At 37.4% G+C, this 238,391-nt stretch overlaps 2 protein-coding genes across 3 annotated transcripts; both read right to left on the reverse strand.

Annotated features, from left to right (window-relative positions):
- Window positions 1-35,203: 35,203 nt before the first annotated feature.
- Window positions 35,204-63,759, reverse strand: SERPINI2 (serpin family I member 2). Its single transcript, XM_036898382.2, has 8 exons — window positions 63,510-63,759; window positions 58,471-58,701; window positions 56,882-57,076; window positions 56,610-56,802; window positions 46,281-46,378; window positions 42,417-42,503; window positions 39,341-39,430; window positions 35,204-35,431 (listed from the first exon to the last, which is right to left on the reverse strand). Exons 1-8 carry the CDS (start codon window positions 63,754-63,756, stop codon window positions 35,355-35,357), a joined length of 1,218 nt encoding a protein of 405 aa, XP_036754277.2. The 5' UTR covers window positions 63,757-63,759; the 3' UTR covers window positions 35,204-35,354.
- A 6,627-nt stretch (window positions 63,760-70,386) lies between these two features.
- WDR49 (WD repeat domain 49) lies at window positions 70,387-212,329 on the reverse strand. 2 transcript variants are annotated; one of them, XM_036898385.2, is made up of 18 exons: window positions 211,661-212,329; window positions 180,512-180,952; window positions 175,740-175,916; window positions 174,749-174,923; window positions 165,178-165,345; window positions 163,383-163,531; window positions 141,743-141,976; window positions 117,764-117,928; window positions 114,449-114,564; window positions 107,593-107,723; window positions 105,404-105,502; window positions 103,636-103,800; window positions 101,528-101,715; window positions 100,546-100,743; window positions 96,924-97,102; window positions 89,641-89,750; window positions 87,641-87,787; window positions 70,387-71,300 (listed from the first exon to the last, which is right to left on the reverse strand). In XM_036898385.2, exons 1-18 carry the CDS (start codon window positions 211,823-211,825, stop codon window positions 71,170-71,172), a joined length of 3,138 nt encoding a protein of 1,045 aa, XP_036754280.2. In that variant the 5' UTR covers window positions 211,826-212,329; the 3' UTR covers window positions 70,387-71,169. The 2 variants fall into 2 exon arrangements, with proteins under 2 accessions (XP_036754280.2, XP_057355791.1); XM_057499808.1 differs by lacking the exons at window positions 87,641-87,787; window positions 89,641-89,750 and having other exon boundaries at window positions 71,217-71,291; window positions 96,912-97,102.
- Between the last annotated feature and the right edge of the window lie 26,062 nt (window positions 212,330-238,391).

Below are 238,391 nucleotides of genomic sequence, written 5' to 3' on the forward strand. Positions count from 1 at the left end.
AATCCCAGCTGCTTTATGACCACTCAGGGTCTCTAAGCAGTCTTCTATCTCACAGAGGGCTAATTCCACAGCTTCCAGTGTCTAAACCTTCCCCCAGTTCTGGGGAAGAGCCCACCCATCTAGGAAGTGCTTTACCTCAGAACAATTTTCCACCAGGGTCTCCCCAAGTGGAAGCTACACAGATAGGGGGCTCCTGGGTGAAGCCACACCATCTACTGCTGCAACCACTGGGGCCTCCCCATCATCCACAGAGGTTTTTTTTGGTATCTCCCCACCATCCCTAGGGTCAGGCTGCCCAAACATCACACCCATGAAGACAAGATTTCGGATTCAGAGATCCTGCTGACTACCGCCAGATGTAACTCCACGGGGAAATACATTCCCAGCTCAGGGCAAATTACCTTTGAAGATGAAATCAGTCAAAGGGAGATATAAAGTAGGAGAAACCCATTTATTGCTTACAAACAATTGTCTACTTCTGCAACTTCGCTGCAAAAGGGACCCCATCCAATCTCTCCCATCCAGATATGCCCTCACTCCCCCTTATAATCACCTATTGATATGGAGATGGACTACTTCTCTCCACCACTTGGAAACACCTACTGATATGGAGATGCACTAAGGCCAGGTGAGAGAGTCTGAAAATATTGTAATTTTACCCACATGTTGTCAAAGTTACATTTTAATGGTGGCAAAAAGACAATAAATAGACATATGTATGTCATGTGATATGAAGTATATAAAGTAGAATAAAGAAACAAAAAATAATTAAGAGGTCAAACTTAGGTTAGATGGTCAAGGAAGTATCTGAACACAGGGAGAGAGGAAGGTAAGGAGCAATAAGTGCAAAGAACAGTTCGGACAAAACATTAAACCAACTTCAATGTTGACCCAATTAAGACCAGTATTTTGCATAAAACCTCTGATCACTTTTGTCAGCACTTTTTTACTTCAACAAACAATTCTTACAATTCATTTACTGGTGCAGTCATAAGATTAAACTCATAAAAATAATGCATAAAATATTCTGACACTTTTAAAAAGCATCAGAAGGACATTATCTTATTTTTAGGAAAACAGCTTATGCAAAAGCAATGCCAAAAAATAAGCCTATGTCAAGTTACATAGTAAAATGGAAAATAAGAACAGCTTGTCTTTCAGAACCATGGTTAGTGACAAAATGAAATGAAACATGCAAAAACAATGACACCTCTAGAAATAGGATATCTTCTTTGCTGGAGAAGAGTGCATTTAACTGACACACCGGCAGTTCTTCAAATAGTTTACCACATCTATATCAGGAGCACAATATTCTGGAGTTTTTTTGCAAATTCGTGCTTCATTGTGCCAGTATGAAGAAAAGATTTGAACCCAAGTTTTCTGAACTAGGGATACTCAATATAGGGATAAAAATTGCCCACGATGTAGACATTGAGAGCACAGACTTATTAAATTGAAAGGATAGCTGCAAGGTCATGCTTAAAAGACACATTTTCTCATGCACACACACACTTCTATTAGGCATGCCCACTTATTAAGTAACCTTATTTTGTACTTGGTAGACTGCTGCCTGGAGGAAAATTAAAGTTTTTCCCTTTTGAAGTGGTTGGGCTAGCTGAATGCAAGGAAGCCTGAAGTTAAGGACCTATTAAGAAAGGCGTGTGTTTCTATTCCTCATTATCCATTCTTGCTTCAGTCTTATTAATTGCCTACATTAGAATCACAGGAAAGGATAAGGATTCAAGTGGAAAAGTCCTAACATAACTAGTAGTGAGCCTGCCAGGGGGTTCAAGCCTTCCGTTTTTCAGGGACCGCCCTGCCTCCATCCTCTGGGATCTCTTACATACATTCCTCTAGATGCAGATGATGCATTCTCCTCCTCAGACCTTTGCTCACTGCTCCCTTAGGCATCAAGTGATTGTTCTCACTTCTCTCTTCAGAGTCTCAGTAATCCTCCTGAACAGAATTTTAAATGTCCCACCTGCTTGACTTTTTTGCATGTTCTATGTCTGACCTACAGAAAATCCTCTTGCATACTTTACTTTGCCCTGCCATCCATGGGTGTGCAGGACAGCCTACATAGTCCCTTTCTTTGGCTCGTGGACAGGCAACCACCCAGCCTAACAATTGCACTTCTGACTCCTCAGATGGGAGCCAAAAACCAGCACACTGGTCCCAGCTGCAGGGGCCACTAGGTATGTCTTAACAGGCTTGAAATGATGGTCAGAGGCTGTTAAGAGACATTTTCCTAACTTGGAAGTAAGGTAAGAGAATAACTCCATGTCATTTCCATGCCCACTCAAAGGTAATCTTATTCTTTAAGAAAATGTACCTTTGTGTGATAACCATTTATATTCATAAGACTCTGATTCTAAAGTTAAATGTTAATTGATAGGTTTTTTCAGCCATATTTTTCATATCATTTGCATCCAGACATGCAAATCAGTTCTATCCTTTAGATAAAATAATTCCAGAGGTTATAGTTTTATTGTCTTGTAGCACATTAACCAGTTCTGTATCTAACCTAAAAATCTTAGAGTAGTATTTTTTTAGTCAGTGTCTATACATAGTCGCCTACCAAATTTTTTTGAACCAGCTTTACCATTCTGGTGGTTTTTCTTTAATGAATTAAATAAACTGAATAAATGAACAAAATAAACTGTAGAACGTGTACATTTTATGTTTATAGAACCTCATGTTCTTAACTATTGAACTCCATCATCCATTCTTGCTTCAATCTTATGAATCGCCTACATCAGGATCATAGGAAAGGATTAAAGCAGAAAAATCCTAACTTGACTGACAGTGAGTCCGCCAGGTGCTTAGAACAGCCAAAGCCTAAACACTTGTTGGTAGGGCTAAGCTTTCCTGAGGGGACCCGCAGCATAGCGGAGGTTTCCAGAAGTACTCTTTCAGTCTCCGTTCCACTCCTTGGCCCCTCAAACTCTATAATAGGCAAGAGTTGGTAGTCAGCTCAAGCGAGCTTTCTACCATCTTCTTTTCTCAAGTCCTGCAGTGTAGCTCTACTTAGCAACGGAGCCTCTACTTTCAACATGCCTTGGCAGCCACTGAATATAACATCCTATTACCTACGTATGGGATTTTTCAAATTGTGAAGGATAACTGAGCTTTAGAGACAACATAAAATTACACACAAAAAGAACCCTAAAGTAGTGTGATGTAAGTATATTGAAATGCATCTGAAGGACTGAACTTAAAGAAGGAAAAAGAAGAAACTTGTAGTTTGGAGGTGACATTGTCCTTTTGTAAATATTCTCAGCATTGTAATTTCTGGTGGCTGTCACTCATGACACAGAATTCTCTCGCAAATAAATTTCCATAACACAGTACGATTATTCCTGATGTTTTGCAAGTGGAGGAAAATCACAAGGGCATATAAAGCTTACTGCTTCCTACAATGCTCAGTTCTTTCTCAGTTGCAAAATAATGTATAGGCTTGTTGAATGGGCATAGCCTCACTTAATCAGCATTTACTCAACCTGCTCTATCAGGCAGGTACTGCCCTAAGATGGATACAAAGGGGAGCAAAGAGTGCATCTCTACCCTTCAGGAACTCACTATATATTAAGGGAAATGAGAGTTTACAAATAACCCATACCTAATGTAGCAAGTACTGTGTTCAGAAAGCACAGGAGCATGACATGTTTGTGCAAGGCCCGAATTTCTAGATGATTCAAACATTGAGTATGTGCCAGGGAGATAAGGATGAAAAGCTGTGCTGGGGTCAGATTTAACAGCACCATGGATATTACTCTGTTTACAATGGAAACTCCAAAATTGCTTTTAAAACAGAACATAATCATGTCAGTATGCTTACAGCAGCATCTTTCAAAGATATTTCTGGCGACAGTGATGATAGAGCAAAAGGAGAAGATGGAAGCAAAGGGACAAATTTAAAATATGGTCCTGTTAGCCCAACATAAGACTGTTAAGTGATGAGCCTGGAGTAAATCACTGCAGAGGGACAGGCCAAGTAAAATAGATTCAAGGGGATTTGTTAAACTTCAACAGGACATGGAGACTGAAGAAATGGAGTTTTCAAGGAACAGGGAACTGTTGACAGAGAGTGGGAACCAAGAAGGTGGTTCAGAATGAGTCCAGTTTTGAAGTTTTTACTTTTGAGAAAGCAATAGGAAATAAAAAAATAAAACAGAGGCCTGGTTATTGGGAAAGTGATGCGGGCAGACCATATAATATCAGGATGTCAGCAGCACAGAGGGAGTCACCACATCTAAAGGAATAGTTGGAAATGTCCTGGAAGACTTCAAAATGCTATGGATGAGACGATTTGGGGAGCAACAGTCATCCAGCATTCCTAAAATAGACCAGTTTGAAACCCATACTTAGCCTTTTTTATCCATCAGTATTTATTACTGCATCCTCATGAATGAGACTGACAAACCTGAATGAAATTATTACTGCGATTCTCAGTTATTCTCGGTGCCATTCATCCATTTGTCACTGAGAAGCCTGTACTGCAGCCAATGGTAGAAAAAGAACTGGGCACTGGTTCCTAAAACATGTGTTGCTGATATGGATTTACCTACATGCAATTCACAGAAACAAGTCCAGAGTGGGTGAAGATGGAACTCGCATGAGGAGAGCTTCAGAAAGATACTTTATTCAAACACAACATCATTTTCTTTCATTTTTTAATTGCACTCTAATTTAATATGAGGTTAGTATTTCTTGGTCCTATCCAGCGATTGATAAACTATAGTGGGCTCTATAATTTGCCCTCAGCCTCTCCCTTCACCTGGCAACAAATCTGTGAGCCTTGGCAGACACGTTTTCCTGCATGACTTTCCAGCCCACCCTTGTCATGGTTTATTGGACAGGAGTCCAGCCTAGACCAGTCAGATTCTCACTTGTGAGAATGTGGAATTTAGACTGAGAGAGATGTTTGGGGCAGCAATATTCTGCCAGGTGGATCAGTGATTTAGAAAAGAAAGAAAGAAAGAAATTAAGGGCAAAAGGAAGAAAAGAAAAAAGACATAGTGAGGGAGGGAATTTTCTGGAGCCTTCCTTTTCCTTAGGACTAACTACATCCTAGCTCTTGGGTTCCTTGATACACCCCTATATCCTTAAAATCAATTTCCCTTTGTTACTTAAACTACCTTGGCTTGGTTTCCATTGTGAAGAACAAAGAATCTTGACTAAGATGAATACCAAAAGAATTGTAATGTAACTTTCTTTATAAGGCAAGCCCAAAATGTAGATTCCCAGAGAATTCTTTCCAGCAACAGTAGAACATTAATCTATGTCACCCATAATTTTAAATTAATATTCCTGTATATACTGTTTATACAAAGTTAGGAAATTGGCATTCTTTTGAAGCTATTCCCTCAAGAAAGGCTAAAACCTCTTGTTTATTTTTTAATTAGTTTAATTTCTTGGTTTATTTGCTTTAAGTTTAGCTGTGCCAGTTTTGCTTGGAGACAATTATTTATAATTGATGTAGCTTAAGAAAAAACTAATCTTAAAAAGAAAAAAGTTGGCATTTCAGAGAAAAAGTCATTCATTTCTGATTCTTGCCAAATTTTAGTAAGTGTATCCTACTGTCTTCTTGAGATTTATGCACTGTTAGCTGTACTTCATTTGGAAAATTTGCATTTTTCTCTTATGCACTCAAGCTGGGAGGCACAAAACAAGAGTTACAAGATTTGTTTGACATGAGATGTCTAACAGTAATTTTCTTTCATCAACTTTATTCTCCTGCAGTTTTGATTCCCAAGGGCAGATTTCTCATCAGATTTTGTGAAACATTTTATAACAAGTCTTACCTTTGCAGAGGTTGCTCCCAAAACATTCTAAAGGATCTGTCACAACTCCCTCCACTATAGAAAAAGCTAGATTTACCATTCTTATGCCCACTGTGAGCTAACATGACCTACCTATGTACACATCTTCACATTAACTCAGAAAATTATATGCATTTCACATAGCTAGTTTTTGTTAACAGTATAGACATTTACCAAATACTTATTGTGGACCTACTATGAACCAGGTACTTTGATAAATAATGGCTATGACCATGAATAAGACAGATTTGTACTCTGTCCTTGCAGAAGCAACAAAAAACAGTCTAGATGGGAGATACAGAAAAGAATTCAGAAAAACAGCTGCTAAAACTATATGAGACTGATTCTGTAAAAGCACAGAGGAAGGACACTAACCCAACAGTTGATGCTCTTAATAAGCAATGTCCTATCTAGGTTTGGCCCAGATGGCTGAGTAGGAGCTCCAAACTGGTTTGGTGGGAATGAAATTAAGGAGTGTTCTCAGTAGAAAAAAGCATATGCAGACTTTTCCCACAGTGAGTTAAAATATGGTAAATTTAAAGAATCTAAAAATTTCCAGCATTACTGAAACATGAAAGGGACTTAAGAAAAGTGGGGAAGAAGGAAAAAAGAGGTGGGGTCATACAGGTCTGGCAAAGGGGAGACTAATTAAGAGGTCATTGCTACAGTCTCATTGATATTAGTAGCCTAGGCCAAGATAGAGGAAAAAAGGTTAAAGGGTAGTGAAAAGATCCAATATGTATATTGAAAATTTCATCAGTGAACTTGGATTTTTATTAGATGAAGGGCTGAGTAATGAAGGATGATTCCCATATTTATGGGACTGAAAGTAGGATTTTACATCTATGTTCAAGAAAGATATTGGTCTGCAGTTTTCTTATAATGTGTTTGTCTGGTTTTGGTATCAGGGTAATGCTGGCCTCATAGAAGGAATTAGGAAGTTTTCCCTCTGGTTCTAAATATTGTGCAGGATTAGAATAAATTCCTCCTTAAATGTTTTGTGGAATTCATCAGTGAATCCATCTGGTTTTGGAACTTTCAATTTAGAAGGTTATTAATTATTAATTCAATTTATTTAATAGACATAGGACTATTCAGAGAGTCGATTTCTTCTTGTTTTGGCAAGTTGTCTTTTGGGAGCTGGTCAATTTCATCAAGGTTATCAAATTTGTGGGTCTAGAATTGTTCATAGTATTCCTTGATTTTTCTTTCAATAATCAATAGATCTGTAGCGATCCTCCTCTTCCATTTATGAGATTGGTACTTGCGTCTCTCTTTTTTCCTTAGGTAACCTGGGTAGAGGCTTTTTGATTTTATTGATCATATCAAAAAAACAACTGTTGTTTTTATTAATTTTCTCTGTTGATTTCGTATTTTTAATTTCATTGATTTCTGCTCTCTTATTATTTATTTTCTTCTTATTATGTTGGATTTATTTTTATCCTATTTTTCTAGTTTCCTATGATGGAAAGTTGGATGATATGTATATATTTTCCCAAAAAAGTCCCGACTTGCCTCTGCAGTGAATACCCCCAGACAACTACTGACCTACTTTATGCCACTCTGAAGTAATTTTTCCTGCTGTAGAATTCATTACAAATGTAAATATGCAGATTGTACTTTTTGTACAATGCTAATCTCACTCAGCATAATGTTCCTGAAATTTTTCTGTCAATGTGTGTGTCAGAAGTTGGTTCCCGTTTGATGCTGAGAACTATTTCATTAGTTTTACCAAAATTTACTTATACATTCACCTCAACGTTTGTGTCTAGTTTTTGTCTGTTATGAAGAACCCTGCTACAAATATTTGTGTACAAGTGTTAAGAGTCCAATTTGCCACCCCTTTTTTTTATAAACATGACCTGGAAATTGCATGTATGAATTCAGTCTATTACCATTAAACAGGGGTTAGTCATGTGACCACACCTGACTACAAGGGGAGCTGGAAATATATTCTGTAGCTGGGATGCCTGGTATCCATCTAAAAATGTGGGGTTTCTATTACAAATGGAAGAAAGGCAAAATAGAAATGCCAGGGGCTGTCTCCTTGTGAAGGGGAGAAATTAAATCTGGCTTCTACGTTTTGGGTGAATGGCAGTGCCCTTAATTGATTGGACATGTTAAATTTGAGATGTTAGACATCCAAGTAGGTGAAATGAGTAAACTGTTCATTATACCATTCTGGTGTGTTTCCAGCAGAGATCAAAGCTGGAAATATAAACTTGGGAATCAACCACATATGGATGGAATTTATATCAATGGGATAAGATAAGATCAACTAGGGACTAATAGGGTATGGTTTCCATCCAATGATGTGATGATTTTACAGACTGTTTTCAGAGACCAAGCTAAGTATAAATATAACTAGCAGAATGCTACTTAGCCTAAAGGAAAACAAAACAAAAAACCTTTACCCCTTTTCTAATGTAATACAGTAGGCAACTCAGGGATTACACATCTCAGAGCTTCTGTAAAGTTAGGTATAGCTATATAACTAAATTTCTGCCATTGAAATGTGATACAGTCTCCCACCAGCCTGGATGCCCATCTCCAGACAGACTTCTAAATAAGTGTGAAATTTAACTTCTATCTTATTTAAGCCACTATATTTGAAATTTTTTAGCAACTTAAACCTTACTTTAACAGACTCATGAACCATATATAATTATTTCTTATGCTCAGCTAAGCAAACCTCCATTGCCACTTACATTATTCATTTTTATTGTTTTATCACAATCTTTGTTTTCTTAGAATTACTTATTTGGTTTTAGTTTTCAGAAAGGGTTAGGCTGCTAGTATTTCTAAACTGCCCCAGGAAAGGAAGTAATGATATTATCTTGCAGAATATTAATGAATATTTTCCTCATGTAGTAATTTTTTTTCCAGCCATTGCCTCAATTAATTCTTGATGCTAAAGTTTAAAAAAGCTAATGTGGTTGTCCTTATTTCACTGAGGAACCCAAAGTAGAGATATTAAGTTATTTGCGCATAACTGTAAACCAAGTCAATGGAAAAGATGAAAGTAAACTGCAATTATCTCACTTGTTTTTATTGAACTATTGGATTACAAACCACAACCAATTAAAAACATGATACAAGAGCCTAACAGTATAACCTTTTATCATGCAGACAGCCCCAAAAACTTGGCCATCAGCACTTTGTAAAATGTTCCTTACCTTTAAAAGTGAATTTTATTTACCTTTATTCACTATTAAGCTTACATATATAAAGAATATGGATATAGACAGATAGATGAGATATGGAAAATATTTTTAAATAGAAAATATATTCATTCCAAGTTTTCCACATGTATCAAAAGCTGTTTATATCTGGATGTATTCTTTTTCTATTCATATCACTAATCATTTAATTTTCATATAACAACTGTGATCAAATATTTGTGATCAAATATAAATTAGCATATATTTACATAGCTTTATAGATGCTATATATAGCATTTAATATATATAGTGTTTCTTAACACAAGTGAAATTCAATAGAAATCCATTGGGTGGAGTTGTACTATAACTTAACATTTCAAAATTTCTCTCAACTTTCTCTTTTTAACGTTTCCTCCAGTCTTTATATAGCTTATGGCTAAGCAATATTTGCAATATATGAAGACTTTAAAAATAGTTTATTCCCACTGGAAATTCTTTGGAAATTGTTGGCTTAGACATTCTTTTCTTTTCTGATTGCATCATTTACAAGCCACATGCACAAGGACATAATCTGGGATTTAATAATCCTGTCAAAGAATATAGTTGCTTATTTTTCCAAAAATATGCAGGTTAATGAAATTAAACAGAAAGTAACAATAGAGTTGTTTAAAACATGCTGCTTTTTTAAATCTCTCAAACTCCTGTTTTTTCCTGCCATTAATAAGACAATTAAGTATCTGATATTTCAACTTCTCTGAGACAAAACACCTCTCACTGATGTTGACCCATTCTAATAGGTGTTACAGAAAATTACCAAAAGTTCAACATATACTTGAGGAACTAGCATCTCAAAAAAAGTTTTATATCTGCTTACCCAGTCAAGGTAATCTCTCACTGGCAATATTTCTGGGGTAAGTGTGCATAAATATCAAGGACTCAATCCTAGATACTCTGATTTAGTTGATCTGAGGTGGACCTCAAGAATCTGCACATTTTCCAAGCACCTGCAGTGGTCCAAGGATCATACATGGAAGCACCACCCTGAGGAAAGGACAAAGAAGATGAGACGCTTGGTATCAGTTAATTCTGTCTCAAGCCTCACAAGGAAATAAAGGCATATTAAAACTAGCCTCTGGTTCAGTTATCCCACTAATTTCCATTCACCCTCTGAAGGCTGACCTAAAGTTTTCTTGCTTACTCCCTAAGGCTCATTTCCCCACCCTCTCAAAAAGGCATCAGTTACTCTTATCATTCAGAAGAATGAAGGCCAAGATTGCAGTGGGGAAATGATGACATACAGAGATTTATAGATTGGATGAGGGTTTTTCTTCATCTCATCAGTAATACTAAAATTCTTGCTTGGGAAAAGATAATGTTCTTGGATATTGGCCTCACATTGTGCATCTAACAGTTACCAATTTTGGTACTAGTTGGTTTCAGTGGTCTCTTCATTCAGGAATAAGGTAGTGAATTTTTTTTGCTGGGTGTGCAATAAGAATAGGCAGGATTGCCATTGTTAGGAAAACAGCCTGGTACCACGGAAGATCACAGGGAAAAGAATCCTGAGATCTGAATTTAAATCTTAATTCCACATGTACTAGCTGAGTACAAAAAAGGGGCAGGTTCTTAAAAGCCATGAGGTCCACATTCGTAAAGTATCAGTAACAGTGCTTTTAACAACTTTATCAGGTTGTGATGAGGTTTCCCAAAAGAACACGTAATAAAAATCCTTTTGTAAACTACGAAGTGTTTTGAAAATCACAATAGCCTTGTATCTAATGATACATTCTCACTTCCAATTCCAAGTCATATGCAAAATACCCCTGGCTGTAAATGGTGCATACAAATTAAAGGCTGTGAATCTGTCAAAATACCAATGACTAATTATATTAAAAATGAACACCTTCTCTGCTCTCAGTTCAATACTGACTCTGATACAGCCATTAAAGATGTGTTCCCTGTGGTCCAGGCGGTTACATAGAATATACTCAAATATAGAATATGAACATTGAAAGGACCTTACAAGTGTGTTTCTGAAGGGCTAAAAGCTCAACCCTGCTTAGTGTGGTCCCACCTTTTCCATTCCCTTCCACTCAGTACCAGCCAAGCAGAGGGGAGCACCAGCACCTGCTCCCTTACCATGGTCCTGTCATCCTCCTCATCTTTCCTTTCCCACATGATTGCTAAGTCTAGATATAGTAGCCTGGCCTAAGGCTCACCCAGGAGGCAGCTTAAGGCAGCTCTTCCCTATGAGCACACCCTTTCCTTACTTTTCTTTATATTTCTCACTGATTCTGGCCCCCTTTTGCCTTTTAGACCATACCTCTCATAAGTTACTAATTTGGAAGAGCTAACACAAGAACATGGAATTGAGAGAGAAAACCCTGTGGCTTTCTTTGGTTTGAAGGCTTGGCTTACTTGGTACATAAGGACCCTTCTGCATGGCTCATCCACATTTACTGGAGTTCTACTTTGAGGCTGTGCCCAAACCTCAGTAAAATAACATATTCCTTTGTTTTGCTTTGCCCCTTTGTGCATTACTCAGGGACCACTCAAAGAGGAAGAAAGTTCCTATGGCATGATTTCAGAATTCCTTGCCCTACTGGAGCAATCTAATCCTTGCAAAAGAAAACATTTCTGAATATAAGCGAGTATGATGATCTATAATTGATGAGTTTTGTAATGTTACACAGATGCCATGTGCTGGACACCTTTGTGCAAAGTAATGCTGATAAAGATCTACTTAAAAATTAAAAGTATCCAATTCTTTTAACTGTTTGCCCTCAGATCCATCATTCCTCTGTTCTCCTTCTATCCCATCTTTCCTGCAGTGGAGCTGACTGTGGCCACATTTATTTCCCTGGCCCTTTATCAGCTGCTCCCAAATAACTTCTGTTGTTGAGAGTATAAATGAATGATGATGGAGGCGAAATCTGTCTGCATGGTTGTGAGCCTGGGTGATCGAGAGAATCAGAACTACTGTGCTGCACAGCTTTGGGTGACAACATGCACCTTGAAGTGTAACTGAATCCCATGTAACAGACATTGACAGAATGTAGCTTCTGTGGCCATTTTAAATGCATGAGGCCAGCTGTTGACATTGACAGAAATAGAAATGAAAGGAAGAAAAGAGTTTTAAGGATGGTAATCTTACAGACAGGGTGTAGTAGTAGAAAGAATATACTGGATTAAAATTGGAAAAACTGGAATTGTTAATATAGAAGTGATGGAGAGAAGTCATCAAAATGAATACAATCACTGAGGGAGAAAGTATGTATCAGAATATGACAAAGATAGGTTGAACTTAAAGTTGGTGGTCAACAGCCAGAGGTAGTGGCCAGAATTAGCAGCAAAAAAAAAGTCAAAGAAATCTTGAAGTGGGGGACAGAAATTATTGACGCAAAGCTTGGAAGTCAAAGAAGAAAACAAGCATATGTGCTTAATGGAAAGAGAGAACAGGAATCTTCAGATGATGAAAGATGAATGCATTATCTGGACAGTGATGATGAGAGAGAATTAAAGAGAGTGTGGGAAAATGACCATATGCTTAGCTGTGAAGCAAATTGCCTGCTATAAATCCTTTTGCTCTATAAAGTGTAATAACTGATACCAGATTCCACAAGCTTGTGATTGAAAGCAATGACAATATTTAAAATTATGTGATGGCAATAGTTCTTAAACTTTAGGGTGCATAAATATCACCTGGGGGCTTGTTAAAGTGCCAGTCCCTAAGACCCAGCTCACAAGAGTTTGATTATTTGGGACTTTCACCAGCCTGCTAATTCAGAGCTACCCGAAGTGTGCTTTGAGGACCATTAAGAGTTTGCAAACCTTTTCTTGCCAGCCCTGGAAGAAAGAAGTACAGATAATGTAAGAAAAGGACTAAAATTTTCTGACCAGCCTGACATTACAGCAATACCCAAGGCCCATGATTAGTGGGCTTATCTCCTTGTACAGAGCATGGTACAAAAATTTCAGTCCAGATTAAGGAAAAAAGAAAAAGACCTTCATCACACATCATTTAAGAAGCCCTGTTCTAGGTAATTCTGCAGAGAGTCCAAGAACCAAATTTTGAAGACGTATGCTATTAAGCAGTTCCATGACTTAATTTGGTAACATTTGAAACATATCTTATTTGCATAGCAAAGGAATATCATTTTATATATGTTTATTTTTATATCAAAGTGATATCCAATGGACTCATATACAATTTCAAATAAGTGGGTAAAAATGGGGTTCACAAACCTAAAGATGTCATTATATCTTCTACCCAGATTTGATTTATTTTTAAGAAGTAGCAGCTCATTTTGTTTTGCTTTGTTTTGTTCAAACTAGTCTTGAATGCCTCAGCATGTTATAAATATTTATGATTTATGCATAAGAGTGTACAAATGACAAGGTCCTTTCAGAGTAGACACAGTGATGATGATACACTAAAATCTTTAAGGTTTTGTCAGTGAGCAGTTTAACTGGAAAAAAATAGATTAGCCATTTTTCTGGCTGTTTTCTTCCTCAAAACAAAGGGTGATGAAGACTGAGATATAGCAAAATTACTTCATGGAATTTACACCATCACCATTTATTTGTCTCTGCTTTTCAAAGAAGTAGAATAAAATACCATAATAATGTCAAATCTGGTTGTTTTTATCGGAGAGGAAAGAGCAAGGAGAAAGGCACTGGGCCTGGTTTCATATGGAAAGCATGATGCTGCATACCTTTGTTTTCTTTCCCAATCATTAAATCCTTGTAATCTCATTTATAAACATGAAGAACTTGGCTATTCACCTGCAGAACTGTGGAGGTATTAGTTAAGCACAGAGATTCTCCGTGACAGAAATCTGTCTTCTTTCAACAAATGCCTTCTCCTTGTCTTCCCTACTTCCAATTCCTTTTAATTTCTCAGGTATTTAATTCAACCACCAATTAAATTGCTAAGTTTTATTTGAATAAGGAAAAGCATTGCCCTAGGCTTGCAAATATACACACTGCACCTCATATAAGCCATACGGATGACTTATGGTGCTCTTTTAAGAATAACTTCCTAACCCATTTTAACATGTAAGTGTACATGCAGGCACACACACACAGACACACTTTTCTTGTGTTTCACAAGAGATTTTTCAGATATGTGTGTTTCTGACTTTATTTTTGTTGTAACATTGCCTAGTCTCATATATTAATATTTCATTCCCAAATGTAACATGTCAAAGGGGAGAGTTGTGTTGACCAGCAAGAAGCCAGAAGGTAAGAAATTTCCCTGCTTCCAGGAAAACTATTGTTAGTACAGCAGCTAATAAATAAAAGGGAAAGGCAGGAGGGAGCCTCTTATGCTGAGAGAAATGCAGACGATGACAAAACTTTTAATGCTAAGAAAAAACAAATCATCTTTAGGAGGACTTTCATGTGAAATGGTTTTGCCTTTCAAGAGGAAAAATGCCCTGCTGAATCAGCAGTATTTGGGTAGAGGTGGTTTTCGAAATAATAAAGTCAAACTCACTGGCAAAAAACAAAAAATAGGTTGTGTGGCATGTAAAGTGAGAATGAGTTTAAACTCAGCAAATTGCAGCTGAGGAAAATCAAGCAGAGGGTTTGGGGAAAAAAAAGAAACAAAGCACATTTGGGCTGGTATCATCCTGATGTACAAGAGAAAACCCCACAAAGTTGGTGGTATGCCCATTTCACCCTGACGCTTTCCTTCATGACTGTGCTGCAAGAAAGGGAAAAATATGAATATGTTCTAATTCCTGTTCAGTCATAGAGCTGCTCAGTCAAGCAAGATAATAGATAATGAATCTCTACAATGGAAAATAGATTTGTGGACTCTCAAATTCTTTATTTTGCTTATGTTTCAGAAATGCGTAGATGTGTCAGGATGTCTTACTGTCTTTATTTTTTTTTCCTTTTCAATATTTTTATCACAGCAAAAAAGATGACTTGATTATAAGTGTAAAATGCAGGTTTATTTTATCTTGAAATGCCAGATATACTATTGTCAGTCTACAACAAACATAAAAAGCAATCAGATTTTCTGAAGGACCAGACACCATAGTCAATAATACACTTTCACTATGGAAAATTTTTTAAATCCCCAATCCTTCAGAAAGATAGTCTAGATTTTTATGGACTTTGAAATTACAGGCCATAAACTGTAATATTATGCTGCATTAGCTAGATAATATTTTCTATATTTGGTGAATTTTATGTAATAGGGATAAATCAAATATATAAAGATGGAATGAGTATTTATTATCACTACTAGTTGGTATTTATTACAAACCCTTCTCTTTTTTGTCTAAAGAATTATGATAGCACATGAAAGAAAGTTTAGTTTTAGATATGTAATATTTGCAAACTTTTAGCAAAATTCGAGGACCTGTGAAACATCAAAATAAATTGTTCCTAAGTAGGCAGGGTATTATTATAGGCCAAACTGACTTCATTCAAAACCTTGAACAAAAGAAGTTCATTAAGAACCATTTTCAAACTGATAAGAATGAGTAAATATCAGATGTAAGAGAAAGTAGTTCACAGAGATAGTCCAAGTAAAAGCTAAGCCTGCGAAAGTTTCATTGACTCGCTATAGCTATTGTTTATTCACTCATTCACCCATTCAATAAATACTTTGTAAAAACTTTGTAATAAGAAATATTTTGTTAATTCCTCACAATGATCATAACTGCCATTTATAGAGTTCCAGTTATGTGTCAGTCATTGTAAATATGCACTTTCAGAAAAATTAAGAAACTTGCTGAAGATTTCAGAACTATTAAGTACAAACCCAATCTATTTAAACCCAGTCCATCTGAAACTGAAGCCAGTGTTCTTTCAAACACACTAAGCTGTCTCTTCTACTATTTTCTATAACTTGCACTCTGGTACTGGAAGTGGGGGCATAATTAAAATTTTCATACAATGTGGTAAGTGTTTTGAAAGAGGATCTGACTGAAAAGACTGGCAGAGCTGGATTTTGAAGTATAAGATGGATTTGAAGTATAAGCTTTCCTTTCCCAGGTAATGAAAAGGAAGGGAATTTCATGCAATAGGGAGGAAAAATCCCAAACATGTTCAAGGTCATGGAGGCAATAGAAAACATGATATAATCAACAAACATGTATTATGTATCTATTTTGAGGCAGAATCTGCACTATTTATTGGTGTTAATGGATGAACAAAATGTGGCTCTAGACTCAAATATTTTACGTTAGAATAAACCTATAAACATATAGGTCCTCTAAACCCATCAGTTGATATGGTATTGTACACAGGAGCTGCGCAGAAGAATGTTTCAAATGAGAAGTTCAGTAAAGACTTCTAAGAGGTAAAGTTTGAACAGAGTCTCAGAAAATTCTTTAAAATTCTATAAGCACATTCTGCTTTCAAGTTAGACACAGACTACCTCAGAACACCAAAAAAATATGAATAATATAAAAATCATACTTACATGTGGAACTACTAACGTATAATAGAGACAAGAAAGTCTTACAAACTGATTTCTAGAGAACAGCCCTTCAGTCCTGGATGGTCTGGATGCAGGGAAAGCAGAGGGCTGCTCTAGGCCCAGAGCTTAACTGGGTGGAGATAAATCCAGCTGAGCTACCAGCAGTGGTGGAGAGAGGTGGGAAATAATGGAATCTGAAAGGCTGTCAGGTTTAATAATGATTTGCTCTACAGAACAAACCTGCCCACTCCATGCCTAAATTTGCTGAGAAAAATGAAAGTGAAGGCAAACCTGATAAGCAAAAAGAAATCATTCCATCTGTTCCATCTCCCACATTCTCCTTATGCCTGAAACTGAGGAATCTAGAGGAGTTACACAGGGATCCCAAATCAAATCCTGACAGGAACAAAGAGATTAGCCCTTCTTAGGAAGATGGATATTGGGTGCTGCGCTGACCAGAGGTGAGCCATAGCTCAGTCCCAGTCAAATGAACACTTGCTGAAATCTGAATAATCATCTCCTCACTGCAGCCAATAGGTATAAGAGGAACTTGAAATATCTGGAGGAAAAAAATAGTATTATTTTTCATTGCTCACTTTTCCTCTGTGTATGTAATTTCTGGAATGCAGTAGTAAACTGCAATACCTGTGCAGAAGCAAGAATAGGACTCATAACCAAGGGAAAGCATCAACAGAAGCAGACCACTGATGATCTAGATACAAGAACTAACAGAAAAGAATTTAAAACATCTATCTCAGGTAGAGAAAGATGGGAAGAATAGATTAACAGATGGGTAATTTCTTCAGAACAATGGGAAATATTTTAGAGAAACAAAGAAATTATATATCTGAAAAGCCACAATATATGAAAAAATAGATGGGTAACACAGGACAGTCAACAAAATAATTAAATTGGTGACCTTGAAGATAGATCAAGAGATCTTATCCAAAATAAAGTATAGAAAAAAAGATAAAAAGTACACCAAGTATGGCATTAGTTGACCTATGAAAAAATATCAAGCAGTCAAATATGCATATAATTAAAGTTCCACAAGGATAGGAAAGAGAGAATGGGATAGGAAAAAAAACACTTAAGAAAGTATGACTATGCTTTTTCCTTATATGTTTAAAAATGTATGAAGCTACAAATCCAATAAGTTCAGTGAACCTCAAGTGAACTTTGCATTGTCAAACTACTGAAATCCAAATGTAAAGAGAAAATCCTAAAAGAAGCCAAAATAAAAAGCACATCATATGTGGGGGAGTAACAATCTTATTAAAAGGAATGCAAGCCAGAACACAATGAATTGACATCTTTCAGGTGCTAAAAGAAAACAACTGAAAAATAATGTCAACCTAGATTCTTATATCCAGCATAAATAACTTTATAAAATGAAGGTGAGTTAGATATATTTTTAGATCAATTAATAAATAATAAATGAAAGCTGAGAGAACTTGTTGCCATCAGACCTGCACTACAAGAATTGCCAAAAGAAGCTCTTTAGTTTATTCAACTTGGAAATGCAGGTATGTAGGAAGAATTGAAGAATGCTAAAATGGTAAATAAAGAGGTAAATATGACTTTCTCCCCCTCAAACTTTCTTGAAACACATTTGCTTAAAGTGAAAACAAGTTATATTGTGGGGTTTATAATATATAATAGTGATATAAGTATATAAGAATAGTAAAAACAACTTAGGAAAGTAAGATTAAAGGAAAAACAAAGGAAACAAATGGAAATTAAAAATAAGGTGTTAAACTCAAAGCATGTCAATACTTACATTAAATATAAATGGAATTAACACACCAAAGAAAATGTGATATTGTCAGATAGAATTAAAAATAATTACTAGTAGCAATTAGTAATAGTTTAAAAATCAATTATTAAGCTAATAATATGCTCTCCATAAGAAATGCATTTTAAGTGCAACATGGATAGATTGAAAGTTAAGAGATAAAAAATACACTATGCAAACCCAATCAGAAGAGACCTGATGGGGCTATATTAATATCTGGCAAGGTAGACTCCAAAACAGTGACTATGACCAGAAATGAAGAGAGATTTTTATAATAATCAACATTGGTCAACTCTCTAAAGAGACATACTTTTTCTAAATGTCCATGTTTCCAATAATGGAACTTAAAAGTAGGTGAAGCAAAACCTTACAGAAACAAACAAAATATTCATAAATCCACAAGAGACTTTAACACTCTTATAAGAAGAAATAAACAAGACTTACAATTCCAGTAGGAGACTTCCATATCCTTCTGTCAACAATTAACAGAACTAATATGATCAGATTTACAATGTTTACTCTGGTAGAATTGTCAAGGAAGTTTTGAAGCACAGAGAAAGAGAGATTGACTATTAATTAGCATTATTACAGTAATTGAGAGATGATGATGGCCCTGAATTAATGAAGAAATTATAGGAATAGAAAGAAGGTAGTAAACAAAGTATATTTAATTTCTAAAATTAATAGAATCTTGTCACTTCTTGAATGATTGGTGCAGGTGGGAGATGGCAAGTGTTCTTTCATGTTAGGTGACTGGATGGATGCTTTTCATCAAAATAGTATGAGGGAAGAGAATCATACCTGAGAAGTGATTTTGATTTTGGACACTTCTAGATGTCTGTGAGACATTGTTGGACATGGCCAGTAGGCAGTTGAATATGTGTGTCTGGAGCAGAGGAAAGAGGTCAGGTTAGAGATAGTCACAGTGACAAAGGACTTTAGAATGCTTGAAATAACCCAATGATACAGGTAGAAGGCCAAATACAGAGCCTTGAACTCTGTCATAGAAAGGGTAGATAAAGGAAGAAAAACCTCTGATGGAGACAAAGCAGGAAAGGATGAATAATAACTAGAAAAAGTGAGTCACCAAAACCAGGACGAAAGAATTCAAGAGGAGGAGAGCGTCCGGGAGAGCTAAATGCTGCAGGAGAGTAAAGCCTGAAGCATATCCATTGCATTTGGAGAACAGATTTCTCCTGACTCTAACAGATTAGCTTCAATGAAGAGATCGGATGGAAACCTGATTGTATTGAACTGAAGGATAAATGAGAGATAAAGGGCAAAGAAACAGTTAATATAGGTTATTCCTTCAGGGACCTGGAACTTTAAGCTGAGTAACTCCTGAGCTGAAATTAGGAATGAAAGAAGGCATTCCTGATGAGCTGGTGTCACCAATAATTAAAAGGCTAGAAGAAATTAAAAACTTATAAGAAAGCTATAAAGTATAAAAAATATAATAAATGTAAGATAGCTATAAATTAGAAAGCTTTAAGAAAGATACAGTAGGTACTTTCTTCCATTTAAGCAAACAATAAACTCTTCTTAACTGGAGAGATTATCATAGCTTCTTTTATGTTACATTGATTTTCAGACTAAGTGACATCTTCAGAGATAATCTGCCCTTAATACCATGTTTTTATTAGCAGCACTGTCTGTGTAAAGGGTCTAGGAGAGATATACATTTATACAGAAGAATACAATAAATACTTAAAGGCAATTTGGGAAAAAGCCTACTTATATCTTTCACAATAAACAGTGAAAAGTTTAAAATACCTTTCTTAGCAATTTACACAAAGCAGACACTCCCCAGGGAAGTCATGAAATAGAAAGGGTGTGTGGGAAAAAATGTAAATGTTAGGAAAATCTAAATTATAGTCCCAGAAATAAAATGTTCCTCTTTAGGACAAACCCCATTTTTAGCACCATGGATACATCTAGAAAAGTATCCTTCAAGTCAGATTTATTGTGAATTAGTGAGCATTCTCAGTTCTGTACAGTGACCTGAAGGAATGGACATAAAGAGAGCAGGAAGGACTATGAGGAGTGGCAACAAAGAGCCAAACCCTAACTTTATTCCTAAAAAGAGAAGAAGGAATGGAAAGTGTGCAAGGTGGAAACATTTTGTGTGTAGGACTTGACATTTGAAAAATAAGACTATAAGTCGAAAGATCAGATTTCCCCTAGCAGTTCCTGAATGGCCTGACTGCCTTCTGACACAAGAACGCGAGGACAGGATGTCCAGGGATGCGTGGTGCCGCCCTCCGCTGGGAATGCCTTCCGGTCGGCTTGCTCCACCCCAGGGCCTGTGTGTTACAAATGGCCACAACGTCAGTGTTCTCTTGGTCTGCTGGGTGGCGCTAGATCATCACGTAACTGCTGAATCCCAGAAACGTCAAGCATTTCAAAAAAAAGTATAAATGTATGCTTATGACCCTCCCTGTGTATTTTTAATTTCTCTAACAAAATCCACATAGTTGAACTTTCTCAAGTGTAAATAAATTAATTTAAAATCAATTTTTCTAATATTAATACTAAAATAATTTCTATATGCAGAAATGACCAAAGGTAATATCCCTACCTGTATGACTTTTCCAATCACAGAGGCAAATATAGGTGTGATATGGCTTGTTGAAAGTAAATATATGAGTATTATAATTCCTGATGTGCTAGCAGACCGCTCTGGGAAGATCTTGATCTTGTCCTACTTCCAGCTCAATGTAACATCTCCACTGTGCCGCAAGGTGATCCCTCACTGTGCCTCCAACTTTATCTTTGGTGTTCGCATTCTCCAAGCTTATTCCAGGTAAGTATAGTCTCATCTCTACACCCAACTCACAATCAGGGGTCAAATAGCCTGCAGAGCGCTTTGTCACTCCCCATCAAAAATATTCCTATGTTATATCTCAGAACTTCAAGATTTTACTAAAGTGATAGCTACTTTACTGAATGGACTGTGAAGAAAATGCAGACTTTGAGTGATTCTGTGGTGGAGACTGCTAATTCTCTATTAAAATCCATACCTCTATTCTTCCATAGGAATAGAGTTCAAAGTGGGTATGTGGCCACACAGCTAGAGACTACATTTTCCAGACTCCTTTGCAACTGTCTCTGGGTTGTGACTTAGTTGTCACCAATGTGAATGGAAGTGATAAGTACAATTTCTGCCTCATTAGTTTCAAAGAAAATTGCTTACCTTCGACATCTGTTCTTTTCCCTTGCTTGAGCTAGAATATGAACATCTGCAATTCAGTTTTGATCATGCAGATGACTACGTTTCCTAGGAACTGACAGATCTTTCAAAACCATTGTATTTGGGACCTACTTTTTTTAAGTAGCAGTATAGTGTTTACCTAACAAATACTGATGTTAATAGACCAGGGAGTTTTATCTCCCATGTTTAAATTTTTTAACACAGACAGCATAAAGACCTACTTACTTAATGACAAGGAGCACCTCTACTGCAAGAATTCTCCACAGTTTGGCAAGTCAGCCATGCCTGCTACTGTCACAGCACTAATGACATGAAAGACAAAGACTGTGTCTTTCTAGGTCTAGCATTTAGCACAGGTTTTACTACAACAGTAGGTACTGAGTAGATGTCTAAAAATATCAGGAAGTGGAAGCGTCTAAAATCATGCCACAGAGGCAGATCCCTACCCTGCTTACACACAGGGTGTGCCCTGCAAAGGTTAGCCTTTATGAGCACTAACATTGCTGCATAGCTGGATATAATATCAAGCTTGAAAACAGACCATATGGCTAAAGCTTCCACATCTTGACCTACCAGAAAATGTAACAGTTCATTAGATCAGCAACCAGTGATATTGGCAATGTTAACTTTATTGACACCTTGACTGTGCTTTAATATAAGTGGAAAAATGCATGAATGGTGAGATACATATAGGCTTAATAAAAAATACTGCAGGATTAATTTACCAGATGAAGGATAATAAGAACTTGGACTCTTTAGTGTTCATGCTGCTCCTAGGATGTTGCACAAGAAACCCTGGCTCTACCTGGTACATCACTGAAGGTTGTATTTGTGTAAAATAGGGCACCCCTGGGCAGACACTGACTTTATTTAAATATTTGTCTCTAAAGGGCAGTGCTCGAAAGCATCTCTCAGTCTGCTCTACACAAATAATATTAGTTTCAGTTGTATATTTGGTCTGCCAAGTCTAGGTACCCATTTATAACAACTCTTAGAAGTGATTTTTGTTTTGGACTTGATCATAACAGTGAGACATGGGTGAAGGTATTCAGCCTGTGGTTTTTTTAGAATGTTTTCTTAAAGATGTTAAGGTATTTTCTTAGATTCACCCTCTCATACATTGACTACAAAGGGATGAAATGTAGCTTCGGGTTTAAGACGGTTGTAAACGAGCTGCTCTGCCTGATCTGATTCCAGTTTAAGCTGCCTTATTGTAAGTCAGAGGATTTTGTTTTTGTCTCTTCCTATCCAGCTCAGCCTCAGAAACAAATATTTTATTAAGAGTTAGGGCAAAAAGTCAAAAATGAATGAAACATTTCATTTTTCTGGAAACTGGCACATGCTGACTGCTAAATAACATTGGGAAGGATACAAGTAGGGGCCCACATACCATATGTCTAAGTATTTAAAAGTCATATATCAAGTCAAAATTTTAAGGAAAATGTCTATTCTCTAACTTCAATAAATAAACCTTCATAATAACCTGAAAGGCCAAGTTTTAATTGACAATTCTTGAATTTGTTGGGTTTCTGTAACAACCATGGCAGCATAAGGACAGCCAGGCTCTTGTCCACAGAAGGAAGTAACCCACTACTTTCTCTTCCACTCCTGCCTCTACCCTACTCTGGAAGGGGCCTGGTTGCATGCCCATTCCCACCTGTATGTCCAAGCTCCATCTACACCCCTGCAAACATCAGTCCTTTGGCCCTTTCTTGCATCTCAGAGTGGGCCCTCTAGCTCTGAAACATTTCCTCAAGAGAACAGACTCTAGAAATGCCCTAAACAAACCTTGGAAGAAGGCACAGGGCTGCTGGGCAAGTGAATTCAAAGACTTCAGGCATTCTGACCCTGTTTCCTAATACTGCCACCTGATTTCAGCATATGGGAACACATCAATTGTTAGCTATTATATATGATGGCATGGTGACTGATAACATCAGATCAGGTCCCCAGGACCCATTAAAGACTAGGAAGAAGTGATTTCTGGGCACAGCCATGATAAGCATTGAAAACAGAGATTTCAAATGAATTCTTTATAAAAAGAACTATCACTGCAACATATGTCATATTGCCCTAGTTACTATATTAGTCTAATTAAGATCTAACTTTCTAGTCCCAAGTGTGGAGTTATAAAAATTATTTTTTCCCTTTTAATTAAGTGGGTGCTTATATGGAGATACATGTAGGACAGTACTGGTACAAAACAGGCAAGCTTCAATTCCAGTTTCAGTTTTTCCCATTATCTGGAGGAATAAAAGACATGGTGCAAGGCTAAAGAAGAGAGTTAGATGCTACATTTTCTCTGCATTCTCTAGGTAGGATTGAAGGGAAATGCATCACATTCCTAAAAAAATAGGTCTATTTTTTGGCTATTCCAGAAAAGGTCTATTGTTGCATGTCAGAGCAGATGGTGCATGTCCCACTGACTCAGGCTGTGAAGGAGGGATGGCACTTAGGCCTTTCATTTTGAGTGCAGGTGGGTGTAGTTCTAACATCACCAACAGTCATGGGGGTATTCCAACTGAAACATTCCAGACAAAATATTTTAAAAATGGATGTTAATGCTAAAAGTCAACTCTGTGCTTCCATTGAAGCAGAACTATGTATATCTATAGGTTGCATCCATTCCCATTTACATATACATATATATATATATATATATATAGGTTTTGGTTAATTTAGTTAAGAGTCTGGTGCCCAAAGAAAGAAATTTCAATGTAACAATTGCTTAGGTAGCCCAAGCTACATAAAGAGAATTGTGTAGGGGATTTCTAAGTAACAGAAAACAGTTACCTACAATGGTATGTAAAGAGGGTGTTTACACGAATTACTAAAGCTGCAGTGATTATGTGCTGAAATCACGAGGCACTGTGTTGCCTGAGTGATTGGGGGACACACAGGTAGGGTAACTAATTTATCTATAGATAACTACCAGTCTGCTGGATCTATTTATATCTCATTTCTACTGAAAAGCAGTATTTGTCCAGCTCACAAGGCACTTCTCTGAGAATTATATTCCTTTATGAACATCAACTCCTAAATATTTTTAGACAATAATTATCTCGATCAGGGTTGGACATGTAACTCAAATTGACCGATATGATTATTCTAAATACTTGAAATGGGAATTCAGTGACACTAACCAGACTCTGATGGTGGCTTGCTTTGTAAACGTGGGAACTTCCATGGGTCATACCTTAACCATATGCATGAGGCAAAACAAAAACACCAATCTGCAGAGACAAATGAATTTATCAGAATCCCAGAGAAAAGCTAAGATGAGAAAACCTCAATGCTCCTCAAGAAAGGATAATGATTTAATAACCTCCTAAAGACTGATGTTGCTTCCAGGCTCTGGCCCTTCATGAAACTTGGCTGCAGTCTCCCTTGGTAATCAAAATATCCCTGTATCCTCAAATAAATCCTCTTACCTATTTTAGCATGGTGGGTTTCTGTAGCCAAAGAGCCTTGACTAAACATTACTTGGATTTCTCATTTACCCTATAAAGATCTCTGCAAACACTGGAAAAAATAAATACGATCTTGGTTTTTCCTAATGCATGTTTCTTACAAAATGGTATCCATGATTTTATATTCCCTCAGGGTGAGAAGAAAAAAAAATTTTTATATATATAGTATATACACACACACATTTTTTTTAATTTAACTGTTTCTCTGTGGCTCTTTGTATGACTGTATTGTGCTATATCATCATGTCTTGTAATCCATCTTTCTTGTAGTCATGTAAAGGATTTTATAGTTATTCTATTTCCTTGTCCAGCATGAAACCATTTGGGAAGAGGGGCAGCTGTAGTCCTAGAAGCAGGTACCCACGTTGTGCAGTATCCCTGAATGCAATGTGCATCTTTCACACATCCAAACACTCCTGGTTCCTCAGACTCGTACTTCCATTTCTCTCTCCTATTAATCATCTTCAGTTTGTTTGTTTGTTTCTCTCTCCTATTAATCATCTTCGTTTGTTTGTTTTTTGTGATGTTTAACTGTCCCATATCAAGCAACCTATATAAATATACACTAGAGGTTCTCAAACATTTTGGTCTAAAGATAGTTTCCCACACTTAAAAAATCATTTGGCACACCAAAGACCTAGCTACTTCATACTAGGAAATAAAACTGAGCAATTTAAAAAATATGTGTGAATTCATTTAAAAATGTTAATAAATTATTACCTGTTAATATAACCTATTTTTATTTTTAGAAAACTGTTTTCCAAATTTTTAAAAATCACAGAGAAAAGTAGTATGTCTTTGCATTTTTCATAGCTTTTATATCTTGTTCAATAAAGGACAGAAGTAGTCTTACATCTGTCTCTGCATGAAATCTGCCGCCATTATCATGCATCTTGTAACCTATGGAAACTCCACGGTACCCTCATGAAACATGAAGGGCAAAGTAGAAAAATAGCTTCAGAATAGCAATATTATAATGAAAACAGTTTGACTTCAGAAAACCCCAGGCACTTTGAGGAGTACTATTGTACACTACACAGTCACAACACTAACCTAAGAACCAAAAAGTAAAAAGTTAAATATTTTAACAAAAAGAATCATTTTTGTTGTGGCTTTTAACTGAACTGACAGAACTGACATATTTGGGACATCAAATACCACTAACTTCTGAAGGGGAATTCACATTCCTACTTCCAATTTGCTAAAACATAAAATACTTTAAGGAAATTTTAACTGAATCTAAAAAGTTTACACATCAATCCATATAGTGGTCTGTTCTGTTAACTCCTCATCACCATGTAGTTGGAATGAATAAACTAGTAGCTGATTTTACTTAAACAGCTTAGATAACTAACATTATTTTTTCCTTTGAACACCCACATATAGAAATGAACTATTCTAGCATTTTTCAGTTTTAATATGTTTTATCCTAACCTATGGGTATAAACAGTATATAAAAAAATAAATACAGTAGTCAAAACCAAATTATAAAATTCGACAACTCTAAAAGAAGAAAATATATATGGTGATTTGCTATATTTGAGAAAACTCAAACACTCCAAATTACAAATTTTCTTTCTTCAGTAATCTCTAAGATAATTGGATGAAATAAAATTTCATCACTTACACTCTTTTGAAAATGTACCAGAGTAGAAATCATTTAATCAGATTCTATCTGTACTTAAATGATTAATTCCGTGCCAGATTCACTAATCTAAAGTTATCTCCTTGCTCTTTTCTCCACTATAGTCAGGAAAGACCCTTCAAGGGGGTTAAAAGCAGGGAAATCAACATGAAGGAGGCTGCCTGGACTGCAGTGAGTCATTGCACAAGGCCCTGGGGGAGAATATGTATCTACGTTTTCCTTGTTGAGTTCTAGATTTTTGCTGCTTTCTTCCCAGAGATGATGGCAAGGTGGAGACAAGGTGAGAAAATGTGCATATAAAACTAAATAAATAACTATTTATTTTGACTTTAACAGTCAACAGGAAGAGCAATCTGTCAGCAGTTTCCAGAAGTTCTCATAATATTAACCCTTTTATATATAAGTAATAGTCTTCTTCCCTTTCATGTTATCATTTTGTTTAAAGCTGAATCTTCTTTGACCTCAAAAAGACCAAGTTGATCTGTAAGTAATTTTATGGCTGATAAATAATACTCAACTCTTCTTAAAAGCAGACAAGAAAATCCAGAATCAAAGCGAAAAGCAGTAACAATTCCCAGCATCCAATCAAAATGCTACATATGCAAAGAAGCAGAAAATGTGATCCATAAACAAAAGGAAAATCAATCAACAGAAAAACAGATGCCAAAATAATAATGGATTTAGATGACAAGGACTTAAAATGATTATTATAAATACAGTCAAGGATATAAAGGAAGACTAAATAAAATTTGGGGGGAAAAATAAAAGAGTTTTAAGTGAAACTTTTAGAGCTAAAAAAGTGTATCTAAAATGAAAATTTTACTGGATGAAATTCAATGAAGATAAGACTCTAAAGAAGAAAAGATTAAGAACTTGAAGACATTAAAATGGAAGCTATGCAAACCCAGATATAGAGAAAAACATGAATAAAACTAGGGTGTCCCGTGCAGTGATGTGCTTCAGTGTGCCATGTGTGTGATTAATGTACAGAAGAGGTGGGGAGAGGAAAAAACAATATTTGGAAAAATAATGTTCAAAAATGTCCAAATCTCATGTTAACTATTAGCCCATGGGTACAAAAAGGACAACCTCGAGCAAGTTAGACACAGCAAAAAGAATACCATAGACCATTAAAATCAAACTGCTGGAAAGCAGGTAGAGAACAGGGCCACCTTACCTAAAGAAGAGTTCACACTCTCCAGAACTCAAAGCCTCAGGACCCATGAGAATGAAATGTCTGTTTAACCCTCCCAGGCTGTGATATTTTGCTGTAGCAAGCTGAGCAGCCTCACAGCCCCGTGGCAATAGAGTTACTGAGTGAGCAGACTGAATCTCTGAGCTGTGGAGACCCTGCCCCAGCCATGGATTGACAAGCCCCAGGCTTCTTTTACTCGACTGAAAAGTAAACTTTTGTCATTATAAGCCACTTTATTGAGCCACAGTTACTCCAGTTGAAATACACTCTATCCAATTATCTATACCTTTTGGAACCTCATACAGACTGATAAGGCAGACATATACCTGAACTGGTGACTTAATTTCATTTGATGACTCCTCATCGAGCAACTGCCAGAAGGCAGCAGAGTCCTAGGTGGTATGGGAAACATAAAGATGAATAACGCTTCATTATGGTGCAGTTAGAAAAGATACAACTCTTCCTGGGCCCACCATCATGTGAGCAGCTCAAACAAATAACAAAAAAAATTATGATATGGCGGGGAGAGTGTTGGTGGGAAGAAACAGAAATTAAGAAAGCCTTGGATGGAATTTTTAATAAGAGAGAATATTTGAACTAGGTCTTAAGGCAATATTAGAGTTTTGCCAGACAGATTTTGCAGGAGGGGAGAGAAAAGGATTTCCAGGCAGAGGTGACATCTTTAACAATAACTACCCAAGGTGAAAGATTAGAAAGATCAGAGATGTGCTGGATGACCAAGTACAGATGAATAAAGATTAGTCTGGAAATGTGGGATTGAAGTATGGAAGGCTTTGAATGTTGGCTGCAGAGTCTTGCTTTTATTCTTATTTACTTTTATTATTTTTCTTAATTTTTCTATTTTGATGCTATAAGAAATCATCTTTCTAATGTAACTTCTTTCATTTGGATTTTAAAGATTATCTTTTCTTGTTGGGCTTTTTCTTCGTTGGATTTCATACACTGGTGGCTTCTTTCCTATTTTATTGATTATCAGATCATTCTGAGTATAACAAAGAAAATATTGTAGAAGAGAAGTTGTATACTTTATTTCAGTGCTTCTCAAAGTATGGTTCTCAGATCAGCATCACCTGGAAATCTGGTAGAAATGCAGATACTTAGGACCCAACACAGGTATATCAAATCATAAACTCTGGAGGTGGGGCCTGACAATCTGCATTTTAACAAACCATCCATATGATTCTGATACACATCCAAGTGTGAAAACTACTGGTTTAGTGATTAAGAGGTAAAGTCTAGAGTCAGAGAACCAGAGTTTAAATAGCAATCCTACCATACATACTCCATGTGTGCCTATGAGCAAAGATCCTAAAACTTTTGGTTCCAATTTTCTCATTTTATAAAGTGTCTTGCCAATGGGTTTCAGCCACAGGCAAGTTTGCTATGGATTCAATGTGGCCATAGAAAATGACAGTAAAACATTCTTGGGGTGAAAGGATTATACCCAACTTTATTTCTAGGTGGCAGGTCAGTCACTAAAATCCCATTTACTCAGAGCAAGTCTGCATACAGCAAGCTGGTCTCTCCCCTTGCCTCTAGGCCCCTCTGTCCACACAGCAGTCCTCTGGACCTCTATCCTCGGCACTGCCACCACTGCAGCCTCTGCTCTGCTCTCCTGAAGCCTTGCAGCCCTGCCACCGTGTCGTGCGCAGAGCACTGGGCGGAGCTCTTTATATAGAGTCAACAGCCATGTATTTATTGCCCACAGATGTGCAGTGAGCTAGTCAACCAGGGCCAAGTGAGAATCCTGGCCACAGGAACTCTCATTTTATCCACATAAAGGATGACAAGATGTGAGGATTATATAAGATACTGTATATACATTACTCATTGATAGTAAGATCTCTATAAATATTAGCTACTGTTAATTATAAAATAGGAATTTATTTGCTAGAAATTTTTTTCTATGTATATTTTCATGGATACAAAAATATGAACAATGTGATAGAAGTCATGGCAAACCAAATAATTTAAATCTAACATGTATACCTAACCCAAAAGAAAATCTGTTTTTGTCTCCACAAAATGCCTGTTGAGAACTTCTTAGACCAGCTTTTTTTCTGTCATTTTCTGTGAAGCATTGAGCATATGCTGTTAAATATCATTAGCAAGGCCCCATCTTCATCCCTTGCAAATAGGTATATGTTTTTATATTAATCAAAAATCCATTCAAGATAAATCAAAGAAGATGCCCTAGCCCCCACTTCTACCCACCCCCGCCACACACACACAGTATCTAGGAGACAAAGGCTGCTTTTTTATTATGGAATGAGCCTCAATCAAGAGAGCTGTGTGGCAGTCAGTTCGTGGACACCCAATTAGTGGGCTTTCCTCTCTTTCAGTGAAGATACATTTTACCATGGCACTGAGCACTTTGTGTGAGAAAATGCACTGGAATATCATTCCTAGACTTTCACAGAATTAGGCAAATTGAAACAGCACTCCAGAACTTTGTCTTGCCAGGTGTCAAGCACCAGGATGAGAAAACACACACTACAGCTAATATATGATTAACACAGCCAATACATGGATCATACATGTTAAGAACATAGTTGTATTATTTTGGTGAGCACTAGCTACTCGATTCCTATGGTCTCACACCAGATGGTATATTTCTTGCTCCTAGTAGAGTGCAGTGTAGGAATTCCTGGTCAATGGTCATGGAGCAGAGGATAGGGTGGATGTGATCCATGTAATCATTCAGAGCCCCTGGCTGATGGGACCTCTGCCTTGGAAGGCTGCTATGGTCACCTTTAATGTTAATATACAGCCAACAAAGTAGACAAAAAAAGAAAAAGAAAAGTAGGCAAACTTGCTTCCTAGCCACTGCAGCCAAAAGCAACACACAGCATCCATGCTCATCTTCCACCCAGTGGGAACAGGTCAGTCATCTGTTCAAGGGAGGCTGAAATGTAGTCTCTCGCTGGAGACAACGTCTACTCTCCAAGTTATCACAGGCAACAATTTCATCAAATTTTTCCACACCTTAGCAGACCTGCCTGCCTTCCAGCTGGCTGTGTCGAGTTTTGTTGCTGTGATCCAACTTCAAATAATGCAACATACTGTGAGTTTTGCTATAGAAGCACCCTGTTAAAGGTAACAAACTGACTCACTATTGTCACTAACAATCCTTTAAATTCCAATGAAAATATACCTCTTGCTCACATCACAGTCCAATGGTGGTAGGTATTCCCAGGTGCCTTTGGCCCAGGCAGCAGAAAGGATCTGTGACACACAGTGACAGAGGAACCAGGTTAATAGCATTTCTGTATTCTTCCAAATAGGGCTTCCAGGATCACCTGGGGTATGGACATCCAGCTGGTACAGGAGAAGAGAACAGTTAGAGAGGGACACTTGTTTATCATTTGGGCTCACAAGTGACACACTCGCCTCTACTCAAATTCCATCAACTAGAACTAATTACCAGGCTCCCCTTAGATAAATGCAATGGCAGAAGAAATGAAGGCCCTGCTAAGCTGTCCCTGCCCAGTAGCAGCTCTGCATGTGGGAAGTCATGGTCAAAACCTTCACCAGCAGACAGAGGTCCCTGCTACCTACTAAAATTGTTTTATATGTATTCTGTTTTTAAAAATTAAATCTCAGACCTATAGACAGCTACCAATAATTTAGCATAATGTAATGGACCAATATTCTCATGAGAAGTACCTTTGGGAATTTGTTTTGTTTTGTGAAAAAACACTGCTTATAGACAATAATGACTCAAACGACATTATTCCAAAAATGTACCTCTGTTAAGAAGCCCAAATTTACAAACATAAACCTACTAGGACTTTGGAATAAAGACTTAAAGTAGGATTTGCCCCACAGTTCACTGTAGAGGTGATGACACTGAGGCCCAAGATAACTGAAATGATAAGCCAAAATCATAATGTTAGTGAAAAAAATCTCATCTTTCCTTTCCTTTATATTATACCACCAGGGTGGTCACCTGAGGTATCAGAAAGAAAAGGAAACTACATTTTTGACCTATTAAATTTCAGACTTCAAATTTAGAGAAGATCATAGAAGCAGCCAAAAGAAAGAAAAATAGTGTTCTTACAAGCAAACAGATTACAGTAGTTGCACAGTCTCCATGTCTGAAGCCCTCCTGTGAGAGAACGTTTTATTTCCAGAGACCCAAAGCACTGACTTCTAGTGGAATATGCTCAAAGTCTTCTTTATATCTTTCAGGGTTTCCAGATCTTTATTATTCAATTCAGGGAAATTCTACAAACTACAAACTTCAACCCAAAAAAGAAATTGTTCATTGTCATAGACCTTTGACCTCCCAATTCCCACTATTAGATGTAATAGACTCTTTCCTCTAAAATATACCGTAAATTTTAACTACATGGAGTAAATAAACTCAATTCCAAAGTTTCCTCTGAAATAAAACTACTTTAATGGTCATTTTGCCTTAAGGAGGAAAAAAAGCGTAATATGTATATGTTGTATGAGACTTTTACAAGGGGTATTAATTTGACAATATTTTTATCCCACACAGATTATGTAGTGTTGTGAATCTTAAAGACTTCATATGGCTAGCAAGGAAAATTATTTCATATTTATTTTATTTCATATATATTATATATCTTATATATATGTGTGTGTGTATATATATATACACACATATATACATATATGTGTGTATATATATATATTATGTATTCCAGACACTTCTCACCTTTGTGATATGAAGCTATAATAACTATTGAGTTAATTGCACTGCAGAGAAAAATTAAAGGCTTTAATCTTGGGACTGCTTTGGCAAGTATGCTGCTAGAACAACTGCAAACTGGGGATATTCAGCTTGAACCTACATCAGAAGGCTACTCTCTCATTTATAAGGAGCTTAAACTCTCTCCTTTTGTAAGGCAAGTAACACCTAACAGATGCAGAGCATGAAATCAAAGAAGAAATGAAAACAACAATGCAAAGTAAAGCTTCACAGTAGGGAACCCAAGGCAGACATTTAGTAGATCTTACTGATAAAAAGAAAATAAATTAGGAACATATTATGAAAACATGTACTTAAAGTGAAACTTAGGCAGTCACTTTATTATTATCTCAATTTATAAAACCCTTCTTATTTCCATTCCTGTTTTATTTGTTCCCTGGTTTACTGCCTTCTGCCACCAGCAAAATGTCAGCTCCATGAGGGAAGAGACCTTGTCAGTTTTGTTCACTGGTTTATTCCTGGTAACTAAAACAGTGCATGGAACATGGTGGAAACTCAGTATGTGTGGAAAGTATGAATGCTTCTTCACAGCAGATTGACATATAACACATGAAAGAGAATCATAAGAATTCAGGATATCCAAGAAAAACAGAAATTTGGACAGACCTACATAAAACTACAATGTTCTTGACAGTTCATTATTCTCTTCCTCCTGAATAAGGGAAGCATATTTTTAAACCAGTTCAATGGTGAAGAACAAACTTGTTATACATCATTTACATATATATGAGCATTTACAGTGTTATATCTAAGTAAGCTTCAGTGAAAGTCTAGGCAGATGAACATTGCTTTCAATTGTGTAATGGTTTTAAGCAATCACAATTAATTCTCAAGTTGTCTTCATAATTTCTTGAGGTTTTGTTTTTCTAGGTTTTGCTGTGGATGAACACTCAGGCTTAGAGATGAGAAAAAATTTTACCAGGTGGTGGATTGTGTAAATCCCTGGTTCTTGTCTTCTTGAAGGAAATAATTCAGTCAAGAGACCTGATGAAGAGTTAAAGCCTCAAGAGATTTTATTGAGTGTGCCTTAATGGCAAGAGTAGCAATCCGAGTCATGGCACCAAATATGTTATGGGTTGAGATTGTTCTCCTCAGTTCTTGTCCCCACTGAAACAGAGAATTGAAAAGCAGAGACACAATAGAGAAGCAGAGTGGAAGTTTTATTTCAATACACTCCAAAGAAGGAATGAACCATAGTCAAGGTAGACAAAGGCTCTGAATTTTTAGGAGTGGGTCTATTTATCACAACCTAGCTGGGAGTCACCTCTTTGATGGACAGTGTAAGGTCATTTGATTGGCAGCTCTAGTTATACACCCATTCCTCTTGGCACATATTTCTTTTCCCAAAATGCCCACAGAAAATCCCAAGTGTGGGGTGGGGGAGTACAGCAAAACCACAATTTTATTTTAATGAGATTATGATGAGGTATGGTTTGAATGGTTCTTAGCTTTGTTTGATTGCACCTGCATTGTGATCTGGATGGGACCACTCTGGCTTGGTCCAGATAGACAAGGAAGTAATCTTCCTACAAAGACTTTGTTGTTGTAAAGTGGGACTCCTTAACTGGGCAGTTTTTCCTTAAACCTTCTCTTTCTCCAGTTGCTCCTGTCTATCTTTCTACCTAATGAAACAACACAGTGTTTTAGAGGAGGACCAGAACCACTTTAAAGGACTCACACAGAAGTAATTGGAACTCAGTGAGTATAGTATTGTCACAGACCTCTAGTTCTAATAATCTTGGGTTCAAACATTGAAATATGGTAAATAACAATATATTTATTTGCAATATATCCTTGACTAATTTATATAATGTTTTTGAGCCTCAGTTTCTTCATCAGGAAGATGTGTAATAGTAATAATATCTCCTAGGATTTTTAGTACATTTAACACAATATAGATAAAGTGCTGACTTCAGTTCCTGACATGAAATTAGGGCTCAACAATAGGTAGCCATTATCATTAAGTTTCTGCCAAGAATTGTTAAGTAAAACAAGCAAAAGGACACTTTACATCATTAACATTAAAATGGAAAACCTGAAACATGTGATATCAAATCACTGGAATATAATATTATTTTGGATATTTTGATCTGACATTTCAGAGTATTCAGAGCAAGGGTTCTGTATTCAATCTTTATAGATTACAGTCTTGGCTCTAATAATTCCTTAGCTCAGTGTTGTAAAATTGTGGAAGGTCTGCCTCCTGAATCACACTAATTTAGCGGCAACTTTCATATATGGGGAAGCATTATAAAAGTTTTCATCATTTCTACCATCTTATAGATGTTTAAAGCATAAATCAGAAAAAAATTGCTCTCTCTCAAAAGGAATTGAAACAAGGGAAATATTAAATGTAATACGTGGAATACAAAGTTAAAATTAGTGAAATACTGGAAGCTCATCTACTATCTTAGATACTGGATCTCTGTATCTTTAGTACCCCAGGGAGGTACACCCCACATTTACTCTTCCTTGATTTTACTTCCCCCTGCTGTAGATAATGCTGTTATGGCTGGGAGTCAGATAGTCAAGTATTTTAGGAATATAGAGACTGATGTCTAAGACAGTATTTGATATATAAAATATCTTAGAATTGTTCTAACATAACTAACAGTAATATTTTTTGTAAGTTCAATGTTTCTGATTCATACAGACTTTATAAATCATACAGAAAAAACACTGAATGAATAATTTCAGTTATTGGTCATTTTATTTATTCATTAAAACATGTCTACATTTATACAGATTAATATAGGCACAGTTAAAAACAGAAAGAGATATATAGAAATTATTTGCAAGATGATGATTTGCCAATGAACTACTTTCTAGGAATCATGTTACATTCCGAAGCTTTTAATTCACAGTGAATCTAAATCTCTTCCCTTAATCTTTTGAATGTCAGGATTTGTCACCCTTCCCATAAACAAAATGGATTCTAGGGGAAAAAAAAAAAAAACGTGTATTAGGAATTTCTGGAGGAAAAAACCTGACAGTAACTAGTTTTCCTTAATATTTTAACAAATCATTTAGCCCTTTTTTCTCTATAAGATAAATAGCTAATGTCTAATAGCAAAACCCTCCCCTTTGTCTGAAATACATAATTATATTATTATTAATCATTTTCTGGTAATTTATAAAGTAAATTAACACCCACACAGCTTGTCATGTAAAATGCATTAGCCCTGCTTTTCAGATAAGAGAGCAAAAATAAGTGACTTAGAGGTGTTCTTCTAAATATAGAGACACAGGCAAACAGCATAATAAAATGGTGATGAGCATGGTAGAGTTTTAAGTATAAGTCATTAGCAGTCATCTTTTTATGCATATGATCATAAACCCTTAGGATTAAAAGTGCAGCTTCTCAGACCTCTTCCTTGAGCTCTGAATCAGCTCTGAATCAGAGTTTACTGCTAAAGACAATATTTTCATATTGCTAGTGTTTTCAAACCCTCATCGAGGTGCCAAGGCATACAGCATAAATGTAAACACCTGTTTCCAGCCATTCTGTGTTTGCAAGTGAAAGAGGAACTAAGAACTAAAGAGCAAAGCAGAAACAGAGGATGTAAATCTAGTCACCTTTCTTTTTGACTAGGAAAGTGGATTGAATGGATCGACTTCAGTTATTGTCTTAAATTCATTACAGTCACATTAAATAATATTTAATTTCAAAATTGATAAAATTCGTTTTACATAATTTTAAATTTAATGAAAATTATACTTAATTGTATTTGAAATAACAAAGAGAGAGCCCTTTCTTATTAACTCTTTACTGTTCAGTCCAAAGACAGACAAGTCTTAGAGTTCCAATAACATGGAAATAGACATACTCTCCAGACTTTTTCTTCATTTAATGATTATAATCAACAATACTTTGCCTTAAAAATCTCAACATAATTCTGAGAAAAAGAACAGATACTCCTATTTTTCAGATAGTTAGGTATGCATAAGTAACTTTCCCAGTGTGTATATTACATTTAGTTTCATTAGAAATCAGCAGTGACTCTTGTATCTTTTTAATTCTATGGCATTAAAATGGTTATCAGAATCATTTGCTCAGGAAATTTTTTAAGTAACTTTTATAGAAACTAACCTCATAATTGGAGAGAACAGATTAAAATTTCGAACACTTATAATGTCTAGAACATTACAAAAGAAGTCATTTATCCCAACCTTTTCGATCTGTTTTTTTGACCAAGAAGACAATGTTTTGAATTGAGTCTTCATGCAGTCACCAATCTACTCACTACTAAATTAGACAGATTGATGAAATCTTCCTTGACATAAGAGCAATGGATTCAGAGGCAGATTGAGGCAGAAATCATTTTTGTTTCCATTTTTCTCTTCATGCACCCTTCTGAAAAATGTGTCACCTATATTCAATCAATATATTTACACATCTCCATCAGACAGAAGTAAGTTTTACCTCCTACTATTAAAATGCAATAGCATGACCAAAGCTAACAGCATAGGAAGAAAAGATTTCTTGATGGCTATCCTGCGGTCTGCTTCTCCCTTCAACCCAAAACCTGAAAGAGTTCTAAAGACAGCATTGTTTATTATGTGTGCAGCACTGTCAGTTTCAGAAACATGATTCACTACTTTCTGAGGAATGGCATATTTCGTGTAGCATCCTTCACAATTTTCTTTTGAAAGTCTCTAACACTGGTCTACACCTAAAAGAAGAAAAAGCATTCTTCATTTCCCTGGAAGTTTGGCTTAGTAAGAGCTTTGGATGAATATACTGAAATATAAAAACAACCTGACAAGAAAACACAAATAATGTACAGATTTTATACAAAAAGATTGTTTGACCCCCCAAAAAATTAAATACAGATAAAAGTTGGTTGTATTAAATCTAAAATCATTCATTCTCATACTTCAGGAATTTTCAAATGCACATATTTCATGTAAAGCATTAAGCCACTTCACAGTTTCCTATGCCAAGTCACCATCTTCTTCAACCTCAATGATTTTTTCATTTCTTTAGTGAGAGAAAAATAAATGATTGAATGTGTATTGCTTTAAGATAATAGCCCGTTGTACATTTTATATGGCAACAATTTACAGCCCCCAGTAAATGAGTGGGCATTCATTTTAAATGATACTTTAAGGGAGTAACCCTGGTTTAGAAAGTCTCATTATAATAAAGATCATAAAACAGTAGAGATTGTCATTAAGGTCTAATAGTTAAGCATTATCAAAATAAATAAATAAGTACATTATTTTGGGTTTTGAATTTTCACTGCTGTTTAACTGATAGCTATTACATGGCCTTAGTCATCGACTTGGAAAATAGAGTCAAACATCATTACCTAAACATCATTATTTCCTTGTGCACTGATGCCCAATGTGGCTTCATTTCTTTCTGCTCTCCATACTCAATAATTACACGCTAATTGTAAGAAATTAGAGTTTATCCAAAGATTAAAGATGTATAGATCAAAGAACAAACAAACTCAGAATATCTTTTAACACTGATAGGTCCTCTACTAGAATTGAAGTTGTGTTGATGCAATCTCAGCAAATTTTAAACTGTTCCATTGCTACCAGGATAAAACTTTCAGAAGGGTCACTCAGCATTAATTTCACGCAGCCTAAAAAATGAGACTTGTATAGCCCTTTGGGGACCAATATCAGTATTGTTTGCTAATCTAACAGATTTGTATTCTGAAATTAACTTTGCCTCTTTTCAATGCAATCCAATTTATACAGAGAAATTTTTCTTATTTTCCTCCTTTCCTTCACTGATTCAGTCATTTACTCATTTGTATGTATTGATTTATTCATAAAGAACATTATGTGCCAAGCACAGTGTTATAGCCTTCATGTATTCTGTTATTTAACTCTATGAGATGAATGCTCATGTTCTATTCAAACAGGAGATGGGGAAAATATGACTTAGAAAGTGTAAGTAAATTGAATTATAACTATCAGTTAACTGAGCTGGGACCTGAACCCAGGTCTGACACCCAAGTCCACCTGTCAATCTCCAGGGATACTGATGCTATGTGCAAGGCACTTTGCGAAATATGGGGCTGGATACAGAAATGAGTAAGATATTATCTCTTCTCATGTAGTTGATAACTTTCACATGATCCTCATGACTTCTAAACAGTCCTGAATACAAACTAAAAAAGGTTTCCCTGGCCTCTCTTTTTCATATGAGAAAGTGCAGAAATATCTACCAGACAGTCAACTTTTCCATGTGTTGCCATTGTGTCAAATGCCAGCCCAATCCACTACCACCCCTATCTTTCACACCAACTGCATCATCTTTCCCCACTTGCCCAAATTGGAGACATGGAATTATATTTGATGACCCCTGCCCAACAAAGACCCTATAGCTAGTCATTGGACTCTACCTCTGAAACCTTTCACACTGTACAATTCCCAATTTCCACTCCTGTTGTAGCACCACAGAGAGGTGAATCCTGTGGCAAACAGGTCCTAGTCCCACTCTGCCACTTCCCAGCTGTAAGACCTTATTAGACAGACTACATAACCCCTTTCTGAGAGTCTACGTCTTTATTAGTCAAATATCTAACCTATTGGAACAGTGGTAGCTTTAAAGATGGGTATTTAAAGTGGCTAGAATTGTATAATAGCTGTGTTGGCAGCTGTTACTACAATTGCCTTTATTAGTCCTCTAATACCTTTAAAAACACAATGCCTTGTGCAAAAAAAGCATTCAGTAAATACCCATTGAGAGAATAAATTGAAAAATTTGAGATAAATTTTAAAAATTGAATGAATAAATGATTTCAGATATATAGGTTGCAATGAGCAGCTAGGACTAAGTTTGGTTAACTTAAGTGGTTCTTCCAGAGAATTCTCAGAAATTTACCTGTTGGATTGTTCTTCAAAATAAACAGAAATGGATGATTTGCTATAAATTGGTTTCGAACCAGACTCATGATCACAGGGACTTGTACACCTATGAAACAGAGACGATGGTTACTTAGATTTTTCATATTAAAAGATCAGTAAAGAAAATAAATCCATAATGCTTTTTTTGTAGATAGGAAAAGTCATGTGGAAACACAACCATTTTCTAAATACAGAGAAATTCGGAATAAATTTAAAAATCAAAGAGCAGAAGAATATTGGATTATTTATGGAATAATTCTAACTTTACATTTATGCTCAGTGAAGGAGAAAGCCAGATACTAGATCCAATTTAGTGAAAGCAGTTGAAAATTTCATCTATTAAACAGTACTTTCCTGCTTTTTATTTACATGATGTGATTTATTCTCATATCTCAACTCTTAATTCCTATTCCAATTTGTCTGTACTTTATTTCTATTCTCAGGCTTGTGGTTCAAAACATCTGAGTTCAAATTTATTTTTTTTTAACTTTTCTAAAATTATTCTGTTAGCTCAGAGCTTTTAGGATTGATGCTGTGAATGTGTATGGGATTTTTATTATGAGAGACTTGCTGCCTTAACAATTATTTATTATGATAATTTATATCATGCGGCTCCATTGTGGCACTGGTCAATATTTAGAGTGGGTAAATTTAAATGGCTGGATGTGTTCCTTCTGGCTAAATAATTCTACACTCAGTTCAGATGTTTTCTTTACCAATAAAGTAATGACTTTGTACAATTTTTCAGTCCCATGAAAGAAAACAATTTTTTAAGTGCAATATGTGTGATCAGAATTGAAACCATTGAAGAGAAGGAAAAAGCTTTTTCTATGCACTTTTGTTTGCGACTGGGATGTGCAAATTAAACTGACAAGGGACAGGTTAACAGAAGATATGGTTTAATTTGTATCCATACAGGAGCATCACAGAAAAAGAAGTGAATACCCACAGAATTGGTTAGGCTTGAGAGCTTATAAGCTATTCTAGCAAGGGGTGGTAAATTGTGAAGAAGTGAGTAGATAAAAAGAGTTTGGGCTCCTTGGGGCAGTTAATTGTGGGAAGGTAAATACATGTGGCATATAAGGGCATATGATGGCATATAACTTTAGTAAGGTTTGTTATGCACTCATTTCAATGTAAACTTCCATCTTCTGTGATATTTTTCTCTTCTCCTGGTAAGGGAGAAAGGAGGGGAAACACCTCACAAGGGAAATGTATGCCCTGATTTAGGCAGATGCGGTAGACTGGCAAGCTCTTCTGTATCTGTTGTTTCTCAGTTGCCTTCAGCTCAAAATAGCCCTTTTCACCAAGTGGCATATTTTGGGGTGGCATATATTCTGATCCTCTTCAGAGTCAAACATAACCTTAGTTTAAAATGCATGTTACTCTCCTACCTGAAATATCAGAGCTCTGATGCCCAAATCATCAGTGAATATAGGCTCATGTCTGAACTAATCAGATAATAAAGGAAAGCATGGCAAATATAACTTCCCTTCTCATTTGGGTGAATACTTGAGCTTCTTCATTCTTGAGCATCCACTGAGCAGGTGCCTGAAGTCATAATACATTGACTATATTGAACTATAATCATCAGGGTCACTACTGATCTCCAAATGATTGTCACAGCCTCTTAGAGAGTCCTGGGCTTAAAATTAGAGGCAGTGGGCAATAGCAGAAACAGCTCTGAACTTGAAGACATGGTGCGTGATTTCACTTCAAACTCTGCTATCAATTAATAGCATAATCTTAGGCAAACCACTTCACATTGAAGGCCTGTTTCTTCACATATAATGAGGAAAGCAGACAATGATGTTTAAGGATTCTTCCAGTTCTATGGAAAAACAGATGGAAAATTTGTCTGCAAGGGCATCAGCCACACCCCAATGGCTTGTCCAAGGATTAAGTACTGCATCCCAGCCAAATGAAGCTCCTGAGCACAATAATGTCAAAGTCTTTTAGGAGATGGCAAAATGGTAGTGGGCGTCCTGTGCATCCCACCCAGGTGTCAAAATCCATTGGTACTATGCAGCATTACAAATAATCAAAAAATTAATAACATGGATATAAATTGACAGAAATTTATCAACAAGACAATTTAAAGGATGCATATCTTTCACATATTGGTTAAATCCAAATAATAGACTTGTGTGGGATTCCTTAAAGTTGCTTTTCCATTTCTAATTGAAAGTAAGGTTTTTTACCAATTATTTTTCAAATATTATATGCAGCATAAATATTATTCAAGATGCCATTTGTTCCAGGAAATATATCACAGAGAAATGGTTCTCAATCTGTAACAAGCACAAGAATCACCTGGAGACCTTGGGAAAGGAAATTCTGATTAAGTAGGTCTGGAGTTGGACTCGAGGTTCTGCACTTTGAACAAGCTCCCAAGTGATGCTGATGCTGTTTCTCTACCTACCACTGCTGCAGTCCAGGACCAGCTGCAGTACACTGAAGGGCACTGGCTGGATGCACACGGAAATCACTTAGGAAAACAAATAAATACTGGAGCCTGGATCTCACCTCCAAAAATACCAATTTAATTACTTTTAGGGTGTGGGCTGGGCATGGGACTTTAAAAGCTTTCCAGGTGATTCTAATCTTCAGTTAAGTTTGAGAGCCACTGCCATAGAGATAATGACAAGAATCATATTAGAAAAGTGGGGACTAACTTGATGTAATGGAAGAATGTAATTAATATAATAAGCATTCTTAATGCAATTAAGAATGAGCATTCCTGAGCAATAATGATTTCATGTTTGAGCCTAAAGTTTCTGCACAGGTCCTAGCTTCTAACTGGTGGCAACCCAATTTACAAGTAAACAGGTGTCAGTAGATGGGCCTCCACTCCTAATCAAATCCCTTCCCTTCCTTTTTTTGCATTAAGATGCAGCTACAGAGATGCAAGAATATAGCCACATTCTTTTTTTTCTAGAGTGTACTGGATAGCAAGAGAGAAAAAGGAGCTCAGAGCATGCAAATGTGCCAATACCCTAATACTCATTGCCCCGTGTCTTTCTTCTAGCTTGTTGTAAAATCACTTATCATACCAGTTGATGTTGTGGCTTCGCTGCCATCTTCATTTATCTCAAAGAAAACTTGTTGCACAACTTGGGAAATAAATACCTCAGATGAATCTGTTGGAAGATATGAAAATGTTTTTAAGGGTTAAAGTTCAGAGCCCTTATTTATTAGGTCCCAGGTTAATTACATTTTCAAATGATCAAACAAAAGGAAAAAAGCAAACTCTAAGGTAAGTTGGTAGAGATAAAGTTGGTTTAACTTGAGCTCTTGCAGAGATGGTTCAGAGAAAGATACACAGAGATCAAGTTTAGTGTAGATAAAAAGGTAAAGACAGAAGAGAACAAACCTCAAATCAGGTACCCCACTAAGTGAAATATTTGAATGGATAGAAGGTTTTACCCCTCTTAGCCATAGCCTACAGATGGGATGAAAAAGGCTTTACAGATTTGAATTAATCCCACCCTATGTATTCAACCTCAAAGCCAACTTGCCTTTCAAATTCTGTATGCAGTTTTGATCTGAGTTTAAAACAAAATTTACTTTCCTTTAAGATTTGTGAGACTATGAAAGTCTAAAGAGCTTTTATGTCACCTGTTACAAAATCACTTCAGAATGATATTTTAAAGCTTCTCAAATTTCTCAGTGTAAGATATTGTCTTACAACGCGTTTGGTTCATGTGTGGAAAAAGCTGATAGAAAACGCCCCTCTCCTCCCCTTGGTGGAACTGATGTATGTGTGAAGCTGCTGACGTAGTGACCTCCTGGAGAAGGGGGAGGTGGGACCATGAGTTCAGAAGTCATTGGCCAACCCTGCTGGGTCAAGACCAGTTAGATAAGATAATGTTCCTCAGAGAGCCAATGGCAACTTGGCTATAGATTCAGTGGCAGCACGAGGATGGAGGAGAGGAAGCTGGACCTTGAAACTTGAAAGGAGAAAAAATAGCTTCACCTCTCTTGAGAGAGAAAGCTGATGTGAGGCAGGTGGATTCCACCAAAACCACTGGCTTAGAACGATTCTTGGAGAAATAGCTTGGTTCAGAAAAGTAAATTCCCTCAGGCAAAGTAGAGAGAAGTTATCAAAGGGATATTTGCATAAAAAATGGCTTCCTAAACATAAACACCAAATTGCCTGTGATGATCTGGGCCCCAGTTACCTCTTATTCTCATCTTCTACCCTCTTCCCCTTACCCAGCTGACAAGGCCAAGCATTAAGGCCTTAGCCCTCACTCTTCCTCTGCCTGGAACTCCCTTCTCCAGAACTTCCCCTGTTCGGCTCTCTTGTTAGTTAGGACTCAACAAAAATGTCACTTCCTGATAGCAGTCTTCCCTTACCATCCTATTCTGCTCTTCTCTGATATTGTTTATCCCATGACTCTATTTTAGTTAATTCACAGCATCTATCACCTCACCATTTAATTAATTAACTATTAATCGTCCATCACCCCAACAATTGTAAACTCCACTAGAAGAGGGACTTTGTCCATTTTAGTCATCCCCAGAAAACGCAAGTGCATAGTTGGCTTATAATAAATACTTGTCAAATAAATAAATCAGTGGATATGTATATGTCCAGCAATAGAAACATATAAGGCAAAGAAAAGCAGGCATCCATTACGTTAGTGTGGATTACCTGAAATGCAGAAAAATGTTATTTTAAGGTAAAATAAGCATGTTCTTTCCCCAGGAATGCCTACAGTAAGATAGGATTCACATATAAAGCACAGACAAGATGACCTAAGGGTCCATACCAAGAGTGAAGACCACAAATCAGGTTGGGGTGGAGAGGAGAGTTTCACCCAGTTTAGCACCAGCGCCAGGCCAAGGGACTTCCTCGCTATTAGACTTAGCAACTTTGTCTTCCATACTCCCCTTTTCCTCAGAAAATCCCTGGTCTTGGGTAAAGAACAAGACCTGAGAGACAGTAGACTAAAACAAAGAATCTGGGTCCATAAACTCACCAGTTTCTACACCTTCATAATAATTATTTCCCCTTCATTTTCTATGAAAATGCCAAGTATGTCTTTGTCAAACTAAGAGGACAAGAAATCTATAGCTCTGCTCTATGTGCAAGTAAATGTTAATGTGCCATTTGTCTCACTTGTTTTTTGTACTTACTTACTGTGTATCTACCATGTACCAGATAGTGAAAGGTATTTACATACATTCTTTTATTTAATGCCACCACAATATATTATCTCATTTACCAGAGTAGAAAGTTGAGGCTCAGAAAGGCTAAACATTTTACTAAAGGTGATGCAAGAAGTCGTAACAGTGAGAAGTAAAATGTTCATCCCAAAGTTTCTAAAGTAACTCTGAAAACATTTTATTCAAAGCCCGTGAACTGCATGAGTATGAGATAGTGTCTCTTCTCCATAAATGTCACATAGCACTGTGGTGGACTGGGTCACAGTAAGTAGCCTTTAGTGAATGTTTACTGCACAAATAAGTAGGGAGAGCAGGCAATTCATGACTCTCCCAATGACCAGGGGTAGTGCCAGCGCTGGCAGTGGCTGTTCTATTTCAGACAATAATAACCAAAATAGTTAAAATGACTCAAATATATGGTCATGAGTGGAAAAAATACAAAGTGTTGGTCATTGATTCTTCTCTGTTCAGTGTTATTCTCTTGCACAAATTCTTTTATAAAGCATCTTGGAGGTATTTTCGTGAAAAATCTGCCTGTGAAAGGAGATTTTATAGAAGTGACAGATTACTGGGAATTTTCAGAGAGTGGTTACTTTAAATGTCTGAGCTTCTGAAGGCCAAAAAGAAGTTTAAGAAGAAAAGCTTGAATTATCGTTTGGTTTATTTCAGGTCGTTGAGGTGGCTATGGTCCAGAACACACTTACAGCACCCAGTTGCAGTATTTAATATTGACTGCCTCATTCCTGATGCTGATGAAATTGTCAAAGACGTCAGATCTCTGTCAGTCTGAGAACAAGCAGTTAAATCATGTGTGAAGGTGTTAATGAACATCTATGTCACCTGTGTACCATACCCACCTGCTCTACCAGCAAAGCTCATTCATTCTATTCATTTACCCACTGACAAGTGAATAAATTAATGAATAGTTTTACAATGCCCAGATATGTATAGGAAAATACAGTATTTCTTTGTTATGATACAAAACTTCATCAAACAGATGAGCTTGTGTCATCAGGCTCCTTTTTATACACTGAGGACTGAATTTAGTAAAAGGGTAAGTAACTGAAGAAAAATTGACCCTTTTGGTCTTTTTTTTTTTTTCTCTTTTGTTGGTTAATTTTGAACCAGTAAGTACTGCCAGGATGAAAGAAATTAAAATGCTTTCCTGGATTTTGTTGTGCAAGTAAGCAACTAGTCAACACAATATCCAGGTGCAAGTTAGCATCAAGCTCCATGTCCTTGGGTTTCTTATCTGTCTCAAGCTAAAGCTACAAGCCATAGGCCATACAATTCCTAGATTGTGTTCATCATCCAGCAGCTTGTGGATGCCTATTTCATGAATTCTAATATTACCAAATTAACATTTGCAAAGTAGTTTTTAAGAGTTTTGTTAGCTCTGCTTAGATGAGAGACTCAAAGTTATAATTGCCAATATTCAGATAAGGAAATCCAAACAGGACTGAAATAAAAGCCCACATAATACTTTACTTCCATAGTCTCATTACAAGCATAGTTAGAAGGCTTATCTAACATTCTAAAATGTGTTCTCACTTTCATTAAGAAAAACCACTTAAATGCAAAATAGAGTGCTTGTTTACAGACAGCTCAACATGACTACGGCATTTATTCACCATGGATGTATTTTCTGGGGCCAAATGTTTGCTTTTTCAATTTTCAGATCAGTCAGTTAATGTAGTTACTAATAAAACATATTAACATGATAATATGAGAATTAGTTATCATACCTGTTATTCCAGAAAGGTCACAGCCACCACTAAATATCTCAGTTATATTTAAAGAATACAAAGCTTCTTTTAAGTCTAATTTTTGTTCCACTTTAAATCTGTTAAAAAAAAAGATGGAGAGGAAAAGTCTTGAAACACTACACACTTGCTACCAAAATGGTTTTTATAAAATGTATGACTTGGAAGAAATTATATCATGAAATCTTTTGTTTTCATTACTCCAATTACATTTTGCCACATTTCACACCATTTTCCCTCAGCTCCACTAAACAGTTCTGTGTGGTGAGTTTCCTAGATAAATGGTTGGTGGAAAGTGGGAAGAGAATACTATTTTTTTGAAGTAACAATTATCCAATAAAACAGGGTGACAGTTCACTCTAAGTTTTCAGTTGCTTGGCTCCTTCCCTAGAAGTATCAACATTCCCTCCAGCAACTAAACTTACATTCAGTTTTTTCACACCATTAAAGATGGTTCCTGGCTCGTGTTGGAGATGTTATCATGGATGAACAGGAACCCACAGTCCTTAGGGAAGATTGCTGTCTGGGGACGTACAGAGAAGCATTGACAACCTGCTATCCTTCCCACCCCTTGTCACAGCTGGTGTGACTTCCTTCAGTTTATGGACACACCTACTATCTTCTCAATAGGCCTGTAAAAGGGATAAATGATTGAAAGGGAATTACATTTCTTTCAAAGGAAATAAAAATAAAAGTTATAGGAGGGAAAAAAAAGAGTTGGCCAATACTTCCAGTGCAGGGCCAGCCGGGAGGACTCCAGAGCCCACTCAAGTGTCTGGGCCTCTGTTTGCCTGACCTGAAGAGGGACCTTAGCCAGAGAATCTCAAAGGTCCTCTCAGACACTGATCTTCTGTGATGGTAAGTCAAACAAACAGCAATCACTGGACCTTACTTTCCCATTTCAATAAATTCAAGAAGAAAAAAAGAAAGAAAACTAGTACGTTTTAACTTTAGACTTGCTCAGAGCATTAATTTGCAGTTTAAAACCAGGTTGGAAACTGTTTATGAAAGAAAAGGAACATCCTTAAACAGGGAGTATGTTATGTCTATTCCTTACATTAGCCAACTTCCAGGACAACTTCTGCTCAAGGTGCTCTGTCTGTGCCCTGATGGGCATTTGCCCCTGTCCCCCACTGCCCAGTTTGGACACAGAAGACTGCTAATGCACAAGATCCTTCCTCAGCTAACAGGTAGGCCTACATCTGGGGCTAGACATCAGCTTGGGCAATCAGTCTAATTAGCTCATTGCCCAATACTGAACAAGCGTCTTAATTATACTTGTTCAAAACAATGAACATGTTATGGCAGAAATTTACTGGGCCTAAATTCTTTATTAGTAAATATCATGCACTTTTGGAAGATGTTAACTTCTTCAGTATGTTAGCTAACAGAATGGGCACAACATAAGCCTTAAAATCTACCAACAAAGAAAATTGCTTGTTTCATGCCAACTGTTTTTTTTCCTTTAACTTCCTGCTAAGAAAGATGATATGCAGCCTGATGGTTTTGAGTTTTTTCTTTTTGTCTTTTGTTCTGTTTTCAATACCATACTCTTTCTTAAAACTGAATGGCTTTTAAAAGGTGGAGGAGAGTCTATCTATAAATTGACTCTTTAGTATAATAGTCCAATGATTTTAGAATAATGACAAGAACACTGCAAGACTTCTACAACTTCTAATAATACCTAACTGTCACTGGAGAGTCATTTAAGTAATATAATATAGTCAATGAAACCGATAGCAATAGAAACCTATTCAACAATTTAATACGAGTATCATCTAGAGCCGATTTCTAATTATCCATAATTATTAGAGCCATGATCATCCAGGTGTGAAGAAGCACTTCCATGTATTAGGCACTTTATATAGCTCATAGCTTTTAATTTTCACAAAAAACCTAGAAAGTTAGCATTATTACTCCCATTAACATATAAGAAAATAGAAGCTTGAGGAGGTTGATTTCCAGGCCCAAGGTCAAGATACAAAACCTGGGATTCAAATTCAGGTACATTCCAAGTGCCTTCTAATCAAAATATAATTCAAAAATCACAATCTTGATTAGCATACCGATATACAGGGTTAATTATGTACCTCTTTCAAATTTGTGTCTCTTAACATTTATTCTAGGGGTGGCTCATTTCCCCTTGTCCTTGACCCGTCTTTGAAATTGTCAAAAGAACACAGCTAAAGGTAGAAGAATGAGCAGCAGAGAGACTGGATAGACAGTTAACAGCTAAGTCATCATGAAACGAATGCTTTAGCATCTGTGAACATTATCTATTTGTTTAAAAGACTATAATTTACTGCTATACACTGCCATTGTGCTAAAGGGGTCTTAAACATGTAGAAGCTGCAGGAAGTGAAAGAAAGCAATTCTGAATTTCCAGTTTAAGATGGAATTGCTAGTCTGCAGGCCCTACTGGGGATCAATGCTGTCCCTTCCTTCTCCTTTATACCCAGGACTCTTGTTTACTGACAAAACATCCTAAATGGGTCTCCCTCGGGGTCCTGATCATTATTTGGGACAATATAAATAATTCTAGATTTGATACAGTGGACTTAAGTCATCCTTGAAATATTCAGGCTGAGAGCCAACCAAAGCAGATCTTAGAGCTGCCCACAAGGATAAAAATATAACACAATTCTTGAGACTGCTGGGTCTGGACTATTATGTGAATGCCTAGTAGTTTCTTTCACTTTCTAACCAATTACCTCATAGTGTGTGTGTGTGTGTGTGGCTGCTCTATTAGCCTCAAGGGCCAAATGAAAAACGCTTTCTGTCACATATGAAACATATTATCTGGACAATATAAACTCACAATTCCAATTTGTATCAGTGTCCAAAAGGCTAAAGTAAATGAACATTTTGTAATCACTACTGCAGCTGGTCAGGTCATATCTATTCTCATACCCAGACTCATTTTCCCTGAGTTCATTTTCATCACCCACAGAGGTCACGGTCACCCACTTACAGATCCAAAGCTGATCAAGCCTGAATTGATTTCTAGCCCAGCAAGAACATGAAACTTTGTGCCCTACGGACACCTTCCACAAGTGTCCTTGGCACTGTGGCTCCATGTCTCTTATCTTGCCGCTTATTCTTTTACAGACCATTTGTTGTATTCTGTGCTCTCCCTCATGCTTTCCCCACATTGCATCTATTTTCTGATTCTTGTAATTTTGGTCCTGCCATTTGTTAGCTGTGTGACCACAGGCAAGGGATTTACTTGTCTGCACCTCCCCTGTAACCTAAATATAAAAATATGTCTCTATCAATATTGAGAAATCATAAAGAGGGGAGGGCATGTAGGACTATGTTGGTACATAATGGGTGTTCAGTAAATGTTATACTGAATGAGAAAAATAAAAATAACAATGAGATAATATTGAGTATTAAAAATGTTATAAACATTATCTCATATAATCCTCACCACAATCCTAAGAGGCATGTATTATTATTACTCCATTTAATAAAAGAAAAATATCAGTAAGGAAATTAAAGCCATACAGTAAGAAGCTGGCAGAGCTCTTGGTCTTCAATATTATGTTCTATTTTCCATGAACTGATCTTATCAATTGATAAAAGATACTGCAAGAAGCCACACCAGTGAACACTTTAAAAGAACGATACCTCTTAGAAAGACGATGGCTATTGTGTAGTCATAGACACTTTCGAATAGAACTGTAGAATTTAACAAGTTTAAAGACCTGGACTGCCAAAAATTCAGTGACAATTATGAAGCCTCTCTCAGGGAAAATACATACATGACCTTATATGCATAAATTTATAAATAATTTCAAGGGCTTCAGGGTCTCTCTGAAGTCTACCCCAGAACTTTCCAGAAGTCCATGGTACCCAGTTGAGGACTGCTATAAAAGAACAAGAAATCATAGTCCTTTGATTTTCTTAGTAAATTAAGCTTAGAATCTCAAAACAATCTATCCTTAACCCGCATTCAGTGAGTCATGCACTCCAATAAATGTCTTTCTGCTTCACCAGTTACTTACTATTTCCAGTGAGGCTGTTCCCTTTAACACTCACTACTTAGTGCCCGAATTGTTAAAGTGGTTTCTTAACTGACTTTTTGGGTTTCAGTCTTTCCCTCTTTAACACCTCTTGATCATCATTACCATTAGATTAAAGCAGCAAATGTTCATTGAACAGTTACTATTTTTCTCATGCATGCTTTGTGTTGGGGACACAGAAAGGAAATATGCATAGCTCTTGACCTCAAGAAGTTTACTGTCCAGTAGGAAAGACAAACAGATTATTTTAATTTATAGTACAGAAATAAACACAAGGTACTGGAACTATTCCCAGCAGGAAGAAGGGAAAATGTTGTGGGATCTTACATGGAGAGATCAGAAAAGCTTTCTAAAATGCAAACTTGGTTTTAAGGACCAATAGAAATTATCCAGAAAAAAATGGAGATGGGAGGGAAGGTGGGGAAAGAACTATCAGACAAACTATCCAGCATGAACAAAGGTGGTGTGACTACCATATCAATCTCTCTAAAACACTGTCTCAACACTTCACTATCCTACTTGGAAATTTCAATAATTCTCCATTACATATGGGATTTATCCCTCTTGATTCTTTCAAAGCCCAGACCAAGTCTTTCCTCTTCTATGAAGCCTTTGTTTATAACTCCAGTTTCTGGTGCCCCCTCCCCACTCTTTCCTCTCTTTTTTTATGAACTTCCTAGTACTCACTGTTTGTACCACGCTTTTAATTCTTACTATACACAGCTGTATACTGTTAGTAAATTTCTCGTAAATTTGTACACCCCATTTAAGTGGTAACCATCTTGTCAATAGGGAGCACATATACCACTTTGCATCTGTCCCATTTCCTTGTCCATAGTGACGTCCATATCAGTCTGAGCTTTTGAACATGAGATAAATTTTTTAATAAATAGAAAAATAGTAAGACCGGAAGGGAAGGCTACGAGCCAATAGACATGAGAGCTAATCCCATCTCCCAACACTTAATTGAATGTCAATCAATTTACTTTTTGAGTGACTTAGCTTCCATATCTGAAAAATGCAAGATATGACTAAGCCAAAATATAAAACCAGAGCATTTAGTATTAAAACACAAGTGCTAAATGTAAAGTTAAAGTGCTTATAAAGGAAAGTTAGCTGCATATGTACCTTATTTACATGTATTAAATGATCACTTTTGTCCATCCACATAATCATATAAACATATTCTCAGAATGTTTCTTATACAGAAAAGAATTTGACATATAGCAAGTTGTTCGCCCTGAGTAATTTTTACTATAAAATATTTATATAATCCTGTATTGCATTTAAACAAAGTAACATGATTGTCTTAGCTGCTATCCAACCACAGGATAATGTTCAAAATTAGCTATCTACAGATAACAAACACTAGAAAGCATCCTACTATTTTTAGACTACATCTTGTTTGCTTTCATTCTAAACTAGTAATACATCAAAGAGGGTAAAGAAAAGTGTTTCTTAAACAGTAACTATAATCTAAATAGTCACATTCTCCTTCCTACTGTTGCTGATATACAATCATTCTAATGATTAATTTTTCTCTCTTTGGTGTTTACTAAATTTTGCTTTCAAAGAGGTTCTTACTTTGTTTTCCAATAACAGAATTTAGTATAGTTGGTGTTATGGGTTGGACTATGACCCCTCAGAATTCCTATGTTGAAGCCCTAACTCCCAGTACCTTATAATATAACATTATTTGGAAATACAGTCATTGCAGATGTAATTAATTAGGTTCCTCTGCTTGTAGATGAATCACTCCAGTTTTTGCCTCTGTTATTATGTGGCCATCTCTCTTCACACAGAATTATTTATTATAAGGACACCAGTCATACTGATTACACCAAAGATCATGGACCACGACCGGGAGCCAGGCAGAGGCAGGGGATGATTCCACACAGAGTCTCAGAGAGGACATGACCCTGATGACACCTACATTTTGGACTTCTAGCCCCCAGAGATGTAAAGGAGTGAATTTCTGTAGTTTTAAGTCAACTAGTTTGCAGAAATTTGCTACAACAGCCCCAGGAATCTAATACAGTTGATTAAACCATTCTAGTTTTACCAAAATCTTTAGCTATCAATTTTAAATCATAATGCATTCATTCAGATATAAAAGAACCACAGCATTAACCAATAAAATAGAAAATTGGCAGTCTACTCAAAAGTATTTATTGAGCCTATACAGTTTTCCCTCTCCTATACTGAACATAGGTTTTAAGTAGATATTTTTCTGTTATGAGGAAATTGTTCATTTGGGGGAAAATGTATTTCAGAACTTTCAGTCCATAATTTTAGTGCTCAGGAAACTTAGTAATATGTCCTGATGGACTAAAATTGTTCATAAACTTAAAAAATAAGCAAATCACTCCTTTAAGAAATCAAAAGACTCATCCTTCTATGGAGAAGTTAAAACAGTTTAAAGGTAATGCTGTATTAATGTGATTGAAAAACTGATGACAGATTTTTTTAGTCTTGTGAATTTTAAAAACATCATTTTAATTCTCTAGAGACAAGTTTCCAAGAAAATGACTGATGTCCTATCTTTCATGATGCATCACATATGAGAAAGAGGGACAGATTCATCAGGATCTCACAGGGATTGAATAAAAGAGTTACTGGAAAGTTGAATTCTGGCTTTTGAAATATTTAAAACTAGATAAAAGGAAATAGCACAAAATCTTTTTCTTTGAAAATATTTATGTAATTTAGCTCAACAACATTCATTTAGCACATACTGTATACCATGTAGTGTGTAATGGACTATGGGACCCAAAATGTAGCAGACATAATGCCCTATCCCAGAGTTTACATCTTAATAGGAGAGACAAAAATATGAGCAAGAAATGAAAAATGCAGTGTGGTGAGTGTTATGATAGATTTGCATAAAGAGTTCTAGAAATAAAGATAAGGAATGATTGATTCTAACTGAGCATGTTGGGGAAATCTACATGGAGGAGTTCATTTTGAGGTAACCTGAACATGAATGAGAATTGGCTGGATCAAAAGCACAGAGAACGGGCTGCTAGACAGAGGGGACAGGAGGGTGGGAGACTGAGAAGTCAGAGAAGACTCTCTAGTTTGTACTGACTGGGCAGGAATCGTTTTAATAAAGAAAGAAAAATAGCCATCACTTATTCAGCATCTTCTATTTCCCAGAATTTGTGCTATGAATATATGTAATAAGGTACTGTAATTGAAACTACCATTAAATTTTTTGAAAAATCGGTGGATGGAATTCATTTGGAAAAAGGGGTACAACTGACAACTGATGTTTCTGTTTCCATATAACTGAAGATTCAAATTCACCTTTTCAGGCAAATTATTCATGTGTTTGGGAAAGGCAACACAATGAGCCTTTTCATTATTCAAATAGAACCAGTGGGATGGAGATAGGGGAAGTATGAGATGATGAGGGGCTAATCTACTCTACATAACATGAAAACGTTTTCACTGAGAGTTGAAATCTACTACTATAGATTCTTATCATTAGTGGGAATGTGGCCTGAGAGGGATGGGAGAAAATCTGTGTTACCTACCCTCGACGCTGGGAAAAGTTGAAGGACTCTGTTTTCTGGGTAGGAAGGAGATGGGAAAGACATCCCTTTAGGTTGCAAGTGGGCCTGGCACTGTGGCAGTGGAGGCTAAGGATAGCAACGGACAGGAGAAGTCTCTCTGATACAATAAATGGCCTACACTCCTGGAACACTCATCCCTGGCACCTGGTTTTAAATTGCTTTCCACCTTGTAAGACCAAGCTATCAGTAAGATTTAGTTAACCATTGAAGTTGTTCTTGGTTATGTTAGTTTGTCAAGGGCTATCTTAACAAATTACCACAATCTAGTGGCTTAAATTAAATAACACAATTTTATTATCTCACAGTTGTAGAGGCTAAAAGTCCTAAATCAAGGTATGGGTAACATTGATTCCTTCTGAGGCTGTGAGGGAAAGATCTGCTCCAGGCCTGTCTCCTCGGCTTGTAGATGGTCATCTTCTCCTTAAGTCTTTACACACAGTCTTCCTTCTGCATGTATCTCTGTCCAAATTTCCCCTCTTCATAAGGACACCAGCCATATTGGACTAGGACCTGCCCTAATGAATTCACTCTAACTTGATTACCTCTATAAAGTTCTATCTACAAATAAGGTTACATTCTGAGGTAGGGGTTTAAGACTTCAACATGTGAGTTGAAGTCAACCCATAACAGTTGTTCTTGAAGGAAGTAAAAGGTAAGTCTATGTCCACACCATGGAAGAGGTTATATGAGAAGGGAGGCCACAGTTTGTAGATGCTAATAATAAGGCTGAACAGTTTAGAAATGTTGTCCAGACTGCAGCAGCCCAAAAGGAAAGTCTGCTAAAAGCCTGTATGTCCTATTGTCAGTTGAGTTCGGGACTTAAGCACTTGTTATCTAGTCTGATGAAACTGGGTCCTTCTCAATGGTCAGTGGCTGAAATATCATTATCCCCACATTTTATTAATAAAACCACAACTCAGGATGGTGGAGTGACTCTCTTAAGATCTCACTTCTAGTACATGGTACAGATGGTTTTCAAACTCAGAGATTTTTGGCCTCAAATAGTGATCTTCCCAAAGCAGAGAGAGAGAAAGAGGGATATGGGGGGACAGAGAGAAAGAAAGAGAAAGAGAGAGCAAGTAAATTAGAAAATAAACAAGTTAATTTTAAAACTATTATTCCCATTATTAAAAGGTAAACTTTCTGTCACATGCACCATTATATCTCCAATGTTTGGCACACAGTGAGAGCTAAAAAAATACTCTTTGAAAGACTGAATTACATTCAGGTAGAGATATACAGATAGTAGGGAGCTAGAAGAGAAGTTGGGTAAGAGATTCAGATTTTAGAGACATGAATAGTAAAGGACAAATAAAAGAGTAGGAAGGGGAAAACCCTGAGGGTGAAACACTGGTAAACATTTTTGAGAACAGAAAGCAAAAGTCTAAGTGAAGGAGCAGGAAACTTTTATAAGAAAAATAAATACAAAAGCCCCAGGGGTAAGAACAAGATTTTCAAGAAAAGCTGATGGTTAGTAATGTTTGGACCAACAACCCAAGGGGTAGGGTGAGGAAAGCAGAGGCTACCACTTTCTCTGGGGCAACAAGAGAGGTAGAGGAACAAAACATTAGCAAAGACTTACATAAATTTGGGGGTGAATGGTACAGAGGAGCATTTGCTGGATGACATATTTTCCTGAAGGAACAGGAAGTTGAGACGTATGTTAAGAGTTAAGCGGAATGAACAGATAGCCGTGCCTTGAGAACAGAGGCAAGGTTTTGGTATGGTGTGTGTATTAGGAAAGTAGGTTCTCAGAAAATGAACAAAGAGTTCCAAGCTCCAGCCTCGGTGAGGCCAAAAATAACTGCCTCCTGGGTTTTTGCTTAAGAAAATCAGTAGCTGGGGAGCAGGTGTGGCTTTTTGAGATTCAGGATTGAGGGTGGTTGGGAAGAGGGTTCAAGAGGGATAAAGTTGAGATGACAACAACATGACTGTTTGGTGAGAGTGTGATGGAAATGATAGACTGGATCCCAGCTGAGAAGAAAAGGAAGGGAGAACCACAGGTTTAGGAGGGGCTCACAGACCAGGAGGCCTTGATGAGTTTGAAGAAAAATTTAGAAATGAAGACAGATTATAATCTATTAGACATCTGTTTCTTTTTACAAGTTCAGGTAGATTGTGAATTGAGTTATTTGGCACACTTTACCCTCTGAAGTTTCTCCGGCCTCCTAGAAGCGTGATAGCCAGAAATTAGTATTTTAAATTATTACTTCCTGAGATATGCTTTTGCAATTTTCACTTTGTATTAACTGTCTAAAACTGAGCATAAGATTCTATTTATAATCCAATGACTGGTAGAGCACCTTCTGTCAAAGGTTAATTGTATAGTATCACAAGTGTTTGGGTTTTTTTTTTATTCCTAAAACAGAGTAGAAGATAAATATTTTAAATTTAAATCAGAAAGAAAAAACTGGAGGATCAGTTTGTATAATAATAATAATAATTCCTTTTAATCCCAGCATTCTAGTTCGACTTTTCCTCATCTCTTTCAGAGAATACTGAGCACTTAAATTCCATCTTCCGCGTGGCAAAGCAGTGCTAGCAATGTGCAGACCTGCCTTTGCAGCCATAAAGAGGAGTTACACTGCCAAAAGCATTTTTCTTTCCATTTTCATCAATAGTCTTTTCAAGCATTTATCTTGCAGCTGGCTATTCAAATTCCTCCCTAAGTGAAAACATAAGAACCAGAATAATAAAATGACATTGCCAACCTAGGGAGGCTTATTTCTACTTCTTCTTCTTGCATCTCAGAGAACCATTTCAGGATTTGATGAGCAGTAATTACTTTTTCCATTTCTTCTATGTTCACATCTTCGGCAGGAAGTATGACGATTAAACTAAACTCATCACCTTTATAAGGTAATTCCAAAACCTGGTAATTCATGTAGGATTCAGAAAAATAACCTGGAACACAGAAAATAAAGTGTCAGTGATACTTGGTAATCCTCAAAGTTCTGCTTGAGAATGTGATTCTTCATATTACCATATTTTGTTCTCAGAAGAGCCTTCATCATCGGAATGTTGACTGCTGCTCCATCTCTCTCAGTGAATTTCATCAGCTGTGTGTCCTCTTTTCTGAATTTCTGTTTCCAATCACCCTTGAAATAAATAGCATTCACCAAAACGAGCCGAGTCAGAGGACCAAATTCTTCCCCTGAAAACATGTCTTTAATTTTTCCTGTGAAGGGTAAAGAAGGAGGTAGGAAGAAATATGCAACAGTGGTTCAGTGGAACTGCTTTAAATGGAATGAGAGAAAAAAATTATTTTTCAGATCAGTTATAAACAGGGCACTTTATCATCTTTACTTGGAAATTTTGAGAGTAAAGGAAGCACTATTAAATATTTCACTTAGACTCAAGTACCAATGGGATTTCATTAAGAAACAGGAAATACAGGATCATCTTAGGCAAATTTGAACAGACCTGGTAATGGACTCTGTGTAGTGAGATTATTTGTGTAAATTGTTTTTCAGACAGAAAGAGCAAATATTAAATATCTCTGCCTGCATATTTATTGGTGCTTTTCAAATTTCATTTCAAGGTTCACCAGCAAGTCAATCAGAATTAATAAATTAATGGCATACCCAAAACTTGGTACTCTATAGCTCCAGCCACCGACCATTGGGAAGGAATAAAAATGGAGCTGCTAGTATGGTTTTTCTCTTCTCAACAACCCATCTCCCATTTCTCTGTCCAATAAGTATTTCAAAGTTATATGACCAAAGCATGATTGGATGCCAACAAGCTGTCTAGGGATGTTCTCATATTGTAGCCTATTAACAGGACTTTCCTGTGAACACTGCTCACAACACCCATCTCACCTTTTCAACTTTTGCTTCCCTATATGAGGCTTCCAATAAAGTATAAGGTAGCATTTTAAACCATCACAATTTTTTATAGCAAAGTGAATGAACAAAGAAATAACTACTGTTATTCAAGGACTTGATACATGTTTGTCACTTCATATACATTATTATTAAGCCTTCCGGTAATCTTAAAATGTTTTAATAGTATCCTCATTTTAAACAGGGCATAGCTTAAACGTGTTAGGATTTGAACTTGTATCTGTATGACTTAAACTTGTGTTGTTTCTACCTTGTCACTCTGCATTCCCTTGGAATTTTTGCTAGCTTGTATTTAAAGTTTTAATGCTCATGTTTATGATAAGAATATCAACATTTATTATTAAACATTAACACAGTCAACAATATGTGTTAATTATTTATAGTATACATGGGAAAGAAAGCATTTGGAGTTGGCAGATCTAATTTTTACCTGGCTAAAGATTATTCCTGCTGCTTATAAAAACCTATGCTTAAATAAAAATTATTATTAAAATTCCTCCATTAAGAATGTTACACACAGCTGTCTCTCAAAAAATAAAACATATGCTTTTCAATTTCTCTTGGTTTCACAATTTAGTATTAATTTGAATAAGAGGAAAACCTAATAGATTTGGTCTCTCTGAGCCATAGTTTAGTAGGAAAATATTCAACTATGCTTTACTTCAGGATATTAAAAACCATGAGTACAATGGGAAATAATGATTTTTATGAAAATGAGAAACGTTACCATCTGTTTTGCTTTCTATCCAGGTATTTATTGTCTCTGCACAAGTCTTTGCATCCTGAAAATCTACCAGTTTTATGACGCTCTGAAAAAATTCTTTGTTGCCATGGAGATACTGTTCTTTCACAGTGAATCCTTCTTGAAGGTAGAGGGCATTGGCAAGATTAAATGTAAAATCCTGTTTTTTCTCTGAGATGGCAGAGAAAAATGACTTCAGCAAAGAAAATTCTTCTCCTAAAAAATAATTATAATGTATACTGACATACTGAACAACAGAAAAACAACAGCTTTTCAACTCTGCTTCTAAGTGCTCTGATTCATATCATCATTTTTTGCACCCACAGGTATAACTAATGATCCTTTCTAAGTTAGTATAAATATTTTAAGCATTTATCTCTGCAAAATATGTATTTTGGAGAGAAATCAGCTTTTACAAAGGAAAAAAGAATGTCTATATAAATTTGAAATTTGTCAAAGAAAAAGAATATGCATTTCAACAGGCTGGAGGAAACTCCATCTGTGTAGCCAAATTCATCTCTTTCTTCGTTGTTGGAAGTTTAGCTTTAGAGTCTCATTCGTTGTATAAGATATGATACTTATGAAAGGGGAATGCTAATGAATGTTGATGGGGAGTATGACAGTGATGAGCAATCCTTTTCAGTATTGCTTTTATTTCAGCTGAAGAAAGAATTGCTCTCTTATGAGCAACTGCACCTGTTCAGGTTTTGAAATTTACAAGGCAACCCCCTATAATCATCTCTAGAGATGTGTAAGAATCTGAGTTGCCTATTTCTTCAGGTTCATGAATCTATATACTTTGGCTGTCTATATGAAGAATAACAATCTTTAACCATTCCAACTATAACCACTACCCAAATGAGTCTGTCAGAGTCAGCTAAGAACCACTGTTGGCCTATTATTTATTTATTGTTGGAGCATTCTGACCACAGAGTTGTCAGGAAGGGATACATGCCTATGAGAGTATTCAGCTCTGGTCTTTGCTCAGTGACTTCCTATTCATTCCAAATTTTTTATTCTCATCTGGCTTAATCCTGGAACTCAATCATTAAGTTTGGGAACTGCATTTCAAAGGAAAGTTTCTTTCAGGGCCTTCGTTATATTTTGAATTAAATACTGAAAATACCATTTTCGCAACTTAGAAGTTGGTTACATGCAATTAATCTCTATTGAAGAAAACATAAGTGGTTCATCATTTGGAGATACCCACTGAATAAAGAGGAAAAAAAAATTACTGAGAAGAACTTGCTATGAGGTGTCTATTGGATATAAGGTGTGTGTGTGTGTGTGTGTGTGTGTGTGTGTGTGTGTGTGTGTTTAAACATTTTTGCCAGATAACTAGCAGCCCACAGGGAATCTTTGTGTGATATTCAAAGCACAGGTGCCTCACTGGGCACTCATGGACTCATATCTTGTTCAGATGAGTGGAGGCTACACTTTAGTCCTCACTTGCCTCCTTGTCCTAGAGCTTTGGTGTAGGTACAATTTATACAACCATACAGGTAGCTCTAGAAGGCATATTGCATCATATCTCAAACTCCATGATTCTCCACTCATGAGGCTATAGACATAGACATAAAAAATTTAGATACAAAACTTACTTCCAAATGACTGAATCTGAAGAATTTCAGTAATTTCTCTAAAACCCTGGAAGTGATTATATAAGGAAGTGAAGGAAGTTAATTTATTTTACTTGCTTATGCAGTCATTTCAAGCACAATCATTTTTTGCTTTTGAAGCCAAGAGACATATTAATAGTTGGAGGCGCAGAGAAGACTTGCTGAGTGAAGGTGTGAGACCTTCTTCAAAAGAATTAATTAAGGTCAGAAATGAAGTTGCAGAACTTGAAACCAACTTTCAGAAATTTGTAATTTATGATCATCTTTAAAGGAATGGGGTGCAAAAGGAGGTGGGAGAAAAAAATGGTTCCAACTCAATTGTCAGAGCAAATAGATTTATGTCATATACTTAAGGTCTAAAACTGTGTGACATTCAGCTGCCCTTTGATAAATCACTGGACCCAGAAGTCAGTGAAAAAATGTCACCAAGTCACAAAGTGTTTAGGAAAAATAAAATTTTCTCCTTTATAAATTTAATTTATAGATTAATAACCTCTTTTAGCACAGATCAAAAAGAAAACAAATCCATAGCTCCTAATGAGCAATGAGAATAAGTTTGTTTCATTTCCTAAAATAGAGCCATGGAAAAGATCATAGGGTGAAGATGGCTTTTGGGTTGATTGCACCAGACCTCCAGTAAATATACTAAAATGCAGTATATTTTCACTTCTTCTGCTATTCAGAGCCAGCAGGCTAATCATGTGTGCAACAGAGAGATCCAAGGAAGAAAACAAAGGCAGTCATAGAATCATAGATTGTTTTAGTCAAAATGTTCATATACGTCATCTAATCAAAATTCCTTTTTAAAGAGTGAGGGGTCTAAAATCCATACAGATACAGGAACTTGAAGAGGTGCCAAATCACAAGCTCATTTGGTTGCAGAGCAGAGACAGGAATTCATGTCTGGTTCTTTTCCTATAACCCTCTTGGAATAAAGAAACACTCTCAAATTAGACTTTGATTAGCAAGCAGGACTATTTGAAGCAAATTAAAATGGAGCATCATCAGGTGCTCAGTCAACTGGAGAAGGTAGTTTTGAGCAGATGTTTGCCAATGAGGGAAAAGAGAACTGAGGACACTAGGAGCCTAGAGGAGCAGCCTCTGTTATGGCCATCTGTAGAATAAGCGGGGTGTTAATATGAATCAGGTTGTTAGGAGGAAAGTAAAATATGGACTGATTCAACAGATAGCACATTTTGGTAATCACTGGGAAATGAAAGCAGGGCCAGGAGGAAGATGAGTCAATGAGACATTCATCTTGGGTATAGAATTTAAGGAAATGCCAACAGATTCAGTCATCAAGATAAATAATATTTCACTGCAGTACATTTTTTCCAAATTCAGTATTAGTGCAAAGAAATCCATGATGAAAAGAATATTAAAATTCTGAAGTTTAAATAAATAGGACATGATTACTAATTTATCTTTTTGTCTTGACTCCAACGTGACTGCCAGGCATTACCTTCTGACCTGTCACACCTGTTCTCTAACCACTGCTGTCCCTGTGCTCTTCCTTCCCAGACCCTGGCTGGGCCTCTAACTCCTCGCTCTCCTTCACTCAGTTTCCCTCCTTAATTCTGGGTCACCTCTCTCATTATTCCTCAATTTAACCCTCTTTTTATTTTCCAGAGTTTATTTTTCACATTTCTTTCCATTCTGGCTGGCTTTTCTATCCTCTTGCTGTGATCCTCCGTGCGCCCCCTCTCCTTCCCCTAACAAAGCACAGCAGAAAGCAGGCTTGGTAATTTTGTTATATGTGTAACAATGTCAACGTTTAATAGTCCACATGTATTTTTACAAGGAGAGCATGAAAACTTTCATTATTGCTCTTATGATCTATACCCTTTGCTGAACCATTTTTGGAATTAGTTCTGGGCAAATTACTTAACCTTTCTTTGACTCAGTGTCCTCACCTGTGTAGCAGGGTTCTGTCCACTTCACAGAGTAATTGTGACTAGTAAATGAGGTGCTTATATCAAGCACATAAAGCAGCAACTGCTACATTATATATAAATACATAAATTTAATAAGTCAAAAATAAACTGTATATGCAAATATATATATTAGTGTCATCATTATTATTACCATGATTATTATTACCGTCACAATCCACAGTTGTCATTACTTTTGTGTCTCTTATAAGATGTGTTCATTTAAAGTAATTTGGATTTCAGAAGCTCAAATTGTGCTAGTTGATTGTGGGATCAACTTGGCATAGCTTCATAAATGTTCTATTACTTTTCAAAGCAGTATCATGTGACTCAAATGTCTCTGGCACTGTGTAGTGGGATTTGCTGAAATGAATATAGACAGTCACGACCAAATCTGGAACACTGGCTTCATTTTATATTGTTCTCGAAGGAAAACTCTTGCAACTTTCCCTTTCATCAACTTGTTTTGTACATACAACTGCCTTTATTTAAAATGAAGCGAATAAACCTTATAAAGAAGAAAACAAATTCCTAAGTATAACCACTCTGTGTCAAGCAATCATACTGAAATTAGTTACAGTGACTAACTTCCTAAATCAAAAACTTGGACGTTTCCTCAGATGCTTAGGACGTATTATCCGACAGTGATAAAAAAGTTTAAAATTAAAATCATTATGGAAATTGATAGCACAGAATAACCAGGAAGATGGGCAAGTACCCCTTCAAAAGGGGTTTTAACAAAAGCTTCTACCCTCGTTCTTACATAGGCATTTGGGAGATTCCAGTACAACCATTCACATGCAAAGGCCCTCTGATGGGTTATGAAAATACCTTTTTTTTCAGTTTTAAAATTATTAACTGAATAAGATTTTAAAATGTGTAAGTTAATGTTTTTTCCTAGTTTCACTTAAGTGAAAAGGTTAAATTTTAATTAGAAAACTAATTTTAAGAAGCTCATGAAATGGGAGATGCATGCAATGATTTTTTAATAAGTATTGGATACAACCTAATAAGGAAGGATTAAGTAAGCAATGGTATTTCCACAAGAAGCAGTACAACTCAACAATTATAAATTATATTCTGAAACAGTTGCATAATATGAGAAAATTATCACAACATAGAGGTAATGGAAGAACATTTATGTATTCACACATGCACACACACATATGCACATACAACATAATCTCAATTAAAACTGTCTCAAGCAGACCAAAATAAAATATATAGCCATATTCACAATTTTATATCTGTATAGAATCAATTTCTTATTAAATTATCTTGTTGACATTTTGACTAGGAAACAATTGTAAATGAATGAGTATGACTTACAATTTTACATTTTATTATAATTTTATACTTTCTATAACATTTTTCATTTATTAAAGTCCTATAACCCTGAGCTTCTCATTGATATTTAAAAAATACATTTGACCAGCTCCTGTCCAGTATAAATAATCATACACAAGAATCTCACCTGTTGAGGATTCCTGAAATTTTAGAGTTTGTTTTACCTGCCATTGTGCTTTTCCTTTTGCTCCAAGTTGTACCATTCCAAGAACCAAAGTTGTCCCAAGAGGGGAAAAAACAATGTTGTTCTTATGAGATAAACAAATAGCTTGATAAAAATCCACTGCAAATTCGGTATTTCTTTGAACCAAGGATCTCACGGCTTGACTTCCAGAGGAAGTCAGTAGGAAACTCCATAACAAGATCTTCTCCATTTTGACCTCTGCATTGTGCAATGCAAAATTTATTGGTTTTCAAAATAATCAGCTACCATAGTGAGCTCAACACAAAACTTTCCTACCTATTATAACTTTCTATCTCATTAGAATAAATGAATACTCAAAGATTCTGATGCTAGTTTTCAGAGTAAACATGATCTGTTAGGAGAAATAGGCCATGTGTTAATGGTATTTTTTATATTCTTTCAGGAACCAGTCCATACCATATATGATACTTTTTCCTGTCTTTTCCCATGTTTTAAATGGGATACCTATAACTCTGATGTCAAGGGAATCCTCTCTTCAACTGCTCTAAAATGGTTTATAGATCAAAAGGGAGAAGTGGAATAAAAGATGCACATACTCTAGTGTGCTTTTAAACCTGCAATATTAGAAAGCTAATGTATTCCATATAAACTGAATAATCTAGCTAACTTTTTACAATAGAGATTCTCACACTTTATGGAATCCCACTTCTGAAAGTCAAAATACACCAAAATTCACCTTACACTTACCCAAAGAGTAAGGGGAGATAAAACTCAGAAAAATTGTAATGAAACAAAATTACAACCAAATATAAATTGTATAGTAATAACAAAAGAAAAAAGCAATTTCTAAAAATTCAAAAAATAATCTGACCAATGAATTGACAAACCTACAAAAGCTGCAACTGAAAACCACTCAAACAGCATCAAGACATCCTATTAAAGTGCTCACCACTAATAATGCAGGAAATTCAACCATCTGATTATATCTTGAACAGAATGAGTTTTACAATGTTATCACAGACATGGTGAATACTGATTCTGAAAGCCTCATAAATTTTAGTACCACTAATTTCACCTTATAAATAATACATTTAATTACCCTTCATAACTCCTAACTTAATAGGTCACTAGGAAGTAAACTTTCATTGGGGGCAATGAAAAGTCTCTAGAATAATGTGTTGTTAACCTTAAAATAAAGAATTATATATCTAGAGTGTTTTGCCAACCATTAGGAAGGTTGCCATGACCCACAAATGGGTTAAGAGTCACTAAGAATCAATATTATAGCTAAAGATTATGGATAGTCAAATATTCTCTAAAACTAAGCTATGGCATCATTAGCTAGATATTTCAAATTGTCTTCTAATATATGTACTTAACTCTATTTGTTTAGATATACAATTGGCAAAGGAAGAGACCCTCAAAATGCAATCCCAAACGACCGTTAGAGAATAATGTTTTGGTAAACTGCAAATACAGACATATGCTACTGAGCAAATGTTGTATCAAGGATTAAATTAACACATAAAGTTGTGAAAAGCAGTGTGGCAACAATAAAAACCAGTAAGACAAGTTTTACATATAAAATAAAGTTCTGTGTATCATTTTTTAATAGATTCAATATTTCAGAAGATTTCTGACTAAAAATACTGATTTGTAGATACCTAAATAGTCAAAATGTAATTAATACTTAAGTCACCAATTGGTAATTCATTAGGTACATCTTTATGTACTTGGTTTATATTAGAATAATAAGCAATATCATGAAGCATGTAATATTTCCCTAATGGCAGAATCTTGGAGTTATCCTCTCATTATTATTAACGGTCTTAATAATTAAAATTAATGCTTTTGGGGCATCCATTTCTCCCAGAAAATTTCTAGACACTTGATGCATTACAAGCTCATACAAAAAATTAGTTTAAAAAATTCACTTAACTTCATAGAGTTTGGGATCTTATCTTAACAGGATGCACAAAGTACTGGTGAGCAACTTGATGAATAATCCTATTAAGAATTTGACCTTCAGATTTATAGTGAATCTTTTAGGGAGGATAAAAGTAATGTGTTAATTTGATAAATTTAAATAATATCTGGGCCAAAGTGAATTGAAAACACCATTTCCCTATTCTATTAAACACTCACAGTCAATGTTACATACATACTTCATATCAAATTTTAAGGTACTTACCAAAATTGGCTTCTGAATATTCACTGTAAAGTTATAACTAAAATGTGCTTGCTGGGAAACACTAGTCCATGAAATACCCGATCAGTCAAGGCCAACTCTGTTTATCTTGAACATTGCTCGATTCATTCCTCTAAAACCAAAGCAGGTGTTCACTACATTTGTCAAAAAGGACTAACGTGATCAGGTTAATGATCAATGATGAAATATGCAAGAATTAAGAGAGAAAACAATAGCAGAATTTTTAAAAATTACTCTTTATATTATTGCTTCATTATTCCACTTCTTTTATAATAAGTAGAAATGAATTTGGAGGTATGTGCCACAGCTTGTAAATTTGCTAGTAATTAGTTCTTTTTGTTTCTCATAGGACTCCCACATCAGATTACCAATATACACCACCATAAATATTTCAGAATGCCTATGAGAAAAAAGATAAAGCTAAATCAAGTCCAGAATGCAGAGACAAATTACTGCTGCATTTACGGAGTTCTTAACACTTCATCAAATTACGCAATATTCAGAGGAATTTCCTGTGGATATAAGGCCCTTTTGAATCCTTAGGAAAAAATGTCAATATTGAAGAAACATATTCTTTATGCTGAACAAAAAGACCAGATTAAGATAATTGACTGACCAAATTATATCAAGATAATACTATTAAACTTGGGTAATTTGATAATAAACATTGGTGTTACTTTTATGTGCTTTTAAAATTTTACATGATTATCTCAACAAAAAGTTCATTAATAAAAAATGAATGCATAATTGAACGGGTTTTGATCTCATTCTTCTAGTACAAATCAGTCACCTCAATGGAAGTCGGATATTAAATGCACTGTATTACTTATCTGTAGCCTGTGAGAAAATTAAAAATTTGATCCAGTTACAATTAAATATTCACTATTGATTGCTGAATGTAATACTATATCTAATAAATTCATGAAAAAAAATGAAATGAATGTAGATACCCTTAAAAGGAATTCATTAAAAAAAAACTTGTTCAAGGACCCTGTTAACCTCTTTCGATGTCCTACTAGGGCTATAGTGTAATGACAGGCCTGAGATGCCTGATGACAGCGATAGGCCATAATCTCCTAATTTGCTAAAATTCTTAATTGCTCAACTGGACATCTCTAAATGTTTTCTGAATCTTGGGTTATATTCTGATATTATTCACTGTAACATAAGCAAACCTATTTCCAGCTTTTAACTTAACACTGTTAGACATAATTTTCTAAATAACAGAGTTACATAACACAAGAACACTATCATTCTTCTTCTACTCTATAATTCATAAATATTAAGCCTGAATGTCCTAGACTATCATTCAATCAATGCAGTTCTATTCATGTAGTGACACCAGCAAACATCCATCACAAGTACCCTCAGCTACGCAAGTATTATGTCTGCATGTTACTCAGGTCATGATGTGATTTACCTAGGAACAGGCCATTACTTGTCCTTCCAATGACAGAGACAGACACTCCATCTCAGTAAGATCACTTAATGAAGTTGCTCTGTAAGGACCTTATGTTAGGGCAGTTTAGGCAGAATGTACATTTTCCTGTCTCTTGGGGAGTAAAAAAGCAATGGCATGAATTTCTCCTCCCTGGTCTAAGCTTTTTTAATAGACAATAAAGGTACCACAATTGTCTATAAAATAAAGGTTTATTACTGCAAACCTTTTAAATATTTTCACAAATCTATTCCTTCTACAACTCTGTTTTGCCGCTAGAACACCAGGACAACAATGTTCATCAGTGAGAGCCAGAATGTCTTGGTATAAATTTGTGTGCCATCACTACTTGCACTGGTAAAGATAAACCTGGGAATATGTATACAAGTAATAGAAGGGGTTACAGCTTCGACCTCACTACCTTTCTCACATGTTACACTTTTTTAAAGCAAGCATTATTTAATCTCAAACTTTAAAAACATACAAGCAAATCCTCCCATTAATAAAGGACTTCAAGGTTAATTCTTCCATTTGAGCATGGGTTAATTTCAGCCATTTTTTTTCCTCTGTCAGTTCACTGTTCATATTTTAGGTGAAAAGAGGAAAATGTTCTGAAAAGAGAACAGGTTAAATTATATTTAGTGTAAATCTGCATACTACAAACAAAGTAGCCTATTAAAAATTATGGCACAGCTTATTTTAATGTGACAAGTTCTTTTCACTGTAGAAAAATGTCTCTTAAATAATTGAGCCTAAATGTTAATTTCAGAAACAGTTTATAAAGTCTTCGGTTCTATTAACATTTGATAGGTGAGGCCCTGCTAACTGCCTAGCACAGTTAGGTGCTTTAAGATAGAAAAGTGTAACTATAATAACTAAACGTCTCTGTGTGTGTGTGTGTGTGTTCCAAACTATCAGAAACAGTAACACTAAAAGAGACCTTCATACTTTTAAAAGTTCCATTCTTATTAAATATACTTGTGAGACAGCTCCTCTTAATTCCTTTCACAGAAGAGGCCCTGAAATTAAATAAGGATGGGAGCAGGCTAATGCACAGCATAGAGACTTGCACATGTATTAAGCTACAGAGAAAAGGTCTGTCTGTAGGAACTAGATTATTTCAGACCATCTCTTCAAAGTCATCTCCAGGAATAAAAAAAAAAGTAAAATATGTCTAGTAAAAGAATTTCCAGATTTTACCAGAAAAACTAGTGGGCTTATTTAACCATTGCTTAATAAGCCACTGCATTTTATGTGCCTTCCCTCCAGAAAGCTGATGGCAGGAGAAACGTATTCTATTTATATGTGTGTACCTGATGTCTAAAACAGTCCTTTGCATGTAACTTCAATAGTTGATTGAATGGATGGATGAATGGATGGATGGATGTGAAAAGAGCTTGGTATGCATATCACATCCCTTTAACATCATAACATTCCTTTAAATTTCTGAAAATGTGGCTCAAATTACACTCCACTGTACAATCACCAATCTATGATTCATAAATCATATGCTCTAAGTTTGAAATGATGGATTGTCCAGTCAGACCTCCCAACTGGTGCAAGAATTCTCTGCAATTGCCTTCTGAGACAATTACTCAGCCTGTACTTGAACATTTGAAAAAATCCCTTATCCCAAGGCAATGTTTTTCATTTCTTAAAAATAATTTACTTTAAAATACTTTCAGATTTACAGAAAAGTTGCCAGTATAATACAAATAACTGCCATCTCCCCCTTTCCTTCCTTCTCAGTTTCCCCAACTGTTAACATTTCACCGTGTCTTCTATCCATATACTTACCTCTCTTTCCTGACTCCCTGTGTATGTGTGTGTGTATAGATATATATGCATGTTGTGTTTGTGTATACACTTAGTATTTCTTGAATCATTTGAGAGCAAACTGCAAACATCATTTTTTATCCTGCCTAAACATTCCATTCTACCTACCTGTGTATCTGTCTTTCTGTCTGTCTGCAACCATGAGTTCATGATGGTATCTCTAATCCCAATCCAAAATCTCAGGGTTCTTTCTAGTTTTCCCCTTTCAGATTTTGTAAGTACCTCCCATAACAACCAGATACCTGGCACTCATTACCTTCAATATATTTACTAATTTATTTTTATTTATTCAGTACTGATTTGTTCAATGTAACTAATCTCTCAACCGTGCTGATCATCTCTCCTACTCACCCCCTCTGCCTTCACAGCTTCCAACGCCCCTCCCAACACCGCACCCCATATCCTCGGGTCTGGCAAGCATGTCTTGTCTTGGGGCTTCCTGCTTCCTTTCACAGCCATGCAGCCGGCCTGCTGGCCGGTCCCCAGCACCAAGATGAGAACTGAAGGTGGAAAGGGAATGGAAGATGTTTCATGCTTTAACAGGAATTAGGAAGCTATTCTAAAGTCTTCCTTTTTAAAATTGTGACCATCAGTTCCACTTCTAGTCTTTTCCTTCATCGTATCTTTGAAATACTTGAGAAGAGGTTGTATCTCCCAAGAATTCTCTTTCTTTACACCAGACCTCCCCATTTCTTCATTTGTTGCTCTTAAACACGGTTTCCAGGGCCTTTGTCACTCTGATGACATTCTCCAATATTTTTCCATTGATTCTTTCCAATATATTTTTCTTCTATGTCTTTCCCATATACGATTGTGAGTCAATGTGAAAAAAAAAAGCAATATACATAGGAGCCACAATGCTTGACTTGAGACACACTTAAATGTAGATGGAATAGGCAACTAACTGTCTTTGAAAACCTTTCCTCTACCACCCTCTCCATCAAACTAAAACATTTGCCCCATTGATGCTGGAAATTTTATTGTTAAAGTTCATCCCATTGACTTTATACTAATAAGAGGTGAGTGAACAGAATTGTGAAGGGCAAAGCCCATGGTTTTTTTAAAAATAAAACAAACCCGGGCTCCCACCCCAACTCTGACATAGAAAATTGGGCACGCTCCTAATGGACCCAAATCTCAGATTTTACCTTATAATAAATAATCTTATATGATTATTGTGGGATTTAAACATGAATTTGCAGTTACTAGACAGAATAGGCCTCAATTTATTGTTAATTATTTACTGTACTTATGTGTGTTACTACAAACTTCTTAAAATACAAATATTTTTTGAAAGGACTCTTTGAAATACAAATGTATAGTATATAACCAAAGTTATATGACTGAATTTATTAATTATTCTTAAAGGACACAATAAGTACAATAGCATAATATTGGTTACCTGGTGGGTGATGATATTTAGAAAGAAAATGGATCAAAAAAGTGAGGCATTATGTTTCAGAACCAAACATTTCTTACTTGACCTTCCATGTTCCATGTAGAGTGAGTCCTTTATATAGCTCCCAGTCCCTTTGATTTTTTTTCAATGCTATTTACCTCTTTGGCCAAGCTATGCCACTCAATTTTAGAGTAGAGTATAATAAAGTATAGAAGTAGAACATATACAGTAATTTCTCAGTAAGTACATAGAAGAATGGATGTGTCAGTAAAAATTAATAGGAATAGCTGCTAGTAACAGTCTAATTACATTATCAGAATCATTTTTTTAAAAAACCTAGAAAGTGTAAATAAGTACGGATGGTTTTCCTAGTCAAGTTTATAGATATTTACTGTGTCAGTAGTTTTCATTTAATTTTAAAGCAGGTTTTATAATGACAATTGACTGAAAATGTCTATAGACATAACCGGAGGTATAACTGGTTCGAATACTTTGTCCTGGAATTGGATATTGTTTTATTTCAAAACACTTGAGGATAGATGATACTGACTGTAATTTCCCCCTCTTTAGTTCTTTCTTTCTTTTTTTTAAAAATACAGAGAAAGTCAAAGGTGATGGATAACAGCAGCACTAAACCATTATCTAAAAATGAAACTTCCTGAAGCTCAAATAGAAAGTAAAAGGTACAGAATTCTTGATTTGTTTTCTGCATTTCATAATCATATTTTATGTGACAATGAAATATTTATTTTTCTTTCAATTATAATTGCTTCTTATTCATTTTTATCTTCACTTCACTACTTGTTTCTTGGCATAATTGCTTGGCTTTTCGTTCACGATCCAGAAGTTCCTTGGGGAACAAGTTTTTCTCATCAAATGCGGCTTTCAAAGCTATAAAATGATGAAGAAAATTACATGTAAATTATACTTTGTAAAAAACTTAATTAAATGGAATAGTGGTGAAAAATTTTTCAAGTTTCAGTTCATCAAAAAATTTGCATGTGCCTATTTTCTCATAAGCTCCTGCTAGTCCTTCTACTCCAGTTTAAAAGTGTATGTTAAATTTTAGCAGAGTTTGTTCTATTAATGTATTTATATTATGATAGAGATCCACCATTTAATAGCAGAACCTATGCTTTAGGTTTTTCATTTTTGCCTTTTAATCGACTTGAAGAGCTATCAAAGACTCATAAAAAGTGAAGAACAAATTATTCTGTGTCAAAACAATCAAAACGCAGTCTGCCTGCCTGTGTGACTAAACAAGTGCATCTGCAATCACATCCTGGCAAAGTACCTCCGTCTGCAGGGGCCTGTGGCTTCAGGGAAAAGAGAGCCAGATTATCCCCACGAGTGGCTCTGTTGTACACCTGTGAGAAGCAGGAGAAACTGTGCCATGCATTCAAGAAAATAATTTTGGCCTTTTGCTTAATTGTATCATCTCAACAAATGTTACTGAATGTACATTATGCACAATGTCCTGTGCTCAGGCATAAATGAGGCACAATGGTGACTCCGCCACAGGTTGGTACAAAGTAGGCACAGGACCCAAATAACTAAAATAGCACATGCAGGAAGTTACAGTCTGAGAGAAGATGCGCAGTGTAAGCTGTGGTCAACAGATGAAGAGATTAGAGCAATATGCAGAGGCCAGAGGAAAAGTTTTGAGAATTAGCTGCTATTTGAAGTTGATCTTGAAGTCCAGATAGGATTTTAATCGATAATAAGGACCATGGAGGTGAGAAAGGGATGGCAAAGGGGAAAGGAAATGTCAGCCAGAGGGAACAAGTACATAAAGGTATGGCGAAACAAGAGCTACTATCCAGGTAACTCTGAATAAATCTGCAAAATCTAACAGGAGTGTAAAACACATGAAAAAGAATCAAGTAGAATGAGGCTGGAGCTGGACTGAGGAGCACAGTAGGTGTTAAGCCAAGGGCTATGAAATAAAAGAAATGGCAAACATTGAAAAACTTCATGGTAGAGTGGCACCTTCATTTGGATTGAAAAAAACAAACAAAATTTTCCTCTTCTGTATTGTATATGACTGTAAACAAGACTGCATAAGTCGATACCTTTCCCATTTTTCTCTGGGATATTACAGAAAAACAATCAGGAAAGTGAGGGAAAGTAGCTCGGCAAACAAACTCCACGTTCAGCAAAACCCAAAGATAAATGTAACCTACAACCTACAAAATATGAAGGAGAGCAGCCAAAGGGCTGAGACCAGCAGAAGCTGCACAAGATAAAGCGGTGGGTGTGGAGAGCGGAAAGCCAGCAGCAGCTCAGAAAGCGCAAAACACCCTAACAGAGGGGCTAACCCTGCCGCTCAGACGCTTGTCTTTCATTTATATCTATGGGTGCAAACCGAGGTGCACAAGGCTGGAAGCAAAAGTTTTCCCAACGTCCTTTGGTTCAGAGAAACAGATGAGGCAGGGCTACATAAAGAATCACACACAGGAGTCTTTTTTTATGAAAAGCCGTCTGGCCCTGCAGGTTGTAAAAACTGAAACCCACTCTGATCCCACACCACAAACTCTCACCCAGGGACCTACTACAAATTTCAAGTCTGAGAAAATCCAACTCATTACAAGTAATTAATTCAAAGAGGCCATTTTTTTTTTTCAGAACAGGCATAGCACAAAGGGATTATAAGCAAAATTAAAAACAAAACAAGACACGTTCTAAAAGCAGCAATAACAATCAATGTGTGGATCACCACCAGAAAAAATGTTGCCATTGGAAAAATAAATATTGTCACTAAGCATCTGGCCACAAATTAAACCGTAAAACTTTAAAAAGCACTTGCTTCTGTCAAGGAAGGTCACAGAGCAGAAGGGAAAGAACTCAGGGAAGAGGAAGACACAACAGGAAGTGATGAAATGGGAGCTGGCCGAACTCAGGAAGAAATATCACAAGTGAAAATGGACTGCGTGGTGACACAATGGGAAATAAAGAGTATTCAAATGAGAAAGACAAACATAGTAAGATGAAAATTAAAAGAGAACAAAATTAGGGAGGAAAATGATAGACAGTGAAAACAACAGATCCAATGAACACAAAAAGAGGGTGACTCTTTAGAACAAATATTTAAAGACAAGCTTTCCTCAAATAAGAGACAATCTGCAATGTACAGGACATACTGTGTACTGGGAATTATAGACTCAGAATAGTCTAAACCAGAGCACACCTTAGCAAGGTTATTAGACTTTAAAGATAAAGAGAATCATTATCAAGTCACTTAAAAGGAGAGAAATGCATATTTTGCATTAGATGTCTTCACAGCAATGATCAATACCAGACGACAGTGGAGCAACACCACGATCATCAAGAAAAGAATGTGTGAGGTACAGATGCCACAAACATCCAGGCTCTGCCTCAAATCTAAAAGTTACAAATAGTTTCAATACATAGGGAATTCAGGGACTGTTGTTTCTAAGAGTTCTTTATGATGAAATTGCCACAAAATAAACTGAGAAATGACTGAGGAAAATTGAGGAGAAGATTTGGTGGTGAGCACTGAATATACTTAAATGTCGAAGTGAGAGTAATAACACAATGTGAAATTTAGGATGATGAAATAGAAGGTAAATGCCATATGTCTGACAATGTAGAAATGATACAATTAGCAGAATTAGGAAAGGAAGGGAGAGGAAGCTTCATTCATGACAAATCTGTAACAGTTAAGAGACAAAGGACTTAAAGTGACAAGTCAAGTAATAGCAGTATGAGTAAATTTAACAAAATAAAAGTAAATAAAAAAAATAAAAAGCACAAGAGAGACCACATTATTGAATAGAATTGTGTGGTGTCGAAGGAGGAGCAGAATGAAGATACATGCTCATTTATCATCAGTCAGCATGGAACTAATAGCTACTGTCCTAGAAAAGGAAAGAATAATATGAACTGGAAGAATTACATGAACCTAGGAGTTTACAGGTACCACTAAAGCAAATATCTAACAACTCCCCAAAATAAAAGCAAAGAAAAAACTACAGATTCTGTGAAAACATTTAAAAAATATAAACAACAATAGCATAAAAGAGCATGAGAAATACAAAACCAAAATGTCTAACATATCAATACATCTACATGATTTAAAAAAAGGATTTTTTACTTGGATCATAAGCAACACACATCTAAAATAAAGTGATTCTGAAAATTTGATATAAAAGGATTGGAAAAGTATACCAGGCATATCAAAACCAAAAGAAAACGGGAGTCAAATCTAAAATCATAATAACACAGAGAAACCCTAAAATGATAAACAGAAACTCCTATTAGTGGTTGCCAGAAATAGATGATAGTGGGAACTGGACAGATCAGAGTCACGGATGGGAGACTTCTCTCTGCATAATTTTTCATTCTTTCTAATATGTGCCCAGTGTGGATATATTCTGGTCTTTGGTAGTAAGACAAAAATGAACAAATCTGGAACTGCCTCATAAGCAAAGCTACAAATGAAAACACTTCGTGTTTGCCTAAACCAGCAGTACACTCTAACATGGATTTCTGCACATTAGCCGCTGACCCTTGTCCCCGTGACTATGACTGCAGAGGAGTGCTCCAGAAGCACAAGGCTTCCTGAATGCCTTTGAGCTCTCCTGAGGTCCACTGTGAAAACCAGGATGTTACTTGTGAAATAAACTGTTTTACTGAGATGTGTCTCTCTACTAGATGAGGAGTTTTCATCATAATTGATTGGGTTTCAGGACAATTAAACCAATAACTAACTGTTAGGCCCTCATAGATCGTGAGAGACAATCTTACTAGGATAATTCATTGCTTTAGTTAGAAGACAGATGATAAAAAAAATTCATATGCAGGGGTGGATCCCTGTTTCCTGGGCTTGAAACTTACCATTTGGGGAGCTCTCTTTAAAAACATATATATGTATACATAATATATATAATATTATATAAATGTAGTATATGTATAGTTACAAATACAAAATTACTCGTAAAAATGGCTATTTTTTTAGAATGAGAAAATAAATCTCAACAAATTACTGAAGCTTTGTAGACTCAGGCTGTTTTCTTCTGAGATCTCTTTTAAGAAAGGTACCTGAAATGCTTACCCAGAAATTATTCCTGCTAGCAACCTGGCTACTGCTCTTCAATAGAACATTCTAAAACTCCCAGCAACTCCTCACAAGGGGTTTTGTAGAAGAGGCCATAAAGCTTAACCTTCTAACACCTTTTGATAGATAGTGATAATCAATTCCCCTCACCATTCAGAGTAACAATATCTGCTGGGTTAATCGTAATGTTTTCATATGATGTGAGTCTGAAATGGATTAGAATACACATAGAAATTATTAACTATTTACTGAACTTGTTTAGAATTAGAAGGTCTTTAACTTTGCTGTGATGACTTGTTACTTGATGCATTAACTTCACAAGGCTAAAGTCCCCAGTTGTTCAATCAAACACTAACCTAGGTGTTGCTCTGAAGGGATTTTGCAGATGTAATTAAAATCCCTAATCAATGGATTTTAAGAAAAGAAGATAATCATGTACAGTCTCAGTGAGTGAGGCTTAATCAGTTGTAAGGCCTTAAAGGCAGGGCTGAGGCTTCCTAAGAAAGGGGGAAATTCCACCCTGGATAACAGTTTCTGCCTGCACCCATGGAGTACCATCCTCTCCTTTCCTAACTGCCTGTGAATCACAGCCTTACCTAGTTCCCAGCCTGCCTATGCCCTTCCCTTCCTGACAGCCCTACTCATTTTGGACTTACTCAGCCAGCCATAAATTTCAGCATACGGTCCTGCTGAGTCTGCTGTCCTGAACCCTGACTGGCCCACTAGCTCTAATGTACACTGTGTGCCACAGAATAATCATGAAAAGTGAAGTGCTCTGATTGAGCAAACTGGTTTGTCAGTGTATCTAAGGTTTTTGATTGGAGTCTGTTGGGTACTTCTTGTAAAGAAAATGTATGTTTATTCAAATACACAACTTATCTTAAAGCACCCTCAAATTCCCACACAGGTGTTACGTGGGACCTCAAGCCTAAAATGTCTTGCCTCTGGGCTCAACAGTTTATGTGGGATCTTAGAGAGTAATTCACTGTGAAGGTTAGTAGCAGCCAATGTGTATGGCTTCATGAGGTCAAGTACCTTCCTGAAACCTTTCAAAGGCTTCCCATCTAAAATAACCCCAATTCCTTGCCCACAGCTATGTGGCCCCATATTACCTGATCCCTAACCCTCTTCAACTTCATCATGTACCAGTTTCCATTTCTCTCACTCCAGCAGCACTGACCTTCTTTCTGTCCCTGGAATGTCAACTTGTTCCCACCTTGGCAGCTTTACACTTCCGTTCCATGTCCTTGGAACACTCCATTCCAATTCTTTGGGGGAACTGCTTCCTTTTGTCTTTCAGGATTCAGCACAAAAATCAGAGAGCCCTTCACTGATGATGCCCCTAGTCATGTCCTATTCACATTATCTTGCTGTGTTTTCCTCATACCTCTCACAGTGGGATAGACCTAGACCCCAAAACCCCAAAAGTACGTGATTCAGTTCCTGTGCATCTCCGGAGCCCTCTGCATCAGAGTTGCTGTACTTAATAACTCACTTCTTGTGTATCTCTCTCCCAGGTGATAAATGCAATGACAACACCCCGTCTGCCTTTACACCCTGAATGCCCCTAGCACCCAGCATTATGTCTGGTACATGTTGTTGAATAACTGAACAAATGAATGGGGATACCTACAGATACAGAATAGGGCAGCCTCCCTCTTCACACTTTAAAATTCTTGCATTGTAGAGACATGAGGGCTCCATACTGGTGAGAGAAGGGTAGTTCTCCATGTCATATATCTGAATATCCTTCCACTTACCAAAACCCCTGTTGATCTTAAAATCAATGTCTAGTATTAATGGTAACCATTTACACTCACTATTTCCCACCTGGGAAGCTATGACACTTACACATTCACCACTTCATTTTGGAGTTCGCTGCCCAGCAGGGTTTGTTATAATGATAACCAAAAGGTGTTTTAAAAGCAATGAAAATTAAAGATGTGGTGGTCATGAAGCTATTAAAACATTTACACTAAAACAAATGATTCAGTGATTTTAATAAAACAAGTTCACCTTTCATCATCTGATCCTTTCCTTGCCCCCTGATTGGGACTAACTGTGTAACAGATGAACAACAGTGGTAAACCTCACCAAGGTACTCTGGCAAGAAGGGACTTGGCGACTATGTGAACATAGCACTATAGTGACCTGCTGCTGTTAATCTGTGGAAAATACACTATTCTGGAAACCTACCCTCTATTCCACATCCTCCATCCTATTATAAGTCTTCTAGGTAAGTGTTTCTCAGACTTTAATGTATGTAAGAATCACCTACAAATCTTGTTAAAGTGCAGACTCTGATTTAATAGAGCTGAGTTAGGGCCTGTGACATTGCATTTCTAAATGCTCCCAGATGATGTCCCTACTGTCAGCCACAGACCACATTTTGACGCAAAGCTTCTAATTCCTTTCTGCACTCCAGATCAGCATTGCCAAGCTGCCACTCAATTCCAGCCATCATCAAGTAACAGTCAGGTAAGAGCATGACTCACTGTTGGCAGAGTGCTGAGGATTGATCAAAATGCGGTGATAGTCTTTGTATCACACTTAAATGGTTTGTTAAAGACTTTATTTTTTATAGCAGTTTTAGATTTAGAACAAAATGAAAGGAAGGTGTAGCAATTTCTCACATATTCACTGCTCTACATATGCACAGCCTCCCCCATTATTAGCATCACTCACCAGAACGGTACATTTTTTTATGAAGGATGAATCCACATTGATACATCATAATCACCCAAAGTGCCTAAGGGCTAATTCTTGGCATTGTACGCTTTATGGATTTGGACAAAAGAAATGACATGTATCTCTCATCCCTCATATCATACAGAATACTTTCACTGCCCTAAAAAATCCTCTGTGATCTTCTCTTTGACCCCGCCCCCTTTCCTGGAAACCACTGGTTTTTCTGCTGTCTCCATAGTAGAGTGTACCATATATAGGGTATACATCTTTAACATACATCTTTAACTTAGTAATATTTAAGATCCCTCCGTGTCTTTTCATGGCTTGATAGCTCATTTCTTTTAAGTGCTGAATAATATTCCATTGTCTGGGTGCACCTCAGTCTGTTAATGCATCACCTACTAAAGGACATCTTGGTTGCTTCCAAGTCTTGGCAATTATGGGCAAAGTGCCATAAACATCTGTATGTGGGTTTTTTGTGGACATGTTTTCAACTCCTTGGGGTAAATAACAAGGAGCATAATTGCTGGATTGATGGTAAGAGGATGTTTAGTTTTTGTGAAAAACTGCCAAGTCGTCTTCCAAAGTGGCTGTGCCATTTTGCTTTCCCACCAGCAGTGAACGGGAGCTCCTGTTGCTCCATATCCTCACCAGCATCTGGGAATGTGAGTGTTCTGGATTTGGCCATTCTAATAGGTGTGCACTAATGACTCGTATTGGAGCACCTGCTGAACCTTTTCAAAATGTTTTTCACATACTAATGACTTCTGTTTTGTAGGGCCAAAATTTTGGTGTATGTATAACTTTTCAGATGATTTGGTGCTGTTCTGTAAATAAAGATGTAAAATAATAGGAACGTTTTCTATTTTTATGGTGTCTCTGAGTTTTGTGCCCACAAAACTGGATCTTTAGTTATTTAAAATGTACTGGAGAGCCTCTTGTATAGTAATTGTTCATTTCTCATTAAAATTAATATACCTATAAATGCTTTCTTCTTGTATGTTAATGATTTATCCAAGTATAAAATCTTTAGAAAATAATCTGAAGTACTAGACTTCAGATTATATTCTAAAGCAAAGACATGCTGAACTAGATTTTACTAAAAGCCTATGTGTATGTTTTTCATCTGTGGTTTAATAACTAAGAGAGACATTTTGTGTCTCGATGGAAAACCTTAGGTTGTCTCTAGCACATCCTTTCAGGTTGTCAGCTTCTGGCTGAGTTCACTATTTCTGACTATTTTGCCCCTCTTTGTAAATTGCAGGTTGCCAGAGATTCGCCAGCCCTGTCTCATCTGGTTAGTTAACTGACTTTCTGCCCACTCCCTGGAAACACCAGTTTGGGCACCTACTGCAAACCAGATAAGAGGCAGTTACCTTGAACAAACTGCCAACTCTACCAAACATTCAGTTCTTCCAGTTTCTTTCACTCTCTGACTAAAATCCTCCACGCTGACTTTTCCAGTTCTCCTCACACTGACTAAAACGAGAACCAAACCTGGCAGCTCAAGTCCCTACCCGGACTCTACACGGCTTCACAGCTCTCCAGGACCCAGAACAACTGACCTTTGCACCACCTCACCACAAATGGTTCATTGTGTTTTGCAGGAGCCGTGCCAACAAGAATCCCTAAGGGAGTACTTTTAGACCCCGCTTTGCCCCGCCCGGGAGGCTTATGATCACATCTGGGTTGTTCAGCAATGAGAGTTTTCATCCATCTTGAACAAAGGTGAGGGCACACGCCACAGCGAAATGGAGCCCATACTTCTGGGAAGCAGAGACAGTTCAATTCCCCCACCTTCTGTGTTCTGGAAACCTGTAACAGCAAAGGACCACTCTGCTCTCTCGAATGCTGAGGTCAGACCCTCTCTACCCTACCTCACAAGTCTAAGAAAAAGTGTAGATTCATCGACCTGCTGCATGATACCAGAGATTCATGTAACAGCTCGGGACCCCCTCCTTTGCTTGGAGATGTTCCTCTTTAATGAATATTCCCCTATTTTAATAGACTGAATAAAATCAACTACTTGGCCTGTTTATTTTGTCTTTGATGAACAACAACAATACAGTCTATCTGAGGTGTCACTAATGCAGCATCTTCTCTACACTGGAAGTTCTTAAGATTTTATAGATACAATATGAGTGGGTTCTGAGGAATTTTTTGGCAACGCTTGACCCATAGATACTTCTAAGTAGTTTCCATGTTTTTTTAATAAGGCCTAAAAAAGAGGGGGTTTCAAGCTGGTTGGGAGCCCACAGGAGTTCTACAACTTGGAAGCTGTAGAGAGAGTGTGAAAGATGTTTCAACTTGAAAGGGAAAGAAAGAGAATACACAAAGACATAAAAAACCCAGTAGGTAAAACTAAAAAGTTACCTGGGGATTAAGAAGTGTTAGAAAATTGTCCAGAGTTCCAAAGTGATAGTTTAGAACATTGAAAGTAAGTCTGGCAAAATGCCTCTCATCATACAATTGCCAAATAACCTTCCGCACACTGTAATTACAGAGATTGCAGGAATGTGTGGAAAATGCAGGTCCAAGACTAAGGGTAGATTCTGTAATGATCGTGCAGAGGAGGGAGATATTGGTAAGTGAGATTTTCTTTAAGTGTTCTTTTATAATAACAAGTTTTAAATTTGGCAGCATCCTTCTGGAAAGGAGATGAACAATTTTAAGTGAAAGTGATAAAAATAGGTAATATTATAGTAAAATGGCTGGTTTTAGAAATCAGCATAAGAATAAGCTACCTAAGACATATGATTTGAACACTTCTGGCACAAGGAGGCTGCACCTAGAAATATTAATAACGTGGGCATCTGAATAACATGAACATTTCTCATCCAGGGTCCAACTTTTACTAGCTATATGAGACTCTACAAGCTATTTCAACTATTTATGTCTATGCCACAGACTATTCATATGAAAAGAGGGACGATCATAATTACTATATCATAGAGCTGCTTAGGGAGACAATAATAACATTACAATGAAGAAAATGTATCCAACTCTTCTCTAGGCCTCTAGGTGTCAGGCCCTGTGCTAAGGGCTTCATGTGAGGTATTTCATTTGACATTCACAGCAACGGTAACTAAGATGATGCCCATTACTAGTTGAAGAAGCCAAGGCACAGATGGTTTGACCTGCTCAAAGTTGTAGAGCCAGCAGTAGCAGAGGTATGATCTAAAGCTAGGCTTAGGCTTGAAATTTGGCTTTATGCCTTTATTGTATTGGGTGTTCCAGGTTTTATTCTCTCTATAAATCTATAAATGGAAATTCTCACAAATGACAACTATAACCACTAATGCCTTATAACTTACTAGCCACAATGACTGCGATTTCAAAGCCTATTAAATAATGTAAAGGACCAAGAGTGGGGAGCAAAGACATGAAGAGCCAGGTAAGATGATGATATGGCAGTTATCAATAGATCTCCTTAGCTCTAAACCCACCTTCACCACATGCTCTACACTAATGGACTGGAGCCCTGTCCATTTCCCCTTTGCCAGCCGGTGTGATGTTGAGCTCTGTCACTGGAGGACCCTGGAGGGACCCTGGAGGAGAAACGGATTTCTCTTCCCATTGGGTGCTTCTCTCACCAGCAACTGCAGTGCAGTTTCTCCAGCATGAAGCTCCTACAGTGTGACTTTTTCAGCACCAAGATGCCACAGTGGCTTCTCCAGCTCCCGACTCCTGCGGAGCAGGTATGGCTTCTCCAGAGCCCAGAGCCAGCAGCTGCCCTGTGGCTCTCTGGAGGCTTTGCAGCAGAGTGTGGTGTATCTGGCACCACCCGGAGGCAGCCCAAGAGGCAAGCAGAGGGCCACCAGTGTGACTCCTCCCTGGGAGCAGCCCCCTGCACTCGCTTGATGGCTTTGCAGTGAGTCTGTGGTATAGCACTTCCCTGTGGAGGGCATCCCCTGGCACCCTTACAGCAGGTTTACAGCAAGTTCCACTTGCAGCAGTTCTGCCATCTTCCATCCAGGGAGACATGGGTACAGTCAGGGTCTCAGTCCTTGCTTGGATGGGCATATCACTTGGTCTCTTATCTCAGGCCTGGGAATAGTAGCTGTTCTTTACATCTGCTGTTCCTGTGCTCTTTAAAGTTCTCTTTATTTCTAATTAGTCAATGTTCTATAATGCCTATATATTATATCTAAAACCAGAAGAAGAAAATGAACTTAAAAATAAAATTAACTGTAAAACATATGTGTCTTGACTGTACTTGCTCTTCAGTTACTACTCTTTTTTCTTTCCTACTATAGTCAGTTCCTTGGAAAAGTGTTAGCTTTTCTTGGTAGGTGTTGCACAGGTACATTCTTCTCAACACATTCTGAAAACTAACTCTAAACAATCTCCTCTTCCTCTATTTCCTCTCTCAATAATAGTTTCTTGGTTTGACATAGTTATCCAAGCTACAAACCTGATAGTGAGAAATGTAGTCACATCTCATCAGGGCACATGATCCTTTAACTCATATATCCTTAGCATTTCTCAAATTAGTTACTTCCTTTCTAGGATCTCCTTAAAGTAATAATATATGCCATTTAATGAATGTTTAGTATATGCCAATAATTGCCTAAAATCAGCCCACAAAACTCCAAGAAGTAGTTATCATTAGCTCTATTTTACAGATAAGAAAACTGAGATTTAGGAGCTTATGTAATTTATGCAGATATAAACAACCAACAGAAGACAAAGTGAGGATTCAAAAGTGAGTAGCTGGTTGCAAACAATTTCTCACAACTATTTAATATGCTACCTTCAGTCCCCTTATAATGCATCCACTACAGTTTCCAGAAAGCTTTCTAAAATGCAGACCTGTTCATTTCACTTTCCTTATTTAAACATTTCAACAGGAATTTTCTTTCTGGGTAGGATTTAACAGGTAGTGGTAGGCCATCCTTCTTGCTGCACCAGATAGAAAACAATTTTTGAAGAGGTAAATTAAGGAAATTATTTTTTAAAGCCATCAGAGAGCTATGAAAGCAAAGATTATCAAATTCAAATTCCAGTGATGGTAGAACCCTTTTAAGAATAGGTGAGATTGCCAAATGTTTTCTTCCTTCTAGGAATTTATCATGTCTGGGCATTGCAAAGAAACAGGCTTGCCATAGATGGAAAGTAAAATCAGAAGAAATTTTGATGACTTTGTGGGTTGGTGGGATGTATTGGAATTGAGAGAAATTCCCTAACTATAACCAGTTTTCCCCATAGCACATGTCCTGAGTGCTGGGGTGGTGGGGAGACTGTGCATGGGACAGAAGAGGCCTAGCAATGTTTCCTATAGTCTTGTATTACTTAGGAAATGATATCCGTCTAAAGGGAGATGCCTAAAACAGAAATCGAAATCATAAGTAGACTAAGTCTAACTAAAGCTGTAACCCAGCACTGACCAAGCTCAATGCCTAACTGGATTAACATGACCCACCCCCCTCACGCTCTCTAAGGAAAGGGTGAACTACCTCTAAAGAAAATAATGTTAATTCCAGTATCTCTAGATCTTTTATACGTAATTTCTGTCATACAATAGAAGAGTGCACAAAAATTATAGGTCTTATAAAGGAAAATGTGACCAATAACCAAGAGAAAAAAATAGACTGTAGAAGCAGACCCAAAGATTATCCAGATATTGATGTTAGTGGACCAGGACTTTAAAATTACTATTATAAATACATTAAGGAAAACAGAGAAAAAATTTGGACAAAATGGATGAAAACATGTAATTCCGACTGAGAATTAAAATCTATATAACAGAGATTCAAATGACGTTCTAGAACTGAAAAATATATATATATAAAATTTATATATATATTATATATATGCAAAAAATCTGAAACTGCTCAGATACAAAATATATAGTATATATAATATATAGAGTATACATATAAAATCTGAAATTGGAAACTGATTATATGGATTTAAAAGCAGACTGGCAAAAGACAGAATTAGCGAATGCAAAGAGAAGTCAATAAAAACATCCAAAATGAAGTCCAGAGAGAAAAATAAAATTAGAAGAACATATGACACATTTGTGATATAATGTAAGTAGAACATATGTGTAATTGTTATCCCAGAATGACAGGAGAGTGGTCCTGGAAGAAAAGTATTTGAAAAGATAACAGCTGAGAATTGTCCAAAATTGAAGAAAGATGTATTCAAGAATTCTTACAAACCCAAGGAGCATAAATACAGAGAGAAATGTTCTTACACCCTTCATAATAAAACTGCTGAAAACTAAGGATAAAGATAAAAATCTTTAAAGCAGCCAGAAAAAATTGGGGGAATATAACATTCAAAGAAGCATCAATAATATTAAGAGCTATATTTTAAACAGGAACTATGGGGAGCAAGATGCTATCTTTAAAGAGTTGAAAGAAAAAAAATCCAGAGTTTTAAGTCCAGTGAAAATACCTTTCCAAAGTCAAATGAAATAACACATCTTTCAGACATACAAAAGCTAGGGAAATCATTTATCAGCAGGTGTACATTATAAGGAATACTGCATGAAGCACCAAGTTCTTTAGACTGAAAGCAAATAAACTCAGATGGAAGCCTGGTACCACAAGAAGGAATAAAGAGCCCAGGACAGGGTATTCTAACCTCTAGAAAAAATCACTAAAAGAATAATACAGAGATGTAGAAACTGAATAATTAATAGAGGAGATAAAATGGGATAATTCAGAATACTTGATTGAAACATTCCAATGGCTTCTCATTTCTGGTAAAATAAATGCCAAAGTCCTTACCATAGCACAGTAGGTGCTCCGTGATCTAATTCCCACTTATCTATCAAGCCTTAATTCTCATCATGCTCTTTCTAGAGCCCAGCTGTTTGGAATTACATGTAGCCCTTAGCACACCATGTTACTCACACCACCTTATGTTTGCATATGCTACTCTTTGGCAGGATTATCATCCTACTTTTTTCTTATCTAATATCAACTTAAGTTTTAATATCCAGCTTTGGCATAACTTGGTTTCCCTGAAAAACCATATATACGAATCTCAGTGTGGTCCCACAGTACGCAGAACTTTTCTCCATGATAGCCTTTGTAAGACATAATTATTTATGTCCATATCTGTCTATTTTCCCACCTAGTCTTCAAGATCTTTGATGGTGGGTCTGTATGTGCTAGCTCTGTGTCTCTAGCATCCAGCACAGGGGCCAGCACAGACAAGGCATTTAATATCTACCTTAGAAAAGGCCAAATATATAAATCTGCCAGTTGAAGACTCCATACTATGCAGAGCATATTGCAATTCTCTCCCATCCTCTAGACCTTTATTTCTAAATTGCAAACCAGCACCTCAACCCATCCCAAACTATTCTATTCATGTGTGTCAAGTAGTTAACTTGTCACCAACTGAAGTCACTTACTACAGCCAACTAAGCACATGGACTTCAGCCCTGATGTGTCTTTCCTCACATTATTTCCTGGATCTCGACTTCCTTTTCTCCTCTCTCACTTGAACTCCTACTCACCCTGAGTCCCGGCTCAATGTGCCCTCCACTCTGAATTCTGCCCTATGACCCAGCCAGCATTAGTCTGGCTTCTTCTTGGTGCTTCCACAGAACCTCATCTGCAGTGTCATGTGTCAGGCATTTTGTTGTAAACTATTCAGTTTATATCTATCACTCCCCAAGTTGCTGACATTTGTTTTTTAAAGCTAGAGACGAAAATTTAAAAGCAGAAGAGAGAAAACATCTTTATAAAAACAAAAAAAAAAACAGAAAAATTTTACATATGATATATATATATATATGCATACATACATATATGCATGTATGTATATATAGAGAAAAATCCAGGAGAAAATATTCTCTTTGAAATGTATTAGAGTATTTCAGGTATTTTAGGTACTCCATCCAGTGGTCCCCCCACCTCCCCACCTACACATCCTCCCAGCCCATCAGGAGAACCCTCTGCGGATGAAGGAGAATCGCGCCGCAGAATGTCCACGGCTCCCCAGGGGAGCAGGAGCGCCCGCGGCGGCGGAGACGCAGTTGCTGTGCTCGCGGCTGGCCTCTCCCGCTGGCTTGCTCTCCAGCTGAAGCACACCCCCTGCCGCCTGTGTCTCTGGCCTCAGGCCTGGTGCCTTACTCCATCTTAGTTTCCTCTTGCGGGCATGTTGTGTCTGGACTGTCTTTACATTTTGTCCTGGCTCTCAGGATCTTTCTTAATGTCTGTTCCCCAGGTTTCTTCCACCGCTGACTAAGGAAGACAAGATAAATACTCCCCATATCTATCCTAAAGATGAATCATCCTGGGGGGAAAAAAATATAGGATGATAAGCTGAAAGCCCAGGCAGAGGCACTAATGGTTATTTAGATCCCTAAAGCTTACGGATTCATGTTTTTAAAAGAAATGACCAGAAACTGTAGATGACCCTCATGAAAGCAAATAAATGTTTATAAAGTTAGAAAAGAGAAACTCTGAGAAGTGGCAAGGGAAGCTGATAATAATTAGGCTGGAAAGTATGGCAATGAGGAATAACAGCTGTACCTTGCTTACAAGTAGAATTTCAAAAAAAAACACATGTCAACCAGCTGTTCTTGCCTCGCCTTAGGGAACCAAGCAAAGATGAGAGGCTTACATTTCTTCAAGTGTGGGTAAAGAAACGACTCCCTCCTACAAGGATTATTATTTGTTAAGGATAATGTTGAACCCCCATCTCAGAGGATTTGAAAAGTTTAGAAACCACAGATCTCAGATAGTTCTGATCTTTTGACTGTTCCAAGTTGAGAACTTGAACTTTCCATTAATTATTTTAAATGACTTCCTGCAGCATCCGCATGCTTCCAGAATGCCTCACTGAGAACCATGTTATGCTGCCTGTGTTCCCATAGGGCCCCTCTTCGTGAGTGAGATTTTTGTACAGAAATTCTTCTTCAAATTCTTAGAACCTCAGACGCTTAAAACAGTCTGCAAAATAGAATATTATCTGCACATCTTGTTTCCAAATCCTCAGAGATCATTCACTTCTATTCTGTAAGCTAAGCTTTCTTGTCCTCTCATCGTATTAGCCTGGCTCTGCAGCTGGCCATCTCAAAGACAATACACTCTAAGTAGCCTCTATTTATAGTGTTTCACATGAAAAGAACAAAACCAGATTTTCAGAGACTCTGTTCTAAAGCAGTCCTATGACGTCTCTTTCCTGGTATGAGTTTTGAAAACTGAGAGTATTTGGGGGAAGGGGTTTTCATCCATGGCAGACTATTAATACATATTCATGGCATTCTGACTTCAGAAAAGGTACAAAATAAAAATACTCTTTTTAAGTAGTCCAGCCTTTCAGCTGTCCTTTCTGAGAGGACAGATCAGTAGCTAAGCTGTACATCTGAACAGTCCAAACCACACTTCATTTCACTGCAACCTACAAGGCAAACACATCTGACCTTCATGCTTCTCTATTTGTAATTGGTTGATTTACAGAAAGGGATGATGGAAGCGTGTGATGGCTGAGGACTTACATTCAGAAAGTGATGGAAGCTCTGGAATTTGGGGACCCTCTTCCTCTGGCTCTTCCCTAAAGTATTTCTCAGGGTTTAGAAGAAAAGCTGGCTTATTCATTTCAGGCAGCTCCTTCAGGGCTCCAATTCTTAATGACCTAAACATGCCTTCATGGCAGTAAGATTTTAGGGAAGGAAAAAAGTACAGCATCATTATTTCCTCAGAAGGAGCTAGCACATTTCCAAGCTAACTTTTTAAAATTTAACCTTCCTGTTACTCAGCTGGTATAGCTGCAGTGAGCAGCAAACCCTATAAACACAGCTGTTCAAGAAAAATCCATGGTCCTCTCATTCAGAGACCAAAAGGAACTCAAGGCTCCCCATTCATTTACTTTTTATTTTGTATTCTTTTGCTATTTTCCCTTGAAAATGAGTATTCTGCAGCTTTGGAAAAGCTCCAGTTTCTCTATTATCTACAAAAAAATTGTATCCTTTGTGAGAAGGAATCTTTTTCTTTTTAAGTGTTTAAACCTATCTAAAATTTTGAATTTGCAGGTACTTTTTCATTTTGCCAAAATGTAAACCAGAGCTGTGTTATTCCATTTATGATGCACACAACAATGGAAAGGAAAACTTTTTTAACCATGCCTTTAAAAGCAAAGTCTTGGACAAAGTGGCAAATTTTCTTTTTGCTTCATGGGATAAATAGAGAATGGAACGGAAGTCTGCAGAAGCCTAAGTGAGAATTTTTAACCGCCATTGGCTCTGCAAATATGGAAAATGCTTTTATCATTGTGGTAGCACAGTATCTAAGAAAAGTAAACTAATACACATTCAGCCCCTGCTATGGGACAAAACATGTGCTGGGCCAAAGGTTCTTAAGTTTTATCAGGCCACGGAACCACCTGGAGGGCTTGTTAAGGCATCAGCTTCCATGCACTACTCCCATTTTTCACTTGGAAGGTTGGAGATGGGACCTTAGGATTTACACGTCTAAGTTCCAGGTGAAACTGATCCTGTTAGGCCAGGGAACATGCCTTGAGAACCAATGTGTTATGTCAAACCAAAGGAGAAATCTTCAGACCTGTAAAGTATCATAGTGCCCTTCTGACAGATAAGGAAATCAGAGCTCAGGATGCTTTAATAATTTGCCTGAACTTGCACAGCTGGTAAATAACAGATCTTGGACTTAGGCTCAAGTATGTTTCACTCCACAGGTCATTCTCCAAGGAATAAAAATAATAATAACAATAACATTATTGATAAAACTGTTCTGAGCTTCTAAAATATGACAGGCACTGTTCTAAGTGCTTTACTTATGTTATCTCATGTGATCCTCACAAAACCCTATGAAGTAGATTTGTTTTATAAATGTGCATTGAGTATTAACAAATAATGATGAAACTTTTGACAGCAAAACGCTCAACAAAAATTATAAAAATCAACATAGGTACTCCACAAAAATGCAGCTTCTCCATAGACATAAGCTGAAAACAGATTTGTAATGAGTGAAGTATCGTCATTATATGACAGAGCTTCGAGATTGGTTTCACCACACTTCCAAATAATATACTTCAGTATGTTAACAGTTCTTTTGTTTTGATGACTTTTTTAATAATTGTTTTTTCTGGTCAGCCAAAACTAAACTAATACATTGTTCTTTGTAGCTTCAGACTTCCAGAGTGCAAATAGGGTTCTTACTCACTTTCATCACTTAAACACTTGAGGGAGAGAATTAACATCTGTGCCAAGTCTATTTGGGAAACTATAGTAGACACTTGACATGGGTCTTCCAGCTCAGACCTTATACTTTTGCCACTTGTATGCTGTGCAGTCTTAGACAAGTCACTTTATGTCTCTGAGCTCATTTTGCTCCTTTGTTAAATCGAGAATACAGGATCTTACCTTCATATTTGTTAAGGAATGCCAACGTTCCTGACATATAGAATAGCTATTTGTCATATTCGTGCCAATCTATAAAATAAGAACACTATAAAAATACATCAACAGTGATTACTTACTGGATGATTTTTGTGTAACTTCACCATTGTAAAGGTTATTTGTTTTTTTCTTATAGACATTTCTTTCCTTATATTTCATACCTAAGTTTATGACTTCTGATAGCCTGACTCTGAAAGAAAATAATTCATTATGAAATAGGCATCAACCACAAAGGGTGAACAAACACTTTCTGGCTATAATGCATATCTTATTTACTCAAAAAAATATCTCTATCCTGTGGACCTCAGTAGGGACATTTGTTTATACTGGCCAGATTATATCTTTGAATAAAATACCTGCTAGCCAAGACATGATATAAAAGGGTAGAGCCAGAGAGGCCTAGAGACTAGTTAAGCAAAGATCCTGTCCCAGTAATGAGTGGAAGGTCAGAGAACACACTATGCAGAAGATAATGTTACAGAAACACATACTATCCTTGCCCTGTGTGTACATTATATGGGCTAGTAATACTTTGTGTTAAAAACTCTTCTCTCGAATGTTAGGCCTGGATCTTCACTTTTGGCTTCCAAAATGCAAAAATGTTCAGTTTGGGGAGTGCTTGTCATATGAATCTGTAAGAAATTTTAGATTCGCTTAAATCCACAGGAAAAGTTTTATCAATAAAACAGGGAGTGAAATCATTACATACTTGTCTATAATTCCAGTCACAAAACAGAAAATGGTCTCAAATATATTTAGTATTCAGTGTCACAGATGTCAACCTTGACAGTTCCAAGTTGTGTTGCTTCTCCTGGGAGCATCAGGTCAGAAAAAACACTCATTTTTCGCAGTTTCATGGAGAGCCCTGAGGCCTGCCCTCACCCTGTTTTCCTTGCATCCTTTAGCCCCTCATGGTTACTACTCTCCTACTTCTGAATTTTTATTTCCAGGTCTGTAGATTCCTATACTCTCAGCCTCATCTTACTACCATGTACAGTAAGATTCTTACTGTGGTTTTAAAGGAGATAAAGACAGATGAATATTCAGTGATATTTCTAACGAACAATAGTTCAAAATATGCTAATTTCCCTCCTTCCTTTACCTCTGCTATATTTTGACTGTATCTCCCAAACTCTAAAGAACTTAAAATATGCATACAAATGAAATTAAGTCTATGTATCTCAAAGTTCATATTGGATGTTCCTTATATAGCTTTAAGTAGCAATTTATTGATTGCTTCCTTATACATACATAAACTTTTCATTTTAGAGTAGTTTTAGATTTATAGAAAAGTTGTGAAGATAGTAAAGAGTTCCGGAATACCCCTCACCCACTTTTCCCTACTGTTAACATCTAAGGCTACCATTTGTCACAATTAAGAAATCAATATTGGTATATTACCATTAACTCAATATTCATTAAGATTTTCCTAGATTTTTTCTAATGTCCTTTTTCTGCCTCATTGCATTAGGTTTTCTGACTCAGCTTTCTCTGACCTGTGATAGTGTCTTAGGACTCTCCTTGTTTTTCATGACCTTGATAGTTTTGAGGGATATTTGTCAGGTTTTTCTGTAGAACATCTCTCAATTTGGGTTTGTCTGATGTATTTCTTACGGTTGGATGGCCGTTCTGGGTTGTTGGGAGGAAGACAACAGAGATAATGTGCTGTTCTCATTACACCTTATCAAGGGCCCATGCTATCGGCCTGACACCACCGTTGCTGTTGACCTTATCATCCCGCCAAGGCTGTATTCACCAAGGTTCTACACTGTCAAGTCAGTTTTCCCCTTCTTTTCTGTACACTAGTCTCTGGAAGTAAGTTTTCCAAGCACAGCTCACTCTTAAAGGGGGGATGAGGAGGAGAGTTAAGAAGCTTTACTTCCTTGACTGGGGAGACATTCTACATAAATTATTTGTTTTATAGGTTTTTTTTAAGGAAATCTTGGTCATCCAAAAGACTGAGCTGAGAGCAGGTGGTAGTTTTCCTCAAAATCACCCTGGAATGGCCTCCCTCACAATGTGCCATCTCCTATGAATAAGAACATATTATTTAGCTGCTATCTGGACTTTGAAGGCAAAAATGATGGTATCCTTAAGAGAGTTATTTTAAGATAGCAAGAGACTCCATATCAATAGGAAGTTGGTGGTAGATACAGAAAGGGACAGTATGATGCTGTTAGGCCTTACAGTTGTTAGGGTAAGAATACATTTTTTTCCCCCAGAAAAGTGGTACTGACATAAACTGAGGTGCAAAAGGTTGAGGAAGCCCTAAAGATAGGGAGGTCTATCTTTGGCCTAATTACCACTAGACCTAGATTTTTCTGAAAACAGAGGGTAGGAGAGAATCTCCTGGGAATCAGAGCAAATTCCATTACTTAGATAACTGCCTGGGAAATAGAGCCATAATGATAAGCCCCAAGACCAAGGGGCAGGAGGTTCTCTCCTACCCTCTGTCTAACTCTTTCCCTCTGTGGATTATAAAGTCTTTAGTGGAGATCAGCAAAGTCTTTTGTTTTATTAGAAAGATAATGATTTAAGTACCAGTGGGTGAGAGAGCCAGAAAACAAATGGACAAAAAGCAGGAAAGACTTCAGGTTGTTTTAGGAAAAATGTAGGTCCTAGTCATGAAATGGTTTCATGCAATCGTGAAATCGTGATTGTAGCTATCTTTGAGGAATGTAGAGACACTTAAATAAGTTCAACACATAAAGACCTTAGAACAGTGCATGAAATATGGTAAGACCTCAATAAGTATTGACTACTATCATTTTAAGCAAGAAGAAAACAATATTTTTCACTCCTAGTAGGAAGTTCCAATACCCACTACAGCCAGCTCTAATATTTCCAGGAACAATTAGAATGATCAAACAAAAAGTAAGGAAATATGGCACTTTCAAAAATAGTAATTTTGCTGTACTAATATTTTTAAGACTTAAATTTCAAACATTGAATAGATTTTCATTTGCTTTCATTTATCACGGGCATAGGACATACATGTGCATAGAGTAGTTATTACCACAAATTGTTGGCAAAAGTACACTGTCAATTCCCTAAGCATTTATGTCAAAAGGCCTGATTTAAAATGAGATTTTAATGTTTTGTATATTTTTTTCTTATAGCTGTCCACAAATTATCTAATTTAATTTTTCACATATAATCTACTGGCAGTATAATTATGTAATCAACAGCATGTAAATAATATTAAATATCAGCTCCCTTCTAACAGTAATATGGAATTTAGATCAAAATAATTTCTCATATCTAAAAAGTATTCAGTGTGCCTTCTGCCTTATACACACTTACTGAAAAGTTAATGGAAATTTCTGCTTCATTTTCCATCTCATTGTTTTATTTTCATTTCTAATAATTAACCCTTTCCCCACAAGCAACTTTTTAAGTCTTAGCAAAGGGAAATGTGTTAGATAACAGCAAGTGGAGTAGACTTGCTCTTTGTTGCCCTAGAATAAGAATGAAGATCGATGAAAGAGACACAGTCCTATAAATGGATAGATGTGACTTAACATTAGAGTCATTCAATAATGAAGAGTGGTTCAGGAACAGAGAAGCCTGTCTATAAGAAGGGGAGCATATCATATAGGAATTATTCAAGGAATAGATGTACTTCTCTTAAGGATGCGATAGGAATTAATCTAGTAGACGCCTAATACCTCTTCCAAGGTCATTATTGAGTTGTTAAAGCTTAATATGTGAAACGTTCATTCTCACACATAATCAAAAATCCAATGTAAAACAATGATGAGATATCATGGCAACAGTTTTAACACAACAACATGCAGGGCCGGCCCTGAGGCAGCTGTTTCAGGGCTGCTGGGGGACCCCACATGTCAGGACAGCAAATTAGCAAAATGACCCACAGACCCTTAACCATTTAACACTTATATTAATCAGCATGGAAATGTACATACTGTATATTTTCTTAGTGAAAAAACAGGTTATAAACTATGTATCCTAGGTCCTTATTTTTATAAAATGTACATTTGCTTATTTGCTTACATGTGCTTGGAACAAGGCCTCAACAGTGAAATGCCTAAGTGTTAGCAATGGTTTTGCTGCAGGTGATTTTTCATCTTCTTCTCCTTATTTGTACTTCCATAATTTCCCCTAATGAACATGTATTATTTTTTCAATTAAGAAATATTCCAAGGTTATATTGTCTAAATCATTCATATTATCCATAAATTTTCTCGATGAGAATAATTTTGTGAAACCAGAAACCATATATTGCTATAAATTAAGACAAATGTTTCCCCTGTGATTTTGTTCCCTATTTTATCTTTTCATTTATTTCTTACTATTTTTTTTCATTTTCTAATGCTAATTCAATTTTTGCAGAACCTAAAGAAAAGAATTTCTTTGGAGCAACTGTTAATTTAGCTTTAGGACTTCCTATTACTCTTGCAAATTCTATATTCAACTTCATCTCCTCAGGACCTACACTGAAGATGACATTTTACCACCTACCTATTTTTCACACATGACATTATAAAATACCTTAAGCACTATGGAAATCTAATATTTATGTATAAGCCAGAAGATAACATATGCCAAGATTTTTATCCTGGAAAGAGAATCCGGAATTAAGACAAGAATATAGCTTTAAATCAATTGGTTTTCTTCCTTCATTTTTCCATTTTCTATTGGCTTTTTCTTTTCACTTCCCCATCTTCCTTACTATTCCCATCTAAAAATACCCCACCTGCATACTCACTCACCAAATATGCTTTTCCCCCGTTAGTTTCTCTAAATACTTTCACATACTTATTTTTCTTTCATATTTTTTTCATATGGACAAGAACTGGCATGATTCCCTCCTAGGATTTACTAATCTGATTAGGAATAGTGTTATCTTCAGAATAATATTCCCTTAAGGTAAAAATGATCTGTAATCTCTTCAGGTTTGGATAGAGGCCATGAAAGGCATTTTACAGCTGACAATTACATGCCCTTGCTTGTTTTCCCCATGGGATTCCTGGTCATGTTCCTGGAAGACGTGAAGGATGGACCTGCCAAGACATTTCTGAGGAAACATTTTTTAACCTTTTTATTTCAATTAGTTCAGTAATTCCAAATTCTGTAATATCTTGTTCCCACAAAGTCTTAGAATAATTTCAATCCAGACATCTGAATCAGATAAAGGCAGACATTTTAAAGATCATAGATATTTTTTGATGTATGGTTATATAAAAAGACACAATACAATAGAGATAACCTTGATCTTATTGCTGGAAATGTCTCCCAAGGTCTATAGAAACTTATAACTAATGCAAGAAGATCACTCGGATGTACTCTTATTTAACCCACCAGAACACAAAGCTCTACTTTTAAGAGGGATCTGTGAATTTAAGAACCAAGGCATCAGCACTAATTTTCATAATATAAAAAAATATCAAGGAGCAATGGGAAATGAAGTAATATGGAAGAGAAGTCAAGGAAGAAGGGAAGGGAACAGTTCAAACTGACAATTTTTAAATCTAAGGAAAGGCTGATAAAAAAAATAATAACTGAGTTTGTCAAAAGAAATGGAGAATTAGACTATTAGCTGAAATACTTTTAAATAGGAATCATCTAACATTTGCCTCCCCTCCTCTAGGAGTGTGACAGGAATAGAACCAGGGATCTGCCTGTGTTTCCCTGGGGTAACTTTATTCCCTGATCTGTAAAATTGTACTGGATAGCTGGGTTGGGGCATTTCATCCTACCTAAGGCCTTTCCAGCCTCTGCATTCTATTATTGTGCAGGATTGGTCATGCTATATTTCTAATAGAAAAGATCCCTCTGCCCAAAAGTAAAATGCCACTTGACATTTCAGCAAGCCATAATTCAAGGAAATGGAAGAACAAATACCAAAGTGTAATTTAGTATAACAGGATGTTTAAAAGGGAATTTTTTCTTCTATCACCCTGTCAGCAGAGGTCCAAAAAGTCTGAAAGCATAATAGTTAATTAAGAGGTAAAAAATATTCCCACATTTCAAAGTGAGGGGCTAGATACCTTGTGCAGGCCAAGGAGGTAGCTCCCAAACTGACGTGGTGGTGCCAACCAGCACTCATAGATACAAACAAACCAAAATGTGATGAAGGAGGAGAGGAGAGCATTTGCAGGAGTGTGGTGACTCCCACTCCCGTGCGTAGGGAGGGAAGCTTCTCCTTCAGCTCCAGCCCCCACTCACAAGCCAGTCAAAGAAGTTTGCCTGTATGACCCCTGGGATAACCATCAGAGGAACATAGTGAACCAATGACTCTTTAATACCTACAAAAGTCTGTAGGCAAAAAGCTGTAGCTGGAACTACCAAAGAGAGCAGGGTGCAGGTGGTGCATCAAGCACGCATGGGTTTCCTACCAGCCAAGCAGAAGCAAACATAGAAGTTGTGCAAGAGAATTGTACCTGTGAGAGGAGCTATAGCAGAAAAGCTGAAGGAAACCCCAGCTAGTGGGGTGGAGCCACAGAGACTGGCCAGAGAGTGCATTAATGTGGAAATGTGCAACACAGAGTTCATGAAAGAACCCTCAACTGTACCCCCTTAATGTAAACTACAGAATTTGGCAAATAATAAAGTATCAATATTGGTTCACCAGTTGTAATAAATGTACCACTCTAACACAAGACACTATGCGGGGTAGGAATGGGATGTGGAGGAATGCTCTACTTTTTGTGCAACTTTTCTATGAACCCCAAAAAGGTAATATACACATATGGTTTTAAAAAATCATTTGTATAGAAGAAAACACAAAGAATAAAACCTTCCTCTCAAAAAAATAGTTGTTTAATATGAAAGGTGAAATTATGAGAGCATGGGTTAGAAGAGAATAGGAAACAAAGAAATAACTAAAACTGTCTGACATGGAGAGTACGAGGAGTATAAAAATGGGATCAGCAGAGTGACGGGAAGAGAAGAAATGGCCGAACAGCATCAGGGCCCTTCCAGAAGCATTAAAAAGAGGGTCATGTCCAATGTTCAAAGGTGAGCTCATGCACCTTACCAAAACCAGGAGTAAAATCTGACATACATTCTAGGATAGAAAGATACAGTACACACACACATATATATTGTTTTTCAGAAAGAAGTTCATTTCTACATTTAGGTTAATGATGGAGCAGAAGCAAAAGGCTAGAAGAAACTGAATGGAAATCAAGAATTCAATGGGGTCAAGAAACAAGAACCAGATATAACCCTGAGAACATAAGCTCTCTCTTGCCACACACACACTCCTACCAATTCCCGAAATCTCAGAGAAATCCTGAGGTAGTTATTGGACATTCCAAAGAGCACAGAAGGAAGCTGCCCGCTTATCTAGGTCTCATCTAGACTCCAATTCACATCCGGATAACACTTAAATACTTACTTGTACGTGGAGTCATCTTTGTTTTTCTTATCAAGTAGAGGATGTTCTAATGGGTCTAAATGGGATTCCTCCTTAGAAAGTAAAGGAATTTCCCTTATGCTTTCTTCTCCAATGTCACTTTCCATTAAATTAGTATCTCTTTTAGGAAGGGAAAATTTTTCGATATGCCAGTGCTTTGCCTGAAAAAGACAAAGAGATTTACTTTTATGAAATTTATTTTCCTTGAACATTTGTGTGCCACACTACTAACTGAAGTCCTGGGGACACACAAAAAATGAATAAGACATGTGTCCTATCCTCAAGGAACTTACAGTCACACAAGGGAGATGAGACATATGCATGTAAGTTTAATAAAAGGTAGAAAGTGCCATAAGAAACAAAAATTCTCTAATGAACTATAAAATAATTGACATTCCCACTTTAAAATATTGAATAGCAAGATCTATATTTACTAAAAAGAAAAAACAAAGCTTTTATTGAAGAATTGTCAAGACTTAGTTTTTCATACAACTACTTTCTTCGCATCTTATTTGCTAAAGAAATTCTCAAAAACCAGTCCAACTATTCAGCATTTTTTCCCCAGAAAATATACATCTACTGCTTTCACAGACCTTGGCTACAATTAGTATGTGTAAATCTAGCAAAAATTCCCACTGACAATCTATTTTCTATTTGAAGTGCAGACCTGAGTTCCTTGTCATACATCAGTTCCTGTCAGATACCCAGGACAGCACCAGGCATGCACCTGTGTAACCTGAGGGAAACATTAGGCATCCCTTGGATATCTGACCGGCCCACAAACTGATACCTTACCTGAAGGGTTTGCAGAAAGAAATGCCTGCAGGATCAGGAAGATAGTGTCAGTGGATGAACGGATAACTAGCTAATGAAACAGCCTTCTGCTCACTGGCAATAGGGATAGGTGGAGTCTGCACTAAATTAGAACCTGTTTTACAGTTATTCTCAGGAAATGATGTATATTCCTTTTCAAGAGGGGCAAAAAAAATGTGGATCTTACATGAAATCTCTAACAGTCAAACATGGGCAACTAAATCAACTTTTAAACCAGGGTAAATAGGCACAATCAACATCACTGGGCCCTGGATGAGGAGAGGGGCCATATACAAACTCCACCAATCCCACCCCTGGCTAGCGCTTAAAGAGGGGCACTGAAGAAGTGTGCCCGGCATTGAATGTCTTGTTATACCACAATCATCTGATAGTTTCCAGGGATAAATGTATCTCCACGGATAAACCATCCCCACTATTCTTCAACTCTAGAAATTGACATACTGCACCACTTCCTATTAAATATCTAACTTGAAAAACAACCTCAGATTAATAGCTGTTACAAAAATTATTCAGTTATTTTTCTTTAAAAAACTTCTTTCATGAAATATATTGAATCACAAAGCTCTAAATTTTAAATAGTTTAATCAGACTGCATGTGATTGTCTTAAGGTAGGAAATTAAAATACATGTTATTGCTTTTCCTCCTGTTTTATAACTGCTAGACCAGAATTAATTCAACTAAAAGACAAATGCAACATTCAAATGTAGGGCAAAAGTCATTACACTATACAAATCAAGTTTGTTCAGTAAAAATTGTTTTGATTATCTTAGTTATGTTTATAAATTAGATATCTTATTATTATCTATGTATTACCATCTGCCTTCCAGAGTTTTCTGTTCTTTCCCTAAAAGGCTGTCTCTCCATACACATCATGAGAAGGGCATTCACTGCTGCTATTTTCCAGTACCTACTAATTTATTCTCTTTCCCCCCCCCCCACCTCCAGCCCTCCTCCTGTACCCCTTGGGACTAGCAGCACTCATATTCAAGACACCTTAAAAAAAAAAAAAAAACTCAAGCAGAAGGGAAGAGAAAGCCCAGCTGCCCCTGCTTTGCCAGCTTTTGCTTTACTAAAACTATCCTAGCTCAGGTGGCTCTTTTCCTGTCTTCAACAGAAGGGGAAAAAAACCTATTGTCATGAAGGTTTTTAGAGGCTAAAGTCCTCTGAAATACAAAACACTTTACAAAATAGCTAAAGAAAAATATCAAAGGCATACAAATGAACAGTTTTACCAGCACATGCTTCTAATTAAAATAAAATTTAGCTACAGATTGTGTTTGGTGGGCACAGTTTGCACGGCACCCACACCTAGAACAGTCCTGTTTCTCTCTTCAGTCCTGAGGCGCTTACACTCCAGGTAACACCTGCTCGATCACGCTTTGTTTCTTTGCCTGTTGCGCTACCTGCACCTCATCTCCGCAGAGCACATGCACATGGCCATAGGGCAGCGTGGGCGGTGCATCAACCCGTCCACTGCCAGAGCAGCTTTCCTACTGCTTCTGTGCTCTGAGGGCCACCATGCCCCGCCCTGCCTCATTCACCGCACGCCAACCCGCACACCCGTTTGCGCTCCCCCTCAGACGCTCTATTTCTTGACTGAGAAAAGTCTAGCACTTGCCTTATTTATAGAGCAGAAGAGACAGTACAGCTCTTGAGTGTTACAGAGACTCCCTCATTACCCTGCCAAACGTGGGTCCCCCATCTCAGGCTATTTTTTGATTTACCATCACCCTCCACGCCCCACAGGGTTGTACAGAATTCTTTCAGCACAGGTTGACATCATCAAACTGACTTCAAAATTAGAGAACGACAGACTTTGTTTTCCAGCCGGAAGAGAACTGTCCTCCTCTCAGGGCAGGAGCGCGGGGCCGCAGGCTGCTGCGCAGCGCCTAGCCAAACGGCCAGGCAGAGAGAGAAGTCTCAGCGTAACCTCACACCACCAGGTTTCCACAGTACTGGTTGAACCAGATCAATATTCTGTCCCCCAAAACACAGAGGGAAGAGAAGCATGTATTTATTTTTTCCCCATAAAAGAGAACAAAGGAAACATATGTTTCACCATGAAAACAAAGAGAAAAAAAGAAGTTTGAGACAATGAATGTTTCCTTTATTCCATGTCCCCAACTACCATTTCTCTTTTTTTCTTTTTTTTCCAGGCGGGTTTAAATCAGAACATAATTCATGGGAGGAAGGAGTTAAAAGCATGATATGAGCCCGTTTGAGTTAAAAGCCAAAATCTACCATTTACCAGCTTCTGTGACCTCATGCAATTTACTCAAACTCTCTGTGCCTCTGTTTCCCCAAGTGCTAGCTATTGTTATTTGGCAGGAGTAAGTCAGGCAATGAACAGGAAGGTTTGTTTTTCCCCAAATTTTCTGTATTTGATAATCATCTTCATTATTACTTGACAGTCATCTATCTGTTTAATAACAACATGGTAATTTTATCCACATTGTATTTTTATTAAATGTTGAAACTGAAGGAATTCAAAGATTTTAGAGGAGAAGTTTTTCTCAGAAATCCTGAAACATTTGGAGCTGCAGAGAGCCACCATCTTTCTGTGTGTCGAGTATCTTCCACTTGATGGAGCTGGCATGGATAACAGTAAACAGGACAAGAGACACCTGGAGCTTTTACAGCTCCAGAAAGGAAGTTGGTTCTTCCATGAAAATGAACATTAACAGCCAATGAGATTCAAATGGAAATCAGCCCAAGTTCTTACTAAAGTGTCAAGTAAATATTAGAGTAATAAAGAAGCAATATTTCTACCTGGCCAAAGATCCAGACAGGAGCACTGCTGATATCAGTCACACAAATACTACAGTCTGCAGAGGAGGAGATAATCAGTAAGCAGCCCCCAGGCTCACAGATCTCTAAAGAACTTATCTGGTCTTCATGAGGTTGGAGCGATCTTATCAGAGGCGGGGCCTGTATGATTTTGCTTTCACTGGAATTAAGACAGTACTCCTGAATAAAAAGAAATGCCAAAATTCTAAAAAGTCCAAATATTAAATTATTGCAGTGGCATAACACTTTTTTTAAAAAATGTGATGCGGAAACAAAAGGAGGTGCATCTGGGAACAGTAATCTGTGATCCAAATGCAAAAGAATTAATGATTGATGATAACAGAGGTTAGGAAAATGGCATTAACTTTCAAAAAAGGATTACTAACTGATTTGACCAACTTGAGAAATGGAAAGAAAAGACAGAGGATGAGAAGAAAGATGGAGAGAAAAAAAATGAACAGTAAAGTCAGCTATTTGATAAGAGGTGAATTTTATCATGTATAGGTAGTCACATATTGTACAATTTTATGTTTAGAAAATTGAGCAGGTAATCAGCGACACAAAAATCCCAAGCTAACTCAGGATGACAATAATGTTAGATGAAAGGCCAGTATTCTATTTAAATTATGTTTACAGTCTCACTTTGAGTAAGAAATATCCTAATTATTTATGCTCAAACATTGTTGCAATGCCTTTAGGTTTAGAATACTGCATTCCTAAATTGGGTGATTAACTTGACTGTAAATTAACAGAAGATTTTCAATATTGAGAAAAATCTAGGTTTTTTTCCCATAAATTATTTTTTAAAAGTTTCTGCTCAGTAGATGTAACCATTTTCCTTTAAAATACTCAGACTGATCACTTCTTCTTTATCCTGGAAACAGACAAGACTGGATTCATAATTACCTGAAGCTAAAGGCAATCAAAACTTAAAAAGATGATTTGAGAATTTTTTGCAATTTACCTCTATATTCCAGATTTTCAACCATCCATCAAGATCTCCTGTGGCAAGGTATCGATTTGACTTATCAGTAGACATAATTATGGATCCAACTCCACTATGAGCCAAAAATTCAGCTAGAAGCTGCTTCTTAAATGTATCCCAGAATCTGACATGCCCAGATCCTCCACATGACACCAGGTTCGCACCACCTAACGCATAAGAGAGCACGCACTTAGGAAACTGAAAGCAAACACCAGAAACAGGGTCTTCAGTGTCTTGCCCTGTGAAAAGCACATGGATTTGGAGAGGAAGGCAGCCCTGAGATCCATTTCCAGCACTTTGGTTCTCTCAAATATCAAACGGAGACACCCGATGACAATCTCACTAGTTTAGGTTGAGTATTAAAGAAGATAAGATATGTACCATGCTCCACTAAATTTAGTTCCCTTTCCTTTTTCCATTATTCTGATATTATTTGGATTTTAAAGTTAGAGAGAATTAATTTGTTACTCCAAATAAACTTGTAAAATATTAATTTCAACATGCTGGTGATATTCCAATGACACAAAACTCATCCTCTTCATAACCCACTAGACACATATACCAAAGAAGTGAAATTGCTCGAGCACAGAGCTGGCTGCATATACGCAGCTGTATCGGTACAGCCCTGAACTTCTCCAGGTAGCAGGGTGCTTGCAGTTCTATTTATGAGCTTGCTTTTTAATTTTTCATCAAGAATTCATTGTTAAGCCCTTATGAATTTTGGTTCACAGGCCTAGAACTAACCTTTTTATTTCCCACTTTCACATGCTTTGTAGAAGCACTTCACCTAAATTATTCTTCTGTGGCAAAGTTCCTATTATTATTTGATAAATCTGTAGATGACTTCCAATTTGCTTCACAAATGTGCTGACAATTAACAGTCATATCTGTTTAAGGTAGAAATAATGGTATGTAACTGCTTCAGTGGAAACAATTTGGGAATACTGATAACATTAAGAAGAATTAGTGTTGAAGAAATGAGAGCAATTCCAGGATAATAGTTCATTTTGTGAGTATAAGGGAGTTCTAGAAAATATAAAGTATTAGAATACAGTTATTTCAAAGTCTGTTCTAAATATTCTACAATGTTTCTAAAACCCTGTAAGTGTATATATTTGATTCTTAGTGTTAAATTTTTTTATATGAAAATCACACTTATTTCCTATCTGTAAAGTGAATATGGAAAAAACATGGCCCAGATATATTTCTTTTTCAAACATATGATTCCTAATGTTAAGAAAAAACATTTCTAAAATACAATTCTTTTTTTACAGATGAGAGGTCAAAAGCATGCATTATTCTCAAATTCAGATTTTTATTTTAGGAAGACACAGGCTGCATCAACACCATGCTAACAAAGCCATTTAAAACAAAGGGAAATACAGCAAACAGTTATTTCATTTATGTAATACCAAATAACTACGGAAAATTATATGGTAGCACCAGTGTTAGCATATATCTCAGCAGAAACTCTCAAAAGGACTGACTTATTCTGAAAAGTATGCACAACTAGCAAATATTATCCCCAATACACACACACCAGAAAAAAAAAAAAAAAGACAAACAGGAGGTAGCCCTCTTGACCTGGAATCAGCACTTATGTCAAATTTTGCAGTTGTCCCCAATCATGAAGTTTCTTATTATTTCTCCTGTCCCATTCTGATACCAAGGGCCAGTGTAGTCAGTCTCAGGCTATTCCTCTGCCACATGTAGACCTAAGCTTTTGCTCATGTTTGGAGCACATTTCTTGCTGTGCCCACTATCCTACCAAACCTCTTTTTGCCAGGGCTGGAACACCAATTCCAACTGTTGCCCATATCAAACAGTTCGCCAGAACTTTTCTCTATCTGATACTGACGTATACTATACGCGTTGTTGGCACAGTCTAGTCTGGCTCCTGCTCCTACACCCATCCTCCTGGATCCTAACCTCATTTGCTATGGCCCATGGCCTCCTCTGACCCAGACCTGACTGTGCGTCACACAAAGTCAAGCTCTGCAAGACCCAGATAGAAATAGATTGAATGTTCTTTATTGTTCCCTTTTCCAACATTTTACCAACAGTTGAAATATAAATATATATTTTACCTGTCACTGCCATGTTTTTTCTTGCTTCAAGGAAGCAAAGCCTCCTAACAGCATTACTGCACTCAGTGTCAGTCCGAAAGGAACAGGCTCCCGGGGCAGCTTGGTCAGCCAGGGGATGGGTGGAGTGGCTCCTCCCAGCACTGAGAAGTTTTTGAGGCTCTGTATCTGTGATGAAGACAAAGTCAGTTGTCTTAGTGCAGAGAAACATCTGCTTTTCAAATGAATGCTTAAACAACAAGCCCACTTCCATCACTTCTCAGAGAACCCCATCACATCTCTCAACAGGTTTCCAGCCAACGTCCACTGAGCCTTTTGCTATTCACTTCTTCAACCCCAACCTGAATCGTCGTTTGATTCATTTTGTCTTGCATATTCCATCCTCACTTACTGTGGTTTTTTTTCCCTTATGTGATTTAATAGGGACTTCATTTTGTTGTCACTGCTACCATCACAGATATCTTGATATGCTCAAGACAAACGTGATTCTAGAATCATGGCATTTTCAACTAATTAATCATTGGTATTAATTTTGCAAGTAATGAATATGAGATATAATTACCATTTGAATGTTTAAATGGTCATTTTTACCAACATTATTTGTTAGTGAGTTATGCTGGAGAGGACACACCTAATGGTATTTCAATTATCTCATGTTACCATCTCCAAGCCATATGAATAAAAACTGTGGAAATTCACCTCAGAATCTATGAATAGTCTGCACATAGTTATGAAAAATATATATCTTAAAATTTTCAAAGCAAGAAATCTATAAAAATGCCTCCCCTGTCTTTTAGAAATTTGATATTATTAGCTTTTCTCTTATCTCTTTCCCCGTGTTTTTAATCATACTACAGTTAGGTTTGTTGTAAGAGCAAGATGACACTACCCAGAAGGCCAATGCACAGAAAGAGGCAGACTTTCACCCTGTCCACGGAGGGTTCCAACGAACCCTGATGGTCAGCTCTTCGTACATAAAGCAGGTCAGAACTGTGTGCCTGCAGTCAAGTAAGCCCTAAATTTCTTAACAAATTACTCCCTCAGCTTTTCACATAAAAAAAGATGTATCTGTTGACCTCCTTTCCTAAGGTCCAATTCAGCCTCTGTGAGTTTATCCAATTAGACATCAGAACCTCGCTGGGCCATGAGGAATGGCATATTCATTACCCAAGTAAATAAGTCTAAGGAAAAACCTTTGGTATCTAAGGAAACTAAAATAAAATGTGAAAGGCAATTGTCAAGACATTTTGCTTAAGTATAAAATATTCATGTGTTCTGCTAAACTCCCATAAAATACAATATACTCCCATCTAACACTCCTCACAGGTTTCTAAAGCAAGAAATAATTTAAGATTTCCAGGTGGCATAATATTAATAGAAGCCCTAGATTGAGCCTGAGCAGCCTATCAAGTGAGCACAAGTTTCCATTTTCCTACCAAGGGGTACCCAACGTTCTCTCAAAGGCAATCTGGCAAGGTTTACTGGCAAAATCTAAACTAGATAGAAATGAGAGATCTGCTCCCTGCTGTCAGTGACTGAGGAACACTGATATAGCATAAAGAGAAGGAATGGCATACCATGGAGAATTTGCTAAGCCAAGTAAATCTCAAGGTTCTTTTTAGTCACTTTGACCAATGATATCACTAATCCCTTGCTCTTACAGCCAATCATCTATAATTTAGGAGCAAGCTGCATCAGGTACATGCATAAACAGCTAGGCCTACTGCGGTTTCCCTCAGCCTCATTACTTTACTTTCAGACTTTCACTCACCTGATTTTGATTTTAGCAGCCTCTGGTAATCAGGGTGAAGGACATAGTGAGCATTTTCTGTGCTATTGTTCCACAGAACAATTTCCCCATCACAGCTCCCTATATGATGCAGGATGGAGAACGTAAATTGCCAAAATGTTATAAAATATGAGCAATAGCAGAGGGAAGTCATTATTACAATACTTCACATGGAATATGGCACATAGTACATACTCTAATATTTTTGGAGATAATGAATGAATAATAGGTAGTATTTTATTTTCATTAAACTTTAGAATTTGAAATCCTCACAACATATCTGTGCATTGTGATAAGAATTACTATTTTATCTGTTTATTTTATAGTAAAAAGCACTTAGAATAAGGGCTTTGCAATTAAACAACTTGAATTTGTCCTGGGTCTGCTACCTACTAGCTGTATATAACCTTGGGCAAGCTATTTAATGACTTGATGCTGCAATTTCCTCATCTATAAAACAATTTAAAATTGCACTTCTCTCTTAGGGTTCTTGTGAAGAATGAAAAGTACTTAGAATAATGCTTTACTTGTTAGGAGTACTGAAAAATTATGAATTATAATTACCATGCTTTTTTATTATTGAATTAAGGCAAGCAAATTAAATCCTTCTAGGTTTCTGTTTCCTACATCTATTCATATGTGTGTGTGGTGTATCTTTTCTTTCATTCCTTCCCTCCTATATTCTTTACTGAGTATTGCTTTCTCCCGTCCTAAACTCTTCCCTAATGGACAGTCCACCCTAATGAAAAGTCCATCACAGAGAACACAGAAAAACCCAAACAGTGAATCCAAGTCTGCCCAAGCCTATCTTGGGGAGGAGCAATGCATGCCCAGCCTGTGGCTCTCAGCAGCTCAGTGAGAACAGCTCCCTACTGCGAGTGTCAGTGTCAAGTAGAGGGCAGAAATGGAGCTGAATTTGGATGGGAGATACAGATGGTGTCTTTCTTGGGATTTGGAGAGAGAGGGTGTAATACCTACTGAATTCTGTATTGTCCTGGAGTAAGCAAACTGTGTAACTCACAAATTGGCCAAGGATGATGGATTTCCATGGATTAGTTACACATGGGAGTATCCATCTTCTGTGATTTTGATATGCCTTGCTTGTAAAGTACTTGACCAAAATTTTTACATAGGACTGATGCAAAGAGAAAGAATGAAGAGATTGTCTATTCACCAATTACAATGGTATTTTATGACACTTTCACCACAACAACTACACAATCATACATGTTATTTGTCTCCATCAATATCAGTATATGATACTCTCTGCAAGGGTGGACTTGCAGCATCTATAAAGCAAATTCAGCTACAGAGTTGGCCCTATGGGAAAGTAATCAGGTAAGTCCTGAAAACACTGGAAATTTAAGTGTAGGTAGATAAGTAAACTTCATGTTGTAATATGTCATATATGTCCTGAAATTTTTCCTGTAAGTTTTCAGTCCTTTTAATTGATGGCATTTTTGGTGCTATAAAAGTATTTAGGCTGCCAAAATATGACTCTATAACTTCATGGTGCAATCTGTCTTTATAAATTATTTTCTTTGGCCAGAAATAAAACAATTTCTGATCCTCTTTATTATGTTACATCAAAGCATGCCCATGGATCCTTCCAAGAACCTGGATTTGTAGACATTTCGTGAAGCCAGTCTTTCACCAACATTACTTAGACTAAATTGTCCCACAGGGTTAATATGTTTCCATTATGAAACACCTGCACGGCACAGAAGTGTGCTTTGTGCCCAACAGCCCTAATGCTGATCCTGGAAAAAGAACAGAATAAAAGCTACATTAACTGATAAGGTTACTGTGAGTCAAGCACTGTGTTAAGGCCTTACACATATTCTCTTACTCAATCTTCACTATAAACTCAGATACTGATGTATTATTAGTAGCCAGAGAAAACTGTGATTTCGAGTTTAAGTAACTTATTCAATCTGTTGCAGTGGCGAGTGGTAGAACCAGAATCTGAAGCCAGGTAGCCAGGCTCAAGAGCTGACGATGATAACCGCTAATGTATTGCCCTTGAAATAAAGACCAAGAGTATCTTTAAGGGCAAGGACTGATTCTGCAGGGAACCTATTCATTTGCAGTTGAGAAGAGGCTTTTTAAAGTGAATGCGTCCAAAGAAACCAAACTTTCACAACTGATTGCCAAGTAAGGATTCAATTAACCTGTAACAAGAGTTTGTGGAGGTAAAAACGCAGCACACAAGATATCATCACTGTGCTGTGCTCCTCCTTTCCATTTTTCAGGCTGGATGAAAAATTGATTGAAGTTCTGAGGTCGAAACACAGTAATAGTCCTAGTAAAAAGAATATAGAATTTAGCGGTGGATCTAAAAGTGATGTCTGTATTGAATAGCCATCATTTGGGTGGTGTAACTTGAAAGGCCTAAAAGAATGTACTACCCAAAATTTTCACCCCACCTGTCATCCATAATACTGAACTTCCCACACTGAAATTTCTTTTGGATTCTTTTTTTTTTTAATTTTCTGGTAAATTGTGAATATTTAACATGCAAAAGTTAATTATCCTTTTATAATCATTAGCACCAAACATGTATGCATTGATCAGGTTAATTATCCATCATCAAGACCCTAAAGCAAACTTTCCCCATATGGGTATTGTGGAACCACTATGAGTTTTGTGATAGTCACAATAAAAAAGGGAAGGGGTCTATGCAGAAATAATATTTTGTTCTGTAAACAAAATTAGTAAGCTTTCTTTTCACCAGCATTTCCAGAACATTCCCTCTGGCATTTTCCAGACTTACTTGCACAAATTCCTTTCTCATAGAGCACCTTGAAGAATCACATTTGTAGAACACACATGGAAAATGCCACTTAAAGAAATGGAACACAGGACAGACATATTTTGAACAGAAATCATAGTTTTCTGTTCAAGGTCAGTATCTTGGGTCACTGCTGATGAATTTGACAGGATGCAAAGAGAATGAAATGTCTAGTGCCTCGTGGGTAAAGGAGGAACATAAAAATCAAATTGTGGGGTTATCAATACCACTGTGTTTCCACTTGATTTAAGCTCTGATGACCAGACTATGCTAAACCCTTCCCTTCTAAGGCCACACGTCTCAAACCAGCACTTTAACCACAGGCTTGGTGTCTTTACCCTCATTCTCTCATCCTCTCCTGGAAATCCTACTTCTCTTCTCACCACTCTGAATGTCTCCCAATTTCCCTAGCAGTGAAACCCCTCACTCTCTGGAGGATGTGGCTTTCTCCTCCTGGAAATTCTTCTGTTGCCAGTACACTCTGCTTCTCTTCCTGCTTTCCTGATCTCCTTTTCTTTCCCAATTCTCTATTTTACCTTCCGTCCTTTCTCACCTCCTTTGCATACGGGCATGCCTTACTATAGTTCCTCCACTCCCCTTTCTCTAGACAGAAGGGCTTCTCCAGAGATTCCATATAGAAACATAAGTTCCAATTTTGCCTTTATGCAATGGCTCTTAAATTTATCTTCATAACTTCTTCCAGTATTGAGTAGTTCCCACTTGCCAGTTGCCAGTTCCATATAATTCTCCCATCAGCAACATATTGAAAATCCAAATTTACCATCTTCGTTCCACACAAGGCCTCTGTCCTAAATTCCCTAGTTTGGTTAATAGACCAGCATTTCAGCCTCCTGCATGTCTTTCTCTTCCCCAGTTAAATCAGATACTTAAATTCTACCTCTGCAATATTTTACATATTCATTCCTTCAAGACCCAGTTCTCCTCAGGTCCAATCTACTTGTTTTTTTAATTGTTTCTCTCTTTTCTTCAATCCTTGCTTTTCAAAGTAAAATGAGAATGCCCAGCTAATATTTGACGGGGCTACTGGAAACCACAGGATAAATATGGTATACCTTCCTAATTTTACTAACAGAATTTGGAGAAAATATTTTCATTTTAAAATAAGGATAGATGAATTAATGTAACAGAATGCAAAATTCACCTGCATTTAAAAGATAGAATACAAGATTTCAAATATATGTCTTGCTTGCGGCAGCTGTTTTGGAGTGTTAGGGATATTCAGAGGCTAAGTTTCTGAAGCACACATTCTTATTCAATACAAACAATATTCTTATTGTCCTCTAGACACTCTGCACATTTGTAGCTACTTTGTTTTCATTTGAGGTGTGCTGTCCCATCTTTCTGTGGATTTCCTTTCACCCACAGATCCACATCTACCTACCCAGATATCCGTTCTTTAAGTCCCTTCTTGTTCTGTGGGCTTCCTTAATAGAGTTGAAAGAAATATTTCCCTCTTCTGACCTCTCAACTCAACCTCACAGTTGCAAGCAGAGTGACCTACACATATTGAGTGTGCAATAGATATTTGTCAAATGAATGAATGAAAAATTCTCTTCTCAACTGTCACTTTCCTAAGTAAGTCTTCCTTGACCACTGCATCTAAAGACTCTCCGTTGAGTTTCTTATCCTTCACCCATCCCTCATATAATTTTTCTTTATTAAGACATCATTATGTGATATATGGTCTATATTTATTTTGTCTCTAGTACCATAAAGAAGCTTTAGAATAGGAGGAGCTTTATTTTTTTCCTTCTGCATCAGCAGTACCTGGAATAGTACCTAGCACTTAACCAGGCTGAATCAATTTATGAATTCATATATTTTTTCAAAATAATCAATATTAATTTTTTTAAAGATTAATATGACACTTAGAAATGTAATACAAATAAAGCCATTTGCAGTTCTGAAATTACAATGAATCTCATAATAGCTTTATACGCTTATATTTTTTAATTTTATCTTTCCTGACAGATGAAGAGATTACCCTTTGCGAATGGAGAGTATGGGGTGGGAGTCAAAAGAAAGAGGTCAATCCTGTATACCTTCTACTATCTCTCAGTCAAAATTCAATGTCAAATGTTCTTAGTCAAAATACCAACATTAACTAGATATATTCAGGTAATATTACCCAAAGGCATAAAATGCTTTTCATAAGATAGTATAAGAAAATAGCCCTTCTGATATTTGACCTTGTGTGTCAAAATGTTCAGAAACTAATTAGCTGCCACCTTTCCCTTAAAACCTTACCTAAAACTTTCATTTGAAATGACATTTATCCTTAAAATACCTTCAGAATCCACACATTTCTTATTTTGTCCATTTCAAAGATAACTTTTTTAAGTTTGTGCTTTTGCCAAGAGTAAAACTGAAGTGCAGAATGAGCCAATTTTAAGGCATTTTAGGAGTCTGGGAGATTTGTTCTTTTTGACATTGAAGGAGTTTATTAGTTCCATTCCACACCTCACATTTGACATCCTAAGAGACCTGCCACTGAGTCCTTGTGTCATGATGTGAGGAGGATCAGATCTCCAGTTCAGAATTCAGATATGATGACAGTTGCATCTCAAGTGCAACAAAGTAAAAATTTTTTAAAAAGAAAGAAAGTAAAACATTTAAAAAAAAAACACCTCATTTGCAATGAATGAGCTAGGAGAATAACTTTTACCAAAATTTATAATATATAAAATGTCATGGAGAAAGCAAAAGAACACAGCCACCTTAGAGGTTTGTTTGCTCCCTTAGAGGTTAATTGTTCATGTGTTGTTAGTCCAACCAGCGTTAAGAACCTATCCCTGCTGGATCCATTGCTTTTTAGGCTTAAAAGGAGTATCTCAAAGGCAAAGAATGAGTTCATCAGCAATCAGTTCATTTCTTTTCTTCTATCTAAAATTTGTGGAGTCCAGCTTGGACTGAAACTATCACAAAATTAGGTTTGAGGGTTATTTATGAATCTCAGACATACCTGCCCATTCCTGACCTCCAACATGGTTATTCAGAATAGGTTACCCTTTGGAAATTTTCATTCTGATTCTTAGCCTAATAATAGAAACCAATTGAGTTATATAGGATCACAGTACCTTAGTAAGGCAATTATTAAGAGTTTCATATCTTGTGGTAGATAAGTTTTACTGTCGAGGAACTTCAAATCCCTAATCTCATTTCACTTAAAAATATACTTTGAAGATATTATATCAACAGCTAGTTATTGAGTACCTAATGTTTACAGAGCTCTGTGAAGGATGCTACTATCAATAACATTTTCAGAATCATTTTAAATTACACAAAGATTCTCTCTTTTAGTATATGTGTAAGTCAGGATGTTTTTCAGAGATAAAACCTTCATAAATGGAGGTTTCTCCTTTAAAAGAAATAAAGTAGGAGAAATTAAGAGATTTTTTTTTTAGAGAGAGAGAGTTGTAAGTACAGAATTATAGAATTTCACCCCAGGATAAAATCTTAAACTATAATGATTATTTATTTGGTATTACCAAAGCTATACATATTACATAACTACTTTAAACAAATACAAAAATAATTGGTCATCTATTCATTTAATTTCACTAATGTAAAAATGGCCTTGTATTTAGCCAGGCATAATTTATTCAGCCCTATGTCAATTCCCAACTGGTTCTCTAAGTATATTTTGCTTAAAATAATAAGAAACACATTTCTAGAAATTGTGAATTTGGGACTTCTCTTTTCTAACAGAAATATTCTCTAGATACCAATGAACATATTTCTAAGTAACCAACATGGGTTCTTGAATTCAGGTCTTTGCTTAGGACCAGTTCACAGTGGCATTTACCATATCTATCTGGCCTTGTATCAGTATATCCAACCAGAATGTGACTCCCTTGAGGCCAGGAACCACCTTTCTTCACATTCAGTTCATCACAGTTCTTAACTAAGTACTTCCTACTTAGGTGCAACTTAAAAATATTTGTGGGAAGGAAAGGGAAAAATTAATATTAAGCTAAAACTCTGAGGTATTAAGTTGACAATACATGTTTTTTATGTGTTTCTTCAAATTCACAAAACTGATTCATTAGCTTTGATTGACATAACCAACCTACTCAATCAAATTACTTGTTTAAAAGGATACAGTTGCTCTCCCATGATTTAATGATTTCATTTGCTACTCAGGCCTGGTGGAAAGAGCATGGACTTTGGCACAGAATTCTCACTCAGCTGCCTACTAGCTTCGTCACCTTGCCCAGGCTACCCAACTTCCTTCCGACTTCAAGCTTCATTTCCTTCCTTGTAAAAGAGTATTGATGATATTTAGATTCCTGGTTTGTTGTGAAGAGAGAATAGATTTGAATATCTACTATTTACCTCTTATACAAAGTGTGACTATGGTTAATTAATCTCTCTAATCCTCAGATTCCCTTTCATTTCAATGAGGATTAAGTCATTCAAAAAATATTATTGAGATTCTAATGAGGACCAGATACTATATATGTGTGTGTGTATATATATGCTTATTAGATGCAATTATATGTGTATATATATGTATGTGTGTGTATATCTAGGTTGAATAAACCTCAGAAGCTAGAGAGCACAAAGACAGAAAGGGGGCATATTTCCATCCCACGAGTAAAGAGAGATGTTCTGAAGGAGACGATGTATAAATGAGATGAAATAGGAATAAACATTAGCTACATAAAAAATATTTAGAGAGGGATTTCATGACACAGGGAGAAAATAAAGGCATGGGGGTGTGAAACACTGCAGTTTATGTGGGACCCTCTGATAGCAGGTTCCCACTTGAGCTTGGAATGCACCCAAGAATTTGTGAGAATGAGAATGAAGAACTTTTCCTCCTCTCATTTCAGTCTTTCCAAAGTTTCCTCCCCAAGACTGTAGAAAGTGAACACCCACCAACAGAAGTCAGATCATCAGTGTTCCTCTAAACCACATTAAGATGACTTTATTCATCTAGTCTTTTAAAATTTTACCCTCTAAACAATAAAAAAAAAATACTTCTTTTCTTTTGCTAATTCCTAACTATAGACATCAAAAAATACATAATTAAGAAAACAGTAATCTCTAAAGTTTGGACATACATTAATTTTTTTACTCTTTTTTGCTTTGTTCAAAATTTAAACTGGATAAAGTACATACTTCCCATCTACCCTACTATGACAGTAGGATTAAACTTAGTCTTTGCTGCAGCCCAATTATTTGGCCACAGTCAATGGATCATGATTGTCCCCAAGTATGTGAAGAAGCTTTGTCTTTCAAAGATGAAAATGACTGAATTTCTTAATATCAAGTATATCATACTTTCCAGTGTATATATTGGACTATACTTTCATTCCATAGTGTCAAACTACCCCTGAAAACTAAGCTGTGAGTGGCACTAATGTTTTCTAGTCTGTGTATGCACATTTGCATTAGAAGAAAAGTCTTTTGTATGATTGATAAAAATCCCAAGTACATGCTGCTAGTTTTCTAGGTATAAAATCTGATTTAATCCTAGCTTCGAACCACTAAGATCACAATCCCATAGTGAATAATGTTAGGCAATTGCCTATTAGAGCAATATTTTGTGAACTGTTGAATTTATGGACAATATATTTTCAAAACAGAACACACTTTAATTTTTCAAGTGCTTATACAATGCCATAGAAAGGGCCCTGTTTATGATCCCTTGGTTCTCACAGAAAACAAGAAGAGTAATTTTCCTTATAATAAAATGGAAGAGTTGCTCCTAGAGAACAGCAAGCGAGCTGTGAAAGGCCCTCTCTGCAGGGATATGAAGAAACTGCCACCACAGGTCTCAGCAGGCGATTTCCCTCTTGTGCCGCAATTTAGTTAAGTAATAAGAGAAGGAGAGTTTCCTTTACAGTTGAAGGGATATAATTTACACATTAGGAATTTATTGACTGTAAAATTTCGGAAACTTCTGGAGTTAATACCCAGAAAGTGGTATTATGTACCTATCTGGAATGGTTAGAGAAAAAGACAGGTTTTTCTTGGAAAAAGCATTGTAACAATTCTCAAAGCTGCTCAAGCTACATGACCTTATAGAATGTTGGGCACTAAAAATTCACCTCTTTTCACTGTTCCAATTAGTTTCACTCACCTAGGACACCATCGAGTTAATCACTCAGAATCCTGTCAAGATTTCCATGTTCTTTTACTTTTTAGCTTTTGATCCAAATAAAAATATTCTTTTACTGTCCTACAATTTTTCAAGAAGTGTGTCATACCTCTCCCAGCCTGTCACCAGTATTGTCTTCTTAAGAACCAGAATCTGTGAAATATCCACAGCTCCTTCTTGCCCAACGTATAGTGTGTGGTGACAATATCCATTGAAGTCCCATACCTTGAAGAGAAAAACTGAAATCACTTTGAGGCAGGAAAAGAAAAAGTCTTCCTCAGTGAGTAAAACCACACAGTGCAATAAAATTTTCTTAAACTTTTGTGTTTATATTCTGGACAAGGAGTCATTCACAAGAGTTATGTAATAATTAAAGAAAATCCTCCTCTTATCAGTCTATTCTAGTGGCTGATTCAGAGGCTATACATTAGTATGTATTTTTTAAGGGGGAGGCAATATAAAATCATGAAGAGTCACTTATGAGAGTCTATCAAAATCCTTGTTTTTTCTTTAAAGTGTGTTTCTCTAGGTTTTACTTTCCTCACTTATGACACAGAAAACTTACTCTTCTTGGAAGATTAAACATCTAAGTCAGAGCCTGAAACAGTCATTATGTACAAGGTTTTCCATCTTCTGCCATTAAACCCTCCTGGTGACACTGGGAGCCAGACCCACTTCCAAAGAGGCACAGCATTGCTGGTTCAGCTCCTCAAGCAGTGGGTGAGGAGGTGGGCCAATGGGTATACTGCAGGACAGGGCATCACTAAGTCACTGGCAGTTTTTGTATAGCATCTGCCACAAAGAAACAAATGATGCTCATGGGCTAGAAAGATAAATAAGAAGCCAGTACCTTTTGAAGTACCTTCAAAAACTGTGCCCTGCGTGAAACATCGCTGGTAGATCATGCACGAAGGGCAATTGGCATTCTATCAAATTTAAAATGCATATACCCTTTGACTCTAAAACTCAACTTCAAGAAAATCATCTCAAAGAGCTACTCATATGTGTGAAATGACACATTTTGAAAGATATTCTTGAAGCATTGTTTGTAAAAGCTGAAGATTTTAATCAACTTAATTGCTAATTTTGAGCAACTATCTATACAGTGGCATATAATGTAGCCATTAAGAAGAATATGTCATCTCGTATTTCTAAGCTCTGCCAGTACTAGACCAACTATGGAACCTTAAGTTATTGCTTTATCTCCTTGGGCTTTAGTTTGCTCAAATGTAAAATTGGTATAATAATAGTACCAACCATAGAGATGTATATGTGTGTGTGCACGTATGCATGTGTGTGTGTGTGTGTGTGATGTGCTTAGAACAGTGCCTGGTTACCAGGAAGCATACAATAAAATTTATTATTATTATTTATTTAATATTATTATTATTTTATATATTCATATGAATCAATGTACAAAACAGAAAAATGCAAAATGTAGAACAGGCTGTATAGCATCTGCCACAGAGAAACAAATAATGCTCATGGGCTAGAAAGATAAATAAGAAGCCAGTAACAGTTGCAGCTCCAAGGGAGGAGGTGGGAACAGGAGGGAGAAAGAAACTTTCTTTCCATTGTATGTCTCTTTATATTTCAAATTTTGTGGTATACTTCCATTAATTATTCAAAACCTTAATTAATTTAAAAACAGATACTTCAAAACCATGACAAATAGGGCTATACTTTTAAATATTTGATGGCACAAGTACTGGTTTTGGATTCTAAATCATAAATGAGATTGGAAAATGTCATCTATTCTTCTTTCTTCTTAGAATATGGCCAGAGCAGCTCAGCCCTGATTTATGTATCCTACACAGAGGTTGCCAGATTTCAGAATTCTGTTGTGGTATTGTGATAAAGATAAATGTACCTTCAAAAGCTGTGATTATACTACTAAATTTACATTAACTTCTAAGATGTCAGGGCTTGAGCTGAGATGGTGAGGGGGGCACAGGTTCCTCACCCTTGTCACTGCTTTCCTCTAAACATGGCTACTGCCAAGCTCAGCTAAAATAACACCCACAAACAGGTATTGTAAAGATCTAAGTGTCCCCAGATCCACTAAGTGCCCTGGATGGGACCATCTACAGGCCTTTAGTAACCATCTACAAGTCTGCCTCAAGCTGAACTCTATAACCAGTTACCTTCCAAGACAGAGGCAAAGGGAACCGAATCCGTTTGCTTCGTTTTTCAGTTCATGCTCCAGGACTGGGAAGGGGGATTCCAGCTTGCTGCTTTTGCCTAAGCCACCTAATGCTCCAGGTCTAGTTAGTAATGTTTTACTGCAACCTGACTATTGAGATTAGGGTTGTCCCATTACCTTCACACATCTTACCAGTTCTCCCAGGAACTAGACTGCTTAAACCCAAGCTCCCAGTCTGTAACTCATGACATTAACTCTCCCAGAGGCATTGCTTGGCTGATTTCCAGAGATACCACTGTATCCTGCCATAGCACCCACTTCACATGAACCACTGCCAGCCTAGAAACCCCCCTTGGCTCCCCCCACAATGTTCTACACACGTATCCAGATAGCTTTGCCTACCTGAATGCATCATATACCCTACTATGGAAGGTACATCCAATTAATACCCTTCTGACTCTAGCTATGACAGAAGGTTGAGAACCACTCAAAGCTTATCCAGACAACTGCCTACATTACCTCAAAGAATCACAAACTATCTCCAATCAAAGACTGCCATTATTCTTGGAGCTGAGGGGGACAGAGAAGATTCACTGGAGGACATGATTTCAGATATCAAATATCTAGTTTTCCATGAAAATTGATTATTTTTGCATATTAAAATAGCACCTTCTTCCCAGAAGAAATTTGTAGTTATAAAATTAGAAAAGTGAAAATATAAAAATAGTGTTTATCTAGGAATATATAGTAAATAAGATTATCATATTCTTCCTGTGGTCCTTCTTCACGACCTCACTTTCCTTCACGTAAAAACACAAATTACAAAATGGGTTGTTTTTAAAATATTCACTTTCTGAAAAGTTTGCATCTGTACCATTTTTAGAAGTTCACTCAGTTGCCTTGATTTCTCATTTTATAAACCAAGAAAAAGAAAACTAGAGACATTATTGAAGCACGTTAAAATTATTCAGGCCTCTTATTCCCCAAAGTAGTCCTCTATCCAGAACACTGGAAAAGGTTTTCTGAAATAAATAAGCCCAGTTATGTTTTGACCCTAAATATTTTATCAAGAGAAATCATTTATTCATTTTTCCGCAGAGGTTTTATTTCCCTACCAGCTTTGCTATTAGATGGTTTGGATTATTTATCTCTGCGCATCTTCTCTCATTTCTCTTCTTGTAAGGTCAAAAAGGCAAAAGCAAATATAGCCATGGCTGTGTCTCCTAATACAATATTTTCACCCATTCATATCTGGATATAAAAGCATCGCTGTGTTCTCACCTTTACAGTCCCATCTGTGCTGCCAGTCAAAAGCCGTGTCTCATTTGCATCAAGGGCCATAGTGCTGATTTCTGCGTTGCCATGGCAACCAGTAAACTGCTTGATTTTCTGCCCAGTGTCTATCATCCAGAAGGAAACAGTAGACCCCGCATCAGAGCTGATTACCTAAGAGAAAATGACATTGTAATGAAATTAAATATAGTCCCAGAATCCATTTTTATTTCAATAAAAATATCTAACTTGTATGTTTCCACTACTGAGATCGCCCCCAACAGTTAGAGACATTTTTGTAATGTATTTTCTTTCTTTTTATTAAGCTGATAACATTTCAATTTCTAGGTCAGAGCTAAGGTAACAAAGTCATGATTCTCTTTATCAGAAAAGAAAGGAATCTACTTCCTTTACCCACCATTCAGCTTAGGGTCTAGAGGCCATCCTGAAATCGAATTCTCCTGAAAATAAACAAAAATCTTTTGCATTTAGAGGAAAGAGCTGATTTTATTAGTCATGGTGCTTTGATACTACTTACTGTGTGAAAAAGAAACGATTTATTATAGATTAGCTTCCATTTAGCATTCAGAAAAGAAAGCACTACCAGCCATCATGGGAAAAAGTTAATTTCAACAAATTGCTAGAGCTATTGCTTCTAATGCCATTAGACTCTTTCTTCCTCTTTTTGCAAGGTACTGTGTATATTTTTACAGCTAAACACAATTATTGATGGATCACTAAAAACAAAGAATGCTGGAAGGTTAAATATAGATCTGCAAGTACACTCCAAGAGGAAGGCCACAGAGCAAACACCAGAGGTGTGGGTTATAAACAGAAGGCCGGCAGTAAGAAACATCATAGTGGAGAGTAAACTGCTAATTTCAGCTCGAGGTATTTAAGTAGCTTTTAAAAGATTTATAAGTTCAAACATCCCATCAATATGACTTTGAAACCCAAAGAAATGACAAAAAAAAATAAAACAATAAACAAACAAATGTGTGGAAAGGAAGTTGCCTGAAACAATGTCTAGACTTTTAGAAAATGGAAAGCATGTCGTTACCTGCTTAGGTACTGATTACCATGGTAAAAACGGATGTGTATTGAGAATACATTAAATTTAAGTATCCATTTTCATGATCAAATGGGTTAAAGTTTATCAAATGTATATTCAGAAAACCTGGAGAGCTGGTCATCAGGCACATATGCCCTCATTCACTCTGTGCCCAGTTCCATGACAGCAGTGGCTTCGCTGAAGAATCCCTGCTCTCAAGGAATCCATAGTTTGGGTTTGTACATGACAAGCACCTGGGGGACTTTATGAAACACAACTGCATACCACACTAGAGACTGATTTAACTGGACCAAGAGGGGCATTTTTTAAGAAGCTTCTCCCAGTTATTTAAGTGTACAGCCTCAGGTAAGAAGGCTAATCTAGATGGAGAAATAGACAAGAACAGACAAATGCCAAACAATGCTACATGTTTAGAGGTATCACCCCTGGGTGCTGTAGGGGCACAGAGAGGAAAACCAAAACCCACTCACTGGGGTAGGGGGATGGGGAATAAAAGGTGAGGAATGTTGACCTGGGATTGAAGATAGGAACATGTATTTATTGGATGCTAAACCCTTTACGCTATCTGTCTTGCCAATGGGTCTCAGCCCCAGGCAAGTTCACTATGGATTAAATGTGACCAAAGAAATGACAGTAGAACGTTCTTGGGGCAAAAGGGTTTATTACCCGGCCTGTTCTCCCAGCGGCAGGTCGAGCACTACCATCTCTGCCTAGGCCCAGAGCAGTGGAAAGAGCTCTTTATCAAGTGGCTCAGTAAATAATAGCTCATTGCCTACCGGTGTGCAAGCAGTAGCCTAGCAAAAGGCCAGTTACATCATCAAGTGGCTTAGGTTCAGTGAGGATCCTGGCCTTTGGAACCCCAACTTTCCCCACATAATCCCATTTGATCTTTATAAAAACTGTAAAATAAATAATGTTACCACCCTCATTCTACCACTGATGAAATTGAGATTCTAATCAGCTAAGTCATTCCCAAGTTTACATAATGAGGCTGGAATCATAGCTTGCTGATGACAGACACACCGTAGGCCTTCCCCTAGTCCAGTACAGTGTTCCAGAGAATGAAGAATACTCTTAGAAAAGGGAACTTGGAGAAAATTTCAAGAATGAGAAACAGTAAGAAGTGTCCTGGAGTCAGAGTACAGATGGTAGGATAGAAGGTGGAATATCAGGTGAGGAAGCAAACTGGCAACAGATGCTGAAATCACTAATGAGCAATGCCACAGAATAAGGAGTCATGTGGATCGAGTTCTTTTAACAGCAAAAGGGTTCATAGATTTCATTGGACTGTCAGTGGAGCGTGTGACTCGAAATAAAACAAAGAACAATCTCACTGTTCCAAATATGGGGGAGAGGGATTCAACAGCTTTTGTGGATTGGTTGGTGAAGATGCCTCTGGCAGCAGGGTGGAAAACAAACTGGGGTGTAGGAAGACCATTTGGAGGCTGCTGTAATAGTCCAGGTAAGAGCTGCTCACCTAAGACAGTAGTTTGGAGGTGGAGGGATTAGAATAAAAGGGCCATCATTTAGCAACTTTTATGTGTCAGCAAAGAATTCATCAAGAGCATGTGACCTCACCTAGCCTTTTTCTTCCCTGAAATTACAACTCTCAATCAAACAATTTCTTACATGATAGAAAACTATATTTATGTCATGCTTTTTCTCTGTGAAATCACAAGTACCTTAAATATTTAATTATCATTGTCAAATAATGCTGTAATTTCTAGGACAAATGACCTAGATCTTTGAAATAATATGACCTAACACTTTAATTATCATTCCTTGTAAATGATTATGATTCTATTTGCTATGGTTTGTGCAACATGCATGGTGGTTAAGAACATTGGGGCTGAAGCCAGGATGCTTGAATTTACAGGTCAGTTGTCTCAATTGGGCTTTTTTCTTCTTTTTTTTTTCTACTTACCCTCTCTAGGCTTTTGTTTCCTCACCTATACACCAGAAAATCATAGTAATTGCCTCAAACTATTTTTTTTAATTTTAAATAAGCTAATATTTGTAAAGCACTTAACACTTTACATGGCATACAAAAAACCATAAGAGTTAACTAGTGTTACTGTTCTATTTAAATCTCATTTGTCTGAACCTTTGAGCTGAAATCATTTTTCATATTCAGATAAATTTAAGAAAAATATTGAATACCTTGTTTTCTTCCAACCATGACAGTAAATACAGACAATTATAATTTTAGAACACAGACTTGTATATGCATATTGAAATTTCAAATTATATCATTCTTGTGATTTTTCTCACATAATTGCTTATGAATTTGCATTGCATTCATTAAAGAAAAACTCATGAACACATAATTTTCCCAGCATGAGCCAAAATTTTAACCATGCTCTTTTATGAAAATATTAATGGTTGTGAAGGATTATTATTTCTGTTCAAAAAGCATTTACTGAGCACCTAGTATATGCTAGGCATTCAGTACTAAAAGATGGGCATTCCCTGATGGACAGAAAAAAGCAAAATAAAATAAGGCCATGTTCAAAGAAAAGACTTGCTTAGTTGTTCAAGACTGGCATCACCCATGATACAAAGCACCTAATCATCCAGCCCATCACTTCTATCCAACATAGACATCAATCAGGAATGAGCAACATCCACTTCTTGCTGCTTTGCACTCCCTCTCCTCTGCCCACCTGGCTGAGCCCCAACATAGTAGTCATCAGTTTTCAGCACCTTTCTCTGCTCATTTAACAATTTCTCATGAAATCTGAATCAATAATGACAACAGTGTATAGCCGGTTGGATTTCATTTTATGGCAGTCTGCCTTAAGGTGCACTCTTCAGGGAAACGTGCTAAAAAACAAGGGCTAACTATGTCGCAGACATTGAACCAGCATTAACCAGAATCTGCTGTCACTATGAGAGTACAAATGTAAGAATAATAAGGCAGGCAAAAAGATTTTTCAAAGTTTTGTGAGAGAGGAGTTCATTTAACATCACTTGGCAGACGAAAAAGGGGGTCAGACTACAGGACAGTGGGGGCTTTGTTTTTAGCAAGCTGCTTTTATTGGTAATAAAGCCCAGGAATAGGTACTGGCATCACATTCATGTGCCACATTTTGATGGTACCCAATCCCTGTAAGTTTTCAGTTCATTCCCAGCTGCTTCTGACAGACAGGGCCCTGGCAATCCAGAGAGGCAGTGGAAATAGAAATGGTACTGTCCTAATACCTACACGTCAGTGCAAATGCGCCTTGTCAGCACATCGTCACCCTGACCAGCTCATGCTCCACCTTATGCACCTGACTTAATAACTGCTTAGGGATATGTGGGTCTTTTTGTCTTTCTCATCTGAAGCTGTCACAATTAATCAGCCAGTTCTAAGAGATGTGAGGCTGTACCCATGTCCCCTAATTATCTTCTTGCTGTTCCAACAACTGTAGGCATTTTAGTTGTCTTTTATATGCACCCTAAGTCATAGATCTAAGCAAGAAAAGGAATAAAAAGTTACAGCAGCAGATATTGCTGGCTACCAAAGCATTAAGACATTTGGTTTAATTGTTGTTTATAATTTTTTTTCTTTCTTTAGTCAGTGCTGTTTATGGTCCCATAACATAAAGCAGGTTACCTCCTTTATTTATATTTTGCAGCAAATCTCTGGAAGTAACATTTCAGTAAGTGATGAGGTAAGGAGAATGATAATACCTGAACACTGGTACAAACAAAGGATTCAAATATTTCAAGGCAGCCATTCTCCATTTATAAATCTTATTTGTCAGGTATCACTTCCTTTTAGATTAATTTGTAATTTGCTCTTTCAAATTCATTCCTTCAATTTATTGAACATCTACAGTAGGCAGCAGGGCACTCTTGAGGAAAGATCTGAGCTGAAAAAGAGAGCCATGCAGATATGTAGGTGAAGAAATTTGCAGGCGATGCAAAGGCAAGTGCAGGACTAGCAAGGAGGTAAGCTAGGTTCAGGCTGCAGGAGTGGGTGGGGCGGCCACAGGGAGCTGCGAGCAACTGCGGTCATTATGCAGGCAACATGACACTCTCCAAATCACCGGGCACCCACAGGACCTTGGGGACAAAGTCAGAAATATATTATGCCTCCCTTTTTAGCTAATATTTAGTTAGCTTTTACCTCTGCTTTGTTCTGAGTGTCTTTACATACAAAATCCTTTGTTGTTTACAGACCTACAAGGGAGGTAACTATAATTCCTATTTTATAGATAAGAAAGCTGTTGTGTAGAGAAATTAAATCATTTGCTCAAGGTAAAGCATTGGGAATTCTGATTCTAAAACCTCACCACCTCTCTCATTCTATACAAAAAGCTAAGAAAAAACTATTTGCAAAAGTAGAGACTGCATTGGACTTCAGGTTCTGGTTCTTCATGCTTAGAAGTCATCACTCCATCCTAACAATAAGTAAAAATCTGAACAAACTGAAAAATCAGCAACTCTTCTTCTCACAGTAAGAGAAATGAGGTCATAGGGCAAATTGCTGCCCCCAAAACCAGAGAGACCAAGAGGCAAATAGAGAAAATCACAATGTACCAGAGCAGAAACTCATGAACTAGAAAGTCCTCTGGAAACAGTGCCAAGACAGGAAAACCAGGACTGTAATTGACAGATCACTGGAGGCTCAAAGTGGACAAGTCTGAGATTCCAGGAGGGACACCCTTATGTGAGGACTCCACAATTGTGGGTTTTATTTTGAGGATATCAGTCAGGTTGTCACTGTAAATATTGCTTCTGGCCAAGGCAGAGGTCAAGGAACTATTTAGTACATCAGAGTACTCTGTTTTTCTTAACAAGGCCTGCTACCAGGAGAAACTATTAAACCAAGCCTAACCTGCTGGGATTTTATCAGAGCCTAACTGACCTGGGGAAGGGAAATACCAAATTCTAGCTGGTTCTAGCCTCTTGTTCCACCTCAGGTTGGGGAGGAGGGGAGGCAACTGGCAAGCATGTGTGAAGTTCGCAGTCCAGAAGTACAGGCTCACTACAGGACTGAGATCTAATCAAAAGACTGTAAAATACTTCTCCTTCTCCCATACTTCATCACCACATTTCTGAAGACCTATTTACATCAGTTCCTTTTATCCAGTACTTCATGTCCAACTGTCAAGAAAAATATGCAAAACATACAGAGACCAAAAACATAGTTTGAAGAAACAGGGCAAGCAGCAGACTCAGAATGGCAGGGATGCTGGAATTATCAGATTGGGAACTTTGAGGATCTATTATTAATATGCTGAGGTCTCTAATGAGTAAAGTAGACAGAATGTGAGAACAGGTGAGTAACACAAGCAGAGATGTGGAAATCTTTAGAAAGAACCAAAAAGAGATGGTAGAGATCAAAAACTGTAACAGAAATTAAGCATGCCTTTGATGGGCTTATTAGTAGACTGTATGGCCAAGGAAAATCTCTGCATTTCAGAATATACGAGTGGAAAGCTCACAAAATTAAAAGTAAAGAGAAGAAAAAAAAAAATAATGAGAAGACTGAAAAAAACAAAATGCAATATCCAAGAACTGTAGGACAGCTACAAAGTGTGCAATGTTCACATAATGAGAATACCAGTAGGAAAAGAAAAAGAGGAATAGAAAAAAATACCTAAAACACTAATTACTGAGTAGTTCTACAAGTTAATGTTAGACACCACACTATAGATACAGTAAGCTCACCAAGCACCAGGCAGGATAAATGACCAAAAAAGTTAATTATAAATAAATAAATAAATAAATAAATAAAACTATACCTAGGCATATCTTATTCAACAACAGAAAATCAAAGATAAAGAAAATATCCTTTTTCTTTAGGAAAAAGGTACCTTACCTACAAAGAAAAAAAGCTACATCTTACATCTGACTTCTACTTAGAAAACATTCAGCCAAGAAAGGAATGGGGTGAAATATTAAAATGTTGAGAGAAAAATCCCACCAGCCTTGAATTCTGTATTCTAGAAAAGTAACCTTAAAAATAAAGGAGAAATACTTTCTCAGACAAACAAAAATTGAGGGAATTTGGTGCCTGTAGACCTGCCTTCAAAATATGTTAAAGTAAGCTCTATAGAGAGAAGGAAAATAATACAGGTTAGAAAAACTGATTCTATGTAAAGGAGAACATTAAAGAAGGAATAAGCAAGAGTAAAATAAAAACTTTCATTTTCCTTATTCTTGACTTGACACATAACATTTGTTCAAAACAATAACAGCAACAATATATTAAATTATGTATGCTTACATATACATATGTGCTTATATATTAGTGAAATGAATTATAGCAATGATACAAGGGACATGAGGGAGGAATTAGGCTATTTTATTACTATTATATACTAACACTGCCTGTGAAATGATAGGGTGTTATTTGAAAGCGGACTTGAATTAGTTATAAATGTATATTGCAAACTCTAGAGCAATGATTAAATTTTTAAAAATATATAACTGATATACTAAGAAAGGAGAGAAAAGGAATAATATAAAATGCTCAATTCAAACCACAACGGGCAGAAAAAGAAGACAAAAATTAGAACAAAGAACCAACAGAAAGTAGCAGCAAATATAGTAGATATTAATCCAACTGTATCAATAATCACTTTGAATAACAATGGTTTAAATGCACAGATCAAACCAGATTGTCAGAGTGAATCAAAAATCAAAACCCAACTCTATGTTGTCTAAAAGAAACCTAGTTTAAATTTAAAAGCACAAATAGAATAAAAGTAAATGTATGAAGAAAAATATACCATGTTAAAAACAATCAAAAGGAAACACAAGTAGAGATTTTAATTTCAGATAAAGCCAACTTCAGGGCAAGGAAAAGTATCAGGAATAAAGAGAGACATTATATAATGATAAAGGGTTTGACTCTCTAAGAAAAGATAGCAATCCTTACTGTGTATATATATATATATATAACAACTGCATCAAAGTGTGAGGCAAAACTGGCAAGGAGAAATGCATGAATCCACAATTACAGTTGAAGATTTCAACATTCCTCTATTACAAATGGACAGATCCAGCAGGCAGAAAATCAGTAATGATATAGTTGAGCTCAAAAGTACCATCAACCAACTGGATATAATTGACATCTATAGACTACTTCATCCAACAACAGCAAAACATGCATTTTTCTGAAGCTCACAAGACATTCACAAAGACAAAGCCGTAAAATACACCTTAACAAACATAAAGGAACAGGAAGTCATACAACATCCGCTCTCAGAACACAATGGAATTAAACTAGAAACCAAAAACAGAATAACTGGAAAACCCAAAAATTTGGAGATAAAAATACACACAATATTTATTTCTAAATAACACATAAGTCAAAAAAGAATCTCAGAAGAAAATCTCAGAGTGAAATTAAAATGAAAATACACCTTATCAAAATTAATAGGATGCAGAGAAAGCAGTATGTAGAAAGAAATTTATGACATTGAATGCATATATTAGACAAGAAAAAAGATTTGAAATCAATCCTTTAAGTTTCCACCTTAGAAAACTAGAAGAAAAATGTTAATATGATTAAAAGTAAGAAGAAAAGGAAAAATAAATTTAAAGCTAAAATCATTGAAATTGAAAATCAAAATCAATAAAGTCAATGAAATCCAAAGCTGGTTTTTTGAAAAAAAGAGTTTTATTATCAATAAAATTGGTAATACTCAGCCAGACTGAGTAAGGAAAATAAAAAAGGAGAGAGAATACAAATTACTAATATCAGAAATGAAAGAGGGGATATCACTAAAGACCCCATATACATTAAAAGAATAATAGGATACTAAACAACTCAATGCCCACAAGTTTGACAACCTAGACAAAATGGGCTAATTTATTGAAAGATCCAATCTTTCCAAACTCATACAAGAAGAAATAAGTACATGGGAGGAAACAGACAAAACAGAAGAAGTCTGAATAGGCCTATATCTATTTTAAAAAATTAAATCAATAGTTAATAATGTTCCAAAACAGAAAGCACCAGGTCAGATGGTGGATTCTACCAAACCTTTAAGGAAGAAAGTATGCCAATTCTCTACAACCTCATTCAGAGGACAGAGCAGAGGAAATACTTCCCAATTCATTTCATGAGGCCAGCATTACCCTAATACCAAAACCAGACAGAAACATTACAAGAAAAGAAAATTATAAATATCTCACATGAACACAGATGCAAAAATACTTAACAAAGTAATAGTAAATCAAATCAAACAATGCAGAAAAAGTTATATATCACAACCAAGTGGTATTTATCCCAGTTAGGAAATGCTGGTTCTATATTTGAAAATCAATTAATGTAATCTATCATCAATAGGCTAAAAAAGAAAGAACGCATGATTGTATGAATAGATGCAGAAAAAGTATTTGATGAAATCTAACACCCCATGAATGATAAAAAAAACAACTCTCAGTAAACTAAGAATAGAGAGGAACTTCCTCCACTTGATAAATACTACCTATAAAAAACATATATCTAACACCATACTTAATAGTGAGAAACTTGAAACTTTCCTACTAAGGTCAGGTAATGGGCAAGGATGTTTCCTCTCACCATTGCTTTTCAACATCATACCTAATGCAATAAGACAAGAAAAGGAAATAAAATATATCAAGATTGGGAAGGAAGAAATAAAACTATCTTTGCTCATAGATAACATGATTATCTATGTAGAAAATATGAATCAGAAAAAAAACCCTCTTGAACTAATAAGCCATTACAGCAAGACAGCAGGATACAAGGTTAATATACAAAATCAATTGCTTTCTTATGCACCATCAATGAACAAGTGGAATTTGAAATTAAAACCACAATACCATGCACATTAGCATCCACAAAAGTATAATATTTACATATAAATCCAACAAAATATGTTTATAATGTATAGAGGAAAACTATAAACCTTCAATGAAATCAAGAACTAAATAAATGGAGGGAGATTCCATGTTCTTGGATAATAAATAATATTGTTAAGATCTAAGTTCTTTCCAAGATAATCAATAAATTCCATCAAAACCCCAGCAAGTTATTTTGTTGGTACTGACAGATGGATTCTAAATTTTATATAGAGAGGCCAAACAAATGAACTAACACAATATTGCAGAAGAACAAAATCAGAAGACTGACTGCCCAATTTTACAACCTACTATAAAGCTGCAATTATCAAGATAATCTGATATTGGTGAAAGAATAGACAACTACATCAATGGAACAGAATATAAAGCCCAAAAATAGATCCACATAAATATAGTCATTTGATCTTTGACAAAGAAGCAAAGCAATACAATGGAAAAAAGATTATCTTTTCAACAAATAGTGCTGGAACAACTGGACATTCACTTGTGAAAATACGAATCTTGATACAGACCTTCTGCTCCTCAGAAAAACTAACTTAAAATGGATCACAAACTTAAATGTGAAATATAAAACTGTAAAACTCAAGAAAAACAGGAGAAAATTTAAATGACATTAGGTTTGGTGATGACTTTTTAGATAGAACTCTAAAGGTATGGACTATGAAAGAAATAATTGATAAGCTGGACATCATTAAATTTAAAATTTTCTGCTCTGCAAAGGACACTGTCAAAAGAATGAAAAGAAAAGCCACAGGTTGGAAGAAAATATTTTCAAAAGATAGCTGATGAAGCACTGTTATCCAAAATATACAAAGAATACTTAAAATTCACAATAAGAAAACTAACAACCCAATTAAAAAATTGGCCAAAGACCTCAACAGACACTTCACCAAAAAAGAAAACAAACGGCAATTAAGCATATGAAAAGACATTCCATACCACATGTCATTAGAGAAATGCAAAGTAAAACAGTTTATTAGAGACTATTTATTTATCTACACATCTATTAGAATGACCTAAATCTAGAAAACTGACAACACCAAATGCTGGTGAGGATGTAGAGCAAAGGGAACACTCATTCATTGCTGGTGGGAAAGTAAAATGGTACAGACACTTTAGAAAGCAACTGGCAATTTTTTATAAAACTGAACATACTCTTATCACATAATCTTTGATATTTACCTAAGGAGTTGAAAACTTATGTCCACACAAAAGCTTGCATAGGGATGTTTATAGCAGCTTTATTCATAATTGCCAATACTTGGAAGCAATCAAGATTACCTTCAATAGGTGATAGATAAATAATCTGTCATACATCTATATAATGGAATAGTATTCAGTGCAAAAAAATGAGTATTAATCCACTAAAACACACAGAGGAAACATAAGTACACAATACAGAGCAATAGAAGCCAATCTGAAAGGCTACATATGATATTATTCCAACAACCTAACATTCTGAACAGGCAAACTGAAGACAGCAAAAATATCAATGATCACCAGGGGTTAGGGAGGGAGAGTGGGATGAACAGGTGAAATGCAGACGATTTTCAGGGAAATGAAATTACTCTATATGATGCTCTAACGGTGGATATGTCATTATACATAATCTGAACTCATAGAATATATCATGCAATGAGAGAACCCTACTGTAAACTGGTTACATTTGGTGATTATGATGTCTCACTAAAGGTTCATCAATCTAACAAATCTATCATTTTGTTGTGGGTTGTGGATGATGGGGAAGGGCTGTGCATGTGAGGGAACAGGGAGTATGGGGGATATTTCTGTACCTTCTCAATTTTATTGTGAACTTAAAAGTTCTTTTTTAAAAATAGACTGTGACAGGAGGGGCGGAAGATGGCGGCATGAGTAGAGCAGCGGAAATCTCCTCCCAAAACAACATATATCTATGAAAATATAACAAAGACAACCCTTCCTAGAATAAAGATCAGAGGACACAGGACAATATCCAGACCACATCCGCACCTGAGAGAACCCAGCGCCTCGCGAAGGGGGTAAGATACAAGCCCCGGCCCCGCGGGAGCCGAGCGCCCCTCCCCCCAGCTCCCGGCGGGAGAAGAGCAGGCAGAGCGGGAGGGAGACGGAGCCCAGGACTGCCGAACACCCAGCCCCAGCCATCCGGGCCAGACAGCAGGGCGCTCGATACTAGGAAAACAGAGCAGCAAGAACAGTGAGCAGGCACTGGAGGCTGGGCAACAGAGGACATAAGAAAAGCGCGCGACCATTTTTTTTTTTTTTTTTGCTTTTTTGCTGCTTTGTTTTGGCGAGCGCTTTTTGGAAGTCTTAAAGGGACAGGGACCCCAATACTAGGGAAACAGGGCAGAAAGACCTGTGAGCAGAGGCCTGAGGCTGGCACCGGAGAATAAAGAAAAACGAACGACCACTTTTTTTTTTAATTAAAAAAAATTTTTTTTTTTTTTTAATTAAAAAAATTTTTTTTCTTGTTTTTTTTTTGAGGTCGTTGTTTTGTTTTGGCGGGTGCTTTTTGGAAGTCTTAAAGGGGCAGGGCGGGTCACTTAATCCAGAGGTAGGGAATCCGGGATCTCTGGGCACCCTAACCCCTGGGCTGCAGGGAGCAGGGAGGCCCCTTACGGAGATAAATAGCCTCCCAGCCGCTCCTGCTCCAACGCGAATCCACCATTTTGGAGTAGCTGCCCGAGCCAGGCCACGCCCACAGCAACAGCGGAGATTAACTCCATAGCAGCCGGGCAGGAAGCAGAAACCCTGTCTGCGCGCAGCTGCGCAGCACAAGTCACTAGAGGCCGCTGTTCTCCCAGGAGAGGAGGGCCACAAACCAACAAGAAAGGAAGTCCTTCCAGCCGTCACTCGTCCCAGTTCTGCAGACTATTCCTATCACCATGAAAAGGCAAAGCTACAGGCAGACAAAGATCACAGAGACAACACCAGAGAAGGAGACAGACCTAACCAGTCTTCCTGACAAAGAATTCAAAATAAGAATCATAAACATGCTGACAGAGATGCAGAGAAATACGCAAGAAAAATGGGATGAAGTCCGGAAAGAGATCACAGATGCCAGAAAGGAGATCGCAGAAATGAAACAAACTCTGGAAGGGTTTATAAGCAGAATGGATAGAATGCAAGAGGCCATTGATGGAATTGAAATCAGAGAACAGGAACGCATAGAAGTTGACATAGAGAGAGACAAAAGGATCTCCAGGAATGAAACAATATTAAGAGAACTGTGTGACGAATCTAAAAGGAACAATATCCGTATTATAGGGGTCCCAGAAGAGGAAGAGAGAGGAAAAGAGATGGAAAGTATCTTAGAAGAAATAATTGCTGAAAACTTCCCCACACTGGGGGAGGAAGTAATCAAACAGACCACGGAAATACACAGAACCCCCAACAGAAAGGATCCAAGAAGGGCAACACCAAGACACATAATAATTAAAATGGCAAAGATCAAGGGCAAGGAAAGAGTGTTAAAGGCAGCTAGAGAGAAAAAGGTCACCTATAAAGGGAAACCCATCAGGCTAACATCAGATTTCTCAACAGAAACCCTACAGGCCAGAAGAGAATGGCATGATATATTTAATACAATGAAACAGAAGGGCCTTGAACCAAGGATACTGTATCCAGCACGACTATCATTCAAATATGACGGTGGGATTAAACAATTCCCAGACAAACAAAAGCTGAGGGAATTTGCTTTCCACAAACCACCTCTACAGAACATCTTACAGGGACTGCTCTAGGTGGGAGCACTCCTAGAAGGAGCACAGCACAAAACACCCAACATATGAAGAATCGAGGAGGAGAAACAAGAAGGGAGAGAAGAAAAGAATCTCCAGACAGTGTATATAACAGCTCAATAAGCGAGCTAAGTTAGGCAGTAAGATACTAAAGAGGCTAACCTTGAACCTTTGGTAACCACGAATTTAAAGCCTGCAATGGCAATAAGTACATATCTTTCAATAGTCACCCTAAATGTTAATGGATTGAATGCACCAATCAAAAGACACAGAGTAACAGAATGGATAAAAAAGCAAGACCCATCTATATGCTGCGTACAAGAAACTCACCTCAAACCCAAAGACATGTACAGACTAAAAGTCAAGGGATGGAAAAACATATTTCAAGCAAACAACAGTGAGAAGAAAGCAGGGGTTGCAGTACTAATATCAGACAAAATAGACTTCAAAACAAAGAAAGTAACAAGAGATAAAGAAGGACACTACATAATGATAAAGGGCTCAGTCAAACAAGAGGATATAACCATTCTAAATATATATGCACCCAACACAGGAGCACCAGCATATGTGAAACAAATACTAACAGAACTAAAGGGGGATATAGACTGCAATGCATTCATTCTAGGAGACTTCAACACACCACTCACCCCAAAGGATAGATCCACTGGGCAGAAAATAAGTAAGGACACGGAAGCACTGAACAACACAGTAGAGCAGATGGACCTAATAGACATCTATAGAACTCTACATCCAAAAGCAGCGGGATATACATTCTTCTCAAGTGCACATGGAACATTCTCCAGAATAGACCACATACTAGGCCACAAAAAGAGCCTCAGAAAATTCCAAAAGATTGAAATCCTACCAACCAACTTTTCAGACCACAAAGGCATAAAACTAGAAATAAACTGTACAAAGAAAGCAAAGAGGCTCACAAACACATGGAGGCTTAACAACACACTCCTAAATAATCAATGGATCAATGACCAAATCAAAATGGAGATCCAGCAATATATGGAAACAAATGACAACAACAACACTAAGCCCCAACTTCTGTGGGGCACAGCAAAAGCAGTCTTAAGAGGAAAGTATATAGCAATCCAAGCATATTTAAAAAAGGAAGAGCAATCCCAAATGAATGGTCTAATGTCACAATTATCGAAATTGGAAAAAGAAGAACAGATGAGGCCTAAGGTCAGCAGAAGGAGGGACATAATAAAGATCAGAGAAGAAATAAATAAAATTGAGAAGAATAAAACAATAGCAAAAATCAATGAAACCAAGAGCTGGTTCTTCGAGAAAATAAACAAAATAGATAAGCCTCTAGCCAGACTTATTAAGAAGAAAAGAGAGTCAACACAAATCAACAGTATCAGAAACGAGAAAGGAAAAATCATGACGGACCCCACGGAAATGCAAAGAATTATTGGAGAATACTATGAAAACCTATATGCTAACAAGCTGGGAAACCTAGGAGAAATGGACAACTTCCTAGAAAACTATAACCTTCCAAGATTGACCCAGGAAGAAACAGAAAATCTAAACAGACCAATTACCAGCAACGAAATTGAAGAGGTAATCAAAAAACTACCAAAGAACAAAACCCCCGGGCCAGATGGATTTACCTCGGAATTTTATCAGACATACAGGGAAGACATAATACCCATTCTCTTTAAAGTTTTCCAAAAAATAGAGGAGGAGGGGATACTCCCAAACTCATTCTATGAAGCTAACATCACCCTAATACCAAAACCAGGCAAAGACACCACCAAAAAAGAAAACTACAGACCAATATCCCTGATGAACGTAGATGCAAAAATACTCAACAAAATATTAGCAAACCGAATTCAAAAATACATCAAAAGGATCATACACCATGACCAAGTGGGATTCATTCCAGGGATGCAAGGATGGTACAACATTCGAAAGTCCATCAACATCATCCACCACATCAACAAAAAGAAAGACAAAAACCACATGATCATCTCCATAGATGCTGAAAAAGCATTTGACAAAGTTCAACATCCATTCATGTTAAAAACTCTCAGCAAAATGGGAATAGAGGGCAAGTACCTCAACATAATAAAGGCCATCTATGATAAACCCACAGCCAACATTATATTGAACAGCGAGAAGCTGAAAGCATTTCCTCTGAGATCGGGAACTAGACAGGGATGCCCACTCTCTCCACTGTTATTTAACATAGTACTGGAGGTCCTAGCTACGGCAATCAGACAAAATGAAGAAATACAAGGAATCCAGATTGGTAAAGAAGAAGTTAAACTGTCACTATTTGCAGATGACATGATACTGTACATAAAAAACCCTAAAGACTCCACCCCGAAACTACTAGAACTGATATCGGAATACAGCAAAGTTGCAGGATACAAAATCAACACACAGAAATCTGTGGCTTTCCTATATACTAACAATGAACCAACAGAAAGAGAAATCAGGAAAACAACTCCATTCACAATTGCATCCAAAAAAATAAAATACCTAGGAATAAACCTAACCAAAGAAGTGAAAGACTTATACTCTGAAAACTACAAGTCACTCTTAAGAGAAATTAAAGGGGACACTAACAGATGGAAACTCATCCCATGCTCGTGGCTAGGAAGAATTAATATCGTCAAAATGGCCATCCTGCCCAAAGCAATATACAGATTTGATGCAATCCCTATGAAACTACCAGCAACATTCTTCAATGAACTGGAACAAATAATTCAAAAATTCATATGGAAACACCAAAGACCCTGAATAGCCAAAGCAATCCTGAGAAAGAAGAATAAAGTAGGGGGGATCTCACTCCCCAACTTCAAGCTCTACTATAAAGCCATAGTAATCAAGACAATTTGGTACTGGCACAAGAGCAGAGCCACAGACCAATGGAACAGACTAGAGAATCCAGACATTAACCCAGACATATATGGTCAATTAATATTTGATAAAGGAGCCATGGACATACAATGGCAAAATGACAGTCTCTTCAACAGGTGGTGCTGGCAAAACTGGACAGCTACATGTAGGAGAATGAAACTGGACCATTGTCTAACCCCATATACAAAAGTAAACTCAAAATGGATCAAAGACCTGAATGTAAGCCATGAAACCATTAAACTCTTGGAAGAAAACATAGGCACAAACCTCTTAGACATAAACATGAGTGACCTCTTCTTGAACATATCTCCCCGGGCAAGGAAAACAACAGCAAAAATGAGTAAGTGGGACTATATTAAGCTGAAAAGCTTCTGTACAGCAAAAGACACCATCAATAGAACAAGAAGGATCCCTACAGTATGGGAGAATATATTTGAAAATGACACATCCGATAAAGGCTTGACGTCCAGAATATATAAGGAGCTCTCACGCCTCAACAAACAAAAAACAAATAACCCAATTAAAAAATGGGCAGAGGAACTGAACAGACAGTTCTCCAAAAAAGAAATACAGATGGCCAACAGACACATGAAAAGATGCTCCACATCGCTAATTATCAGAGAAATGCAAATTAAAACTACAATGAGGTATCACCTCACACCAGTAAGGATGGCTGCCATCCAAAAGACAAACAACAACAAATGTTGGCGAGGCTGTGGAGAAAGGGGAACCCTCCTACACTGCTGGTGGGAATGTAAGTTAGTTCAACCATTGTGGAAAGCAGTATGGAGGTACATCAAAATGCTCAAAACAGACTTACCATTTGACCCAGGAATTCCACTCCTAGGAATTTACCCTAAGAACGCAGCAATCAAGTTTGAGAAAGACAGATGCACCCCTATGTTTATTGCAGCACTATTTACAATAGCCAAGAATTGGAAGCAACCTAAATATCCATCAATAGATGAATGGATAAAGAAGATGTGGTACATATACACAATGGAATACTACTCAGCCATAAGAAAAGGGCAAATCCAATCATTTGCAGCAACATGGATGGAGCTGGAGGGTATTATGCTCAGTGAAACAAGTCAAGCGGAGAAAGAGAAATACCAAATGATTTCACTTATCTGTGGAATATAAGAACAAAGGAAAAACTGAAGGAACAAAACAGCAGCAGAATGACAGAACTCAAGAATGGACTAACAGGTACCAAAGGGAAAGGGACTGGGGAGGATGGGTGGGTAGGGAGGGATAAGGGGGAGAGAAGTAGGGGGGTATTAAGATTAACATGCATGGGGGGGTAGGAGAAAAGGGAGGGCTGTACAACACAGAGAAGGCAAGTAGTGATTCTACAACATTTTGCTATGCTGATGGACAGTGACTGTAAAGGGGTTTATAGGGGAGAGTCTAGTAAACATAATATTCGTCATGTAAGTGTAGATTAGTGATAGAAAAAAAAAAAAAAAAAGGGCAGTTCCTGTGTGGTAACCTCCAACGAGTTCTACACAAGGGTATAAAGGGCATATAAAAGTGTAGGCAAAGGGTCTGTTTGTGTTTATACAGAGGATCAAAGCCTAATTGGGCTACCCCGAAAATGAACTAAGATACGATATGAAAAAGAACTTCCAACATCTGCACTCTCTGGAAGACTCATGCCAGAAGATGATCATCAAAAAACCCCAACAAAGATCCAGGCACTGCTACAGCTGTAGATGCACTCATCCCACCAGTTCCTGGACTTGCCATGGGAATGAGGAAGGAGATATCTCAGCTGGCCTGTGCATACAGTAAAACAACAAAATTGGACTGGATCTATACTGTTGGAACTCAACCAAGAATTTGGAGAAGTGCAAATTGTAGCGCTCCAAAGTCTTACAACTACAAACTATTTACTGTTAAAAGAACATATGGCATGTGAACAGTCCCCAGGAATGGGTTGTTTTAATTTGTCTGATTTCTCTCAGACTGTTCAAGTTCAGTTGGACAATATCCACCATATCATAGATAAGTTTTCACAAATGCCTAAGGTGCCTAACTGGTTTTCTTGGTTTCACTGCAGATGGCTGGTAATTACAGATATGCTTTGGTTATGTAACTATACTCCTATTATGTTAATGTGTGTGTGCAATTTAAGTAGTAGCTTAAAACCTGTACATGCTGAAGTTACTCTACAAGAAGATATATCAAAGAAATAATCAATCTTCCCATGTTTTCTTCCGCCTGCTACTTCTATAGCTTTTCTTCTTCCTTCCTAATTACAACCCTTAAATAGAATTCGTGCCTCATATCAAATTTACCGAGTATCATAATTCTTCCAAGTGGTAAAGATACCTCAAGACAAATGCTGGGCATAGAAGCCACAGGGCATAAATATGCAAAGAAGTAAAAAGCTAACCTTTTCAAACAATAAGGCTTCTTTCTCACTTACCAACTTCACATTTCCCTGTATGGCCCCGGAAGATGACTGGTTAGCCAGAGACGGGTAAGATTCCTCAAGGGAGGAACAACCTAAGACAGGCACAGTCGCAGGGGGGCCATCAGGTGAGAAATTGGGGATCAACAGAGGTGAGGCTTAGAACCTCACCCCCCCATTCTGAGAGAAATCTTCTGCATACGTGGATGTTTTATTGCCCTGGTCTAGCTTGGATTAACACATAGTCTACAGGCACACACCTGATCATCTACATGTGCTCTCTTACAACACTAAACTATGTTTTCTACCTTTATCTAGTATCTACCTACCACTTCAGCATTTTATTAAAAATAATAATAATAAAGAGAGAAATGTGGTATCCACATATAAATCAAGTATAAAAACCAAATGAGTATTCATATTTGAACTGACTGTTTAGAGTTCATAATGCATGAGCAAAACCGAAAGTTTCTGTGATGACTGCCCTTGTACTGTTCACTATGTAACTTATTCATTATGTAAGAATTTGTTCTACATGTAAAAACTTGTTTGTTATGCCTCAGAAGATTGGAGACTGACAAAAATTAGGCTTGGGGTGGATTAATGATTGTGCATTGAGCATTGACTCCCCTATACAGAATTTTATTGTCGTTAACAACCATTTGATCAATAAATATGAGAGATGCCCTCACAAAAAAAAAAAAAAAAAAAAAAAAAAAGGACAGACTTCCAATGGTAAAATAAATTAGTAACCGGGATGTAAAGTATAGCATAAGGAATATAGTCAAGATATTGTAACAGCCTGGTAGGGTGATAGCTGGAACCTAGAATTATGTATATAAATGTTCTACCACTGTGTTGTACACTTGAAACTCATGTAATGTAATACTGTGTGTCAACTACCCTTCAATAAAAAATAATTATTTAAAAAAATATATATATATACTGTGACAATGAGAAAAGCTGAGGAAAGGTCCTCTCATCTTACTGATGGATTTAATGTAGTTTGTATGAATAACATTTGACCATACCTATCAAGGTTACTGACTTAAATTCTCTCTGACCCAATAATTCTAGTTTTAGGGCTTTATCCCTCAGGAATTTCCTCACTAGTGCTATAATTTGTGTGTTTAAAGTTCAAAGCCACTACATTATTGGTAATAGGGAAATACTGGAATCAATATAAATGGCCATAAGAACTGATTAATGAAGTTTGGTATGCCCATGTAATGGGATATCACGGAGCTGTGAAAAAAAAGAAGATACCCTTCAGGTACAGAAATCAAAAGATCTTTAGGCTGTACTGTTTGTATGTGTGTGTGTGTGTATATACATAAAATAACTTATATTATTATAAATATATATATTAAAAATAAGTATACGTATTTACTTGTGCATAAATAGAATAATATTTAAAAGGTGCTCATGGAACTCATAAAACTGGATGGCTCCAAGAAAGAAAACTGAGTAGGTAAAGAAAGGGATAACAGAAAATTTTCACTATATCCTTTTGACCTTTTGAGTTTTTGCTTCAAAGGCAATCACATTTAAATAAGCACATGTGTATGTGTGTGCATGTGAATGTACATATTTTGCTGTACCCTTAAGGCTAGGGTACCTCCCATGTCTCCATCAAGTAAGCAGAGCTCAAAACCTCAGCATAGACATGTAACTGAGTACAGCCTTAAGCTGGTCAATGAAAAAAGCAAGCTGTGTTAACAGAAGGGAGGATACTTAGGGCACAATAATAAGGCAGGCAAAGAGAAAGTTTTCATTAGTGTTCATCCAATTCTGTTCAAAAGAGAAACTCATTGATTTTGCCCTAAATACAAACACCAAAGGGACATAATGTCTTGTAAGCTGGAGAAAGATTTCCCTCAAGCTTGTCTACTTCCTTTTGCTCAGATTTTGCAATTACCAAGGGAACTACCAGTTGAGTTGGTTAGACTTTCAAATATCTTAGTTCCCAAAATGGTGTACAGAAAAGAGGACAGGAAATGCACTGACTCTAAAGCATCCCAGCCCAAGTTTTAATGAGTGATTTGGCATTTTGTTTCCTGGGATAGTGTAAGAGTTGGTCCTCAAGAAACAGTGCCACTCTGGATAAAGTAAAGAAAGTCAAGTCTTCAAATTTTCAAAGCCATCATCCCATGCTGGATTATGGGAATTCCACCAAGGATCTCAGGCATCCATCCTGCTGGAGATAGCCAGGCAGCCACTGTCTGACATGTGCCTTTATGTAACCATGTACATGATTAATATGTCTACTCTTAAAGACTGGGTGCAGCAATAAGATTCTGGGAAATAATTTTTGTATCAAATTATCAAATATGCATATATGTTAACCTAGAAAATCATTCCAAAGACTTTACCCTAGAGAGATAGTCTTTTTTATTTATGCACAATATATTTATGCACAAATAAATTCATAATAGCAAAATTCTTACCAATGCAAATAAATCAGTGAATTATGATATATAAATACAGTGGGATTCTGTGCTGCCTTTTTAAAATAATGAAATAGATCTACTTTAAGGTACAAGGAAATATATTCCAATTATTGTAGGAAAAAAATTGTTACAGAACAATATTTATGTAAAGCACTTTATGCAGAGGTATTCAGAATACGTTGATGATACTTCAGCAATATTTAGTTCCTTATTTAAGCTTAACTGCAGTTTTAATTTCTTATAATAAGCATATAGTGTTTTCCAAAAATTTGGTTATTTCAGTAACAAAAAAATGGTAACTTTCATTATATGTTAAAGTCTGATAATTCCTAAACTTCTAACCTGACTATAAATGCACTCCAGATGTAAAACAAATGGAAACATTACCTATTTTATAAAAACACATTAACATACATCATTAGGATGAGAGTCATAGTGATAACTCAGAAATTTTACCTATTCCAGTTTACATGCCATCTACAAATACATTTCTTATGGTTCCTAATATTCATGGGCTTTTAAGAAAATGCAAAGTTCATTAGAACAGCCTCCAAGATATTGAATTACTTTGATTCTTTCAAAACTGCACCCCGGGGACTCCCACATCCTGTCCCAGCTTGTTCAGCAACTAGCTGTGAGGGCGAGCTTTGTTGGGTGAAATAAAGCATGTGATTCCTTTTAAAAGGCCTTGCATGACTTAACATCACTTTCTAAGATTAGGAACGCAAGGGAACCAAAAGGAAGGAAGATAAAGAAAAGTCAAAGAAATGTGCAAAGTTTCTTTTTTATAGGGATTGTGTTAGGTCCCCACTGAAGTCCAAATAGAATGAAGTAGTAATAAAGTGTTAGCAACATGTTGAAATGACAACAGAAGGGAAGGTTTTTATTAAATTCAGACAAAGGGAATATCTTCAAAAAAGACACCAAACTAGATAACCAAATACTCCACTACATACTCATAAGACAATAAAAATGAAAAAAGCAAACTACAAAATTAATATTATCATTAAAATAGTTTTGTTCACACAGATTCCCTAAAAGGATCTGGGACCCCCAGGGGTCTAAGATCACACTATGAAAATTGCTGTTTTAACCTCAAGTTTATGCTTTATTTTTCTAAGACCAGACCACTGCCCATTCATGAAGAACCTTTTCAGTCTGGCTCTCAGCTCTCTTTACTGCCTCAAGTCCCATAGCATTTGCTAGGTATCCCCAGACTAGCCACAACAGATTAAATCCAGCTCAACTGTACAGTGATTCTTCGTACATCACATGAACAAACACGTTACATGTTTCTATTGTTACCTATAACTTGCACATATTTGCATTAATCACAGCTTTATCGTCATGTCCCAAAAGGAAGATTCCAGATCTTCTTTGCATCTCATTTGCTGAATTCCTCATGGAATACTGCTCATCTTATGGCCAGGCAACAACAGGATCTTAACATCCACGCACAAACCTGGCTTTTTAACTTTACAGAGCTCAATTAGCAAAATGTTCTCCTGGAAACATCTCACAGTGGCCACCAGGGAGCTGAATTAACTGGTTGCCTTCATAAAGTTCAGTAAAACATTTACGGGGGAATGTTTCCCCACAGATGGAATTCAAAATGGCTTGTTTTGTATAGGATTTTTATCTCCTAGAATAACCAGAAAACAGTGTTTGAAGTAGTGACACGGCACACCACTCATTACCAGCGAAAGGCTCTGCGCCCCTCGCACCGACTCTGAGCTGCTCATTTCTGCGCGGATGCAGCAGCTCCTGCAGAAGGGAAAGAAAGAATGGGTTGGAGTTACTGTTTAATTGGCCACAAGCTGGATACTGGCTCTCAGCTCGGCTCCTGCTGTGCTCTTACGATTAGGCCTGAAGTGATCATTGCAGCAAGCTAAACTCCACGGGTGCTCACTGCCTCCACAATACTCACAGGCTGGCCCTCCCTCTCCTCTGAGAAGGCCTGTGGCTCCTGCGGCATCTCTGCTCCAGAGGAGCAGTGCTCCTTCATTGACATGCAGGCAGTGCTCCCATAAGCAAAGGCTGCAAAGTGTCATTAAAGTGGTGGGGAGACAAACAACGCTGGTGCTGCATACCAAGTGGCACCACATTTAACTGAATCATTTTATTATGAATACATTCTGAGCTGCCACTGTTAGCCACTGGTGTAAAATATGCTGGCAAAATGGATCTCTGCTAATTACATTTCATGCATATTTCAGAACTTTCCACAGGGATACAGGAGGATGGTGTTCATAAAAGGGGATTTTACAACCAGGTTCACTTGCATTTGGCATCAAGACCCAAACTAGCAAGCAACAAACATAAGTTCAATTACATTACATGTTGTGTTTGTTTTAGCTGGAATATTGTGGTTCTTTATAATTCCATCTATCAGTGCTGCTGTGATTACTGGCTGAAAGTAAAATCACTGCAGATCCACCTGAACACACATTATTGCAGAAAAGCCCGTGGCTATTAAACCATTTCTTTCCCACATTGCATTTTCTATATTTGTCCTTAGTTACCTCAGAATTAAGGTCATGAATTAAGGAAACGAGCCTGCAGGTGTAGGCATGTTTTAGGACAGGCACAGAAGAGCATCATTACCTGCCTCGAGACTGCGTTATAAAGAACACAAGTGACCGATGTCTTGTGGCTTTTCACCCTCTTGCTGGCTTCACTTTTCATTGCCAACATGGCTAGCTGGTTATTAAATGAGATGAAAAGTCGTCCGTGGGCTTCATCGAAGTGGAAGAGACATCTGAAGTCTTGGCTTCTGGGGAAAGAACAAGCTATCCTCTGGATGGACAGCTGGTGCTGAATATCCCAGAGTCTCAAAACCTGGGTGAAGGGTGACAACATTAATATTAATATGTCAGAAATAATACTAATTTTTTACCCAAACTTTCTTCTCGCTTTACCTCAACCCCAGTTGTTTCCTCCAGGGCTATAATTTTTCACACTTCTGTCATAGCACTTATTTTTTATATTTCTTTGGTGTATTTAAATATCTCCTCAATGGTAATCTCCTTAACGGACAGGATTATGTTTTGTTCCAGTCCCCAAAAAAGTGCCTGTATTTAGTAGATGCTGGTGGGAGGCAGAATAATAGTCCCCACAGATGTCCACATCCTAATTTCTGGAACACGTGAATGTGTTACCTTACACGGCAAAAGAGATTTTGCAGATGTAATAAATTAAAGACTTTATGATGAAAAGACTACCCTGGATGATTTGGGCAAGCCCTATATAATCGCAAAGGAGAGCAGAGTGATGGGGTGTAAGAAGAAATCTGTCTAGTGTTGCTGGCTTTGAAGATAGAGGACGGGGCCCAGGAGGCAAGGGAGCTGGAAAAGGCGAGGAAATGGATTCTCCCCTAGAGACTGCAAAGAGGAAGACAGCCCTGACAGCATCTTGATTTCAGCCCAGTGAGAAATAACGAACATAAATACAAAATAAAAGATTTGGTATTAAATGAAATCAAGTTCAAATAAACCACAGATACTAGATTCTTATTCAAACCCAGGCAATCAAGAGATAAAAATGACATGCAGACTGAATGAGACAAACACTGAAGGAAACAGGCAGAACAGTTCTGCAGCTAAGAGTTGCTGCTGTCATCATGGTGCAGAATGAAAACAGGCCAGCGAGGGAGAGTCAACAGGGGGACAGTGAAAAACTCTGCAGGAGGGGCTGGTGCGCAAGCTCTAGGGCCAGACTCCTTGAGTTCTGATCTTGGTTCCATCCCCTACCACTGGGTGATTTCTAGCAAGTTTCTCTGAGTTTCTGATACAGCACCTACCTCATCCAATGTGTGGAGGATTAAATGAGAGCCCATGTCAAGGACTTAACAAGATGACCAGCATGTAATAAGTATTCAAGCCTTTTTTATTATTAAATTATTAAATTAAAAAATATTATTTTTCACTGTGTAAATACTAGAACCTTACAGCCAAAAAAGTCCTTTCAAATAAATTAGTCTATCTTATCCAAAGTGAGGATTATTCCTAAATTATCTACAAAAGATGGTATCTATGTGTTTATTACTCCATAAGATAGGCAACCCTGTAGTTCTTAAACTATTTTAAAATATAGATTCCTTTGGAAATAGGTCTATCAGAAATGATCAGAAATAAGTCTATCTGTTCCCTCTCCCTGAATGCATACATATATGCACACACTTTTCTATATGATTTCCTTGGGTACATACACACACCTTCCATACATATGTATAGATTACAGGAATCCACAGGATAGGAATTCCTACAGTAATTATTAAATTGTACAACCAAAGACATCTTTTACCATTTGAGTCTACCCTATCCTCTTTTCCTACAATGACATAAGCCTTTTCCTACACCTCTTGTGTAGGGTAAATGAACCCAGTTTCTTCAACCATCGTAACAGTTTTCAGATCCCACTTCACCATGACAACCTCTTGATTCTCTCCCTTTGTCTTTGTTTCTGCTTTCACGCCAGCAGAGGATGGTCATCTAGATATTGTTTACTTTTAAAAAGTCTTTTACTTTTAAGCCTTTCGTTTGTATTTCTTTTGTTTACTTTTTAAAGTATACTTTTTCATTTATGAAAAGATTAGCTAGGATAAAGTCCAAGAATAGAGCACTCCCAGAAAAGTATGCCTCACTGCATAGTTATGCACCCAGGTGCAGACATCATACAATCCCGAATGAGATTTTACAAGACTCCTTCAAATATTTTGCAGAAGTAATTATGTTTGATATATAGGGGGTAACCTCTCCCTCTCCCAACACATATAACAAACCTAAAATGACCTACTCAATCACTAATAGATAAACTGCACTACCAATCCCAAGAATATATATTTATAAAGTAAATTGATTTTCTTACAAAAAAATGTTCTTATTCAAGAAATCATTATGGTTCTCAACATTACTAAACCATTTTTATTTAAAACATTTGGCAATGCTCCAGAAAATGTGTATCCTCAAAAAATATAAATTCTACAAGAACCAAGAGTGGCAAATGTATTTTCAAGTGTTTTAAATATAAATAGGCTTCATAAACTGTTATTTGAATGTTAAAGCTGCAAGATCAGATACATTTAGATCACTCTCATTCATACTACTTATGATGGACCCTCATTTTTCAAAAACCTGTCTTGTTTAGTATGGACTCCCTTCTAAGACATAGAAACTAGTTTCATGTCAGGATAATAATCTGAGGTATAGTTGAGTATACATTAACAATAACTCAACAGTATTAATGGACTATCATTTCTCCAGAATCATTTTTCACTGTGTTGTTCAAGTAATTCATATTGCCTTTACTATTTCACTGACATATACTCATACAAATTAAATTAAAAATTAAAAATAGATGAGCAGTATTAGTTCTTGCTACTAGCAATTAAAAGTAGAAATATTTATTAAAATATATATATTCATTAATTTATCTTAAAATTAATGGATGTTGCTCCACGTGACCCTCTTCCTTTGAAGAACCCTTTAACTTTACCAACTGCAGTTCACAAAGTCCCCTTCCATCTTTAATTCTGTAATTTTTCTCTCTGCTGAGAATCAAAGCAACAGCACTGAGACACAGCTATCAATGCATGAAGCAGGGTTCCAGCTTTTTCATGGCTAGGACCTCATACTTGTTTTTCAATATTTCCTACACTACCACATTCCTTCCCATTTGTTCTTAACCTTGATATTAGAAACGAGTACAGTGTTTTAGAAATCACCTATGCTTGAGCCCTTTTCCCAGACCAATCAGATCAGAATCTCTGAGGATGGCGCTCAGGCATTAGTATTTTTTTTCAACTTTCCAAGTATTTCCTTGCATTCTACCTTAACTTCTCTACTTGGTTTGAATGTCAAAGCTAATCTACTAAAGAAATCTTTCAGCTTAATCACTATTATCATGTGGTTTGGCTTTAAACCAGAGAACTGTACTCTCCCTCTTTCCTAATCAGCCTATATCCTTTTAATCATGAAAAATATCTCACATTAATCCAGTTTTATTAATCAAGTCCTGTGACAAAATGTCACTTAGATATGTAGTTATTACTTAAGAATCCTGGGTCTCCTCTTATTTTATATTCAAGTTGACTTATGGAGTAGAATTAGGCCACAGTTCAGAAAGGAATATATTTAATATCAATTTTCATTCCAGATATCCTGGAGATATTTTCATTATTCTTAGCAGGGAAAAATAAATAAATTGACAGACACTAAAGCTTAAAAACTAGAACTGAATTATCAGTTCATTTTTTACTTTTCCACAAATTTCATCTAAACTGTACTCTCTATGTTCATTATGATAACTGAGAACTTGTGGTGTCTGTCCAAACTGAGCCTTACTGAGTCTAGTCCTTGAAATGGCATATTTGGGGGATGTCCATTTCATCTCCATTTTTATATTAGGATGAATAACTATCAAAGCTGATGATTTTATATGAAGCTGATGATTTATATGTTTTATATGATTTTATATGAATATCTAAGCTGATGATTTTATATTCATGTAATGATGACATGTTTTTCTGCTTAATCTTTATCTTGTTTCATCTGTTATCCATTTAATAATCCAGGATTAGAAAAGCAAAACTGTATTATTCATACACACTAGAACTAGAAACCAGCAGACTGAGACTTCAGACACCCAGATTTAGTTTTAATACTACACAAGTGTGTCAGCTTAGGTACATGATTTTACCTCCCCATTTCTTTACCTTTCTATTGAAGGGGCCAGGTCTGAAATTCTGTCTGGAATGTACTAAAATTGCTCAATCCATTACCTACAGGTTCTAAAATAACAATTCAGACAAATTCAAAAAGAGCTATTGTGAAGACTGGACTGAAGAAATGTAGGACATTACCACTCTTTCAGTCTAATTTTGCCGAAGAATTTCTCCCTGCTTCCTGCCAGAGATAGAATTATTTCACATAAGCATAAAAAATTGTAATAAATAAATAAAACATTTCCTTTGTCCTATAAATATTACATTTATAAATGGGGAACTTCATGGACTGGTGGGTGTATGAATAGATGTACAGATGGACAGAGAATCTGTTTTCAGTACACTTTTTAAAACCCAATAGGCATTATTTACATATTGGTAACATGTCCACATTTGATTCAAAGTAGGAGAAAAAAAAGATTCAGTTTCCAAATAATGATATAAAAATGAGGGAAAAGTAAAAACAGATGGATGCCTCTATCAAAAGGAGACCTGTTTGATTTCATCAAACATTTACTACAAACTCCTGCCATCCTGTAGGGAATAGATAAAAAAAAAAATTGACGATCAGAAAGAGAAAGTGAGTACATATCACAAGGGGATTTTGAAGACAGCAGTGCAGCAGCTAGGTCTCTGGGGTAATCCACAAAAATGAACAGCCTATTTGCAGATAACAGAATAACAGGAACTGAGGGCCTTGGCTCTCCTGAATGTACCTTTATGTATGAACAAATTTATTTATTTAGAATTTAAGCCTTTGGATAATCTGCAAAAGCATAATCAGTGAATGCATACAGGAATTTTGTTTGACATGATATATGCTGGGCAAATTATTCTGAGTACCTCAGCTAATGTTTTTATCTTAAAGTCATATAACAGATCTTCCTTTAAAAAATACTTTTATCATTTTTTTCCCCAGGACTGAAGTCAAACTGATAATATTAGTTAGAAACTAAAATCTCTTCTTGTGTGAGTCACCTTTAAATTGTTATCATAACCATTATCTTCACCTTTTTTTCCATTTTTTTCAACAAAACTGATAAAAGACATACAGCATTGACTCCAAGTTCTATCATGTGTCTGTTTGTGTACTCTCTCATTGACCTTGAAAATATCAAAACATTTTCTAACACTATAAATTGTTCTGCAAAAATCTCACTGATTTTCCAGTTCAAGTGTGGCAATAAATTTAATTAATACCAACATTTTATTGCAAGTGCTTTCCTTTTTCAGAACCAAAGTTCATTTAGAGATTTTTTTTTATTTCAATTAAATTGATTTTTTTTGCCATTATCATTACTCACATCACACTGAAAATTGTAGCAGAATTTTTCCCAGTCTTTAAAAAAGTTTTCTAGCTTTGCCTTACAAAGATCACAGTTCCTCTTTTATTTTACAAAGTAAACTTAAACACTTTATATATATATTTTTTACTCACTTAATACTCATAAGAGCTTTGAAGAAAATAAGTGAAAACCAGCTAGGACCAGGGAACTCTGGTTCAAGTATCACTGCAGACCAGGTTTTTGTAGGGGGAAATCCTGCTTTCAAAAAACACAACTTTGAATAAAACATAATTTCTGCTGCATTGCTGGACCTTTAGTGAGTAGGGAAAATCTCTGCAGGTCTAAAAGAAGAAAGAAGGTAGAGAAACAAACTTAAGATGGAAAGAGTGAACAGCAGGCATAAACAAATAGGCTATATCCAGGAGCCTAAGCCTTGGACCAGCAACAGGGTAGAGGCACTGAGGCAAGGCTGTTCAATTAAAGGGGACACTGAAAAGGAAAATGCAGTAGCCTCAGGACAATTGTTTTCCTCATTTTCACCATGCAGAAGTAAATACAAGTCTTCTCTAGAGGAAAGTGTCTTCGCTTTAGCTTCTTGGAAAGTGTATAGTTTAGCAACAGCAAAAGATGAAGTAACAGTAAAGATAACCAAACATAAAAAGGAAATAAATCACCATGAGGGAGAATCGCTAGAATAGCAAAATCAGATTTGGATCACCAAAGAGTCCAGATTCTAGGATTATCAGGTAAGAATATACAACAAAAATATAAAATTGAAGAGTTAGATGTCAACTTTCCTCAAAATGAACAAACATCAAAAGACCCTCCAAAAGTACCAGGAAGTTTAAAAAAATGTTTTAGAAAAAAAATCTATATTAAAATTAAAAATTCAATGAATGGGTTATACAGATAGTGGTCACACACCCATTATAGTCAAGAATATGATAAACGTGGCTTTTAAAGTATGGAGGAAAAACCTGAACAAGGAATGGAAAGAAATCTATGCATAATATTTTTAAAAAGTCAGCTAAAGGAATGAGTAAATGGAGAAAGGCAGGGTATGCTTTCTCAGTATTTTAAAGATGTCAAGTATCATATTCAATGAAATTCCAATCCAAATATAAATATGGTTCTTCATGAACATGAATATTGATCCTAAACTTTATTGAAAGGATACAATGTCAGAGAATATGTAAAACTGAAAAAGAAAAAGAAAAAGTAGCAATTGCCCTGCCAGTTATCTAAATATACAATAAAACTCAGAAGGATTAAAGATAATGGCATGAGAGGTGAGACCGATACCTCCTCCTAAAACTGCATATAATACAAAAATATAATTAATACAACTAATCCTGAAAGAGCAGCATGAAAGAAGGCAGTGTCAGACTGCCTACACCTGGAGAAAAGAACAGACCTCACAGAACAGGCAATGTACAAAAGCCATGATCCAGAGGGACCCAAGACTTTCCCCCACACCAGCTCACTGGCAGGAGGAAGAGAAATGGCATGGAGAGGGAGTGGAGTAGTGGGACTGCTGAGCACCTAGCCCTGGAGATCTGCTCTGAGAGCACAAAACTACATTGCATGGTGCTCTAGTGATTAGTGGTGTTTGAAAGCTAAGACAGTTGGAATACCTGAAGAGACTGAGATGCCAGCTGCTTGTGGAAAACAGGGATCCATATCCAGTTGATCTGGGACAAAAGAAAGGCAAGCAGTCTGAGAGACTTCTTAACAGAGAGAGGATTACTAAAGGGGCAAGGATTGCACAGAGCTTACAGATCAGGAGAAAGGGCAGGTAGAAAAAATTATCTGGGCACATTCAGCCCAGCAGGTTGGGAACTTTCAGAGGCTTCAGGGGTTCCATCCACATGGCTGGATATGCAACTCCAAAACCCCTACTGTGATATGCAGCCTACTGTGCCTTCCTGCCAGCCAGGCCACTCCTGGCTCACAAACTGGCAGCCCCTGTCCAGGCATCAGGCCAGAAAGAGGGAAGACCTGCCTACAGCAACTACAATCACAAAGCATAGAGGCTTACACCTGTGTGTTCAGACCACTGGCTCTGGCAACAGAGACAGGCATAGCAGCCAGGAAGCAGGACACACCTCTTTCCTCCCCCCAGGCACCAGGGCCACTCGCCTGTGACCCCAACATCATTCCCGGGGCAGATCACCTCCAGAGAGTAGAGCTTCAGGACACAAGAGGATGCCACATACAAATATGAAACATCAGAGGAACCTGGTTCAAAGCAAAATCCTACAAATACCAGAAAAAGAGTCAAATGAAATCAATTTCATCAATCTTCCTGAAAGATATTTCAAAATAAAAATCATAATCATGTTCATGGAGGTACAGAAAAATATTCAAGAACTCAGGAACGAATTTCAGTCAGAGATCCAATCACTAACTAATATAATGGAGGGTTTTAAAAGCATATTAAATATGTGGAGGAGACAATAAATGAAATAGACATTAGAGAAGATGTGTACAAAAAAGCTGAGGCACAGAGAGAAAAGGTTCTAGAAGAATGAAAGAAAATTGAGAGAACTGTGTTACCAAATGGAACAATATTCATGTTATAGGGGTATAAGAAGAAGAGAGAGAAAAAGGGATTGAAAGTGTCTTTGATGAGGTAACTGCTGAAAACTTCCTCAATCTGAGAAAGGAGATAGTCCCTCAGGCCATGGAGGTGCACAGATTCAAACACAAGGGACCCAAGGAAGACAACACCAAGACATATAATAATTAAAATGGCAAAGAGTAAGGATAAGGACAGACTATTAAAAGCAGCCAGAGAGAGAAAGAAGATCACATAAAGGAAAGCCCATCAGGCTAACATCAGACTTCTCAGCAGAAACCTTACAGGCCAGAAGGGAGTGGCATGATGTATTTAATGCAATGAAGCAGAAGGAACTTGAATAAAGATTACTTTATCTGGCAAGATTATCATTTAAATTTGAAGAAGGGATTAAACAATTTCCAGAGAAGCAAAAGCTGAGAGAATTTACCTCCAACAAACCATCTCTACAGTCTAATTTTGAGGGACTGCTATAGATGGAAGTATTCCTAAGGTTTAATAGCTGTCACCAGAGGTAATAAAACACAGTAAAGAAAGTAGAACAGCTAATTACTAAGCAAATGCAAAATTAAATTAACTATCCCCAAAGTCAATCAAGGGATAAACAAAGAGTACAGAATGACAAAGAGTGATTCCTAATATATAAAGAATGGAGGAGGAAGAAAAAGGAGGAGAAAAAAGAGAACCTTTAGATTGTGTTTGTAATAGCATATTAAGTGAGTTAAGTTAGACTCTTAGATAATAAGGAAGTTAACCTTGAACCTTTGAAAACCACGAATCTAACACATGCAATGGCAATAAGTACATACCTATCGATAATCACCCTAAACGTAAATGGTCTGAATGCACCAATCAAAAGACATAGAGTCACTAAATGGATAAAAAACAAGACCCATCTACATGCAACCTACAAGAGACTCACTTTAAACACAAAGACATACACAGACTAAATGTTAAGGGATGGAAATATATATTTCATGCAACTAACAGGAAGAAAAAAAGCAGGAGTTACAGTACTTGTATCAGACAAAATAGACTTCAAAACAAAGGAAGTCACAAGAGACAAAGAAGGACATTACATAAAGATAAAAGGGTCAATCCAACAAGACATAACCATTATAAATATCTATGCGCCCAACACAGGAGTACCTACATACGTGAAACAAATACAAACAGAATTAAAAGGGGAAATAGAATGCAATGCATTAATTCTAGGAGGCTTCAACACTCTACTCACTCTGAAGTACAGATCAACTGGACAGAAAATAAATAAGGAGACAGAGGCACTGAACAACACATTAGAACAGATGGACCTAACAGACATCCCCAGAACTCTCCACCCAAAAGCAGCAGAATACACATTCTTCTCAAGTGCACATAGAACATTTTCAAGGATAGATCATAGACTAGGCTACAAAAAGACCCTCAGGAAATTCAAAAAGATTGAAATTGCACCAACCAGTTTCTCAGACCACAAAGGTATAAACTAGAAATACATTACACAAAGAAAATGAAAAATCCCACAAACACATGGAGGCTACACAACATGCTCCTAAATAACCAATGGATCAATGACCAAATAAAAACAGAGATAAGCAATACATGGAGACAAATTACAACAATAATTAAATACTGCAAAATCTGTGGGACATAGTGAAAGCTGTGCTAAGAAGAAAGAATATTATGATACAGACCTACCTCAGGAAAGAAGAACAATCCCATATGAACAGTCAAAACTCACAATTAATGAAACTAGAAAAAGAAGAAAAATGAGGCCCAAAGTCAGTAGAAGGATGGACATAATAAACATTACAGCAGAAATGAATAAATTGAGAAGAATAAAACAATAGAGAGAATCAATGAAAGCAAGAGCTGGTTCTTCAAGAAAATAAACAAAATAGATAAACCCCTAGCCAGACTTATCAATAAAAAAAGAGAGTCTACTCATATAAACAAAATCAGAAATGAAAAAGGAAAAAATCACTATGGATACCACAGAAATACAAAGAATTATTAGAGAATACTGTGAAAAATTATATGCTCACAACCTGGATAACCTAGAAGAAATGCACAAGTCTCTAGAAAAATACAATCTTCCAAAGCTGACCCAGAAAGAAAGAGAAAATCTGAACAGACCAATTACCAGCAATGAAATTGAACTGGTAATCAAAAAACAACCTAAGAGCAAAACTCCTGTACCAGATGGCTTCACCACTGAATTTTATCAAACATTTAGTGAAGACCTAATACCCATCTTCGTTAAAGTTTTCCAAAGAGTAGAAGAAGAGGGAATACTTCCAAACTCATTCTATGAGGCCAGTGTCACTCTAATACCAAAACCAGGCAAAGACTTCACAAGAAAAGAATACTACAGACCAATATCCTTGATGAACATAGAATGCAAAAATGCACAAGAAAACATTAGCAAACCGAATTCAAAAATACATCAAAAAGTTCATACACCATGATCAAGTCGAATTTATTCCAGGGATGCAAGGACGGTACAACATTCCAAAATCCATCAATATCATCTACCATATCAACAAAAAGAGGACAAAAACCACATGATCATCTCCATAGATGCTGAAAAAGCATTTGACAAAATTCAACATTTATTCATGGTAAATACTCTCAACAAAATGGGTACAGAGGGCAAGTACCTCAACATAATAAATGCCATATATGACAAACCCACAGCCAACATTACTTAACAACAAGAAACTGAAAGTTTTTCCTTTAAGATTGGGAGCAAGACAAGGATGCCCACTCTCCCCACTTCTATTCAACATAATACCAGAGGTCCTAGCCACAGCAATCTGACAACACTAAGATACAAAAGGCATCTAGATTGGAAACAATGAAGTCAAACTGTCCCTGCTTGCAGATGACATCATATTGTACATAAAAAACCCTTAAAAGTCTTCTCAAAAACTACTAGATTTAATATCTGAATTCAGCAAAGTTGCAGGATACAAAATTAATATGCCAAAATCTGTGGCATTCTTATACACTAACAATGAACTAGCAGAAAGAGAAATCAGGAAAACAATTCCATTCACAATGGCATCATAAAGAATAAAATACCTAGGAATAAACCTAACCAAGGAAGTGAAAGACCTATACTCTGAAAACTACAAAACACTCATGAGAGAAATTAAAGAAGATACCAATAAATGGAAATACATCTCGTGCTCATGGATAGGAAGAATTAATATTGTCAAAATGGCCATCCTGCCTAAAGCAATCTACAGATTCAATACAATTCCTATCAAAATACCAACAGCATTCTTCAATGAACTAGAGAAAATTGTTCCAAAATTCATATGAAACCACAATAGACCTGGAATAGCCAAAGCGATCCTGAGAAGGAAAAATAAAGTGGGGGGATTATGCTCCCCAACTTCAAGCTCTACTACAAAGCCACAAAAATCAAGACAATTTCATACTGGCATAAGAACAGACCCATAAACCAATGGAACAGACTAGAGAGCCCTGATATAAACCCAACCATATATGGTCAATAATATATGATAAAGGAGCCATGAACATACAATGGGGAAATAACAGCCTCTTCAACAGCTGATGTTGGCAAAACTGGACAGCTACATGCAAGAGAATGACACTGATTATTGTTTAACCCCATACACAAAAGTAAACTCAAAATGGATCAAAGGCCTGAATGCAAGTCATGAAACCATAAAACTCTTAAAAGACAACATAGGCAAACATCTCCTGAATATAAACATGAGCAACTTCTTCTTGAATGCATCTCCTAGAACAAGGGAAACTAAAGCAAAAATGAACTCATGGGACTACATTAAACTAAAGAGTTTCTGTATGGCAAAGGATACCATCAACAGAACAAAAAGGCATCCTACAGTATGGGAGAATATATTTGTAAAAGACATATACAACAAGGGGTTAACATCCAAAATATATAAAGAACTTACACACCTCAACTCCCGAAAGGCTAATAACCTGATCAAAAAATGGGCAGAGGATATGAAGAGACAGTTCTTCAAAGAAGAAATTCAGATGGCCAACAGACACATGAAAAGATGCTCCACATCACTAATCATCAGGGAAATGCAAATTAAAACTGTTAGGCTGGAGGAAGGAAAAACAAGGACATGCAAACACAACAGAGAGATACCATAAAAGGAGAACAGGCCAGACCCCAAGGTCCGTGCCTTATATGGAAAGGGGATAGCTCTTCCTGAATTCCATCCTTCTGATGTACCAACTAAGACCTGGATGTCAGCCTCCTTCCTCTTGGAAGGAAAAATGTTTCTAGTTATCTATTATGTCACCTTGAGCCAATCATACCTCTCTACGCCCTCTAAGATATCTTGCCCACTTCTCCCCCTTCTAACCCCTTATAAGCCCCCACCTCCCTGACTGGGTGTGACTTCCCTGGCCTGGAATACCCAGACCTGGGAACATCACCAGGGAGTTGTGCTCAAATAAACTGCCTGGCCCTTTGTTGCCTCTCATTGCCTGCTTATTTTGGCTAGAATTTATCTTACATTTGGTGCTGAAATCCCGGGAAGGAGTGTGAGCACAGGGCCCTGACAAGCCACCGGCGGCCCTGCTCCCTCCTTCTCTGACCCGGGACCTCAGCCTGCTCTCTGCTGCCTGGACTATTTTCCGGTGAGTCCCTCAGTTTCCCCTGGTCTGTTTCCCTTCCTAACTCTGTTTCACCTGGTCTGTTAGAAATCATAGCTATGTCCAGGTTGGGGCATCCGGCCCCTTGGGCATCCAGTCCACCCTCTGCGGGCATCCGGCCTGCCCCTGGCCCTGCGGTGTGGGAGACGTCCCTAACCCAGGCTCCAGGATGTCTCCCCTGACTTGGTGCGCTTGGGATGTGAATGCTCCTCTCAGCGGGATTAGATGGGGAGTGGCACAGACATGGGGAACCAGCCCTCAAAAGCAGAGGCTCAGACCCTGCTGCGGTGTCTCATTTCTAATTTGGCTACTCTATATTTGTCCCGGGAAGTTCGTAAATAGAAGCTAGCCTTTCTTTGCTCTGAGGCTGGGCCTCAGTATCCCTTAGACAATCAATCTCATTAGCCCCCTGAGGGAACTTTCGATTTTGGCCTCCTCACTGACTTGACTAATTATTGCCACTGGAGCAGAGAGTAGGGTGAAATCTCGTATGTGCAGGCTTTTTGGACTTTGCGCTCCCGCCCAGACCTTTATGTTAAGTGTTCAATGACTCAGGTTCTCCTGGCCCAATCTCCAGTTAAAGATTGTCAGCTTCTTACTCTACCCAGTCCTTCTTCCTTTTCAGATCCACCAGAAGACCTCAGTTGCCCACCTCCCTCAGCTCATGATCCCCTCCCCCTCTCCCCACCACCATCTTTAAGTCCTTTGTCTTCACACATGTCGCCGCCATCTTAAAATCCTACATTCTCAACCATGCCTTGTCCTGCTCTCCTCTTCCGGTGGTTGCACCACCCCTCCCCCTCTCCTTCCACCTTCACTGCCCTCTTCCCCCACCGGAACATGCCCCTCCTGCCCTCTAGTTCCAGAAGCCACAGACAGGAAGCTGAGGAGAGGGAAGGCAATTGGATATCAGTGACTCAAGTCTTTATTTGGTTTGTCTGTCTGTGTATATGTTTTTGTGTGGGAGGTGTTGCTGACTGTAATCGTTGTGTCTCCGTTTGTCTGTTTGTGTGTCTAGGTGTGTGAATGAAAAATATTTTCCTACCTCCAGATGGTATTAATAAAAATTGATTTAAAAACAAGTACTTGTAAAAATTGGGCATTCTAAAACTTCCAGAAAAACTGATAAAAAATGTTAAGCATTAATGCTAATTTGGGTTTGGCTGAGGTGGGCATGTTCTTGTGGTTATCAGCTGCCTAAGATTACCTAAGGTCATTTAAATTGATGTTATCTGCTAAATCTTTTAAGAATAAAACGCTTAAAGGCTTAGCTTTCTCTCTAATATTCAGTAAAGCTCTTGTAAGTAATCTAGCATAGTTGTTACAAATGAGTGAACTAAAGAAGTGTGGCAAGTGAACACCTTTTTAATTGGGTGTTACAGTGTGTATACCTACCTACAGCCTGAGAATCTTTGTAGTAACCTAAAACCTTAAAGTTTTGCTAAATTAAGAAGAAATACTTTGTGTTTAGTGAGAGATTGTGCTGTAAAGCTCATAGGTACAGAAATTATGAAATTTTCATAAATTTGTCAATCTAAAGAATGCTAGTGTAACAGTTTACAATAGCCTGCTTCTCAGTGTTCACTAAAAATTAAGGTACCTAATGGTTTCAAGTTCTAATTAAAACTACTTAAAGTAATAAGGAAAACATTTCTGTATCCTTAAGATAATGTCTTTTGATAAAAGAAAATAACTTTGTTCTAAAGTGCAGCTGTTTTTACAGAGAGAACTCTAAATGAAAAAAAGAAAGGTATAGAAAGTTTGTAGAAGAATTTAATATGGTCATGCTATATAAAAGTAAAGCAAATGAGTCTCGGTATCAAGTACACAGCAAAATTAGAATTTTATTTTCGGTTAAAAAGGACAAAGTTTTCTTAACTGTTAGTCTGCTCTTAATATTGAAAGATTGCAATGGGTTCTCTAATTGTTTAATCAAAGCAGTTTCTCATGCTTAAAGTCTCAGTGAGTTGTCGGAGTATTTGAGAAAATGAGATCTTAATTTTAAAAGGACTAAAAGCTAAACTTTGCTAACAACTGTGTAACCTTCTTTATTTGCTTTTAAAGTACTTTGTTGTCATTCTAGTTAAATAGATAAGTATGTTTCATGGCAACCTATAATCCTATTTAAGCAAGTGCCAAAGAAACTTTCTTCTGACAACTTCCCAAAATCAAATTCAAAAAGGTAATTTTACCTCTAGTTAACTCTGATATTTTCTAGAGGGCGCCTAGAACATGTCAGAAGAACTTCTTCTCATTGGAGAAAATATTTAGCTAATTTGGCTTATTTACCTGCTTAATTACCTAGAAGGCAGTCACAGAGAATGATGCTAAACTTTGTTACTGAATGTTTTGTGTTACAGAAATATCAGAATTTCCTTATGACAACTGTCTTACAGTAAGCTCTCAACATATCTTTAACCATTGTCATTTGTAAGTCTTTTGTCATCTATACTCACTGTTTTATTACTCCTAAACTAGTAAAAAACTAGATTTCAGCAGAACAGATATTAGTTACATAGGATTAAGTAAACTAAGGAAGATTATTTTGTGGCTTTTTGTTTCAAATGTTATTAATAAAGTGTTTTAAGCTTTTTCTCTTAAGCTGATAACAGTTTAGTAAATAACTGTCTTTGTAAGTAGAATTGAAACTTTATCTTTCTCTCTACCTGATCCCTCCAGAATTTAAAAACTCTCAGTGACTATTTTTATATTTCATGACCGTATGTTTATTTGCACAAGTTCAATAAGAATCTGCTTTCCTTGTAAGAGGACCAATTAAAAACACTGGTTATATTACCAAGGCTTTGACTGGAACTTCATACCTGAGAGACATGTGTGTAAACTCAGATATGAACAGACAGCTTTAAAGAACTAAGATTGACTTTATAAAGCCAACAAAGCCCCTGAGAAGAACTGGCCTGGTACCTTGCTTAGAGGGTTCCCAGCAGCTTTACCAGGTGAGTAAAGAAAGTCACTTCCTGGCAGGTGCAGGAACCTCAGGAATGTCTTGAGAACCTCAAGAAGAGAGGAATTCACCCAAATGTACAGGTACTGCAGACACAACCTGATGGCAAGTCTGGCTTGGCTTTCTAGCCTCAAAAAGCTTTTACAAGTCCAATCTGAAATTCCTTATAAAAAGTTCCAGCAAAGCATATTTAAAAGAGCCTATGTAATCAATTGCTCTTTTTGCTGCACTTATGCAAATAATCAAGCCAACTGTTAATTATTTTCTTAATCTGGCTACTTCTAATAAAAATAAAGGTGATTTTAGAGAAAAGTATTGTTTCAATAATGCAATCTTATCTATACTAAATCCTAATACTAGTCATTGAGATGTAAACTCGATCCAGAATTCCAGTCCCCCTTAATAGCCTGGTTAATGCCCCTACTGAGCCCCTTAATAACAGTTTGTAGTTTACTCTTAGTTGCCCCTTGTGTCCTCAGGTTCCTCCAACAGCAGCTAACCCAGATGACCTGGGTCGACACCAACCAGATGGGGGTTCTTCCCACTGAACCCTCTCCTTCAGCCTAATACCAGCCTCAAACCCCCACAATGCCCCTTGTCAGCCAGAAGCAGCCAGATAGAGTCGTCACCCATTATGGCCAAAAGGCTGGAATGTTAGGCTGGAGGAAGGAAAAACAAGGACATGCAAACAGAACAGAGAGATACCATAAAAGGAGAACAGGCCAGACCCCAAGGTCCGTGCCTTATATGGAAAGGGGACAGCTCTTCCTGAATTCCATCCTTCTGATGTGCCAACTAAGACTGGGATGTCAGCCTCCTCCCTCTTGGAAGGAAAAAAGTTTCTAGTTGTCTATTATGTCAGCTTTAGCCAATCATACCTCTCCACGCCCCCTAGGATAGCTTGCCCACTCCTCCCCCTCCTAATCCCTTATAAGCCCCCACCTCCCTGACCGGGTGTGACTTCCCCAGCCTGTAATACCCAGACCGCAGAACATCACCCGGGAATTGCGCTCAAATCAACTGCCTGGTCCTTTGTTGCCTCTCATTGCCTGCTTATTTTGTCTAGAATTTATCTTACAAAAACCACCATGAGATATCATCTCACACCAGTTACGATGGTCAGCATCGAAAAGACTAAGAACAACAATTGCTGGCGAGGATGTGGAGAAAGGGGAACCCTCCTACACTGCTGTTGGGAATGTAAGCTAGTTCAACCATGTGGAAAGCAATATGGAGATTCCTCAAAAACCTAAAAATAGAAATATCATGTGACCCAGGAATCCCACTCCTTGGAATTTACCCAAAGAATACAACTTCTCAGATTCAAAAAGACATATGCACCCATATGTTTATCACAGCACCTTTTACAATAGCCAAGATATGGAAGCAACCTAAGTGTCCATCAGTAAGTGAATGGATTAGGAAGGTGTGGTGCATATACACAATGGAATACTATTCAGCCATAAGAAAGAAACAAATCCTACCATTTGCAACAACATGAATGGAGCTGGAGGATATTATGCTCCATGAAATAAGCCAGGTGGAGAAAGACAAGTGCCAAATGATTTCCCTCATCTGTGAAGTATAACAATGAAACAAAACTGAAGGAACAAAATAGTAGCAGACTCACAGACTCCAAGAAGGGACTAGTGGTTACCAAAGGGGAGGGGTGTGGGAGGGTGGTGGGGAGGGAAGGAGAAGGGGATGGAGGGGTATTATGTCTAGTCCACATGGTGTAGGGGAACATGGGGAAAACAGTGTAGCACAGAGAAGGCAAATAGTGAATCTGTGGCATTTTGCTGCACTGATGGACAGTGACTGCATTGGGGTATGGGTGGGGCTTGATAATATGGGTAAATGTAGTAACGAAGTTGTTTTCTCATGTGAAAACTTCTTAAGAGTATGTATCAATAATACCTTAATAAAAAATTTTTTTAAATTATTCCTAAGCTAGATACAAAATCCAAAGCCATATAGAAAATTATTTTAAACTCAACTTCTTAAAAATTAAAAACTTTTGAATAAGAAAAATAAAAGATACATGGCTGAAAGAGGTAAAATATTTGTACCATATGTTGAAAAGGACAAAGTATTTCTCACACTACTACATATCAATAAGAAAAAGACAGTCCAGTCAATCAGGTAAAAGGCATAATTGGATAATGCACACACAAGAAATACAAATGATCAAGAAATTTGAAAAATAAATTCATTCTAATTTTTGACCATTGATTCCCAAAAAAAGTCGAACACATTAATAGTATCCATTATTGACCAAAGTGTGGGAAAACAGGCATCTCTGTACACCTCTAATGAGTGTACCAATTGTACAATGTTTCTGGCTCTACAACAACAATATTTACAAAAATCCTTTATAAAGAGCATCCCTGTTGACTCAGTAGGATCACCTCTGGGAACTTACCTCTAGGAACTTTTCACAAAAAAATCGACTACTGTAGTCTTAAAGATGTGTGTGTGTGTGTGTGTGTGTGTGTGTGTGTGTGTGTGTGTGTGGTATCTTAGTTTATAACAGAAAAAATTTGAAATGAGATCTCTCATAATCAATAGGTAACTGAATAATTAAAGTTATGATCATTCATACTATGAATTACTAATAGAAGGTAAAAATTCAGATCTATGTACTAACACAGAAAGGTCTCCAGGAGATACTGTTTAAAGAAAACCAAGTTGCAGAAAAGTATGTCTACTGTGGAACCGTTTAAAAATGAATAATAAATACTACCTTGTATTTGCACATACACATAGGATGACATATATAATAATATAATCCTACATATTATTATAACATAATATGTAATATATTAAATATTTAATAAAAACATGAGAAGTTACACATCAAATGTTAATAGCTATGTTTTCGGAGAGGAATTGATTGGAAGCGGAAGTGAGCAAGAGGAATATTCACTATCTGTACTGTATGCTTTGTCATTTATAATTTTTACTTAAGGGCATGATTCCATTTACTTGTATTATTTGACAAAATGAAACTGGGTTTGTTTCTGGATGGACAGAAGGAAGTTGTGGAGGGGCGGTGTGCAGAAGTGAAAGGAAGATAAGCAGGTAAGATGTAGTCACCAACACAGAAGTCTGACTTTGTGTTTCCTTTACCAATCCTGGGTCTACAATGTTGGAACCAGGCTCTGAGAAAAATCAGAACCTCAAACAAAGGATTAAATTACAAATGGATCTTATTCTGATGGTCAAATCAGAATGAGTAGCCCAGGAGAGAAGAGTTAGGAGCAACAGACAAGCTGAATCAGGCTCCCTGGTTGGAATGCCAACCCCAGCAGAGAGATTTCCCCAAAGTTTTGAAAATCTTTTTACTTTCCATGGTGATTCCTCCTCAAACGACCAAGTTACTGGTTCTCTGCAAGTCCTTGCCATCAGTGGCTGCCATTTTAGGAGACAGTTTAGTAGTCCAAAGCAAAATGCAATTGAACCATTGTTTAGTTATGATACCCAATTCTATAGGGATAAACTTATTGTTTAATCATCACTGGAAAGTAGGAATGAGCAATCTTCAAAAAAAAGAACTGGTCTTGGATCATTTTTGGAGGAAATTATTTAGATCTAAGTTGTTTTGGTGTGAAAATCATCTAATTTAGCAGCCCATTGACTAAAACATGCTCCCTGTTCCCTAACTTAACCCCAGTACAATCACAAATTTTATGGCAATAAAGCAAAGGTTTAACCTGGTAGCAGAAAGCCCTGCTGTTGTGAAGACATACAAACTGAGATTGTTATGCATTTATCATAGTTAAGTGGATTTAGACTAATGTGAAAGACAGTATGACAAGCTTTATTATAATGTAATGATTTAAAAGTCAAAGCAAAAATAGAATGATAAAATGGCTTCGCAAGAGGTCAGGTAGTATCAACATTGATGATAGCTGTACACAATCAATTTTGACTTTTTTCACTTGCTTTTAAAGTTCTAAAACCTTCCAGGAAATTCTCTAAAGATAAAATGCCTGTTATTCCTTTCGTATTTATACTTGATAAGAATTTATTCATTTAACTAAGATTTATTGAGGACCTACTATGTGTACAGCACAATTCAAAAGTGATATAGTTATGAATCTTCATGTGCATCCTCTTAGTACACTATTGTATAAGTCACATTCAACAGATACATTAATTTATGCTAGGTCCTGGGAAACACAAAAACAAATGCAACAAATTATCTTTGCCTTTAAGCACTCATAATCTAGTGTAAGATACAATAACATAGACAACCCTTGAGTATACAAGTGAGATTATTTAAATTCAATAATAAAAATTAGAACAAAGCACTAAAAGATCTAAAAAAATAGAACTAAATATGACCTGGGCATCAAGAAAGGTCTCACTCTGAGTTTCTTTGGTACTTTAGAATCACAATAATATGTCTTCTCTTCAAATTGGTAACAAATAATCATTGAACAAACATTACAAGATGCCAAGCACTTTGATGGATACCAAGTATACGGGGTGAAAGGAGACTGACTCTGCTTGAAGAAGCACATTAACAATTTTAGTGCAACAGGATTCATGCTCTAATGAGAGACACAGGTGAAGCAGGAGTGCAGAGAAAGAAACACCTAGGTCTGCATGAAAGACTCCAAAAAGTCTGAAATGCTGAGGATAATTAGGCATTTGCCAATTGATCATGCAGGAAAGGGAACTGAAGGCAGAAGGAGAGCATGCTGCAGAGTCACGGGGCAGCACAGACGGGACAACCAAAGGTCTGAGGACGCCGGAGCGCTAAATGGACGGAAGAAAAAGCAGGAAGTGGAGTGGGATGGGGAGACGGGAGAAGGGCTTTGTATAAATACTTGGGAATTTTAGACTTGATATTTAGACTAAGTGCAAGATGATATATTGAAGATTTTTTCCTACAAACCACTAAATTAGCAGTAGAGCGTGGAATCAGACCAGTGTGAAAGCAGGGAGACAAGCCAGGAAAACTTTGCAATATTTTGGGCAACAGAAGATGAGATTTTGAATTAGAACAGTGACAGCCAAGAAGGAGAGGTGAAGCTGATAATTGCATTTTGATGGTAGAATCCAGAATTGATAGTTGATTGGTGAAGTTTAAAGGAAAGGGAGATTTACATGATAATACAATAAAGTAAGCGAGTTTGGCCGAACTTACAGATGGGGTGAAGCTAAAGAGTTGAATATGAATTTCTATTTAATTTTACTTTTACACATATCACTTTAGAACAAAATAATAAGCGAGACTCACTGAGAGTCTCAACAGGCTGCCCCAATAAGTCTATTGTCCTCCCCTTCTCTTCACAACCAAGTGTCTAGAAATCTGTCACATGTTAATTGGATCAGTAAGTCACGCATTATATAAAATGGAAGTTTCACTAAGAAGGCAATGACAAGATTACTAGAGGTTAAGAAATTTTTCCTAAAAGAATATAAGTAGTAAATAATCTGGTCAGGATTCAACCTGTACAGTGTGGTTCTAGTGTTAAGTTTTTTCCACTGTATTTAACGTATCCCAATAATATCATCATACAGAAACAGACTGATATACTTGAGATGTTCTTAATGTATTTGAAATTCTTTATATTAACTTTGATTTCCAACTTACTCTCTTCAGTATCACAATAACAAAAGCTAATTGGCTGTGTCAATTGTGATTTACCAAAATAGCATTTCCTCATCCCATTTCATTTTTTTTTTTCTATTGAGTTAGTGAGAACTTTGGAAAATTTCAAGATGTGACCTATTGAGTGCCCAATAAAATTAAATCTGAGTACATGGTTTTAAAAATTTAATGAAAAACTTTGTCTAGTTGTCCAGGACTATTCTTAAGTTGCCATTCAATATCATTTCCAAATATCAAATTCCATAGACATTGTAATTAGTCAGTACATGCCGAATTCCAAAGACATTGTAATTAGTCGGTATATTTTTAAAATCTTAGAAGAATTGAGGACCAAAGATAGATTTGGGTAGGGACTGGGGAAGCAGAATTAAATAAATTAAATAAATAAATGCACAATGTTACTTACTTTATCACTGGAGAAGCTGAAAAGTTGTTTTCTTGCAGCAAAGAATTGGACAGCTATTACACTGGCTGAGTGACCCCAAAGGACACCAACTGGCTTAGAGACAACATAGGGGTTCCAAAGGCAAACTTTATTGTTAATGCCAGCAGTTGCTAATTAGAAATCAGAAAGAAAATGATGTTTTTCATAACACGAATAACACATAGCGTTTTTTTTAATGAGTATATCACATATCTATAGGCTGATAAATGCCTTCTAAGCACTAAAGTACCCTTCCTTGAAGGAGGAGAAGCTTGTCATTGCCCAGGGTAATAGGGCATGAGTTCTGTCACTGGAAGGAGTATGCCTGAGGTGAAAGGACAATACAGTCCCATCTAGGAGGCAACCAGCAGCCCAACCAGGAGGACACAAAGACCTGCTACCCAGTCCTGATATTTTGCCTCTCCAGCCAACAGAGCCTAGGAATGTAGACCATGTGAAAGTTATCCCAGGAGCAAGAAAGAACTAAAATAACATTTAAAGTTTCCAAATTAATGAAAACATATAAGGAAACAAATGATTTTCACTTTCGTGTACACCATCTAGTATATTTGCAAGCAAGCAAGCAGTAAGTTGACCTGCTCTATTGAGACAATAAGGTATTCTTGCACATGAATTGGTTGTGTCCAGGGGCACATCAAGAGCAGAGGGCACAGTGCTTCTTCAGGGCTGTGGAAACTCAGTAGAGCCCTCTTCACCACTCCCTTCTTTGGGGCTGACTCTGGGGCCATGTTTACATGTCCTTATATTTCCAGCACTCTGCCAGGCACAAATTAGTGGTCAGCATAATGGTGTTGAAATAAGTAATCAATGAAGCTATGAAATGGTTGATAATGAGTCCCAAAGTCAATTTGCTAACCCCTGAGTCTCCTCTAATAAATCTACAAAATTCCTTGAAAGTTTGATGTTGCCGTATTCCTAGATTCATAGTCAAATTATCTTTTACCATGAGTAGCAACTTTAATTGTTAGGGATTTCAGAGACTCAGCCCTCTCGTTGATATCAATACTGTTTCTATAAAGGATAATTATTGAATGAAGATTAATATGACCCACTCCACCATGTATGTTTTCTCTGTAACAACACTATCAATTTTTTAATATCATTTTTTTACAATGCCTGAACTAATATCATACATATCAAATTATCAGCTTTCAAAATGTCTAAATATTTTATTTAAATAGTTAATGCCTGAAAATATTTATGGTTTATTTCCTCAGGTAAAATGTACTCTTTTACATAAAAAAAAAAAAAAGAACTCTCATACAGCAAACTAAAGCTTTAGTTTAGGATAATCTGAAATTTTTCAAAAAGCATTAGAGGTTGTACTTGAAAGGTGAAAATGTTCTATGATTCGCAGATATTGTGTGTGTGTATGCGGCTGTATGTGTGTGTGCATGTGCACATATGTGTATGTAGTAGCAGGGAAAATGATGTATTTGAATTACAAAGATGGCAGAATAGCAGACGCTGCACAAACTGTCTTATTTCTCTATGTCATTTTACATCTCCCACCAATTCTAATAAAAACACTAATTAAAGCATTGGGGCACTTCCTCATATTTTCACTCCTATGTAGTTCATATACGTTGCCCATCATAATGCATCATTATTAGACATTCTCAGGCAATAAAATATGAGCTGCTCAAGTTGGTCTCCCTGGCCATAAAGCAACAAGGTGGAGAGCCTCCATGCATACAGATATGCATCCCAGACTGTTGATGAGGCCCTCATAGTTACCATGATTTATTTTACATACCAATTAAATTGAGCCGAGAGTGGTAATCAAAAGCATGAATGCCCTGGGCAATGTTGAAGGATGTCACTTTAAGATGCTTTTTTGATTTCTCTCTCCATGCTAGTACCATAGTATTTGTATTGCTGGTTGTACTGGAAATGATAGCATCTAAAGATGCATTGTAAGTAACTGATGAAAAAAGGAAAATGATCATTAGTTGATTTCTCAAAAGAAATGAGTAGAATTGACTGTTGAAATATATGAAGTTGAAAATTAAACTCAGATTATGACACAATCTGACACAGAAAATTCCTCACTGATACCTTCTCCCACCTTCTACTAAAGAACTTACAGAGAGAAATTACAGCAAAATCTGCATTTGAACTTTTTACCCAATCTAAGAATACCTTGAAAAAAGTGTTTTAATTGGAACACATGGCAGGAAAGAATATTGATCACAATAATCATATGGGATTCTGGAGATGTAAAATGAGTAATTGGCCAAATTTTGGGTTCTTCCTCCTGGGAACTGAAACAGGCAGACAGGAGCTTAGCAGTCATTTGGTGCTTTCAGATGTCCAGCTTGTGCATAAATTATGGTTTATTTAAATTACTACTGGTCTAGAATGTTTGAGAGTAGGATGACCGGGATTCAATACCCTGCTAAGATTCACAAAACACAGCTAGAGACTTGGGCAAAAGGCTGTTCCTGCATTTCCGATGACCCTACAGCAGATGTTGAGCAAAATCCCATTTCCCGTGCAAGGAAAATGATCCTGCCTTTTGTCAGGAGGACCTTCCCACTCCTATCAGACTCACATGGGCCAAAAGGCCAATAGCCACAGCTGCTCTTCCACCAACTTTTAAGCCACTATACCCACGGTTAGGTGGAAGTTCTCCTAGCATTTTGCTCAATGATCTGTGTCCCTGAGTTGAAGGATTTCTGATTTAACCTTAAGGGGATGCCTCACACAAAGGCAGATGTTGTAACTTTGTATAGCTTCAATAAAATGGCTCTTGGAAATATTTCTGATCTGCTTATTACATAGAACCAAGAGGTGGCACTGTTGAATGACAATTCCCAATGGGTTACCAGCATTCCTGAACTTATGAAACCAATCACTGTCTTTTCTACTAAGTCCCACTGCCCGTGAGCCTGCCAGGTCCCGAACTGAGGTTCTGTCTATTGACAACTACATTTAAGTAGCCATCCTCTCAGTCCCAGACCAAGACCCCACTTCACCTTGAATCTTCCCTTTCCCTATCTCACTTTTCTATGCCACTTAGCCCCTGAGGAGCAGTATTCCTCTGTTTCATTCTCTCTCCATCCTTTTCTCTCATCTACTGTCTTTCCTTCTAAAAAAAAAAATAGAGACAGAGATAAAAAGAGCAGAAAGGGAGGAAAGGAAAGAAGGAAGGGGGGAAGGAGGGACCCAAGAAATGATTGGTTCTTATGAAGCTGAGTCCTTCGAGCCTCACTAGGCGTGATGGTCCCTGACGATGGGCTGGATTACTGCTGCTGCTTTACAGGAATGCCAACAGTACACATTCGGATGAAAATTGTTCTTGTTAGGAAGCAACCTTGCTGAAAAATTCCCTTGTTTACAGAAAATGCTACGTTTCAACTAAAATTCTAACTCAACTCAGTGAAGCAATATTGCAAGATCTAAAGTATACAACAAACAGTATAACTATATCTTTAAATCTTGGATATTCCATAATACCATAACAGCACAACCCAAATAAAATACAATTTTCTACCCAGAAAATTAGTTTGTCTTATGTTCCCACATTATATCCAAGTATCATCTTTAATTTTGAGTTTATGAAGAAAGATATATCAAGAAGCACATTTTGCTCTGGTATTCAAAGTATTGCTGTAATATTTGAATCTGCGGGTTACCAAGTGACATTCAAGGGCCTGTCATGTTACATATTGGAGACTCAACAATTCACACTTTATTCCTAAACCGAGATATGATTTGTTTCTGATTAAGTTGGAGAATGCCAGAGCTCCTGAGAATGTTGACTAAAAATTGAGAGCCAAGCCATTTCTTTAAAATCAAATCAGCTGATAAATAAAGATGTTTTCCCACCTTCTTAAAGGCAGGAAAGGAGATGATAATAGGTTATGATGAAAAAATTTTTAAATATCAAGTTAGGGAATGGGATGAGCTGATAAAATGTAATCATATTCTCAGTGAGTTTGGGGATTGGTAGAGGAAAATATTTTTTTTTATTACCTTTAGATAATATTTTGAGGGAGAAAAGACAACTTAATCATGTCTGTGCATTAAGATGCTCACTTGCAACTCTTCCACTCTCTTGCCACTAAGTCATAAAAAGGCATTAAAGGAAACTGCCATCCATCCTTGTCCTCGACTGTGCTATCAATTAATCGAACCTGTGCAACACCAATTAGTTAATGTGAGAAAGTGACTTAAAAATGAAAAGTGATACCTAAAAATCAAGTAATACTACTGCATGCACTTGGAATAAACTAGAGTAATCATTTGCCAACAGATAGGAGTTGTAGCAGGGTTAGAAAATTGGGCTATTTCTAACTAAGATTTCTTATCATTTTCCAGCCTTTTACTTTAACAGCTGTGTGACTCAGGAAAGCACTCTACCCTGAACTTTCTTTGATGCTTTCTTATATGAGGGAGTTGATTTTCAGCTGCATTTATTATTTTGAGGTTGTAGTCACACTGTCTGAGACCACCACAGGGATCTCTATATTCTGAGCAACTATTATTTCAAAGAAGAAAGATGGAAAGAACAACCCTTTCCATTCCATTTTTAAAAATCAAAATGCATCTAATTGCTCACTGCTAGGCACATTAAAAAATAATAATGCAATTAATTTAATTAATAATTTTTCAAAATACTGATTAGTTCCATTTTCATGATACAAATGGGTATTACCTTCCACTGTGCTATCAAATAAGCTGCAGGAAGAGACTCTTTCTTCAAGCCTAAACCACTGACTCACAGCTTATTTCAACACAACAAGGGGACTAGCAAGGAAGGGCAGCCTGTTCTTGTTCACTTAGTGGTGCACCATCTTTTTGTCTGAACCAATTTAGATGCAGAGAGGTAGAACAAGACACAAGCAGGACACCAAACTTAGTCCCTAACAATTATCAAGTTCCCTCTAATGAAATGCAACTTGGTATCTGTATTCTAAGTTCTCTGGCACAGCTGTATTAATTAACTCAGCAATTAGTGATACTGTATCTCAGTTCAAAATGCTGTGTCCCTTCTCCTGGACATGGTCAAACAAAGGGGACAAAATACCTTCCAAATTGAAAAAAAAAGATCAATGATTTTTGTTGTTGGTTATTCAGTGTTTACTCTTCTAAAACTGCTCTTTTAGGCTACAGTTTCCAAGACTTCCAGTAATATTGTCTGTGTGAGAAGGCATTTATTGGGGGCCACAAAAAGGGAAATTCTCTGAGATTCGAGACGTTTATGTTTTGCACTCTTGCCCAAATTCTCCATACTTACTCTATGCACTTCAGAATGTAATTATTTTTCTTTCCATTAAAATATAACATAGAACCACTTGGACAAGATGAAAACATTACTCCTTCAAAGTCTTAAATAAGAAATATGAACCTTACCTTAAAGCGGTAAGCTAAAACTCTTCGGTCCCAAACTGTTTTTCCTTTGATATCCCAATTTTATACTCTATCCTTAGCTTCAGTGAAGCATGATTACCATACTTGCTCATGTATTTCTTTCTTTCCTCAATTGCATATTCCTTTCTCACACTGAGTAGAAAATTAGCAAAACTATTTTCTGAGAAGTTCTGAGAATATCAACTCATATTGCTGGGGTAAAAAGAGCATCAAATCAAAGCAACCTTTGGGTGCTTGACCCTGAGAGAGTAAGTGTTGCAGACCAAGGAACATATTCATTACTGAGTTCACTGTCCTATGTTCGACTCCAGCCTGCCTTCCTCCTCCTCCTCATTTCAGCGTTTCCTCCCTTCTTCTTGGGTGAAAATAACTGAGCTGCAAACCAACCAAAAAATCTTGTGTTTAAGCTTCTACATCTCCATTGCTAAATCTGGGGAAAGGCATTCATTCATCAGTTAGGACTAAGTAGGTCCTCCTTTCAGAGGTACCTGTGAGCTTCAAACATAACATTTGAAATAAGAGAGAATCTTAGAGACTTCACCTTTCCATTCTCTACTCCCCTTTTTGCATTACCTTCTCCTCTACTTTTTTCCTCCACATCCATTCACATAGTATTAAACTATACATTATCTATAAAAATATTTTTCTCACTTTCTTTTAAACATAAAGAATGCCTACTTTTCAAAGAATAAAAACTACAAATAGCAAGATTTTTTTTGGTATCTTTCTTTTGAAATACTTTACAATAACATTTACCCAACATCTCCGTCTGTTCAGGCCACTATAATGAAATACACAGGATGGGTGGCTTAAAATACAAACATTTATTTTTCGCAGTTTTGGAGGCTGGGAAATCCAAGCTGATGGCACTGACAGATTCAGCGTCTGAGAAGGGCCCTCCTCCTGGTCACAGATGGCCTACTTCTTGCCGTGTTCTCACCTGGGTCTCTTTTATAAAAGCACAAATCCCACTGATGAGACATACTCTCAGGACCTAACCACCTCCCAAAAGCATGACCTTATTGAGGGGTTAGGATTTCAACATATGAATTTGGGAGACACACAAACACCCAATCCAAAACTTTCTGCACCTCCCCCTTCAAATTCATGTCCTCTCAAATGCAAAATACCCAAAATACATTTCCAAAGTCCCCAAAGTCTTAACTCATTCCAGCATCAACCCTAAAGTCTAAGTTCAAAGTCTCATCTAAATATCATCTAAATCAGCTATGGGTAAGACTCTGGATGTAATTCATCCTGAGACAAAGTCCTCTCTGTGCTGTGAATTTGTGAAACCAAACCAAATCACTGTGCATCCAAAATACAATGGTGGGACAAGCCTATGAAGGGCTTTCTCATCCCAAAAGAGAGAAACAGGAAAGAAGAAAGGGCAGTAGGACTACGTCCACACAGAACCTAACAGGGAAAACTCAGTGAACTGAAAGCTCAAGAATGATCCTCTTCTGTTTGATGTCCTGCTTTCTAAACCAACTGGCATGGCCTTGTTACCCCTGGCTCAGTGGGTTGCTGTCCATGCCGTGGCAGCACCCCCCACCCCCGTGCTGCAGCTCTCTGAAGAGGCCCTACCAATGTCTTTGCCCCACTGGGTACAGCCCACACCACAGAGCTCTGTAAGGCCCCCACCCCTGAGGCACCACACTGGGCAGACTGGCCACCAAGACAGGCAGCCCCATCCTTTGAAACTTCTGTGCAGTATCTCAGAGGAAAAGACCAGGTACTTAAAGACACAAAAATGGAATCTAACTAAACTGAAACATAGTCATATTTTTTTAAAAGACTGAATAAAAGTGAATAAAGCCCCCTTAACGTGCAGAGCAATATCAAGCACACAGTATCTAAAACACACATAATTGGAGTCCCAGAAAAAAAAAAAAAAAAGAGGTAAAGCAGAACACTTTGGAAAAAATAATAATAGAAAAATTTCCAAATTTAATGAAAGCTATTAAGTCCACATAGCCAAGAATTTCAATGAATTCCAAGCAGCATAAACACATACACACACACAAAGAAAACTGAGGCACATACCGATCGAATTGCTTAAAATCAATGAGAAAGAGAAAATCTGACAAAACATTCTACTGTTGGAGTAGACACTAAGAAGAATAAAGGACGTATTGCCTCTCCTAAGAAAATTGTTTTAATTTTCCGTATTTGTATAAATGTGATTTACATGGGAGGCAACCAAGTTTCCTCCTGGGATTGAAAGGTTCTGACAGGCAGGACCAAAATTCTGGTGTAGGTTTAGAAATCTTTAGGATTGGTTCACAGATTAAGCAGTATCTGAAAGCAAGATTTTAAAGAAAAACCCAGGAGCAAAGCCAAAATGGAGAATCGTATAAATCATGCAAGGAGGAGTCCATCAAAATTAGATGATGCAGAGGCAAAATAAGGAGCTTGGCAAAGGTAAGGGAAGTTTCAGGGACAATATTGCCAGAAAGACTCTTCTTAAGTGGCAGGATCTGGAGTACCTCAGGGTAAAGAATCCTTTGGGAGTAGTCAACATTGATGAGGCAAGCTGCGAAGAGTCAACACTGGGCCCAGGAGAGCATCTGTGATCTGCAAACAGAACATTTCCCACCTGGAAACTGAAGTCTTTGTAGGACATTCTAAAACGGCTCATTATTCCACATTTTCAGGGCTGAAGTCCTAAAGAGTCTTGTGTCAGAGAGTTGCTGTTTTCTCTTTGCTTTATCATTTCCATTTTCTCATGATCAAAAGCCTTCTAACTCTTCAGTGTAATTGCAATTTCTTTCTTTGTCCTCCAACCTATGCTGGACAAACTACCAAATAAACTTTTCCTAAATGCTGTCTGCATAAGGACTGTCCAAGTTTCTTCAAAAACCTTCAGTGCTCCACTCCTAGGAACTTACCCAAAGAAAACAAGATCTCAAATTCAAAAAGACATATGCACCCCTATGTTTACTGCAGCACTATTTACAATAGCCAAGATACGGAAGCAACCTAAGTGTCCATCAGTAGACAAATGGATAAAGAAGAGGTGGTACATATACACAATGGAATACTATTCAGCCATGAGAAGAAAACAAATCCTACCATTTGCCAACAACCCGGATGGAGCTAGAGGGTATTAGGCTCAGTGAAATTAGTCAAGCAGAGAAAGACAAGTAGTACCAAGTGATTTCCCTCATTTGTGGAGTCTAACAATGAAACAAAACTGAAGGAACAAAACAGCAGCAGACTCACAGACTCCAAGAAGACACTAGTGGTTAACAAAGGGGAGGGGTGGGGGAGGATGGGTGGGGAGGGAGGGAGGAGGGGATTGAGGGGCATTAAGATTGGCACACACGGTGTGGTGGATGGGGGTCAAGGGGAAGACAGTGTAGCACACAGAAGACAAGTAGTGACTCTGTGGCTTCTTACTATGCTGGTGAACAGTGACTTCAATGGGGTATGGGGGGGACTTGATAATATGGGTGAATGTAGTAACCACAATGTTTTTCACATGAAACCTTCATAAGAGTGTACATCAATGATATCTTATAAATAAATAAATAAATAAATAAATGACCTTCAGTGCTTCTTCTTTCATTTCTATCAAATGTGAACTTGGCCTGGTTGACAAGACCTTCCAACATATGTCTCTGTAAGGCCTATTCACTTTTATTTCCTCAATATTCAGTGTCTAATCTATTCATGTCTATGTCTCCCTCCATCATTGTTACACCTGCTTATCTACATTTACTCATGTTTACCATGCTCTCTTTTTCCCTCCACCTATCCATCAACTACTACCCCACCTTGAAAGCTTTCTCTCATGGCTTTTCCTGCTTAAGAATTATGCTAGAAGTCCAAATCTCATTTATACGGTTTAGTAGTTAACTTTCAGTGTCAATACAATGTTCTAATAAACTATTTTACATTAATCTTTAATTATTTTTCATATATTAAGTGTCTTGATGGTTAAGCCTATAATTAATCTTTCTTCTACAGTCTCCAATGCTTCAGGCAATTTAAAAGCACATAAAGATAAATAAATAATTGTTGATTGATTGACACATCAAGTCTACAATTTAAATAAACTGACTAAAGTAAATTTTTCAACCATTCTTTCCAATATTATCCAATTGATTACATGAGTTTGATTCAAAGGCCTAAGAAACCTATAATGCAAATTAAAATAGCAAAGAGTCCTAATTTTTTTATATATATAAAACTTTTGTGTAACCAGTTTCTACTTGCACTGTTCTAGAGGCCAGACTCCAAAGTCAGATTCCTTAGGTCACAGAGGTGAATCTCTACTGCTGATACTAAACTAAGTTCCTGTGCTATCTTGTCAGTAGATGAGGGAACCACAAACAAGAAAATGATATGTTGGAAACACAATGAGCAATGAATTCACACTGATCTAGAGACAGATGCTTGTCCTACAACTTAACAGACATGTGTTCCTCAGCAGGTGACTCTACCAGTAGGGCTGGTTTTTGATTTAAATGAAATTGTGATAGGATCTAATATGAGAATTTGTTATTCTTTTCCTGAGTCTGAAGAGAGTATTTATACATTATTCACATTCAGAAAAAAACAATCTCAGTTTTAAAACCTTACTTACTGTATATATATCTCCAACCTTTTCAAAAGCAGGATTCTATTTGGCAGCTCTCTGTATTTATCCACATCAAATTAAGGTCACAGAATTCAAATAATGCACTAAACTTCAAGGAACCTACTTCAATATTTCAAGAGCTATCATTTTATTACTATATCCTATCTTGTCTTTGGTTTATACATTAAAATACCATACTTGTTTGGAAGCACCTGCAAAAGCTCTCTTCAGATCCTAGTGCTGTGATTCTTGTTTCCATGTTGTGAAAACATAACACATAATTTTGTGTCTGTCACATACACTGACCAAAAAAACCCACCTTTCATTTTTCCCACAGCTAATATCATGCCAGAATTAAAGGATGGATAGAAAGTACCAAACACGTGGTATGATTCATATTGAAAAAAAAGCAAAAGAAAGGATTGATTCATTGGCATCAAGAGGGTCATACCAATAATCCATGCAAACTAGAATTAGTCCCAACCTCCTAAAAACCCCAAAAAGGTAAAACTACCATAAAAGTCAACAAGTGGGTCCATTCTGACTGTCTCTTCTTCAAAGTATATTAGGACTATACCTATGATGTAACAGTCAATTAGATTGTTCATTTCAGTGGGCATTATTTAATGTAGCAATTTAGAAGTGAGAAAATTATCATAGTCTTTAGTGTCTTTACCAAAAGAGGTATTAGAGCATGTATTGCACATTTGGATCTTAAGCCATCAGAGGCAAATTTTATGAAAATTAGGCATATTATGAAAAACATATAATAATAATATAATAAACTCATTGACAACTAGGTTTCAAGAAAGTTCTGGCTTTCTATAGATGCTGTCTTATGACATAGTACTATCACACAGAACTGCCACTCAACTACATTATATCAGAGGAACTCAGTCATCATGTCAAAAAAGAGAGAAAAGAAAATTAAGAATATTTTGTTTTGAAGGCCGTCAAACTAATACAGTTTCTATGAGAATATAAAGAATACAAAGGAGTGGTTTTGAGGGACCTTGTTAAATTATTTTATTAAGCAGCCTCAAAAGTGACTCAATGAGATTAGTTAGGATCAGAGTTGGGTTGAAGTTAAATGGATTCTGTAACAACTTTATCCCTTCTCCTGAGATTTCTTGAGTGCACGGTTCACCTGAATTAATTGTATGAGGCATAAATTTTGGAAGGAATGAAAAGAAAGAAAGAATTCCTGCTAGTGTTCTGGGGATAGCAGAGAGTCCAGGCCAAAACCACTGGAGAACCAGTTACTGGTTTCTAGACTTGAACATTTTGTGCAAAACATTTTCCTCAAAGAATATAAATGTAGAAGTCAAAAGTGACCATTTCTCTCATTACTTTTCCAGTTCAGTACCTTGCCTGACCCAATCTCCATGATGAAGTTTATGCTCTAATATGTAACAACACTTCTGAGATCCAGAGAGCAGTTCTGCCCAGTTAATGGTCACAGTGGCTTCTGCATCTTCATGTGCACACACAGGATGTTCAAACAGGGAAATCAAGGCTGCAGTGAAAGCAAGTGCTTGAACCTTCAGAGAGACATTGAAAGGAAGGTGAACATGGACAGGATAACTGTTGTAAAAAACATCCTATGTTCTTTAAGATTAACAAGGAATAGATATTGAATTAATAAAAACTGGCAGTTACATTAAAAGACAGAACTATAAGGTTTGTAAAGCAATTACCAAGAGCAGTATATTTTTTGCTTTTATGATACATGTGTCATTAAAAACAGTAAGAATGAAAAGCTTTCACAGTTACGAAAGAAAACTGTTCAAATTAGACTACTTCAGAGTTCACAGGCATACTAGGGTCACTCAGTAAGTAATAATTTTTCAGAGGTCAGGTGGAATTTGATAGGAAGACAGAAATCATTGTATCCAATGTCTGGGTTTTCATGCAGCCCTCTCTAATGCCTGTCCCTTTGTTACATGACACAGGAAATAGGCACTTCCCAAGAGGCTAGTAAAGAGAAGCCTGAAACCTTTTTAATGAAAATCAGAATAATTAATTTGAAAGTTATAACTTCAGACATTTATTATTTGATGCTTTTTAACATTGGGATCTAATAGAGTAAGCATCCTATAATGAAAAAAGTTAGCAATTTTATTTCTGATAAAGGAAAATGAGACTATAGATAGACAAGAAAACCACAATGAATATTGGGTTTCATAAACAGAAAAAGGAAATGTGACCTAATCCATCTTTTCTGTGTCCATCTTGTGTGGCCTTATAATCTATAATATAGTTCAGTTAAGTGGTCATGCTCATTGCATTCTAGTTCTATACTGAGCTACAGTTTGATGGTTAAATCATAATGTTCAATCTTTCCTTCCTTCACTTACCTTTCCAGTTATGTCCCCAAAAGAAAGGATTGATTCATTGGCATCAAGAGGGTCATACCAATAATCCATGCAAACTGGTGTTCCTTTCAGGCCTTGGAGTTTATACTGACAAGGAAATTCTTCTTTGGACAGCAGGTCATAGAAACAAATCTCCTTACTTGTAAAAGCCACTGCTATCTAAAGTAGAAAAGGAGAGAATCAGAAACTCTGATGGGTTTAGTGAAATCAATATGGGAAGCAGAGATGCAAATCTTAGCACCAAATCAGACAGCAAATCCCTGAGTATATACAGTAGTGACAGTATTACAGAAGTAGAGCATGGTAGCACAGAGGTGTTTTATTCTAACTGTGGACTCTAGCGAAGAAAAAGTTCTTCTCATTACAGGCATTTGAACATGCTTTCTTCTCTCTCCCCACTTCACATACCCACCAAATGCTTCCATCCATGGGAGACTAGATGACTAATCACACAGGACAAAGGCAGAGACAGCTGCCACACAGAGTCACACTGGAAACTATGCACACCATGTTTCACAAAGCAAGCAGAAGCTGTCACAAAAATCAGTTGATTAAAAACTGTAAGTACCTTTCCTAAGTCAGATAAAATCCTGAAAGCTATTTTCAAAAGGGTAAATAAATTTGCCAATCAAATTGCTAAAACTTTAGCTAGACTTACCCAAGCAAAAAAGAGAGAAGATACACATTACTAAAATCAGAAATGAAAAAGTGGGCATTACTATCAATGTTATAGAAATAAAAAAGGATTATAAGAGAATACCATCAACAACTGTGTGCCAACAAACTGGATAACCTAGATTAAATGGACAAATTCCTGGAAACACAAAACTACCTAAACTAACTAAGGAACAAATAGAAATTCTCAGCATACATATGACAAGTAAAAAAGATTGAATTGATAAAAAAAAAGTCTCCCACAAAGAAAATACCAGGCTTCACTAATAAATTTGACAAAATATTTAAAGAATTAACACCAATAATTTTAAAAGTTTTCCCAAAAAAAAAAGAGAAGTGGAGGGAGCACTCCCAAATCACTTTATTAGGCCACTATTATCCTAATACCAAAACCACACAAAGACATCATAAGAAAATAAAACAAAAGATGAAGATCCCTAATGAATACAGATGCAAAAGTCTTCAACCAAATATTAGCACAAGGAACCCAGAAATATAAAAAAAAGATTACACTTATACTAAGTGATACTTATGCCAGGAATACAAGGTTAGTTTAATATACACATATCAATCAATGTAATACACCATAATAATAGAATAAAGGACAAAAACTGTAGGATGTCCTCAGTAGATATAACAAAAGCATTTGACAAAATCCAACACATTCTCATGATAAAAAATATTCTCAACAAAGCAGGAATAGAAAGGAATTCTTCAACCCAATAAGGAGCACAGACAAAAACAAAAACCCACAGCTGATATCATACTTAGTGGTAAAAAAACTGAATGTATCCTCCCTAAGACCAGGTGCAAGCTGAGGGTGTTCATTCTCACCACTTCTATTCAACACTGCACTGGGATTTCTAGTCAGGGATATTAGACAAAAAGAAGTAAAAGCAACAAGACTGGAAAGGAAGAAGTTTAACTATCTCTATTAGTAGATGACATGATCTTTTATATAGGAAATCCTAAAGAATCAAGAGGGACAAAAAAAATGACTAGAACTAATAAACAGGCTCAGCAAAGTTACAGGATATAAGATCATTTTTTTTAATCTACTGTATTTTGATACACTAGCAATAACAATCTGAAATGAAATTACAAAGGCAGTGTTGAAATGAAAAGACAAAAAAATAGACTGGGATACGATATTTGTAAATTGTCCTCCCAATAAATGTATATACAACCAGAGTATATAAAGAACTCTCAACACTCAATGATAGCAAAATAAACCCAATAAAAAAGGAGGAAAAGATTTGAACTAAGACTTCACCAAAAAGGAAATACAAGTAGCAAATAAATACATGAAAATATGCTTAGCATTGTTAGTCATTAAGGAAACATGAATAAAAACCACAATAAGATAAAATACAAACTTATTAACATGGCTAAAATTAAGGAAAAATTTCTGATCATACCAAGTATTGGTGAGGATGTACTGTATCCACACAATGGAATATTATACAACAATAAAAAGATAAATTATTATATATCCAACAACATGGATGTATCTCAGTTATGCCAAGTTAAAATGTCAGACAAAAAAAGAAGTATACACTGTATGATGTCAGCTGTATAAAAGTCTAGAAAATGCAAACTAATCTGGAGTGACAGAGCTCATGAGGGGTTACTTAATGAGGAGGGATGGGAGGGGTTGGATGGGGATTACAATAGGGCCCAGGGAAAGTTCTGAGGGTGATGAATATGTTCATTATTCTCATGGTACTGCTAATTTTTCACAAGTATATTCATATATTAAAATCTATTAACTTGGATGCTTTTAATATGTGCAGTGTATTTTGTACACTTTAATCTCAACAAACTTCTTTTTATAAAAAGTAGAAAAAGTCACATTATTTAAATTTTTGTATTGAATAATGACAAAAGGAAAGCTAAGATTTAGTTATCAGTCCTGGAAAGAAAAAAACAACATAATCGTTACATAATATAAGAGCACACACAATACACGATAACAGAATGCTCTACCCAGATTAAAAACACAGTTGGACTAGAACTACCTTTTAATCCATGCCAGTTAAGCATTAACACCAGATCCTTAGCAAAAAGGAACTGGATATGACATCAGCTACCTCTATGGAAACAGCAAGGGCTTGGAAGCATGGGATTTGAAATCAGGCTGCCTTGTTTACAAATCTTGCAACACTGACTACATCTTGTGTGACCTAGGGCAGATCACCTAGTCTCTCATTATAAAAGTGGGAATAATACCCACTTCAGGTTGATCTTGAGAAGATTCACAGAACAGGGTGTGTCCATGGAAAGCTAATGATGATGATGATGATTCTTATGACTCCACGCAGGAGAGGATACAATTTCCCACTAAAAAGAACCTGTCTGTTTGGAGAAATAGCTGATTTGAGGTTCGGCATAATAAATATACAAGATGACCCTGGAACATCTTGTCAACCACGGAACAACGAGGCTTTCAAAAAGTGTTAGGATTCTATTAAAAGAGACTCAGAAGCTGACTTGTATTAGTTCCTCTGTCCAAAGATGGTACAATTTGGAGGATGGGATAATAACTTAGGGGATAGAAATAAATCAACCTTGTTTAAACTCATGAGTTTGTAATGATGTTGATAACAATAATGGTAGTAGGATTAATTTTTCATCTTCGGAGGATATTAGAAAACCAGCACATTTTTTTGAGTACTGGTAAATAAAAGTAAAGAATTAGGCATTTATCCTGCCTTTGTTAACAGTTTTGTACTACATGGTAGCTAAATAATTGACAAGGGTAATTTCTTTTTATAGAGGTATTCCAATTTATAAAGGAAGAGGAAATTAGAATGTCATCATCTTGAAGTCCCTAATAAACTGATGGATCTAGAAATAATCAGCAATAACTGTTAACATGCCAAGAAGAGAGACAGCCAAACAGTTCGTGCCTCCTTGAGGAACTCTTATTCTACAACAAACCTTCCTGAAACTGATCAAGGCTTTAGACGTGACTACCAATCTACTGAAAACACAGGGAACAAGTGGACAGATTAAACCACCCCATGTAAATACAGTCTGCAAATCCAGACTATTGGAAACTCTAAGGGATAAACGCCTAGTTTCTTTAACAAAAACATTAACAGTAAAACAACAACAAAATTCAAGGATAAACAAGAGATGGATTGGAGGAAAACATGTAGATCGAAAGAGACATGTCAACTATTCAGTGTCTGGGCCTTGTTCAGATCTTGATTCAAAGCACTATCAAACAAACAATTAACAATCTTAAAAAATAGTAAGACAAAGAAATAGGTACATGACTGCGTATTTGACATTAAGTAATCATCGCTATTGATATTAAATGTGATAGGGCTTTTATGGTTATACTAAAAAATATATATATATATATATATTTTAGAAATACTGAGATACATACAGATAAAATGATTGGATGTTTTGAATTTCAAGACAGGGGAGATATAAATGAAACAAGATCAGCCATGAACTGGAAATGGTTAAGGGTGGATATCAGTTCTTAATGCTGTTACGTGTGTTCTTAAGATTTTTCATAATAAAATTTACCATCAGCTTAATATAAAATACTTAATATAGAAAATACTTTAAGCTGCATCCTTCCCTTGCAAATTGATTTTCCTTCCAGTTTGTTATTTTGCTCATAGGTACAGTTATAGGAGGAGATTTGGACTGACTGGGCCCTACCCATCAGAATTAAGAAACTGACTAGTACAGTGGCCAGAATCTGCCAGGCGGTCACCTGTGACCATGTGCGAGCTGTCACAGCCTCTCAGCTCTGCATACGGGTCCACTCTGCTATACACCAGAGTCTTAAAGTTCTCATTGTCTGGTAAAGCAGCATGGTCACATTTGGGACAGATCCAAGAATCTGAGTCACTATCAGCCATGTCACTTAAAGACACCTGTGAGAACAGCTTGGGAAATCAAGTAGCTCACCTGGCTCTACTTGCATTCCCTCCAGGTCATATGAGAGGCACAGGAGAGTAATGCAGTTCTCTGTTACTGCTAGTGTCATACTTAATATTCATCAGGAGCCCAGCCCCATCATTTTGTCCCCTTTGACAAGTATAAAGCCTTGGTACCTTGTTTACATTTTCCAGAGAAACCAGACTTGTAACCCACAGGTGTTTAAGCTTGGTGGCGTCTGAAGTGATGGGAAGTGTTTCTTGCAGCTTTAAATTCTCTCTCCAGATTCCTAATAAGCCTTCCTTACTGATGGTCAGATAACGACTTGAACTTTTTAAGAAAATTACTTTTTGAATGGTGTCCTTGTGTTTCACTGGGAGGAACTCAAGGTCTTTCCACCGTGGAACCACAGTCGCCTTCTCTTGTTCATCTTTCTCATAAAGAATTAGCAGCATAAATGAAGTCAGCTTGTCCCAGTTAATGAAGCCATCTTGGGCCACATCCACTTTGTCAAAGAGTTCCCCATATTCTTCCTCTGTGCCCCAGCCAACAATCTCTGCCATCCTCTGCATAAACCCTTCTCTGGACATACAAATGGTCTGACTTGGCTCAGTGGGCTAGAAACAGGAATCAAAACAAGACAACAGTGACAGCATCGTAAGTGCCAGAACATTGTGCTACCCACACATGGAATCTAATCAGCAATTCTTTCAAGATGCAAAGAAAAAAATGTCTTTCACTTTAAGCAGTACTATACTTAAATGAATTTGAACTAGGGAGCAAATAATTTACAGGGCTACAAGCTGATGTCCTCAATCACAAATGTTCCTGTAACTGGAAGAGGGGGACAGGAGAGTCCGAGATTTCACATGATGACATAAGCAGAATTTGGAGTGATGCAGGGCTGTGAAACAAAGAATGCAGGCAGCTTCTAGAATCTGAAAAAGATTTCCCCCTAGAGCCTCCAGAAAGAAGGCAATCCTGACGGCACCTTGATTTTAGCCCTATAAAACCCATTTTGGACTTCTGATCTCCAAAACTGTAAAAAAATTAACTTGTTTGTTTTAAACTACTAAGTTTGTGGTAACTTGTCAAAGCATCAATAAGAACCTAATACAGTGGCTTACAGAAAATGAACGAATCCCTGAAGAGAATTTAGTGCAACTAATAAAATTATACCACAGCAGAACTTTAATCCAAGGGCAAGAAATCCACTTCTGCAAATACACCATTACAAAGAACAGTGAAACCATATATAGTTGGTTTTTGTTATTCTTGGTAGTTATGTCCTATAAAATCTCTTCAAACATTAAATCAGCAGATATTGAGCCATTGTTCCCAGAGGAAATACAGGGTTAGGTTTCTGTGAGCCTCTGGTCACAATAATTTTGTAAACGGATGAATTCATAAATTTTATTTTATGTATGTTTCCACTGAAAGATACTTCATTTAATACATATTGCTGATTCATTAACATTGAATTCATGGTCAATAGCACTGTTAATGGCCTCCTTGTATATAGGAACAATAACAGAACTTTACCACTACATTCAGAGCCATTTTAAGCAATGAATTCACCAAAAAGAAAACACAAAATGCAAAAAATGTTGGCACAAAGTAGACTACAAATAGTATGAGAGCTACAATAATAAAGCAGAACATCACCTTGGTTGATGTAGACCTGGAATAAACACACTGAATGACTGAAAATTTTTGCTACTCAGTACATGCCTGTGAATGACCAAAAAAAGTGCCTTCAGTATTGATTTGGGGGTTACAAATAAATTTTAGCAAGTAGGCAAGTTCACAAATACAGAATCTGTGAATAATGAGAATCATCTGTATTTTGAATAAGTATACAGCTTAATACTGATAGGCTATTTAGTCTGATGAGATTCATGATGAGAGAATCTATTTTTCCTACTACCTCAGGCCAATGAGTCAAGATTGACAGTAAACACTAGAAGGCAGCATATTGTAGTGAAGATTAAACAATTATAGTTTTAATCCTGGTTCCACCAGTAATTGTAGAAAATACTGGAAAGTTACTTCACTGCTAAGCCTTAATTTCCCCATCTGTAAAGTGGATATAGCAATATCAGTCACAAGAAAATTGTTATGAAGATTAACTGTCATATCAATAGATATAGAAAAAGTAATTGACAAAATGCAACACCCTTCACAATAAAAACTCTCGGTAAACTAAGAATAAAAGGAAATTTACTCAAATTGATAAAGAATATATCTACCAAAAAATGTACAGCTAACATTATATTTAATGATGAGAAACTTGAAGTTTTCATACTAAGATCATGTACAAAGCAAAGATGTTCCCTTTCACTATTGCCTTGTAATGTCATACTGGAATCTCTACCTAATGCAATAAGATAAGAAAAGGAAATAAAAGGCATAAAGATTGGGAAGGAAGAAATAAAACTGTCTTTTAACATAGGTGACATGATCACAATACCATTTATATTAGCAGCCACAAAAATGAAATACATCTAAATATTTAAAAATATCTATATGAGCTATATGAGGAAAACTATAAACCTCCAGTCAACAAAATCAAGAACTAATTAAATGGAAAAATATTCCATGTTCATAGATAAGAAAACAATACTGCCAATACCTCAGTTTCCCAAGATAATCTATAGATTCCATGCAATTCCAATCAAAATCCCAACAAGTTATTTTGTGGATGTTGACACACTGCTTCTAAAGTCTATATGAAGAGGCCAAAGACCCAGATGAGGAAACACAATACTGATGAACAAGAACAAGTTGGAAGACCAACTCTACCCAACTTCAAAACTTATAAAGCTATAGTAACCAAAGCAATGTGGTATTGGTATAAGCATACACAAAGAGACCAGTGGAATAGAAAAGAGACCCCAGAAATAGACTAATCTTTCACAAAGGACCAAAGGTGATACAATGGAGAAAAGATAATATTTTCAACCTTTATTCATAAATGGAATAAATAATAACCCAAAATAACTGAAAAACCACATTGTAAAAAATGAATCTAGATACAGACATTACACTCTTCACAAAGATTAGCTCAAATGGATCACAGTCTTAAATATAAACCACAAAACCATAAAACTCCTAGATGATAACATAGAAACAAACCTAGATAACCTTGAGTTTGGTGATGACTCTTTAGATGCAACACCAAAGTCACAATACATGAAATAATTCATTAAATTTGGACTTCCTTTAAATTTTTAAAGCTCTGTGAAATACAATGAAAGAATGAGAAAAAAAAGCTAGAAGAGACTAGGAGAAAATATTTTCAAAAGACATCTGATAAAGAACTTATCCAAAATATCCAAAGAATTCCTAAAATTAAACAATAGAAAATAAACAATCCAATAAAAAATTGCACCAAAGACCTTAAAAGATACCTCACCAAAGAAGATACACAGATGGCAAATAAGCCTACGAAAAGATGCTCCATATCATATGTCATCAGGGAAATGCAAATTAAAACAAGAATGAGAATACACATTTATTAGAATGGCCAAAATCTGGAACACTGACAACAGCAAATCCCAACAAGGCTGTAGAGTAACAGGAACTCTCATACTTTGTTGATGGGAATGTAAAATCATGCAACTATTTTGGGAACAGTTTGGTGGTTTCTTACAAAACTAAACAAATGTACTCTTACCATATGTAGATCCAGCAATCATGCTCCTCAGTATCTTCTCAGAAGCATTGAAAGAAGCATTGAAAATTTATGTGCACACAAAAGCCTGCACATGGATGGAAGTTTATAGCAGCTTTATTTATAACTGCCAATTCTTAGGAGCAACCAAGATGTCCTTCAGTAAGAGAATGCATGAATAAACTGTGGTACATTCAGAGAATAGAATATTATTCATTGCTAAAAAGAAATAAGCTATTAAGCCATAAAAATTCCTGGAGGAATCTTAAATGCATATTACTAAGTGAAAAACAACCAATCTGAAAATGTTACATATTGTATGATTCCAACTACATGACACTCTGGAAAAGGCAAAACTATGCAGAGAACAAAAAGATCAGCAATTGCCAGGAATTATAGGAATTGGTGGGAGGGATGAATAGGCCGAGAGCACAGATTTTCAGGGAGGTGAAACTACTCTGTATGATAATGATGGATACATGTCATTACACATTTGTGCAAACCCATGGAATGTAGAGCACCAAGAACGAACCCTAATGTAAACTGTGGACTGGGTGATAATGATGTGTCAATGTAGATTCATCAAGTAACAAATGTTAAGGCTCCAGTGGGAGCTGTTGATAATAGGGAGCCTATGCATGTTTCAGGGTAAAAGGCATATGAGTAATCTCTATCACTCCTTTAATTTTGTTGTGAACCCAGAACTGCTTTAAAAATGTAAAGTCTTAATTTTTTAAAAAAAGGTTGACACATCATGTGTGCAAGAACTAAGTAATCAAGTGTTTAATAGGTCAGACTAGGCTTTTAATTAATTAAATTAACTTTCTAAGAAATTATTGGTACCTAGCCCTTTGAATTTCTCAGAAGTCCATTATTCTTATCTCAGTGAAATTATTTTTAGTCCAAAAATTTTTATTTTCAGTCCAAAAAGTTTAGATAGATGGAAATTTATCAGTGACCCAGATTTTAAGTGTAGAGGAAAAAAATATCCTAAAAACACTCCATCTGAGCCAAAACTGAAAAATGTTTATGAAAGCTAAGTCAATGTTGATCTTTTATTTTAAACTATTCCATAATGACATCAATCAAACTCTTATATCTATGTTATTATTTCATTAATATAAAAAACATAAGACATTTTAAAGGTGAATCTCAGGCTATTTTCTGCCTATGAGCTGGTAATTTATTTTTACTTCTAAGAAAAAGAGACTCTTCTAGCTGATAAATACCAAAAGAATTTCTATTTTATAGTCTAAAATATGGAATTGCAAACAGACCATAAACAAACAAACAAACAAATGTCTTCCCCAAAGTAACATACACAATCAACTTCATAATTTTCTATGCACTGATAATGCCAATATGTACCAGGAGAAGATCTAAGGAATACTCCCAATTTATGAAATTTGATAGAAAAATAAATTGCATGATATACCTGACAGTTCTGTTACTGACTATTCACTCATCAGCTTTTTTTTTTGAAGTTTGAAAATAAAGCCATATCTTTGGCTAAGTTAGTAATTTGCTTTTACACAAAAAATCCCAGCTTGTTTCAAGAAGCATTATGCCTTAATTATATGTGTTTTGTGTTTATTAACTCTATTATATGCCAACTTTAATAAACCAAATATGCAATTAAAATTCTGTGACCTTATATAAGCTTAAAAGCACAAATACACTTTTATCACACAATTAATTCTTATTTTACCAGTAGCTCTCACTTATGTTCTGGGACTACAGTTTAGTCATTTTTTTCCCATTATTTTATACATACCACCCACTGTGGTAGGGAGATTGTGTAGTTGTACAGTTAGAACTCCAAACCTCAGGCTCAGTTCTTGCACCCTCTAAATAGGTATAATAACTAACTCTTAGGGCTGTTACTAGAATTAGCTGAAAACTTTATGTATACCTGATGGGATAATTTAATGTGATTATAGCACATTTATGCTCAATAAATGTTAACTCCCTGCTGAAAGGTTTAAAAAATAGGACTGTAAATTAAGTCATCATGCCAGCAATGACTCTGCTGAGGATTTAGCTAAATACATTTCTTGGGGTGTGTATGTTTATGTAAGGCTTTGGAGATGGACATAAATACTAATCCTGGGAAACTGCACCCATCTATCAGGGGTGGCTAGCTGCTAACTAGACCATTCTAAGAGACATCTCAATGGGTCAAAGAATGAGTAGGAGATTCTACTAACAGGATTATCTGAAGCCCTCAGTTTCTATAACCATTTGCTGTCATGGCAGATGCTGGTTTTTACTTACTATCAAACAACAACTCTACACACTGTTTCAGCAGCTCATCCTCAGAGGCACAAATATAAAACCATCCTTAGAGAGCCTAGTGAAAGTAAAGTTTACTTCTTCCCAGAAACCAAGACCACTTCATATATAGAAAACTGACTTTTCATCATTGTGTGTAATTGTAGTTTCTACCTTGTCTTGAGCCACTAGGACTGCTAGTCTATGGTACAGCCAGAGGTTTCTCAGTACTTCCCCAGAAAGCAACTCCACAGAAAGGAAGACAAGATAATCATTCAATCTAAAAACAAACTTGCAAATGCCTTGAATTAGTTGTTACAAATGCTCTATCTATATTAGACTCAGTACTGAGTGGCAAAATAATTTATATTTGAGCCATCTTTAGAGATATATATGTTTAAATTACTGTTAATTTTGTTAGCATCTGGGTTTTATGCCTGAATTTGCTACATAATATTTGTGTGAGCAGAAGCCAGTCCTAACCTTTCTTAGGATTTACATGAGGGCCCAATATGATAATCTATATATAACATCTTCACATTCCAATTCTATTACATTTGTTATTATTGTTGAAGACACTTCCACATCAAGTTAAATTCACAAGCATATATTTAAGATAGCTAGGAAACTATTAAGAAAATAAGAAATCTGACTTCATTGTAAAACATTAAGCACAAAATGATTACTTCTTAGTCCCTAATTGAAAATATAATTAATATGGCTTTGATAAAACTTTCTTCCCATAGACAATTTGTTCCAATCTGAAAATAGACCTTCCAAATAAAGACTCCTTGATAGTGTTTTAAAGTGGGTCTTTGCACTTAACATTAGTCAAGATTCTGTATGGTCTTTTTGCAGTAAAAATTAGTACCCATGCTTTTCTTAGAACTTCTCTTCTGATAAAAGTGAAAAGTGTATGACACATGAGAAAACATATGCTCAGTCAGCTTTTCCTAAGATAATATTTGTAAATTTATTTTGCTATGTCTATTTAACTATTGAGCAAGAAAATAACCAGTATTAGTCCCAATTGTTCTTGCAAGAAAGCTAACATACTCAGAATGTCTGGTTGATTAACTCAGCAGGAACAACTTTAGACCTTTAGAAAAATCTTTCTACCTTCCTGAATCCCTTTCAAAGAATAGTCTGAAAATAATTTCCTTTTGCCAGGAAGCATTTTCTGCAACTAGTCAGTTCTTGTGAGCTGTCTTTAAAAAAAAAAAGCATGAACGCTGTAAAATTCCCTTCAGCCTTTGAGCTTTGTAGTATTTGGATTTTACTGTAACTTATAAGAAAATCAAGCATTAAAACCTAAGTGCAAACCTCCAAAAATACACCCTTTGTAAGAAACCTGTCTATTTTTCATTAAGAAGAGACTGTGAGCTTTCAATTAGCAACATGAAAGTGTGCCAACACATTTGAAAAATTATTTTTGCACAAAATAACCCTTGTTCACTTTAAAAAATATGAAATATAGATAAGCCAAAAATGAAAATCCTCCATAATGCTATCAGCTTTTCAGAATTTTTTCTAGGCAGAAATAGAAGTACCTGTGCATAGTATTTACCAAATGGTATCACGATGTACATAACTTTGTATGCTGCTTTTTCCACTTGACATCATACCATGAGCTATAGCTTGTACAATATATATTGGTCTCTATCATTTTTAATGGCTGAGTAATATTCTATGGAGAAGACATATAATTTACATTTTCTTAAAAATTTCAATGGTTCCCAGTGCTTTGCTGATTTACGTAAAAAGCCCTGCAACAAGCATCCCTCTATCCTTACTCAGTTGGCCAATTATTTCCTAAGGGATATTCCCAGGAAGCATAATTGTTGAATCAAAGAATTTGCACATTCTTAAAGTATTTGATACATTTTAAAAAATCCTCCTCCAAAAGTTTGAACAAATTTACATTTCCTTCAACAAAGTATGAGAATGCCTATGCCCAAGAACTTCACCACGCTGAGACACTCTCATTCTTCTTAAGATCTGCCAATCAGTTGCTAAAAAATAGTTCTAGGAAACCTAAAAAGGTACATACTTTGCTGGCAAAACAGAGAAATACATCCCAAAGCAGACATTTAATTCTTTCAAAATCTGCCAACTCAGAAATAATGTTCAAGTTTGTTTTTCCTTAACGTTTCCCTTTAGCAATATTGTATAATGAGATGAGGAAAGAAAAAGTGTCTTCTTTTCTCCTACTCTGTAAATGAGGACATGCCTAAGACAAGAATACAAATCCCAGTTAAAAACTATGGAGAAATACAATCCAATTTGGTCAGGAACCTCGGTATTTTACTCCTGTCAAGGCTGACAGTGGGTAACATGTCACTGACCCAAGGTTCACTGCCCTCATCCATTGGTGAGTATTCACTTCCAGATCCTAAAAATTAATGTCAAATGGTGAGCTGTAAGCCATTTAGATAAATACTTCCATCCGTCTATCATCCATCCGTCCATTCATCCATCCATTGATCTATTCATTAGTATATATTGAGCATGTACATAAGCATGTACACCATAAAAGGTAGCAGGGGTAGATTTATTTCATTCATTCAACAAATAGTTATTAAGTGCCTGCTTTATGCCAAACGCTATCCTGAGGATTCAGCACCAGGAATGAGTAAGACAGACAGGGTCTATCCTCTTCATATGCTTACACATCAGGGGGAGCCTGAGCATGCTGGTCACAATGAATGACACATGGTTCCAGGTCCCCACAATGAGAGACACATGGTAACCAGGTTACCAGGTTCAGATCACAAGAATCACACTCATTGTTTTTCCTAATCTCAAACCAAATTTAGCATTTAAGCACGTCAAAAACATTTCATAAACAGAAATCTTGAATGAACCAGAAACTTTTCCTTACTTCAAAAGCTTTTTTATTTCTACTTCAGATCATTAGAATTCCACAATACTACTTTTCTCTACATAGAAAAGTAATTTCTAATAGGATCTCAGAATCTTGTTTTCCCCAGAACCTGCTCATTTTATCAATCACTTCACCAAAAATAATATTTTTTCTTTCAAATATTTGGCGTGATTTTGGGGTAATGTTCCATGACAGCTGAATGAGTATATGTTATCAAAATGCATCCTTTTCCCCTATCTCCATAATTAAATTTAAAATTAACATGCTGTTTTCTCATGCTTCGTTCTGTTGCACTTGCCTCAATTTTCCTTGGTTACAAAGCACATTGGTCATGAATATGCATTAGGGTTGTGCTGTCAGAGCCTGTGAACATCTTCTGGAGCAGAAGATTAGATATGTTATTTCAAAACAGATGCATCAATGTAAATCTGCAATTTCTACCTACCAGTGAACTTTCATGAGAGATTGAACAGGAGAGACTTGCCTGCCTGCCAAGGTTCATACTGGCACTTTCTCTTGCTTTAGTGGATTTTAGTTGGTTTTAATTTTAATTTACACTATGATATCAATGATTCAAAAGCTCACCAGTCTAAAAGAGTTACAATTTTAGAATAACAAAGGACACAGGCCTTGAAATTCCTGTGCTGAATTTTTAGAACTAAACTCTCCTGAGCCAAAACTTCAAGTTAGATTTCCAGTTCCACTGGTGAATTAGAAGTGAATTGCAGCTGTAGGAAAAAATAATCAATACATTATCTTTATCCTTTAAAGATTATCATAACCCCTGAGACATATAATTGATCATAGCATTTTTCTCTAGCTCTGTGGAAGTCTTCACTTCCCTGTTATAGACCCAAAAGTTTATCCGTGTCATCTGTTTTGCCTGAGCTAGCAACTTGGGATGAGCCTGACTAGTGGAATGGTGTAGCCAAGAGACAACTGAGTTTCACTAATCTTTATTTGGAAATATTGCTATAGCAGGATAAACATACAATGTTGTTAAAAACAATTTTAATTGTTTTTAAAACTTATTTTTAAAAACTACTGCTGTCCCTTCATTGGATACCAGAGATTGTAAATTGGGTCAAAGAATTTCATGCATCCATGTGTTTTATGCACGTTAGAGCTGGAAGTTTAGAGAACTTACACCAAACCCTGCATTTAAAAGGAAGAAACTGAGGCCCAGAGAATCACGAAGACATCTTGGCAGAAATAGGCCTAGAGTCGAGGATTTCCAATTCCTAACCACTTTTGTCACTCCACAAATACATTGACTTCAGCAAAAACCGATTCTCTCTAGTATAACTTGTTTATCAACAAACCAGAAAAATAGAGGGTTAGAATGTATATACCTAAATGATCCATGCAGTTTTGTTAAAAATTGTTTATTTAGAACCCTAAAGCTTTATGATGATATTCTTAACATTTACACATGAAATCTGAATCAATAAAGTAAGCATGAAATGACTAAAAAGTCAGAAAGATTCTAACCACAGTTCTAAGAGAAAATCTTTTCAACCAAAATCATTACCCGCTGCTTCCTGCTCTTGTAACCTTCTCAAACCAATGATCCAATACTTCAGCCAGTCTCTGGTCATTACATTCCTTCCTTTGAACTGTCATCCTCTCATCCGGGTATCAAGCAAAATGTTAGCCCTGGAAAAGCAATGTCTCCAAGCCTACATCTATGCTGCTGAGCGCTGAAGGATGAGTAAATGCGTAAATCCCAAAAGGTCCCTCTACACTACCAGGGACCCTTTTACATGTCCTTGCTGAACTATTATTCTCTACTTTCTTCAAATTTCTATTTCATCATTTCCCTTTCCATTCCTAATAGAGAAGTTTGACTCCTAATTCACAGGAATGAAGTAGAATAAGGAGAATGAAAAGGAGGAGGCGGCACCAATCAGATGGGAACTTCCTCAACTTCAACACACACAGAGATTGACTTGCATCTGCAGCTATCTCCCTCCTTCCTGTGAGAAGAAAAATTCTCCTGTCTCCTGGATATGTCCTCTCATGCCTCAGGCAATCTCACTATCACCCTCCTCTTGCTCTCCACTGACTCCTTTTCATCAGCATTTAAACATAATCAAGTCACTCGAATCATTAAAAACTCCCCTTGACAGTACTGCTTGCTTTTAACTAATTCCCCTTAGAAAGAATCCTGTTCACACATCATTTCAATTTTCCTCCCCCAACTTACTCAACCTTTTGCAATCCAGCTATTCGTACCAAGAAGACTAAATGTGTAGCCAGATCCTTCAGTGGATTCCTTCCAGTTCTTAGAAGGTGAAAAATGGACAAAGTTAATATTTGGCACCAAAACATCTTTGTTTAATGCTTGAGATTCCCATTTCATTGGAAAGTTAAAACCTGAGGTACATGTACAATATCAATCAAGAAAGAAAACAGTTCAAGCTACCCTAAAAGAGAGAAGAATTTGGTATTCATTTTTATTGATTCAACTTTGTTGTTTTATTGACACACAAGAAGAGAAGAGAATAGTGTCAGAAAGGGGAAGGTGGACAGGATGGGAGACAGCAAGATGGCAGAGGTGACATGCAATAAAAGGCCACTGAGAAAATCCCACAGGCAATAAAGCTAAAAATTCAATACATAATAGATACAGATATAGTTTTCTTTTTAACACTTATTAGCATTTAATGAACCTCGCTCCCTGTGACTTCAAACCTCCAGGATGCAGCCCTCCACATACACACACACGCTTAATCTCCTCCTTAGCTCTAGGGCTGAGCACTTTGGCCTTCACCACAACAGGTTGTCTGGGGAGTGTCCCTTCTCCAGAACCTTATGGTCATCTGATCATACCACATCGATGATGGCAGTAGCTGCAGACTTGTTTTTAGCATTTATTTACAAGCGTCTCTTCACTGAACGAGGCCTATGGTTCCTCAAGGTTGACAGTTGGGCAGAACCTCTGGTTCCTCTTTAATGGAAATACCTCAAACCACCCTTCTCAAAGGAACCTGAGTGTGTTTCTTGAAGCTGATTCTGTGGTCATGCACATCACCAGCCCTGTCCCCAGCGTCGCCCCCACCGCACCCTGGTGTCCTGCGCTCACTGGTGACGCACAACCCAGCACTGTCCCTGGCCCCCCGGTGTCCTGCACTTACTGGTGATGCACGGCCCAGCACCGTCCATGGCCCCCCTGTGTCTGCGCCTACTGATGTGCTGTGGTCCTTCCTGCTGTGGCCCTGAAGTGTCCATCTAAGTCTTCCTCAGTTTGGATAGCATGTCGGTCATGGAGATGAAAGAGGAGGTTTGAATCTTTTCAGAATTAAAATTTGGGAGAAAAAACATTCAGAGGACCCTGCTTTCTTATATGAGAAAGAAGAGGAGTTTTAAAATATACACATGGACACATACACAATGTGTATTTAAAAAACAAAGCCACATGAAAGAAAATTCAGCAGCTAATGAAAATGTTTATAAGGGACAAGAGGATGATGAGAAAAGGTTAGAGAGGAGAGTAAGATTTTTCTAAGTATACATTTTTAAACAGTTTTGACTCTTTAACTTTAAATGTTTCAATAATCTATGAAATGAAATTCAAACAAGGATTTTCTTAAAATCTAAAATTTAACTCATACTAACAAGCTGGCAACATAACTAAATAATGAAAGAAATTAACTTGCGTAACCTTCTTTCAGTCTAGTTTTCTGATAACAGATCCTTAGTGAAATATAATGTAAATTAACAAAACCTGAAAGAAATCTTGAATTTGAATTTTTTTCTTTAGATTAGATTGATATAATGATTCTGAAACTATTTTGTGTGTATTGTGGAATAGAGCATGTGAGTAAATACGTTGATGCTACTGAAATAAAGGTTCAAAATGTGAGAGAACAAAAAGACAAATAGGACAAATATGGAAAGGCAGAGGATGGGGAAGAACCATGTGGTGCTGGAATTGAACTCAGGGTATTAGTATTAGTTCAATATTTTAAAAATACAGATAGATGATAGACAGGTATCAACATAGATAGGAATGTTCTAGCTCTGTCAACTGAAAGAGCTTAGAAGCTGACACTCAATAGCAATGAGCACACTACTACCCCATCCTGTTTTCCTGAATACCATTCTCCAGTACAAGGAGATGGGGTCGCTAGGGAAATGACTGATCTGGGTAGGAATATCCTCATATGCCAGAAAGCAAGAACATGATAACAGATTGATCGAAACATGTCAAAAGGATGCAGGAGCTGGCTTGAAGGGGCTCACACTGGCCAAATTTGGGACAATTTCAGTATCAGAAAGAATGAATAGATAATAATACATTGAGTAGAATATATTAATCCATGAGTCTGTAGTAATATTCAAGATAGAGAGAGAGAATGAGAGGGAGAGAAAAAGGAGTGTGAAAGAATAAGCTTCTTTCTTACAGAAGAATGCTGTATGGAAAATAAATGGGCATCGATAGCATTTAAAGTCACCATTTAAATGTCACTCAAATTTCTTGGGTATGATCATTCATTATGGGTATTTAAAAGAATGCCCTTGCTGCTAGGAGATAGATTTTGAGCTAACTATTGGTAAAATATCAGGGGCTCTCTTGTCCCCTCATGGCGTGAAACAGGAGCTTTTTCCTCTCACTTTATTTCTAAATAAAAGACTCTGCCCTGGCTTTCCTAAATATATATATATATATCATTAAGCCTGAACTTACTTTTAAATGATCGCAGCAAACAACCATGCCCATGGTCTGGACATGCCCTCCCTAAACTCCCATGGCAGAATCCTAACGCCCAGTGTAGGGGTGGCAGGAGGGGGGCCTCTGGGAAGTGATGGATCATGAAGGTGAAGCCCTCATGAATGGCATCTGTGCTCTTAATAAAGAGATCTCAGAGAACATTCTCGCTCCTTCTACCAAGTGAGGACACAGGAAGTAGTCTTCAGCCTGGAGGAGGGTCGTCACTCAACTATGCTGGCTCCCTGGTCTCAGACTTCCCGTCTCCATATCTATGAGAAATTTATGTTGTTTATAAGCTACCCAGTCTATGGTATTTTGTTATAGCTGCCTCAAAAGGCTAAGATACCCTGCATATATGGAGAGAAAGAAAGATAAAATAAATGTAGCCAAATGTTAATTACTGTCGATTCTGGATAGACAGGGTATGAGTGTATGCTGTACTCATCTTTCTACTTTCAATATTTCTGTAAGTTGGACATTTTTCAAAATGAAAAGTTCAGGGGGGAAAATGCACTTTTCTCCTCCTGTATTCCTTAACTCAGTATATGTTACTACCTTAATATAACCAACTGATAACAGGCTCTGTGCGTTACAGCTCCTGAATCTCTCCACTGGCAGGCCTTCGTACCAGCCTCCTGGGTGCCTCCCCTACTTCCCCTCTGGCCTGCTCACACCACCAGCTCTTTCCACCCTAAACCATTCTCAAAAAATACAACCCTAAAGATCACTTCCAAAATACCAATCCCATCATGTCACTTCCAGGACTGCACATGTCAGTGGCTTCCTCCAGCCCTCAAAATAAATGTCAGTGTCAACATGGCTTCCTAAGGCCCTCCAGATGATTCTGGCTTGGTACCCCAGCCTCATCTTATATCTTTCTCCCCTGTTGTAGCTTCCTACAATTAGATGCCTGAAAGCACCTTACTACCTCTGCGCAACCAAATGTGGCACTTTGTATCCTCTTTCTAGAAAACTTTTCCTCCAACCCCATTTACCTGCTTGAGTGATAACTCCCCTTAGATGGAAGCTTGGTTATTACTGCCTCCAGGAAGCCTTCCCAGAATCCCCTCCCCAGTGAGGGTCATGAGCCCCCCCACCCACTTTGTTCTTTCTTCAGAGCACTGAATGATCCCAGAGTAACTGAGAGGTTAGTTGTTTAGTATATCCTCCATGAGGGAGTGTCTGGGTCTAAGTGGTTATCAACTTCTACACACAGACATTCAACAAATAACTGTTGTGAGAATTAGTAAATGAATGAATATATTGTTAATATTCTCTTTCATATTGTAGAAGAAATGATCATCAGTTTAACAATAAGAGCAAGTTTGGAGAGAAAGTCAAGTTATAGAATAAACCATGTAAATAAAACTGCAAAAGTAGAAATAAGTTGGAGTCAAATTTAGAGTTTTTGACTAAGAAAAGAGATAAAAATGGGTACCATCACTTTGAGTACAGCATACACTCATACCCTGTCTATCCTGAGTTGGGCTCTGCCAACAACTCAGGTGGACCCTTGGATTTCTGACTCCTCACCTATAAAATGAAGGCAATAAAATCGCTTTCCATAGACTCTCTTGATGCAAAACTCAATGAAAAATTGATGGAGAATTGCTACATAGCAGAAGAACAAATTATCTATAAAAGGCACTGCTTTTAATTTCAGCATTCTTTAAATTCAGCATCATTTGACATTTATTTAGTACCACAGAGTTTTTAGGTTATTAAGTTATACTGACATTTTAATAACATTTATCTTTGTACTGAATTATGGAATAGATAAGGTGCCCACAGAGCAATCTGCTATACCTGACCCTGCTACAAGCACAATTCTGTTTTTCCATAATTGAGACCTTGACACACACACAAATACATTTTTCATTTTAGAATATGGTTGTGTTGTGCACTGTTCTGCAATTTTCTTCTTTTTAACTCAACAGTAAATCTTGGCAGTTAGATACGTCCTCCTTGTTGTTTTTAATAGCTGAGTAGTAGGAGTATACCATAATTTATTTATCCATTAAATTATTGATGAACATTTGGGCTGTTTTAAATACTCCTTTTTATTGACAATATTACAATATTTTTTCTGCACATGTCATATATTTAGAATTAACTTATTTATAATTCTAGCTTGTAGAATTGGAATTGTTGGCCCAAAATGGAACATTTGAAACATTTTACACTTAATATACTCTGAAAACTGCATACCAAAAAAAGTTTTGACAATTTACAATCGTTGTAATAGTGTCCATTTCCCTGATTCTTTGCCAACAGTGGAGTATTGATCTTTTAATCTTTGCCAAGCTGATAAATAAAAAAGGATGTCTTTTTTAAATTTGTTTCCAATCAATCTCCTAAATGGGTTTAAGAATCTTTTCACATGATCAGCAGCTACTTGTGTGGCACTCTTCCTTGAATGCATCAAATAGGATAATATATGTAAATATATTAGATGTAACATAAAGCTATATGCGTTGTGCATGTCCATATGTGGATAGAAATGAATATAAAATACATGGGAAAGATGCAATATTAGAATAGCTGCAGTGCAAGACTCAGAGACTCCAAGTGTATTCTGAGGCGGAGCCAACATGGCGGCGTGAGTAGGACAGTGGGAATCTCCTCCCAAAAACATATATACTTTTGAAAATACAACAAACACAACTAGCCCTAAAAGAGAGACCAGAAGACGCAGGACAGTGGCCAGACTGCAGCTACACCAGCGAGAACCCAGCGCCTCGCGAAGGGGGTAAGATACAAGCCCCGGCCCTGCGGGACGCGAGCGCCCCTCCCCCCAGCTCCCGGCGGGAGAACAATAGGCAGAGCGGGAGGGAGACGGAGCCCAGGACTGCCGAACACCCAGCCCCAGCCATCCGGGCCAGAGCGCAGACACAGTATATGCCCAGGGGGCCCTGGATACTGGGAGAACAGGGGGTAAGACCTCAGAGCGGGTGCTGAAGCTGATGCCCCTGTGACAAAGAAAAGCGGGGGCTTTTTGAAAGTCTTAAAGGGACAGGGACTTAACAGCTTGACGGAAACAACCCAGGTCACAGTACAGCAGCTGGAAATTACAGGGAAAACCGGGTGCACTAACCCCCTGGGCAACAGCTCTGAGACCCCTCACGGAGGCAAACAGTCAAGCAGCCCCCCCATCCATCACCCCACCGGGCGCTGCGAAAGCAGAGAAGCAGCCTGAGACAAATTCCACCCACAGAAAGGGAAATTTCTCCCTTCCGGCCAGGCAAGACACAAAGACCCACTCTACACGCAATTACCCAACACAAGCCACTAGGGGTCGCAGTTGCCCCAGTAAAGAAAGGCCAGTAGTAAGTGAAAATTTTGGCCCTCCCAGCTGACAGTCAATAGCACCTGTCAACATGAAAAGGCAAAAAAATATGATTCAGACAAGACTAACCCAGACAGCTTCGGCATCTGCTACATCTTCCCCTGAGAAGGAATCTGGGGAGATAGATTTAGCCAGTCTACCTGAAAAAGAATTCAAAACAAAAGTCATAACCATGCTGATGGACTTGCAGAGAAATATGCAAGAACTAAGGAAGGAGAATTCAGAAATAAAACAAGCTCTGGAAGGACTTCAAAACAGAATGGACGAGATGCAAGAGACCATTAATGGACTAGAAAACAGAGAACAGGAACACAGAGAAGCTGATGCAGAGAGAGATAAAAGGATCTCCAGGAATGAAAGAATTTTAAGAGAGCTGAGTGATCAATATAAAAGAAATAATATAAGAATCATAGGCATTCCAGAAGAAGTAGAGAGAGAAAAGGGGATAGAAAATGTCTTTGAAGAAATAATTGCTGAAAATTTCCCCAAACTAGGGGAAGAAATGGCCTCTCAGACCACAGAGGTACACAGAACTCCCATGACAAGGGATCCAAGGAGGGCAACACCAAGACACATAATAATTAAAATGGCAAAGATCAAAGACAAGGACAAAGTATTACAAGCAGCCAGAGAGAAAAAAAAGGTTACCTACAAAGGAAAACCCATCAGGCTATCATCAGACTTCTCAACAGAAACCCTACAGGCCAGAAGAGAATGGCATGATATACTTAATGCAATGAAACAGAAGGGCCTCAAACCAAGACTACTGTATCTAGCACGAATATCATTTAAATATGAAGGAGGGATTAAACAATTCCCAGACAAGCAAAAGTTGAGGGAATTTGCCTCCCACAAACCACCTCTACAGGGCATCCTACAGGGACTGCTCTAGATGGGAGCACTCCTAAAAAGAGCACAGAACAAAACACCCAACATATGAAGAAGGGAGGAGGAGGAATAAGAAGGGAGAGAAATAAAGAATCATCAGATTGTGTTTATAATAGCTCAACAAGCGAGTTAAGTTAGACAGTAAAACAGTAAAGAAGCTAACCCTAAACCTTTGGTAACCACAAACTTAAAGACTCAGAGACTCCAAGAAGGGACTAGTGATTACCAAAGGGGAGGGGCGTGGGAGGGTGGGTGGGGAGGTAGGGAGAAGGGGACTGAGGGGTATTATGTTTAGTATACATGGTGTGGGGGATCATGGGGAGAACAGTGTAGCACAGAGAAGGCACATAGTGGATCTGCGGCATCTTGCTGCACTACTGGACAGTGACTGCATTGGGGTATGGGTGGGGACTTGATAATATGGGTAAATGTAGTAACCACATTGTTTTTTAATGTGAAATGTTCATAAAAGTGTATATCAATAATACCATAATAAAAATTAAAAAAAAAAGAATAGCTGCAGTGCAGGGGCAAAGCAGTGGCTGAGGGTGGGCACTGGTAAGAGGGGAATTTTGATGCCTGGGTTCTTGTTTGTGGAGTCAAAGAATGAACTTAATAAACAGTCAAGGTAGAAGAGCCAGTGAGAGGCTTTTATTGAGAGATACAGTAAGAGGACAGAGCTCCTGGCTCACACTAGGAGGGGACAAGAGAGCCCAGGGTGGTGCATTGTCTAGGGGATTTATAGGCAGTTGAGGATTTTTGGTAATTGAGGGCTTAGGGTGTGGACTTGTACCACCTGCCCTGCCCTCAAAGTGGGCTGGGTTCTTGCCTGTTTGCTAAGGCTGTTTACAGTGAAGTCACGGGTTATGCTGAGATATCCTTGCGGAACACTCAAACATTCCAGGTCAAGTTGCTCCTGACCTTTTGACCTTTAACAGATCTCACTGAAGATGTCTATATTCCTAGTCTGGTATCTTTACCCTAGAAAGTTAGTGTGACCTTGACTTTGCATAATACTGAGCACAGAGTTTCGATAGGGACTTTACATTGTTACATTGCTTTGACTGTAAATATGTTGCCTTGCTTTTTCCGGAGGCCCTCACCCTACTCTGTCTAAGGCCATGGTCCCGGTCTCAACTGCATGGGTACCTGCGAAGCAGCAGAAGACAGCAGTGCCCCTGGTAGTCCTCAGCAGGGAATGCTGGAGCCCAGAGAATCCTATCCATAAAATGGTGGTAAGAGAGGAGGAAGGAAGAAAAGGCCCCGAGGCACTTGGGCCTGAGCCAGGGTGAGGCAGAGGCTTAGGGAGTGTCAGAAATCACCAAGGACAATTCAGAGGCTTCCTCTCTCTAGCAGAAGAGTTGGTGGGGGTCATGTGTCATCACCGAGTGAGCTAAACTTGGCAAGACATGACAAATGTGAGGTCCAAGGGGCACAGATAACACTTCTTCACTTGTCTGTTTTTTACAGTCTTCTTTTTGAATTCTCAGGAAATGTGGAAAAGTAGTCTGTGCCCGGGAGCCAAGATGGCAGCATGAGTAGAGCAGTGGAAATCTCCTCCCAAAATCATATATATTTTTGAAAACACAACAAATACAACTATTCCTAAAAGAGAGACCAGAAGACACAGGGCAACAGCCAGACTACATCCACACCTGAGAGAACCCAGCGCCTGGTGAAAGGGGTAAGATACAAGCTGCAGCCTGGTGGGACCCAAGGACCCTCACCCCAGCTCCCGGTGGGAGGAGAGGAGTCGGAGCAGGGAGGGAGAGGGAGCCCAGGACTGCTAAACACCCAGCCCCAGCCATCCGCACCAGAGCACAGACACATGGTGTGCTAGATACTAGGGAAACAGGACAGTAAAACCTGTGAACGGGTCCCCACAGCTGGCACCCCTGGGACAAAGAAAAGCGAGTGCTTTTTGAAAGTCTTAAAGGGACAGATATCCCACAGCTGAACAGAAGCGTCCCAGGACACTTAGCCCAGCAGCTGGGAATCCCAGGGAACTCTGGGCACCCTAAACCCCTGGGCAGCAGTGCAGTTCAGAGGCCATTCAAAGAGATAAACAGCCTCCCGCCCATTCCCCCTCCAACACGGCTCCGCCATTTTGGAATAGCAGCCTGAGGCAGGCCACACCCACAGCAACTGCAGAGCCAAATAAACTCCTCAGTGGCCAGGCAAGAATCAGAGGCACCATCTGCGCACAGCTGCTTAGCACAAGCTGCTAGAGGTTGCTCTTCTCCCAGGAGAGGAAGGCCACAAACCAGCAAAAAGGGACATTCTTGCAGCCCACAAATGCACCAGCTCTACACGAATACCTCTATTGCCATGAAAAGGCAGAAGAATTTGATACAGACCAAAATCACAGAGTCAACCCCTGAGAAGGAGATAGACCTAATGAATCTTCCTGAAAAAGAATTCAAAAAAAAGCTTATAACCATGCTGACGGAGCTGCAAAGAAATATGCAAGAGCTAAGGGATGACTTCTGGAGGGAGATTACAGAAATGAAACAATCTCTGGAAGGATTTATAAGCAGAATGGATAAGATGCAAGAGGCCATTGATTGAATAGAAACCAGAGAACAGGAACACATAGAAGCTGACGCAGAGAGAGATAAAAGCATCTCTAGGAATGAAAAAATATTAAAAGTACTGTGTGACCAATCCAAAAGGAATAATATCCGCATTATAAGGGTACCAGAAGAAGAAGAAGAGAGAGAAAAAGGGACAGAAAGTGTCTTTGAAGAAATAATGGATGAAAACTTCTCCAAACTGGGGGAGGAAATGATTGATCAGACCACAGAAGTGTACAGAACTCCCAACAGAAGGGAACCAAGAGGACAACACCAAGACACATAATAATTACAATGGCAAATATCAAGGACAAGGACAGAGTTTTAAAGGCAGCTAGAAAGAGGAAAAAGGTCACCTACAAAGGAAAACCCATCAGGCTATCATCAGATTTCTCAACAGAAACCTTACAGGCCAGAAGAGAACGGCATGATATATTTAATGCAATGAAACAGAAAGGCCTTGAACCAAGAAAACTATATCCAGCATGATTATCATTTAAATACAAAAGAGCGATTAAACAATTCCCAGAAAAGCAAAAGTTGAGGGAATTTGCCTCCCACAAACCACCTCTACAGGGTATTTTAGAGGGACTGCTCTAGATGGGAGCACTCCTCAGACTAAATAGATATCACCAGAGAAAATAAATCACAGCAAAGAAAGCAGACCAACCAAATACTAAGTAATGGCACAAAATAAAATCAACTACCTACAAAAGCAGTTAAAGGAAAGACAGAAGAGCACAGAATAAGATACCCAACATATAAAGAATGGAGGAGGATGAATAAGAAGGGAGAGAAATAAAGAATCACCAGACAGTGTTTATAATAGCTCAATAAGCGAGTTAAGTTAGACAGTAAGATACTAAGAAACTAACCTTGAACCTTTGGTAACCATGAAATTAAAGCCTGCAATGGCAATAAGTACATATCTTACAATAATCACCCTAAATGTAAATGGACTGAAAGCACCAATCAAAAGACACACAGTAAAAGAATGGATAAAAAAAAAAGACCCATCTATATGGTGCTCACAAGAAACTCACCTCAAACCCAAAGACATGCACAGACTAAAAGTCAAGGGATGGAAAAAGATAGTTCATGCAAACAATAGGGAGAAAAAAGCAGGTGTTGCAATACTAGTATCAGACAAAATAAACTTCAAAACAAAGAAAGTAACAAGAAGGACATTACATAATGATAAGGGGCTCAGTCCAACAAGAGGATATAACCATTATAAATATATGTGCACCCAACACAGGAGCAACAGCATATGTGAAAGAAATACTAACAGAACTAAAGGAGGAAATAGAATGTAATGCATTCATTTTAGGAGACTTCAACATGCCACTCACTCCAAAGGATAGATCCACCAGACAGAAAATAAGTAAGGAAATGGAGGCACTGAACAACACACTAGAACAGATGGACCTAATAGACATCTATAGAACTCTACATAAAAAAGAAGCAGGATACACATTCTTCTCAAGTGCACATGGAACATTCTCCAGAATAGACCACATACTAGGCCACAAAAAGAGCCTCAGTAAATTTCAAAACACTGAAATACTACCAACCAACTTTTCAGACCACAAAGGTATAAAACTAGAAATAAATTGTACCAAGAAAGCAAAAAGGCTCACAAACACATAGAGGCTTAACAACACGCTTCTAAATAGTCAATGAATCAACGACCAAATTAAAGTGGAGATCCAGCAATATATGGAAACAAATGACAACAACAACACAAAGCCCCAACTTCTGTGAGATGCAGCAAAAGCAGTCTTAAGAGGAAAGTATATAGCAATCCAGCCATACCTAAAGAAGGAAGAACAAACCCAAATGAATAGTCTAATGTCACAATTATTGAAATTGGAAAAAGAAGAACAAATGAGGCCTAAAGTCAGCAGAAGGAGGGACATAATAAAGATCAGAGAAGAAATAAATAAAATTGAGAAGAATAAAACAAAAGAAAAAAATCAATGAAACCAAGAGCTGGTTCTTTGAGAAAATAAACAAAATAGACAAGCCTCTAGCCAAACTTATTAAGAGAAAAAGAGAATCAACACACATCAACAGAATCAGAAATGAGAAAAGAAAAATCACGACAGACTCCACAGAAATACAAAGAATTATTAGAGACTACTATGAAAACCAATATGCTAAGAAGCTGGAAAACCTAGAAGAAATGGACAACTTCCTAGAAAAATACAACCTTCTAAGACTGACCAAGAAAGAAACACAAAAATTAAACAAACCACTTACGAGCAAAGAAATTGAAGCAGTAATCAAAAAACTACCCAAAAACAAAACCCCCGGGCCAGATGGATTTACCTCTGAATTTTATCAGACATACAGAGAAGACATAATACCCGTTCTCCTTAAAGTTTTCCAAAAAATAGAAGAGGAGGGAATACTCCCAAACTCTTTCTATGAAGCCAACATCACCCTAATACCAAAACCAGGCAAAGACCCCATCAAAAAATAAAATTACAGACCAATATCCCTGATGAATGTAGATGCAAAAATACTCAACAAAATTTTAGCAAACCGAATTCAAAAATATATCAAAAGGATCATACCCCATGACCAAGTGAGATTCATCCCAGGGAAGCAAGGATGGTAAAACATTAAAAAATCCATCATCATCCACGACTTAAACAAAAAGAAGGACAAAAACCACATGATCATCTCCATAGATGCTGAAAAAGCATTTGACAAAATTCAACATCCATTCATGAAAAACACTCTCAGTAAAATGGGTATAGAGGGCAAGTACCTCAACATAATAAAGGCCATATATGATAAACCCACAGCCAACATCACACTGAACAGCCAGAACCTGAAAGCTTTTCCTCAGAGATCAGGAACAAGACAGGGATGCCCACTCTCCCCACTGTTATTTAACATAGTACTGGAGGTCCTAGCCATGGCAATCAGACAAAACAAAGAAATACAAGGAATCCAGATTGGTAAAGAAGAAGTTAAACTGTCACTATTTGCAGATGACATGATACTGTACATAAAAAACCCTAAAGACTCCACCCCAAAACTACTAGAATTGATATCGGAATACAGCAAAGTTGCAGGATACAAAATCAACACACAGAAATCTGTGGCTTTCCTATACACTAACAATGAACCAATAGAAAGAGAAATCAGGAAAACAATTCCATTCACAACTGCATCAAAAAGAATAAAATACCTAGGAATAAACCTAACCAAGGAAGTGAAAGACCTACACCCTGAAAACTATAAGACACTCTTAAGAGAAATTAAAGGGGACACTAACAAATGGAAACTCATCCCATGCTCTTGGCTAGGAAGAATTAATATTGTCAAAATGGCCATACTGCCCAAAGCAATATACAGATTTGATGCAATCCCTATCAAATTACCAACAACATTCTTCAACAAACTGGAACAAATAGTTCAAAAATTCATATGGAAACACCAAAGACCCCGAACAGCCAAAACAATCCTGACAAGGAAGAATAAAGTGGGGGGGATCCCACTCCCCAACTTCAAGCTCTACTACAAAGCCATAGTAATCAAGACAATTTGGTACTGGCACAAGAACAGAGCCACAGACCAGTGGAACAGATTAGAGACTCCAGACATTAACCCTAACATATATGGTCAATTAATATTTGATAAAGGATCCATGGACATACAATGGGGAAATGACAGTCTCTTCAACAGATGGTGCTGGCAAAACTGGACAGGTACATGTAAGAGAATGAAACTGGACCATTGTCTAACCCCATATACAAAAGTAAATTCAAAATGGATCAAAGACCTGAATGTAAGTCATGAAACCATAAAACTCTTAGAAAACAACATAGACAAAAATCTCTTGGACATAAACTTGAGCAACTTCTTTATGAACGTATCTCCCCAGTCAAGGGAAACAAAAGCAAAAATGAACAAGTGGGACTATATCAAGCTGAAGAGCTTCTGTACAGCAAAGGACACCATCAATAGAACAAAAAGGTATACTACAGTATGGGAGAATATATTTAAAAATGACAGATCTGATAAAGGGTTGACATCCAAAATATATAAAGAGCTCAGGCACCTCAACAAACAAAAAGCAAATAATCCAATTAAAAAATGGGCAGAGGAGCTGAACAGACAGTTCTCCAAAGAAGAAATTCAGATGGCCAATAGACACATGAAAAGATGCTCCACATTACTAGCCATCAGAGAAATGCAAATTAAAACCACAATGAGGTATCATCTCACACCAGTAAGGATCGCCACCATCCAAAAGACAAACAACAACAAACGTTGGTGAGGTTGTGGAGAAAGGGGAACCCTCCTACACTGCTGGTGGGAATGTAAATTAGTTCAACCATTGTGGAAAGCAGTAAGGAGGTTCCTCAAAATACTCAAAATAGACATACCATTTGATCCAGGAATTCCACTTCTAGGAACTTACCTTGAGAATGCAGCACTCCAGTTTGAAAAAGACAGATGCACCCCTATGTTTATCACAGCACTATTTACATTAGCCAAGAAATGGAAGCAACCTAAGTGTTCATCAGTAGATGAATGGATAAAGAAGATGTGGTACATATACACAATGGAATATTACTCAGCCATAAAAAGAAAACAAATCCTACCATTTGCAACAACATGGATGGAACTAGAGGGTATTATGCTCAGTGAAATAAGCCAAGCGGAGGAAGACAAATACCAAATGATTTCACTCATATATGGAGTATAAGAACATAGAAAAACGGAAGGAACAAAACAGCAGCAGAATCACAGAACCCAAGAATGGACTAACAGTTACCAAAGGGAAAGGGACTGGGGAGAATGGGAGGGAAGGGAGAGATAAGGGTGGGCAAGAAGAAAGGGGGCATTATGATTAGCATGTATAATGTGGGGGTGGGGAGTGGGGAGGGCTGTGCAACACAGAGAAGACACATAGTGATTCTATATCATCTTACTACACTGATGGACAGTGACTGTAATGGGGTTTGTGGGGGGGACTTGGTGAAGGGGGACCCTAGTAAACGTAATGTTTTTCATGTAATTGTAGATTAATGGCAACAAAATTTTTAAAAATAGAGCAGAAATAAAAAAGTCTGTGCCCTTGGTCCCCTAGGTTTGGAGAGGACGCTCCACTACAAATGAACAGCAACAGGCATCTGCCTTTGCCTTCTCATCTTTAGAATAAGTTTTGGGGTTGCCTTCTCTGCTCCAGTCCTGGCTGAAGTTCAAGGTTAAAACATTTCTTCCCCAAAAGCACCCCCATCACCCGCTCTGATCTAGATCAGTGTGTGTACGCACTTGTTCTGAAAGCACCCAGAAAAACTGGAAAAGGCATGAAGCTGTTGGAATTGTCACAAAATTCAGCCAAGACAGCCACACTCAGGAAGACCAGTGTTTCACATGTTGACACACAGCTTTACTTGCTTGTTTTGGTGATGAATGTTTGCTAACCTCACCCATGGATTCTATCTAGCACGTCAAACAAAAGCTGCGAGAAATTCCTCTGTCATTTCCAACTGTGCCAACTGCAGTGGATTTGGATTTGTCTTCACACCGTTACCGAAATTGTGAAGAGGGGGAATTCTAGAGCACCACTGATTTTCTGCTGCCATTATAAATAGGATTTTTGATGCCACTAAGGGAGTTGGGCCTAGAAATGCTCTGACCTGCTGCCTTTGTTCAGCAGGTGCTGAACTGACTGAGGCTGCTGAACGCACTCTTCACTCTACAACAGTTATAGATTAAGCTGTACCTCTTTACCTGCTCACAAGCTTCCATTGAGATGTCTTTAAAAGGGAAAAAAAAAAGCAATGGCTTATCCTCCCTTTTTCTGCATTGATTTGATTGTAGGAGTTGTTGATTACTTGCTGATTATGCATTAATTCGAAGTTACCAGGACACTGGGCCTGTGTGCTATTAACTTAACATGTGTCTTTGTTAATGATGTTCTTTTTCTTTTGGATTCCTGTTCCTTGAATCAACCTCCCAAAGGGAGGTTGCCTGGTGGCCAGTGGGATCCATGCCATCAACGCGCTAGGGAGCTGGCGACCCACCCCTGATATCTGGCTCTGCTCCAAAGGGTAATTCCATTAAGTGCTTCATTCTCTTTGTGCATAAATGGGAAATAAAAATGTCTGCCCTGCCTACGCTCCAGGCTGCTGAGAGGATCCAGTAACATGATACCTGCAGTAGTGCTTTATCAAATCTTACCATACTTGAAAGATACTAAATTTTTATTCATCATTTTGATCTCCACTGATTTCCAGAAAGAGTTTTAGTTCAGCTGTAACAGAAGGCACATAGATGGTTATACCATTAAAGCAAAGATAAAAGAACAAGAGTCATATAATGAGATTAGCAGATAACTGTCCCAGAAAAATCTATGTTAAGAATAGTTGTGTCAGTCAAACACTAAATCTAGCTTTGAACTTCCTGTCAGTTAAGGCAAAACACTAAACACCTTTAGGTATGTTATTCTCCTTAATCTATGAAATGAAGCATGGTTTATTAGGATAGATGGAAATTCTCCTTCCATTAAACTCTAAGGATTGTGGATGAGGTTGTTCTCTGGGCACACACCTGTCTACATTTTCCAGCCGCCCTCATAAATGGGATGTGGGCCTGGCCCAAAGAAACTCTCCCCATGTGCTCCTTCATGGTCTTCCCTGTGCTACTAACTTGATGCATTGCAACATGGGAAGTGGAAAATGGAAGGAGCCTGGGCACCTGAATCCCTACCTAGACCTACCCATCAATTAGAAATTGCTTTCTACTTTCTATGGGCAAGAAATGATGCTTTATGGCATATATATTTTACATAGTTTGTATACCTTAGAAAATTAAAGATTTTTCTAATTTGGAACTTCATTGGATAACATAATATGCAGGGTTTCTAACTACTGGTTTTACCTAGAGAAACATTTTTTAAATGATCTTCATGAACTATCTCGTATTTCGTGAGAGACAAGCAAAATCTAACGGTTCTGAGGAAAGAGAATGAAACAAAGATGAGTGTTTTTATTTATGTGTTTGGTAAGGTGATGCCAGGATTAGAAAAGAAAACAGCAAGAGGCAAGAACAGCTTTGGAAAATGAGACATCTCAGGAGGCCTTTCCATTTGGGTAACTTATAGTGAGGACATACAGGGCCATGAGAGGCCAAGAGAAGACAGCATGAAGTAGGCAGGTAGAACCAGCCCTTGGGTCTGGGCCCACAACCTGGGCCAGAATGAATATACCAGGGGATGATACACAGACCCAGCTGCTGAGAGGCGGAGGTCAGGACCAAACCCAGTGAGTCCAGAATATAGGTGAACCAGAGTCTCAGGCATCCAGGACCAAAATGCGGAATGTCCTGGCATGCAGGGGTCAACAATGGAGAATTCAAGGAAAGGAATACTGAGAGATCCACATAGTCACACTCAATATATATAAAATTTCAATGGGGCTTTTCCAAAATTCTATTTCCCTTGGACCATAATTTCTACTTCTCAGAATTCCTATAAAATCAGCAAACTACAGCCATCCTTCCTCACACAATAGCTGGCTTTCAAAAGATCTCAGAAAATGTAAAATATGGTTGACATGGAAATAATGTGAATATCCAGAGACCGTGTCATTTCTCTAAGCACTGCAAGTGCTACAGGAAAGTTTGAGTAACAACCATTTTACAATTCTATGAATAAAACAAGTTTCATTCCCTTCACGTTGACATATTGCTTTCTGGACAGCATCACTTGAAAGAAAATAAAATCCACAAGCTACTTGTCCAGTACTTCTATCCAGGTAATGTCTTTGTTCCAGAGAAGAGGATCAAGACATCAATTAAAATACTCTGCATGCTAACAAAATATGAAATTGGAGATGAAAAGATAATGCCTTTGTACTTTTGTATGTGGATTTCTGTCTTTGCTACTCTTACTTCTTCCATTTACTACCAAAACTAAAAAGAAAATAGAAGCATAGTTGTGTTACTCAAGGTTTAATTTCCTTTAGAAAGTGTGTGAGTTAGAATCAAGAGAATGTTAGAGGCAATGTGGTTTAACGTCTACTCACTGAATATGTAATACCTACATTAATTGAGCACTTACTTTGTGTCAAGCACTCTTCCAAGTGCTTTCCAGGTAATATCTCATTTAATAATCACAACAACTCTTTCATTTCCACTCTAGAAATAAAGGAAACTGAGGCCCAGAATGGTTTAGTGATTTGCACAAACTCACATTATAAGTGGCACAACTGGGATTCAAATCCATGAAGTCTGATTCCTAGCTCTTAAGCACTGATTCTGACTAACATCATAGAAAAACTATAGGCATTACTTACTGTATTCTTAAATGTCACTGCTAAGATTTATATGGTATGTAATACTTCATTTGAAAATATATGAGAAATACTCACTATAGAATTCAAGACTAAATTCCCATTTTTCAATTAAGCATTGCCACTACTATTTAAGGAGATGGACTTGACTAATATCTGACAACTCTTCGGCGCCTAACAAGCAATCCATGTACAAAGAAAAAAAAACAGGAGATAAAGGGATCTAGTGCCTGAGTCTTAGCACTTCGAAGAGCTTGTATTTAGTGACTGGACTACAAATCACTGCATTTAAAGTTCTGTGTTACAATATAGTGACTAGGGGCAATATTTCCTTTTGCAGCAATCTATACCTGTGCCCTGAGGGCCCAGCACTCATGACAGCTGGACTGGATTCCACTGAACTCATTTAGTGTGTCCTTCCTCTCTAGGCATCCATGCTATGTTTAGAAATTTGTTGTGTCAAGGGCTTAACTTCTAGTCTTGGTTACACATTTACCATTGGACTGTTCCATCCTGTGTCTGTTGAGTCTGTTAAAAAAAAGGGTGGACTTCATTTTTTCTTGAAAGTATGTCTGCAAAGCCCAATTTCTTTTTTAAAAACTGTCATTAGATTCTCTCTGTTCACACAAGCTCTGAATTAGTATCTCTTTCCACTTTGAGCCATCAGTAGTCTGGCTTTTCCAACTGGCAATTTCAAAGTAAGTGATCCAGTCTTTGAAACATTTAAAGTAAAAGAAAAAACAAAAACTCAAAATTGAATTGTCCTGTTTCTATTGGGTTCCTTCCAGACTAATCAGTGTTTGAAAAGAACACCCACCCCCAACCTTCTATAGCAGTTTCACTCCCTAACACATCCACTTTTCAATGTTGACTCTCCGAATAGACCCTAGCATTCAAATTCTGTGTGTTCTCAGCAGAACAATACTGCCACGCTTCTGTTCATTCCAGAGTTGAGGCTGTCATAATCTGTTGGTACAGTTTTCTGAGTGTCCTCAAGCTGTCAAAATGTTTGCTGTGTCTATCAGAATATGCCAAATTCATTTGGGGCATTGGACATGAACAGCATTAAAACCTTTCAGACAAGTGGAGTTGGATGAATAGCAAATATATGAAGATTAAAATGAGGAGAGTGTAGGGCAAAGCTTGTCTGAGTTACTAAATATGATTATATCATGAAGAAATGGTTGATAATTGGGATGTTAATTTGTCAATATAGGTAGAATCTACCTTGTTATACAAAACAGGTTACAGCAGAGTTTTTCATCAGTTAGTTTTTTTGGATAGCTAAAGATTAAAATCTGTGCCAATTGCAGGCCAATATAATTGTTAAGATTCCATCATGATTTATTAGTTTCAAAGTGGTATTCTAAAATATTTCATGTCTGTTTCAAATTAATATGGATACTCCCAGAGGCCTCCAGAGGACCTTCTAAAGCCCTGAGAGCAACTCTTGGCAAACATAATGAAGTAGAAAGGATGGAGGCTCATGTCTACCTAAATCCCACAGCACAGACGGGCGCTTCTTTTTATCCACGTAAGTATAAGATAAATTTTAGCCAAAATAAGCAGGCGAAGAGAGGCAACAAAGGACCAGGCAGTTGATTTGAGCACAATTCCCAGGTGATGTTCTGCGGTCTGGGTGTCACAGGCCGGGGAAGTCACACCCCGTCAGGGAGGTGGGGGCTTATAAGGGATTAGGAGGGGGAGGAGTGGGCAAGCTGTCCTAGGGGGCGTGGAGAGGTATGATTGGCTAAAGCTGACATAATAGACAACTAGAAACTTTTTTTCCTTCCAAGAGGGAAGAGGCTGACATCCGGGTCTTAGTTGGCACATCAGAAGGATGGAATTCAGGAAGAGCTGTCCCCTTTCCATATAAGGCACGGACCTTGGGGTCTGGTCTGTTCTCCCCATATGGCATCTCTCTGTTCTGTTTGCATGTCCTTGTTTTTCCTTCCTCCAGCCTAACAGTGAGAAACTAAAAATCATTTCGATGTATGCAGTTCATTACACATAGCTACAGAATTCAAAATTAATTAAGGAGTAAATTATTCATTTATGCTTACAATTCGTAGGTTTATTTTATGTACAGAATTAAAATGAAAACTTTAAATTTTGTTTTTATTGGCATTGCTCCAGTATTTACAGAGTGGAAAAATGGTCCCTCACGCACATCGGGGGACAAGGAAATTCCAAAATCAGCTTTGAAAAGGAGCATGTCCCTTGGGGTGAGGCAGGGGAGAATTTTTGCAAATTGGAGACACATACTTGCGTCTTTGGAGCCCTACTGCCTTGTTACGTGCTAGGACAGATCTTACTAGGAGTCATCTCAGAGATCTGGCTTTCCCCTCTCACCACCACCATAACTTGGTTTTTCAAAACTATGTGGATTTCTAAGAAAGATTTTGTTCAAGAATTAACTTTCCTTCCTGACAGTAATGACACTCAATGGCAACAACTTCAAACAAAATAATATTGCTCAGCCTGAAGAACTGAGGGATAAAGTTACTCTGGTGTTAAATACAAGCCTGACCATTTCCTTTCAATTCCCTATTTTAATAATTAAATATATAAACAAATATAAGGGGAAAATATTTCTGTTTCATCCTAGTCTGCTTCATGAACAACTCAAACTCTCCGGTAAACAAGATGAACTCTTACCTCAAAGGCCCTCTGTATTTTGACAAAGTCACTCACACTGAGTTGGTTCTCCAGCAGGGCTGGGCAGTGGGCTTCCTCGGGTCTTGCAACTTCTGTTTCCTGCAGGCTGGTTGGCCCAGGCTGTGACCTCTTGTTCCCTTCAAGTGCACCACCCTGGCAACTCATGGCTTCCCCTCTTTTCAGCAACCTTCAACTATTTCTACTCTTTGTTTTTTTGTTTTGTTTTTTTTTCATTCAACAGGTGCCTTTGAAAAGAAACCCAATTTAGCAATAGAATTCAAAATGAAAGTACATTTCAGGCATGCAATTAGGAGGCAAAATGCTCAAGCTGAGAGGTAAGGAATGAAAGCCCTTAACCCCACACTTCTTTAATTCCACAATTTGTTTTCAAAATCTGCATTTGAAAACACCCTCTCCTCACACTCCGTTTACCTGGCCTGATTAAAAATGTGTAATGCTTCCCCCATGTTTATAGCAACTGACACCGAAGGCAGCTTCTAATCCTCACTTTAAATGCATTAGAAAAGAAGCTTCTCAAACTCTCTCTGGCTAACCTTGTTTCTATTAACTTGTTGAGGTTAACTCCATTTTCTTGTGTGGAGGCGTTAGGTGACTCAGCTGCAAGGTTTCGTCGTCGGTCCCAATGAAGTGCTTGCCTCTGAAGGCCACCTTCCCAGCAATGTGGAGTTGTTTGTTTCATCTGTGCCTGCCTGCTGCCTTTGTACGTTTCCTGGCAACCAGCCTAAAGCTTTTCCTTCCCTGTCCTCCTCCCCAACCCGATGACCGACCAGAAGGTTTGCCGATGTAAAGCTAATGTCAAGGCCTTTAAAAAAGGACAGTTCAGACCACTCATTTTCTATTAAACCTCATCATTGCTGAATTATTTTAAGACAAGTTTTATAAATATATTTTCTAGGAAACATGTTGTGTATTATGAAACAATATGATTAAACAAAGAAAAGGCAAGGCATTCTAGAATTTTATGTTTTCTACATAAGAAACGTTTTATTTTTAATAACTCATTCCTTATCTTCTCTTCGTTTAGTTTCTATCTATATAAATGTGGATGGTTTTAGAAAGGTTTTCAAGTCATTGACACTCTGCAGGAAAAAACACAGCATAACATAATATGATAAAGCAACTTAGAGAGCCACTGCTGTTCACCTCATGGTAATGAAAAGGAGAGATGAGACAGCTGCCATTTTGAGTATATATACTAGGTGCCCGACATCCACTCAGCACTTTGCATTCTTACCTTATTCATGCTTTGCAACAGCCCTACAAGGCCGACAAGATCACTATCCCCACTTTACAGATGGAGAGGTATAGAAAATGCCAGAAGGCACACAGTTAGTAAGGTGTGAAATAGGGCAGAATGGCTCTGGAACTTCGGGCTGCACCACAGATGGGTGCCCTCTCTGCACCTTATTTTCGCCTCTGTAAAACTGAAAAGTCTCACTAGATATTCTCTAAGCCTCTTTCAGCTCTTTGATTCTGTGAGTTGGTGCTCACAAGGCACATGGTGATACTGTTGCGGGGCAGCTGCGTCTGGGGGTCTCTCCCTGAGCACTAGGTGAGCCACTAGGAGGAGCCTCAACCTGAACAGGGGAGGGTTCCTCACTCTGGGTGAGAAGGAATTCTCAAACAGGTCATGCCTGTGTAGGTAAGGAAGGAATTCATTAAGGCAAGAGCAGCAGGGAATGGCAGCTGCCCTCCAGGCTGCAGAGAACAGGAAAGTGCAGAGGGAAAGAGGGAAAGTTCTCGGCCTAGGGCAGGTTCCCTCACCAACTCCTGAAGCCAGGGTCACCTGGCATCCTGTGTCCGCTTGAATCTGCATGGCATGGGACCAGCCCCTACCACTCCAGGATTTGGGGGAGCCACGGAGCACAGGATGGAGTGAGGTTATGTTCTGAGAACTTCCCAAACGTCTCGCCAATGGGTTTCAGCCCTAGACAAGTTCACTATGGATTCAATGAGACCAAAAAATGACAATGGAACATTCTTGAGGTGAAAGGGTTTATACCCAACTTTATTCCCACAGTGGCAGGTCAGTCACTAGAATGCTGTTCCCTCAGAGTAAATCGGCCTGCAGCAAGCCTTCTCTGCCTCTGGGCCTCTCTGCCCCTGCAGCTGTCTCAGTGTCTGTCTTTGGTGCTGCCACCACTCCAGCCTCTGCTCTGCTCTTCTGCAGCCTTGCAGCCGTGCCACCATGTCATGTCACCCAGAGCACTGGGCAGAGCTATTGAGTCAGTAGCAATGTATTGCCCACACCTGTGTAGTGAGCTAGCCAACCAGAGCCAGGTGAGAATCCTGGCCACAGGAACTTTCACATTATACACATTATACACACCAAAGAAAGGAGATCTTCAGGCAGGCTACTAAAAGCAGATCACACAGCTGCAGTTCTATCCAGGTCACCCAGGAACATGCAGGTCCAAATCTAAGCTCATGCAGCCCCTTTCTACTTATCAGGAGCAAAGCGGAGACAGAGTGAAGACCTGGAAATAAAGTGAAATAGCAAAGAGACAGAATGCAGTAATTTGAGCAGTGAGAACGCTTTTTTTAAAAAGTACTCACTTGAAGGAATGTGCGGATGTCCTCAGAGGGGAGCTGTGCTGAAAGTTTGGGAATTCTGTCTTTTAAGGCTTTTAAGAATGGGGCAAAGGGCTTCGGGGGTGGTTGTTGGGCATAGGCTTGACTTGTGGTCTCAAGATGCTTATCTCTAGTGAGAGACACCATGTCTCCTCTCCTCTATTGTCAGTCCTCCAGCTAATTTTGCTAAATAAACCCAACACATGGGATTTTTTTATTTTATTTTCCTCCCAGATAGTGGTTACCCTCAAGCAGTGAGGACATATCAGTTAAGACTGCCTGCCCTGCTGTAAGCTGATTACCAGAGAATATGTTAGGTAGGAATCTTACTTCTCAACTCTCTGCTTCTTAAAATGGAATCTTAGCCTTAGGACGGGGTCCCTCCTGCTCTTACTATACTGTTTATACCTCAGCATTTATCACCATAGGCAGGAAAAGTTAATGAGGATGCTTGTCCCATGTCCCTGCCCTACCTCAGTGTGCAGTGTATCCCTACAACACAGAGAAGGAAGCATCCTACAGGCATTCCTGTCTGCGTTTTAGGCAAATAAATGATATTCTATTCACGTATCCACTAATTCATCCATCTCTCTGTTCAGCATTCATTCCAAAAACCACTGACTAAGAACCTATGTATGTCAAAGTCCTGCCCCTAAGGGCCTTTCAGTTTTATAGGGGCAGTTACCTGTCTAGTTCATCTTTCATGCCAATCTCAACCTCTTGCTGTTTACGTGCTAAACTGAGAAAGATTCTGAAGTCATATCTACGCTCAGAGGAAAAGAGTGGTATGATAGATTACAGATATAATGAGACCAAAATCAGAGGCACAGAAGGGTGGATGGGCCATGTTTACTACAAATTTGCCTCTCCTGTTTAGCCCTTCATGTGAGTTAAGGAAACATTTTTAAGCCAAAATATTATAACTTCCCTTAAGTTATCTCATATAAGACCAACTTGTGTCTTCCTACTATCCTTATCAGAAAATTAATAATAGTCTGGTAAGCTGGATCATTCCCATAAATGTTTGTTAAATGTTTTATGGTGATATTCTGGTATGTTGGGCCTAGTTCAGTAATAGACACTAATGAGAGAAGGAAGAAGAAAGAGAAAAAAACATTGAAGCTTCAAAGTCCACGTCCCACTGGCTAACGATGCACAATTCTCTCGTTATTCTAAGCCAGTCATATGGCCTGGCCTACTGGCTTCCACAAAGATGCAGCTCTGTTTTTATCAGTCAGAAGAGGAAGGTATAATGAGCAGCTAATAAATGACTATAGAAGTTAATCAATTGACGTAGTTTTCTTCCTGTAAAATTATGGCATTAGAAATAATTCTTGACTGTAAAGCCTTAAATGGCTTTCACCTTCTTCGTAACTGTATGGTTAATTTTCAGGTTAAACCTCCACAGCACTGTAAAACCCATAACTAGCCTCTTGACTCTGCTGGGATTTATCTTCTTGTTTGTCATGAATCAGTTATGATTTGGTGAAAATTGGCCAGTCCAATACTAGGCTCTATGGGGAATGTGCAGTGATGGAGACAGTCTGTGCCCTTGGGGAGTGGACAGTTTCGTGGGGAGAGAAGGCTAACAAACTGACACTTGCTCCCTTCACCTGTAGGGACCGGCCAACACTCACCAGCTCAGTGGAGCACATCAGCTCCCCAAGGACAGAGCCAGCTCATGCACCTGCTGGCCTCTGCTGCCTTGGAGTATTGGACGGAACCGTTCTCCCCACCAGCAGACACATCCATGTGTGTCCTTATCATCCTCGGCAGTCCAGCCCAGTCCCTGCTCTCTTGCTCCCACGTAACTTGCACCCACCAGTGATGCAGGCCTCCCCCCTCCTCATCTCCCCTTCTGTTTGCCCTCCCCTCCCACTGCAGCCTATTCTTACCAACACTCTTTGTCCTGGCCTAGAATTCTCCCTCCACTTCACTTTAGCTGAAACCAGCTTTCCCTTATCAACCCTGCTTCCCACCAAACCATTTCAAGTCAAGGTTGCCTCCTGTCCCAGTCCCTGTCTTGGGGCCTGTGGCAGAGTGCCTTCCTGTAGTCTCCTTGTTTCTTGAGCCCATGCCTTCCCAACATGGCTCTCGTGGCCAAACACCCCAGCCTCCGTTGCAGCACAGCCTCCGCCCAGAGCCTGGGGGAAAGGCCCAGCTCTGCCTTTTGCACCCCCCTAAGCCCTCAATAAATGTTAGTCTCTTTCCTTCCTTGTTCCTGATCCTCCCCATTCGAATTAATTACTCCTTTCACTCTGCAGTCACAGCATTTTGTTTATACCTTCAGTACAGCACTTTTTCTTTCTGCCTCACAATATAATTAGCTGCCTGCGCATCTCTCTCTCCCACTACATTAACTTGCTAAGAGCAAGGATGATACTGCGCTAATGCCTATACCCTTACATTGCCCAACACTGAGCTCTGCATAAAGTACAGTACAGTCATGCATGCTTCTTTGTAAATGGGATGGGTGGAAAGAGAGCTTCCCCAATAGCTTTGAGCTTCCAGGAAATGTCCTGGGAATAGGTAGCACTGAGCCAGAAACAGATGCAGAATTCTGTAAAAAAAGAAAATTAATGAGGGAAACAAAATTTAAGATTGTACCTTTAAGGCATTTAGAATGAACTATTTAAGCACTTTTGAAATACAACATTTTTTTAATGCATACAATGTCTGTGTAAGATGCAAATGTGTTGAGGCAATGGTGTACAAACGCTGCTCTAGGCACCAGAAAAGCAAAGATAAATGAGACTCAGCTCTGTACCCACCGTTGCTCAGAGATACATTACATAACGGTAAATGTTGGTTTTAAATTCACTCTATCTTTTGAGGCAGTAGTTCCCCTGTTAACTGTTAAGCAATATAATTTTACCTTTTTGATTTGCTGAACAATGTCCAGAGTAACAAAACTCTATTTTCATAGCAGTTTCTCAGACTGTTCAAGTATTTGAACACTGAGAATCGCTGAAAAAATGATATCCTAAAATAACTGAATGCATCATTTTGCAATAAATTGCATTCCGTTGTAAGTTAAGCTCTAGTATAAGCAAGCAGTGGCAGGAATATTTTTAAATAGGTGGAAGTGGAATGTAAAATTGGGAAAATTCTAGTTATCAACTGAAGCATGTCTTCCATTTGGCAAAGGCCACTGTGATTTAGTTTTATCAGTAGACACATAGAATCTACTGAATTGAATATTGAGTAAGAATCAGTGCTTAAGAATATTCTCAAGTTCAATCTTTTCATGCAGATTCTAATGGGCCTTCCCAACAGCTCTTCACTTTTGAGCCAGTCTTTGCTTTGACTAATCCTCTCTGAAATCCAATGTCCATGTTCGAAGTCACATGTAAGCTTGTTGTTTGTCAGCAAGACTTTCACTAGGGAGCCACAATTACTCTGACCTAGGTTACCAAATCCTTTATCTTGCCTCTCGATGAGAACACTACATTTTATTCTACTTGGAGCTTTAGAACAGTTTGTCAAAGTCACGTTGATATTGAACACTTGCATCTATGTAGAGAACCACTAAAAAATAGTCATAAAATCATTGCATAAAAGGAGTCACTGAAAATCCAGTAGACATTTATTGATTTCCTTCTTGAAGAAAGCAAGCAGTTAGGTTGGAAATGAAAAATTATTGAGTTCCTGGTATATGCCAAACACAGTTAGACACTTTTGCAAATCTTATTTTATTTAAACCTCATGATCTCCCTGCAAGATACTTGATATTTTCCCTATTTATTTATTTATTTTCTGATGACGGAACTAAACAAGATAAAGTATCTTGCTCAACTTTAAACAACTTATAACTTGTGTAATATAATAATGCTATGCTATGGTCTCTGTTAAGGCTTTACTTTGATTATTTTATTTAATTATCTTTGAAATCTTATGATGTGAGCACTATTATGGCCATTATTTTATAGATAAAAAAAAACTGAAGCTTCTGTAGGTTAAATAACGTATCTAAGTTCATCCCAGCAAAGAAACAGCAAAGCTGGAATTCAAAACCTAGTACTCCAGACTGTAAAGGCCTGGGCAGAGTATCTGCTAAACACCATGGTAAAATAATTCAGTTTGGGAGCTGACATGCATCAGTAAGGAAACAAGAAAACACAAACTAGGTAATCAAATCAAAGAAGTTTTGAATTTGGAGTCAGAATTCAAGACTTGGTTCTCTCACTTTCAATCCTGTCATCTTAGACAAACAAAGTAATGACTTAAAGATAGTAATATTGCTTATCTCATAGAATGGTGTTAAGGTTGCAAGGTGATTACATGGTGAAAACTGCAGGTAAATTGTAAAAACATTGTACACGTGAATGTTAGTACAGCTGAAGGAAGGCAAATTCCCTGCAAACTCAGGGAGCTCAGGTTGGAGTTCACAGAGGGATTGGGATATTTTAACCGTAGAAGAGAAGGAAGCAAAATTATCTATATCATGTCATTTCATATTGAAGCTGAGATTCTGTAATCTTTTTCATTGCTTCTAGGAAGTTTCTACATCTAAATTGATCCCAGAGATCAATGCCATATCAGTATCTTCAAGGTTATTTATTAAATGCTATGATTTGTGTGTGTGTGTGTGTGTGTGTGTGTGTGTGTGTGATTTTCTATCACTTTGAAAAGGCATTTGCTGCCTCAGATTTAGTCTGAGCTAATGGCAACTACAGAAATCTCCTCTAAGAAGATCTGATCTGTTTGGCACTGTCTCAAGTCTATCTGTAATAATAACAGAAATGACTCCCGTAATCAAAGCAGTGTAACTACTGCAAATCATAATGTGACCCTCTCTTAGACTATTTCAGTGCCCAAGTCCCTAGAATTAGATGTTTTGTTTATAAAGCATTAAAAACTATATTCTAGAGGGAAAGTGGATTTTAATTCCATATGAACACTCTGAATGACTTCACCTCAGGGATGTATATGTATATATATATATATATATATATACACATATACATGCATATGCACATGCACATATACATATACAGGCAGGGAGAAGCAGAGGGAGCAGACATGCAGGAGTATGAGAACTGGAGCTTCAGACAAGTTTCCTCACAAGGAAGGGCTGTGGGTAGCCAAAGTGCTTTGGCTGATCACTGATGACTAACTCGGGTGAAAGCGGTATAATTTGGTGATAAAAATACTTTCAAAAGGGATAAAATTCAATGGGATATGAGCTCTAAGATCAGAATCAGCCCTGGATTAATGTAGTTCCCACCATGTCCACATAACTGCACATTTACTTTCTTTGGGCTTCAGTTTCCACAGTCGTTAGTGGAGGTATTAATTCCTTAATGTGGACTCTTCAAATACTTTCTTTGAGGCTCATGACATCACGTATGTGAAAAGATTTGCTACCCTGAAAAGGCTATGGACATGTTTGTTGGTTGGCCCATTCATTCATTTTATGATTTTTTTTTGTGATTTACCATGTGTAGGGCATCTACCTGGCAACACCCATGGTGGTCAGTCATGAATCTTAACAATAAGCCACATAAAACGTTACAAAGGAAATTCAGGTTTAAAAAAATGTTATAGATGATGTACTGTGTGGGTTCAGTTAAGGAAAAGATTACTTAAATATAGTTGAGGGTGGATGGAGCAAAGATGGCTTTGTAAGAGGTGGCATTTGAGTTGATGGTATGTGTCCTCAAAATTCCTATGTTGCAGTCTTAACCCCCAGTACTTCAGAATGTGACCTTATTTGAAAGAGTCATTGCTAAGATAATTAAAATAAGGTCATGCCTGTATAGGGTAGGCCCCTGTTTCAATATGACTGGTATCCTTATAAGGCAGGGAAATTTGTACATAAACACACACATAGAATGCCAGGTGAAGATTGTAGATACGCTGTCACAAGCAAAAAACTACCAGAAGTTAGGTGTGAGGCATGGAACAGATTCTTCCCTAATGCCTTCAGAGGGCATATGGCCTGCCATCACTTTGATCTCAGATTTCTAGCCTCTAGAATTTGAGATAATACATTTCTATTGTTTAAGCTTCTCAGTTTGTGATATTTGTTATAGCAGCCCTTAGAAACTAATACAGTTGGTTATATGGAAATACAAGAAAGAGTCTGTAATATAGATGTATGCTATTACTGTTTATTATTAAACTAATATAAAATACAAGTGAAATCTTTATAGCATAATAATATAATATTGAGCACCTGGCACAGATAGTTAGCTTGGCATAGAGTAGGATCAAATAAATGTACTGAATTTAATGGATGAATGTTAATAAATAAAGAGGGGTTTAAAGAGGAATGCATTGGCATCAAATACACAATTTTTAATCTGTTATATTTATATTTTTTGCGTGGGCCAACCTTCTACTTACCACACAAAAAAATAATGAGGAACATCCACACTCCTGTGAAAAATGCTGTCACTTCACCTTTGTTTAAGAAATTCTGTCTAGGAAAGCAAATAAATTTTATAAAGGTGACAAAAAGGAATCCAAAACTTGTAAAACTCAAAGTTCTGAGACAAACTGCACTTTAAAAGATTGAAAGCCATGATCCCAAGAGAGAACACTGCCACAATAAATCTCTCTCACAGAACATAGCGCTCGGGAGCACAGGGCTCTGATGAAAAGCCCTGCAGACCAAGGGCCTCTGTTTCTCTGTGGCAGGAGCAACAATAGTCAAATTAATACTGGAAGTGCACTCCTAAATCAAGTTATTCCAAGTGTGCTCATAGAGAAGACATCTTACAAAATGCAGATGGAGCTTTTGCAATCATTGCCTAAACCAAATGCTGTCAGAAAAAATGGGTCTTAATTTACTCAACATATTTTGGTTTTGTAATTTTCAAGATTAATTCTTGCCAATGTCTGAAAAAAACATGAGATCCTTTTAAGGCAAGCTTTCAATATGCACTCTGGAATGAGGTAGAGCATTACACATGTACTGACCAGATGGCAGGAATGACAGTTATGGTGTTCATGTCCACTACAGGTGTGTGTGCGTATATGACTGGGCTGGCAGGTAGCTGAGAAAAAAGAGCTGATATGCCTATGGGGAAACACAGTGGTAGTAGTGGTCTGAAACATGAATTTACCAAGTGGGACGCTAAATTTAGGGAAGTGTGACAATAACCAGATGTATATCTTGGGGGAGTTACTCGACTTCTCTGGTTTCAAAATCTTCTGTAGAATTAAAACATTAAGCCGCAGGATTTAAAGTCTCTTTCAGTACCTACTTTTCAAAAGGTGGAGGGGAAAGTGTAAGAATGTTGTGAGTTCTGCAGAAAAAGAAAAGATTCTCTGTCCTAGGTAATACCACTGTAGTCATACCTGTGGAACTCAGAACATGGCTGTGCATGTTGTACATACTTGTTTTAATCGTGATGACTAAAATTGTTCTATGGATCAACTGTGATCTGTCAGTCCAGCATCTGTACACCTGCCACATGCTGAGCTCTACACCATCTGCTTCTCTTGTAGGATTACGGGTCAGGAGTTTAGCCCTTGATTATGGCAAATGGATTCTCTCAGAAGAATACAATTTAAATGTATTTGCTTACTCCCCCAGTCATTCATTTCCTTGTGCGTTGATTGCTACTATGTGCCAAGCAGAGTGTTAGGCTCTGGTGACATAAAGTGGCAAAGACAGACCGGCTGTACTCTCATAAAGTTTACAATCTGGGAGATACACACGTAAGCAGAGGACCACTCTGCAGTGCTGTGAGAGCAGTGGTGAGGTGCTTTCAAGGGAGAACATACAGGGGCTCCTAACCCAGAGTTAGAAGATTGGGAAAGGACTGACAGTAGTCATAGTTACAGTGGTTCCCAAATAATGAGTCAGTATTAGCCAGATAAAGACTAGGAAAAAAAAAAAAAAAGACTAGGAAAAAATCAAGATAAAGCAGAGGAAACAGTATGTGCAAAGATCTGCAGGTGACTGAGCTCATGGATGATTCCTGGGGATGAGTAGTTTAGTCAGACCGGCTCATACAGCATAGGGAAGGAGGGCTTGGGAGAGGCGTAGACGTCCAGCTGGAGAAGTGAGCTGGTCTACGTCATGACAGCCGTGTTGAAGATCCGATGCGCACACTGAGGACACCCAGAGCTTCGGGCATTTTGAAGCAAAGGGTGTAATATGATGAGGTGTGCACTTGTGGAAGATTACCGACGCCCAGTGCTTCTGACCCAAGTACTTTGTAAAGTGGCCCAGGAGTTTTAAAAATCCAATGCCAAACCCCATTTCAAAAAACAATTATTTGAAAACTCTGGAGATGGAATGCAGTCACCAGTAATTTTTTTAAGTTCCTCAGATGGCTGTGCAGCTGATTTGGAACTACTAGATTGATAGGAGGCAAGACTAGCTAGGAGGCAATTGAGGTAATAAAGCTGACAGGTGATGATAGCTTACACAGATGCCAGAAAAGTATCAGCAATATTCAAGAGTGTATTTGATGAGTGTAGAGAGAAAAATCAAGAATGAGCATCAGCACAATTCAGAAATCTTTCATTGTAAGGCTTTGACTTCAGAAACCATGTTTATATTTGAAATATAAAAAATAGAAATAGTTCAATAAGGATGGAGAAAAAACTAAAACTGAACACAACAGAAATAAGTGAACTTAAACAAATGCAAGACATAACCACAAGGGAAAAAGCCGAAACGAGTCCAAGGAACATTTGAGTACAGTACCTTGGCTGTGTGACCTCATTTTAAGGACAAAATGTATACAAATGAAGGACAAAAGAATGAAGGAATCTTGAACTCTTAATATTGAACTATTTCCATTTTTAATATTTCAAATATTAACATGGTTTCTGAAGTCAAAACCTTACAATGGAAGATTTTTGAATTGTGCTGATGCTAATTCTGCATTTGTCTCTTAATAGTCTTCTTGATTATAGTGGCATGGGTGTAGTAGTTTTGAAACCATAAGGAAGGGGGAGGAAGAAACCTATACTATTTTGTTTTGCAGGAGTTACACACACACACACACACACACACACACACACACACACACACACACACACACACACACACACACACACACACACACACACACACTAGGGGAGACATCTCAATCACCAGGAGCAAACCTGGAGCTTTGTTCCTGAATGCCATCTCCTTGGGAAATAGATGATTCCTGGGCTAGCAGAAGGAGGAGTACAAGATGAACCTGGATATCTCATGCTAGAAAGTAAGGAAATACTTTAAAAATGATAAGCACATTAAAAAAATAGGAGGAAGCATTAAAGCTCTCCCACTGGCCAAATTGGGGTCAATTTGAGCATTGTAATAATATGTAAAGGAAACAAGCAGCAGGAAGGAAGGGAGAAAGGAACAAAGTAGGGAGGGAGGAGAGAATAAAAGGAAGTAAGCCTTGACAGAGGTGGAAAAATCACTGTTTTACAACCAACTTTATTTTATTTTATTTTATTTATTTATTTATTTTTTTTATTGAAGGGTAGTTGACACACAGTATTACATTAGTTTCAGGTGTACAACACAGTGATTCAACATTTATATACATGATAATTCTAGGTACCAGCTATCACCATACCAAGTTGTTACAATATTTTGACTATATTCCTTATGCTATACATTACATCCCGGTTACTTATTTATTTTAAAATTGGAAGTGTGTTTATATATATATATATATGTATATATATATATATATATTTTGTGTGTGTGAGGGCATCTCTCATATTTATTGATCAAATGGTTGTTAACAACAATAAAATTCTGTATAGGGGGGTCAATACTCAATGCACAATCATTAATCCACCCCAAGCCTAATTTTCGTCAGTCTCCAATCTTCTGAAGCATAACGAACAAGTTCTTACATGGAGAACAAATTCTTACATAGTGAATAAGTTACATGGTGAACATTACAAGGGCAGTCATCACAGAAGCTTTCGGTTTTGTTCATGCATTATGAACTATAAACAGTCAGTTCAAATATGAATATTCATTTGATTTTTAAACTTGATTTATAGATTTATATGTGGATACCACATTTCTCTCTTTATTATTATTATTTTTAATAAAATGCTGAAGTGGTAGGTAGATACGAGATAAAGGTAGAAAACAGAGTTTAGTGTTGTAAGAGAGCAAATGTAGATGATCAGGTGTGTGCCTGTAGACTATGTGTTAATCCAAGCTAGACACGGGCAATAAAACATCCACGTATGCAGAAGATTTCTCTCAGAACAGGGGGGGTGAGGTTCTAAGCATCACCTCTGCTGATCCCCATTTTCTCACCTGATGGCCCCCCTGCGACTGTGCCTGTCTTAGGTTGTTCCTCCCTTGAGGAATCTTAGCCGTCTCTGGCTAACCAGTCATCTTCTGGGGCCATACAGGGAAATGTTAACTTGGTAAGTGAGAGAGAAGCCTTATTGTTTGAAAAGGTTAGCTTTTTACTTCTTTGCATATTTATGCCCTGTGGCTTCTATGCCCAGCATTTGTCTTGAGGTGTCATTACCACTTGGAAGAATTACGATACTCGGTAAATTCAACATGTGGCACGAATTCTATTTAAAGGTTGTAATTAGGTAGGAAGAAGAAAAGCTACAGAAGTAGCAGGCAGAAGAAAACCTGGGAAGATTGATTATTTCTTTGACATATCTTCTTGTAGAGTAACTTCAGTATGGATAGGTTTTAAACTACTAATTAAATTGTGCGCACACATTAACATAATAGGAGTACAGTTACATAACCAAAGCATACCTGTAATTACCAGCCATCTCCAGTGAAACCAAGAAAACCAGTTAGGCACCTTAGGCATTTGTGAAAACTTATCTATGATATGGTGGATATTGTCCAACTGAACTTGAACAGTCTGAGAGAATTCAGATAAATTAAAACAACCCATTCCTGGGGACTGTTCACATCCCATATGTTCTTTTAACAGTAAATAGTCTGTGGTTGTAAGATTTTGGAGTGCTACAATTTGCACTTCTCCTAATTCTTGGTTGAGTTCCAACAGTATAGATTCAGTCAAATTTGTTGTTTTACTGTATGCACAGGCCAGCTTAGATATCTCCTTCATCATTCCCATGGCAAGTCCAGGAACTGGTGGGATGAGTGCATCTACACCTGTGGCAGTGCGTGGATCTTTGTTGGGGTTTTTTTTTTTTGCTGTTCATCTTCTGTTATGAGTCTTCCCGAGAGTGCTGATGTTGGAAGTTCTTTTTCATATCGTATCTTAGTTCATTTTCGGGGTAGCCAAATTGGCTTTGATCCTCTGTATAAACACAAACAGACCCTTTGCCTACACTTTTATATGCCCTTTATATCATTGTGTAGAACTCATTGGAGGTCACCACACAGGAACTGCTTTTTTTCTTTTTTATCATTAATCTACACTTACATGACGAATACTTTGTTTACTAGGCTCTCCCCTATACCAGGTCCCCCCTATATACTCCTTTACAGTCACTGTCCATCAGCGTAGCAAAATGTTGTAGAATCACTACTTGTCTTCTCTGTGTTGTACAGCCCTCCCCTTTCTCCCACCCCGCTATGGATGCTAATCTTAATACCCCTCTTTTTCTCCCCCCACCTTATCCTTCCCTACCCACCCATCCTCCCCAGTCCCTTTCCCTTTGGTACCTGTTCGTCCATTCTTGAGTTCTGTGATTCTGCTGCTGTTTTGTTCCTTAGTTTTTCCTTTGTTCTTATACTCCACAGATGAGTGAAATCATTTGGTATTTCTCTTTCTCTGCTTGCTTGTTTCACTGAGCATAATACCCTCCAGCTCCATCCATGTTGCTGCAAATGGTTGGATTTGCCCTTTTCTTATGGCTGAGTAGTATTCCATTGTGTATATGTACCACATCTTCTTTATCCATTCATCTATCGATGGACATTTAGGTTGCTTCCAATTCTTGGCTATTGTAAATAGTGCTGCGATAAACATAGGGGTACATTGGTCTTTCTCATACTTGATTGCTGCATTCTTAGGGTAAATTCCTAGGAGTGCAATTCCTGGGTCAAATGGTATGTCTGTTTTGAGCATTTTGATGTACCTCCATACTGCTTTCCACAATGGTTGAACAAGTTTACATTCCCACCAGCAGTGTAGGAGGGTTCCCCTTTCTCCACAGCCTCGCCAACATTTGTTGTTGTTTGTCTTTTGGATGGCAGCCATCCTTACTGGTGTGAGGTGATACCTCATTGTAGTTTTAATTTGCATTTCTCTGATAATTAGCGATGTGGAGCATCTTTTCATGTGTCTGTTGGCCATCTGTATTTCTTTTTTGGAGAACCGTCTGTTCAGTTCCTTTGCCCATTTTTTAATTGGGTTATTTGTTTTTTGTTTGTTGAGGCGCGTGAGCTCTTTATATATTCTGGACGTCAAGCCTTTATCGGATGTGTCATTTTCAAAGATATTCTCCCATACTGTAGGGTTCCTTTTTGTTCTATTGATGGTGTCTTTTGCTGTACAGAAGCTTTTCAGCTTAATATAGTCCCACTTGTTCATTTTTGCTGTTGTTTTCCTTGCCCAGGGAGATATGTTCAAGAAGAGGTCACTCATATTTATGTCTAAGAGGTTTTTGCCTATGTTTTCTTCCAAGAGTTTAATGGTTTCATGGCTTACATTCAGGTCTTTGATCCATTTTGAGTTTACTTTTGTATATGGGGTTAGACAATGGTCCAGTTTCATTCTCCTATATGTAGCTGTCCAGTTTTGCCAGCACCATCTGTTGAAGAGACTGTCATTACGTCATTGTATGTCCATGGCTCCTTTATTAAATATTAATTGACCATATATGTCTGGGTTAATGTCCGGATTGTCTAGTCTGTTCCATTGGTCTGTGGCTCTGTTCTTGTGCCAGTACCAAATTGTCTTGATTACTATGGCTTTATAATAGAGCTTGAAGTTGGGGAGTGAGATCCCCCCTACTTTATTCTTCTTTCTCAGGATTGCTTTGGCTATTCGGGGTCTTTGGTGGTTCCATATGAATTTTTGATTTATTTGTTCCAGTTCATTGAAGAATGTTGCTGGTAGTTTCATAGGGATTGCATCAAATCTGTATATTGCTTTGGGCAGGATGGCCATTTTGACGATATTAATTCTTCCTACCCATGAGCATGGGATGCGTTTCCATCTGTTAGTGTCCCCTTTAATTTCTTTTAAGAGTGACTTGTAGTTTTCAGAGTATAAGTCTTTCACTTATTTGGTTAGGTTTATTCCTAGGTATTTTATTTTTTTTGATGCAATTGTGAATGGAGTTGTTTTCCTGATTTCTCTTTCTGTTGGTTCATTATTGGTGTATAGGAAAGCCACAGATTTGTGTGTGTTGATTTTGTATCCTGCAACTTTGCTGTCTTCCGATATCAGTTCTAGTAGTTCTGGGGTGGAGTCTTTAGGGTTTTTTATGTACAGTATCATGTCATCTGCAAATAGTGACAGCTTAACTTCTTCTTTACCAATCTGGATTCCTTGTATTTTTTTGTTTTGTCTGACTGCCGCGGCTAGGACCTCCAGTACTATGTTAAATAACAGTGGGGAGAGTGGGCATCCCTGTCTAGTTCCCGATCTCAGCGGAAATGCTGTCAGCTTCTCGCTGTTCAATATAATGTTGGCTGTGGGTTTTTCATAGATGGCCTTTATTATGTTGAGGTACTTGCCCTCTATTCCCATTTTGCTGAGAGTTTTTATCATGAATGGATGTTGAACTTTGTCAAATGCTTTTTCAGCATCTATGGAGATGATCATGTGGTTTTTGTCTTTCTTTTTGTTGATGTGGTGGATGATATTGATGGACTTTCGAATGCTGTGCCATCCTTGCATCCCTGGGATGAATCCCACTTGGTCATGGTGTACGATGGTTTTGATGTATTTTTGAATTCGGTTTGCTAAAATTTTGTTGAGTATTTTTGCGTCTACGTTCATCAGGGATATTGGTCTGTAGTTTTCTTTTTTGGTGGTGTCTTTGCCTGGTTTTGGTATTAGGGTGATGTTAGCTTCATAGAATGAGTTTGGGAGTATCCCCTCCTCTTCTATTTCTTGGAAAACTTTAAGGAGAATGGGTATTATGTCTTCCCTGTATGTCTGATAAAATTCCGAGGTATATCCATCTGGCCCGGGGGTTTTGTTCTTTGGTAGTTTTTTTATTACTGCTTCAATTTCATTGCTGGTAATTGGTCTGTTTAGATTTTCTGTTTCTTTTTGGGTCAGTCTTGGAAGGTTGTATTTTTCTAGGAAGTTGTCCATTTCTCCTAGGTTTCCCAGCTTGTTAGCATATAGGTTTTCATAGTAGTCTCTAATAATTCTTTGCATTTCTGCGGGGTCCGTCATGATTTTTCCTTTCTCATTTCTGATACTGTTGATTTGTGTTGACTCTCTTTTCTTCTTAATAAGTCTGGCTAGAGGCTTATCTATTTTCTTTATTTTCTCAAAGAACCAGCTCTTGGTTTCATTGATTTTTGCGATTGTTTTATTCTTCTCAATTTTATTTCTTCTCTCATCTTTATTATGTCCCTCCTTCTGCTGACCTTAGGCCTCATTTGTTCTTCTTTTTCCAATTTTGATAATTGTGACATTAGACCGTTCATTTGGGCTTGTTCTTCCTTTTTAAAATATGCTTGGATTGCTATATACTTTCCTCTTAAGACTGCTTTTGCTGTGACTCACAGAAGTTGGGGCTTAGTGTTGTTGTTGTCATTTGTTTCCATATATTGCTGGATCTCCATTTTGATTTGGTCATTGATCCATTGATTATTTAGGAGTGTGTTGTTTAGCCTCCATGTGTTTGTGAGCCTTTTTGCTTTCTTTGAACAGTTTATTTCTAGTTTAATGCCTTTGTGATCTGAAAAGTTGGTTGGTAGGATTTCAATCTTTTGGAATTTACTGAGGCTCTTTTTGTGTCCTAGTATGTGGTCTATTCTGGAGAATGTTCCATGTGCACTTGAGAAGAATGTGTATCCTGTTGCTTTTGGATGTAGAGTTCTGTAGATGTCTATTAGGTCCATCTATTCTAGTGTGTTGTTCAGTGCCTCTGTGTCCTTACTTATTTTCTGTCTGGTGGATCTGTCCTTTGGAGTGAGTGGTGTGTTGAAGTCTCCTAGAATGAATGCATTGCATTCTATTTCCTCCTTTAGTTCTGTTCATATTTGTTTCAGGTATGTTGGTGCTCCTGTATTGGGTGCATATATATTTATAATGGTTATATCCTCTTGATGGACTGAGCCCTTTATCATTATGTAATGTCCTTCTTTGTCTTTTGTTACTTTCTTTATTTTGAAGTCTGTTTTGTCTGATACCAGAATTGCAACACCTGCTTTCTTCTCTCTGTTGTTTGCTTGAAATATCTTTTTCCATCCCTTGACTTTAAGTCTGTGCACGTCTTTGGGTTTGAGGTGAGTCTCTTGTAAGCAGCATATGGATGGATCTTGCTTTTTTATCCATTCTATTACTCTGTGTCTTTTGATTGGTGCATTCAGTCCATTTACATTTAGGGTGATTATTGAAAGGTATGAATTTATTGCCATTGCAGGCTTTAAGTTTGTGGTTACCAAAGGTTTAGGGTTAGCTTCTTTATTATCTTACTGTCTAACTTAACTCACTTGTTGAGCTATTATAAACACGGTCTGATGATTTTTTATTTCTCTCCCTTCTTATTCCTCCTCCTCCCTTCTTCATATGTTGGGTGTTTTGTTGTGTGCTCTTTTTAGGAGTGCTCCCATCTAGAGCATTCCCTGTAGGATGCCCTGTAGAGGTGGTTTGTGGGAGGCAAATTCCCTCAACTTTTGCTTGTCTGGGAATTGTTTTATCTCTCCTTCATATTTAAATGATATTCGTGCTGGATACAGTAGTCTTGGTTCGAGGCCCTTCTGTTTCATTGCATTAAGTATATCATGCCATTCTCTTCTGGCCTGTAGGGTTTCTTTTGAGAAGTCTGATGATAGCCTGATGGGTTTTCCTTTGTAGGTAACCTTTTTTTTCTCTCTGGCTGCCTGTAATACTTTGTCCTTGTCTTTGATCTTTGCCATTTTAATTATTATGTGTCTTGGTGTTGCCCTCCTTGGATCCCTTGTCATGGGAGTTCTGTGTACCTCTGTGGTCTGAGAGGCCATTTCTTCCCCTAGTTTGGGAAAATTTTCAGCAATTATTTCTTCAAAGACATTTTCTATCCCCTTTTCTCTCTCTACTTCTTCTGGGATACCTATGATTCTTATATTATTCCTTTTAGATTGGTCACTCAGCTCTCTTAAAATTCTTTCATTCCTAGAGATCCTTTTATCTCTCTCTGCATCAGCTTCTCTGAGTTCCTGTTCTCTGTTTTCTAGTCCATTAATGGTCTCTTGCATCTTGTCCATTCTGTTTTGAAGTCCTTCCAGAGCTTGTTTTATTTCTGTATTCTCCTTCCTTAGTTCTTGCATATTTCTCTGCAAGTCCATCAGCATGGTTATGACTTTTGTTTTGAATTCTTTTTCAGGAAGACTGCCTAAATCTATCTCCCCAGGTTCCTTCTCAGGGGAAGATGTAGCAGATGCCGAAGCTGTCTGGGTTAGTCTTGTCTGGATCATATATTTTTGCCTTTTCATGTTGACAGGTGCTATTGACTGTCAGCTGGGAGGGCCATAATTTTCACTTGCTACTGGCCTTTCTTTACTGGGACAACTCCGACCCCTAGTGGCTTGTGTTGGGTAATTGCGTGTAGACTGGGTCTTTGTGTCTTGCCTGGCCGGAAGGGAGAAATTTCCCTTTCTGTGGGCGGAGTTTGTCTCAGGCTGCTTCTCTGCTTTCGCAGCGCCCGGTGGGGTAATGGATGGGGGGGCTGCTTGACTGTTTGCCTCCGTGAGGGGTCTCAGAGCTGTAGCCCAGGGGGTTAGTGCGCCCGGTTTTCCCTGTAATTTCCAGCTGCTGGACTATGACCTGTGTTGTTTCCGTCAAGCTGTTAAGTCCCTGTCCCTTTAAGACTTTCAAAAAGCCCCCGCTTTTCTTTGTCACAGGGGCATCAGCTTCGGCACCCGCTCAGAGGTCTTGTTGCCCTGTTCCCCTAGTATCCAGGGCCCTCCGCCCACGCACTGTGTCTGTGCTCTGGTGGGGGTGGCTGGGGCTGGGTGTTCGGCAGTCCTGGGCTCCGTCTCCCTCCCGCTCTGCCTGCTCTTCTCCCGCCGGGAGCTGGGGGGAGGGGCGCTCGGGTCCCGCCGGGCCGGGGCTTGTATCTTACCCCTTTCACCAGTCGCTGGGTTCTCGCTGGTGTAGCTGCAGTCTGGCCACTGTCCTGCGTCTTCTGGTCTCTCTTTTAGGGCTAGTTGTGTTTGTTGTATTTTCAAAAGTATATATGTTTTTGGGAGGAGATTCCCACTGTCCTACTCACGCCGCCATGTTGGCTCCGCCCTCTACAACCAACTTTAGTAATAATTGATGCAGGAAAGGATCATTACTTAATTAAAGATTCCTTAAATCTCTTCCCCACAGCTTATTATTATGAAGGTAAAAGGGACACTTTCTATGGGAGTAAGTTATTGCAGTGACCAGCACCAGTGACGGGACAGACTGGCATCATGTGATGCACCAAGATGGGCCCACCACCACTACGGCGACATCCCTGCCAAAATGTGTGACTGCCTCTAATCATGAGGACATAACCCGACAAGCCCAGATTTCTCCAGTCATTTGAACAGTGAAAAATAGGTTCTTGAACTGTTACAAACCTTGGCTGTATTCTCACGTCACTTAGGTACAACACACACAAACTCTCTCTGATTTCTGGAGCTATCGTGGCAAGGGCAAGTCTGCAGAGAATCAAATACCCCGGCATTTCTGAGGAGCAAAAAAAGGCTGCCAAGGCAACCATTCATCTTTTCCTTTTAACTGTTTTGCAAACAGTTTGGGTTTCCTACCCAACATCTCTTGCCTGCCTCTTCCTTGCCCATAGAACCCTCATTTCACACAGAACATCTTGCCTGACACTTGAATATGTAAGTGCAGTTTTAAACTTACTGGATCTCCTCGGCTTCTGAGAACTGGCTAGGAGGGATGTCCATTCAGGACCTGGCTATGTGTGTTGGAGTGTGTTTTCTTAGGTGTTTTGTATTCATGGAGGATGGAAAGAGAGAGATCAAGATGGCAGGATGGGGTCAGTGCAGATTCGCATTCTGACCACTATTCATAGAAAAGCTACACCTGAAATCGTTTTCCTTTATTTCTGCTTTTTGTATTTTTGTGCTTGGAACAAAGAGGCAGAGGAACAGGTAAGGATTGTTGTTCCTTTGTGCTTTCACTGTTATCTGGGAACAGGGAAGTTACCTATTGTATATGTTTTCTTTCTATTAGGTGAGAAAGAAAAATGGAAAAAAAGTCTAGCTGTTTTTCCTGAGTTATAGGTAGAATTTTAAGGATCATTCTTTTCTGAATTATAAAGAAATCCAAATTAGCCAAGGGAGTTCTGTAACTGCTAAGTGTGCAAAGCAGCAGAAAGAAGAGCACTGTATAATCACACAGCCCACCTCCTTCCCCACACATCACTCCTTCATTTTAGTGGTAAACTATCAACAAAACAAGGGGAGGGAAGAGGATATACACTGGAGGAAAGGAGAAAATAGGAGAATAAATGTAGTATTTTGGCATTAAGAAGATAAATATGAGTACCTAAATATAAACACTCCACAAATGGAACTACCCAATCACTGTCATTACGTAATGCAGGTCAAGCTATTCTGGTTATAAAAAACAAGTTCACTCAGGTAGTCAAGTAATGGGAATTAGTTACACAGTGTCATAAAAAGAGGGAGGGAGGATGGGGGAGAGGGAGACAGAAAGAGAAAGAGAGAGGAGAGAACAAGGGAGATTGGACGCATAGGAGAGAAGAAAGGAATGACACCACAGTCAGGTTTGATACAGCACGCACTCACTGGAAAGTTACTCTGGAACCAAACAAGGGCTGGGAATTGGCTTATTTCAATAGCAAGCGATTGACTTTTCATCTAAATGTAACTTGAGCAACATTCCACGTGTTTCTCTTAGTGTTTCTATATGCTGCTTTTACACTACAAACTGGCAATTCACCCTCTAATAAATAATCTTTCCCATCCCAGCCTTCCTCACAGTTTCCGTGTTTGCATGTTGGCTCATATGCTCCTCTTGTTTTACAGCTTTACTGTGTTCTTCAAGCTTCCTCCACCACTGTCAACCAGGTTTTAGAATTACCCAGTATAGAATCTGGAGCAAGAATCTGAAGTGACCCACCTTATCATGACTGATCAGAGATACACTACTGATTGGCTATCTCAAAGGCCATCCACTAGAAATTCTGGCCATTGTTTAAGATTTCTGCCCCTGTCCCAGTCAGTGTATCTGAAGGGTCACAGAAAAAGCCAAGATCCTTTTCCTTCAGCAATGACCGTGGTAGAGTACTTTCCTTCAGCAGAATTTGGAGGAGTGTAGCATGTGTGAGAACCATCAAAAATACATTGGTGAGTATCCTGGTATGCAAAGAGTAACTCTCTCCATCCTGGCAAAAACAGACACTGCAGGATAACTAGAGAATAAAAGGAGATATTAAATAAGTCTGTGAATAGCTGACTTGATTTAGAAAGATGACTGCTATTTTCCTGCTGTGAGATCCAGTGGCTGAGTTAATTTTCTCAAAGACCTTAGTATTTGTGCTTGAAAAAACTTAACACTTTTGCCTGGAAAATAAATGTCTAACTCTCAAAAACAATTTTTGGAAAAAGCTTCATAGAGGTGCATACACATAAAGAGATCAAATGCAAATGCAAATCAAGGCAGTGGGTGAAATAGACTACTATTCAGCCATCCCTGCCCCCAGAAATCTTAATCCCATTTGGAATTCAATCTGGGTAGTTTCTTCCTTTTCAAATTCCATTTGGAATAATGTCCTGTTGATAATTTTCCAGCGATGTGCCCAAATGAAAAGACATTTTCTGAAGCATTCTTTGCTCTCTTATATAGCATCTTTACAAAACAATAACTGATATCTTAATTATATTATGCTGAGTGAAACATGTTAGTATATTGATAAGGCAATGTGTAGAATCATCCTCCAGGACATTTTCCCTCTTCCCCTTTTTCTCAAGTGTTGTAAGCAAATTCTTTTGTTATTTTAATAGGCTTCCTCCCTCCTTTTCTTTAGTATTAGTTTGAGCAAGCAGACTATCTTTGGTCTTCCTTAAGACATCTTAAGTTTGAATAGCTTTTTCTAACATTTGCTTCCCTGACTTTCTCTGTTGCTCTGCAAGAAAAAAACTCACCTTCCTTTAATACCCTAAACCTTCCCTAAAATTTTTCTACACATAATATTCATTTGATATTATGGAAGCAACATAGTCTTATGTGTCATTCCTACATTATTTGTAAAGTGCATACTAAGGGTTAAGCACTGTGCTGGTTCTTCGACCAGATAATATGCTGCCTTTCCACTTCTGGTCTCTGAATATTTTTCTGTACGTTTTATGATGAGAGGATGGTACTCTCTAACACTGTAATTGATGTCAATTAACAAATTCAACAAGTATCCTTTACTAGTCCTATTTATTTTCCACTTGAACTTATTTCATCTTTCTTTAGGCCTACTTGTTGGTAAACTATAGAATTTGATTTTTATGGGGAAGGGAAAGCAGTCCAAAATATATCATTGATTTGCCAAATTAAAAAATTAAGATCACTGTCAAAATTCAACATCCATTCATGATAAAAACTCTTAACAAAATGGGTATAGAGGGCAAGTACCTCAACATGACAAAGGCCATATATGACAAACCCACAGCCAACATCATACTTAACAGTGAAAAACTGAAAGCTTTTCCTCTAAGATCAGGAATAAGAAAAGGATGCCCACTCTCCCCACTTTTATTCAACATAGTGGAAGTCCTAGCTACAGAAATCAGATAACACAAAGAAATAAAAGGCATCCAGATCAGCAAGGAACAAGTTAAACTCTCCCTGTTTGCAGATGACATGATATTGTACATAAAAAACCCTAAAGAATCCACTCCAAAACTACTAGAACTAGTATCTGAATTCAACAAAGTTGCAGGATACAAAATTAAAACACAGAAATCTGTTGCATTCCTATACACTAATGATCAACTAGCAGAAAGAGAAATGAGGAAAACAATTCCATTCAAAATGGCATAAAAAAGAATAAAATACCTAGGAATAAACCTAACAAAGGAAGTGAAAGACCTATACCCTGAAAACTACAAGACACTCAGGAGAGAAATTAAAGAAGATACCAATAAATGGAAATACATCTCGTGCTCATGGATAGGAAGAATTAATATTGTCAAAATGGCCATCCTGCTTAAAGCAATCTACAGATTCAATGCAATCCCTATCAAAATACCAATAGCATTCTTCAATGAACTAGAACAAATAGTTCTAAAATTCATACAGAAACACAAAAGACCCCAAATAGTCAAAACAATCCTTAGAGGGAAGAAAAAGCAGGGGGATTATGCTCCCTAAATTCAAGCTCTACTACAAATCCTCAGTAAGCAAGACAATTTGGGACTGGCAGAAGAATAGACCCATAGATCATTGGAATAGAACAGAGCATCCAGATATAAACCCACACATATATGGCCAATTAATATATGATAAAGGAGCCATGGACATACAATGGAGAAATGACAGCCTCTTCAACAGATGGTGTTGGCAAAACTGGACAGCTACATGTAAGAGAATGAGACTGGATTACTGTCTAACTCCATACACAAAAGTAAACTCGAAATGGACCAAAGACCTGAATGTAAGCCATGAAATGATAAAACTCTTTGAAGAAAACATAGGCAAAACTCTCTTGAATATAAATATGAGCAACTTTTTCATGAACATATCTCCTTGGGCAAGGGAAACAAAAGCAAAAATGAGTAAGTGGGACTACATCAAATTAAAAAGCTTCTGTACAGCAAAGGATACAATCAGCAGAACAAAAAGGCATCCTACAGTATGGGAGAATATATTCATAAATGACCTACCTGATAAGGGGTTGACATCCAAAACATACAAAGAGCTAACAGGATTCAACACCCAAAAAGCCAATAACCCGATCAAAAAATGGGTAGAGGATCTGAACAGACACTTCTCCAAAGAAATTCAGGTGGTCAACAGGCACATGAAAAGATGTTCCACATCGCTAATCATCAGAGAAATGCAAATTAAAACCACAATGAGGTATCACCTCATACCAGTTAGGATGGCCAACATCCAAAAGACAAGCAACAACAAATGCTGGCAAGGATGCCGAAAAAGGGGAACCCTCCTACACTGCTGATGGGAATGTAAATTAGTTCAACCATTGTGGAAAGCAATATGGAGGTTCCTCAAAAACTAAAAATAGAAATACCACTGGACTTAGGAATTCCACTCTTAGAAATTAACCAGAAGAAAACAAGATCACAGATTCAAAAAGACATATGCACCCTTATGTTTATTGCAGCACTATTTACAATATCCAAGACATGGAAGCAACCTAAGTGTCCATCAGTAGATGAATGAATAAAGAAAAGGCGGTATAGATACACAATGAAATTTTATTTAGCCATAAGAAGAAAACAAATTCCACCATTTGCAACAACATGGATGGAGTTAGAGGGTATTATGCTCAGAGAAATAAGCCAGGTGGAGAAAGACAAGTGCCAAATGATTTCACTCATCTGTGGAGTATAACAATAAATCAAAAACTCAAGAGCAAAACAGCAGCGGACTCACAGAACCCAAGAATGGACTAGTGGTTACCAAAGAGAAGGGGTGGGGAGGTAGGGATAAGGGGATTAATGGGTATTGTGATTAGCACATAGTATGTAGGGAGGGCACAGGGAAGGCAGTACAGCACAGAGTAGACAAGTAGTGACTCAATAGCATCTTACTATGATGATGGACAGTGACTGTTATGGGTATGTGGTGGGACTTGATAATAGGGGGGAATGTAATAACCACAGTGTTGTTCATGTGAAACCTGAGCCTAAGATTGTATATCAACAATACCTTAATAAAACAAAATTAAGATCACTGTATATTCAGAACTCAAATTACTCTTATAACTGACCTCATGAGTGATGTTACAATCACATTTGAAAGACAATGGAGTGTCTCACATATGAATTAAATTCTAAGTTCAGATCTTTATGTTTGTCAGTTCTAGGTTGTTCTGTTGCCTCCTTTCCAAGTTTTACTGACAGTTCCAAACTCTCTCCTTTCAGTCTGTGATGGTTAATTTTGTGTGTCAACTTGAGTGGGCCACAGGGTGCCCAGATAATTGGTCAAACATTATTCTGGGTATTTCTGGATGAGATTAACATTTAAATCAGTAGACTGAGTACAGCAAATTGCCTCCACAGTGTAGGTGGGCCTCATCCTGAAGGCCTGACTAGAAAAAAAATGAGCCTCCCCCGAGTGTCTTTCCTGCCTGATGGCCTCCAGAATAGGATACTGGGTTTTTTTCTGCCCTCAGTCTGTAACCGCCCTGTCAACTCCCCTAGTTCTTAGGCCTTTGGACTCATTTTGGAACTGTATGATTGAATCTCCTGGGTCTCCAGCTTATCAACTCACCCTGTAGATCCTTTTGCCTGTCCCCATAATCACACGAGCCAATTCCTTATAATAAATCTTTCTCTCTCTCACACACACACACACACACACACACACAATGTCCTATTCATTGTTTCTCTGGAAAACCCTACTACAAACTCTTACTGTCCATCCTCCACCTCATCTTCTTCTAGGAGAAGAAAGCAGAGGTGGAGCCAAGGGCAAAATACAATTATGATGGCACCTTAAAAGAGAGTAAAAATGATGAGGGGATTAACATTTTTGGGGGGGAATATTAATAATTTTAATATTCTTATGCATCCCCAAATTTTATATAGATGAGGAAACTGAAGTTCGGAAAGATATGATTTGTACAAGGTCACACAGCTAGTAAGCAGAAGCAGAGCTATCCTACCCACAGACTTAAGGGAGATAAAATTTACAATGTAATTCCCATTTATAAATAGCCTTCTGGAAAAGTCTAACATCCAGGAAATAAGGACAGTCTATGTCCTTATATCTGAGATGGTGTTTTCTTTCTCTTCTGGGATCTTTTCGGGAATAACTAGAATACTGGTATGTGACCTTCAACTTTAACTGCTCTCTTCTACAGTGTTACCCCTGCTCTACAAGCTAAGCACTCACCATTTCTTTTG

This window comes from Manis pentadactyla, chromosome 1, assembly GCF_030020395.1.
Source record: "Manis pentadactyla isolate mManPen7 chromosome 1, mManPen7.hap1, whole genome shotgun sequence".
Lineage (NCBI taxonomy): Eukaryota > Metazoa > Chordata > Mammalia > Pholidota > Manidae > Manis > Manis pentadactyla.

Excerpts from the sequence above, each read along its gene's own strand:
- WDR49 (XM_036898385.2), bottom strand. The coding sequence starts at position 211,825 with ATGAGTTGCCAGGGTGGTGCACTTGAAGGGAACAAGAGGTCACAGCCT. Across the intron at positions 174,924-175,739 it reads TTGGGGACATAACTGGAAAG|GTTCAAGCACTTGCTTTCAC; the intron begins GTAAGTGAAGGA and ends GTCTCTCTGAAG. Across the intron at positions 89,751-96,923 it reads AAAGATGACTCCACGTACAA|AGTCAGGCTATCAGAAGTCA; the intron begins GTAAGTATTTAA and ends ATTTTCTTTCAG.
- SERPINI2 (XM_036898382.2), bottom strand. The coding sequence starts at position 63,756 with ATGGAGAAGATCTTGTTATGGAGTTTCCTACTGACTTCCTCTGGAAGT. Across the intron at positions 58,702-63,509 it reads ATTTCAGGAATCCTCAACAG|GAGAAGAATTTTCTTTGCTG; the intron begins GTGAGATTCTTG and ends ATTATTTTTTAG. Across the intron at positions 46,379-56,609 it reads GTAGAAATAAGCCTCCCTAG|ATTTAAAGTGGAACAAAAAT; the intron begins GTTGGCAATGTC and ends TTTTTTTAACAG.